This window comes from Phacochoerus africanus, chromosome 4, assembly GCF_016906955.1.
Source record: "Phacochoerus africanus isolate WHEZ1 chromosome 4, ROS_Pafr_v1, whole genome shotgun sequence".
Classification (NCBI taxonomy): Eukaryota; Metazoa; Chordata; class Mammalia; order Artiodactyla; family Suidae; genus Phacochoerus; species Phacochoerus africanus.
In genome coordinates, this window is record NC_062547.1 from 116,912,188 (window position 1) to 117,200,545 (window position 288,358).

General features: G+C 39.2%; 2 protein-coding genes and 1 long non-coding RNA gene across 15 annotated transcripts; 1 reads left to right on the plus strand and 2 right to left on the minus strand.

The window, feature by feature from the left end:
* Nucleotides 1-2,050: 2,050 nt before the first annotated feature.
* On the minus strand, nt 2,051-9,314 carry SRP19 (signal recognition particle 19). 2 transcript variants are annotated; one of them, XM_047778416.1, is made up of 5 exons: nt 9,055-9,314; nt 8,358-8,433; nt 4,963-5,034; nt 4,761-4,872; nt 2,051-2,572 (listed from the first exon to the last, which is right to left on the minus strand). In XM_047778416.1, exons 1-5 carry the CDS (start codon nt 9,093-9,095, stop codon nt 2,439-2,441), a joined length of 435 nt encoding a protein of 144 aa, XP_047634372.1. In that variant the 5' UTR covers nt 9,096-9,314; the 3' UTR covers nt 2,051-2,438. The 2 variants fall into 2 exon arrangements, with proteins under 2 accessions (XP_047634372.1, XP_047634373.1); XM_047778417.1 differs by having other exon boundaries at nt 2,517-2,604; nt 9,055-9,294.
* An 11,196-nt stretch (nt 9,315-20,510) lies between these two features.
* APC (APC regulator of WNT signaling pathway) lies at nt 20,511-143,987 on the minus strand. 12 transcript variants are annotated; one of them, XM_047778420.1, is made up of 17 exons: nt 143,604-143,737; nt 94,208-94,360; nt 84,347-84,431; nt 83,030-83,231; nt 79,072-79,180; nt 75,455-75,568; nt 64,402-64,485; nt 54,481-54,585; nt 48,170-48,268; nt 44,959-45,337; nt 42,509-42,604; nt 41,158-41,211; nt 37,361-37,500; nt 36,650-36,727; nt 36,111-36,227; nt 29,707-29,921; nt 20,511-27,950 (listed from the first exon to the last, which is right to left on the minus strand). In XM_047778420.1, the coding sequence occupies exons 2-17, from the start codon at nt 94,340-94,342 to the stop codon at nt 21,365-21,367; spliced, it is 8,598 nt and encodes a 2,865-aa protein (XP_047634376.1). In that variant the 5' UTR covers nt 94,343-94,360; nt 143,604-143,737; the 3' UTR covers nt 20,511-21,364. The 12 variants fall into 12 exon arrangements, with proteins under 12 accessions (XP_047634376.1, XP_047634375.1, XP_047634377.1 ...); XM_047778419.1 differs by lacking the exon at nt 143,604-143,737 and adding an exon at nt 111,266-111,531; XM_047778421.1 differs by lacking the exon at nt 143,604-143,737 and adding an exon at nt 96,678-96,729.
* Nucleotides 143,988-165,447: 21,460 nt separating this feature from the next.
* On the plus strand, nt 165,448-200,512 carry LOC125126231 (uncharacterized). Its single transcript, XR_007134564.1, has 3 exons — nt 165,448-165,572; nt 182,950-183,058; nt 199,280-200,512. It is a non-coding gene; the product is annotated as an uncharacterized LOC125126231 (long non-coding RNA).
* The last annotated feature ends 87,846 nt before the right edge of the window (nt 200,513-288,358 follow it).

Consider the following 288,358-nt stretch of genomic DNA (forward strand, 5'->3'; position numbering starts at 1 on the left):
CATTGGAGTGGCTGTGGTGTAGGCCAGCAGCTGTAGCTCTGATTCAACCCCTAGTCTGGGAACCTCCATATGTCATGGGTGTGGCCCTAAAAAGCTAAACAAAACAAAACAAAACAAACCATAGCTGGCTCTTTCTACACAATGATAATAATAAAAGTCCTTAAAAGGCAAAGGATGTGAACATAATTCACTGAAATAAATACAAATTTCAACACATGAATCAATGCTCAGTCTTGCTCATAAGAAATTATTCTATTTTTCACTTGATTGGCAAAGAAGCAGTTACTCACTGATTACAACAATGTGAAGCAACAGCAATACAGTGTTACAGCAATAGTTCTGAAACCTTTTCTGACAATCCTTATTGTGCCATAACTAAACCATTTTAGATTCCTCATCTTTTTGCAACAAATCTTTTAAGTTGACTCAGCTGGTATCCATTCTCAACAGCTCTCTTCCCTTGGTGCCTCTTTCAGAAATGAAAATGCTGTCTTTCACTTTCCTAGACTTCCTTACAGCTGAAGATGGCTAAGTGTCACAGCTCTTGACAATGAAACTTAAGCAAAAGTTGGCCAGGAGGGATTCTGAGAAATCTTTGGCTTTCAAGGAGGGAAAAAAGTGGAATACTGATAAAATGTCAGATGTGGCATAAGCCCTTTTACAAGCGTATGGCATGAATAGTGGAGTAAAAAGATACGAGGGCATCTCTGAGCAAATGTACCACCAATTTTTTTTGTAAAAATTAACTCCTGCTTAAGCTTCTGTTTTCTGTTACACGGCCAAACACATTCCTAGATGATGTACTTTCCCAAGAGGGCTGCTCTGAGTCATGACTTGCACCCCTGTGTTTATTTGTTTATGTCCAGTATATAAACTGCTATAATACTATGTCCACTATAAAACATATTAACAAAAATTGTTAGAAAAAAGCTAAGCAGCAATCCTAGTACTTCTTCGTGCATACCAATGCATCATCTTTATACAGCCTGGGTGCGTAACTCCTTTCAAAGCTCCGAAACTCTTTAATTTTCACATTTTTTTTTGCTGCCACACCTTCAGCATAAGGAAGTTTCTGGGCCAGGGGTCAAATTGGAGCCATAGCTGCCAGTCTACACCAAAGCCACAGCCACACTGGATTCAAGCCACATCTGCGACCTGTGCTGCAGCTTGTGGCAGTGCTGGATTCCTAGCCCATTGAGCAAGGGCAGGGATTGAACCTATATCCTCACAGAGACAATATTGGGCTGTTAACCTGCTAAGTAAGCCACAATGGGAATTCCTGGCTTCATTCACTTTGTAATCACTTGGAATTGTTTGATCTCATGCAATAAAAACTTAAAGGAACTGGGACTTAAAGGACATGAGGGGGCTCACAGCATTCACCAATTTAAAGCAGGCCTCAGCAAGATAGGAATCAGGAAGCTCAAACTTGTAGACCATTAGCTATTTTAGTTCCCATCATGATCTGTACTTCAGTCTCTACTCCAGATTTAAAATTCATGAGAAGTAATCCATTGGTTCGGTTTGGGTCATATTCTCTGGTCAGAATGCAGGGCTGTAATTAATAGCTCTTCCATAATTATACGGAACAAGAGAAGGCAGCTTCCCCAAGAGATACTCAGCAGACAAAAAAAAAAAAAAAAAAAGTCTAGATAAGGAGCCTCTCACATTTTACATAAAATCACCACTTTTGGAACAGTGCTTTGGAATAAAGTCAGGATCACCAATCCAATTTAGTTTCTTAAGAAAAATGTATCTCAAAATACTGAAGCAAGGTAATTTTAGAATGCCAATTACAATAATGCTCTTAAGTCTAAAAACAAACAAATCTAAAGCTTAAACTCCAGGATTTTCCAAACTAGTAACTAAACAATTCAATTACAGTAATTGACTAAAAGAATATGATCTACAGATTAGCTGTTTATAGGTCTCCAAGAGGATTTAACCACTTTCCTCCGGTTTTAGGCTCACACTAAGCTTCCACTACTCATTTTATTCTCTTTTATCTTCTCTACTGGCATTAAATAGTTCATAAGCAAAGGCTACAAAGTCGCTTTCAAATTTTATTTCATTAACTTAAGATGAACAAAATGTGTATTTCAAATCTTACTAAACTGAAACATGTTTACAAAGACGACAAACAAATACAGGATTTCAGGTAACACATGGTAGAGTCCACTGTCCATCTAAAATTATGCTTCTTTCTTCCACAAACACTGCATTGAAATGCAAAAGAAATTTTTTTTAACTGCGTAAGAGCTAGATGCCAACTTCTGTATTATTATTTCACTGTAACTTGGATGCTGAAGCTTGGAGGCACAAATATTCATAGTTCAGTCAAAGGATGAAAACAAAAAGCTTCTGTTTCCTTCAGATACAAATTGGAAGCCTTCATTCTACTCTTACAGTAGTACCACATCCTTGATTCTCACATCAGGTTACTTCTTCTTCTTTCCTTTCCCTTTTTTACTTCCCTCTCCTTGCTGAAGACTTTGGTCACCGCCTCCTGTTTTTTGTGTCCTTGTTTTTAGTTTAGGTATCATTTCCGCAGCATACAACATTACTGACTTACCTAGGAACCAAAAGTGAGGCTCATTGTATAATCTGAGAAATAAGACATCGAAGGTTATAAAGTTCAAGAAATCATCACATCAAGAAAATGAGAAGAATTTAAAGGGAAACAATTAAATGACTATGAAGTCAATGACTGGCTCAAGTAGGAGCCTTTCTTGAACAAAATGTATTAAGAACAGTGCTGGAGATATTAAAATGAACAAACATTTTGTTTTATCTGAAACAAAAATTTTGATCTTGCTCCTAGTAATTGACTTGAAGATCAAAGAAGAGTATATCGAAACATAAGATGGAAATGGAGTCAGGAAAACACTGTATCCTAAGCTAGGAAATAGCTCCTCAGTCCTACGACAAAAACGAATGTCATTTAGCTACAAAAGATGTTTACTCATCTGCCCAAGTGATTTATGCATACATGGACCCCTGATTTGCCAACAATCACTTCCTCCAGCTCCAATCACTACGTTCAATACGCCCAGCCTCTCAGCTCTTCTCCTTTTACTTTTTCCTTCTCTATTTACTTACTACTTCCTTTCTGGAAACAGGAATCAACATCTTTTCAATTGTAATTGTTACATCTATTTTATTAACTGTTTTTATTATTCTGGTCTAGGCAAAAAGTTGTGGGGTTTTCTTTGTTTTTGGGTCTTTTGACTTTTAAGAGCTGGTACAGGAAGATGCCAAGGAGAAGAAAACACACACTGGAATGAACTACCTGTTTGTTACTCCTGAGTCAGACCCTTAAGTTTCTAGAAATAGCTACCAATCTTGACATGTTTTGGCATATAAGAACCAATTATTATAATCCAACTAAAAACAAGTCATCAGTTTGGGGTTACTGTGTCAAAAAAATTAATAACGCCACTTAAAAAAATTAAAACATACTTTTTAGAAATAAAAAAATCTAGAAAATTAAAGAATAACATGTAGACAAATACTTATCTTCTCAATACTCAATATTTTAGAATACTGAGGTCCAGTTTTGTTTGGTTACTGTTTTTTTTTTTTTTTCTTTTTTTGCCACAACCACAGCATTTGAAAGTTCCTGGGCCAGGGATCAAATGTGAGCTGCAGTTGCAGCAACACCAGATCCTTAACCCACTTCACCAGAGTGGGAATTCCCTCTATCGTTGTTTCTTCTTTAAGAAACAAAATACTAGAGATAATACTACAGTCTTCTCTGACCATCACACCCCTGACCTCACTCCTCACCCCTGCTTGCCAGTAGGTTAAATACTATCTTTTTTTTTTTAGGGCCACACCCACGGCATATGGAAGTTCCCAGGCTAGGGGTCAAATCAGAGCTGTATCTGCTGGCCTATGCCACAGCCATGGCCAACACCAGATCGGAGCCTCACCTGCAAGCTACACCACAGCTCAAGGCAACGCAGGATCTTGGAAACCACTGAGCAAGGCCAGGGATGGAACCTGCGTCCTCATGGATACTAGTCGGGTTCACCGCCAATGAGCCTCGATGGGAACTCTTTAAATACTCTTTAGACTTGGTGTTTTCTTCCAGTCCATTTCAAAAATGTTTGTATATAATATTAATAAACACTAATATTTTGTATTTAAATTTATACTTTAGTGGAACCACCCTATAACTATCTCTTGCTTTTTTCATTCAACATGGGTTTTTAGATTAATGATAGAAATTAGTCGCAGACCAGAGTTACTGTCGTGGCACAGTGGAAACAAATCCGACTAGGAACCGTATGAGGTTGAGGGTCTGATCCCTGGCCTCACTCAGTGGGTTAAGGATCCAGCGTTGCCATGAGCTGTGCTGTAGGTCACAGAGGTGGCTTGGATCTGGTGTTGCTGTAGCTGTGGTGTAGGCTGGCAGCTATAGCTCTGATTAGACTCTTAGCCTGGGAACCTCCATATAGGGCAGGTGCAGCCCTAAAAAGGCAAAAAAAAAAGAAAGAAAAATTAGTCACAGACCTTAAGTGTCTCTAAGATGTGAAATAGCAATAATATCTGACCATTTAATAATTTCACACTCTAAACCTGGGAACAATGATAGACTTTCAGCAGCTATCTCAATTCAATCAGCAGCAGTCTTTTCTTTAATCTATAAAATGCAAATTATGTTTCTGATCTGTCAAAAAGTCAGTTTTAAAACATTTTTTTTGCAGTGTAGCAGAATAACCTATCCCAAATTTTATTCATTTATTTAAAAAGCTTACGTGATGGGAACTGTACAAGACAGAGGCTGCCATCTTCCTGTTTGAGCTGGACTCGGACTCTGCCCCTGTACTGAAGATCACGATTCCACTCTCTAGAGTACATCTTATTTTTCTAACATAAAAAAAAAAGAACAGGCTTTGAGAAAGTTATTATGTCAATGAGATGAGCACGGAAAACAGTGAAGAGAGAACCACATCATACCTCAAGAAAGACATTAAGTCCAACTGCTGAGCATACATCTTGAATCTCTGTAGCTGTAGGATTTTCGACAGCCTGAAAAGTTAAAAACAGAAACACTCAACAGTTCAGCTATAAGTGGATATTGCTACAGTTGTGTAAATCATTTCAAGTATTATAATCCGAACACATAGCAAAACCCTATGTTTCTTTTTTTTACTAGAGGTACAGTTGTTTCCTCTATAATTGTTTAAATTCTTGGGAATCACAATGATTCATACTTGTATGTCCATCTCTCTTCCAACAGAACATAAATTTCATAAATTTCTGTTTTGTTCACCACTATATTTCCTAGCACCTGGCATGATGCTTGGAACATAGTAGGTGCTCAATAAATACTGGTTACACAACTATTACAGATACAACCACCTTAGAAAACTGTTCGGCAGCATCTACTAAAGTTAAATGTATACATTCCTTACAGCCATGCAATTATATACCACGGAATACCAAGTATATCATGCAATTCCACTGCTAGGTACATATCCAAGAAAAACATAAAAACATATTCATTATTTAAGACAATCTCAAGAATTTTAAGAGCAGCACTATTTATAAATAGCCACAAACTAGAAACAGCTTAACTATCCATCAATAACACAATGGACTGCGGTACATTTACACAATGAAATACTACAGAGCAGTGGGTTTTAGCATGGTAATTTTGTCTCCTGACATTCAGCAATACTTGGAGCTCTTTTTATCTTTAAAATGAAGGTGGGTAGGGCACTGATTTCTACTGAGTAGAGGCCAAAGATGCTGCTAAACAACTCAAAACACAGCACAGCCCCCACAACCATGAATTAGCTGGCTCAAGATGTCAAGAGAGTGGCTGCCAGGAAACCCTATTACACAATAGTGAGATTTAACAAACTATACTCAAAAGTGCAGACAGGAGTTCCCGTCGTGACTCTGTGGAAATGAATCTGACTAGCATCCATGAGGATGCAGGTTCGATCCTTCTGGCCTTGCTCAGTGGGTTAAGGTTCCAGCGTTGCCATGAGCTGTGGAGTAGGTTGCAGATGTGGATCGGGTCCCATGTTGCTGTGGCTGTGGTGTAGGCCGGCGGCTACAGCTCTGATTGAACCCCTAGCCTTGCGAAACTCCATATGCTGTGGGTGCGGCCCTAGAAAAGACAAATTAAAAAAAAAAATTAAGATTTACTTATGTTTCTGAATATACCCTATAAGCCAATAAAATTAAAAACAATTCAATCATTCCCCAAATTGTCTGAGAGCTTGCTACTAGAGGCCTCAGTCAATGAGACTTGATGTTAAGGATTACTGTGAATCTGTGCTTTGGCATCTTTTCTTTTTTGCCTTGTGGCAGCTAAGCAAACTTTATAGATTTAAGCAGTAAAATGGGAGATATTAAATAACACAAATATAATGTAATGCTTCAGCCCAAGTTCCTTATAATTTTCATTAGATTACAAAATGTAAATGACTCTTAAAAATAGAAATATGACATTAATTTTGAAAATAAAAAACTACAAAGACCCTTCACTTGGCACTTTCCAAACTTGAGTCACCAGGCTTAGATCTTGGGTCTTTCTTTTTTTTATTTTTAGGGCCACACCTGTGGCACATGGAGGTACCCAGGCTAGGGGCCCAACTGGAGTCACAGCTGCCAGCCTATGCCACAGCCATAGCAACACAGGATCCAACCTGTGTCTGTGACTTACAGCACAGCTCACGGCAATGCTGGACCCTTAACTCATGGAGCAAGGCCAGGGATCGAACCCGCAACCTCATGGTTCCTACTCGGATTCGTTTCTGCTTCGCCACAGTAGGAACTCCTGATCTTGGGTTTTTCTATTTAAACAGCACAAAGGAGAAATCATCTCTTTTAGAACTATAAACATCTACTTTTAAAAAGCATTAATTTTAAAGTAACATTACCCCTCTCAAAAAAAAGATGAAGGTGGAGTTCCCGTCATGGCTCATGAGGGGACCAGGATCCATGAGGATGTGGGTTCAATCCCTGGCCTCGCTCAGTGGGTTACGAACCCAGTGTTGCCGTGAGCTGTGGTGGAGGTCACAGACTCAGCTCAGATCCCGAAGTTGTTGTGGCTGTGGTGTAGGCCAGGAGCTATAGCTCTGATTGGATCCCTAGCCTGGGAACCTTCATATGCCTTGAGTGCAGCCCTAAAAAGTGAGGGAAAAAAAGTGATGATAATGGATATACCTTTTATAAATTTCAACACATCTGCATTTTCTACAAGTCTTGTTTAAAAATTCAATTCCATTTGGGGCGTATCATACAGTGCCATAATGTTGGTCTCCTTTATTAAGGGGAAAACTGTCATAACCTTGCTTTAAAATTATATATATGAATATCTACAATCCCCCGACCCCCAAACTTCTTTCAAACACACACTCATGAAGAAACACTTAAATTTTCTCTTTTTTTTGGGGGGGGCGCGCTGTGTTTGTAGGCATGTGGTAGCTCCCAGGCCAGGGAACCAATCCCCACCAAAAATGCAACCAAAGCTGCTGCAATGACAAAGCTGGTCCTTAACCTGCTGTGCCACAGGGGAACTCTCACTTAAATTCTTTCGGTTATGGAATTCCCGTCGTGGCACAGGGGAAATGAATCCAACTAGGAACCATGAGGTTGTGGGTTCAATCCCTGGCCTTGCTCAGTGGGTTAAGGATCCAGCGGCATTGCCTTGAGCTGTGGTGTAGATCGAAGACACGGCTCGGATCTGGCATGGCTGTGGCTGTGGCTAGACTGGCAGCTGTAGCTCCGACTGGACCCCTAGCCTGGGAACTGCCATATGCTGCGGGTGCAGTCCTAAAAAAAAAATAAAAATAAAAAGTCAATTCTTTCAGTTATAAATCCGTGCCCTTCTTTTTTTAGGGCCACACTTGTGGGCATATGGAAGTTCCCAGAATAGGGATCCAATCAGAGCTGCAGCAGCGGGCCTACACCACAGCCACAGCAGCATAGGATCCCAGGCATGTCCATGACCTACACCACAGCTCAAGGCAACAACAGATCCTTAACCCACTGAGCAAGGCCAGAGATCCAACCTGCATCCTCATGGATACTAGTCGGGTTAGTTATTGCTAAGCCACCACAGGAACTTCGAATCTGTACCCTTCTGGTTTCACCATTCTTTTCTTTTTTTATTTGTGTCATACCCATCAGAGCTGCAGCTGTGATTCCACCAGAAGTAGGGCAATGTGGGATCCTTAACCTGCCCCGCCACAATGGAACTCCTGGTTTTGCCATTAAGGAAAACACCCCAATTCTTGCTTGCTGTTCTCCTCAGGCCAACAAGTGAAAGAAAACTTTGTGTCTCTAACAGGACAACCTCCCCAGACCCTCAAGTCCAAAGATTCCAGCCTGCTTACCTTACTTATGGGAATTCGCCTCCCCTCCGCAATGGTCTTCTTGTTATTTAAATATGCAGGATAGATACAAATGAACCTGCCACAGGAAAAACCCAGCTGGCATCACTAGAGCAATATTTTCAAAAATTCATTCATTCGTCATCATTAGGACTACCGGTACACATATACTATTATTTACTTTTTTCTTTAAATTGTCTCCCCACTACTTAAAAGTAAACATTAACTTATTACTTTAGATGTTTAAAAAAAATCACTTGCTAGATAACATTTAAACAAAAAATACTGCTCAGTGAGGTACAAAGTCGCTGTTGACTTAGGTACAAATGCCTGTCAAAAATTCCCGAGTGTGCAGCCCGTTTTCTTACACAGAACGTACGGTGTCAGAGGTATAAAGGACTTGAAAGAAACCAAATAAGCCTTTCCGAACGTACCAACAATTACAAGAGATTTTTCATTTTGTGACTACTTAACATAATGTCTACGTAGCATCCAGAGCCCTTTGTCCCACGTACAGGTAAATAGTGAGCTATGTAAAGTCGGAAACTAGGGGCCCTGCGAACAGGCTGGCGCAGCTGGCCTGAGGGAGGCGAGGCCTGGGGTTCGGGCCGAGCTCCCCCGGCGAGCCTTTCTCGCGGCTGCTGAGGGCGGTGCAGCACCGGCGGGCTTGCCTCGGGCCTCTTCCTCTCTCCGGACCCACCTGTCCTGGTCGGCCGGGGACCGTGCGGCGGCGCAAGCCATCTTCACTCAGGCCCAGACAGTGCCAAGACACGACCAGAAGAGAAAAAAAAACAGCGGAATCTCCACTAGGAGAGGTTCCAGGCCACCCCGTTTCCGGCGGAAGTCCAGCCCACTGAAAACGCCTACGCGACCGCGGCTTTTCGCGGTCGGTCTGTTCCAGCACCTGTCCCTAGGCGCCCAGATTGCTAGTTTCTGACGTGGCGATGCAATCTCCAATTCTCGCGAGACGACCTGAGAACGCGACCAACTCCTTCCTTTCTCAAAGCCGGCCTTTGGGGCGCATGCGCGACAGCTAAATTTGGATTCCACGTTCATGCTCTTATCTGAATTCAATTCTACGCTGAGTTTTGTGCTAAACTCTCTGCCACTTGGAGTAGGGCCCTACGCCACAGTAATCTGTGAATTCCGAGCAGGTTGTTAGAGTAAGCAAGGAGATGCTCTCTGTGTTTAATTTTTAACCGCTTTTGGGCCCTGCAGCTTGCTTTCAACTTGGCAAAAAAGCATTTTTATGGTGTGGAACTGGCTAAATTACTGGCACTGTGACTATACACCTTTCAAGACTTCTACCCTAAAATTCACTATTTTTACATATTTTAGGTTAATTGCAAAGTACTATTTGAGGATTCTGTTCTTAAACTAAACACACATTCATTCCTATTTTCTTAGCTGCTGCTTATTAAAAACAAAAACCACCACCAACAAAAAGGGGGCAAGGCAAAATAGGTATTTTCCCTTTTACGGATGAAAAAACAAGTCTTCCCAAAAGCTTCAGTCTCAGTGATGGGTAATTTGCCCATTATCATCATACTAATGATGGCTGAGCATAGATGCCCAGCTGGTCTGACTGTAAGCTCCTGACTTGTCTCCATCCTCTCAATTCCTGCCTCTCAATCATCCTTGTACTAGTGACTTAGTACCAGATATAAATGTTTTACTTCTTTCTAAAGTGAACAAGAGTCCTGTAAAAAAATCTTCATGCCTGGCCAAACCAAACATGTAGGGATGAAATGAATCCAGACTTTGAAATAGATGGTTCAGGACTTCACTTTCATACTTTAGTTGCATCACAAGAAAATTCACATACTTTAAGAAAATCAACATTTTATGTTAACATAAATATGATATATAGAAAAATGTGATACATAGAAAAGGTGTGAAATGAACAAGGTAGTCTTAGGTTTAGTACACACATGCAGTAGTTTACAGTGGGGTTGTTTTTTCAGAGCCATGTAAGTAATTTGAGACAAAAAGACCAATATTAAAAGTGGTTATATTTCCTGGTTTATACATAGTTAGGGACTCAATGGGGCCAATGTTTTTGAGTGGCATTCCATGCTGTAATGCCTGTTTAACTCTACACTATTGTTAAAATATTGTAGGAGTTCAAAGAGAAGGGGAGGGCGAGTGGCAATATTGTTACCACACTAATGATTATAAAACAAGTGAATACAAAGTTTTAAAATGTGGATGCCTGCGGGGAAAGCGAGTTAAACTAGAGGATAAAGTGGTACACAGAAAATTGCAGGGATGATGAAAGGCCTTCAGGAATTGACTGTACTTTTTTCAAGTGTAATCAGTATTCCTCATATAGATGTGCCAATAAATTCAACCTATCAACCTTGGTTGAGGCTTTTGGGTAGGGACGGGGTTCACAAAGGTGGAAAGAAAAGATCAAGGTGGGCAGGAGAAATTTCATTGAGATAGTTGAGTAAGACTTGAAAGCAGGATGAGAGGGATTAAGGAAGAGATGTGATGTACAGTCAGCTCTCTGTATTCATGGGTTCTGCATCTGCTGATTCAACCAACCAAGGGTCAAAATATTTTTAAAAATTGTTTTCAGAAAGTTTCAAAGAGCAAAACTTGAATTTGCAGCATGATGGCAACTATTTACCACTATTTACATAGTATTTACATTGTATTAGGTATTATAAACAATCTAGAGATGATTAAAATCTACAGGAGGATATATGTAAGTTATATGCAAATACTACACCATTTTATATAAGGGCCCTCATCCTGAGTGGGCCTTGACCTTAACCCCTGTTCTGTCTTTTTATCTTCCTAACTCAGTTTTAGCAAGAATCCTACTAAGTATATTAGGGTTCTTCACAGAGAACCATTACGATATATACAGATATATGAGGAGATTGTTAGAGGAACTAGCTCACACCTTTATGAAAGCTGAGACATGCCACGATATGCTACCTCCAAGTGGAACCCAGGAAAGCGCAGTTTGAAGGCCTGGGAAGGGGGAGAGTTGATGGTGTTAAGTCCTGGAGTTAGGAGATCTGAAAATCTGGAGCTCCAATGTTGGAGGGCAGGAAGAGGTGGAAGTATAAGCTCAAAAAAAAGAGAACTCGCCCTTCTTCACCCCATAAGTTCTGTTTGGCCCTCAGTAATTGCATGATGTCTTCCCACATTGATGAGAGCAGATCTTTGTTATGCAGTCTACTGATTCAAATGCTCATCTCTTCCAGAAACACCCTCACAGATACACCCTGAAATAAAGTTTGAATAGCTGTTTGGGCATCTCTCAGCCCAGTCAAGTTGACACATAAAATTAACCATCACAGTATCTGATCACCCTTGCTATCTGATCACCCTCACTAACTGATCAAATTTCTCATTCTCAACTTCTAAGTCCATGGCCTACCTTCAACAAGAATCCCCTTACCCTTAGTAATTTTCTATGATTCCCTCGCTTTGCTCTTTGGTTATAGATATCCAGCCATCTTTGCTGCATTTGGAGTTGAGCTGATCTCTCTCCTCTCTTGCAATATCCCTGTTATATACTCGGGATAAATAAAGTCTTCCTTACCATTTTAACCAGTGTCAGAGTAACTTTTTCTTTAAAAGCTTCCTCATAGCAAGGTAGTTTCAGGACTTCTTACATTCTGGCTGGCTTCCTGCAGATCACAAAATGGAAGCTGGCAGGATTTTTTTAAATTAAAAAATTTTTTTTGCTTTTTTAGGGTTGCACCCATGGTATATGGAAGTTTCCAGGCTAGGGGTTGAATTGGATCTACACCTGCCAGCTACAGCTACAGACAAAATGCGGGATCCAAACTGCACATGTGAACTACACCACACCTCATGGCAATGCCAGATCCTTGAGACACTGAGCGAGGCCAAGGTTCAAACCCACGTCCTTATGGATACTAGTCAGATTTGTTTCTGCTTTGCCACCATGGGAACTCCTGGCAGGACTTTTAAATGCCTGGTTTTGTAACTTTCTCTATATTCTATTGGTTGAAACAGTCACAGGGCCAGCTGAGATTCAAAGGAGGGGTAATAGGAGTTTCCGTCGTGGCAGAGAGTAAAAAGAAAAAAAAAAAAACAGACAAGAGGATGCCAGTTCAATCCCTGACCTTGCTCAGTGGGTTAAGGATCTGCTTGCCGAGAGCTACGGTATAGGTGGCAGATGCAGCTTGGATCCTTTGTTGCTGTGGCAGTGGTGTAGGCTGGCAGCTGCAGCTCTGATTTGACCCTTAGCCTGGGAACCTCCATATAGGGCAGGTGCAGCCCTAAAAAGACAAAAAAAAAGACAAAAAAAAAGGAGGGGTAGTAGACATCTATTACAAAAAAGGATGTAGTATGAGGGATATTTTCCCATCTTTGGAAATGTGATCTACCACAGAATCAGAAGTCAGTTTCCACAGAAGATGTAGAATTTGCCCTAGGATAATGAAATGCTAGGTACACCAACCTGATCTAATTACACAGCTTTCACTGTCGCGGGGGTAATTCAGAGTACAACATGATGTTTATGACTAAGTTTTGTCTACATTCCATATCCAGCCTCTGTTGGATCCATATCTATATCCTGGGGTAGGAGGGTACACTGTAAGTAAAATTTCTTTTAATGAAACTTTCATTACAAATCCTTTAAGGTATTTGAAAACATGAAATATGGCTTTGGTACACTTCTAGGGAAATGTCGATACCAAAGTAGAGGACAGGTGTTCTTCCCACTTACAGAGGAATAGAGTGCAACTTCTGGATGCCAAGAACCCTGACAGTGTGGTCCCCACTTAGGCACCACCAAGATTTTGGATGGTGTCTGATGGAGAGTGCCATTTTGGTAAATCTGATTGGATTGAAAAGAGATAACATGAGAATACTTACTGAACTGAAGACTCAAGATTGAAAAGATTCAGTATTAAAAGACAGGGCTGTGGAAAAAAGACACACAGCTGGACTTATGCCAGTAAAACTGCTTTATTTCAAGGATTGAAAACATAAACCTAAAAACATGAAGATAGGAAATAAAAGTTACCTATACTGGAAAATAACTCAGATTGCTACTTGAACTTTTTAGCCATGGTAAACATTAAAAGTTAAAGTTTTGGAGAAAATGAATTGTGACCAAAGTTGTGACCAAATTATCCTTTGTGTGATGGCAAAATAAAACAATTTTAAATAAGCAAGAATTTAGAAAGTATATTTCCAACTTAGCTTCTCTGGGGAAAAACAAAACAAAACAAAACCCAAAACTATTTAAGGACATACTGCAGCCAAGCCAAATTATGCTAATATAAGGAATTGGCAAAGGATTTCCTTTGCAATATAGAACAAACAGTGGTGAACATTTATACCTAATTTATAACTAAATTCAAATAATTATTACTAATGTGGGGAGTTTCCTGCTGGTCCAGGGCTTAGGAGTTGGTGCTTTCACTGCTTTGGCCCAGGTTCAATCCCTGGTGTGGGAATTGAGATCCCACATCAAGCTGTTATGTGTGGCAGCCAAAAATTTTAAAATGAGATGGTGAAGATAACTGCGACTGTTTAAAGATTCTGAAAGTTAAAAAACAAATGATTACCACTTGAACAGAGACTTTACAAAGGACTTAGGTTCCAATTGAAACAGCTGTATGCCTGTTTCCAAAGTAATTTAACTTGCTGCATCTCCAGGGTTTTCATAGGACCTTGACTTGCCTTTTTCTGCCTTCCAACTTTCCTTTGGTCTTCCCCATCTCTGCTCCTCAATTCCTATTCCCGTGTACCCCAAGAATCCCACGTTCTTGTCTGTCTTTAGCAAACCTGAGATTTTCTCTAACCCTCCTCCCACTCAAACTCCAGGCTGGGCTTTACAGATCCCAAACCCATCAAGGTCCTCAGCTAAAGATAATCACCCTTGAGAATTTTCCCACAGCAAGAGCCACCCTTTCTGGAAGGAGGTTGTGGTTTTAAATAACTCTCCTTTTGATTTGTGTGTGTAAAATACTGATAGTCTCACTGGTTCCACGGTTCTTGTCAGTACCTTGGTAATTTTGTTTGATACATTGAAGAAAGTCATAACTGATGTTTCATTAACATTTGATGCTTTTTATTGAGAATTATACTTTGACATAAATTTATCTTTACTGTTTTCTTTGCATTTGGCTGTGGTTGTAATTTTAGTTTTATTCATTTGGGATAATTTTAAGTCTGTCTTCTATTAATGACATATATTTGGAAGATTTTTAAAAATTTGACTCCAACCTGAGAGCAGTTATTTTACCATATGCGCTTAGTCCACTTCTTATTTGGTATCAATGTGTCATTATATGCTTTTTTGTGACTAATTCTCCCTTTCCTATTTTCCCCATTCTTTGTTATCTTGTTCAGGTATTCTTAGTTATCTTTTGACTAAAGATTTGGATGGAATTTTTTTTTTTCTTTTTAACACTTGGGGTTACCACTAAATAAAAAAATTAAATTTGTACTTTTCCAAATTAAAATAGTATATTTTGACACTGTTTATTTAAGATTAGAGATTTAGGGAGTTCCCACTGTGGCTAAACGGGATGGGCCATGTCTTGGGAGTGCTGAGTCATAGGTTTGATCCCTGACCAGGCACAGTGGGTTAAGGATCTGGCATTGCCATGGCTGCAGCTTGGATCTGATCCCTGGCTGGTAACTCCATATGCCACTGGGCAGCCAAAAATGGAAGACCCCCCCCCAAGAAAAGTTTACAGATTTAGCATGTTTTTACATCTTCCCTCCCTTGTAAATCATTTCCTAGTTTGGGTTGGAATAATCTGGCATTTATGATCATTAAAATAGTTAAGTATTTCATCTTTTCAGGTCTTTTTTTTTTTTAAGGCCCCACTCGCAGCATGTGGAGGTTCCCAGGCTAGGGGTTGAATTGGAGCTGTAGCTGCCAGCCTACGACAAAGCCTATGCTGGATCTGAGCTGCGTCTGTGACCTATACCACAGCTCACAGCAACTTGGGATCCTTAACCTACTGCGTGAGGCCAGGGATCGAACTGGATGCCAGTCAAATTTGTATCCACTGAGCCACGGTGGGAACTCCCCATCTTTTTAGTTTTGAGTTACTTGGACATTCACATTGAGATTCATTATTAGATTAATAATTATTTACATGTTTATTCAAGTTTAAAGGTTTTATTGCTCAAATTGTTTCCTTAATACTTTTCCAGTTATTTAATTGCTCAGGTAGCAGGAATACTATAATAGAGACATGTCATAGATTCCAGTTGCCCAATGCTTTTGAAACACCCCTCGCCAACTTGCAGAATTCCTGCATTATGTATCCAACTTCCTTAGTGGAGAAACCACACAATCAATCTTTCCCAGACTCTACAGGCATGTGGCATAGCTTCTGCCAATCATGACTTGCCAAGCAAGACTTCAGTCTAGAAGTGAGCAGTGTGAGGAAGCAAGTGCCACATAGAACCTTAATTCTGGGGGGAAGGTGGTGTCAGAGGGTTCTGGAGTTTAGGGGCAATAACTAGGTCTTTAATGACGGAGTCTCACAGTATTGGGTATTGGGTATTGTTTTTGCTGTGTCATTTAAGAGACTGACTTTCTGGCCTTCATACCGCTCCTGTGAGCTACCTACAATTTCTTAAATGAAGGTCTTGTCTTTCAGAGAAGCTCTTGTTAAAAGTATAATAAGAATCCCAAATGATACAAGTATTTCAGATAAATTAAATGCTAGTTTGGCTGGTTTTGGCCTTCTTGGATAATATTTCCATTTGCTCCAAAAACCCTGTATATTCTATTATTTTGTTTTTCTTTTTTGGCACTTGGTACTTGGCAGAGTACCAACTTTTTTTCTTTTTTAAGGCAGCTTATTCTTCTCTCCCCACAATGTTTTTTAGAAAGCTTTCTCTATATTTAAAATTAAAAAACAACCAAGAGGTGTCTAAATGTAGTTTTCTGTTAGTTTCAAGTTACTTCAGGAACAAAGTGGATTTAAGGTTCACAGGTACCCCAAACACAAGGGAAAGTAGAACTAGGTCCCAGAAACAGCAGGGACTGAGGTAATACCAGGAGCTAGCAACTCTCTCACTTGCTCTTAATGCCTCCTTCCTGTATCTGTTCCTTCTCTCTCTACTGACCATCCTTCTCTTAGCTTCATGAGCCCAGTCCTAGTGATCTCAGCTTTAACTCTACAAAATCTTTCAGTTCCAGCACTCAATCACCAACTTCAAATTTCCTTTGTGACTCATTTCAAATTGGCTGTCTTTTTAAGACAAGTCTTACATGCCTTGGTCACTGGTCAGTTAATAAGTCTGCCCTAGGTCAGGTATCCGCTTCTGGTGCCTGGTCCAGGGGAAAGACTGGATACGGGATTTAGTGACCAATAGTAAGACTAAGTGCCTGGATTCCAAAAGGTGGTACTGTAGGTGAGGCTGGCAATGTTTTTTCTTTGTTTTTTTTTTTTTTGTTTGTTTTTTGTCCTTTTGCCTTTTCTTGAGCCGCTCCCGTGGCATATGGAGGTTTTCCCAGACTAGGGGTCCAATCTGAGCTGTTGCCACTGGCCTACGCCAGAGCCACAGCAACACGGGGATCCAAACTGCGTCTGTGACCCACACCACAGCTCATGGCAACGCCAGATCCTTAATCCACTGAGCAAGGCCAGGGATCAAACCTGCAACCTCATGGTTCCTAGTCGGATTCGTTAACCACTGAGCCACAACGGGGAACTCCAAGGCTGGCAATGTTTGCAATGTTCTCAATAGTTAATTTTCACTAATGTTACTTTATATTCAGTGGTCACCTTTACTAGCATAATGTTGGGTATTTTTAATTAAAAAAATAAGTCTCATAACTTGAAGAAAATAAGCAAATAGTCACAAATGTAGAGTTATCCTGAATACCATAAGAAAGTGTATTTAGCACCAAGAACAATATTACACACAAAAAAACCCATACAAGTTGAAAGAAGCAGCAATGGTCTAACAAAAACCAGAATATAGTTTTATAGACCACAGGACAGAGTTAGGAGAATGGCAAGAAAATGACCTGGTGTTTACAGGAATCAAAGACCAGAGGTTTCAACACTACAAAGCAGTATTTAAAAGTAGCATAATATGCAGGAATTAGAAATTAAAAAATAATTTATACCCTATTTCAGCCATCATGACTTTTGAAAATTTATTTTTGTAAGTTTAAATGATCTGACTACGCAAATATTTTTCAGTTCTTGCAATTTACAGTATGCATTTCTGGCACTATGTTCTTTTCCTATTTTAGGTAAAAAAAAATCCTGTGATAACATGAATTCAGATATAGTGCAACTGGCTCCCTTCTTCACCAAGATTCAGCCCTTCTCATTAACTTTGTGGAAACACAACCTAATTTACAGGAAAAAAATTTTTGACTGTACTTAGTGCAATTTGATCCTTTCGGGCTTATCTTTTATTTCATTATTTCCCTCTTATTATCTTTCCTTCTAGTACAAGGTAACTTGTAAAGTTTATTCTCAAATACCAATTTGCCACAGTTAACTCATCGCTGTTTGTATACTAACAAACTGGGTACATTTCTCTTTCACCTAAAACCAATCTGCCCTCACTTCAAAGTTCTCTTTTGTCTTTTTCTGGGGGGAGTGTCTTTTGATCTTATTGGAAATAAGATATTTTTGAAATATCTAGATATTTGCTGAAATTATTGCCTTTTCAATAACTGTTCCAAAGGCAACATTAGTCAATCATTCAGCTACAGTCATTGTCTTTAGAATTACCTGTTCATTCATGTCTGGCAAATCTGTCTACTATTAGGAGTTGAGATGAACTGTATCAGATTATACAGCTCAATATTCAAATCTTTCAAGCCTAAAGGAGAGGGAAGTTTATTTTTTGGTATACTTAGTCAGATGAATAGCTAGGACAGAAAGCAAGCAGTCCTCAAGGAGCTTCACCATTTCAATACAGGGGAGTAGTTCTGAGAGTGTGGTTCCAAGACCAGCAGCATCAGCAGCACTTGAGAACTTGTTAGAAATGCAAATTCTTGGGTCTCAGTCAGAACCAGAAAGTATGGGGGTTGTATTTCAATAAGCATTTTTGGTGATTCAAATGCATTCTAGTTTGCAAACCAGTGCTTTAGGAGTTCTGTTTGCTGCAGTCCAAAGCCAGAGAGGGCACTGCTTTACTTCTCTAAACAGGCAGTGCAACTCAACTAATCCCCAACTAACTTGGTATGCCATTTGTAACAAGCATCATTTTGGAATATTTGGCCTGCCATCGGTTATGGCAGCACCCTGTGAACTTCTAAAAGTAGAACTGAGATTTGTTCCTTTACTAATTCAGAGCCATTATCTCTAACTAGAGGGTCTCAGACAGCAACTTTTCCCTCAATGGTCAATGTAGACCGATTGTACCTTCTCCCAGTAGGTATTGCCTACTGGAATTCCTGAGTTTTCTGGCCTATGGAAGGCACCTTGTTTTCATTTTCAGTCTCTCTCTTTTATTAATTTTTTTTTTTTTTGCTTTTTAGGGCCGCACCTGTGGCACCTTGGAGTTCCCAGGCTAGGGGGTCGAATTAGCACTGCAGCTGCCAGCCTATGCCAGAGCCACAGCAACTCGGGATCGGAGTCTCCTTTGAGACCTACACCACATTTCATGGCAACGCCAGATCCTTAACCCACTGAGTTCGAGGCCAGGGATGAAACCCCCATCCTCATGGATCCTGGTCAGGTTTGTTAACCAGTGAGCCACGAAGGGAACTCCTATTTTCAGTCTCAATAATATTTTTTTTTCTTCTTTGAGAAAGGCAATTTTATTATAATTGACTTACATGCCATCTTTTTCCATAAAAATATCTGAAGTGGTTTATAAAAACTGGCATGCAGTAACAACAACAACAAGAAAAAGAATAGAAAATCAGGACTAAAGGAAGAGGAAAAGAAATATGACCTATATCCATGTATATCCCTCTCGGATAAGGCAGCCTTTGAGAAAAACAGAATAAATGAGTATTATTTCATTCAGATAACATTTAACACAAATTTAAATGTAGATATATTGCAAAGGTCAGTAATTGAGGTGTTTGCAAAGTGGTGCTGTAGGAAGACTATGGGCTTTGGGATCAAATGCCTTACTTCGAGTCATAGCACTTATGTACTGCTATTGTAGCTTAGAAAAAAGTCATTCTCTATAAATGATAAACACAGGTAAGAGGTTGATAATTAACGACATGATGTGATTTCAAAGACACCAGGTAGACAGATGTGCTTACCCCTCACCTCCTTTCCCCAGGATTCTGGCATATCTAAATATCTTTTTTCCTTTCCCAAATGCAGAGTGCATGACTTCTATTATTCAAAATAAAATTTCATTTATTCAACAAATATGTGAGCATTTACCATCATCCTTACCCTCTGATCATTTAGAACAAATTCTGGTAAGATATATTAGTTTTTAAAGTAAGTCTAACAGTTTATCTTCCTTCATTCTCTCCCTGCTCTGTGAGGAAGGGGGCACTGGAATACATACCCCACAACTTGATCCATCAAAAACAAAGTTTTCCTTAACAGGTAGGGGTTGCTAAACAGTCTTCTGAATACCTTACAGTATTAAATCTACCTTTGAAGATCCGCGCAATTTGCATCTTCCGAGCATGGCAAAGTGCTGATTATACTTGGCTGCTGGAATTTTGCTGTAACACACAGGGGGATAAAAAGGTGTTCATTCCAGACCCAGCAGCAACAGGGAGAAGACGCAGGGACAAGACAGTTACATTCCAAGACAGGCTTGGAAGAGACCACTTATACCTAGGAATAATTAATTTCTCAAGTTTAGACTTCTTTTAAGAAAAAAGAAATATTCCATTTGGGCCTATTATACCAAGTCCTGTGCTAGGCAGTTCACATTGCTATCATATGAATTTTAAAAATCAACTCCAGCGGAGTAAGAAAAAAAAAAGTGGAAAAATATTAAACATCAGGAAGTGCTCATCACATATAAAAAATAAATTTCAGGAAAAGTTAAGTGCCAATGCATGGAATGGTTAAAGGCCAACAGTCAGCTTCAATTGTTTTTATTACAGTAAGAGGAATTTTACTCTTAATGCATAGAATTTGAAGAAAAAATTTATATAAGCTTTTAAAAGAGGCCCTTTTGACAATTATTAATACAAATGTGAAATAAGACCCTTCAAACAAATACCAATTTCAGTAACAGTTTACATACAGCAATAATTTATTCTGAAATGTTCATTTAGTTTCTGTTGAGACACGTTCCATGTCTCATTAATAAAAGAGCAGCCATCTCACCTCAAATACCAGAATATACAACAAGTTACAGCATAGCAAAAATTCTACCTACTTTCAGATAAAATCTAGTTCAGGTAAAATAGTTTCATTCAATGTTTTACAGTTACACAGATTTTTGTTTTGAGCACAAAATAGTGTAAGTTGTTACACTACAGCTATCTATATGCACATCATGTGACCACAGAACTGTTAATCATTACTTCTGAAATTGAACCATCAGTTTCATTCATGCAGTAAAGCAAAGCAGGCTGGATAAACTTGTTCATCGGGAACCATATTACTGTGAATTTCACAGCCACATGATTAATTATGATGTTAGATGGACTCACAAGGACTAAAACAGAATTTTTTTTGCATAAATACCAATTTCTCCCTGATGTAAGTTTAAGTCAGTTTATAATCTAGAAATGATTGATAACAGCAATATATCATATCTTCTATTTGTAGTGTTCATTATTTTAAGACAAGCAATAATTAAAGGATGATGGGATGGGATGCTACTTAAATACTTGTAAAACATACTGTACAAATATCCTTGGCTTTACCATTTTCTTCCTAACTATCAAGAGTGCCTCCCAAAATATGACCAGTGAAGACAAGGTATACTATCAAATATGGCTTCCAGAACAAAAACTCTCTAACAAGAATCAGACCTATTTACAATTTTTTTCAGTCTTTTAAAGTTACATTTGAAACAGAATTTCTACATAGCAGTTGTAATGAACACATAACACATTCTTAGTTTCATCATTCCAGCTCTTTTTAAACAGACGTCACAAGGTAAGACCCAGAATGGCGTTTAGGACTTTGAGTTCCACTGGAGTCTGTGTTGTCAGTTTTTGAATCTCGTTTCTTCGTGTTGTTATTCACCGGCGTCGGGATCTGAGATGGTCGGGCTGAAGTGCTATCTGCGCTGCTTTTCCTAGGGCTTGGGTTGTAATTAAAAGGAGTCACTCTGGCAGCAACGGTCCCACTGGGTGAACTGTGCTTGCTTGAGCTGCTAGAACTAAATGGGGTACGCTCAGCTATAGAACTTTCGTTAGTCTCTGATGCAGGGACAGAGTTGCTTTGTCCTGGTTTTGTCTCAGTTCCTTTTTGGTCTGGGGCATCGACCTGAATAAAGGAGTTCAGGCGGTTTTCCAAACCCATGGTGCGTGTGGGAGCACCACCATTACTCACATTGTGTTTTCCCTGATTATCTTTTGAATCTTTAGCGTTTGGGTTTCCTTTTTCTGAAACGGTGTCAATCACAGGGGGGGTATTTCCTGTTGGAGATCTTCCGGATCTGGGGTTGTTAATGGGACAGTCCTCGATTCTCACCCAAACATCCTCTGTTTTAGAAACAGCAGGTGCCATTTGATAAATTAGAGTCTTGGATTCAGCACCGTTTGCAGCACCTGAGGAAGTGGTCTGAGAAGTGGTATTTGTGGGAGAAATTTCACTTTCTTTTATTTTCCTCCATGTTCCTTTTGTGGATACTTGGCTTTCTTTAGTTTGTTTGGTTCCCGAGATAGAGTTCACATGTTTTTCATCCTCACTTTTTGCCTTTTCACTGGACTCTGATGAAGCCGAAAGAATTGAGGATGAACTTCCAGTTCTTCTCCAAGTGCTTACTCGAGGAAGGGATGATGAGTGTTTGCTGTGCTCACGTTTCCAGGTTCCTGACCTATTGATGGGAAGTCTGGAAGGACTTTCAGAGTGGGAGCGTGCTATATCATGGCGCTTTATCGGTCTTCCGTCATTATACTCGATGGTGGGACTGAGATTAGGTGGGAGTTTTCGCCACCCACCAGCCTGAACGGACGAATGTGTAGACAGAGACATATCAGGAAGAGAAGGACTTAAAACTGGAGTCTGTGCCTGGGACCGAGTGGGAGAATCTGGTCGAGAAGATGGAGAAAGAGATTCAAACGAAGCAGATTCCTCCAGTTTTCTCCTCAGGGTTGGACTTGGAGCTTCTTTGATGAAAGTTGACTGGCGTACTAACACAGGTCTCTCTGATCTATCAGATTCACTTCCACTTGATTTAGTTGAGGACATTCTAGAAAGTTCTACCTTTTTATTGGATCCATTGCTACAACTCATTTGATTTAGCCCTTTGGAGGCAGACTCACTTCTTGGGATACTGCTGCCATTCTTGGATAAACCTGTTTGTTTGGTAAGGTTTGTCTGGCTCATCTGTCTGCCTGGAGATGTGTAAGACATTTTCCCCGAACCTGAGGACTTAGTTGAAGCAGTACTAGGGGATGACGTCCTTGGTAGTTGAGATAATTTGTTAGGAGGACTTATTCCATTTCTACCAGGAGAAATCGAGTTTCTCCCTGGAGACTGCATAGGCCTACTGAGTGGTTGCTGGGCAGGTCTTGAAGGAGTGGAATCTCTAGATCCTGATCTAGAAGGCCCTTTATTGGACCCAGCTGTCTGGGACGTCTGCCTGGTAACAGGGCTTAATTCTGATTTCACTGAGGGCTTCGCTCCTCTGGGAGAAGTGGTAGCCGCCTGACTTTCACTAGGGCTTTTGGAGGCTGGAGTCTTCAGCGGTGGACCTTTTTTAGAAACTGGACTGGTACTTGAAGAGCTATTCCGAACTCCTGGAATGTGAATCATTGTCCTACCTCGAGAGATTGAAGGCATGTTTGTTTGAAGAGGCTGTTTCATTTGGCTTGAAATTTCCGAATTAGATCGAACTTTTCCAGTAATCAAACTTTTATAAACCTTTTTCCCTCCCTTTATTCCCTTATTTTCAGATTCCATCTTTTTAGTTTCCAGTGTACTTTTCTCTCCAGGTTTTAGAATTCGTGGGCCTTTATTACTTGTAAAGGGTTTTTCCTCTTGATCAGGTGTAAGATGAAATGGTGACCCCAGGGAGATTCCTGATTTCAGGGACAGGATGGAATCTGAATCAGACGAAGCCTGTCTAGATAAACATGCAGCAGCAGCAGCTTGATGTAAACTACTTACTATGGAATTTGCACCTTCCTGAATAGCTTTCCAATCAAAATTTTCTGAATCGGGGGATAAACCATGTTCTGAATCTGGTCTCTGTATATCTTTCAAATCAAGCGTCAAATCTTCTGCTAATATGCCACTCATGTTTCTGGGACTATGCTTTTCATTATCACCCTTGAGTCTGGAAGGCTTTTTCTTTTTTGGCATGGCAGAACTTATACATTCCTGCAACAGGTCATCTTCAGAATCGATACTGAGAGAACTGAGAGAACTGTTTCTTGAGAAACAAACAGGGGTATCTTCAACATGAAATGATTTAGGAGCATAACCTGATGCCTGAGGTTTACTTGGTTCTCCCTGGGAATGAGGAGGCTCTGTCTCTTTGATAGGTTCACTTTCCTTGTTGTTGTTGTTTTCCTGATCAATGTCACTAAGAGAACTTAGAGAGGAATTTCGAGAAAAGCAAACTGGAGTATTTTCAATAGCAAAATTTTGTAATTTCTCATCAGTTGCTGCCCCTCTGTCTGGTATATCTTTGGAGGACTGGGGAAAAGTGGATTGCTTCTGCAGCATAGGTTTAGACGGACCTCGATTTATTGGATGTTTTGTAACAGCCTGTGTCGTCTTAGCTGATTGTTGGTTCGAGGCTAGTTCTGTGTGGTTGCTAACCTTAGCTTCTGATTCCTTGTTTTCCTTCCCCTTTCTTAATTCAGCCTTTTCCCTCGAAAGGTCAACATCATCATCATCAAAATCTAGAGAACTCAAAGAATCATTTCGTGAAAAACAGTACGGAGTGCCTTCAATAGGTGTATAGTGATGAGGTGAATCAAAAGTAAAGCTTCCTCTGACTCTATCTTCATTATTTGGCAGCTTATCGTTGAAGTCCTTGGAATTATTTTTCAAGCTCTGTTTCTTTGAATCTTTGTTGTCTGAGAAAGCTCTTTCAGCATTTAAATTATTTTTCGTGTCTGTATTTTTTCTTACACGCGTCCTATATTCAGCATTTTGTGGTATGGGTTTTACTGGTGAAGTAGGTTTCTTTTTCTTACCATCTAATTGATTTTTGTTAGCTCCGGATGAGGACACAGATGCTTGCTGGACCTGGTCCATTATCTTTTTCACACGGAAAGGCTTGTGACTTTTTCCTTTGGGCATAGCAGAATTAATGCATTCTGCAAGGATATCACCTTCTTCTGTTTTATTGTCATCCAGTTCAGGTATAGCTACAGATGTGGATTTCCCTCTTTGAGCCTCATCTGTACTTCTGCCTTCTGTAGGAATGGTGTCTCGTTTTTCAAATTCACCTGACTGTGCCCCTGCTCTGCCCCCTTCTCCAGCAGCCAACTCATTTGGGGGGGATTCTATTGTTAGATCACTTAGAGATGTAGCTGTGGAAAAGTTTATAGGTGTCCCTTCTACACAATACACACGTGGCACATCATCTCCTGGTGTAAAACTAACATGCTTTTGTGCTTGTAACCTGTTTTGTGAGGGCAGAAGTTTGTACACAGGCAGTTGACTTGGTTTTCTTGCCACAGGTGGAGGTAATTTTGAAGCAGTCTGGGCTGGCTTTTTTGCTTTACGTGAAGATTTTGTTGGCATGGCAGAAATAATACACTCTTCTAGAATTTCAATATCATCATCATCTGAATCATCTAATAGGTCTTTTTCAGAATCAGTGGGCTTTTCTGCCTCTTTTTCCTGGTTTTCACTTGATTTTTCAGGCTGCTCATTTTCTGTTTCATTGCCATTGTCATTTTCCTGAACTGGAGGCATTATTCTTAATTCCACATCTTTCTGAATAAATGGCTCATCGAGGCTCAGGGCACTCAGGCTAGATGAACAAGAAAATCCATCCGGAGTACTTTCCGTAGCAAAATGTAACAAAGTATCAGCATCTGGAAGAACCTGGACCCTTTGTACTGCAGCATTCACAGCAGCTTGCTTAGGTCCACTTTCTCTCTTTTCAGCACTAGGTGCTTTACTTTTAGGTACTTCCTGCTTGGTTTGACTTGTTTGAGGAGGGGGAGGAGGAGGGGTTTTACTTCTGCTTGGTGGCATGGTTTGTCCTGGGCTATCTGGAAGGTCACTGGGGCTTATAATGCCACTCACCATTCCACTGCAGGGCTCACTCTGAACAGAGCTGGCAATGGAACGACTCTCAAAACTGTCAAGTGAGCTGACAGAGGTACATCTGCTGAACATGAGTGGAGTCTCCTGAACGTAGTGCTCTGGTGGACTTTTAGGTGTCTGAGCACCACTCTTTGATGGAGATTTGGCCCCTGAAGAAAATTCAACAGCTTTGTGCCTGGTTGATTCTGAAGATAAGCCAGAAGCCTGGAGTCTGCTGGATTTGGTTCTAATGTGCTGTGGCACTGTTGGAACTTCGCTTACAGACTCTTCAGTTGATCTGGTTCCACTGTTTTCTTTGATTTCGGCTATTTGTAGAGTATTAGCAGAATCTGTTTCCTGCGTTTGCTGATCACACCCTATTTCATCTTCGGCTGATGACAAAGATGATAATGAACTACACCTTGAAAAACATATTGGGGTATCTTCTACACAGTAAGTCTGTATGGTTTCTTGGTTGATAGAGGGAACTTTGCAAGAGGAGGAGGTGGCTTTTGGGGTCTGACCACTTCTGCTTTGTGCTGAACTTGGATGGAGCTGGCTCTGCCTCTTGGCATTAGAGGAAGGTGTGGATGTATTCTCACCGCTTGGAGAGATGCGTTCAGTTTTAGTACTTTGTCCAGATGAATTCTTTGAGAATGAAAATGCTGGTTTCTGTGAAGAAGGGATGTCTGTGGCATATTTTAAACTATAATCAATAGGCTGATCCACATGATGTTTTTCTTCATTGTATTTTATGCTGTAATTGGTTGGTCTCTCTTCTTCCTCATGTTGCTCCTCCTCAGAGTAACGTTCACTATAGTTGGTTGGCTTATCATCTTCATAGTCATCTTCCTGACACAAAGACTGGTTTACATTTTGATTAATTCCATGATTAGAACCTACTCGATTTGCTTCTGAACCATTGGCTGCTCTTGACCTATATGGGGAAACACATTCTTGCTGTCCAAAATGCGGCTGAAACTTGAGGTGTTTATCATCAGTGCTCTCAGGATATACAGGATAAGTTGTGCTTTGACTCCTTGATTGTCTTTGCTCATTTTGTTTTATTTCATCTTCTATTATATGTTTGGGTCTTGCCCACCTTTCATTCTGTGAAGGACTTTGCCTTCCGGAGTTCAGCTGTTCATCTGAATATTTAAGACTGTAATTTATTGGTGTATCTAGTTCTCCATCATTATCATCCATATGATTTGCACTATGTATTTTATGGGCTAGGTCAGCTGGATACTGACCATAGCTGCAAAATTTACTTTCATCGTCTTCAGAATAGGATTCAATTGAAGGTTTCATCTGGCCTCTTTTACCATAACCATCACTACTACTGACACTATTTAAACTATCATTTGAAGATCTCTTATATTCTACTTTGGCATATGGCATTGGACATGTCCTGTTTGAGTTTTCTGACTTGGTGAAGTTGTACGTGTTTGCGTGTGAGTGGGCAGTAGAGCTTCTTCTCAGTGCATTCCTCTCATCTGTCCCACAGTGCAACTCCGTGGTTGACCCAGAATTTCTGTCTTCCTGGGAGGGATGAATGGCTGATACTTCTTCCATGACTTTGGCGATCTGGGCTGCAGTGGTGGAAATCTGCAAACCTCGCTTTGAAGAGTTTCCTGGATTTTCTGTTGCTGGATGGTAGTTGCCTATGCTAATACCTCGTTCTCTCTCCAAACTTCTGTCTTTCTCAGAACGAGAACTATCTAAACTTCCCCTTGATGAAGAGGAGCTGGGCAACACTGTAGTGTTTAAATATGGTGACAGGACAGTCATGTTTCCAGTATTAAAATTGTCTGACCTATTATCGTCATGTCGATTGGCGTCAAAAGCATAGTCACCATAGAGATTTTGCTTGTGTCTTTGCTTACTACGATGAGATGCCTTGGGACTTAAATTGTCAATATTGTCAAAAGTTTCTGATAAATGCTGGGCGTCTAATTCTGCTTCTAGGGCTTTTTGTTTCCTGACATGAAGAGAAGGCAAGCTTGAACCAGGAGACATGATATTGGCATCTTTATACTTTGCAGGTCTATTTGCCATCAGATTCCTTAAAGCTGCAGCACTCCCCATAGCAATCATTTTGTGCTTTGAATGAATGAGGTTCTTGAGCATGCTGACTGCCCCCATGTCCCATAATGCTTCCTGGTCTTTAGGATTTCTGGCTGAGAGATTCCACAAGGTTCCACATGCATTACTGACTATTGTCAAACTGTGAGATTTCAAGTGTTGTAATAAGGTTTGTAAGCAATTGTTCTCTCTTAGGATTTGCCTGAAACAAAAACAAAAGATCACAAAAGTAAGGAAAAAAATCTGTTTGTAGTAACAACAAAGAAAAAGAAAGAAACCTTAAATCTAAAGAAAACTACTAAAACTTATTAACAACAGGCACAATTACATGAAATTATAAATTTCAGGCCTTGTGTATCTTCTTTTGTTCTTAGTTCACTTAATATTTATAGTTTTAAAGTACTCATCTGTTAGGCTAAAAGAAGTTAATTTTAATCTATTCTGCATTTCCTATTCTGACCCAATAGTTTTAAAAATTTTTTCTTGAACAGATATATTTTCCTTATTTACATAGTGACAGAGTTTCTCAGTTTAAGGACTATAAATGTATTATGAAATCTTATGCTAAACAGGGACTCTGTGGTAATGTAATCTATGGATGGGCATCGTGACGTTGACAGCTGAGACATCTCAGAAGAGGTAGACAGAAGAATCAATCAATAGATCTTTACACAGTGGGGGAGCACAATGTAAGCTCCTAGGTCAGCAAAATGACTTTTTAGATAATCTCTGTCTCTGGCTTGATTTTGTAATAATGCCATTCCACCTTATAAGTGTCCTCTGGCAAATTGTGTGTGTAGTTGTTACTTCTAAAAATAAAGTGAAAGAACAGTTTTTAAAAAATATTTAAAGGTAACCATAAAAACAAGCACAATGAATGTTAGGCTCTCAAAGAGCTATAGCCTGTTTAAGGCCTGGTAGAATGAAGTGTCATGACGGCATAGTCAGTTCTGGTGGGCTTTAAAACTGATTGGTAAGGGGGCAATAAGCTTTAACATGGCAGCTCTCTCTCAGCAGTCCAGCGGACGCCTGAGAGAGTGCTTACTGAGTTTAAGAAGTCCCCCTTGAAAAACAGGAAAGGCTATAAGGCTTGCAGTTTATGCGCTGAAGAAGATCTTTACAAGCTTTTTTATTAAAAGTAACTCATAATCTTTTTTTTTTTTTTTTTTGGGGGGGGGTGTCTTTTTAGGACCACACCCGTGGCGTATGGAAGTTCCTGGGTCAGGGATTAAATGTGAGCTGTAGCTGTGACCTATGCTGCAGCTGCAGCAACAATGGATCTTTTCACCTACTGCGCTGGGCCAGGGACTGAACCTGCACCTCCACAGTGACCTGAGATGCTGCAGTTGGATTCTTAACCCACTGCAACATGGTGGGAAGCCCCCTCATGATCTTTCTGGAAATGAGAGAGGAACAATACAGGATAACAAGCTGTGAAAGATACCCATAATTTTGTTGAGATAGAGCCCAAGTCCTGAGAATGTGTGCCCTGTATCTGAGGTGTTCTCGGGTTTCACAGCTTTAACAGACTGGATGAATGGCTGTTGACTAAATATATGATTACTCATATCATGGCACCATTAGAAAAATGGCTCACATTACCCACACGTTTCTTTTCTTTCTTTCTTTTTTTTTTTAAAATAAACCTCATATTCCTATAAGCCATACTAATATATAGGAAAGGACTTTGTTCTCTGTAATATTTATAACTTTCATTTTTTCCTCTACATATGGGTAACCCCCAAATATCTGTTTATTTCTAGGCATCCTTCTGATACTATGTACTTTTATTAGAATAAATGTTAATGAATAAATTAAGACTAGCTGTATTTTCACTGTAATAAATGTAATTTGGCTTAGAACTTGTATAATTACATAAAACATCACTTACAGTTGAGTCTTTCCAAGGTATAGATTTTACATATTCATTTGAAAGTAATATAAAACCCTGTATTTACCTGTGCTCCTCATTTGTAGCTATCAAGCTGGACACATTCCGTAATATCCCACCTCCACTTTCAATAATGGCTAAAGTATTTGTCTGGCTCCGGTAAGTGAGAGTGCCAACCAAAAACGCAAGCGCACCATCTACGGCACATATATCAGCCTTATTCTCAGTGCAATGTGCTGACAAATTCCATAAGGCACTCAACACGCTTTTGAGGGTTGATTCCTATTAAGAAATAGATATGTGTCATCTAAGTAGAGTTGAAATTTCTCTCTTACAATTTTTATGTTTACTTCTACTGAGTATGTTTTTTTGGCTTTTGGGGGCCACACTCGCGGCATATGGAAGTTCCCAGGCTAGGCACTGAATTGGAGCTACAGCTGCCGGCCTATGCCACAGCCACAGGAATGTCAGATCTGGGCCGCGTCTGCGACTTATACCACAGCTCACAGCATCGCTGGATCCCTGACCCACTGAGTGAGGCCAGGGATCGAAGCCACATCTTCAGGGATGCTAGTCATATTCGTCTCCGCTGCACCACAACGGGAACTCCTTGAGTGAGATTTTTTTTTGGTCTTTTTTGTTGTTGTTGTTGTTGCTATTTCTTGGGCCACTCCCACGGCATATGGAGGTTCCCAGGCTAGGGGTCTAATCGGAGCTGTAGCCACCGGCCTACGCCAGAGCCACAGCAACGCGGGATCCGAGCCGCGTCTGCAACCTACACCACAGCTCGTGGCAACGCCGGATCGTTAACCCACTGAGCAAGGGCAGGGATCGAACCCGCAACCTCATGGTTCCTAGTCGGATTCGTTAACCACTGCGCCACGACGGGAACTCCGAGTAAGATATTTTAAAAAAAATCTCTGACTACTGCCCATCCTCCTCATTTAGATAAAATTTCATAAAATACCAAATGGAACTTAAATCAGTGATATCCCCATGAAACAAGCAGAACACAATAGTAAACTAATGACCTTTATGAACTTTATTCTAAGTGTTTAGATGGTAAACATATTACCTTATAAGAGCTTATACTAGAATATGAAACAGAATTAATGTGCATTCTGAAAATATAACATTATCAGGATAACAGAAAACTAGCAAAAACCCTCTATGTGCTAATGTGGAAAGATATGTAAGATGGAGTATTAAATGAAAAGAGCAAGTTGCAGGAGTATGTATAAAATTCTGTATAAAAACACACAATATTTATTTATGTGTGGTTGATTCAAAGGCAATAATATGACTTATTAAAAAGAAAGCATACTGAAAAAACTCTAATTTTCTTAAAACTTCCAAAGAAACAAAAAAGTAATTACAGAAACCAGAACTCTCTATTTTATAATGTCATAGTAATATATAATTGCCATAGAAACTACTCTGAGGGTGCAATTAAGGATATTTGGTCAAAACTTGCCATGATGCTGTCAGACTTTCTTCTTACTACAAATCAATCAAAGAACAAACAAACATTCATTAGAAATCTACTCTGTGCCTATTACAATTAGAGGCACCCAGAGGATACAAACATAGCAACTAATACTTGCCTTGAAGGTGCAAAATATTTGCTTTGGGGGGAAAAAAAAAGGATGCAAAACTATACATGAAACAAAGTACTCTAAAGGAATGATTAATGCCTCCTGAATTGAGTCAAATAAACTATTTCATAGAGGACAGCTCTGTAGAAGTAAAGACCTGTTCATTCAGAGAGAAAGCAGAGGAAGTAGAATGAGGAAGGGTGTGCAAGTAGGAATAAGCAAGGGGAGAGAAAGAAAACGCAGAGGAGATCAGAGTCCTTGCTGGGGCACGGTGGGAAGGAAGGTTAAAGAGGCACAAGAAGGTCCTGAATGTCATGGCAATCATTTGGGGCCTAACTGAATGAGCATCTAGCGACTGTATTCTCTTCATCAGGAAATTAAAGGAGTGACACAATGTAGGAGCAGGTTTAGATACTATTTAGCAGGAGGAAGAAGTGCTTTCACCAGATATGAGAAGGATAAGAGTTCAATTTTAATTACATTATGTTTGAGGTAAAGTGGGACATTCAGAGAACCCTGAGAAAAGTTCAGAGGAGTGAGGTCAACGTACAGTGGACCTGGACATAGGAGTTGGAAGGCAGGAACACAGACGCTGCTCTCTTCAATATCACACACAGAGGGCCAAGAGTTTTGTTTCAAAGAAGCTCTTTAGTTAGAGGGGACAAGAAGAAATGATTAGAGTTGGAAGTACAGGTGGTAGAAACAAAGGAGATTAGATGAGGTATGAGATGAAAAAGTATCAAATGTAGGTGTCGGTAGAAAAGAAATATCCAAATTAATCTGTAAATCTAGGTTTTGTTAGAAGTAAGATTAGAAGGGACTGAAGGAAGTACGGGCCAGTTAAGGAATGGAGCAAGTGACTACTTGTTCAGGGTTTTGATTTTATAGGAGAAAGAAACACTGCAGGAGTTAGAAGAGGCAATAGAGGATTTTTGTCTTCATTTTCAAAATACTGGGATTCCTATAGATGGTGGGAAACATGAAAAAGCCTCCTGGTCTACATCCAGTAGAAAAGACATGGAAGACAAGAGTAAGGGACTAACAGCTCTGAGTGAACAGCAACAGTGAGAGCACAGGGTGCAGGGGGAGGAAAGGGTCTGCTGTGTAGATTAAGAGCCACTGAATGGTGTTAAAATGATTCAATACATGGGGAATGTGGAAGGCAGTTCTGATTCTCTTGGTCATTAGTAGTAAATAAAGTTGAGAAAGAAGAGATGACAAATTAAAAAGAAAGAGAATGTTCATAATGACTGCTGCATTGAATGGAGAAAAAGAGGGAGAAAATAAATTCTTTTTTTTTAATATGTACAATGGTTTTTATTTTTTTCCATTATAGCTGGGAATGGATGGGGTGCTTGGGATTAATAGATGATGCAGACGATTGCCTTTGGAATGGATTAGCAATGAGATCCTGCTGTGTAGCACTGAGAACTATGTCCGGTCACTTACGATGGAGAAAATAAATTTTGATACTGTTAACCAGAAGCAGGACCAAAACAGAATTGGATATTATAAATTTCTGCTGGGCTAGTTTTTTCAAGATTAGGGTTGTGTTAAAAATTTATAGGCGAATTTAGGGAGAAATGATCTTTAAACCAGTACTCCTTCTGTATAAGAACGAAGCATGTTTTTCCATTTATCAGAGTTTCCTTTTATGTATCTCAGTAGGATATGTCTTTTAATCCACCTTTCTTGGTTTGTGGTAGTTTGTATGCAAATCTTTGAGGCTCTTGAGAGATAATAAAGTAATGAACTATTTAGCCTCAGTACCCAGATAATACATACAAATACATGAAATCATTTTCAAAATATACAGGGTTGATTAGAAAGGAGTCTGAAAGTAAGCATGGCACTAATTTTTTCATATAATTTTTTGTAAGTAAATATATATATAATTAGAGAAAAATAAATAGCATATATTTCAAATGTGCAATATGATCACTTTTGACATATGTGTATACCCATGAAATCATCACTCAAGATAACAAACATTTACATTGTCCCTCAACATTTCCTGGTACCCCCTTCCTGGTACCCCTATATATATAATATATATATAATTAGGGAAAAATAAATAGCACATATTTCAAATGTGCAATATGATCACTCTGACATATGTGTATACCCATGAAACCATCACTCAAGATAACAAACATTTACATTGTCCCTCAACATTTCCTGGTACCCCAGGCAATTATCGATCTGTTTTCTGTCATTACAGATTATTACATGTATCAATAGTTCATTCTTTTTTTATAGCCAAATAGTATTCTATTGTGGATATTCCAAAATTTGCTTACCCATTTACCTGTTGATGGGTATTATAATTATTTCTTGTTTTTGACTATTATGAATAATATTTCTGTGAATAACTGTGTAAGTCTTTGTGTGAATTTGAGTTTTTTGTCCTCCTGGGTAAATACTTAGGAGTAGAACAGCCAGGGTGTATGGTAGGTAAATGTTTAATTTTAAAACACTGCCAAAAGTCCTCCAAAATGGGCCCTTGGAGATACTGCGGGTTAAAGGGAGTCACATCAATTTTTTTGGTTTCCCAATGCACACAAAAGTTATATTTATACTCTATTGTCGTCTATTAAGTGTGCAATAATAATAGCATTATGTATAAAAAACAATGTACATACCTTAATTAAAAACTAACTGTTCGAAAATGGCACTGATGGACTTGCACAATGCAGGGTTGCCACAAACCTTCAATTTATAAAAAATGTCATATTTGCAAAGCACAATAAAGCAAGGTATGCCTGTATACCACTTAATGCTCCTGCCAGTAGTGCCTGGGAATTCCAGCTGCTTAACATAGCTGACGAGACTTGGTCAATCTTTTAAATTTTAACCATTATGTGAAATGGCACCTCATACTTGAAATTTGTATTTCCCTGATGACTAAAGATATTGTTAAATATCTTTTCAAGTGCTTATTGGCCATTCATTTATCTTCTTTCTTGCAGTGTCAGTACAACTGTTCTGCTGATGTGGTGGTGTTTTAAAGGATCTTTATGCAGACCCTAAATATATGTAAATATTATTTTTTTCCAGTTTTGAGATGTAGTTGACATATAACACTGTGTATGTTCATGGTGTATGACATAAGGATCTGACTTACAGACATCATGATTAATACGTTTAGTGAATATCCATCATCTCATATATGCGCAAAATTAATGAAACAAAAAAAATTTTTTTCCTTGTGATGAAAAAAACTCTTAGGATTTTCTCTCTTGACTTTTATATATAATTACACAACAGTGTTAATAACATCATGCTGTACATTCTATCCCCAGCACATATCTGTGTTATAACTGAAATTGGTACTTTGTGACCACCTTTGAATATTATCTTTATAACTAGTTATTTAATTGAATACTTTTCTTTTTTCTAATAATGTTGCATTTGATTTTCCTGGGTTTTCCAGCTATAAAATAACTTTAAAAATTATATATATATATAAACAAAAACCAACCCTCCCAAGAAATTTCAAAAATTAAACTTTTTTTTTTGCCTTTTCTAGGGCCCCCACCCGTGGCATATGGAGGTTCCCTGGCTAGGGGTCCAATTGGAGCTTAGCCGCAGGCCTATGCCACAGCCACAGCCACAGTGACGTGGGATCCGAGCTGCATCTGCGACCTACACCATAGCTCACGGCAACACCAGATCCTTAACCCACTGAGTGAGGCCAGAGATCAAACCCACAACCTCATGGTTCCTACTCGGATTCGTTAACCACTGAGCCACGATGGGAACCCCCTAAATTTTTTTTAATTAAAGAAAAAGTTTTATTTAAGTATATAGTTGATTTTCAATGTTGTGGTAATTTTGAAAAGGAAATGCTGAAGAGAAAAATGTAGGCTGTGGGTCAAGGAGGACTGGTTGTATGAAAGGAAGCCCAGATCAGCTAAAAAAGATTTGCTTAGTCCTTCTCAAATCTCAATTAAAAAAAAAAAATTAGCTAAGTTTTTAAAGTAGATATCCCACCTGGAGATCATTTCCTTCTGTGAACAAATTATTATTTGAGGGATTCATCACCATTAGGTCTGATTACCTCCTCGAAAGGTGACTACCAAAATTTGAGGACTTTGGGCACCTGAGTTTGCATAGCAACAGGTAACACTAGACCACTGACTGCTACCTGGGGGTGATTCTGACCCTCTCCCCTTGCAGGGGACATGTGGTAATATCTGGAGACATTTCTGATTGTTATGACTGAGGGGAGCATGTATTAGGATCTGGCGGGAAAGGCCAGGGATGCTGCTAAACATCCTACAAGGTCCAGAACAGTGCCTCCACACAAAGAAGTATCTGGTCTGAGATGTCAACAGTGCTGAGTCCAAAAGACACTGACTGGAGTTGTCACTTCGGCTTAGCAGTTAACGAATCTGACTAGCATCCATGAGGACGCAGGTTCGACCTGTGGCCTTGCACAGTGGGTCAAGGATCTGGCATTGCGGTCATCTATGGTGTAGGTTGCAGATGCGGCTCGGATCCTGCGTTGCTGTGGTTGTGGTGTAGGCCAGCAGCTGTAGCTCCGATTCGACCCCTAGCCTGAGAACCTCCATATGCTATGAGTGCAGCCCTGAAAAGCAAAAAAAAACCCCAAAACAAAGAAACAAACAAAAAACCCTAAAACACCCTGCCAAAAACCAAAACCCAAACCAAAAACACTGACTTACACTAAGCCACTTTGTACAATCTTTTTCATCTTAATATGTTAGGAGTTTGGAGCAGCCTAAGACTAGGGATTGGTGAGATAAGCAGGTTGGAAATTAGTGAGTCTCAGGGGTGGAAAAGAGCAGCAAAAAAGTATCTAAAGATGAAAGTTATAGTTATACTGCAATACTAAATTTTGTTTCAGAGGTACCTTTTTCACTTCCAAAGCACATTCCATCAATGCTTTCACACTGCCAACTTCACGCAATGTCTTTTTACTATTTACATCTGCTCTCCAAGACAAATTCCTCAAAACACTTGCAATGACCTGCAAATGAATCAATTTTAGAATAATCTGATTATAAAATTATTTATACTAGTTGCTTTACTGTTCTTAATGTGAAAGGTATGAGTACAAATCTATTAATAAAGAAATTTCTCCTAAATGCTAATATGGTGCCAAAAATAATTCCTACATATAATTATTTTCCTCTATTCTGGTGTTAATATAACCACAATTTAAACATTAAATTCTGAACCACAGCTTAAATTAATCTAAATCAGGCTACTAACCTACTAATATCTAAGAAAAACTTTTTTTTTTTTTTTTTTTGCACCAGTGGCATGTGTAAATCCCCAGGCCAGAGACTGAATCTGAGCCACAGCAGTGACAATGCTGAATCCTTAACTGCCACCAGGGAACTCCACTTTTTTTATTTTGAGAAAAACATCTGAAATTTTAAATAGTACCTGCTGTAAGTCCTCACTTTCAGATTTTAGTTGGGCCACAAGTGCTCTCATGCAGCCTTTCATCGAGCATAGTGTAGCCTGCAAAATCAAATATGGAACAGAAGGTCAGTAACAGGGCAACCCTAAGCAGTGCTTTATTTCTGACCAATAAACTTCAAATCGAGTTTTAATTATCTCATTTTAACAATAACTAATGTTTTACCCATAAAAGAACTAGGACCAGATTGCATGAATGAAGGATAAACACCATCCTAATCCTAATCCTTTGCTATCTGTTCCTCTCTTGGCATACTGGAAAAATAAAGTGAATGCATGATAAGAACAATAAGCAAAGGGTTTTAAAGTACATCTGCTATTTGGACGGAATCAATATGTGTATAACACTCGTATTCGTCATCAAGATTTTCAGATCTGTGCTATCATTCCTAGGAACAATATTTTAAATGTGATTACATAAATCCACCACAGTGCATTTTAGACTTTTGTTTAGGCATAAGACAACCAGATAGGTATGGACACACAGTGAGGTACAAAGTACAGGCTTTTATTACACTTGATCTTAGCCAAAAGGCCAAGAAGCGATAGTATAGGCTTTTATTAAGTCAGAGTTTAATGAGGAGAGTGACAAAAAGAAAGTCAGTGAGAACTATTTTGTATAAAAGTAAAATCATACCTAGAGACATCATAAGAAATGGATCTTATAAAACATACCTTGTTGGCTACATCTCCGAAAGTCAAATTTGTCAAAGCCATTCCTGCATATCGTCTTAAAGTAATACTGTAGTGGTCATTAGTAAGCCCATACATTTCACAGTCCACTTGCAATAATTCTGCAATGGCCTGTAGTCCCCCTAATTTAAAAAGGGCAAGAGGAAAAAGATAATAATCTAAAATAAAACAAATTGGCACCAAGTTTATAGATAAGTTATCAGGAACAAATCTCAAAGAATGAGAATATATGGTTTAATTTTGTCTTTAGAATGCAAGCCACAAAAAATGTTATAAAGGACTTTTGTGTGATATATTTATAAAGAACAAGTGACAACTATTCCATTTTCTGCCAGGTTCTTTACCCTCCCACCCCATGCTTTACTGAGTGAAATGAGTATTACGTTCTATTTACTGCACATACACTGTATCTTGTCAACAGTAAAGAAGGCTAATTTCTAACACTAGGTCTTCCTGAAGATAGGCAGAAAAAGGTCATTTATTTTTACTCATCAGGACTTCACATTCTTCATTGTCACACACCGTGGCCTTATTATTTTAATGTATTTTTATTTCCCACATAATTTTAGGTATCCTTAGGGATACTGAAACTTAATGAAACTGTGCATGAAGCAAAGCTTATTTTTAATGAAAAAGAATTATCTGTTCAACTTGTTACTAGCTCTAAAAACCATTTTTATTGTTTTTTTTAAATTTCTTACTTTTCTTTGATACTCATAAAGTCAAATACAAATACTAGGGCTTAGTATTTTCTTTCCCCTTGATTCTCATCGCTGGGCATACGCAACAATGCCCACAGTGGTCAACACTAGGAAGGCAAAGGCGGAAAATGAAGGGGAAGCAAAGGGAAAGACATAAAGGAAGGAGTAGTAAAAAACCAAACCAAACCAAAACACAATAGGTGAAGCAAAATGGTGAGAGTGAATAAAAGGAAAAATAAAAATGCATATGGAGGCTATTTGAAATGTTATTTATCATCAATATTAATCCTCATGGGACTGAGGATATTGTTTTGTCACAGAGAAGTGGCTTAGACAGAATAAGAGAGGATGAGTATAAACAGGCAATTCTTGGATATTTTAAGCCTAAACATTCAAGTCATTAATCTGAAAAAGGACCTACGTATTCAATATTTTTATAAATGATCTAGAAGGGTTAGTATGTAAAAGAGTCAGCAAGTTTGCAAAATAGACCAACTTCTACCTTGGGTCAAGAATGGCAGGCCAGGAGAGTTAAATGCTAGAATATTTGTGTAAATCTTTATGACTAGCACCAATGACAGATCAGTTTGAATGTACATAAGTAAAAGTTAATTTGGTTAAGTGAAACCCAAACCCTATCTAGGAAGATTTTCCTCTATCCACCAATAATGATGGAAAAATAAGTAGCCAATGAACAAAACAGTCAATTCTTTATGGAGCTTATAAATTAAGAGAAAAGAGCCACTGAACAACTAATTTAAGTGTAACAGATTGTGTAGAAGCGCAGGGCAAGAGATGAACTTAGCCTGAGAGGATCAAGAAAATGGCTGAAACAATGTTCAACGTGAGATTTAAAGGATGAATATGTATCTAAGAAGGGTGAGACAGAAACAATCAGGAGGCATTTTAAGCAAGTCAAGCATCATGTGCAAGGGCTGCTGGGCCTGAAATATATACATACAGCAACAAAGAGAAGGTCACAGGATGACGCTACAAGAATGGGAGAGGTCAGATCATGGGACTTTATGTGCCTCACTAAGGACTTTTTAGTGCCAGAGAAGGAATTATTAGATGTATGTTCTAAACAGGTTGTCATGGTTGTAGGTGGCAGGATGGATAATGGTTGAAGTGGGCAGATAAATAAGACCGACTATGGCATACTGATGACAGAGGCTTGCTTGGGCTGGGAATAAAAAGAAGAGCAGCGATCTGAGATATATTCACAAACCAGAATTAAAGCAGTTACTAGAGATACAGGATAAGAATAGAAGCACAGACGTCTTCTAAGATTCTGGTTTTACCAAGTGTGCTGACTGGAATACGATTTTCTGAGAAAAGAAACCCTGGAAGAGACAAAGAATTGGGGATGGAGGAGACAACAAACTCAGTTTCAGCTGAGTTAGAAATGTCTGAAAAACTGTCTAGTGAAGATGTCAGATGAGTGGTTTGATAATATGTCTAAATCTCAGGAGAGAGAACTTGGACTAAAATGTAAACTTGAAAAAACTGTAAATGAAGCCAGGGAGTAGGGAGACAAGAAAGCCTACTACACAGCTTCGAAAAATTCCACTATTTAATACTTGGGTAAAGAAGAAGGAACCAGTTAAAGAAGTGAGAGTTTTGACCTAGGAAATTTCCCTACAAGTCACTGTTGACTTTAAGACAGTGGCTTTGTGTACTACTGACAAGATCACCAAAATGCTGAGGATGATAAAGCAGATGATCAAAGCCCTAACAAAACATACCATGCTTCGTGCCTACATAAACTCTTGCTTGGCAAAGCAGTATCTGTGATACTTCCTTAAGAAAGGTGAAATGATTAAAGAAAATTCCAAGGAGGCCCTTGAGCACTTTTGTGTGGAAAAACCAAAAATCTTAGGACTTGGTTTTGAAAACAAAGATTAAAGAAGGATGTGGTCAATGCCAATAAACCACGATGAACATGGCTAATGAAAAAAGAACATTCAATAAATTTAGGATATCAGAAAAAAGAGAGAGCCCTTTATGATTCAGTCAGAAAAAAATAAAACTATCAGTGAATTTTAAGGCAAAGAATTCATATGTAAAACTATAAATGGACTCATAAAAAAATGTGACTTTATGATCAACAGAATAAAAAATAGGTTTCCCTGAGAAAAATTAGGATGTTTCAAGGTAATTCAAAGGTGAAGCATATCCTTCCACATTTTTCTTGCTATGTTAGAAAATAGTGGTCCAGATGAACCAAATACCATATGGTATCTCACAGCCTTATGGACAGTGGAGGATCAATGGCTTCAGGAAACATTTAACAGAACCCTTAATTAAAACTTATCAAAAAAAAGATAATTGAAAGATGACACTTAAATTTTAAAAAGCATATTATTTTTCTTTTAATTGGCTTAGATGGTCATCATTAGCATGAAAGGCCTCCTTCTAAAAAAAATATTAGGGCCTTAGCATCAATATTCTATATATTGGTGTTTCACAAAATTTCCTGATCATCAGAATCATCTGGGCCACTTAATAGATTTGATTCCTAGGTTTCTTCTTCTGGAGAGTCTATTTTACTAAGCTTGCTCACCACGGTCCAGAGAAGGTACATGGTTTTACGAGGGCTGCTGGTGATCATTATGATCTAATTTGGGAAACACTAACACAAATAAACTATGAGTTCCTTGAAAGTCAGGACCACATCTTAACCAGTTTTACATCTAATGCCTAGCACAGTTTCTGGGACAGAGCTGGAAATAAATGTATACATCACTGATATTATAGTCTAAAACTATACTTGCAGTACCTGTAATATTAACAGGTACAAACATAAATGATCCTAATAGTTGCAGAATTTTCTTCTATTCACAATGACAGTCCTGGCTAACTGGGCTTAGGAATTTTCCTTCACCTGCCTGGGACTTCTTCCCTTCTTATCTCTCACTGTCAGATCTCTTGTTCTGCCTTACTCTATCTCCCCACCATCCACACACTGCAGTCCTTCCTTTGCTCCACTGCAAGTTCAGAGGCTAGGAGTGAGAAGGTAATCCCCTGTGGCTATATCCCCAGCAGTCACACCCCCAGAGGCCCCATCCTGCTCCTCACCTGAAAGCCCCTGCCCTAGCTCCTGTGATGAAATGCCCCGGGTAGCCTTCCTACCTGAAGAAGGAAGAGGAACAAATACTGAGTCTAGATTTTACTTTGAAATTCAGATGATTAATGTGTCAGTCCTAGCTATAGTTCATTGGAACACAGGGACATTTATTAAAAAAAAGGTTTGTAGGAGCTTAAAATTGGATTAGTTTTCCTGTTTAGTCATTATTTTCCCCATTATTACTAGTGTTAAGAAAAAAACACCCAAACTTAAAAATACACCAACGCTGAGTTTGTACTGAGGTGGGGGAGAACTCCCAAGATCACATTCAGTTTCACGGGAGGCTGGGGGATGGGGGAAGCAAAGAGAAGCAAGTGGGCCGATTGCTGGGGCCTGTGGGAAGGAAGCAGGGCTGGAGGGCAGGCCTGAAATCACAAAGTACACAGCCCCCCAAAGTGATGACTCTGAAGGAGACAACACTCATTTTTGGCTGTTCAGGTTCTCTGTTTAAGAGTCTCATGACTTTGTCACTCAAGATAAATGATCAATGATAATGATGAGGGCGGTAGGAATATAAAGTGGGGGCTGGAATGTAATGGAGCATAAACAGCACAAAAAGCAAGGGCTCAGCTACACTAAGATGGCACTCAGTGTATGGTTCTTGCTTGTGGTATGACTAGAGAAATCCAGGTCACATGAGATGGCTCAGCGTGATGCAACTTATAAAATACCACATGTGCAAAATGAACCTAGAAATCAAAAAAAAAAAAAAAAACCATTATGTGAAAAGGGGGTGTGCAAATACAGCTTATATAAAGCTCAGAGTATGTGAGAACACATACCTAAGAGTAATCCTTCCAAAATTAATGGAATGTTTCTAAAATAAATTAGAGCATATGCTTTTCTTTATTAACCAGTTTCAGAGATACCATCCTGCTTATCATGAAAATCCAATAAAGTACTGAACCACGAAGATAAATGAGAAGCTTAATAATATTTCCTTCTGGTGTCCATCAGAAATGACTGAGTTCAAGAGTAGCTCCACATCTCGAATCAATTCAAATTATCCTCCCCCATCGACTGTCACCCAGGGCCTACCTTGACAATAAGGGCAAGAACGGCCCATTTAGTATTTTTCCCAATCTTTGGCTAAGATTTTTAAAAGCTAAGTTAGGTTATAACAAGGTAGCAGTCTCTATCACTTAGGGCATTGTCTCCTCTGGAAACCAGAATACGATTATTTGCTACAAGGAGGAAGCAAATGGTAATAGAATTTAGTGACCTTATATTCCAATGCTACATTTATAATAATGTAAAATCTTCAGTAGTCTTCTATGGCATTAAGAAACATTTCTGTCTTACCAAGTTCATTCATTGCATGTCTGTGCTCTTCATCGAATGAAAGTTTCATTAAAACACACACAGCAGGACAGATCTGATGTTCAACAGGAGCTGGCACTGAAAAAAAAAATTGACACAAACCATAATGCTTTGTTGCCTCAAATGCGACGATGTTTATTATACTTAAAAAATACTTGGGGCTCAGAAAATATGGACGAGAATATATATTTGCATAACTGAATCATTTTGTTGTACAGAAAAAATTAACACAACACTGTAAATCAATTACATTTCAATAAAATAAAAATTCTCGAAGCTCACTGATATATCCCCAATGCACAGTTATTTAGTGAATTAACAAATACGTGCTGAACAAATGAATAAATATTACAAATATGGAAGGGAAAATATCAGTAAAGGGCTTTTCTTGGTTCCATAAAAATGTTTACCTCTCATCAACCTTTGATCAAGTCTGTGTAGGTTTCTGCTATAATTCAAATAGCAACTTAAAATTATGTTGGCTCTATGAAAGAATAAAAACATTTTGGTATGAAACTTTTTATTTATAATTTCTATTTAAATTTAAAGGTAGATGGCTGTATACAAAAGCAATAGAGAAACCTAGTATAAATCTAGTAGAGAAAGCTAGCTTACCATAGAGATACTAGACAGTAAACAAAAACTTAAAAAAAGAGGTATTGAGGAAAGTGTACCTCCACATTTAATACAAAGGATTTTTTTTGTTTTTGTTTTTGTTTTTTTAATTTGCGTTTTAGGGCCCCACCCACAGCATATGGAAGTTCCCAGGCTAGGGGTCTAATTGGCATTACAGCTGCTGGCCTATGACACAGTCACAAAATGCGGGATCTGAACCACGTCTGTGACCTACATCACAACTCACAGCAACGCTGGATCCGTAACCCACAGGGCAAGGCCAGGGATCGAACCTGCAACCTCATGGTTCCTAGTTGGATTCGTTTCCGCTGTGCCACAATGGGAACTCCCTATTACAAAGTTTTAAAACTGCTGTTTGAAATATAATTTTAAAAAGCAAGTCTATTGTTCAGAAGTAATAATATTTATTCTATTTAACTTTTGGGAGAACAAGTATTAAGAGCGTAAAATGTGAATCATTACATGATTGTAGACAAGCAAAGAAAAACTGTCCAGAAAGACACTACTGTCCTAGGAAAGTATCTTATTAGTTTTCCTCATCCCTAGGATGAGTAGATATAAAGGACTATTTTTGCTGTTTTATTATTCTTGAAAACTTTAAAATTTTAAGTAAATTCATTCTTATACCTAACCTAAAAAGATGTGCTAACTCTTTACAGCTCATACTGTCATCACTCCTTCTCCTGTTACCCAAATCAAGACATTGATACAACAGTCCTTTGTCATGTGTGTGTGTGCATGAGGCTGTTCTTAGCAGGTGAAGGGAAGGTCTTACCTTATATACTTACTGCTCTTGGTTCTTGCTACAGGAATGAATTGTTATGTTCCCAAAGGTCCCAACTCCCATGTTCCCTGCTCCTGAGGGAGAGGGGCTGGGCTGGTGGCCAAGGGTTTCTCTCTGAGCAAAGAGCTGGGTGGCAGATCATCCCCAGCAAATGGGGCCCCATTGCCTGAAGCAGGGTGGTACAGTAGGAAGAGCACTGGGCTGAGAGGCAGGAGATCTGGCCTCTGATCCTGGCTCCATTACCTACTAGATGTGAGGCCACAGGCTAGTCTTTAGCCTCTCTGGGCCTCAGTTTCTTCATCTGTAAAATGGAGATAATAATTCCCTTCCTACTTCGCAAGGTTGATATAACATAGCTCTGTATTCACTGAGTAGAATGATTATGGCCTGGCCACTAACAGCTGAAGATATTTACATAAACTCACTCTTTTTTTTGGTCTTTTTAGGGCTGCACCTGTGGCATATGGAAATTCCCAGGCTAAGGGTCGAACTGGAGTTGCAGCTGCTGGCCTACACCACAGCCACAGCCACAGCAATTTTGGATCCGAGCTGTGTCTGCGACCTACACCACAGCTCACGGTAATGCCGGATCTTTCACCTGCTGATCGAGGTCAGGGATCAAACCCGCATCCTCATGGATACTAGTCATGTTTGTTAAGCACTGAGCCATGATGGCAAGTCCACATAAACTTACTCTCTTGAGCTTAATACATACAATGAAAGAGATGGAAAACATAATTGCTCAAGTTCTTTCTAGATCTATATGCTCTCTTTAAGTCTTCTTGATTTTCTGTTCCTTTTTTTTGGTTGCACTGTAAGGCACATAATATTTTTCTTTGCTATTTTTTTTTTTTGAGGGAAATATAGAAATTAAACTTTAAACCATGTTATCAGGGTAGATGGCTAATATAAATTTCCCACTCCTATTCATACAGACTGTATCTTAACTAAAAAAGTTCTCATTTCAAAAACTTTTACATTTGCTTTGTAACAGGCACTATAGGGAACGTACTTGGATTTTTGTCCTGGTCCATGCCTTGTTCATGGGCTTCCTGCCACTCCCAACAGGTTTCACAGTAAGCGCGTATCTGTTCCAAAAGATGAAGGACTCGGATTTCACGCCTGCCTCTCTTGTCATCAGGCTGTGAGTGAATGATGTTGTGGAGTGCTGCACTGGCCCTGGCCCGAGCCTCTTTACTGCCCCGGGAATTTCCCAACAACACAGAGTCTTTGTCATTGCCATGTAAAAGCTGGATGAGGAGAGGAAGACATCCAGACTGTCGCATGGATATACAGCTGTCTTGGGAGCTAGACATAGCTAGCAAAGTTCGCGACATATCATCCTTATCATGAGTACCAAGCATTGACAACAATGAATACACCATTTCCACCTGTGGGCCAAATGAGTTTAGAAACAAAATTATGACTTTAATATCCAAAAGCCGACACCAATGAAGTGATGAATGGGATATTTATGGTAACTCATTAAAAGCAAACAAAAACCTCTTTCCAGGATGAAGTAATGTGTTATTTCAAAATCCATATAATCATCACCATTTGTTTATGAGTAAATATTAGTAGTGGTAGTATACAGTGTTGAAAGAGGAAAAAGATTCTTGCATACTTAAAGTGCTGTTTGGATCTGCTGGTTATAATGGAAGACATTCAACCGATTTCTCTCTCTCTCATACACACACACAGATATATGAGTTGCCTAAATTCTTTACATAAGTTAAAATTTTAATTTTTTAAATCTACAACCAAAATCAATAAACAGAATACATTTTCAACAATTGTTATTTACTAAGTACTAGTTCTCAGCAATCACTAACCCTCAACAGCTAGAATATTGTTAATTATGATTTCTCCCTTATATATATAAAACTATTTTTACATAAAAAGAAGAGTGCCCTGATCATATAGGGACACAAAGCTAGGATTCTTATTCAATTTTTATAAAAAGCAGCTGGTAAACATCAATTACTCTCTGACAATAAATTCTAAGATTTACTTAGAAGCAGATTAGAAAAAGGAAACAGCACCCAGATATTGTACACTGTCATCAGCCTCATTTTAAAGCTAGAGCTATTGCGTAAGAGTCGAGGATTTTATATAAAGTGTGTATCATATCTGTAAATGAGTGGTTCTTACTCAGGGGTGATCTTAGCCACCCTGACACTTTTGGCGATGTCAAAAGTGGGACAAAAGTGGGAGGAAAAGCTTTGGGCATCTAGTGGGTAAAGACCAGGGATGTTGAACACCCTACTTGTCATGAGAAATTATCCAGCCAATAATGCTGAGGCTGGGGAACTCTAAATGTGCAAACACAGACTATTTTTCTATACGAAAGTTTTAGGAGGGCAGTACAGAACTGTAGATAAATAGGCTTTCAAACTCTGACTCTACCATTTATGAGTGAGCTGTGTGACATGACCAAGTTATTTGAGCTCTCTGAGGCCTCAATGTCTCAGTTACAAAATGGAGAAATTTACTTAATAGGGCTTTCTTTGTTAAGATGAAATAAAATAACACATGTATAGAACAGTAAGTGGATTAAAAATGTAGTAAGGTATTAACATTATCATGCATATATCACTTCCAAAGGAAATGGTATTCTAGCTACCAGTTTCAATGCAACAGGACTATTGAGTATCAGAGATTTTCTTTATAATAAAAACCACTTGGTGACGTTGGACAGATCTGGGGTCGAATTCCAATTTAATTACACAATAGCCATCAGAACCTTTTTTTTTTGCTTCAACATTTTCAGTTAAAAAGGAGGGAGAAGAATACCTCAAAGAGTGTTTGAAAAGATTAGACATAATAAACATATAACTGCCAGAACAGTTACTTGCGTACTAGGGGTCGCAAGTAGTAGCTACTGTGACTTACTGAAAGGATTAGGTTTCATATTAACAATATCATTGATACTATAAAAATTCATTTCTCAAATCAACATTAATTATATCAGTGTGTGTGTATATATATATATATATATATATATATATATTTTAGTGTTGCATCTGTGGCATATGGAAGTTTGCAGTTAGGGGTTGAACTGGAGCTGCAGCAGCCAGGCTACACCACAGCCACAGGAATATGGGACCTGGGCCGCATCTGCAAGCTACACCACAGCTCACGACAACGTGGGATCCTTAACCCAGTGAGTGAGGCCAGGGATTGAACCTGCATCCTCATGGTACTAGTTGGGTTCGTAACCCACACAGTCACACTCAGAACTCCTGAACCGGTACGTTATTAAAAAAGACCATGTAGAGTATGCTGTGAAAACAACTAACAGAATTATTTAGATTTAATGTTAAATGTATTGTTTAGTAATGTGAGAATTTCACCTTTGTCCATGTAATGTTAAAGCCTCTAGCTTTAAAACAATAATAAAAATTTTCTTTTCAAACATACTATTCTCAAGTCCTAAAATATTTACTAACACCTAAGAGACCTAGAAAAACTCACTTATCAGTAGTGGATAACATTCAACTTCAATTGATTTTTCTACTCAAGTATTTATTAAACACTGATTATGTGCAGGCTCTGTGGTAGGATACAAAGGATAATTACAAAAAACAGTCCCCGTGCTCCAACTGTAGTGATTCAAAGGAGGCAGACAGACTGCATGGGGAGGTGAGGAAACTCTGGAAATTAGAAAATGTTTTGTATAGAATTAAAGCCCAAGATGATTTCTGGGAGTTCCTGTCATGGCTCAGGGGAAACAAATCTGACGAGTAACCATGAGGATGCAGGTTTGATCCCTGACCTTGCTCAGTGGGTTAAGGATCCAGCATTGCCGTGGGCTGTGGTGTAGGTCGCAAACATGGCTTGGATATGGCATTGCTGTGGCTGTGGTGTAGGCCAGGGACTACAGCTCTGATGAGACCCCTAGCCTGGGAACCTCCATATGCTATAGGTGCGGCAAAAAAAAAGAAGTGTTCTGAAGGGTAGATAGGACTCTGACAGTCATTCTGGGGTAAGAAATGGAGGTGGGTGCAGGCAAGGCACCGAGGCAGAAAGCCACAGGGAGCGCTCAGGAAGCAGCAAGCTGGCCAGTGGGCTGCAGCTTAGGACGCTTGCAGAGAAGCAGATTTAATTTCTATAAGAGATTGTGATGATGGAAACAGAATTCCCTCATTGAATTTAAAAGATGAATGAAGAATGTTTTAATAAAGTATTCAGAGTACTATTGGCAAGGGTTTGTAATCTGTTACCTTGGTTCCCAGATGACTTGTCAGCCTTCGAGGAGCAGAGTGTGTGCTACTAGAACTCAAAACACTGGCTGTTTCGTGATCTACTCGTGTACTCGAACCCTAGAAATTAAGCAAATTATAGATAGTATAATTGAGATTGGAGAAAAATAGACTAACTTCCTGTTAAGGTACTCCAAATGAACTGTCTTTAGGGTAAACAGCTAAATATACCATTAAAAGTGTGAATGTTACAACTGCTCAAAATGAGCATTTTTAATCTATAAAACTTAAGTAGATTTTAGAGAAAAACTGAAGGAAAAAATTGTTGCAAAAGACAGTTAAAGTACAATGTGGTAGTAATCAAACACTGAAAAAATTCTAAGAGTAATATTCAGTTCACAAATCAAAAGGCATGAAACCACCCTCAGTTAAATAACAATTGGTAGCAAGCGCCACTGAGTATGAAATGCTCTAAATTACCACAAAAGTAACTGTGAATGTGGTACAGTCCAAGCTCTCCAGGAGCAGAGAGTACAGAGAACACTGCCGAAACTTCTACTGGAGAAAGACATGAAAAGATAAATAACTGCAATGAGAAACAATAACTACTACAGTAAGAAAAATGCATAAAATACTGAGAGAAATCAGGAAGAAACAACTACCTGCTTAGGAACTATTAAAGACTGCATAAGGTAAGTAATACTTAAAGGCAGGCCTTGGATTTTGGAAGGAGACTCATGGAAGAGTCTGTGTAAAGGGATAAATTTAGAGAGCATGCTGGAAGAGAACACAGGCAGAGCACTCTTTGACATGAACTGCAGCAGTATTTTTTTGGATCAAAAATAAACAAATGGAACCCAACTAAAAAGCTTTTGCACAGCAGAGGAAACCACAGAAAAAAACGAAAAGACAGTCTACAGAATGGGAGAAAACATTTGCAAATGATGTGACCAAGAAGGAATTAATATCCAACATGTATAAACAGCTCATACAACTCAACATCAAAAAACCCCAAATAATCCAATAAAAAATGGGCAGAATTCATTGAAAGATACATGCACCCCTATGTTCACTGCACTATTCACAATAACCAAGACATGGAAGCAACCTAAATGGCGAATGACAGATGAATGGATTAAGAATATGTGGCATATATACACAATGAAATACTACTTACTCAACTGTATATTTAAAATGGGTACGTTTTTTATATATTATTCTTTCTTCAATAAAGTTGATTTTAAGAAGGCACAACTTACGTGTCTTTTTTTTTTTTTTTAAGTGTCTCCCCAGATAAAAGCATGAAAACCCATTTATTCACACCCATACTGGGAAATCTAGGGTTAGATTAAGATTATTAGCAGAGTACCAGCGTGGCTAGCCTTTCTAATCTCTACTGCTGTGGGTCTGGGTGGTTTATGTTGACTAGTCCTTGAGGGCTATTTCTCAATTTGGAGCAGCAGGTGAGTACCTCTGAGGGCAGGGAGAAAGGGCAGCAGAAAGACTCATTTCAATTCACATACCACCAGATAACAAACAGATACTGAGCTCCTGCTACTTTCTCTGTAGAGTGCTAGTCACTAGAGAGTTAAGTTTATAAGACATTCTCACTCTCACTGCACAGAGTCTAGACAGGTTGCTCAATATGTAAATACGTACTGGCAAGTGCTTTGACACAGGAATGGCATAGACTCAGTCTTGGGGAGGACAGAGTAAAGTGCTATCTGATTTTGGACTTGAACTATGAGGAACAGCTTAGCTAATAAAAAGGAGGAGGGCTAGCCACACAGGGCAGCCCAGACTAGGCAGAATCACAAGCAAAGGTCAGAAAGAATACATGTGTGTGTGTATATGAGAGAGAGCAAGATCAACTGATATGGAGATAACCGGCTTACTCTGGTCGCAATAAAGAGGATGGATTCAAGGGACCAAGTCACAAGGTAAAGAGAATAAATAGGCAGGGGGCTTTTTCAGGAAATTTAGGCAAGGGGCCTTTCTTCATCTACAGTAGAGGGGAATGCCTCCTTATTTTGAAACAAAAATACTTTGAGGATTTCTAAATATTTTTACTAGTTCTGGTAGTGAGGATCTAAGACAACCCCTAAGGATCTTTGTCTCCTGGTATTCATGCCCTTATGTAATCCCTGCACCTTTCAGTACAGACAGGACACTTCCAAAGTAAGGTTACAAGGACTGTGCTTCCGTCTTGGGCACCCTCTCTTGTCTCTCTGAGGGAAGCCAGGTATTACGTTGTGAACTGCTCTTTGGAGCGGCCCCAGTGGCAAAGAATTGATATATCTGGCCAACAGCCTGAGGACATGAGACCTGCCAACAGCCATAAGAGTGAGCTCAGAAGCAGATCTTCTCCTAGTCAAGTCTTGAAATGACTGCGGCTCCAGCCAACATCTTGACTGCAGCCTGTGAGAGACCTGGAACCACAGGCACTCAGCTAAGCTGCGCTAGGATTCCTGACCTATAGTAACAACGATAAATGTTTGTTGTTTTAGGTTGCTAAATTCATTAAGCAGCAACAGATAACTAACACATTGTTTGAAACAAAAAAGAAACATGAGATTAAATTATGAAACAAGAAGAAACATATGTCCACAATAAACCATGTTCCTGACATTTATTTTGCTGCAGATACCAAATCATCTTTAAGCTTTAGTCTCAGTATCTTCCTATACAGCTCCTTGATTTTGGGATACTCCCTGCTTTGCTCTTCCAAACTAGCCAGCTAGAAATCCAGATGCATTTACTCTAAGGAGATTCTAAGAGAACATTCCCATATCCACACTACCCTTAATTAGCCTAGAACTCAAGCCTTGAGAGTCTTTTCTGGGCCCTTTTGTTATGGTTAGGTCTGCACTGACATCTTTCGGAGGGACCAGAGAAGTGGTAACCTGCAAGAAATGGTGCCTTCCTAGGACAATCTGCAGAATGGGAGAAAATATTTACAAATGATGCAGCTGACAAAGGATTAATATCCAAAATGTAGAAACAGCTCATACAACTCAACATCAAAACAAACAAACAACCCAATCAAAAGATGGGTAGAAGACCTAAATAGACATTCCTCCAAAGAAGAATATACAGATGGCCAAGAGGTACATGAAAAGATGCTCAACACTGCTCACTATTAGAGAAATGCAAATCAGAACTGCTATACTTCAATTTTTTAAACAAAGTGTTCTTGGACATAAAAAACAAATTTATGTTACCAAAGGGGAGATGGAGGCGGGACAGATAAATTATGGGAGTACAGCATTAACAGGTACATCCATGATATATATATAAAATAGGTAAACAACAAGGATTTATTGTACAACACAGGAACTGTATTAAATATCTTGTAATAACCTATAGTGGAAAAATATATATGTATAATTGCAACACTTTTCTGTATACTTGAAACTAACACAATATTGTAAATCAACTATACTTCAATTTTTAAAAATTGTTCTTAGCTTTTGGAAATACAAAGTGAAATATTTTTGCAAGAAATGATGTGATGCCTGGGATCTTCTTCAAAAATAAAATGGGAGCGCAAAGTGGATAGGGTACAAGTGCATTGGTACATTATTGTTTGCCTCTGTATATATTGAAACTTTTCATAATAAAAGCTTTAAAAACACATTATTAGCAGCAGAAAGGGTTATCTTACCATTTCATCTCTTTCCCACTCTTGATTGAACTACATCACTACTTACTGGTTCTATTACTAGAAATCTGGTTCTAAACATTAAACAGAAAAGCTGAGAATCAATTCATAAATGAGTTACACACACAGTAACACACTAGGACACACCTGTGCTGTTTACTTCTAGCTTTCCCTTTCAACTTTCAGGGGGAATAAATCACTGATGAAGAAACCTTTTTTTTAGAAGGGATGTTAGTCTTTCCTTCCAACCCACATATATTTATTGTTGTTATCAACTATTTATCAGGGACTGTGGAGATATGCAAATGGACAAAACTGGAAAGAATCTCTCTCCTTCTGGAGCTTTCTTTCAGTCAAGTGGGGAAAACAAATGATCACAAATAAATGTAAAATTGCAAATGCAGTGGTCTTCAAAGGAGAACAGGCTAGGAGAGGCTGTAATGGTGTGATGTGAACAGTACAAGCCTCTTGAGAAAGTCATGCTTAAGCTCAGACACACAAAATAATGTTAACTGAGTGAAATGGGATGGGAAGAACACTATATGAACAGGCACAGCCTGCACACAGGCTGCAGAAGGAGGAAGCCCAGTAAAGGCGAGGCCTCAAAAGCCAGTGTGGCTGGAGTGGTGAGAGCAAATTGTGACATAAGGCTGACAAGTTAGGTAGGAGCCAGATTATACAGGTCACAATAAAGGATTATCCAATTCTAAGAACCAAGGGAGTGGATATGGGTGGGAAACCAGGTGAGGTACAATGAACTTCCACAGAGTAGGAGAGATAAAGGGATTGTGATCCTGAGAAAGTCAAAGAGATTATTTTCGTTTTTAATTAGTGTCAGTGGTTTTTGTCTCTGGAGCAAATAATAAAACAAAACAAATGAACAAACCCCAAGAGATTGTCATGTGTATAGATCCTATAAAGGTAGGTTAAAGGAATCTTTTTCTTTTCTTTTTTTTTTTTTTGGCCACCTCCATAGCCTGTGGAAGTTCCCGGGCCAGGGTGGAACCTGCACCACAACAGTGACCTGAGCCACTGCAGTGACAACACTGGCTCCTTAACCTGCTGCACCAAAGGAGAACGCCAAAGGAATCTTGATATAACCGAATTATAGTCCCAAAGATATACATCATTCATTTACATCAGGAACTGAGAGTAGCTGTAGCATCATTAGTGTGATCTTGGTTTTTGTCTTGTTAACTCTGCTATGATTTTATGGCATACCAAAGTTTTACATTTTTATATGAAACCTATGCATCTTTTTCTTTTATAGTTTCCTACCCACTTCACAATTATAAAATTCTACCCATATTTTCTTTTAATCTTTTAATATTTTAAATAGTTTTCATATTGACATTCATCTATTTAGAATTAATTCTGATATGAGAAGTGTGATATGGATGCAAATTTTTTTTTTTAATGAAAAGAGTATCCGGCTTACTGGGTGCATCAGGCTTTAAAGTACATAACAACTGGAATATGAACCTAAGCATTAATAGTGGGTCTAATCCTAAGCAAACAAATTTTTTTTTGCTCTGTCAAAAGACAGCACTTTTCTTCTTTCTACATATATGTAGGGATAATCTTCCCAAATAATTCCCTAAACAAGAGACAAAGAAATAACCCAAATATACTATTTAAATGTAATTTCTTTTGCCCTAATTTATCATCTATAGTTTTCTCCAGTACAATGCCAATCAGTAATACTAAAATGAAATATCTTTTTGTTTTAACTCAGTAAAATAAATTTAAACACTTAATTAGACATTTTAAGTTTTAAATTTTAATGAATAGAACCCTGTTTTTCTATTTCTTTTTAAAGTACACAGTTTATTTTTTTGAACCATGCTCTTTTAAATAAATAATCTATAGACACTAAAGGAGTATTTCATATCAACAATAAGAAAATTTCCTTAAAATCAACTTAGCAAAATTGTATTTAAAAGAATGATTTATTTACAACATAAAAATATTCATTGAAGAAAATGTAGAGAATATAGAACACTTCAAGGAAACACACTGTCATATTAGGATGCATTCCAATAAAACTCTAATAGAAAACTGATGGCAGCAAAACAAGATAATCATTCTACATTCAAAAAAACTGACTCCCATACATTTGCTAAAAATGATAATAGTAAATAAACACAACAAGGCTATGTTTTTACTTTTTATGAGTACTAGAATCATCTTTTTAATGATAGGATTTAAATTTCTAGATTTATTAATCTTCAAGTACAACAGAAAACAAGAACTGTAACTAAGTCCATATGATTATTTTTAAAGACATAAAAATGTCTTTGCAAAGAATGCCACAGAGAAAGAGAAAACCTATTCAATTCAAGCAATAATAATTAGGTCAAATCACATATAACCGAAATGCAGCTTAGCATTTATTTTTCAAAAAAACTATCCACAGTAATCATTTTGTGCTAAAAGAGACACACCACTTAGAGCTATAAAACATACTTAGAAAATATGAACGCATTATTGTTAGATCTAATAAAGAAAAATGACATAGTATTTTACTACCGATTGTTCTGGAGATATCCACTCAGGACTAAGGAAATAGATAAGGTTTACAGATCATTCTGAGAATCATTTCACTCTATATTCCCTTTTAAATATTTAAAGAGTCAATTAGGAAAAATAATCAATGGAATAATTTATTTACCTGACCGTTACCCGAAGTTGCCATACTGATTTCTGCCACTCCTTGACCTTCATTCTGCCGCTCAGCTTCATATGAGCCAGCTTCATGCTTGCTCTGAGATGACCTCTGTTAATGTGGAGTTAACATCATTACACACAAAAATGGTGCATGTGTTCTTAGTCCACAGCTTTTCTTCTTTCTTGTTGTAAAGCTTTGCATGCATCAATTACACAGGTTTACAGAAGCACGGAACTGCACTTTATACTTCATAACCTCCAGCAGGGTTGGCAGTTGACTATTTCGGTAAAAGGAAAGTGAAGTGTGTCCCTTGAGCATTAGAGCCGCACAAGACAAAGGATTTTCTGAGACTCACAGAAACACCATCCTCCACCAGCTGTGCTCACATCACTATCATGGATATAACCCAACTAGAACAAATAACTGTCTTTTGCGCAAGGTCACATGGCTCTGGCATTTAATGGAGCTTCAAATATAACAGTTAAACTATTACCTAAGCTTACAAATACGTTCTGTTTAAGTAATTTACTCATAGAATACATGAATTAATATATATACACACACATACCTGCTAATAAAAGTCATATGAAACCAACAGAGAAGCTCTTAGATTCTGATACGACTAAAATCAAAAACCTTTTCTAATGTAACCACCATCTGCTATGTAAAATGAAAGTGACAGATTATATCCAGTAAAAGCAGTCACTTCAAGATAGATTATATCCAATACAAAGCAGTCACTCTGAAAATTCACCACAGAACAAAAGAAATAAAATTTCCATTATCTTTTATAGAAATAATTACAAATGTGCTTTCTTTAGGAAAATGATACTAGAAAATAAAAATTTTAATTTAAAATTTGACATAGTAGAGGAAAACTGTATTATAAAATAACTTCCACTGGAATTTCTTTAAACCTCAAGCTTTCCTAGGCTATTTAAAATGTAACTTAGAAATAATTTACATGCAATGTTTCCACCAATAAACTAATATAAGTTATACATAGGCAAAAGAGAAATAGTCCCAATAATTTAGAAATAGAAGAAAAAATAGAACCATCAGAAAATCACACTATAAAAGTCAACATCAACAAAAGTAGAGAATATAAAACCAATCTAGTGACAAAAATGAATCAAAAACGACTAAAAGCACAAAGATTTGACATAGTGGACAATATCAACATAAAAAAGTAATTACTGAGCACCTGCTATGTTAGTTACTTGTACTAGGTTCTGGGGAATGCAGTGCTGGCAAGACCACTCTTTAAGCTTCAGTCTAGTCAGGAATACTATCAAATAATGAAAGAAATAACAGTAAAGTTAAAATTTTGATAAGTACTCTGAAGAAAGTGTACGGAGTGCTGCTATAAGGACATGTAACAGAGGGATGTCAGATGGTGTGGGAGTTTGGGGAAGAGCTCTCTTAGGAAGTGCTGTTTGAAGTGAGATCTAAAATATGATAAAAGTTTTAGGAGATGGGATAGGGGTACAGGATGAAGGTTTTAGGTAAACAGAAGACCATATGCAAAGGACCTGGGGTGGGAGGAGGCAGGGCTTGTTCTACTGTTCTAGGACATCAAAGAATCACATTTGTGAAGAGGGGAGTTCCTGTCGTGGCTCAGTGGTTAATGAATCCAACTAGGAACCATGAGGTTGCGGGTTCGACCCCTGGCCTTGTTCAGTGGGTTAAAGATCCGGCGTTGCCATGAGCTGTGGTGTAGGTTGCAAACGCGGCTCGGATCTTGCGTTGCTGTGGCTGTGGCTGTGGCATAGGCCGGCGGCTACAGCTCCGATTTGACCCCTAGCCTGGGAACCTCCATATGCTGCGGTTGCAAAGAATCATAGTGTCAAGAGTAGAACAAAAAGATGGTTTAAAAAAAAAAAAGTACTGATTTTTGTTTAGTGTGATTCTCAGATGGCGCTCTTGCCCCTACATAACTAATACTAGTATATCAATGGGAAAAGTTGCATGTATTTTGATTTTTTAAAGTCAAATTTTATTTTTTATTTTTATTTTTTTGGATTTTAAAAAATTCTAGTTGATTTACAATGTTGTGCCAATTTCCGCTGTACAGCCAAGTGACCCAGTCATACATATATATACATTCCTTTTCTCGTATTATCTTCTTTCATGGCAACTGCTAAACTTTTCCAAGTGGCTGAACCATTTTACATTCACATCAGCAACATAAGACAACTGCTACTTATCCATAGCCTTGCCAATGCTTATTCTTTATGATTACAGTCATCCTAATGAGTGTGAAGAGGTGTCTCACTGTGGTTTTAACTTGCATTTCCCTAATGACTAATGATGTTGAGCAGATTTTCATATGCTTATTAGTCATTCCTATATTTTTTTCTGGTGAAATGTGTATTCAAGTATTTTGCTCATTTTTTTTTTTTTTGTCTTCTGTGTTTTGTCTTTTTGGGGCCGCACCTGTGGCATATGGAGATTCCCAGGCTAGGGGTCTAATCAGAGCTGTTGCTGCCGGCCTACACCACAGTCATAGCAATACCAGATCTGAGCCGCATCTGCGACCTATACCACAGCTCATGGCAACACCGGATCCTTAATCCACTGAGCCAGGTCAGGGATCAAACCCATAACCTCATGGTTCTGAGTCGGATTTGTTTCTGCTGTGCCATGATGGGAACTCCCATTTTGTTCATTTTTAAGTTGGGCTGTCTCTGTACTGAATTAGCTGTAAGAGTATTTCGCATGGGATTTTAATAAATATTTCTTACTGACTATTCTCTAGAGATTTTTATTTATTTTTAAAATACAAAGCTATTTTATTTTATTTTATTTTATTTTATATTTTAGTCTTTTTAGAGCTGTACCCATGGCATATGAAAGTTATTTTGCATAGGATTGTAATAAATATTTCTTACTGATAATTCTCTAGAGATATTTATTTATTTTAAAAATACAAAGCCTTTTTAATTTTTTTGTCTTTTTAGGACTGCATCTGTGGCATATGAAATTCCTAGGCTAGGGGTCAAATTGGAGCTATAGTCACCGGCTTACACCATGGTCACAGCAACACAGGATCCGAGCCGTGTCTGTGACCTACACCACAGCTCATGGCAATGCCGGATCCTTAACCCACTGAGAGAAGCCAGGGATCGAACCTGCATCCTCAGGGATACTAGTTGGGTTTATCACTGAGCCACAATGGGAACTCTTCTAGAGATTTTTAAACCATGCCATAACTTTACTCACAGCTTCTGACACTTTAAGATCCCCAAATATGTATGTGTTTGTCAGTACAAAACGTATGAAAGGACACATAACAAAGCAGTAGCACTGGCTGCCTTACATATCCTTTTGGAACTTGTGAAATGTGAATCATGTGCAATAATTACAGCTTTTGAATGATGCCCAGTATCTAGACCCTAAACCAGAGTTGTTAGCAGGTAAAGCAAAAACACTGGTATAAGATGCTTCATGATGGAGAAATTATTTGGCAGACACCTTCTCTTTTCTTGTCTACACTGCATATCAACTAATTTAAGAGTATTCAATCCCCAGTTTTCTCCATTTTTCTAGCTTCTCCGTCTGATCTATATTAGAAGAATGACAAAATGAATAAGGAAACGGTAAACGGCAAAAGTTTTTAAAAAAGAGTTTTGTTTCTTTCTTACATATAATATGGCACCTCCTTTTAGCTTACGATTGCTGAAAAAATGTACTCATTTTAGGCTATGGATGATATGCCCATTTTCATAACAAACGGAAAAATAGATTAGGTCACAGTTGGCTCCGAATCCAATGACATAAATAAAATAAAATTTTGAATGAATACAAAAAACACAAACAAGCCCCCAACCTGCAACAAACTTAGAACTGTGCTGGAAAATGAGGATTGCTATTAACAAATGACACTTTTTTTTAAAGGAATTTCCAGAGGCCAGAAAGTTGGTAAGATGTGGAAATATATAGACAGGGAGTATGTTATACTGGGCACATGATAACAAAAAGAAGGCCAGTGTAGTAACACTAATAGCAAACCAAATAAAATTCAAGGTGAAGAGCATGAAATGGAATAAGGAGGGCTATGTCATACACAACAAAGGATTCAATCAACCAGAAAAAGTAAATGTGAATATAGATTTAGAAATAGGAAAAGAAAAATCTATTAGATGCAGCCAAATAATAATACTCAGAATATAAGAAAGTTGGGAGGAATAAAAACTAATGACAACAGTTCTTAAGAGTCAATATTGCAAAAAGGACTCTTATTCCTCATGTTTATGTTGGTTTAAGACAGCCAGATTAAACTGCTTTTAGGACTAAGACTATTACACTGTACTTAAGTTGTCTACTTAGAAAATACACGTTTCTGTATATTTCGAATTCAGATGTACTGAAGCCAAAGTTCCTAAAAAGCCAGGCAATGGAGTTCCCATCATGGCTCAACAGTTAGTGAACATGACTAGCATCCATGAGGACGCCGGTTTGATCCCTGGCCTTGCTCAGTGGGTTAACGATCCAGTGTTGCCGTGAACTGTGGTGTAGGTTGCAGACGAGGCTCAGATCCCGCATTGCTGTGGCTCTGGTGTAGGCTGGCAGCTACAGTTCTGACTGGACCCCTAACCTGGGAACCTCCATATGCTGTGGGTATGGCCCTAAAAGACACCCCCCCACCCCCTGCAAAAAAAAAAAAAAAAAAAAACCCAAACAGCCAGGCATAGATGAAAACATTCTTAAAAAGGACTCTATACTTTCAAAAACTGTACTTTTAACATTAGAAATAGTTGTCTTCCCAATATATAAATGGCTCTGCCCTAAGTTTTTGGTTTAAAACAGAACTGTTCATTATCTGATCAAATACTCCTAGAAGAGATACGAGGAACAGATGGGAGAAAAACATGTGCTGATGATGATAGGACATGCTAAATTTTATACAAAGCTTTTCTCTCATGAAAGCTGTACATAGTTACTGCAAAAACATTACAAAACAACTGGCCAAACTAGAAAAACAAGGAGGTATTATCAATGGTTATCTGCCTTTTCATGTTATTTCTGATACATTATGTGTGTCATGTATATCTTTTAAAAAGTGGGTTCAAAGTGTGCACACTATTTTGTATATCATAAACATTAAAATATCAATAAATGCTTCATGTTTTTAGTAATTGTATTTAGAAAACAGTACTATGATGTTCTTTGCATTCTCTCTCTCTTTCCTGCGTGATCTGGAATGTGAGTCTGAATCTGGCTGTACATTAGAAACTTTCCATGGATGTGTCTCAAAACTGTCCCCAAATACTGAGCCAATTTTTCCTAGCAACAATTCTGTTCTTTACTGTAATGTGGGTTTTTATTCAGCCTTTTTTTTTTTTTTTCACTCCTGCTGTATAGAGAGACAAGTCTTCCTGTGGTTGACTTAAGAAGCATATACATTTCTGGAAATTTATTTTCTCTGAGCATCCCACATGCTCACTCCCCTTCTCTTATGCAGCAACAGTTCACTTACGTCTCATTTAGGTTTTCTTTTTATTCACCTATAAACAAGGTGAGGAGTACCCAAATCTAGTGGCTGACAACCGACAGGTGAGGGGATGGCTTTTTAACTTATACCCCCACGATCAAAGATAAAATTTCAGCTGCAGAGCCAACAAATATGCACAAGGCTTGGTAACATCCAGTTTCTAGCATGTATGAATATACTGTATTTGTGTTCCACTGAGACAGTACCTTTCTCTTACTTCCACTGCCTGGTCTTCTTGTATTCACTGACAGTATATTAAACATGGCTCGTGGCTTTTCCTAGGATGTATTACTAGCAATGTTTTTGTTCTCTCTAAGCACCTCTCAAGTTCTTTTTTTTTTTTTTGTCTTTTTAGGGCTGCACTCATGGCATACGGAGATTCCCAGGCTAGGATCAAGTTCTTTACTCATCATCATTATGGAGGCATAAGTATTAAGCCAACTGGATTTCTGAGGAAGATAAGCATAGCTATCTTCAAAATTATGGCCTTGGCTCTTTTAAATGTTTTATTTTTATCACAGTTATACATTTACATAGTTTAAATAATCATTAATTCTAAAGGCTTGTGACAATAAACAGTAGTTTTTCACACTTGTCTGCTGTCTCATTTCCTGCTATTTTAAGACAAACATTTCTATCTTCAGAAGATTTTTTTTTTTTTTCTGAACTGACCTTTCTATCACTAAATAATCTGCTTGTGTTGCTAGGTTTTGCTTTTTTTCAATTTAATGCCTCATTTATTGATTTCCTATCATGTAAGATGAGGATTGGGTTCTATTTTATCAACAGTCTACTCTTAATACCATACTCATCTTGTTCTTCCACCCTTCCAATAGCGTTCTATAGTTAGGATGCGTTTTTTTCACTATTTACACTATTTTTACTATTTATTTCTGGTTGACAAGTGGTATACTTCTTTTCCTTCACAACTTCTTGTTGTCTGTGAAGTTAAAGATTCTTTGTTTGTTTGTTTGCCCTGTTTACTTGGTGTTCTGTGTACTTATGACATCCTCAGTTTCTCTCCCACTGTGGACATTTCCTTTTAATACATTCAGAAACATTAAATATTTTACTGATTTCATCTTCTTACATTCATCTCTCCTGGAACCTTCTCAACAGTTCCAAGAGGTACTGGTTACTCTATCATTTGTCTCAGAATCTCCCTTCATCTATATTCTGGGGTGTCTTTCATCTCTTTCTCTTACATTGTACTCTTTATATCTTTGATCTCAAATCTTCATTTTTCTTGCTTTATATTCCCATCTTGTTTAACTATATCCTCTAACAGCTTCCAGAAAACAGTATAGAAGAAATACATATATTTGAGACTTTGCCCAGAACTGAAGAGCACAGTCTTCCAAATAAAATGGTCTCTAGCCAACAACACAGATGAAAATCCTACACTAGGCACATCATGATGAAATTTCATTTCCCTGGGAATACAGAGAAAATCTTGAAACCTCATAGAGGAGAGGAAAACAAACTTCACACAAAGAAACAGGAATACAAATGTCTTTAGATATATAAACAGTAACACTAGAATCTGGCAAGTAGAGTGGCAATATCTTAGAACTTCTAAAAGAAAATTATTTTCAGCTATATTCCAAAACCGGTTCTCTGACACCACAGCTGTCCCAATTACATGACTAAAGGGTTGAATTTTGGGTCAGACTGACGTCCAGGGATGGGAGGGCACTGGAAATTGAGTTCGGTCGTGTAGCCACTTATTCAATACATGCCTACATAATGAAACCCTAATAAAAACTCTGGACACAAGCTCAATGGAGCGCCCTGCGTGGTGAACACAATGATGTTTTAGGAGAGTGATATAACCAGATGCCATGAGGAGTGATCATGGAAACTCTGTATCTTCCACCCTTAACCTTACACAGATCCTGCATTATATGTCCCATTTGGCTGTTCTTGACCTGCATCCTTATAAACTGTAATTGTTAGTGTAGTAGATATTGGCTTCTGAGTCAATGAATTACCACACCTAAGGGTATGATGGCCTAAATTTCCAACCAGCTGGGCAGAAGACGGGTGGCTTGGCATCTGAAGTGGGAGCAGTCTTGTCAAGGACAAGACCTTAACCTGTAAGGTCTATGTTCCTTCTGGGTAAGGTCAGAGCTGTGTGTAGTATATCTACTTGGGGTGGACTTAAAACAAGCTGGGCAGAGTGCAGAGGGTGTGAAGATACCTGCAACTTGCAGCTGGTACCTGATTTGAGGGCAGTCTTATGAATGATTATTCTTAAACATGGGATCTATGCTAAGCCTAAGAAATGTCAGAAATGAACTGAATTGTGGGACAACCAGTGGTGTCAGAGAACCGGTTTTGGAATATAGCTGAAAATAATTTTCTTTTAGAAGTTCTAAGATATTGCCACTCTACTTGCCAGATTCTAGTGTTACTGTTTATATATCTAAAGACATTTGTATTCCTGTTTCTTTGTGTGAAGTTTGTTTTCCTCTCCTCTATGAGGTTTCAAGATTTTCTCTGTATTCCCAGGGAAATGAAATTTCATCATGATGTGCCTAGTGTAGGATTTTCATCTGTGTTGTTGGCTAGAGACCATTTTATTTGGAAGACTGTGCTCTTCAGTTCTGGGCAATTTTTAAATTATTTTTATGATTTCCTTCCTCTAGTTTCCCCTTTCTGGAATCCCTTTTTATTGGATATTAAACTCAGAGTGATACTCTGATTTTCTTATCTTTTCTATTTTCCATTGCATTATCCTTTTGTTCTATTTTCTGAGAAACTGATTTTCTACCCTTTCTATTGAGTTTTTCATTTCTGTTATTTCAATTTTAATTTCTAAGAACTCTTCAAATTCTCTGAATATTCCTTGTTGTATACTATAATTTTCTTATTTATGGATGCTCTATCTCTCCCTCTCTTTTTTTTGTCTTTTTTTGCCATTTCTTGGGCAGCTCCCGCGGCATATGGAGGTTCCCAGGCTAGGGGTCGAATTGGAGCTATAGCCGCCGGCCTACACCAGAGCCACAGCAACGCAGGATCCAAGCTGCGTCTGCAAAACTACACCACAGCTCACGGCAACGCTGGATCCTTAACCCACTGAGAGAGGCCAGGGATCGAACCTGCAACCTCATGGTTCCCAGTCGGATTCGTTAAGCACTGAGCCACGACGGGAACTCTGAGGATGCGCTATCTCTTATCTTGAGAATATTAATGTTTGATTTTTTAAAAAAGTTTTCTTCTTGCATGGTCTCTACTCCCATTAAATCTTTCTTATTAGAAACCTTCTGATGGTCTTTAGCTGTCCAGCCATATTTAGGAATGGACTACTTAATGGAGTTCTATGCCCCAAGGATGAGGTTTGTCAATTATAACCACACGGTAAGGTGTCTGAGCTGCGGAATCCTCCAGGGTCAGTACATTTAGGTCTTTTCCCTGGTTTAGTCACATTTCTTATAGAAGTTGCTTCTAGAAACTTGCCTGTATTAGAAACTTGGATGCCAGTGAGAGTTTCAGCAGTCAATAAATAAATTTTTGTACTTATTTCAGTTTTCAGTGTGGTATCTGCGCCCAACTTCAGGTTTACTAGGATTACCCCTATCCAAAGATCTTTGTTTTTTCCTTTCCAGAATAAATCTCTTGTCTTTTACTGAGACTGGAAAGTAGCAGTCATTCAGCCATGCAGAGGTGAAGAGAGGTTATGGAGGTTCCACCAGCATTTTAATAAATGTTTAATCATCCTCTTGCTTTTAATTCCCTTAAAATTTTTTTATTATAGTTGATTTACAATGTTCTGTCAATTTCTGCTGCACAGCAAAGTGACCCAGGAATAATATATATATTATATATTCTAATTGTGAGAATTTAAAAAGGGGTTAAAAGCAATATATAATATATGTATATATATATTTATTCTGGAAACCTTTAGGACTCTTTGTGACTTCCTACTGCTGACTTAGGGGTTAACTCTCTACCATTTGCTAGAAGAGTGCATTTGTTTATCTGCTTTCCAGCTCTCCAAATTTTATGGATGTCACCTCCCCTGGTATTTTTATTTTTTCATTTTATCCTTTTACTGTCATTTTAATGGGGTCTGTGGAATATGCATAAGTACGTCTGATCAATTTTTACTGTGCATTACACACACAAGGAGAAAGCTTACTTATTAACTGATAACAGCCAAATTAATTTTTTGATTCTATGTAAATAGATAGCCAAAGTAAGGTAACTGTATTTACAGCTCTATGAATTTTGATTGCTTAAAAGTTATGAAGAAACCAAGGTAGGAGAGGTTCTTGAACTCTATTTAATCTAATGAAAAAACTTATCAAGTGTCTCAATTCTCTTAAGGAACATCTATTTTGATGATGCCACATTAATTATACATATTGTCTCTTCTTAGAATAAGTACCTATATTTATACTTGCAAACAAAAAAGACACTTTACCAACCTCTGCTTCTGTTGCTTGGGACTGTAAAAGCTGTCGTATACGAAGTATGTCCTTCTCTATTTGTTGAATTCTGGTTATTCTTCGCTAAAATAAAATAAGTACCAAGTTAGATCTATTTTTATTAAAAACCACTTAAATAACCATACTGTGGTTACTATTTAACAGTTTAGAGTTACACCAAACCATTGTTATCTAAGAATTACTTATGCATATGTAGGTCGCACACTGAGGACATATTAGGGTTTAGTGCAGTTTTTTAATATATCTAACAACACAATAGATCTCTAGATCTCTTTAGGAAAACTGTAAAAACATAGGTCATATATCATATTGTATGATGTATGTACTGTGAAACTGGTATTTAAAACCTATTCTTGGAGTTCGCATCAGGGCTCAGTGGTTAACGAACCAGACTAGTATCCATGAGGATGTGGGTTTGATCCCTGGCCTCACTCAGTGGGTTAAGGATCCAGTGTTGCTGCGAGCTCTGGGGTAGGTCGCAGACATGGTTTGGACCCCGCGTGGCTGTGGTGTAGGCTGGCAGCTATAGCTCCAATTCAACCCCTTGCCCGCGAACTTCCTTCCATATGCTGTGGATGCAGTCCTAAAAAAACAAAAAATAAAATAAAATAAAATAAAATAGCTATTCTCAAAAACTATTTCAATAAGGATAAAATTACATCCAAATTTAATCCTTTATATTAATCCAGATGCCCTGCATGGTATAATGGATTTATATAAAGCATCGTATACCTGTAAATGGAAAGAACATCTGATTTGTTTTAATAAACACCAGGGTTTAAACAGTAAGAATAATTTTCTTCAAAGTTATTCCTATTACAAGTCAGTAGTACCTTTGAGATTTAGCTTTCCCAAATACCTACTGCAGCTAAACATTATTTTCACTCCCAAGAGTAAGATCACAATGATGTTAAGAGCTTCTGCCTTCCTCATATCCTGAGCACATCAAGTGAACAAAAAGCAGGAACTCCAGGTCAAACAACATAGAATTGAAAAAATGTAGGTAAGTGTTTTTTTAAATATATGGGTTTTAAAAATAAATACAATCAGAGTTGTATCATCTTCTGCAATAATTCTATAGTTGACATCCTAATATTGGTATAAAAACCATATTATAAGAATAAGTGTTTCAATGGGGAAAAGAGTGTCAGATGATAGATGGAGCCATTTCTAAACTTTTAATGATTATGTGCTCACTAATAAAAGATTTTTGAGCATGTATACTCCAAAAGGTAAATGATAATGGTACTGTAACAAACAGCTCTAAGTATATATAGTTACAAAACTTACCCACTGATCTTATTTAGTTTTACTTAAATACAAAGTCTTCATCATTTTATGGCCATAATAAAAATGATTATTGTTGCTATTTTCCAGTGTGAGGATAAACAAAAGACAGAAAAGTTCAAAAAATTGTGCTCATCAAAAAAGAATCCTTCCTCCCTCCTTTCCTTCCCTTGTAACACTATGCTGATTCTCTATCATGATTCTGAAAATAGTGAACTTAAGGTAAATAATATTCTCTAATTAAGAAATATTATCAAGTCCAAAAAAAAAAAGAAAAATATTATCAAGTGCAATTTACATCATGAAAGCGTGCTTCAGAATGAATGTCTGTACTTTTTGGTAGCTTTCTAAAAATATTGCAGGAGTTCCCATTGTGGCTCAGCAGAAACGAACCTGACAAGTATTCACAAGGACACAGGTTCAATCCCTGGCCTTACTCAGTGAGTTAAGGATCCAGCATTGCTGTGAGCTGTGGTGTAGGTCACAGATGTGGCTTATATCTGGCGTGGCTGTGGCTGTGGCGTGGGCTGGCTGCTGCAGCTCCAATTTGGCCCCAGCCCAGGAACCTCCATATGCCGCCAGTGTGGCCCTAAAAAGACAAAAAAAAGATACTGCACAGCTGAGTGAGCACTTCTACATCAGACAGTAAATATTTCCTAGCACTATAGAAACAATAAAACTATGGAAAATCAGTGGCTTTGTAATATTTTATTGTTTCTCTCTCTCTCTCTAACTAGTTTCTCATTACCAATAAGGACCTAAATCAAAATTTTTAATATTTAGAGGATAAAAAACCAAAATATATCAAATATTCTTCTCCATGGCACTACATTGCAAATAAAAGAGTAAGGGAATAGAATATAAACACATTTTTACAAACAAAAATAAGGACTCACCCTACTAGGTACCAAGATTAATAAAACTACAGTAAATAAAACAAATGTGACATCAGTGTAAGAAAAGATAAGCTAAAATAGACTAATGGAATAGAGTCCACCAATATCCAGCAAATACAAACTTATTATATATCAGAGACAGCATCACTAATTCATGGGGAAACAGTGGAGTATCCAATAAATGATAATGGGAAATTTACTTAACAACATAAGTATGCATCTATTTGTGTGTATACACATGTATACAGTTAATTATATGTTATATAATTTTTAATAATATAATTATTCAATAAGACATACTGCATATATGTTAAATAATTATATATACACAGATATTAAAACTCATATGTATGTGTGGGTATATATAAAATTAGGTCCCTACCCCTAAAACATGTATAATAGCAAATTTGAGATAAATTAAAAGATCTAAATTGTAAAATAAAACATTAGAACTATTAGAAAATTATGAGAGTATCTTTAAGGATAGGGAAAGATGTATAAACAGGTCACAGAAAGCTCAAATATGGTGATATAATTAATTTGGTTTTATAACAAAAACTAATTTTTATTATCATGAAGTTAAAGTAGGCAACAGATTTGCTGCGGAGGGATTGGGGCATATATCACCTTTATCAGATTAGTATCAAGAGGATACTACAACATCTCTGAAGGAGTTCTCTTACGATGCAGTGGGTTAAGGATCTGGCATTGCCACTGCAGCAGCTTGGGTCGTTGCTGTGGCATAGGTTCGATTCCTGGTCAGGGAACTTCCACATGCCATGGGTGTGGCCAAAAAAACAAAAACAAAAATAAACAAACAAAAATCTCTCAAAATATGTAAGACATTTAACATAACAGAGAATGGGCAAAGGATAAAAAATAACAAAAAGAAAATCTGCAAGTCTAATAAATATGTGAAAAGATATTCAACTTTAGTAGTATTCATGGAAGTAGAAACTAAATGACAAGATAATGTTTCATTTGCCCATTGATTGTTAATTATAAAATCTGACTCACAATTGCCAAAAAAAAAAAAAAATTCAAATGAAAAAGGAATTCTCACATACTAGTAGGAGAAATGCAAACAGATAAATTCATTTTGAGTGCAATTTGGCAAACACTATTCAAAACACTCATACCTTATAACTAGCAATTATGCTTTTAGGTATATACCCTAGACCGGAAGTCAGCAAACCAGGGCCTGCAAGCCATCTGTTTTTATGAATTAAGTTTTTAATGACATACAGCCATGCCCATTTGTTTACATATTGTCTTCTGTGGTTGCTTTCTTGCTACAAAGGCAGAGTTGAGGAGATGTGACAGAGACTATATGGCCCACAAAGTCTGAAATATTTACTATATAATCCTTAAAGGAAAAGATGGCAGACTCTTGGCCTGGAGAAAATGTTTCACACATTTACACGATAGAAATAAGTATATTCATCAGAGATGTTTTAACAGCGAAAAATTATAAACTAAGTATCTGGCAACCAGGAAACAGATAAACTACATTGAACTATATCATCCACATAATCAAAAAAATAACAGTGATGACAGTGGTGTTAGCTACCTTTACCCTACCAATCCCAGTCCCCAAAAACAAGCTCTATGAACAACGTGATGTACACTTTCCCAACCTTTGCTCATATACACAGAAGAAAGTAAGAACCACCATCCTAGATGCCCAAGTATATGATGAACAAATAAAGGAGAAAATAAACAAATAACCAAAACACTGTTAATAGAGATAGCCAGAGACTCACTCACTCGGGCATGGGCAAGAACAGATTTTGTTTTGACTTTCCCTATATTGTTTACTATTCATTTGCATGTGTTTTACTAGCTGTTCGAATGATTATACTTTCTGCCCATTTAAAAAAGAGTTGTCTCATTAGTTTGTAAGGATCTTATATTATAGGGAAATTAACCTTTCCCCCTTTAGGTGTTACAAACATCTTCTCTTAGCTTATCTTCTGTAGGATGACTTTTTATTTATTTATTTATTTTTGGTCTTTTTGTCTTTCTAGGGCTGCACCTTTGGCATATGGAGGTTCCCAGGCTAGGGGTCCAATCGGAGCTGCAGCTGCCAGCCTACACCACAGTCACAGCAATGCCAGATCCAGGCCATGTCTGCAATCTACATCACATCTCATGGCAACGCCGGATCCTTAACCCACTGAGCAAGGCCAGGGATCAAACATGCATTCTCACGGATGCTAGTCAGGCTCACTAACTGCTGAGCCACGACGGGAACTCCAGGATGACTGTTTTAAAATTTTATGAAATAAATCTTGTTTTCCCCACTGTATTGCTTTTGAGTTTCCATTCTTACTTGAGTTCTCTCTTGTTCTATATTTTCTTAATTTTATGTTTATTTTTCGCATTTAGGTATTTAATTCACCTATAATTGTACTTGTACAAGATGTAAGGTAGGGATCAAATTTAATTTTTTTTCCATCAGGTCCCTAGTTATAATTATGTATCTGTTGAGTTATTCACCATTTCACCCCAAATTTATAATGTAACCTTTATCATTAAAAGATTCCACATTTTCTCTGATCTTTTCCTACTCTCTATTCTGTTCTAATTGTGTAAGTCTATTCCTATGCCATCATACTATGATTACTGTAATACCTTTACAATAAATTTTAAGAAATGTTAAGGTAAATACCCAGTAACTATAATTTCTTTCTTTAAAAAAATTTTTTTTGGCTGCACTCGCAGCACATGGAAGTTCCCGGGCCAGGGATTGGATCCAAGCTACCAATGCCACAGCTGCAGCAATGCCAGATCCTTAATCCACTGAACCAGGCCGAAAATCAAACCCATGCTACCAGAGAGACAACGTCAAATCCTTAACCTGCTACACCAGAGTAGGAACTCCTTTCTTAAATATTTTTGAAATTTTATTTTTTTTTGGTCTTTTTAGGACTGCCCCCGTGGCATATGAAAGGTCCCAGGCTAGGGGTCCAATCAGAGCTGCAGCTGCCAGCCTACACCACAGTCACAGCAATGCCAGATCCAGGCCATGTCTGCAATCTACACCGCAGCTCATGGCAACCGCTGGATCCTTAACCCAGCAAGGCCAGGGATTGAACCCGAGTCCTCATGGATACCAGTCGGGTTTGTTATCACTAAGCCACAACGGGAACTCTTATTTTTGGAAATTATTTTACAAACCTTAGAAAAATTTCTGCAGTTTCCAAAAAAATTTTTAACATTATGACTGGAATTGTATTATACTTAACGTCAATTTTTAAAAGAAAGGCATTTTTAGAATATTAGTCTTCTCACCTAGGCTTATTTTTAAGGTCACACTTTGCGTCCTTTAGCAATTTTACATCTTCCTTCATGTGGGTCTGTTTCAGGTATTTTAAAAGCTTCCTGTTACTGTGAACAGGTCCTCCTACCCCAGTTCCATATTTAATTGGTAGCTACTGGAAAAAAGCTACTACTTCTTGTAATAAACTTTAGCTCCAGACATCTTACTCAATTCTCTCATTAGCTGAAATTTTTTTGGCTCATTCTCTAGGGCTTTTCTAGGAAAACAACTATATAATTACAAATGACAAGTGTTTGGTCTCTTTCCTTCTACTTGGAAACCGTGCAGCATTTATACAAATTATTTTTTTTCTAGTTGAATTAGTGGAAACTGCGAAATTAAATAACAGTGATAACAGCAAACGCCAAACCATATTAATGACTGAAATAACAATAATCTTATTATTTCTCTATTTTCTCTAATATAAAGTTGGCTTCTGGTTTCTGATAATTTTTTTTTTCTGCCTAGGTCTATTTTTTTTTCCATTTTTTTCTACTACTCAAACAAATTTATCACATCTGTAGTTGTATAATGATCATAACAACCTGATTTCACAGGATTTACCTGGGCTGTGGGATGGAAATCCTGATAATTATTTTTTAAAAAACTTTCACTTTCTTCTTATTTTATTTGGAAGTTTTATCTATCCTTTCTCCTTGCAAATGAACTCCCATATTTTTTTCTCATGGCCTTAGGTCTTCCTGGGATCCACTTCCAGGTTTAATAGCTGGCCATTCTAGTTTTTTTTATTTTTTATTTTTTTTGGTCTTTTTGCTATTTCTTGGGCCACTCCCACGGCATATGGAGGTTCCCAGGCTAGGGGTCGAATCGGAGCGGTAGCCGCTGGCCTACGCCAGAGCCACAGCAACGCGGGATCTGAGCCGCGTCTGCGACCTACACCACAGCTCACAGCAATGCCGGATGGTTAACCCACTGAGCAAGGGCAGGGACCGAACCCGCAACCTCTTGGTTCCTAGTTGGATTCGTTAACCACTGTGCCACGAGGGGAACTCCCATTCTAGTTTTAAATGTTGAGTCAGTCAAGCAGTTAGGAGGGAAAGAAGTACCTTGGACAATTTGTTCCATTATTCCCATTACCTTATTATTTGCAACAGCTGCATACTACTGATTTAATAATTTATTAAATAACTCCCCTGGAGTTCCCGTCGTGGCACAGTGGTTAACGAATCCGACTAGGAACCATGAGGTTGCGGGTTCGGTCCCTGCCGTTGCTCAGTGGGTTAAGGATCTGGCGTTGCCCTGAGCTGTGGTGTAGGTCTCAGATGCGGCTCAGATCCCGTGTTGCTGTGGCTCTGGCGTAGGCTGGTGGCTACAGCTCTGATAGACCCCTAGCCTGGGAACCTCCATATGCTGCAGGAGTGGCTCTAGAAAAGGCAAAAAGACCAAAAACAAACAAATAAACAAACAAAAACTCCCCAAATGATGGACACTGAAGTTGTTTCTCCCTCTCTCTCTCTTTTTTTTTTTGCTTTTTTTGCTTTTGTTTGCTTTTTAGGGCTGCGCCCACATCATATGGAAGTTCCCAGGCTAGGGGTCAAATTGGAGCTGCAGCTGCCAGCCTACACCACAGCCACAGCAACTCAGGATCCCAGCAGCCACATCTGCAACCTACATGACAGCTCATGGCAACACCGGATCCTTAACCCACTGAGCAAGGCCAGGGATCGAACCTGCTATTTGGATTCGTTTCCGCTGAGCCACGATGGGAACTCCTCTCTTTTGGTTAATGTCTCACAAATAATCTTGTGATGAATATCGTAAAATTTATACCTATATTCTTGTTGCCTTAAGTAAATATTTCTGTAGGACATATACTAAGAGTCCTACAAAATTACTAGGTCAGAGGGTATAAGCATTTTTAACTTTGAAAGGTAGTGCAACACAGTCGGTCACAAATAGTTTATTCTTAGGCAGAAAATGCTTCTCACTCTCACACTTTCATCAACATTGCATATCACTAAAACTTTAAAATTTTTGCCAGTATGATGGGGGAAAAAACCAAATCGATCAAACAAAAAAATTCACCTCCACCAACAAAAAACCCACATTATTTTATGTTCTTTTTCCCTGATGACCAGTGATGTTTAAGTATCTTTTCACAATTGTTTATTAACCACGTGTACTTTTGTTATGGGACTACTCATACCTTCTGATTATTTCACTCTTCAGTTGTCTTGTTTTTAATTGATTTGTGGGTGCTACCTGTGTATCAGGGATATTAACTTCTCGTAATACTACAAATACTTCCATTAGTTGCCTTTTTACTTTGTCTACAGTATTTCTTTAATTCTAACCTTTATATGACTAGTCCCAGAATAACTGAATGCTTGTTGTAATCTGTAAAAATATAGAATAAAATTTCCTTAGGACATTAACTAATAAAACAAAGAACACTGTATCCCAGAATGACATTGAAATGAATACATCTGCATGTATCTGAATGAAATGGCCAAGAAAGAACTCAAGTTAATCTCTCTTCTAGAGAATAGATTAAATTGCTTGGAATAAATTTTCACATCTACAATCTCATTTTGTTCCCTGCGTATCTCTAAAAATAAACACATGTAACAGAGAAAAACCAACTTCTCTATACAGCATTCCACATATTCACATTCTAAACATGCAAATTCATATAAACCAAAGTACATTTTCTCAGTTTTATTGTAAATAAAAACACATGTTTTAAAATAATTACACAGAAATATCAAATGTTACAAATACTAAATTTGTATTATTTAATTTAAATAATTATTATATAATTTAAGATTTTTGGAAATTCTTTATATATCTTGATTTTAATTCTGTCACTAATACGGTGACGAATACCTTCTCCCAATTTGTAACTTATCCTTCTACTTTTTTTTTGTTTGCTATTTTGTCTTTTTAGGGCCTCACCCACGGCATATGGAGATTCCCAGGTTAGGGTTAAAATCAGAGCTGCAGCCACCAACCTAAGCCACAGCAATGCAGGATTCCAGCCATGTCTGCAACCTACACCGCAGCTCATGGCTACAATGGATCCTTAACCCACTGAATGAGGCCAGGGATTGAACCTGCATCCTCATGGATGCTAGTCAGATTCATTTCTGCTGAGCCATGATGGGAACTCAATTATCCTTCTATTTTCTTTTTCTTTTTGTATTTTTGCCTTTTCCAGGGCCGCTCCTGTGGCACATGGAGACTCCCAGGCTAGGGGTGTAATCAGAGCTGTAGCCACCGGCCTACGACACAGCCATAGATAGCGATGAGGGATCCAAGCCGAGTCTACAACCTACACCACAACTCACAGCAACACCGGATCCTTAACCCACTGAGCAAGGCCAGGGATCGAACCCGCAACCTCATGATTCCTAGTCGGATTCGTTAAGCACTGCGCCACCACGGGAATTCCTCTATTTACTTTAAGGTGAATTTACTAATGAAAAATATAGTAAAACTTTCCCATTTTTGCTTTTATAAGTGGTGTTTTATGTTATAAGAAATCTTTCATATCTCAATATGAGAAAGTTATTCACGTATATTTTCTACTGAAAGTTTTATTTTTGGCATTTAAAACATTAATCTAAATGAGATGGGGGTGACAGGAGAGGAAGAAAAAGGAATTTATATATACACAGTTGACCCTTGAACAATGCATATCTGAACTGTGTGGATCCAGTTACATGCGTATATTTTTTCAATAATAAATACTACAGTACTACATGGTCCACAGTTGGTTGAATCTGCAGGTGTGGAGGGCCAATTATAAACAACACATGGATTAACCTCTGCATTGTTCAAGTGTCAACTGTACCTATTATAACATGGCTAACTAATATATGGGATATATTAGTTGAGCCCCTAGCCTCACTGTGAAGTCAACAGGTATGGACTATGAAGTGTCTCATGGTACCGATGTTTAAGTATTTCCTTAGCCTGCTACCATACTCCAGCATAAAGAGAATATACATTATGTATAAACATACGTATATGTTTAGGAAACTATTACATATAAAGACTAAACTTTGGGAAATGTAAAATGTTTTGTATTAGTCACTTTAAAACTATGAAATAAACTCTGCAGAATACAAAAAAGTATTTATACCACACATGCAAATATAGGTTCTCCTTTTTTTTTGCTATTTACTTTAAAAAAAAAATCTTTCAAATAATGTTTTCTGGGGAGTTCCTGTCGTGGCGCAGTGGTTAACGAATCCGACTAGGAACCATGAGGTTGCGGGTTCGATCTCTGCCCTTGCTCAGTGGGTTAACGATCTGGTGTTGCTGTGAGCTGTGGTGTAGGTTACAGACGTGGCTCGGATCCCGAGTTGCTGTGGCTCTGGCGTAGGCCAGTGGCTACAGCTCCGATTCAACCCCTAGCCTGGGAACCTCCATATGCCGCGGGAGCGGCCCAAGAAATAGCAAAAAAGACAAAACCAAAAACAAACAAACAAAAAAAACCCAAAAACAAACAAAAAAAACCCACAAACAAATAATGTTTTCTTCCCAATTTACCCCCTAGTTTTTTTGTTTTTGTTTTTGCTTTTTTAAAATTGTCCATGCTTGTTTTAGAACAGACAAGGCAGTCAGCAAAGCATGTTCAAGGCCTAAAAATATGAGTCATACATTTGTATAAATACAAAAGGGTTAAATTCAGTAATATATGAAGGAGTTCCCCTTGTGGCACAGCAGAAACGAATCTGGCTAGTAACCATGAGGTTGTGGGTTCAATCCCTGGCCTTGCTCAGTGGGTTAAGGATCCTGTGTTGCTATGAGCTGTGGTATAGGTCGCAGACATGGCTCAGATCCCATGTTGCTGTGGCTGTGGCGTAGGTCTCCACAGCTGCGATTGACCCCTAGCCTGGGAACCTCCATATGCTGCAGGTGCGGCCCTAAAAAGAAAAAAAATATGTACATATGAAAATGCTTATAAACAACAAGGCTAGTTAATACTATTTCTTGACACGGTTGAGGGTAGAAATATGGGAGTGTTCTCCATCCACTCATTCCATCTTCTCAATGTTCTCTCCAAATGTTTCTTTCCTACTTTCCTTAAATGAGAGCTTCTTTTTTGGGTATACAACTTGAAGAGCAGTGAAATATTCTAAATGTCAACACACATACACAGAAGTGAAAATCTCAAAGGATAACTGAAGCTAGCTATCAGCTCCCAGAAGACCAGCATCTAAATCTTTTTCCCTCTTATAATTTCAAGGCACAGCTGAACAGTATCAGGAAAATGAAATATGAAGGTAGAATTATTATGAATTATAAAATAATCAGAATTATGAGAACACTGATTATATTGCCCAGCAGCCATGGTAAATTATTCTTATTTTGAATTAGTGCCAAAGTAAAGACAGACTTTAAAATATCTTTAATATTTAAATTAAAATATCTAAATAATATCTAGATAATATTTAATATCTTTAATAATAAAATTTAATCAATGTTAACAAAGCTACAATTCATTACATTCTTGACAGATTTCTAGCTAGTGCTGTTTCATAGTTTATTAATAAGTTACCTGTGCTCGTTTTTCCATATCCTGGCAAGTACCTAGTTGTTCTTCCATTGCAACTCTGATTTGCCTTGCTTCATATTCCAATTGCCGTCTGGTCATATCTGTCTGTAAGGAAAACTAAAATAACAAGTAAAACTGAAATGTTAATATCTCACATGTGTTTATCAGTAAAAATAAAAAAGCATGTAAGTACCAATAAAGAAAATGAATAAGCAGATATATAAGTTATTGTGCATGAGAAAATTTTTCACTCTAGGGAGTCCTGCAACTTGATCGCTCAGTCTGGGTCTCTTGTGTAAAATGCAGAGTTGAAACACTTTTATTGTCCCAATGTCACAAATGGCTTTAATTAAGTTGTACTATTCATTTAAAATATATAACTGGTCCAGTTAGGGTGAGCCTATCTTCAGTCACCTTATGGTCCTTTTGCTCTGAAGAGGTACTATTTGAATTATTAAAAACTATCAAAAACTATTAAAAAGTAGCATATTAACATGGACCACATAAAAAAACCAAGAATCAAGTCCATCATCCTTAAGTTTATACCTCAATTTAAGGATTGTTATGTACATTAGACTAAACAGAATTTTCCCATTTGTAAAATGAAAATGGGATAAGGAAAGCTTTTATATAACATAATCATAAACCGCAAGACAACACACACTTTCTGGTAAAAATCCAAATGTGAACCAAAGCTGAAATAAAAAAGGACTGCTTCATAGACAGGGTGTTAATTCATTCAAAATTGTATTAGCCCTCTACTTAAGAAATTTCAGGCACTGTGGTAACTGCTACGCATGAAAGAGGAAGAAAAGAACAAGGTATTGAAATGTACAAAGACATGTACCAAGAGGTAATAAAGGCTATAAATACAATTAGACAAAAGGATAGGTAACAGTTATAATAGACCATGGAGAGAATAAGGAAATGCTGTTGATTTTTCATGCTCTACATGCCCAACAAGAAGCTGCGTGTGTACATGTCTGACTCAGAACAGCATTCTGTAGGCCTAAAGATTCTAAACTGTGTTTGAGTTAAGTTAGAGGAGCTCTCAACCTTTTCTCTTGCAATAAACAGATGACGTTCATATGCAGAATGTATTCCTGTATCCAAATCATGTGTTGCAACACAGATGAAATAATCTGCATGTTATTTCTAAGTCTCATCGAGCCAGTTTTAACTCCACTTATTTGTCCTCCACTTTCCAAATCTCCATGCAAAAAAGTTGAACATGACACACTATGTTACAAATAATGTGGTTTAATCTGACATTTTAAGCAATGCCTAGTATCTTGATAACTATTTCCATATGAAAGTGTTCTTAACATGTTTCCCAATATAAAAGCAACATTTGTGAAACTAAAAAAAATTATGGGAGTTCCCATTGTGGCTCAGCAGAAACAAGTCTGACTAGCATCCATGAGGCTGCGGGTTCAATCCCTGGCCTGGCTCAGTGGGTTAAGGACCAGCATTGCCGTGAGCTGCAGTGTAGGCTGCAGGCATGGCTTGAATCCCGTGTTGCTGTGGCTGAGTTGTAGGCTGGCAGCTGCAGCTCCAATATGACCCCTAGCCTGGGAACCTCCATATGCCCTAAAAAGACAAAAAATAAATAAATAAATAAATTATGAAATAGAAGCAATTTACATCTGATGTTGCTGGTCCATAATGTCTTATACATCTTATTCAATAAATGCAACTGGCTATTTAGTAGGTTAATATGGAAATGATTTATCTAACAACTAATCTTTGTTTCAAATATTAACCAGTGACTGTTGTCACATACATAACTGCATACAGACAGTTGTTCTCTAAATTTTGTACACTCTAATCACCAAAATGAATGGTAAGCAAAACTATGTCCTGATATTTTTAAGGGTAAAAATCCCATCAAACCCCTCTGAGTTCCCAATCTTCATGTGCCAACAACTCTCCACTAAGTGTTCTTTCACTAGGAGTGTCTCCTTAAGTCCCCAAAAGATATTAAGGACATTGTCAGGAAGGGGCACTCTTTCCCTCTCAAAATCCTGGATCACTGTTCTAGGAGGCAGAGCACTTAAGCTTCTAGTTCTAGCTTCCACCAGGCAATCCACACACAGAAAACTGGCTTACTATACGTTATGGAAGAGGTTTTCCTTCTTCATATGTTTGCCTTTTATTATATTCTCTCAAAAGTGCTATTAAAAAATGAAAAGTCTAAGCTAAGAGTGGAGGATTTTTAATTTTTTTTATTTTAGGGCTGTACCTTCCACATATGGAGGTTCTGAGGCTAGGGGTCGAATTAGAGCTGAAGCTGCCGGCCTATACCAGAGCCACAGCAACATGGGATCCGAGCTGCGTCTGCGATCTACACCACAGCTCACAGCAATGCCAGATCCTTAATCCAATGAACAAGGCCAGAGATCAAACCCGTGTCCTCATGGATGCTAGTTGGCTTTGTTAACTGCTGAGCCATGATGGGAACTCCGAGGGGAGGATTTTTATGGCTGCACCCATGGCATATGGAAGTTTCTGGGCTAAGGACTGAATCAAAGCCAGAGCTGTGACCTACGACACAGCTGTAACAACACCAGATCCTTAACCCACTGTGCCAGTCTGGGGATTGAACCCGTGCCTCCACAGCAACCTGAGCCGCTGCAGTTGGATTCTTAAATCACTGTGCCATAGCAGGAACTCCCTAGGGTGGAGGATATACTTTAATTAGCTTTTTTTTTCTCTCTTTAAAAATTACTGAAAAATTTATGGACATTAAAGTCTTGTTTAAAATTATTAATGTGGAGTTCCCGTCGTGGCACAGTGGTTAACGAATCTGACTGGGAACCATGAGGTTGCGGGTTCGGTCCCTGCCCTTGCTCAGTGGGTTAAGGATCCAGCGTTGCTGTGAGCTGTGGTGTAGGTTGCAGACGCGGCTCGGATCCTGCGTTGCTGTGGCTCTGGCGTAGGCCAGTGGCTACAGCTCCGATTGGACCCCTAGCCTGGGAACTTCCATATGCCACGGGAGCGGCCCAAGAAATAGCAAAAAGACAAAAATAAAATAAATAAAATTATTAATGTATTTCATAAGTGTTCTTAGGTGTGCCATCCCAAGAATAAAATAGTTGACATGAAGAAGTTGGGTGGAGAGGGAGAGGCTGACAGGATCAAGTCATTTTTTACACAGTTCTATTTGCAAAACAAACAAATTTTAGTACTTGCAAAATGCCCTAAGATCCATGCCAACAGCTATTGTCATTTATCATAACTGGAATAGGACTTAAATTATATCAGATATTTTTATTGAAAAAACTATCTGGCATGAGTCTTGCAATATGGTTCAAAACACAGACAGATGGTAATAATACTTCTACAAAGTATATTTGGTAACTCAATACACAGAATAAAAAATCAGTTGTCTAGCTCAATAATGAGTTCTTTAGCATTCAAACAAGAGATTTTCTTAACAAGAGACTTAAAATACATACGCTTGAGCAAAACAAAGTTTTACTGTCTTTATAAACAAAATTCATTATTATATTTGTAGGTGTATACTTGGATAAACATATTACAGTTTACAAATAACTTTAAATGCAGTTATAAATTTATATACCTTTACGCATAAAAATAAGTATTACCAAATTACTTACATTTTCAGTTAAAGGAAGACTATCGATTCTTTTAGTGAGATTTTGAAGTTGAGCATAATACCAGTCTTTTTCCTTTTCTTCTTTGTCAAGGTCAGCAAGAAGTAATGATCTGTTATTCAAAAAAGGTGAGTTTACACAATGTTAATACAGACCACATACCATCAATTCTTAACAACTATAACATTCTCTATTCAAACTATTCATAATGAATAAATGAAAATTTTATTAATTTTGGATTTTTGAAGGTGGAATTTACAAATATCATCATCATTAAAATTCAAATATTAGAAAGTTTCACCTAAGATGGTAACCGTTCTTACTTAAGAGTATTTACACTGGAGTTCCCGTTGTGTCTCAGTGGTAAGCCAACTAGTATCCAAGAGGATGTGGGTTCGATACCTGGCCTCGCTCAGTAGAGTAGGGATTTGGCTTTGCCGTGAGCTGCAGTGTAGGTTACATACGCAGCATGGATCTGGTGTTGCTGTGGCTGTGGCGTAGGCTAGCAGCTAGAGCTCTAATTCAACCCCTAGCCTGGGAACTTCCATATGCTATGGGTGAGGCCCTAAAAAGATAAAAAAAAAAAAGGACTATTTACATTTTTTACAATAGCTAAGACATGAAAGCAATCTAAATGTCTATTGTCAGATGAATGGATAAAGAAGATGTGGTATATATATAAAATGGAATAGTACTCAGGCATAAAAAAGAATGAAATAATGCCATTTGCGGCAAGATGTGGTATATATATAAAATGGAATAGTATTCAGGCATAAAAAAGAACGAAATAACGCCATTTGCAGCAATATAGATGGTCCTAGAGATTACCATATTAAGTGAAGTAAGACAGACTAAGACAAATATCATGAGACATTGCTTATATGTAGAATCTAAACTTTAAATTTAAATTTAAACTTTGTTTATAATGTTTTTGCCATGTCAAAAATTTTGATTTTCCTATAGTCAGATCTGAGGATTTTTTTTTTTTTTGTCTCTTGTCTTTTTAGGGCCACACCCACGGCATATGGAGGTTCCCAGGCTAGGGGTCTAATCAGAGCTAGAGCTGCTGGCCTACGCCAGAGCCACAGCAATGCGGGATCTGAGCCGCGACCTACACGACAGCTCATGACAATGCCAGATCCTTAACCCACTGAGCAAGGCCAGGGATCAAACCTGAAACCTCATGGTTCCTAGTCACATTCATTTCTGCTGCACCACGATGGGAACTCTGAGGATTTTTTTTTTATTATGGTTTCTGAGGTTTACTCTTACACAAAGGCTGTTCCTCACTCTCATACTGTTATTTTAATATTCCATTTGATTAGATTTTCTTGGAAAATACGTATGCATGTATGTGGAAGGTTCTATTCTAACTAAAATTTCCTTTCCTTTACTGAGAAGCATTTTAAAAAATAAATATTTTTGTGCAGCAGAAATTGACAGAACATTGTAAATCAATTATAATAGAAAAAATAAAAAAAGAAATAAAGCCTTAAAAAAATCCAAAAAAAAGAAGTAAGCCGTAACTTTTGATGTGGCTACCTTAGTAAGCAGTGAGGAAACCCATGGGAAGGAAGCCAGACCCTGCTTATGATGCAACAACCTGGGGGATACAGACCAATGAGAAGCTGCCCCTCCCTCCTATTTTTGACAACAGAAGCAGGAGAAAGCAATGTGGAAAGCCTGAACCGCTTTCACAAGCTGGATACCACAACTACCATAAAAATGAGATCTGATTGTATTTTTCAGTGTTCCCTGGTGAGGATCTGTAGGACCTACCAGGAATAAGATGGGAAAATAAGGGACAGATGAACATGCTACTTCCTTTGATTATTCTCCTGTTTATTTAAATAAGATCGGGTGCTAAAAATGCTTAAATTGATAGGCTAATGATAGTGATGGTAGTGGGGTGAGGAAAAGGCTGATGAGAAAAGGGACAAGTTGTTACCATCAAATTTAAGACTGAACTATGACAAAATGCTCTAGGGAAGCAAGCCAAACCTTATTGTGTTTTAAGCCAAAATGAAAACAAGTGGTTAAATGATAGTAGTTGATCTTGTAACTCATACCACAGTGCTTAAGGCTCAAAACTGAAAGAAGGCCTAGATCCAGCAGCTACTGGGTCTTTAAGCTGGTGGGTACTAAAGGCTTATTTAGTGACTGTCAACAGTATTCTTTAAAACGTAAATCTCATTTCTTAGTCCTCTAGCTAACTCAGGGTCATTTGGAGAAGCATGGCCCATATGTACTAGGCATTTAATAAATATTTGTTAAATGTATTAATGGCTAACATGACAAAAGTTATGAAACTGGGTTTGAGTCCTGGCTTAACTACTTTCCAACACTTATCTTATCTTGGGCAATGCAGAAAATACGAAAAGAGAGTCAAAAAGATAGTTAATCTATGATTTAGGAGGTATCTAGAAAGAAAGAACAGAAAAACAGAGGGGAAAATCATCAAAGAAATAACTGAATTTTCAAAAGCTGAGGAAAATGAATTACCAGATCAAAAGAGCACAATAAATATCCACCACAGTGAAGGAAGGAAAACACGTATACATTTTAAAGAAAACTGGTTCCCTACAAAGTAATGTGAATTGGACTGGGGTCAAATTTCTCATCAGTGACATTGATTATGAAGACGGAAAGCAAGTTTGAGCCTAGATCTATCCAATCTATCAATCAAGTGTGAGAGCAAAATAACGATTTTGTCACATAAGCAAGGACTAAATTTATCTCCATCCAAAACAGAACTGAGAGGACACAAGATATATCAGAACTACACACACACACACACACACACACACACACACACACCCTCTCTCTCCTCTCTGTGAATAAAAATAGAACTTTATCTACATGAAGCGAAGTAAGTCCCTGGTAAAGTCAGTACGCTCACATGTCCTTTACCTCTTAATAGAAATGGAAGACTACAGATCCTAATTAGCTTCTTATTTTTTAGGATTTCATTTCCTACACTGTCAGAAACAGTCCTGGTTCAAGGTATGAAAGAGAGACTCATGTAAACTCAAGAGATTAAAGAAAGTTTAACACTACTTTTGGTCCAGATGATCATCCCTATTTTTATAGATGGACCCACCTGAAACCAGAGAGAAAGTAGTAAAAGGTCTTTTGCCTCTCAGTGAGATATGCTAAGTATTTTCCATACATTAATATCATTTTTCACAACTCCACAAGGTAGAACCATATCCCTCTCTTACAGAAGGAATGACACAAAAATTTAATGATTTGACCAAGGTCCCAGAGCTAATATGTAACACTGATACATTTGAACGTTTCTTGAAACTCTAATAGAACTTACAGGAATATAAAGCTAATAAGGTATGCATAAGGAAATTTAAAATCTTTTAGGAAGTACAAACTACTTGATCAAGTTCTTTATAACAATATATATTTTCTGACATTTGTAGTGAGGTGATTTTAACTTTAAGAAAAGAATTAATAAATCAGCTTTGAGAAACCGGAACTCATTCAAATATGTAAAGCAATGTTTTTTAGATACTGAAACTCATAAATTAAGAAATGCTTCATTTGTGGCCACTTTTAATAGTCCTTTAATAATGTAAACAGGCACCTTATAGTGGATCTAGTAGTTTCTTAATGATTTCAAAAGATAACCAGAAATTAAAAATTAGTTACACACTTTAACCAGATAAAACTATTGGGCTCATGTGTATTAACCAACACACAGAGCATTCAAAGTATTCAAGTAACAAAGCAGAAGTTAGAATCCCAAGAAATCGCCTCATTTACACTTTTATATTTAAAATACGTACAATCAGTAACATACTATTTTTGAGTTATAAATGCAAAAAGCTCTCAAAGTGCTCATGATTATCCACCATATACGCTTCATAACTTCTACCTTGAATTACTACAAAATGACAAAGTTAGCAAAAATTGCAGCATAAAAGTTTATTATTTAATGAAGAAAAGTTACCTCTCTTTTTCAAGTTCTTCTAAATAACTGGTATTTTCTCTGCTTCCATTTACAAGCCCTCTTCTTGGAAATGAACCCATTGGAACAGGACTGCACTCTCCTGAACGACTAGATACAGATCCTTCTCGGCTTCCGTAAGAACGGAGGGACATTTTTGACCGTAGTTTCACTCCAGGGAAATTACTGCTATCTAAGTTAAGTTCTAAACAAAACAGAGAAAAGTTTTATAAAATGAATGCTTTAAGTAGTTTAAAATCTTGCTAATGCAATTATATTATCTTTTAAAAGTGAAATCTTAGGTTCATATTTACGCCTCATACTTAACCTATTTTATAATATCATTGAAAACACATTATATATATTACATAAAGCCTGCAGGAGTACTAAATTATAGCAGCTATTGAGCAGCAAAACAGAGAACATCCTGATCACAAACACCGATGCTCAGAGATTCACTGACTCCTGGTTTGACATAAATGTAAAGGTAGGAAAGAGGATAAGAGAAATTGTCCTGAAAAAAAAAATCAGGCCAAAGCACATATAAAAGGGTATATTTGTGGTAGGGATCATTTTGCAATATAAAGAAAAAGAAAGTATTCACTTCTTGGTTTAGAACCTTGCAACTTTAGATTTCTAACAGAGGAAGCCACAAACATACATGATAGAATAAACAATTATTTAAAACAGAATAGCTAAAACTTCCCCTCCAAAATCAGACTGAGTCAGTCAGGGGAAAAAGAGTATGATTAAGGAAAATTAGACAAAATCTCCTTCCTTAGATTCTCACTAGCTAATGATATATTTTGGAATCTAAAAGATGATTTCTCCACCTAGCTTCAACTTAGAGTCAAGCACTTATCTGGTTGACACTTGAATGTTTGAGCAACAAAATGAGAGACATTCTTTTAAAATTCTACATATATATGAGACGATAAAGCATTCCTACTATGGATGAAACAAAGAAGGTCACTACTCCTTCAAATGAAGCAACAGACCCAGTCTGTGGCTTATTAAAGGCCTATTGAGTGACTGGCAGAATAGCAATGAGCTTTATAGAGGACTAAAAAGCATCAAGAAAGGAATCTAAAATAGTTTATTCAAAGCCAATTAAGTGTTTTAGCTGAAAAAAAAGATAAGCATATAGACTTTTTACATATTTGTACTTTAACGGTTACATCCTAATGGGTAAGGCTATTTCATACCAATAAAAAAACGGATAACAAAACTCTAATCGAGAAGTCATATTTGGATATATACACCTAAACTTATCAATTGGAGCTTTAAAAAATGACTTTAAAACACTTTTAAAAAATCTACCTTTGAGGCGCTCTAATAAATCAATCTGTCCAGAAGAAGCCATAGCTTCATCTTCAATACTTCCTTGTAGCTGTTTAAGTACTTCCTATAAAAAAAGAACACAATATATTAGTAGGATACAATTCTAAATAACTTTTTGAAGACATGATTCCAAGTTTCTTGGCACATAGGTCTGCTGGGGAAAAAATATCAATCTGAAAACATATCATAAACTGCAAAGTACTCTACATATATTATACCTATTACTAATTACAAATAATAAATTATATCAAGACAATAACAGTAATATTTTGCCGTAATGGTGATTGTGGGTCCAGGCAATACACAACATAAATGGAATAGTTAAGATATATTATCTCTAACTTTTCAAACAATATAACAAGACTGATTATTCTCATTTTTCAGACATAGCAACAAAAATGCAAGGACTTGCCCAATCCATTATTTCCTTTTCCATCTAAATCTTTCTCTTGACAAAATTTTGTCAAAGAATGTGCACTTCATTTTCTACTAGTTTTTCTGTATGTTCCTCAATAATGATTTATATATATTTACATTTTACATATTCTGAGGCATTTCATTCTAGTTCACAGCAAAATCTTTTGCTGGCTAATTAGGTTTCCAAATGCAAAACAATGAATTTGAACATTCATGATCTAATAACTATGGGCAGTGTTCCCCTATATGAAAAATGATCCATAAAAAGACTGAAAAGGAAATCAGTCAAAAAGTGAGTAAACGAAGCAAAGACAACTTCACTGGTTTACCTTGACAGTGACATTATAAGCATTAAGAAAAGAATCCTTGGAGTTCCCACCATGGCTCAGCGGTTAGCGAACCTGACTAGCATCCATGAAGACATGGGTCTGATCCCTGGCCTTGCTCAGTGGGTTAAGTTGCCGTGAACTATGGTGTAGGTCGAAGACACAGCTTGGATCCCACATTGCTGTGGCTGTGGTGCAGGCCAGCGGCTACAGCTCCAACTGGACCCCTACCCTGGGAACCTCCATATGCCACAGGCGCAGCCCTAAAAAGACAAAAAGACCAAAAAATAAAAAAATTTTAAAAAAAGAATCCTTATGTTAACAACTAAAAATAGCCTGTGACCTTAAGATCTGACTTTAAAATAACTGACCATGTTGGAGGTAAAAAGGCTTATTTAGATAAGCAGATATGGGAAAGTGGAAGTGACTGATATTCATGTTCAGAATTATGTCAGATTGTGTCACAACTGTGGGATAGGACATAAACTTGCACAGGGATGCCTTTCTCAAATGAATGTAGATTACTCTAAAATGTCTACTAGAAACATCCGAACACTATCACTTCCATAAACTCTGAGAACTACCATTATAGGCTACCTGAAGTTTTCAGGATGCCAAGTCTCCTTCCATCCATAACTGCCTCTAGTCTTTCAAAGATCCTTTAATCTCATCTCTGCTTCTCATACTTCCCAGTCTCATTATTCAACAACTACCTTTCTTAGGTAGCTTCTGGTTATGTGTTTCTAATCCTAACTTCACTTGGCAAACTTCAGAGTCACTCTCTCAATGTGACCGATGGATGCACTACATCTGGATAGTATGCACTTCATATGTAAACGATCAAACTATCATTTTGTGCCACTAAAACTTGTTCTTTGCCTTGTATTCCTTCAGTTAAATGACAGTAACCTTCTTTCCCGCCAGGCTCAAATCCTTAGCATCCTCTCTTTCATACACCCCATCAGTTATCAAATTTTGTCTCTACCTCTACCATGATCTCTCTACTAGCCATCTCTTTTCTATTGTTATGTCACTATCCCAGTTATTAAACCCACCGAAGCTATTAAAATAATCTCCTAAATAGTACTACCCTGCACACAACTATCAAGGTAATGAGCCTTTTAAAGCACAGCTCTGATCAGGTCTCTATTCAAGACTCTTCCCCAAAGCCTACAGTGGTAGTTCTTAAACTTCAGCAAGATCAGAATCACCTGAAGAGCTTATTGGAACATAGACTGCTGATTCAGTGAGTGTGGAGTGAAGGCTAAGAATCCATTTCCACTAAGTTCCCAAGTAATGCTGATGTGAAAACAATCATCAATACATTAACAATGGTATTCTATGGAAGTTGGGATTACAAGTGTTTTTTTGGCTTGTTTTTTGTTTCCTAATTTTAAAACGATACATACCACCAAAAAAAACCCTAATTGTTTTTACAAAAGGTACAGAGATTTAAGAGTTCAAACGCAAGAATAAAAAGAAATCCTCGGCACAACAAAGAACATATACCTAATTTTTCAAAACTAATGGCACATTAATAGCTTTTAAAAACATATTAAAAATAATAAAAAATTGAAATGGAAACAAATGAAAAGGCTATATAAACCTGGACATCCAACAATAAGAATTAAATAAATTTATAGCACTAGCCATATGATGGACTACCATACAACTCTGAAAATATTATATTAAATTAAAAAGCATGCCGGGAGATACCTTAGAAATCTATACAGAGAACTTCCATATGACCCTGCAATCCAACTCTTGGGCATATATCCGGATAAAACTCTACTTAAAAGAGACACATGCACCCACATGTTCATTGCATCACTATTCACAATAGCCGGGACATGGAAACAACCCAAATGTCCATCAACAGATGATTGGATTCGGAAGATGGGGTATATATACACAATGGAATACTACTCAGCCATAAAAAAGAATGACATAATTGCATTTGCAGCAACATGGATGGAACTCATGAGAGACTCTCATACTGAGTGAAATGAGTCAGAAAGACAAAGACAAATACCATATGATATCACTTATAACTGGAATCTAATATCTAGCACAAATGAACATCTCCTCAGAAAAGAAAATCATGGACTTGGAGAATAGATTTGTGGCTGCCTGATGGGAGGGGGAGGGAGTGGGAGGGATCGGGAGCTTGGGGTTATCAGATACAACTTAGAATAGATTTACAAGGAGATCCTGCTGAGTAACACTGAGAACTATGTCTAGATACTCATACAGCAACAGAACAAAAAGGGTGGGGGAAAAAATGAACACATATAAGGATAACTTGATCCCCTTGCTGTACAGTGGGAAAAAAAAATAAATTATAAATAAAATAAAATAAAATAAAATAAAATAAAATAAAAAGCATGCTGGAGAGTTCCTGTCATGGTGTAGTGGAAATGAATCCTATTAGTATCCATGAGGATGCATTTTTGATCCCTGGCCGTGCTTGGTGGGTCAGGGATCTGGTGTTGCTGTGGGCTGTGGTGTGGGTCACAGATGTGACCTGGATCCCGCATTCCTATGGCTGTGGGATAGGCTGGCAGCTACAGCTCCGACTGGACCCCTAGCCTGGGAACTTCCGTGTGCTGCATGTGCCACAGGTGTGGCCATGAAAAGCAAAAAAAAAAAAAAAAAAAAAGCATGCTGCAAAATATGATGCCACTGAATGCATGCCTACAAAAAATCTGCAAATAGAGAGGAAAATATATACCTATGGTTATATCAAAGGTTACCTATCGGAGTTCCTTTCACAGCTCAGTGGTTAACGAATCCGACTAGGAACCATGAGGTTGCAGGTTCGATCCCTGGCCTTGCTCAGTGGGTTAAGGATCCGGTGTTGCCGTGAGCTATGGTGTAGGTTGAAGATGAGGCTTGGATCCCTTGCTACTGTGGCTGTAGTGTGGGCCAGCAGCTACAGCTCCGATTGGACCCCTAGCCTGGGAACCTCCATGTGTCGTGAGTGCAGCCTAAAAAGACAAAAAAATAAATAAAATAAAATAAAGGTTACTTATGGTATTAAAAAAATTTTATATCTCTCTTTGTATTTCTTAATTTTTCAAAATAGTGAATATGGGAATTCCTATTGTGGCTCAGCAGTAATGAACCTGAGGATGTGGGTTTGATCCCTGGCCCCACTCAATGGGTTAAGGATCCAGCATTGCTGTGGACTCAGGTATATATCGCAGACGTGGCTTGGATCCTACATTTCTGTGGCTGTGGTGAAGGCCAGAAGCTGGGGCTCCAATTTGTTTTTTGTTTGTTTGTTTTGTTTTTTGTCTTTTTGCCATTTCTTGAACCGCTCCTGTGGCATATGGAGGTTCCCAGGCTAGGGGTCGAATCGGAGCTGTAGCCACCGGCCTACGCCAGAGCCACAGCAACGCAGGATCCGAGCTGCGTCTGCGACCTACACCACAGCTCACGGCAACGCCGGAACCTTGACCCACTGAGCAAGGCCAGGGATTGAACCCGCAACCTCATGGTTCCTAGTCGGATTCGTTAACCACTGCGTGGGGCTCCAATTTGACCCCTAGCCTGGGAACTTCCATATGCTGTGGGGTGCAGTCCTAAAACAAACAAAAAAACCCAAAACTCAAACCAAAATAGTGAATATGCACAACTTTTAACATAAGTTTTTAAAATTTCTGTGCATACTATCAGAAGTCTATTGCTAACAGCTGGAACTATAAAAGTAAATTATTGAAATTTAAGGTTAAAAGATTTTTCAAAGCAGCCACCTTGGAAAGCTACTTATTCCACTGATATGTTCCATTAAATTATTTTTTGTAAATTCAGAGTTATGAACCTCACCCCAAAATTTACATTCACGAATTTACAGTCATATTCAGTTACTCTGCCTCAAGATGACGTCATGCAGCATGACTATATTACTCACTCTTTTGTTATGAATAGTCTATGGCCATTCCATGATAAAAATTAGGCTCATTTTTTTTTCTGTTTTACTGAGGTACAACATACATATGAAAAGTACACTAATCTTAAGTTTTCTGTTGTCTAACTGAAGCATCCACATAATCACCATCCACATCATCCATGTGAAGACACAAAACATTTCCAGTATCTCAGAAGGTTCCTTTTTGTCCCTTATTAATCAACTCCTCAGTGGTTACTATTACGCTGATTTTTGTATCACTTATTTGGCATGCTTGTGAACTCATGTAAATGAAATTATACAGTATATAGTCTTTTGTGTCTCACATTCTTTGCTCACCAAAATATATATGAGACTCATCCATGCTGTCCCATGTTATCAGCTATTTTTTTTTAATGCTGTGTAGTTGTCCACTGCATGAATACACCCTAACTGATTTATCCTTTATCCTCCTAATGAGCATTTGGATTGTTACCAGTTTGGAGGCTATTATGAAGAATATGCTACCATGCACATTCTTGCACACATCTTTAGTTGGACGTACTCCTTTCTCGTGAATATGTACGTGGAAATTTATTTGATTTTTTGTCTTTTTTTTAGGGTCGCACAGAGGCATATGGAGGTTCCCAGGCTAGGGGTCCAATCGGAGCTGCAGCTTCCACCTACGCCTACGCCAGAGCAACTCGGGATCCAAGCAGCGTCTGCGACCTACACCACAGCTCACACAACGTCGGATCCTTAACCCACTGAGCAAGGCCAAGGATCAAATCCACATCCTCATGGACATTACAGTCCCTACATCTTTGCCAGTGATGAATTATCAGTTTGTATCCAGAATCAACAGATATCCCAGGTGAAGAAAATCACCAGCGATTTCAGGTCGTCTAGAAAGAACTCTTTCCTCTTAGGAATTTTAGTTAATACAGTCCTTGATGATTTCATAGTTCTCCAGTATCTTTAAAAATTATCATTTTAATTTTTGATTCAGTGCCTCTTAGTTGCTGCAGCAGGACTGAATGACTGCTTCTGTCTGCATACTACATACAATCTAAAAGATTTCAAATAATTTTTAAAAGAAAACGCAACATGACTGGAAAACAATTCCAAATAAAATATTTCAAAAAAAGTTTTGAGAAATGATAAGTTTTGAAATTAATATGTAATTTTAAAGGCAAGGATATTTATCTGTATTTATAAATTCTGGAAGTTCGGTTTTTAAAAACATCAGAGAATTATTTCTTAGAGACAAATGTGTTGTGGTCCAATCAATGAATAGAAAATATCAACAAGTAACTGTGTCCTTTCAAGGGGGGTGCTTCTTGACCCACTTCTGTTTTTTTCAATACATCATAGTTATAGATTCTTTTCATTATCAGATACAAGTACACTTGGTAATATTCAAAATGAATTATGAAATCTGTCAATTTGAATTTTTATTTCTCATTTTTTCTTATACTGTGAAAATAAACAATGTTTTACATGTATATGATTTTAGTTTATAGGGCAATTTATAAATATTTCGCTTTGCTCAAATACAAAAAAGATAGTTGATTAATATTTCACCTAAAGGTAATTTTTTTCTATAACCATTCTATCTCTCATTTTAAGTGTTTCATATCTAACCATATTTATCTTCATGCTCAGCATTTTAAAGTAAATCATCTTGAATTCTAGCTCTGGAGTAAAAAAAATACAGTAAATTTCTCTTAAGTTCAGCTATAATTTCTGCATTTATCTGATTTGAGGTAATCTAAGTCTGTATTTTATTTTAATAACAGAAATATCAAATACATACATAAATGTAGAAAACAATATAACAAACTCCTATGTACCCTCACATCGTGCTTCAATTATTATCAACTCATGGGCTTCTTTCATCTATACGCATAACCCCTTCCTCATTCCCCCGCCCCTGAACCCAGATCTCAGACACTATATTGTTTCTTCTGTAAAAATTCATTATGTACATTTAAGAAGGGATTCATTCTAAACACAACCACAATGCCATAATTATACCTAAATTACAAACATTTCCTTAGGTTTATTCGATTTCGTTTTTTGGGGTGAGGCTGTGCCTGCAGCATATGGAAATTCCTGGGCCAGGGATCCAATCTGAGCCACCACAGTAATCTGAGCCACAGCAGTGACAATGCTGAATCCTTACCCCACTAAGCCACCGGGGAACTTCAACATTCCCCTAATGTTTTAAAATATACAGTCAGTGTCCTCATATCCCCAACTGTTGTACACACATTTCCCTGACATTCACACACACACACACACACACACAATTTTTATAGTATCAAATGACAGGTAATCAGTACCAAAGCAGTACTCTCTTTTGCCACTAGATGGTACTACTGCATAAATTTCAGAAATCTTGACATCGAGTTGGAGGAGACACACCTTGCCTTCCAAAGGGTAAATAGGTTAATGATCAGCAAACATAATTCAAGATCATACAGTATATTGCAAAGTCTAAAGAGTGATTTTTTGGGGGGGGGAATAACCACTGTTTTGGATTAACTTTAATCCAATGTAGGATGTTCCAATGTTTCCAAGTGTTTATTTCACAAATCAATATTCTAAGACAAAATAAACAGGTCATGGTTTCTGTTCTTTAACAGTATAAAATCTCTTAAGAAGAGGTATATAAATAATTTCAGTATAAGGATGTAAACGCTATGATACCATACACCCAATTCTGAAGAAATACGTGGATGGCTTTGCAAGGATGTCTGTACAGGCACTTGTTGAGTGAAAATCAATTCATGGCTGAATTCAAACATACCTTTTTTTTTTTTTTTCTTTTTAGGGCCACACCCATGGCACATGGAAGTTTCCAAGCTAGAGGTTGAATTGGAGCCGCAGCTTCCGGCATACACCACAGCCACAGCAACATATGATCCAAGCCGCATCTGTGACCTATGCAGCAGCTTGAGGCAATGCTGGATCCTTAACCCACTGACCAAAGCCAGGAATCAAACCCTCATCCTCATGGATACTAGTTGGGTTCTTAACCTGCTGAGCCACAAAGGGAACTCCTAGACATAGCCTAAATACTAATATTCATGATGAATATTATACTACATGGCTAAGCGGTCAATTTGATATTCCACTGTAGAAATTTAAGGGTTTGACTTCTATTATTATTCTGAAAGATATTCCACTTTAGCATAGAGATGGATCTAAGGATAGGTTAATATGTCTCCCAAAAATTAATTCTGAATTTGTTCAAGTAGTTAAAAAAACAAACAAACAAAAAAAAAAACCAAAAAAACCAACTCTAAAAGGAATCTTAGAATTCTGTACTACAAAAGAGACATTCAGACAGGTGTGCCAGAAAGAATTCTCTGCAAAATATCCTTCTAAAGGAAAGAGTTCTTTGCTGGGAATTTTAAATCTTTAAACTTTTGAAACCACATGCTATGTACAATAATTTTAGATATATTATGTTGATCAGTGCTAAAATACCAAACTATTCTTTCTTAACCCAGTAGGTTATCGATTCGGTTGTTTTTAAGGTCGCCCATAGTTTACATGAGGAAAAAAAATGTTTATTTACAGTCTACCTTATTTCCAAAAGGACTTGAGGTAAGTATCTCGGAGATCTGTCATTGCTGAGGATAGTTTTTACCCCAGAAAAGATTTACAGGTAGACAGACAGACAGATGGGTAGACAGAACGGTACATATGAGTAAAGTCTGAACTGTTATGATATTGAATTCAAAGGTTAAATGAGGAGCAAAAATAGTTCAGTGATACACAGACACTTGAAGAATAAGGGAGCCCTCAAAATGCATGGAAAAAGAATAGAAGAGAATAGGAAATGAGTAAAGACTAAGAGTAGTGAGGAGACGAGAACAACAGGGTCAAGAAACCCAATGTTAAAACAGCCAAGGAGCAGAAACAATATGCAGGAGGAAGACTTTTTTTTTTTTAAAGAGAAGCAGTAACAGTTTTGTTGGTGATCTCCAATTCTATAGAGTTATTAATTCAGGGAGAAGAGAATCTGCCTAAGTAACTAGAAATTAAAACAGCTGAAGTTTTAACCTCAATTATTTTGAAATTGCAACATATTTTTTCTCAAATACAGGCTGAGTATTTTCTAACTTTCTTGGAGGTTATCACAGCTTTTCTATGCTATTTGGCAAACCAATTTCAGAGCCTGAAGGTGACATGAACATCATCTGCTTTAGTGCAATGACCGTATTTTCCAAAAAGGCAACTTAAGTCTAGCAGGGTACCTAAGGTTTGGGTAAAACTTCAGCTATGGCAAAACCAGGAGCAGGACCAACCAGGTACTTTCTCTTCTTTCTTTCTTTCTTTTTTTTTAATGGCCACACCTGCAGCATATGAAAGTTCCTGGGCTAGGGGCTGAATTGGAGCTGCATCTGCAGCTTATGCCACAGCCATAGCAACACCAGATCCAAGCTGCATCTGTGACCTATGCCACAGCTTACATCAATACTGGATCCTTAACCCACTGAGCAAGGCCAGGGATTGAACCCATACTCTCAGAGAGACAACATCCAGAACCTGCTTAGCAACAATGGGAACTCCAGGTCCTGATTTTTAATTCAGGACTCTTCCCACTAGGGCACCTTGCTTTCTTGGATCATCCATCATTGAAACACTTAAGTGAGGACAAGATCTGAGTTGGGGAGGATGGCTATTTTTAGTACTTAGGACATATTCTAAAGTTGTGAGTCTAGTTTCTATGGACTATAAAGAACACCCAGCCTCAGTACAGTGATGGTAAAGTTGGTCTCTTATTTTTAATCTTAAAAATAATGAGGAACTGCAAGTTCCCTTGTGGCACAGTGGATTAAGGATCTGGTGCTGCCTCAGCTGTGGCGCCGGCCACAACTGCAGCATGGGTTGGATACCTAGCCCAGGAACTTCCACGTGCCATGGGCACAACCAACAAAACAAAACAAAACAAAACTAAGAACTAAGTGACTAGTCACTGGAGTTTTACAATCATTTTCCTTATAAGATTAGCTAGATGAACTCAAAACATTATGGTTAAAAATATAAGTTAACTTTTGCAAGAAAGAGTTTACAAATTACTGCTTAACTTAAAAATAACACTTTTAAGTGAGTAAACTGCCTAACCCCAAGTTTATAGGAAGGAATACTAAATAAAAATGGATAAACTGCAATTAAAAGTCACAGTCTTGATACCTTCATATTAGATGCCTCAGTTTCCAGTTTTGTAAGATGATTGGAATTATCTTCTAGCTCTTGTCGAAGATTTGAGTTCTCCATCTTCAGTGCCTCAACTTGCTTTAACAACTGATCATATGAAGCTGCAGCCATCCTTGGCTACACTTGGACCTATAAGGTTAAAAAGGATTTTGAAAATTCACTACTAAAAAATAAAGTGGCTGCTTGTTCACAAAGAAAGGGATAAAGAAATAAAACCCTGGAGACATTTAATAAGAATTGTGTTAATGTGGTCATTTCAGTCTCAAAACAGTATCGTGCAAGTAGCAGCATCTTTCTAAGAGGATAAGACACAAGGGTCTTAACTGAAGACAAACAGGAATAAAATAGAAGTGTTTGAAGATATGTGCCTTTTTCCCAGGTGGAAGAGATTCCTATCAGGTCAGAATTGTTTTCAAGGTTTTAAAGATATTTTAAATGACCTTACAGAAAAAACTTAGGAAATATAAGCACTGATAAGAAATTTATTTACATTGGTAGTGTTCATTTATTTCTGGGTTTGGTCCAGTAGTCACATAATTTTATAGCCAGAATGGGGTAATGAATATTGCATTCTATCACTTTTCACTTGATAAAAGGCTAGTCTTAAACATCATTCATGGGGAAGTATGAAGATCTAAGAAACCCTCATTAAAAAGGCAGTCATTTAACAAAACAGACACAAGGGAGATCTTCAGGACGGAAAGATGATAATAATTAGTAATATAAAATTCTATTAATTTATCTGCAAGAATGAATATAATAGGCCATGCTATGACATATGTGTCTTGGGACCCACTGTGCTCAGAATGAGGCTGAAAGACATTTAAAGAAAATGGATGATTTTAGTAGCAGAGACTGTCAAAGAGAAGTGAAGCAGAGCCTGGAAATTAATTAACACTGCTGTAAAAGAAGAGGGGAGAAGAGAAAGACATAGGAGAGATCCCAGTACTAAGGGGTCCCTGCTAGGAATTAAGACCAGCCAAGTTTCAAAAACCTAGATTCTCTTTTTAGTTTAATGCCAAACTCACCTTGGAATAAATAAAATTCTACCTATCTTTAAGAGCTAAAAAAGTACAACAAAGTCAGTACTCAAGCAATACTTAAAGATCTGGACACTACAAAAATGTTTCTATACTAAAAATTCAGTACATAAAATATGACAGACAAGTTTTAACACTGGCTAGTCATGACAATACTGGAGTTCAGCAACTGGAAGGCCTCTAACAAGGGGAATTAAGGGACTCAGGTGTCATCTGTTCTCCAATGGGTAGAGTCAGGGATAAACCTGGTGCAACCCACTGTCACCTGAGGAGAAAAGGGAGTCCTGGGAGGCAGGGATCACTCTCAAAGTCTTAGGTGAAAAGAATGAGCACTAGCCTTGTATTTGGAGATATGGGTCTTAATTTCAGTCACAGTCATGGTTTTGCCCTTGCCCCTTCATTTGAATTCATTTCACCATTTGTAAAATGGAGATTTACAACCTGCTCTAATTCGCAGGGATACTATTAGAAATAACAAAAGGAGGGTCTAAAAACAGAAGTGCTGTGCAAATATAAGTTATATTATGAAATACATATGAAACATAACTTCCTTAGAAAGACCTAATGCTGATCTACTGTTATAAGCTCCAGTTCCCCAAGCAATGGACAAGAGGTGAAGAAGTAATTCACCCTCTTAAACAGGACAGAGGAGATGTCTTAAAAGTAAAGGAGAACTTTATAGGTGGGATCACTTATCTTTTTTTGATCATATCATTAATAAGCAGATCTGGAAACAGCATATTAAAAACCAGGTGACAGAGATGCGGATCTGACGGTTAATAAAGCCCTAAAATTCATCATTTAAAATAAAGTTTTAATAGGTAATTTTGCACTAAAATAATAAAATAGGAGAAAAGAGATAGGTACACATAAGTATGTGCAGACACGGAGGTTATAGCCTTATACAATCACACATAGAGCCAGATGGGCAAGATGAGCAAGACAGTATTAAAAGTGCACTTTATTGGAGGAAAAAGAATTCAAATTTTCACATGGACAATTAAGACATCTGATGGCCTTTTTTTCTCCCATCCATAATTAAATCATTTAAGTCATTTTAGCTCTAGAAAGCAGGGGGTTTTCATATAATTTTATAGGAGAAATAAAATGTTTCATGGAGTAATTAATTCTTTGCCTTACATCGTTTAAGCATACAACAGCCATCCCTAACTCAAAATTGCTTTCTGGAAAATTTAAGAAATCATAAATTTACTTTACAATGCCTCTTATACAATCACAAAAATTTCATTCTAAATATATCTTAAATGCAAGTCACTCAGCAATATTAAAAAAAATCTAAATTTATCTCATGAAATGGGGAAAAACCTCTGAATCTTTCACTTTACTGAGAATATATGACTCTCAATTTGTTTTTTAATAAAGATGCCCACTAAAAAGATCCTCACCTCTTAAGAGTAGGGTCGGGGAGAAGAAAGCAAAAGGACTGCTATTCAGACTTTTATCCAAATGTTCACTGGAAAACAAATTTACAAGTATCTTACAGAATTAATGCAAGGAGGCAGAAAAGTTTAGGCGGGCAAGGAATACTCAATTAGAATTACATCTGGAGGATTCTTTATTATAATTTAAGCAGTTTGAGATCACTTTTTTAAAAATTCGTGAAACTGCTTTTATTGTTTTGCTTTAATTAAAAAAAGACCTATTTGCCAGAACTGTTAGTTGGTAATGAAATAAAACAGAAATACCTCCCCTCCCCCAAAAAACAAAAGAATCACAAAAGACTACTATGCTCAACTCTATGCAAATAAACATGAAACCCTAAACGAAATAGATAATTTACTAGAAAATTTAATTTATCAAAACTAACCATAAAAAGAAATGGAAAATCTAAAGTTTACAATAAAAATCACTATTAGAAAATGGACATTATTCAATATGTTAATAGATTTACACAGGAAAAATTTTTATCATGCCAAAAGTGATGAAAAGATGCTTTACAAATTCAATGCCCATTCTTGTTGAAAATACTGAATATAAAAACACTTTTTTTTTTTTTTTTAAGGGCTGCACATGTGGCATATGGAAGTTCCCAGGTTAGGGGCTGAATTGGAGCTGTAGCTGTCGGCTCATGCCACAGCCAGCAGGATCTGAGCTGCGTGCGACCTACACCATAGCTCATAGCAATACCAGATACTGAACCCATTGAGCAAGGCCAGGGATCAAACCCATGTCCTCATGGATACTAGTTGGGCTTGTTACTGCTGAGCCACAATGTGAACTTCCTAAAGACACACTTCTTTAATATGATATAGATCAGCCCCAAAGCCAGTACCACACTTAATGTGGAAACACCTTCACCATTTTTACCAGTCTAATTTATTATACTAGTCAACACAAAGAATAAAGTTAGAAAGAATACTATGTGCAGATGATATAACCATCATATACCTGGAATATCCTTAAGTGTGAATTAAATATTACCATAAAATAATCTAATAATTTAGTACAAATATACAGAAATCTTTCCTTTATATATGCAAAAAGAAACCAGACAGAAGATGAAATTAGTTACAATTAAAAAAAATATAGAATAATGAGGTATAAACTGAACAAGGAGTCCAAAACATATACGACAAAAACTATAAAACACTTCTAAAAGACACAAAGGTATATTTCAACAAATGGGGAGTCATACTTTGCTCATGTATATAAAGATTCACTATCATAAAGGTGTCATTTCTCCCTAAGTTAATATATAAATTTTATACAATCCCAATATAAATACTATACAAGATTTGTTTTTATTTTGTTTTCTGCAGCTAGACAATTGAAAAAAAAAAAAAACCAAACAAGCAAATAAGTGAAAATATGAAAAGAGAAGAGTAGGAGTACACCTGCCACATATTAAAATATTGTACAAAGCCATTATAAGTAAAATGGTATATAGTTAACTGTGTGCACCCGTTAGTTAATTTCTTAGTTCTGATCATTATACTATAGATATATGACATTAGGGGAAGATGACTGAAGGTACATAGAGACTATTATTTTTCCAACTCTTTTTTAAGTCCAAAGTTATTTAAAAATAAATAGCTTTTAGGAGTTCCCTCATGACTCAGTGGGTTAGGGATCCAGCATTGTCATTGCTGTGGCTCTGGTTACAGCTGTAGGACGGGTTCGATCCATGGCCCAGGAACATCCGCATGATGCAGATGTGGCCCCCTCAGCCCCCCAAAAGATTTTAAAAAGCTGGCATATGAATAGATCAACCAAGGGAACACATTTTTAAAATTCCAGAAGTGAAAATAGGTAAATTTAGTCATGATAAAAATAGCATCTCACACACACATGGAAAGATGAACTTTTAGCATTGGGAAAGAGGACAGTTATAAGGAAACAGATAAATCTGCATCTATTCCTTATACTACAGGTATTTAAATGTTTAAGAACATTATGTGGCATTTAAATTATGAAAATAATTCTGTTTTTAACTAAAGAAACTTAAATGGAATATACCCTCTTCCAAGGAGGCTATTACAGAGCAATGAATGAACAATTTATTTTAACTGACTTGTTAATGAATGTAAGGCACATAGAAGGCCAGCTGGAGCTCTGATGTAATGACGCCTATTACTAGACTAGGAGTAACAGATCGGGTTCTTAGGTTATTTCCAAAAATTGGGAGTTTTTCTCTGGTATAAGAGAGTAACTACTTTTATTTTTATTTTTTGCTTTTTAGGGCTGCACCTGCAGCATATGGAAGTTCCCAGGCTAGAGGTTGAATTGGAGCTGCAGCTACTGGCCTATACCTATGCCACAGCCACAGCAACGTGGAACCAGAGCTGCATCTGCAACCTACACCACAGCTAAAGGCAACACCAGATCCTTAACCCACTGAGTGAGGCCAGGGATTGAACCTGCATCCTCATGGATACTAGTCAGGTTTGCTAATGCTGAGCCAGTACAGGAACTCCCAAAGAGTAATTATCTTTAAATAAACAGGATACATTCATGTAGGAGGACATTACATTGGGATTAAAAAGAATGAAGTTGATTGAAAAATAATAAAAAGGGTGAAAACAAAAAAAGAGTGCAGATCACCATGTTTCATATGGTCAATCTTATTCTAGTAAAAAAAAAATGATAAAAAAATGTCATTAAAGAGCTATACAAAAATACAGTTATTGCCTCTGGAAAAAGGTCTCATGTCTTCTTAGTTTGCCTTTTCATTGCATACCCTTTTGCAGAGTTTGAAGATCAAAGCCAAAAATTGGTGTTTTGAAAAGACTGAATATAATCAGAGAGACAGAGAAGAGCTCATTAAAAAGGAACAAATTCAAAGGTGGGGCGGGGAGTGGGGATTAACTCGAAGAAACAGAAAACCTTAATAGTTCTACAACTATTAAAAAACTGAAGAAGCAGTTAAATTTCCCCCTTCCTTCTCCCAACACAAAAAAAATATCAGATCCAAATGGTTTTGCAGATACCTTCTATCAAACATCTGAAGAATAAATCATTCCAACTTTTATACAAACTTTTCCAAGAATAGAAATAAAGGTACTCCCCCAATGCATTCTTTGAGGCCAATACAATTATGATATAAAAGTCAAAAGTAGTGTGAAAAAGAATAATCACAGGCTAATATCATTTATGAATACTGATACAAATACCCTAAACAAGATACCAGGAAACAGATACAATAGCATACAGGAAAGAAACCACAGCAGAATCAAGCTGAGTTTACTCCAGGAATACATTTATATTAATTTAAGACAGATTACATTTCTATGATATTAAATTTTACCTCTTTGTGTCATGAATAATTAAAGTCCTTCAATCAAGTTTTCTTGTTTTTTTCAAGAAAAGGCCTTATGCATCTTGAATCAAATTTATTTTTGGGTTTTGTGCTATTTGATTTGCCATAAATGAAACACCACCATTCCATAAGAGATACTGCTAGCACAGATAAAAGCTATTACATAATTTTATTAATTTTATTTACTACATACTCATTATGGAGCCACCTGATCAAATTACATGAATTCTAAGTTTTTTCTTTCTTTCTCTCTCTCTTTTTTTTTTTTTTTGTCTTTTTGCCATTTCTTGGGCCGCTCTCGCAGCATATTGAGGTTCCCAGACTATATATACCACAGCCACAGCAACTCGGGATCTGAGCCATGTCTGCAACCAACACCACAGCTCACAGCAATGCCAGATCCTTAACCCACTGAGCGAGGCCAGGGATCAAACCCACAACCTCATGGTTCCTAGTCGGATTCATTAACCACTGAGACACGACGGGAACTCCCTAACAGTTTTTTTTATAGACTTTCTGGGTATGCAAATATATAAGGTAATTTTGTCTCTTCTTTCCCAATTTTTACACCTCATTTCTTTTTCTTGTCTTATTGTTAGCTTAAAACTTCAAAATAATGTTGAACAATATTCCTGATTTTAATAGTAATGATTTAGTATTCCATCATTTAATAATCCTACTCTTAGATTTCAGTAAATATTTTTAACATGTTTAGATACTTTCCTTTTATTTTACATTTTTATTAGAAGTGGTTGCTAAACGATTTTACAGCACCTTTTGCTATAACATATAACCACAGTTTTTTTCTTTTGTTTTAATGCTGTCGATTATAATATTTTCTCATTTTGACTCATCCCCCATTCTTGTAAGAAACACTACTTGTTGATATTTTATTATTTTACTTGTTTGTTCATTTCTCCATTTTTCATGTGGAATTTTATTTATTTATTTATTTTTTTGTCTTTTTAGGGCTGCACCTTCAGCATATGGAGGTTCCCAGGCTAGGGGTCTAAGCAGAGCTGTAGCTGCCGGCCTATGCCACAGCCACAGGAACACCAGCTCCGAGCCGCGTCTGAGACCTACACCACAGATCAAGGCAACAGCAGACCCTTAACCCACTGAGCGAGGCCAGGGATTGAACCCGCAAGTTCATGGTTCCTAGTTGGATTCGTTTCAGCTGCACCATGACAGGAACTCCTTTCCTGTGCAATTTTAAATAAGAGAAACCAGGATATAGTTTAAAATTTTTACAGTATTTTAAAATAAGATTTTAGGAGTTCCCATCATGGCTCAGCAGTAACAAACATGACTAGCTAGCATCATTAGGACTTGGGTTTGATCCCTGGCCTTGCTCAGTGGGTTAAGGATCTGGCGTTGCCGTGAGCTGTGGTGAAGGTCAGAGATGCATCTCAGATCTGGCGTTGCTGTGGCTGTGGCTGTGGCCAGCAGCTAGCTACAGTTCTGACTGGACCCCTAGCATGGGAACCTCCATATGCCGTGGTTGCGGTCCTAAAAAGACAAAAGACAAAAAATAAATATGGTAAGATGTTAAATTAAGTTTATGCTAAGTTTAAAAAAATGAATTGGTAGGAAGTTTCTTAATTTCATACAGTCTAGAATAATTTGAAAAATAACTTATCTAGACTTTGAAAGCCAGCTAGAATTCAGATAGAAGGTGCCTGTTTAGAGGAAATAATTTTCGATTATGTTAAAATTTCTTTTGTGGTTAAATCTTTCCATATTTTAACTTCATCTTCTCATATCATTTTGATCCATTAATAATTCACCAGTAAATTATTCATTTCCTCTAGCTTTTCAAGTGTATTAGCAGAGAAATGTATATATTCTCTTTAAAATTCATCTCTTTTCCCATTCATGATCTTTTTATCTTTTGTTCCCTTAGTCAGGCTTTGTAGGGTTTCATCTATTTTACTGATCTTTATCCACACACACACACAAAATCAACCTTTGGTGCTATATATCCTTTTCATTATTTTGTTTTCTCTTTTATTCATTTCTGCATTCATCTTTACTAATTACATCCTCTTATTTTCCATTGGTTTATTATGCTCTTTATTGTTATTTAAATTGAATCATTAATTACTTTCCTTTATTTACATGTTCATTTGTCAGCTTCTTCTTTAATAATATATTTATAGTACTAAGTTTCTTCTCAGCCATTATTTCTTAGGTTTTAGTACGAAGTGTTTTCCTCTTTATCTCTTAATAATTCATCATTTCAATACTGATTTCCTCTTTGACATGGGGATATTTCAAAGATTTTTCCCAATTGCTAGGTATATAAGTTGACTTTTAAGTCATTTTTTTACTGCCTTTTATTTATTGTTTATTAGACTGATTTGAGACTGTTGCCTACCATTTAAAACTTTTTTTTTGCCTTTCTGCCATTTCCTGGGCCGCTCCCGCGGCATATGGAGGTTCCCAGGCTAGGGGTTGAATTGGAGCTACAGACGCCGGCCTACGCGGGAGCCACAGCAATGCGGGATCCGAGCCACGTCTGCGACCTACACCACAGCTCACGGCAATGCCAGATCCTTAACCCACTGAGCAAGGCCAGGGATCAAACCCACAACCTCATGGTTCCTAGTAGGATTCGTTAACCACTGAGCCACAACGGGAACTGCACCATTTAAAACTTTTTAAAGGTTTGCCTTGTAGACAAGAACATGGCTGATGTTCATAAGAATCTCACTGAAATTTCAAAAAAGGAAAAAGGGCACAAAGTTCTCAAAGTTCTATACCTGTTTACTGACTGTAGTATATTATTGAAATCCTCTGTATACCCACCTATTTTTGTACTTGGCTATGTGAAATTTAGAAAGTCTACCATTTATTGCATACTTATAATATGCCATGTACTATAACTAAATTTAATTTTCACTTCCTTAACTCAAATGAAATATTGTCATTTCAGAGTTAAGGAAGGTGCTACTTCAAAACAGCAAATAACTTTACTAAAAATACAGATCAAGTGGCTAAGCCAGGATTTAAACTCATATATTTGTTTCCAATACTCGTGCTCTTAAGAACATGTTATGCTATTTCCATGTGGCCTTCATGACCTGTTATACACGTTATCAGTGTACATTTCAAACTTATTTTCTATTAAGTCCCAATATAATCTTCTCCTTAAATAATTCCCTCCTCATTATTATCTCACACTAATTATTTTGTACTTATGCTCAGAATTCATCTCCTTTTGAATGCCCCATCGTTTTTTCCTCTGCTCTATCATATCCCCATTCTTTAAGGTGCAGTTCTGTTGCCTTACATATAATCACCCTGTCTCCTACGGCCAATAATGAGTCTTCCTGCTGATTGTAAACACTATACAACTTGGCTTAACTGTTCTTTAATTATTCCACTTTACTTTGGCGAGTTTTGTTTTGCACCTTTAAGACAAGGTTTATATCTAATACTTAGCCTTTGTAATTCCCCAAATGCTTTACTCAGTGACAGCCACAAAAAGACAAATAAAAGCAAGAATAAACAGAAAGAGTGTTTCATCAGCCAAGTGGGGAAAAGAAAAGAAAAAAGAGAGCACAAATTCAGAGAATGTCTAAGATGACTTTTCCATTAAAAGAGTAAGATGATGGATTTCTCTCCATATAATTGAAAGAGACAAACATTTGAGAACTTATTATTCACAAGACACCATGCAAATACTATAAGGAAGTTTTCTGAGTTGAATTGTGTTTCCCAAAATGATATGTTGAGTCATAGGTAGCTGACCCCTGGTACCTGTGAAAACTGACTTCATTCAGAAACAGGGTCTTTGCAGAGGTGAGCAACTTAAGATGAGGTCTTACTTGCCCAATGACTGGTATCCTTAAGAGAAGGCCATGTGAAGAAATGAACATAGGAAAAATGGCATGTGATAATGGAGGCAGAGATTGAAGCGAGGCAGATGCAAGCCAAGCAATGCCAGAGATTGCCAGCAACCACAACAAGCTAGGGACTGAGACACTGAACAGATTCTCCCTCAGAGCCTTCAAAAGTAACCGACTTTGCTGACAACTTGATTTTGGACTTCTAGCCTCCAGAACTCTGAGAATAGATTTCTATGGTTTTAAGCCACCAGAGTGTAGTACTCTCTCACAGCAGCTCTGTAAGACAGGGGAAAAGATAAACTGAAATGTTCCCTATTCCCAAGTATCTTATTATCTAGCAAATGGGTAATATTCCAGTAGAGAGGGTAAACAGGAGCAGTATGCAAATATGTCAGATGTTTGTGCCCCACCTTACATTCTTTTGGCTCACTTTAACCCTAGTCATTGCCCCATCAATCAGCTTACTACTGTGCAAGTATAAACTGACAGCACGTTAGCGGTGCCAAATATTCTTTTGCTTTCTGCCCTAGGATCTCTGACACACCAGTGTGGGTCCTCAATGTTCAAGCATATACCACCTGTAAAAGAGTGAACACTTAATAGGGCAATTCTTGACTAAAGGGGGACAGGAGCTAGTATATACAATTCTTTTCTTTAGGTAGACAATTCTATATGGAACTTCTGAAATTCCTTGCTTTCAGGACTTTCCAAATTGTACAATGTGATGATGATCAATTTGAGAACATATTTATATTGACTGTCCCTCTTTGCCATTTAACTCCTTCTAGGCCAGTACTCCTCTTCCTGGATCACTCCCCAGAGCAAGTATTTTACAAAAGGCCTTAACTCAGGATTCTGACTTACAAGGCACCAGGCTAAGACACAAATTACCTATAACTCAAAAGCACGTTTGGGTTCAAAAGCATTGATAGAGTCTACTGGAGTCACACCTTGCTGAGAATTTTGGTGGTAAAAGCATGAAGAGGGACTGGAACCACACTGTGGCTAGATGATCACACAGTGTGAAGAAAATGAATAGAGAGTACCAACAGAAATAGTATTATAACAAGCCTGAAAGTGCAAGGCCATGTTGCTTTATCATTTCTTAGGTTTTATTACAAACTATGTCAGAAATAGCTAATATACTGAGATAAATTAGGTGATAATAAAACCAAGAACCTAAAAATAGCTAGTGGAATATGTATTTCAAATACTCCTCAATGGGTTATGTGCTTACCATCTTAGTAACCATTATACATCACACTATGAACAAATCTAGTAAAAGAAAATCTGAATCTACCCAAAAAATAACATTCACTCATGAAAATATAACTTAAAAAAAAACCTTTAGCTTAAAACAAAGACCTGTGTGTGTATATCTGAAAAAAACGAAGAAGTGTATGTACATGCCTGGAGTAGACAGAATAATGGCCCCACAAAGATGTCCAAGCTCTAATCCCAGAAACAGTGAATGTGTTACCTTACATGGCTAAAAGGGACTAATAAGCAGATGTGAACAAGCAAAGGACTTAATATATGGAAATTTTCCTGAATTATATGGGTGGACCTACTATAATCACAAAGGTTCTTATAAGGAGACAGAAAAGTCCCAGTGAGAGAAGGAGAAACAGAAACAGAGAGTAAGAGTCAGAGATTTGCTATACTGCTTGCACTAAGATGGAGGAAGAGGCCACGAGCCAAGGAATGCAGTTGGCCTCTAGAAGCTGGAAAAAACCAAGGAAATGGATTCTCCCCCAGCCTCAAGGGGAAGTACCGCACTGCTGTTATTTTGATTTTGGTCCAGTGAAAAACGTTTCAGATTTCTGACCTCCAGAGTTACAATAAATTTGAGTTAATTTTAAAACTAAGTTTGTGATAATTTGTTACAATAGCAATATGAAAAAAATGCCCTATGATCCAGTGATACCTCTCCAAAGGAACTGGGGGTAAGGAGAAAAAGGAGAGTTAGTATTAAACAGGCAGAGTTTCAGTTGGGCAATGTGAAAAAGACCTGGGGATGGACTGTGATACATTCACAACAATATGAATGTTCTTAGTGCCATAGGACTATGCTACATATATACATTTAAAAATGGTTCAGTTGAGTCTCTTCAACAAGTGGCACTGGGAAAACTGGACAGTTGCATGTAAATCAATGAAACTAGAACACACCCTCACTCTGTGCACAAAAATAAACTCAAAATGGCTTAAAGACTTAAACACATGCAAGATGTTGTAAACTCCTAGTAGAGAACATAGGCAAAACATTCTCTGACATCAACCATACAAAGGTTTTCTTAGGTCAATCTCCCGAGGCAACATAAATAAAAAGAAAAATAAACCAATGGGATCTAATCAAACTTACAGGCTTTTTGCACAGCAAAGGAAACCATAAACAAAATGAAAAGACAACCTTTGGTATGGGAGAAAAAGGTGTGCAAATGATGTAACCGACAAGGGCTTAACCTCTAAAATATTCAGACAACTCAACAGCAAAAAAAAAAAATAAAAAAAAATAAAAAAAAACCAACAACCCAATTGAAAAATGGGCAGAAGACTAACTAGACATTTCTCCAAAGAAGACATACGGATGGCCAATGGCACATGAAAAAATGCCCAACATTGCTAATTATTAGAAAAATGAAAGTCAAAACCACGAGGTACCACCTCACACCAGTCAGAATGGCTATCATTAATAAGTCTACAAATAAAAAATGCTGGAGAGGATGTAGAGAAAAGGGAACGTTCCTACACTGTTGGTGGGAATGTAAATTGGTACAACCACTATGGAAAACAGTATGGAGGTTCTGCAGAGAAATGTAGAACTACCATATGATATAGCAACCCCACTCCTGGGCATATATCTGGACAAAACTTTCATTCAAAAAGATACACGCACCTCCTACGTTCACTGCAGCACTATTCACAATAGCCAAGACAAGCAAACAACTAAATGTCCATCGACAGAGGAATGCATTAAGAAAATATGGTACATATATGCAATGGAACACTACTCAGTCATAAAGAAGAAAAAATATAATGCCATTTGCAAAAACATGGATGGCACTAGAGATTCTCATACTAAATGAAGTCAGAAAGACAAAAAAAATATGCTATCACTTGTATGTGGAATCTAAAATAAGGCACAAATGAACCTATCTACAGAACAGAAATAGACTCACAGACAAGAAGAGACTTGTGGTTGTCAAGGGGGAGGTGGAGGGAGTGGGATGGACTGGGAGTTTGGGGTTAGTAGATGCAAACTATTACATTTAGAATAGATAAGGAATGAAGTCCTGCTGTATAGCACAGGGAACTATACCCACTCACTTGTGATAGAACATGAGAGAAGATTATATGAGAAAAATAATGAATATATATATTTATGACTGTGCTATACAGCAGAAACTGACAAAACAATGTAAATCAACTATACTTTAATAAAATAAAAAAATGGTTCACAGTTGGTACATTTTATGTATGTATACTTTACCACAATTTTTAAAACCCTCTTTGGAGTTCCTGCTGTGGCACAATAGGATGAACAGTGTCCCTGCAGCGCCGGGACGCAGGTTCAATCCCTGGCCTGGCACAGTGGGTTAAAGGATTCAGTGTTGCCGCAGCCGCAGGGTAGGTTACAACTGTGGTTGGATCTGATCTTTGGCCTGGGAACTCTATATGCTGTAGGGTGGCCAAAAAAGAAGAAAAAAAAACCCCTCTTAAACTATTACAAAAAAAAAAAAAGACACAAAATGCTAAAACATTTCACAAGAATTAATGGGTATTTAAGAAAACATGTGGGAGTTCCCGTTGTGGCACAGCAGAAACGAATCTGACTAGGAACCATGAGGTGGCAGGTGTGATCCCTGACCTTGCTCAGTGGGTTAAGGATCTGGCATTGCCATGAGCTCTGGTGTAGATCGCAGACTCAGCTTGGATCCTGTGTTGCTATGGCTGTGGTGTAGGCCAGCAGCTACAGCTCAGATTAGACCCCTAGCCTGGGAACCTCCATATGCTGTGAGAATAGCCCTGAAAAGACAAAAACAAAAAAACAAAAAAACAAAAGCCAAAAATAAATAAATAAAAACTTAAAAAAAAAAGAGAGAAAACATGTGAATGAGTGCCTAGAAGGGGAGTGGGAGTAGGGCATGGGAATAAAAGAGAGAAGGCTTGACTTGTATGGATTAATGATGCCATGATTTGATTTACAAGAACAATTTTCAAGAACATATTTATTACATGATACGTAAGATGCTACCTGTAACAAAACAAGATGGTCTATGTACCTTTCCTGCTAACAGATGACCTTACAGAAATCAAGAACCATAGACTGTTGACTATTAGAGCTACAAAATCCAGACATCACTTCATCTAACCTCATTTTACATTCAGGGCACTTAATACTTCAAGAGTAATTTACTTTTTAGAATTATCTGCTATTCCAAGCAGATTTTACAAGGCATGGTGTTTCAAAGAGCAAACCACCACATTCCTTTAAGTTAGAAGACATTTTTAGATGATATAAATCTTTTAAAGATCCTAGGAGTAGCCAAAACAATCAGTATTTTCACTGCAACAACAATAATATTCCACATAGTTCTACTGTAAGTTTCTTAGAGGTTAGTTTCCATGTCTTTTGACTCTTCAGCACCTTTCGTAGGTCTTGCATTTAGTAGGTATTTAAATATATAGTGAATACATTTCCTCAAGCACCACTCAGTTTTTCTACATCATTATAATGCCCTATTCTATCTTGTGTGTTGTGTAAAGTTTCACTCAGATTATAGCACCCCCCCCCAGCAAAAAAAACGAGAGAGAGGAGAGGGGAGGACAAAATTAAAGAGAACACTTAATGTAAAAAGACTGGTTAAATTATGAGAAATTAGAAAAAAAAGAGAGAGAGAAATGGTAAAATAATCTACAGAGCAATACATGAAAGACTGCAATTAATAGCTTTGATTTAGTTCACAGGCATACTTAACGAATATTTAACTTTTGAATTCCTTAATAGCTCAATTCTGGCCACGTCAATTTAACAAGGAATAATTTCAAAGACCACTAAAGCCAACAATACAGTTTTATATTAGCTATTTCATACCATAAGGAAAAAGAAATCAATTTTTCTTATTTTAGTGCTGTTCTATTTCATAGAAGTGTTCATATGATTAATAAGATGATCTTTAAAAAGTATGTTATGAATGTCATGAAAACTGATGCATCATCTCCACTTGCTTAGCCATCAGGTATTTTACAAAGCATCCTTATACCGTAGCTGAAAACTCAAAACCAAGCAAGATTTCTTTTTCATTTAATGATTTGTCAATGAATTATGCTGCTTTTCAAGTAACCGGTTATATACTATTTTGTATGTTATACAATAAGCGACATTATAAAACAGTTAATCATTGAGTTAGAACAAAATAGTTAGAAGACTTACATTCTTTCCCTCCTTATACAATACATGACCTTGGATAAAGTCACAACATACACAATTAGGAATAATCTAGTATTGAAAGTGAAAATAATGCTAAATTGAGCTGTTCAGTAAAATGAGCTAATTTATGTAAAAAAAGAACTATACACTCTCTAAAACTATACTAACTGGAGTTCAAAGAACTGAATGGAATTAACTATCAAATTTCACTTGAAAATTAAATGCGCATCTTTCATTCTAGGTACAGTTTCCATCAGATTTTTAAAAAATCTTAACTATTAACCCTGATATCCATGACGAAATAATTCTTAAAGCAAAAATTGTTTTTAAAATAAATAAAAGTGCTTATTTATCAGTGAAAACATTACACGGCCTAATTTTATTCAATTGCAATTCTTTATTATCTTGAAAAAAATACGGAAACAAAAATTATAGGTTCTTTCAACACTTTCTATTACATAAACACTGTTTAAGAGACACTGATCCTGGAGGGCTTTAACAAAACCACTGCCATCCTCTTCAGAGAGGAGGGAGGTGTGACAAACTGGCTACCATAAATATGCATAAAGATAAGGCATTTAAAATTGTACTCAATCTGAAAACATGTTTTTAGACATTTAATGAAAGAAACAAAAAAAATAGTGCAATGAAAACACTCTATATCAGGAGTGTATCTTATGAGTGAGCTCACTCATACATCTAAAAGAAAGATCATAGTGCTTTAATCTGAAATATTTGCCTACAGACTTTATTCAATGATATCTAAAAGTGACCGAACTGTAATATAAAATTACTGAATACAGATCTTAAATATTAAGACTATGAATAATTTATCACGATAATTTTTCACAATGTAATAGACATATAAAGTGATTTACTCTTGAATAAACTAATTAATAGCATAAAGCTATACTAACAAAGGAAAAGATCCACTGCTTCATACATAATTTATTAAGATTTCCTATAGGATTTATGTTAAAGCAAAGAATTTGAGCATCTTTTGTGATGGAGAATCAGAGTCTGATACATTCCACTGTCAAAATATTCATAGCCTGATAATTCTTTCTGCTTTAAAAAACTACATAATTTTTCTTCTATTTAAGGTTCCAATTACAAACTATGGCTTCTTGTAAATAAGCCTTCTCCCACTAGCATTGCTGCAAAGGTTCTTATTCCTCTGCAGTTATCTTTTCAGCCTGGGAGGGAGAAAAGCACTGCTGCAGTCATCTGCCAAAAGGCACCAACCTTGCGTCTTATAACTAACAAAGACACTGGTATCTTTTTGCCACCCTATTCACAGGTAATCCACTTAGAAGGTTTGCAAAAGCAGAGACTTTGGTGACCAAAATTTCCCCAATCAACCAAAACCACCACTCAAGTTCTGCAGTACCTGCCTTCTCCTCTTCCTCCTTTCCCAAGTAGCCCTTTCCACTAGGTTCACATCAGCCGTCAGGAGCAGCTTTGTATCCACTCTCAAGGCTACCAGGGCATGTGTCCTTGTGGCCAGGGAGGAAAAAAAGCATTTCAATGGGTTAGAGCTTTTGCTCATCGCCATGAATATGCTCCATTCTTTGTTGTCCTCTACCCGTTTCCTTAGATACTGTTATACCACTCCAACTCTGTCAACAGGCATTATAAAAACAAAACCTCCTTCAAACCTCAAAAACAGCTTTCTCACCAGGCTCCCCTTAACACTCCTACCCCTCCCCCCTTCTTCCTCTTCTGTCAAAAACCCTGGATCAGGAGCACAGGAAATCCATCTCCTGTGCTGCAGTAGGGGGAGGGGGGGAGACGCCCCTGCCTCCTCGCTTGGCATGTGGCAGGAGATCCTGTCTGTGCCAAGGAAAGGCCACCGGTTTTAGGCAGTGCACAAGAAAATAGCCTCCCCCTTCCCAAGGCAGCAAGCCGGGCCATCGCAGCTCTAGCACCTACCCCATTTCCGAGCCCGGCAGCACCTCCATTCCGTCTCCAGTGACACCCAGGCGGGCTGCGCCAATACAGCCACATGTCGGTCACGTGTGCCTACGGCCAGCCAATCAGCAGGTCCCCGACGGGAATGGGGCGCGCCCTGGTCTGCATCCAGCGGATTACACAGCTGCTTCAGGCTCAGCTTCCAGACCCGACCCGAACACCGAACACCGCACTCTGCTGCAGGACACTGAGACCCGCCCCACCCCACAGCTCTGAGCCCTAGCCCGCACCTAGTGGTCGTGGGAATGTCTCATCAGCCCAACTATATATCTCCGGGCAACCCACTGAAATTGATGGAAGCTGACAAGCATAATAGGGTGGGGTGGGGGATGTCCACAGGGCAGAAATATTAGCACAAGATCCTGGAGGTGGGTGGGTGAGTAATAAATCAGATTTCATTTGCTCTTTGCTAAGATTTACATGCTTGCAGCATAGAGGAAAAATTTCTACTAGCTGTATTAAAAGGAATAATTTTACATTACAAATCAATGATTTCTTAGATAAATCAATGCAACTATGCTGAATTAAAAATACCATTTCCAGAAAAGCTGTGATGGCAATACAGTAGAATAGATGAGATCTGAATCATGGACTCAAACAGTATGAAATGAATCTTTGCTCCCGTTACTAGCTGCATGACTTCAGTCACTTAAAGGCTCAGTGCTTTAACTTCCCCCACAAAGTGAGAGTAGAAATGTAGAATGGAGGAGTTGATATATAAGAAGAAGGTTTGTTTTTTGTTTTTGTTTTTTGCTTTTTAGGGCTGCACCTGTGGCACATGGAGGTTCCCAGGCTAGGAGATCAATTGGAGCTAGAGCTGCCGGCCTACACCACAGCCACAGCAACGCCAGATCCAAGCCGCATCTTCGACCTACACCACAGCTCAGGGCAACGCCAGATCCTTTAACCCACTGAGTGAGGCCAGGGATCGAACCCACAACCTCATGGTTCCTTGAAGGATTCAATTCTGCTGTGCCACAATGGGAACTCCAAGAAGCAGTTTTGGAACAGATCCAGACACAGTAAAAGCTGTCACTACCAATCTGAGACTTAAATTTAATATTTTAATGCAAATTCTGCATTTCACTTAAATTTAACAAAATGAAGCTTGAGTTACTAATTTGTATGAGTTAGAAGGACAAAATCCAAATTGCCAAGAATTTAAAATGGATTTACATTTTGGCCTAAAAGGAGGGAAATCAGTTTTCGTGATCAATTTAAAAATACTTCATGTTTTTCAATAAAATTTACTTACTATAATCTTTTAATTTTTCAATTAGTAGCATGAAGAGAAGCAAGCAAACTATTAAACAGCATATCATATTTGGAGCAATTCCATTTTATTAAAATCTTTACAAATTAGAGAAGGAACAGACAACACAGCAAAATGCTCATAGAGGTACAGACAGCGGATGTTCCCAGTGGTTATCCCTGGAAGGTAGGGTTATGGAGTGATTTCTGCTTTTCCTTTCTGCTTTTGGATATTTTTTGTCTTTGTATTATAATGCCTGATAGATAACAAACACCCCTAAATATCTGTTGAATGAATACTGAACACATACTACTAGTAATTAGAAAAATTATATATTACATATTAAAAGTTTAAATATATTTAGAAACACTTTCCCTTGATATTTGAAATGAAGGAAACATAAATCAATTTGGCTCCATCTTAAACATCTCTTTTGTCAAGATGACTTAAGTTTTACAAAAGGCTTTCAAGATTCTCTTACTGAAAGTGCATGATTCACTGAATAGGACTTAATTATTTATATAGTCACCAACTGTGACAAATTCAGAATAGATAATTTCTCATAAGGCCTAAAACTTCTGGAAAGAAAAAGTACCCTCCTAAACAAAGAATACATTTTAGAAACTCCTAAAAATGACTGATTAGTACCCTCAGAAACAACTCCATTACTCTTGACTCATACTCTGATTCAAGTTTTTAGTTAACTAGCTTTTAGCCAAAACATCTGTCTAAATTTTTATTACATGTGTTGTAAAACTTAGTCAGTGATTTAAATGATAAAGTTTTCAAGAAAGCTATGACCATTATATGTTCATGAATCACTAAAAATTCAAATCAAAAGGCAAGCCAATCTAAAAACTTTCAATTTTACAATGTTTCCAACTGAATTTTTCAGTAACATTTTCAAACCAGTTTTCTCAGAGACTCCACAAAAGTTTGATTTGAAATTTTTTTTTTGTCTTTTTGTCTTTTTAGGGCCTTACCGGCGGCCTTTGGGGTTCTCAGGCTAGGGGTTGAACTGGAGTTACAACTGCCAGCCTATACCACAGCCATAGCAATGCCATATCCGAGCCTACATCTGTGATCTACACCATGCTCAGGGCAATGCAGGATCCTTAACCCACTGAGTGAGGCCAGGGATGGAGCCTGCAAACTCATAGTTCCTAGTCGGATTCATTTCCACTGTGCCACGATGGGAACTCTTGAATTTTTTAATTAAAAATTTATTTAGCTATGTTCAAAACTACAATTAAAAACATACACAATCAAAATGTACTGGACCAAATTTGAAAACACTGAGAGGTCAATGAAGAATTACTTTTTGCTACTAAGTTTATATGTATCTCAGAATATAGCTCCTGCCATACCTATTTAAATAAAAATATTACTTAAAATATTTAAATTTAAAAATATTATCATTCAGGGCCACATATCATATGTGTGCATTAAAAGTATTTTCCGAGGGAGCTCCTGTTGTGGCACAGTGGAAATGAATCGGACTAGTAACCATGAAGAGAGGGTTTAATCCTTGGCCTTGCTCAGTGGGTTAGGGATCCAGCATTGCTGTGAGCTGTGGTACAGGTCACAGACACAGCCTGGAGCCCACATTGCTGTGGCTGTAGTATAGGCTGGCAGCTTTAGCTCTGATTTGACCCCTAGCCTGAGAACATCCATATGCCACAGTGCAGCCCTAAAAAAGCAGGGGGAAAAAAGTATTTTCTGATCAAAATTTAACACAGAAATAAATTGGGTATTAAGACTATTATAAGACAATGATAAACATGCCTTTGATTTTAAATATCTGTGTTCATTATGATTAACTTGACTACTTTTATAAATACTCATAAATGTTATAAATATAACACATAGTTCACATTAAAAAAAAACCAACAACCTCTGAACCTTCCGTAATGTAAAAAAAAAAAAAAATTAATAAAATCTATTTAAGAAACAAAAAGATTCTTAACTCCCTAAATCTTGCATTCCATTTTGATATGAATACGTTGGGTTTAATTTAAGACTTGTGGTTTCAAAAACCAAAAAAAAAAAATATGGGCAACGATATCAACAAGTATAAAATGAAATAAAATCAGTGCTCAGAATTCAGCAATCTTGATTCTTGTGCTCTAAAACTCAACTCTTTCTTCACTGGAAACCTCAAATATAGTAGAACAGAACAGATTTATGCCTAAAAAGAGATTAATGAAAAGTTTTTTCTTTAAAAATAGTAATTATGGGGAGTTCCCACCGTGGCTCAGTGGTTAACGAATCCGACTAGGAACCATGAGGTTGCAGGTTCGATCCCTGGCCTTGTTCAGTGGTTTAAGGATCCAGCGTTGCCATGAGCTGTGGTGCCGCAGACGCGGCTCGGATCCTGCGTTGCTGTGGCTCTGGCGTAGGCCGGTGGCTGTAGCTCCGATTAGACCCTTAGCCGGGGAACCTTCATATGCCGCGGGAGCGGCCCAAGAAATGGCAAAAAGACAAAAAAATTTTTTTTAAAATTAAGAAAAATAAAAATAGTAATTATGTATTGAAAAAGCATGTGCTAGTGTGAATGTGAGTTGTCTCCAAGTGCTAAGGAATCAAATAAAGCTCAATTCATTTAGAAACCTTTCAGTCCTTAGATCTGTACTTGGTTAGGGTATGACAAAAAAGTGTGAGAAAAGAATAAAGTAGGTCAAATTTCAAAGACCAAATTGGTTGTGAAGACCGATTCTTCCAACTTTTCTATATTTCATGGGACATGGGAAGGAGCTGAAATGTTGGAAAGGCAATGAGATTTTAAGTGATGTATAAACTAAGTGGGAGATATATGTATAGTCTTATACAAGCCATGTGTTCTGTGATACCTCAAAAAACAAAGATTCTCAAAAGAAATATTCTTAGCACCAATGATAGAATCTTAGTGAGTTTTTTTGTTCTTTTTTTGTTTTGTTTTTTTGTTTTTTTGGTTGCACCTGCAGCATATTTGAATTCCCAAGCTAAGGACTGAAACTGCACCACAGCAGCGACCCAAGCCACTGCAGTGACAACGCCCAATCCTTAACCACAGGAGAACTCTTAGAATCTTAAGTTTTTTTTTTTCCCTTCAGTCTTTCTCTTCTCTAATCAGCAAATATCAAAATAGACTTTTACACCTCACTCAAGAACATTTCATGGTTTTCTGTTACTGACAGTGGAAATGAGATAGTTTGCAGTTTAACTGTAGAGTGCCCCAAAAGGCATGTTAATTAGTCTTCCTACACTAAAAGCCTTCCTACATGCATTAAGTTTTCTGTGGTTACCCTAACAAATTACCAGAAATTTAGTATCTTAAAATAAAATTTATTATCTCACAGTTTTGTAGTTCAGAAGTCCAAAATCAGTCTCACTGAGCTAAAATCAAGGTGTCTTGATTTCTTGCCCTTTGTTTTCTTGCCCTTTCTAGAGACCAGCTACATTCCTTGGTTCAAGGCCTCCTTCCCCCATCTTCAAAGTTAGCAATGATGGACTGAGTCCTTCTCAATTTGCAGGACTGTGACCTTGCTTCCTTTCTATCTTTCTCTGACTCTTGTTCTCCTGCCTCCCTCTTTTGCTTTTAAGGACTTTCTTTAAAGACACTTCTTACATAGTCCCACCTCAACAATCCAAAACAATCTCTCTGGTTTCAGGGTACCTCATTACAATTTTATTTCATCTGTAACCTTAATTCCCTTTGGAACATAATCTAACATATCCACAGGTTCTGGGGATTAGGAACTGGGCATCTCTGGGAATAATCATTCTACCTACTGCATGACAGCTTTATCTTCAGCTCTACTTCAGAACTTGCATCCTAATAACAGTCCAAGCAAGCTAAACACTTAGCCATTTCTAAAGCTCACTGTAAACAGAGAACTTTCCCCCTTTACTATAATGTAATACAGTAGAAAGCTCCAGCGTATGGAGACTGAAGACTTAGGTTCAAAGTTCTGAATCTTTCATTTTCTAGCACTATGACTCTGGATGTCACTTAACTCTTCTAAGATGTGGCTACTCTTTCATCTGTAAAGTGAGAATAAATGTTTGGCTTTTTTTTATAGAGCTGTTGTAAGGATCAAATGTGTAACTGTGAACAAATTTTAGAAGCTGTGAAATACTTTTAAAAAGTAAGGGATTATTAATTGCCTTATTAGTCCAAATAAAAGTTTAATTTAAATATACATTTCCATGAAGTAATACACCATCCCATCTAGAATCAATTCACTCTCCTCTTCCCTCCATTGTTCCTAACTCTTTTATGGCACAGAATTGTATCACTGTATATACATCTCCTTTCCCATTCCTAACTATAAGAATCCAAGGGAGTACAATCACTATGGAAAACAGTATGGAGGTACCTCAGAAAACTAAATATAGAACTACCATATGACCCAGCAATCCCACTCTTGGGCATATATCTGGACAAAACTTTCCTTGAAAAAGACACATACACCTGTATGTTCACTGCAGCACTATTCACAATAGCCAAGACGAGGAAACAACCTAAATGTCTATTGACAAGTAAATGGATTGAGAAGATGTGGATATATACACAATGGAATACTACTCTGCCATAAAAAAAAAAACAAAACAATGCCATTTACAGCCACAAGGGTGGAACTAGAGACTCTCATACTAAGTGAAGTCAGAAAGAGAAAGACAAATACTATATGATATCACTTATATCTGGAATCTAATATAGGGCATAAATGAACCTTTCCACGGAAAAGAAAATCATGGACTTTGAGAAAAGACTTGTGGTTGCCAAGGGGGAGGGGGAGAGAGTGGGATGGACTGGGAATTTGGAGTTAAGAGACTCAAACTATTGCATTTGGAGTGGATAAGCAAAGAGATCCTGCTGTGTAGCACTGGGAACTATACTTAGTCACTTATGATGGAGCATGAGAGGATGACTGAGAAAAAGAATGTGTAAATGTGTGTGACTGGGTCGCTTTGCTGTACAGTAGAAAACTGACAAAACACTGTAAACCAGCTATAATGGAAAAAAAAAGAATCATTAAAAAAAAAAAAGGAATCCAAGGGAAGAGCCACACGATTTTTATTTTGTATGTCTCATCATGTGCACCACGGTATTTTGTACAGAATAGGAATGTATTAAGTATTAGTATAAGGAATGATTTAAACTAATCTCCAAAGGGCATCAAATGCAAATGTCCTCAAGGAATAACAGTAGAGGAAATGCTGAATAATGAGTATTACTGCAAAATATAACTCTCTACACAGGAAATGGAATGCTTTAAATAAAAACCCTGGGCCCTGTAAGCAGGAAAAAAAACATGACATAGCCTTGGGGCTAAGTTTCTGGGGTTAGGTGGCTGCGCAGTAGAATCACTTTAGGAGCTTGAGAAGTTTCAAAAACACCATTCTTCAGTTTATTAAACATGATTGATTTGCAGATAGTGAACAATTCTTGCATCCCACTTGATCATGGTGGAAGATCTTTTTAATGTATGTTAAATTTTATTTCCAAGTATTTCTTGAGGATTTTTGTATTTTGTTCATCAGTGACTTTGGCTTATAATTTTCTTTTTTGTGTCTGTGGTATCTTTGGTTTTGCTATCAGGGTGATAGTGGCCTAATAGAATGAGTTTGGGAGTGTTTCTTCCTCGGCAATCAGAGTAGACAAAGAAATAAAAAGTATATAAATTGTACAGGAAGAAAAACTGTCACTGTCTGCATATGACACATGATACTATATATAGAAAATCCTAATGATGCTACCAGAAAACTACTAGAGTTCATCAATGAATTCAGTAAAGTTGCAAGATACAAAATTAATATACAGAAGTCTCTTGCATTTCTATACAATAACAATGAAGGCTCAGAAAGAAAAATTAGGAAAAAAATTTTTTTTTTTCTTTTTAGGGCCACACCCGTGGCATATGGAGGCTCCCAGGCTAGGAGTCCAATCGGAGCTGTAGCCACAAGCCTACACCACAGCCACAGCAACAGCAATGAGGGATCCGAGCCACGTCTGTGACCTACACTGCAGCTCATGGCAATGCTGGATCCTTAACCCACTGAACAAGGCCAGGGATCGAACCCGCACTCTCATGGATTATTAGTCGGGTTTGTTAGCCGCTGAGCCATGACAGGAACTCCAGGAAAGAATTTCATTTACCACCACATCCAAAAGAATAAAATACCTATGAATATACCTATCTAAGGAGCCAAAAGACTTGCACTCTGAAAATTGTAAGATGCCAGTGAAAGAAATAGAAGATGTATATGGAATGTCATTACTTTGTTTTTGGACTGGAAAAATCAATACTGCTAAAGTGACCTACACCACCAAGGGCAAGCTACAGATTCAGTGCAATCCCTATCAAACTATCAATGGCATTTTTCACAGAACTGGGACAAAGAAATTAAAAACTTGTATGGAAACAGCAAAGAACCTGAATAGCCAAAGCAATCTTCAGAAGAAGAATGGAACTAAGGGAATCAGGCTCCCTGACTTTAGACTATACTACAAAGCTACAGTCATCAAAACAGTATGATACTGGCACAAAAAAACAGCCATACAGGTAGAAGGAACAGATTAAAAAGCCCAGAAATAAACCTTTGCACCTACAGTCAATTAATCTATACAAGGAGGCAAGAATATATTATGGAGAAAAGACAGTCTCTTCAATAGCAGTTCTCAGAAAATTGGAGCACTACATGCAAAAGAATTAAATTAGAACATTCTCTAACACTATAAACAAAAATAAACTTAAAAAGGATTAAAGATCTAAATGTAAGACTGGATACTACAAAAGTCCTAGTGGAAAACACAGGCAGCACACTTTCATATCATAATCTAAGAATATGCTAAAAATATATAGATCACTGCAAATACCTTTTTCATTCTGTCTCTTAGAAGTAACGTAAATAAAATTTAAAAATAAACAAATGGTACTTAATTAAATTTAAAAGCTTTCAAACAAGAAAGGAAATCATGGAGTTCCTTTCGTAGCTCAGGGGTTAACGAATCCAACTAGGAACCATGAGGTTGCAGGTTTGATCCCTGCCCTTGCTCAGTGGGTTAAGGATCCAGTGGTGCTGTGAGCTGTGGTGTAGGTTGCAAACGCGGCTCGGATCTTGCGTTGCTGTGGCTCTGGTTTGACCCCCTAGTCTGGGAAACTCCATAAGCCGTGGAAGTGGCCCTAGAAATGGCAAAAAGACAAAAAAAAAAAAAGAAAGAAAGAAAGGAAAATCATAAACATTTGAAAACACAACCTTCATAATGGGAGAAAATATGTGCAAATGATGCAACTAACAAGGGTTTAATTTCCAAGAGATACCAACAGCTCATACAACTCAAAAGCAAAAAAAAAAAAAAAGAAAAAAAGAAAAAACAAAAAATGGTCAGAAGACCTAAATAGATATTTTTCCAAAGAAGACATATAGATTTCCAATAAATGAGAAGATCCTCAACATCACTAATTATTAGAGAAATGTAAATCAAACCTACAACGAGGTATCACCAACTCTGGTCAGAATGACCATCATCAAAAAGTCTACAAATAATAAATGCTGGAGAGGGTGTGAAGAAGGAACACCTCTACACTGCTGATGGGAATGTAAACTGGTACAACCACTCTGGAGAACACTGTGCAGATTTCTTAAAAAACTAAAAATAAAACTACCATATAATCTTGCAATCTCACTCCTGGGCATAAATCTGGAGAGAACCATAATTCCAAAAGATACATGTACCCCAATGTTCACTGCAGCACTATTTATAATAACTGACACATGGAAGCAACCTACATGTCCATCAACAGATCAATGAATAAAAAAGATGTGGTGTACATGTACATAATGAAATATTACTCAGCCATAAAAAAGGAATGAAATAACACCATTTTCAGTGACATGGATTCACCTAGAGATTATCATATTAAGTAAGCCAGACAAAATCATATAATATCACTGATTTGCAGAATCTAAAAAAGATTAAAAAAAAGATACAAATGAACTTATCTACAAAACAGAAAGAGACTCACAGACATAGAAAACAAACATATGGTTACCAAAGGGGGAAAAGAAAAAGGGAGAGAGAAATAAACTAGGAGGTTGGGATTAACATATAAACATTACTATATATAAAATAGATAACCATAAGGATCTACTGTATAGCACAAGGAACTATACTCAATATTTTGTAAGAACTTCTAAGAGAAAAATCTGAAAAAGAACATACACATATAAGTGAATCACTGTGCTGTACACCTGAAACTAATATATCATAAATCAACTATACTTCAATAAACAAATATAATTTAAAAATAGTCATTCACAGAAAACATAACTTATTCCTAGAATTACATATAACTGTATTACATAAATCATGTAATATTATGTGAAAATACAGATTGCTATATGCTTAATGATACCAACTAGTTTCTTCTGTGTGCATGTGTGTGTGTTTAGGGCTGCACCCGTGGCATATGGAAGTTCCTGGGCTAGGGGTCAAATAAGAGCCGCAGCTGCCGGCCTACACTACAGCCACAGCAACACCAGATCCAAGCCTCATCTGCAACCTACAGCTCACAGCAATGCCAGATCCTTTAAGCCACTGAGTGAAGCCAGGGATCCAACCACAGCCTCATGGATACTAGGTGGGTTCTTAACCTGCTGAACCACAAAAGGAACTCCCAGCCTTTTCTGTTTTTAATGAATTACATATGTGCATAAAGAAGACTAAAAGAGATAACCAAAATATCGTGTCCTCCCTGAGTTTGGAAATTGTAGAAATTGTAATTTTTCTTTCCTTTTTTTTTTTTTTTGCTTTTTAGGTCTGTACCCGAGGCATATGGAGGTTCCCAGGCTAGGGGTCAAAGCAGAGCTACAGCTGCCAGCCTAAGCCAGGGCCACAGCAACGCGGGATCCGAGCTGCATTTGCCACCTACACCACAGCTCATGGCAATGCCAGATCCTTACCCCCTGAGCAAGGCCAGGGATGGAACCTGCAACCTCTTGGTTCCTAGTCAGATTCTTTTCCGCTGCACCATGATGGGAACTCCTAATTTTTCTTAATTTTATAAAATTTACACAGCCTAACATACAATATTTCTGTAATTCTTTTTTCAAAATTTAAGTGCCTCTAAGTTGGACACAATTTTGGATCACTGCATTTGAAGGAGAGAGAAATTAACATTTCTTTTTCACCCAATCTATAGCTAAATGTAAACTCAGATTTTGTGGGGGCCTGGGGCATATATAAATTGTGGGGGAGCCTTCCTTAGAGAAAATACAAATTAATTGGAAATTGCTAGTGTTGGTGCAAAAGGGGCTATGAAGGGATCATGCACTTAGGTGCACTGAACTTCATCAGTTCATGATAAATCTTCTTATAAACCAGTAGTAGACATTATGATCAGCAAATATGTATAATCACATCTAACTTAAAAATCTATAGAGATTTTTAAAAAAAGGTAACTATTCACACACATAGAGAACTGAGGATCAAACAAATTTAAAAACTCATTGAGGTTCACACACAGTGAAGTGGCAGCCTGACTCCTAAGCTCATGTTGGTCAAATCGCCCACACTCCCCAGGTCTCATGAGCACTTCATGTAAGACCTACACTAAACTAGATCTAAGTACAGTAGGTGCTCTGTACCTTGGGTTCTGCATTCAACCAGCCATGGATCAAAAATATTCAGAAAAGATTCCAAAAGTTCCAAAAAGCAAAACCTGAATTTGCTAAGCAGCCTGGCCACTATTTACATGGCATTTACAATGTGTTATGTATAAGGAACCTAGAGGTGACTTAATGGGAGGGACATGTGTAGATGATATGCAAATACTCACCTGTTTTATATAAGGCACTTGAGCAGCCTTGGATTTTAGTATCAACCAGGGTCCTGGAACCAATCCCTCATGGATACAGAGGGATGACTGTGTGTTATCTACCAACCAGTCTGGACTTCTTCTTTCAGAGCCTCAAGCTTCATAACAAGTTACTTGTTCAAGGAGTTCCTGCATGGCTCAGCGGTAACAAACCCAACTAGTATCAATGACATGGATTCGATTCCTGGCCCTGCTCAGTGGGTTAAGGATCCAATATTGCCATGAGCTGTGGTGTAGGTTGCAGACTTGGATCGGATCTGCCATTGCCGTGGCTGTGGCAGAGGCCAGCAACTGTAGCTCTGATTCAACTCCTAGCCTGGGAACTTCCATATGCCATGAGTGCAGCCTTAAAAAGACAAAGCAAACAAACAAACAAAAAAACTCAATTCCAAAGTTCCAATCTCTGAAGCATGCTTACTATCCCTCTAGTTTATTCTACCATCTCCAAATACAACTTTCTTTTACCTCATTGGCTTCTTCAATCCAATGTTATCAATTTTCACTATCACTTTCAGCTTTACTTTCCTCCTTAGACCTAATAATTACCATTCTCTTTCACTCAAACCCCTCAACTCCTCTCTCCCCTATTACCTTTACCTGGCAACGAACTATTTCACTTTTGTATGTGTGCATCAGAGTAGTTTATTATGTGTGTTAGGGTGGGGGGAAATTATCTGATAATAAGGCTGGCTGGTATCACTTTTTATTTTGATTTTTTGCTATGCCTCTGGCATGTGGAAGTTCCTGGGCCAGGGGTTAAACCCACACGTCACAGCTGAAACCAGAGACACAGTGACAAAGCTGGATACTTAACTTGCTGAGCCATGAGGGAACTCCCTGGCTGGTTTCACTTTATTTTATTTTTTTGTCTTTTCTAGGGCTGCACCTGTGGCATATGGAGATTCCCAGGCTAGGGGTCGAATCGGAGGTGTAGCTATCGGCCTACGCCACAGCCACGTGGGATCTGATCCACGTCTGTGACCTACACCACAGCTCACGGCAACGCCGGACCCCTAACTCACTGAGTGAGCCCAGGGATCGAACTTGCAACCTCATGGTTCCTAGTCAGATTCGTTAACCACTGAGCCACAATAGGAACTCCACTGTTTTCACTTTAAATGCACAATTGTAAACAGAAAATTTAACACTACCTAGAAGGACTACCGTGTTTCTGAGAAAGTCTGCTTTCCCACTAATTGTTAACTTCTTCATATCTTTTTTTCTCTCTTCAAACCTGTATCACACCTATTTTCCTTACCTATGCCACTCTCAGTTGAAGACCTACTTCAATACATTAGAGGGAAATTGCCTAATATTCCCCTACACTGTTTCTCTCCTATTAAAAAGTACCCCTGATGCTAACAAAGACCTGTACCCTTCCTTGGGCAAGTGATTCCAACTCTACTTATCTTTTCAAGAAGACCTCTGTCTGTCCTGTACATCAGTTTCTCCTTTTCTATTGGACCATTATCACGAATACACCAATATACTCTAACATCACTCATCTTTACAAATCCATCTCTTAATCTTAGCTCTCCTCCACACCCTCCACTAGATATGACCATTTCTTTGTTCTAGTCACAGCAAAAACTCTTGATCTAGTGGACTTCATTTCCTGTCTCTATAGTCTTATCTCTAATTCGCTCTTTAAACCTACTCTAATCCTAAACAATCTCCTGAAGCTCAACAGTCAAGGTTACCAATGACCACCATGTGGCCAAATTCGATTGCCCTCTTTCAAGTACAAGAGCCTCTTAGTAACATTAGACCCAGTGGATCACTCTCTTCTACCTCAAACAGATGTCTTCTCTTGGTCTTTATAACATATTCCTTCTTACTCTAATTTCTTTTAATGATTCTGTCTCTTCACTAATCTTCTAAAAGATGAGTGCCTCAGGGCTTTATGACTGCTTTCTCTCTTCACTGTTTCTCACCTAGTTCCAAAGCTTTCAGAATCATCTCTAAGATGTTAAATCACAAATTTGTATCTCCATCCTGGTCTTCTTTTCTGAATATCCAACCAGCTATTTGTTATTTCACTTGGAAATGTGAGACACTTAAACTAAACAGTTACATGACTCACAAATCTCCCACCCTCTCCCTACCAGTCTAAAATCTTCAAATCCTTACTCCTCTGAAGATTACCTTGAAAATAACACACAGGCATTTTTTTTTTCTCTTACAGTGACAGCCTTATTTTTCCATACAATTCCAGCAGCATAAGTATGCCAGCACCTTACATTTCCGAAGACTACAGTAAGAATTATTTTGTGAATGAAAGATGCCCTAAACCCACTCAGATTTGTGGACGATACCTAGATCCAATGACTAGATTAAAGCAGTAACATCAACAGATGTAGTAGCCAAGTAGCCAAAATTTCAGCGACATGTTAAAACTTGAGGATGTACCCTACAATTCCTAAGAGGAAGCCAGAATTAGTATCTTTAGATATTCCCAGATTAAATGAGTTTTTGTTCTCATAAGGCATCAAATATAATAAAAAATAGGAGTTTCCATTGTGGGGCAATGGAAACGAATCCAACTAGTATCCATGAGGATGGAGGTTTGATCCCTGGCCTCCCTCAGTGGGTCAGGAATCCGGTATTGCCCTTGTCTGCAGTGTAGGTTGCAGACAAAGCTCGGACCCCGAATTGCCACAGTTGTGGCATATGCTGGCAGCTGCAGCTCCAACTCAACCCCTAGCCTGGGGACTTCCATATGCTGAGAGCATGGCCCTAAAAAAGCAGTAATAATAATAATAATAATAATAATAATAAATCACTGTGAAAACCTTGACAATTAAATAGCCATATTCCTGAGCAGAGAATAAATAGAAGAGTGTGAAGCATTCTAAAAGGCTTTTTTTTTTTTTTTTTTGCATAAACTCACCTTGAGATTACCAGGAACACAAAATCTAAGACTGCCAATCAAATCCTTATTTAAATGGAGGGGAGGGGAGAACTATGATTGGGAGGTATCATAGCCACTTTCCAAGACTGTCCCTAATGATCTTTATTTTTCCTCCTAATGATCTTTAAGTTCTGATATTCAAGTCTCTGTATAGTGCTCACCCATGTTGAATAGAGCTGACCTGTGTGACCAATAAAATACTGCAGAAGTGTCTAACTTCTGAGGCTAGATCATAAAAGACACTGCAGCATCTACCTTGGTCTCTTGGATTGCTTACTCTGGAGCAAGCCTCTTGTGGAGCAAGGATACTCAAGTAACCCCATGGAAAGGCCAATATGGAGCCCAAACCACTACCAACTTGCAAGCCGAAAGAGTGAGTGAGTGACCATGGAAACAGATGCTCTAGTTCCAGCTAATATTTGCTGCTCATGTATGTTAGGAATAAGGAAAACATACAGATGCTCTCACTCTGCTGTAATGCACAATGGAAATTCCTCACCACCACTTTCTTGTGTAGGTAGCAAATGAGCCATTCTAGGCAGATTTTTCCACATTATCTTTAACCACAGGACTGCTTTTGTTAAACTTCAAACAGTAGGATTTCTACACTGAAGTACTGGATAATCAGATTTAAGTAGAAAGCTGTTTATCTTTTTCCAGTAGCTGTTTTGTAATTTTTAAAGTAAAAAACTGTTCTGGAACTTGAATGAGAGTTATCATTATGATTTAAATTCTTAAATAGGCCATTTCCAGAATGCTACCTTTTGATGAAAACACAAATTAGACTTTACCACAAGAGCATATATGTATTTGCCTTCTAAAGAATACACAACACCTGTACTTGTGAAATTTGGGTTTCTGTGGACTATAGTTTTGAAGGCTAAACAAGAAACTGGTACTAGTGATTGCCTCTGGGCAGGAGATGTATGTGGCTGAGGGACGGGGTAGAAGATTTATTTTCATTTCATTTTCTCTTGTACTTGAAATGTACAGTACATGCATATAATATCTGCTCAAGAATATAATATTTTAAAGTCTCTTTTCCTGACAAAACTAAATTTTTAAAAAATGTTTACAACATGAGAGACCTAAAACAACTTTAGTACTTACTCAAGACCATACTCATTACTGCTTTAAGTCTACAAGTAAGACATCTCAGTATCTCATTAGCGCCTACATTTAGGTTTGAAGCCAAGAAGCAGTTAATGTTACAACTCTGGAAACAACCAAGATGATAAGAAACAATATGGCTTTGATAACATAAAAGTGGAACATGATTTTTTAAATTTTGCTTTAGGAAAGTTATCTGATAGTTGCTCCCTATAGCACTTCAGAAAAATATTTGGAAAAAAAAAAAAAAAGCATTGTTAAGACATAGTATGTCCTCATTTTGTAGACATAAAAGCTAAATCACAAGATGGTTAAGTGATTTGTCCTGATCTAGTTAAAGGCAGAACCAGATGTGAAGCCAGGTTTCATTTTCTACTGAACAAAAGTAAATTATTTCTGATTTAGAAATCTAAATGTATTTATTTGTAACAAAGAGTTGTCTTCTTATACCACTGGTTGGTCCTTAATTTCAACTTAAAAATGGACAAATATGATGAGGATATATGTGTCAGATATGAAGGAAACTCTAAAATATCCTAATTAAATTAAGTGATGAACACAGGTAATAACCTAAGTAATAAGACCAGAAGCCTCCACTATTAGGTTTTACAGAGTGCCTTCTGCAATTTCATTAAGAATTAAAAGCCAAACGAAAGATTTTAATTTGCAACTCAGTAATGGTGAGATCGACTAAGAACAGAAATTTAGAAATTATACACAATAATCTACCAAAAACTGATTACAGAAGATGAGAAGAACTCTTTTTCCCATTCAGCCATACTTTTTAAATTCCTTACATTTAACATTTTGGCAAGAAAAGTACATTATAACTTGAACATAGTTCAAGTTCAGTCCTCAAGGTCCTAATAATAATGTTTAATTAGCTGGCTGATGAAAATTTTTTGAAAAAGACAATTATACACTAAATGAACAATCTCATTAGTTCAATATAAACTAACAGGAAAACAAAGCATGTGGCAACTCATCATAAAATATCATTAAGTTGTGGGAAAATACTCTACCAGTATGTACTGCCAACAGATAGTATGTAAATCTTTTTATGAAAGTGAAGCAATAACTGGATTTTAAAGCTGGCATAATACATTGTATCAGTACAAAAGAACTGATTTTTTTCCCATATGACGGTTTATTAGTAAGCATTAAATTTCTGTGAAAATTTATAACTTAGATTTAACTGAGACCCAACTCAATAATTTACTAGAATATATGTGATACCAGTGAGTTTTCAACCAAATGAGCACAATAATTAAAACACATTTGTATATTCAGTCCAGTGTGACATTTTTCTTTCTTTTCTTTTTTTTTTTTTTGCTTTTAAGGGCTGCACCCAAGGCATATGGAAATTCCCAAGCTAGGGGTCAAATCGGAGCTACAGCTGCCAGCCTATGCCATAGCCACAGCCATAGCCGCAGCCACGTGGGATCTGAGCTACATCTGTGACCTACACCACAGCTCACGGCAACACCCATCCTTAACCTACTGAGTGAGGCCAGGGATCGAACCACATTCTCATAGTCAGGTTTGTTGATCGGTGAACCACAAAGGGAACACCCAGTGTGACATTTTTCAAACCTGTGAGTTAATTTTCTTAACCAATGGCTAATACCATCTTTTAGTGATACATGCATAATTTGATGTTTATTAGTGAAGGCAGAGTTAAAACTCTTGTGTTACAAGGCCAAAGCCATAGAAGAAATGCCACTGAAATAGTAGAAAAGATACCAGCATCTCTGAAATGAAATTATAGGAAAGACAAAGAAGAAAGAAGATATGAAAGAATGACTAGAATGAGAAGAATGCCATAGGCCTAATTAAGCAGAGGTACTAAAATCAAGCTCTAGTGAACATAGATGAATACAACAGAAAAAATGTGTTATGATTCTGTGACAAGCATTCCAAGATTTTGGAAACAAGAGTTATTTAATGATGACTAAATATGTTAAATGTGTTATGATTAGTAAAATAGTATCATTCATCCATTGCCTGAGATACTCTAACATAAGAGTTGCTTTATTGGGGATATTATTGAAGTAAAAACCTTCAGGAAATATATGTAAGAGTCCAACTCAAAAATAGCATAGATGTTAATAAATGCTGAGACTGAATGCAAAGACCAACTTACATCTGAGTTTAGTTACAGACAGCAAACTCTGAGACTAGACTCACAAACTTAAGAAGTATAAACAACTGCATTTGCAATAAATATTTGGATAATCAAGATGCATTAATATTTTATCAGATCTTTAATAGTTACAATAAATTATTATCTCAGTTACATCTGGTATAGCTAATGGTATCATCCGGCTGAAAAGAACCTCAAGAAACAATGAAGAGGAAGAAATCTGGATATCAACAGCATAACTTTAGGCAAATCAAGTCACCAAGACCTCCTTGGGCCTCTGTTTTCACATATTTAAAATGGGAAAGGGGTAGGAAAAGAGGGACACATGAGAGAACTGCTACCTGGAATATCTTCCAGTTCTATAATTCTCTGTCACCTCATTTCATCCTTCAGTTTTCTGAAGAGAAGTTAAGCAAACCTAAAAGAAAGACTGTGTTTAAGTTTACCATAGCAGAGAAGTGAAGGAACTATAATTAACAAGAATCTTCAACTCATTTTCTTTTAGCAGAGAGATAAAAAGAAAGAATCAAAAATATAAGAATTTGGAGTTCCTGTCATGGCACAGAGGAAACGAATCTGACTAGGAACCATGGGGTTGCAGGTTCAATCCCTGGCCTTGTTCAGTGGGTTGCCGTGAGCTGTGGTGTAGGTCCCAGATGCGACTCAGATCCTGTGTTGCTGTGGCTGTGGCTGGTGGCTATAGCTCCAATTAAACCCCTCGCCTGGGAACCTTCACACGCCGTGGGTATGGCCCTAAAAGACAAAAAGGCAAAAAAACAAAAACAAAAACAAAAAACCCCCCAAAACCAAAAAAACCCAAAAAAGCAAAAAAACACACAAGAATTCTAGGCTTAAGAGAATTGTTTGTGTATTTTGTTGATGCACCAATGTAATCACAAAGTGACAGATGGCATTTCATACTAAGAGCTGTCATTAACATCTGAAATTTAAAATATACTGGTATGTTATACTAGATTTTCAACCCTTTCAACCACAGAAGAATGTCAATTTATGTAAAGACTATTATAATTTCATTTACCTACTATGATTTCTAAACTGTGTGTTTAACCTAACTAATAGATTTAATCTCAGAAATGAAGTGCAAATCCAACCTATAATACTTTAAATAGATGTAGGTAAAAAACTCAAATGTTATATTCTGTCCTTTAGATACACAAAAAAGTATTATAGAAAATAAAAATAAAACATGGTATGTAGAGAGCTGTCACATAATCATTGGAAATGCAATCCATTTCTAACAAAAATACTAAAGGACAAAGTTGTCTACAGTCCCTCCTCAGTTCAGAGCATTTCACACATTTCCATTTCAAAAAGGTCCACTTTATATTCTCTTTGCTCATACAAAGGACGATTCCTACCAATGCACTACTCACATTCTATAAGTATTCTGACTTCTCCAGTCAATAAAATATCCTCTGCCTCCTTCTCTTGGGGTTCTGCAAGGTAACAGGAATTGAAGATTATCACAGCACATGTTGAAGTATTAAAAGGCAACTGTAACTTAATGTTTACCTTTCCCAGGTGTTTCATTTATACCATAAAAGGTACCTTAAAAGAATGATTAATGTAAAATGTGAAGTACTCCTTGAACAGTTAGTCAAAGAAATATTTGGACTTGTGCTTGTAAAAGCAGCAGACTATGCAGTTCACACCAACTACCCTTCTGAAGCCAACTTCAAAAGTTAGACAAATTAAAATAATCTTCTTAAAAGCATAAAATACCAACAAAGTAAGGAATGAATAACTACCTTAAATTCACCAGAGTCAAAATTCAGAAGGGTAAGCTCAATTTGTGTCTTTTATGGTTTTGCCAATAAATAAGTACTTAAGAGGCTGAGCTTTATAATTTGTTGCCTGCTTTGCAGCAATAGAGGACAAAAGTCAGAGTCTGGGACTCACCCAAATTAAGGACTATAATAAAAATGCCCTTGGCTTTGGGCTGGAATCCAGAGATGCACGCTGAGAAGAATAAGAAGGAACCAGAAGGAGATACAGAAAAGGTAAACATCTGAAATTGGATTAAGATGATTTCATATTCTTGGCAAAAGCAAATAAAAATCTTTTCTGGAGAAAAATTAAATTCATTTTCTACATCAAATTATTTCTACAACAGACAACAGAATCAGACCCACAGAGACTTGATGATATTGTAATTATAAGACAGACTGAAAAATAACAATGTTTACTATGTTCAAGGGTATAAAAGTCAAGGGTATTTTTGCTTGGAACTGAAACCCATAAAAAGTAGCATGGTGGATTTAGAAAAGAACCAAATAAAAATTCTAGTACTGAAAGAGATACCCATCCACACATTCATGAGGTCCAAAGAATCCAATACCTAATCACAACATCATAAAACAACAGAAAACCAAAGATAAAAATCTTAAAAGGACTCAAAGGAAAATACCAGATTAGATTTTTTTAAAAGGAAAAAGAGACACAAGGAGTTGAGATCTCAACAGCAATGGAAAGTGCTGAAATAAGGTAACCACTAACCTTCATGTGCTGAAATAAAGCAGCTGTTAGGAGTTCTGGTTGTGGCACAGCATAAGAGAATCCGAGTAGGAACCATGACGTTGCAGGTTCAATCCCTGGCCTCACTCAGTGGGTTAAGGATCTGGCATTGTCGTGAGCTATGGTGTAGGTCACAAAAGCAGCTCATTATCTGGTATTGCTGTGGCTATGGTATAGGCCGGCAGCTGTAGATCCAATTCAGTCCCTAGCCTGGGAACCTCCATATGCTGCGTGTGCAATCCTAAAAAGCAAAATTAATTAATTAATTAATAACAAACCACCAAAAGAAAAAAGAAAAAAAAGGCTGCTAAACCAGAATTTTGTCCCTAGCAAAAGTATCCTTCAGGAATGAGGTAAAATAAAGATATTTTTGGGAAATAGGCTAAAAGAAATTCGAAAGAGTATGTTTCAGATACTTCAAGAAAATAGCCCTAAGTGGAAGACCAAAGGAAACATAAAGACATGATAAATGCATGCATTAACCTAAACTGAATATTGACAGTATAAAACAAAACAACAATAATGAGAGAAAAAGAGAATAAACAAGAATGAATTAAAATGCACAATGATACTATATAAGTAAGCCTGCAAGTAAAAGAATTCAATGTACCATCTGGGAAAAAGATAAAGGCACTGGTCAATATTAAACTTTTTTAAATTCACATTCTATTTCTAGAGTCATTAATAAAAGAAGAGAAAAAGAGGTGTTCCCACTGTGGCACAGTGGGTTAAGAATCTGACTTCAGTGGCTCGGGTCACTGCAGAGGCTCGGGTTCGATCCCAACACAGCGCAGTGGGTAAAAGGATCTGGCGTGACCATAGCTGTGGCATAGTTCATAGTGGCAGCTCAGATTTAATCCCTGGCCTGGGAACTTCCACATATTGTAGGTGCAGCCATTAAAAACAAGAAGAAAAAGAGAAAAAGAGGTCATAATTTCCAAATAATAAGGGTAAAAAATCTGAAATGATAAAATAGCCAACTCATCTAAATGGCAAGAAAGCAGAGACAGGGGAACAATTAACAAATAGGGTTGATATAAAGTATATAAGATGGGAGATTTAAATACAGTCGTGTCACAGTAGAGATATCTAAAACACGATACAGAAAGACTAGAGGGAAAAGAATGAAAAAGGTAAACTATGTAAATAATAAAGAAAGCTGGTGTTGTTACATCAATCCCAGAAAAACTAGACCTTAATGCAAAAAGCAGTTTCAGAATAAAAGGGGAATACTTCATAACGGTAAATCACTAAGAAGATATAATTACACATTTTTATGCATCTACTAGCACAGTCTCAAATATATAAAGCAAAGGTTGAGAGAATATATGGGGAAGACCCACAATCATAAGTGGGATATTTTAACACACCCTTGTCTGTAATTCATACAAGCAACAAAAAATCACTAGTAATCCTAAAGATTTGAAATAAAGGATTAGCAAGCATGACCTAAAGGAAATATATAGAACACCACATTCAGTAACTGCAGGAAAAAAAAAAAAGACGATATAATGGGCCATAGCACAGATCTCAAATTTTAAAGATCTGAAATCAAAGACCTTTGAAACACAGAGTGTTCTCTGATTACACCATAATGTTGTTAGAAATAAAAAAAAACAAATGCAAAAATAACTAGAAAATGTCCATGTGTTTAGAAATTGAGAAATACAACACTTCCAACTTATCCAAAAGTTAAAGCAGAAAAAAAAGAAAATTAGAAAAATTTTAAGTGAGTTATAAAAATACTACATATTAAAATCTGAGTAATACAACTAGCTAACACAGTGCTTACAGGGAAATGCTTAGCCTTAAATGCATAAATTTAAAAGGAAGAAATGCTGAAAAGTAGTGATCCATAAGAAGTTAGTAAAAAGTACAAAAAAGTAAACCCCCCAAAGTAGAAAGAAATAAAGAGCAGAAATCAATGCAATAGAAAACAAATACACAATAAAAAGGATCACCAAGATTAAAATTTGGTTCTTCTGAAAGACTACTAAATCTCTGGTGGAGACTGATAAAGGAAAAATAGAAAGTACACATAGCTTAATCACACAAGAGAAGGTAATTCTTTCCTGCAGCCATTAAAAGGATAACAGTATTTATCATAAACAATTTTATGCCAGTAAATTAAAAAGTTAGAATGGAAAGACAATCTCATAGGAGAAAAATCACCAAAATAATCCAAAGACAGAAAACCTGAACTAGCTTAAAAATAAATTAATAATGAAAAACATTTCCTCAAAGAAAATCCACAGCCCAGATGGCTTCCAATCCTACATAAACTTTTCCAGAATAGAAAATGAGGGTCGGCTCATTTTGTAAGGCTAGCATATTGTTGACTGCTGATTTTAAATCCTGACAAGGGCAATATGGGCCACCTTACTCATGAACACTGATGCAAAACCATGAGCAAAACTCAAAATCAAATTCAATCCAATCAATACAAAAAGAAAGATAGTACGTACATAAAACCAAATTAGGTTTATTTCAGAAGTCAGGTTAGTTTTAAAATAAAATATAATTCAGTATATTAACATAGTGAAGGAGAAAGTTCATATGGTAATTATAAGCTGCAACAACAAAAGCATGAAATTCAAACAAATAAAACAAAACACAAAATTCTTAATAAGCTAGGTATAGAAGGAAACTTCTTTAACATGATCAAGATTTTTAACAAAAACAAAACCAAACAGAAAAAAAACCCTCAGCAAACATGCTTGGAGTGAAATGTTAAAAGTTTTCTCTTTGAGATCAGGAAACAGAAAGGAGAGAGAAGCTCTGGGATAATGGCAGTGTTTTATTTCTTGACCTGGGTAATGACTTCATGTTTGTTTATAATAACATATTGAGTTTTTCATGTTATGTTTTATGTACACTTTGAAATATATGTTAAAGAAAGAGATGTTTGGAGATGAACAAAAGGCTGACCAAGGCTATCATTCAAGCTCAGCAACTCTGTAGGTCCTAATTTTTTTCCCCTTATGATTACTTTCAAACCAATTAACATTTTGAGGCCTATAAGACATTGTAAAATCTGTCATGTCCATGCATTACAGACCTTAAAAATGTTTGTACACTACAATCCAATAACTCCAATGTCTATGAACCTATCCTAAGGAAAAAGGCTAAGAAAGAGAAAAAAAAAAATCCAGAATGTATTAAGATGTTCATTGCCCACATGATAATATAATGGAAACAAGAGTTCCCACTGTGGCTCAGTGGGTTAAGAACCCAACATAATTCCCCTGAGGATATGAGTTCAATCCCTGGCTTCACTCAGTGGCATTGCCACAAGCTGTGGCAAAGGTTACAGATGTGGCTGGGATCCAGCATTGCTGTGGCTGTAGTGTAGGCCTACAGCTACAGCTCTGATTCGACCCCTAGCCTGGGAACTTCCCTATGTTGAAGATGCAGCCATTGAAAGGAAAATAATTAATTTTAAAAATGTAAACAACTAAATAACCCACTACAGGGAATAGTTAAAAATAATTTTTACAGTGGGATTATTACACAGTCAATAAAAATAAGATTTACAAAATATTCCAAGAAATGTATATAACCTAATTTTTAAAAAATTAGAGATATACACAAATGTTTATACCGAGCACAACAAAAAGTCCTGAGCACAGGCAAAAGAGAAAATGGGGAGGGGGAGACAAACAACACTGGCTTTCTTTGTATGATGAGCTTACAAATGTCATCTGTACCTTTTATTGCATTTCCTGAATTTTCTTAAATGACTATATGAAACTGTAGTAATAGGACATATAGAACTGAAGGAAATAATCACAAATCTAAAGTCTCCTAAATCCTAAAATTACTTCAAAATTTAACCTTAAAATTTCAATTTTTATCTCAGTAAGACTTTATGCAGGTAAATTATTTTCTAACATTTAAATTGTGTAAGTATGACATGCTAATTATTAGAACAAATAATTTCTAATTGTATTTAATATTTTATTTATTTATTTTTTTTGCTTTTTGCTTTTTTTTTCCTTGGGCTGCTCCCGCAGCATATGGAGGTTCCCAGTCTAGGGGTCCAGTTGGAGCTGTAGCCACCAGCCTACACCAGAGCCACAGCAATGCAGGATCGGAGCCGCGTCTGCAACCTATACCACAGCTCACGGCAACACCGGATCCTCGACCCACTGAGCAAGGTCAGGGATCGAAACAGCAACCTCATGGTTCCTAGTCGGATTTGTTAACCACTGAGCCACAACGGGAACTCCGTATCTAATATTTTAAATTATATAACTTAAAATATAATAATTAGATCTTCAAAGATCTATCATTTCCAATTTTCTTGCTAACATTCCTATAATTCTAAACCAGTTTGCTCCTTGACAGCGGAAGAAGCAAATGATCTACAAACTGGCTTCAAATAGTCATTCCTGTAAAAACTAATATAGGACTGTTAATGGCCCCTCAATTTCTTGAGTAGCCATTTTTCAACCTTGGTGTTGCCAATACCCTGGTATTTTCTGACCAGTTATAAGATATGTCCCAAGAAATTTGATATCAATAATTAAGTATAACTGTTTTTAATGCTTATCATTAGAAATAATAATTAACATAAATGTAAGGTTATCTATCTATCACAGCATCCCAGTATACTTTATTGAGAAAGAGAAAATACTGTAAAGATAAATCTTACATACCATTCCACATTAGGTATTCAATATTTACTGAGCATCTATTAGAGGTCAAGAATTAGAGGCACTGTTCTAACAATAGAAATGGAGTTGAAAACCATTAGATCATAGGGTTAAATATAACTGGCATTTAGCATTTGAAGCCTTGAAGAGACTAACCCTATCCTACTTTCCACTACTTGCTCAATACAAACTATCTTCTCTAGCTCTCTTTCTTTTACAACAATCCAGGCTTTGCCTGCTGCCATACCTCTACTCAAGCTGTTCCCCAGCTCAAGTGTATTTTTGTTCATTCACCTGTATATTGCTCACTCTAAGCCAGGTATTATGCTTGGCAGGAGAGAAGAAAGAAGCCTTTTCCAGGTGAAGTCCCATCTCTTTCTCAGAGAATCCTCTCCACACTCCAATATTGTAACTATTATTTTCCAAAGCAATAGCTCCCAATCTTCAATATAAGAAATCATGTCTAATATCAAACCATTTAATGAATTCCATCTATCTGGTCCCATGGCTCTAAATACCATCTATACATAGATAATTTCCAAATTTTTACCTCTAGCTACTACCTCTCCCTTAAACTTATATATATATAAAATATCTACCTATTCAATGTCTCCACTTGAATATCTGACAGGCATTTCGAACAAAGCCATATCCAGGAAGTTCCCCTTGTGGCTCAGTGGTAAGGAGCCAGACTAGGATCCAGGAGGATGCAGGTTCGATCCCTGGCCTCGCTCAGTGGGTTAAGGATCCGGCGCTGCTGTGAGCTGTGGTGTAGGTCACAGACGTGGCTCAGATCCTGCATTGCTGTGGCTCCCAGTAGCCACAGCACCCATTCAATCCCTAGCAGGGAACTTCCACGTGCTGCGGGTACAGCCTAAAAAGAAGAAGGAAAAAAAAGACACATTCAAAACAAATCTGATTTAACTCTCCAAAACTACTTTCCATCAACCCCATCATACCCCCTGCCCCATAATCTCTAACTTAATAAGGTATACCACTTTTCACCCAGTTGCTCATGGCAAAAAAACTCAGAGTCATCCTTTACTTCTCTTTCAAACCTCAGACTCCATATCTAACTCATCATTAAATTAGTATTTTCTAAATACATCACAAATCTGACCACTTCTTTGCTATTCTACCACAATTACAACACTGCCAACCTAGATTATTGTTAAGTTTTCCTAACTGGTTTTCCTGCTTCCATTCTTGCCTCGTACAATCAATTTTCTACAGACAGCCAGAGTAATCCTCTCGGGGGAAAAAAAAAAAAAGTCTAATCTGGATATTCATTTGCTTAAAACCCTTCAGCGGTTTCCATCTCAGATTAAAATCAAGTCTTTAAATGACCTTCAAACCCCTACTTGATCTAGGTTCTGCCCACTTGTCCACCCACCTGTCCCACCATCTCTCCTGCCACACTGCCTTCTTTCACTCGACTCAGCCCACTGGCCTCTTTGTTGCTCTTCCAACATGCTAAGGACACTTGCATTTTTTCCTCTATCTGATCATTCTTCCCTTTATAGTTTCATGGTTTACTCTGCTTCATTCAAGTCTCTCAGTAAACAGGGCTTCTCAAAAAGCTCTTCCCTCACAAACCTACCTAAAGTATATCCTATTACTTTTTATCCTTTCACTTTACTTAACTTCAAAGTCAATATTAGGAGAGCAAGCAAGAAAGCACATGTATAATGTCTATCTTCCTCCCTAACACTTAAGCTCAAAGAGAACATGGGCTCTGTTTAGTTCACCACTGTTGCTACATTATGTACAAATAGCAGACTCTCAAAAAATATGTGAAGGAACAAATGATGGTAATTGTTTTTAGTTTCGTTGAGAAAATAATGACAAAACACTACTAGCATTCAGTAAGGCTTTCAAATAAATTCACACTCAATCACAAGAGCATTCATTGTACATATACTTTGATGGCAGGAGTACAATGTTCATGATTCGGGGTTCAATAACAACTACTGAAGGAAAAGGGCCTTCTTATATTTCTCTGCCCCTTCCCATATCCTCCCTTCCTGTGTGATTCACTAATTCTTTCCATAACTGTCTATACCACTAAGCCAGAGAGTATTCTAGACATTAAGAATACAAAGATAATTAAGACAAGGTGATGCATGAAACATAAAAATTAATACCTACAGAGTATGACATGCAATGGGGATAAAGCTGTAGCAAAAGAGAGGAAGTATTAACTTTTTAGGGATAGGTGTTCAGAGAAGTTTCAACAATGATGACACTCAACAAATACTTACAAAATCAAATACAAAAGATATGCTTCATTTTACTTTATATATGAAATGAGGGTATTAAGTCTGAAAGTGCTACAGTAATTTGCTACCATGAGATAAGCTGGCCTGAAAATGAAATCAAAACAAGGGGAATGAAACAGCAGAATGAATTACAGAGAAATTGAGCCAGCCAAGTCCTTGATGATTTCAGGCTGGATAAAGCCCTAGCTGAAGTTCAACCACAAGATCTAATCATGCCCTTTATTGTTTAAGCAGTGTGAATTTGGTTTTGTGTCTCTGCAATATAAGTACACAGATGAATCTCTGCCAATTCTTTCAAAAAGCAAAGCATTTGTTATTTCAATGTATAAGGGCACTACCATTATTTTGGAAGGAGCAATTCTTGTTTTGTGGACAAATATCATAGGACACTCAGTGTATCTGTCTGGCCTCTACTTAGTAACTGTCAGGAGGATCTCACAATCACTGTGACAACCAAAAGCATCCCCATATTATTTCCAAATGCCTTCCACAAATCTATTTCCTAATCATTGTTATACGTATCCATTTCTCACAGTGTATGTTTAAATGTACTCAACATCAACCGTAAAAGAACTGAGATGTACCACTCAAATATCCTAATTTTGCATAATAATCCAATTTTAATCAGTTATCCACAACTAACTAAATGATTGGCCAAAATCCTATGTAAAGCTTATATCAATTCTTCAAACGAGCAGTGCTTTATAGGTGCTACTATTATCTGAAAATTCTCATTTATTTAAACTTACTTCTCCATACAATACTATCAAGATACGTCACGGACGTTGCTGGTTACCTTCCTTCAGCCATTCACTAATTTCTTCCTAGACTGAAATGCCAGGTATTGGTTTTTCCAGCCCCCTTGCAATTAGGGCCTAACTATGCCAGAATGACATCTGATACTGAGCTTCTGTGAAAGGTTTACTTGCCTAATCAAGAGATGGAAGGGCAAGATTCCTCCTTTCTTTGGTGGCTGTGTGAGAATGTGATATCTGGAGCAGAAAGGGCAATATGCAACCATGAGGGGATAAACCTGAGCACAAAGGTCAGCACACAAAGGATAAAGATGGAAAGCACCCGGATCCTTGATAACATCACTGCACCACTAAACTAACTAAACATGGAATCCTCCAACTCTGGACTTCTTTGTATGTGAGAGACTTTTGAATCACTGTTAGTTCATATTATGTAGCCTGGATCCCAACTAATTACATATGGTATATTCAAGCACTGACAAGTGACGGAAAGCGGAAGAAGAAACAAGATGACTATAAGGTTTCAAGATTGCGTGGCTGACAGAGAAGTGGTTCGAAGAGAGAAATCAGGAGGAAGAGGAGTCTATACACATACTTGCACACGTAAACACATTAGGTGAGGGTAGGTGGATGGAAATCAAACTGATGCAATTTGCTACGAGATAAGCTTATAGTGCATTTAAGGTAGACACATGAAGCAAGTGGTAGAAGTGAGGAGTAGAGTTACAGTGCTAAGAAACATCCATACAAAAACGATGATTTATATCGTTTAAAAAAGGATATGACCAGGGGTTCCTACTGTGGCTCAGCAGGTTAAGAACCCGACTAGTATCCATGAGGATGTGGGTTTGATCTCTGGCCTCGCTCAGGCGGTTAAGGATGTGGTGTTACCGAAAGCTGCAGCGTAGGTTGCAGATGTGGTTCAGATCTGGCATTGCTGTGGCTGTGGCGCAGGCTGGTAGGGGAGCTCCCATTCAACCCCTACCCTGGGAACCTCCATATACTGCTGGCGCGGCCTTAAAAAGAAAAAAAGAAAAAAAAAATGATATGACCAACAAGTGAACACACCAAAAAGCAGAGACTCTTGAGAATGCTGGTTATCTCCCCCTGACCCATTCTGCCTTCCCTCGGCCACTGGTTAGGCTGATTAGAAGTGTTCCATCCCCCTTGATAAAACTATTGTAACAGATCTGGCAGCAGGATCATCACCATTTGTTCAGGATCATCACCATTTGTTCAATCAAAGCAAAGTTTAGGGAAAAGAGTAGGAGAAGAGAAGCCTTCTCTCCCCCTTTGGAATTCAATGAAGAAGTCTATGGCATGAACACTGCCAACAGCTATCTTTCTAGAAGAGAATCTAGTCTGAGCATAAAGCCCAAACAGGAGGACGAAGATGAGAGTAGAGCAGAGAAATAGAACCTCAGCCCTAATAACGTTAAGTCCATGATTAAACTACTCTTTAAACCAATTCTACTTACACACTTCCCAATTACCTGAATGAATATATTTCTTTTGTTTTTAAATCTAACTAGTATCCCAATAAAAAAAGGAAGAGCTATGTTTGGGGGAAGAGCAAATTCAAGCAGTGCAGGAAACAAAAAGAAACTTTCAGAGAAGTAGGAAAATCAGGAAGTACAATGCATAAGAACCAAGAAATCAGATGATTTTATTCCTACAGAATATATTTCAAAAATGGTCTAAGGAAGCCAAGGATGACTGAGAAAAGGCCATTAAGATCTGGCAATGAGACAGTCATAGGTGACTTCTAAAGTAGCTGAAAAGGTAAAGGAACTAAAGGTGCAAAGCAAAGAATAACATATCTTTAATAATTCTGTAACATACTAAACACTTGGAAAGACACACAACATGTGTTAAACTACTTCAACTACAACTCTGTGAGGTCAGAATAACATTCTTCCTTATAGGTAAAGAAAAGAGTCTGAATAATAACTTGCTCACAGCCACATAGCTATTAAGTGGTTTTAGTAGACTTCAAAACCAAATCTATGCGGCTCTAAAGTCAATGTTCCTCCTACTATACCAGGCTCCAGGGATTAAAGAATAAAAATACAGTGGAACCAGCAGGCTCAGGATTCAAACGCGCTTCCTTGAGTTGCACAGCATACATTCCTGCAAAAGGTATACATATAGCATGTATGTAACTAGAGGGGAAAAGACTGAAGGAATGATAATAGACAGTTACGGAGAAATTTGGAGAGGGATGACTGTGGACACATCCGGAAGGAGGCTGCTCTTGAAAAAAAGGAAAGCCACTGCGGAGTTCCCAGTGGCCTAGTGGGTTAAGGTTCTGGCATTGTCACTGCTGCGGCTCAGGTTTGCTCCCTGACCCAGGAACTTCTACACGCAAATGTGGCACAAAAAACAAAAAGACATTTCTCTGTCTGAGATATGAATAAATATGATAATGATACCAAGATGTAAGAGATTACACCTCAGATGGTTGATGTTTTTCTCAGGAAAGGAAGAGATTAAGTTATTTCAGGAAATAAGACAAAAAGAAACACAATCAACACTAAAGGCCCAGAAGAGAGCAAGACTAATTGGTATAAAAGCTAACCAACATCTTTACATAACTGTCTCTTGCATCCTTCAGGATTTCAGGGGTCAAACTGACAAAGCTAGTGATGAGACTTGTTCAGGACTGGAGACTAGAAAGATAAATCTATAGAAAGTAAAGCATTCTAAGGCATCAGTAACAACGGGGATCCTGGTTACATAGGGAGGTAAATAAAATCAGCAGTAGGCAAACGAATGAACAGAGAGACAAAGAGGGGTGGTTTCATAAATAAAGGGAGAAAGGGAAAGAGAGAGAAAAAACAAGATTCCAAAAGAGAGTAAGAAAGATTGTTTGTGGTCAGAGATGTCTTGACACAATGCCTCAAATTATTTTGCCAAAGACAGTGAGCCATTGATTGGGGCTCAGCAGTCCTCCTATCCTTTCAACTAAAAGCACAGAACTGAGAGACAATCAGCTCTAAAAACACACACTCCTTGGCTGTAGAAAAGTGGAGGGCAACAACAAACAAATGAATGAAATTAGCCCATAATGGAATCAAACATTAATGTATCTCCTCTTCTTTTATTTATTTATTTTTGTCTTTTTGTCTTTTCCGCACCCTCAGCATATGGAGGTTCCCAGGCTAGGGGTCTAATCGGAGCTGTAGCCGCTGGCCTACGCCACAGCTCACCGTTCACGGCAACGCCGGATCCTTAACCCACTGAGCAAGGCCAGGGATCCAATCCACAACCTCATGGTTCCTAGTCAGATTCATTAATCACTGAGGCACAACAGGAACTCTGTATCGCCTCTTCTTTTAAAATGAACAATTCTAACTCCAAATTTCATAAATTCATTAAGAGGTAAAAAGGCTACAACAAAGAAAAAACAGACCATGTGTCATTAGTAAAATCTGTCAGGCCAATTATAACCCACGTGTTACAAAGATTTTCAGTATACAATTCCAATAGGGCAAGGATCGTCCATGCTTTAATAACTTTGGAGGGCATCTAGCATAGTTTCAACAAAATTATATCACTCATTAATATTAATGCTAAAAAAGTCCACCCACTTGCAATCTCGGTGGACAAGATATCATTTATATTTATAATCTTATTCTTTTTCGTGGGGGGGGGGCAGTTTCTCAACCCGTTATTCATCTACAGGAAAAGGTGGGAGAATCAGCAGTGGTAACTTCCTCGACTACCACTTCCATCCTGCAGTTTGCACTTACAAACTCTGGCAAGGTACCATGTTACTTAGGGCAGTTTCTTATACCATTAATTCTAATTACTCTTGCCTCAGTAATAAAGGAAAGAGAAATACGACTGGGGCAGCCTAAATTTTATTTAAAAACATCAGATTGTTAAGTAGTACCAACAATTGAGAATCCAAGAAATTTGGGAAGTTTTGAGATTAAAAAGATTTTTCTCCATTTTATTCCTTTCTATTCTAAAATAAAACAAAGGGGTTAGACAATTCGGGATCCTAAAGCTTCAGTAGCCAATTTAAACGCTGAATAAAAGAATCACTTACACCACTTACCCTTTCTTGTGCTATTCTATTTCTTAACATTGGTAGAGCCGCCTTTTAAAAAACCCATCACTTCCCAATTCTTTCCCTTGACCTAGTAACTTACGCCCCCGCCTCAAAATAGTTTAGGGACTAAAGATTTGCTACAGTCAGAAAAAAAACATTAATTTAGATGAAAGATGATTTGCCATCACAGGCACCATCCTCCCCTGTGCAGGAGTTCGATGGGCCGAGTTAAACTGTCCCAAACGAGCCCAGTCTGAGGACTGGATTCCTCCATCAAGGTGAACAAAATCCACTGGCCTCTGGGTAACAAGCTTTTTCTTTGTAACTCTATATGCTAGGCTATCGGGTAAGCTTCCCAGACAGTTAAAAACTTTTAAAGGAAGCCAGAGGGTCGAAACCAGGAAGATGGGGAGGCGACTAAAATAGGAGGGGCGGACGACCCACCCACCCAACCTCCGCGAAGGAGAGAGACCGCTTGCAGAGGTGAAGCTTCACCAGGATCCTGGAAAGGTGCGGAGGGCGACAGGCGTCGCGACCCCCACCCGCTGTGTGAGAATGAAGGACTTGCAAAGCCAGGGGCCAACTGGAGGCCTGAGAGGGGGCGCGGGGCGGGGAGAGGGTGGGACGTGGAGACAAGGGAGCGGCGGAGCGGAGCACCATTAGGGTCTCGAGCAACGTCGGGGGAAAGCCGAGGAAGCTTTGCCGAGGGAGGAGACGCCGAAGCCTGCAGCTCACTCACCTGCCAGACGCTCGCCCCGCGGACAGATGCACGGACGCCTCCGGGGTGCTTCCTCTCCTGCCGGACACAGCTGCAGCCGCTGCCGGAGCTCCAGGACGCGAGAGGAGAGGGTGGTACCGAAGCAGGCAAAGCGGCGACCGGACCCGAGCCGAGGGAAGCGTACATAGGGGGAGCTAAGGGCTCGGGAAGGCAACTCTGTGCTTCACCTTTTCACCGGTAGCCTGCAGCGCTTCCCGGGAACAGCATCCCGCCAACCGCGGCCCGCTGCTCCGGGGCCTTCGCCCGCAGCTCCCCCCAGCAGCGGCCGGGTTTCCGGCAGCCACACCCCGCCCCCTCGCTACTTGGCCTCCGCCATCTTGTCGGAGGCGGGAAGAGTGCAGTGCGCAGGCGTGCGCTGAGGTTGCCGGCGTCCCGCAGCCTCGCGGAGAGGGGGCTGTGATGCGCAGCCGCGTTGGCCGCTGCGCGCCCCGCCGCGAGGATATGCCTTGCGGTCTTCCCCAGTGTGCGGTGCTGTGTGGGAGCTCGACTCTCAACGTTACTAGACCTACTCGCCTGTCCTGAACTGTCCTGAAACCAAATTAATAGACCCCTTCTGCGCACCCCATAGTCACTCATTGTGTAGAACCTATCTAGTGTCCACTGTGTGCCAAGTCCCAGGCTAGGCGCTGGTGATAGAATCCTAAGACTGGATAATTCATAATTCAGCGTTAAAGATGCTCATAACCTAGTGAAAAAGACAGAGATGAGCGGGTAATTACCAAAATTCTTCTTTTGTAAATGCACACCACCTGCTTTTTTTTGCCCCCACAATTTTAATTCAAAATATAACTTCTTCCAGGAAGTCTTCCCTCTCACACAATTTGATCAGTTCTTTACCTTGCATTATCTCCTCTAGCTTTATTTCATTAAAAGTTAATTCAACAAATAATATTATTTGAGTTCCTATTATTACTACATATGGTTCTAGGTTCATAGCAGTGAGAAATATAAACTTGTGGGACTTAACGTTCTAGGGGAGAGAATAGACAAAGACTAAAAGAAAAAACAACATAATGTTTGATAGCGATAAGGGATGGGAAGAGAGCAAATTACCAAAAGATGATGGAGAGTTGGTGATTAGCATTCTCTCTCCAGAGATGACATGTGATCTGAGGCCTGACTGTAGGGGCCAGAAATCATGAGGTGATTTGGGGGCAGAGCCTTTCAGACAGAGCCAACTGCAAAAGCAGAGGCCTGAGGTGGGAATGTGACAGGGACCGAATAGGTGGTATGGACCCCACCGGGGAGGAGATTAGGTCGGGAGGGGGCAGGGGCCATGGTAAGAGTTGGAGTTTATTCCAAGTGGCCCCTTGAGCTTGCCGACACCACCTGAACTGCTCCTCAAACACTTCTAGCTCCTGACTGCCTCACTGTATACATGCTTGTTCTTTACATGCCTAGCTTGTCATCTTTCAGGTTTCAGTTTACTTTTTTTTTTCCTTTTCTTTTTTAGGGTGGCACCCGCAGTATATGCAAGTTGCCAGGCTAGGGGTCGAATTGGAGCTGTAGCTGCTGGTCTACACTACAGCCACAGCAACGCCGGATCCAAGCTGCGTTTGAAGCCTACATCACAGCTTATGGCAACACCGGATCCTTATCCCACTGAGGGAGCCCAGGGCTCGAACTCACTTCCTCATGGATGCTAGTCAGATTCGTTTCCACTGAGCTACGACTGATGGGAACTTCCTCAGTTTCAGTTTAAATGTCACCTCAGAAAGGCCATCCTTCCTAAACTGTCTCCCTCCAGCCCTTCCATATGTCTGTCTCATTGCTTCGGATCATTTCTTCCAGGGCCCTCAAGCTATTTTAAAATTATATGTTCATTGTTACTTCACCGTCTCCCAACTAAACTGAACTGCATGAGGATGGGAAGATGTTTCCTGTACCAGTGAATACCCCATGCTGGGCACCTTGCCTGGCATTGGTGGTCACTCTGTTCGTTGTACTAATGAATGTGGAAGTTTGTCAGCCACCGAAGTAGTCTGTACTATATTCCATTGTTTTGCACTTGTTCATTTTTAAAATTTAAATGCAGGCATTTCCTGTTTGTTTCCTCGACCAGATTATAAATAGGAATTTTAGAAAGAGAGGAAGAGAATGAAATGGAGAGGCATAGGTTATGATGGGGTAGTGGGCAGAAATTGTATTCTGCATATTTTTGCAGGACTGGGAGGAGGAAGGCTTCATTTTAATGGCGTACCCACCATATGTGCTGTGTGCTCTGCTAGATATTTAATCCTCACTGCAGCCCTGCTAGGTAGTGATCCTAATTTTTAAGCGTAGAAAAATTTAGAGAGATTAAATCACTTGTCCAGGTCATACATTAAGAGAGAGGGCTGACCCTAAAGCCCATGTCCTTCCCATCAGGAGAAGCTGGACTTGGAGATTAGCTTATTTAGTGATTTGAGTCTGTCATTAGCAAGCTTTCATTAGCAATTTCAGCTACTTCCATTTAAGAATCCCAATCATATGACTATTCTAGAGTACGAAATCAACAAAGGGCCTGATGAGAAACTGCTGTCATTCTTTTCTTTTGGACTAGAGCAGAGCTCATTTTACCATTTCCTTTTTATGTTTTTTTAAAAAAGTTGTATTTCTTCTTATTAATAACCTTTGTATGTTTCACCAAAGGAAAAGAGAAGATACAGAAAAATGGGTGCATTTCCTACCTAAAGGCTAGCTATATCCCTTTAGTTTGGCTTGTTACTGTATGACTAGCTCTTTCGTCTAGGTCCCAAGTAATACTTTAGACATCAAAGACAGTTCTCTGGCAAAGTGTCAGGCTCACCGCAACAATCACTTATCCCATTTACTCATCAGAATTATACACCATCATTTCCCTCTAACCAGAAGAGCTGCCTCAGGATAGCTGGGGAGAGCCACCAGAAAGGATGAGCCTACCTATCTTATATCCAGGGCCATTCAGTTTTTATATGAGGGAAGTGGTACATTATAACTCATGATAACACACATTTGTCAACCAAACCTGGTTAGTCCATAAGCAAACTAAGTAGTGGGTGGGAAAACATATCTAAAAAACCCGCCACCTTCTACCGTAACAGAAATGATTCTTGGAATAGTTCTGGAATTAAGGCAATGTCTCTGACTTCCATGGTATTCTCTCTTAAGAGCTACCATCTCTTATGGCTTGAATATTCCCCACCCCTCTGAAGATATGCTGAAGTCCTAACCTTAAGTACTAAATGATATGAACTTATTTGGTACTAGGATCATTGCAGGTGTAATGAGTTCAGTTAAAATGAGGTCATACTGGAGTCCAGTGGACTCCTAATCCAATAACTAGTGTCCTTTTAAGAAGACAGCTATATGAAGAAAGAAACTTACTTATGAAGGAGAAAACCATGTGATGACAAAGGCAAAGGTTGGAGTTATGCAGCTACAAACCAAGGAACACCAAAGATGGCTGGTCAAGCACCGGAATTTAGGAGGAGGCAAGCAAGGATGTCTCTACAGATTTCAGAGGAAACACGGTCCTGTCAACACCTTGATTTCAGGCTTATAGCTTCCAGAACTGGGAGACAATATCCATTATTTTAAGCTACCCAGTTTGTGGCACTTTGTTATAGCAGCCCAAGAATCTAATACACGAGCATATATATCTATTTGTCAGGGCCTGAAACAGAGGAAAGAGATGGGGAAGGGCAGTGAGGAGGTCTGGCCTACCATCTCAAATTGGGAGCAAACCAGCTGTAAGACTCTGGGCCAGTCCCTCCATCCCACTGGGCAAGTTCCTCATCTGTATGAACGGGAATAATGATAGCTGCTCTGCCTACTTCAGAGCTCTGAAGTGGTAGCTAATAAGTATTCCTCTAGAGATGTTGTAACCAAGATGGCCTGAAAGCTACTGAGAAACAAGTTTGCAAAAGACAGAGTTCCTGCCATGGGGAGTTTTATAGTCTGGCTGAGAGGCAGACTGTAAAAAGGCATTTTCCTATGATAACATAACCAGTGAAGGCCAAGTGTCAAATGTGTAGTTTGGATCTGATTCACTGTTGATGTGGAAAGAAGAATCACTGAGGACTGGGTGGAGAGAAGAGACTGCATAAAGAACCTTAGCAGCAGAGGGATTCATTAGAGGAAGACTGGATGTCTGTAGGATCTTTAGCAACACTCAACATTATGTCCAGAACTGGTACTGAGAGGCCATCCCTGCAGCCACTACTGGATAGAACCAAATATGGGACCACCAATATCGCTTGACCTGGACACAGGATGAGCCACTGCTCCTGGAAACAGATACAGTCACTTTCACTGCCACTGTTCTCATTAGAACAGAGGGTCACTGTGACTTCACTACAGCAGATATCTGTCCCAAGCCTGTGGACAAATGACTGATACAACCCAGTCACATGTTAACCTCCTAGCTCAATGCTGTCCAATAGGAATATAATGTAAGCCATAGACATAATCCTCAATTTTCTAGGAGCCACATTAAGAGAATCAAAGAAAAAGTGAAATTAATTTTAATGACATATTTTATTTAACTTAACATATCCAAAATATTATCTTTTCAACTTGTAACACTAGCTGCATTTCAGGTGTTCCATAGCTACATGTGACTAGTGGCTATCATATGTGACAGACAGCTCTAACTGATAGGGAGGCTGGGAAAATGAGTGTATGAACTTTGGATTTCCATTGTAAGAAGTGGGTTTGACTTCATGAGGAAGGCAATTTCACAAACACAGGAAGAGGGTTCAGAATTGGAATTAGAATGCTGGATTTTGGAGTTCTCATTGTAGCTCAGCAGGTTAAGAACCTGACATAGTATCCGTGAGGATGTGTGTTTGATCCTTGGACTCGCTCAGTGGATGAAGAATTCAGCATTGCTGCAAGCTGTGGTGTGGGTCCCAGATGCATCTTGTATCTGGCATTGCTGTGACTGTGTCGTAGGCCAGCAGCTGCAGTTCCAGTTCGACCCCCAGCCTGGGAACTTGCATATGCCTCAGGTGTGGCCATAAAAACAAAAAAAAAAATGCTGGATTTTAGTTATGCTTCCTATCTGTGCAGCCTTAGGCAGGATGTCCCTCTGAATTTCTCTTTTCATCTTCAGGAATGAGGATGATGATATCTGTCATGCTTCTGTGAGGATGGAATCTCACAGGATGGAATGAAATAATGGATCTGAAAATGCATGGCACCTACCAAGCACTCAATAAGTGTTACTTAAATCTGAATGAATCCAAGTATTAGAAATCTAGATAAATAGTAAGAAGATTGAACTATTTCCCTGAGGCTAAGAGGAATATTCTAGAGTGAAAAAGCAAAAATGTGTATTTCAGATATTTCAATTATGTCTCAGTTTGGACAGGTTAAAATTGTATTTGTTTTCCAAGTAGCCCATTTCTTCCCTGAAGCTCTTAGTGGTCCTTCCTGGCTAGAGGCGTTCTCTCCTTTGGACAGGTGACGTGGTTTACAGGACTCATGCCTGATCTTTTTCACCAGGTTCATACATGAGAGCAGAGACAACGGCTCACTCATCTTTGTGTTTGACCCACACAATGTCTTGAACTGGAGGCATACAAGTAAACAAGATCAGCAAAATCTGATAATTTTAGAAGGTGGATGATGAGCACCATGAATGCAATGCTAATAGTAGTAAGCTATAACACTGTTCTCACTGCTTTTGGATGTGCTTGGAAATTTTCATAATAAAAAGTTAAAAAAAAAGACATCCAAGAAACATCTGCTTCAAGTCTATGTCCAACTGTTTCCCTCCCTTCTCTCTGTATCCCATTAAATGTCAGCATCAGGGCATAATTTTCAGTGAACGTAGTGAAGGGTAAGCTTCTAGGACGTCTACTCGCACAGGCCCTTTCCAAGGCCCTGGAAGGTGCTTTAGCAATGTGTTCACTTGTGTGTGAGTTTTTCTAAAATCTGCAAAAGTAATATATTTCAACCACACACTTAGTTAAGGGCACTGTCTCTTTTTACTCTGATTTCCCCTCTGTCACAGTTCTCCTTGTGTCAGGTACTATTAGAGTGGCTGGAGTCACTTGGGGAGCAGCTAAAGGGAAGCTGAGTTTGGGATAAAACTTGATTGAACTGAGTGGGAGGATATTTATATGATTCACAGTCACATCTGTCTGTAGTATTTTATTGCTAATCATCCTTATGGAGGAATAGCTTCCAGGAATGCTCCTCCAGCTCACTGTATGACTTCTCGGCATTTTAACACCAAAGAGTCAGAGGTTGTGTCGCAAGATGAACATGTCCTATGACATGTGTACTAGAAATATGCACAGATTCAGAAACTAGTCTGTAGAAAATTCTTCCAAATTTTATAACTCATATAAATGAAACCTAATTGAAGTTTCCCCAAATGTGACTACAGTTTTTAAAAATTACAAGATGTCAAGCTGAAAAAAGCTATCAGTAATAAAAAAATTTTTGATCAAACATGCTTGAAGACTGAATGATCTGTTCAATTGATACAAATATGATAAAACAAAATCACTCTCATATGCAGAGCTAATGCAAGAGCATCTGACAAAACATGAAAAAAAGTATTACAGAAGTATGTCAGGCAGTTAAATGATAAACCTATTGTTTTTTGAATTTTGTGATGTTTGTGGATTTTATGTCAGCATTCCAAAATTTGTAACTACTTGTGATTTATTTTTTTCTCATTCTAAATAAACATTTACTTCCTTACCTAAATTTATATTCAGATTTTATTTTTTTTTGCCATGCCCATGGCATGTGGAAGTTCCCAGATTGAACCTGGGCCACCACCTACAGTGACCTGAGCTGCTGCAGTGACAACACCAGATCCTTAACCCACTACACCACAAGAGAACTCCTAAAATTTGATATTTTTACCTCTTAAACAGGGACTCCAAAATTGATCTTTCATAAAACATGGATTTCTGAAATTATAACCAGGGACTTCAACATCCTCCTTTCAGCAACTGATGGAACTGAGAGTCAGAAAATGAGCAAAGGTAGAGAAGAAAAACCACACAATCAACTAACAGGAACTAAATGACATTTATAGAACATTCTACCCAACAGTAGACTGCACATTTTTTTTTTCCCCTTCAAGTACCAATCACAGATCACATGCTAGGCCAAAAAACAAATGTTAAATTTAAAAGGATTGAAATTATACAAAGTATGTTCTCTAGCCATCATGGAATTGAATTAAAAAACAAATGAGGAGTTCCCATCGTGGCACAGTGGTTAACTAATCTGACTAGGAACCATGAGGTTGCAGGTTCGATCCCTGGACTTGCTCAGTGGGTTGAGGATCCAATGTTGCCATGAGCTGTGGTGTAGGTTGTAGATGCGGCTCGGATCCCATGTTGCTGTGGCTCTAGCATAGGCCAGGGGCTACAGCTCCAATTAGACCCCTAGCCTGGGAACCTCCATATGCCACAGTAGTGGCCCTAGAAAAGGCAAAAAGACAAAAAACAAAAACAAAAACAAAACCAACCAACCAAACAAACAAACAAACAAACAAAAAAAACAAATGAGAGGGAAAAAAATCAGTGAGAAAAAGGTAAGAGGAAAATTTCTAAATACTTGGTAATTAAACCACACACTTTTGAATCATACCTTGTCAAAGAGGAAGTTTCAAAGGAAAATTTTTAAAATATACAAAAATGAATGAAAATAAAAATACAGCATATCAAAATTTGTGGGTTACAGCTAAACTAGTGCTGAAAAGGTAATCATTAAATGATTACTCAGAAAAAATGGGAATGATTACATTAGAAAAAGTCATATCAATAACATCAAGAAGCTAGAAAAAGAAAAAACAAGCAGAAAGAAGGAAATAAAGAGTAGAAATCAATGACATCAGAAAAACAAAATGAATAAGTGAAACAATAAGCTAGTTTATAGATTTCTAGCAAGAGTAACAAAATAAAAAGGAAGATACAAATCAATATCAGTAATTAAGCAATATATCATTACAGTTCCTGTAGCTTTTTTTTTTTTTTTATTTGCTTTCTAGGGCTGCACTTGTTGCATATGGAAGTTCCCAGGCTAGGGGTTGAACTGGGGCTACAGCCGCCAGCCTACACCACAGCCACAGCAACCTGGAATCCGAGCTGCATCTGCAACATACACCACAGCTCATGGCAACAGCAGATCCTTAACCCGCTGAACAAGGCCAGGGATCGAACCTGCATCCTCATGGATTCTTGTCGGGTTCATGAACTGCTGAGCCAGGAAGAGAACTCCTGTTCCTGCAGATTTTAAAGGAGTAATAAGAAAATACCACAGCCACCAATACACTTAGAAATTCAACAATTTAGAATATATCAATTTTACAAACTATCAAAGCTCAAACAAGATGAAACAGAATAGTCCTGTAACATTAAAAAATTGAACTTGTCATTATAATTCTCTGGAAAAAGAAATGGAGAATCTTATCAAGTCTTTTAAGAAAAATTAGCACCAATTTTATACACTCTGTTACAGAGAATAGAAGAGGAAAGAATACTTCTCTCTCTATTCACTCTATAAGGCCAGTTTTATTATGACACCAAAACTAGACCAAGAAAGTACAATAAACTACAGACCAACATCTCTCATAAAACTAGATGCAAATATTATCAACAAAATATTAGCAAATAAAATCTAACACTGTATTAAAAAATATACGTGACCAAGTAGAACTTATTCCAGGTGTGCCTGACTGATTCAACATTTTATTTTTCTATTTTATTTATTTATTTATTTATTGCTTTTGAGGGCCGCACCCACAGCATGTTGAGATTCTGAGGCTAGGGGTCGAATTGGAGCTACAGCTGCTGGCCTACACCACAGCCACAGCAACGCCAGATCCTAGCCACATCTGTGACCTATACCACAGTTCATGGCAACACTGGATCCTCAACCCATTGAGTGAGACCAGGGATCGAACCTGCAACCTCATGGTTCCTAGTTGGATTTGCTTCCACTGCTCCACGACGGGAACTCCTGATTCAACATGTAAAAAAAAATCAATCACATAATCTACGTAATAATCTTCATATCAATAGACTAATGAAGAAAAATCATATGATTATTATCAATTGATCCAGAAAAGCATTTGACAAGATCCAAATCCAATACCTATTCATGATGAAATCTGGCTCTGCTTCCTGGCCAATAAGTATTTATGAAAGAGAATACATGCATGAATATTGAGAAAGGGAGAGCGCTCCATCAGTTCATGAGAGATTTTGACAAATATCTGTAAGACAGGAAGTAATAGAAGAACCAAGGCAGAGCAAACACACTCCAGCCCAGAACATAAAGGGAGGAAGCCTGCAGTGGAGAACCGTAGCAGAGGTGGCCACTAGCTCTTCTTGGACTAGGCTAACGACAGTATAGGTTAGCCACTCACAGTTACAAGCAGGAATGGTTCTTCTCGACTATTTTATGTCATAGCACAGGTGGGGAAAATAATATGTGTAAGAGATGGTTTTAAAGAAATGATTTGCAGATCACCAAATTTCATATGAACGCTTTCTGAAGCTGAACTGCCTAAGAAGGCATCCTGAGTCATACTGGTTCTTTTTTTTTCAACTCCGTGTTTTCACAACTGCTCTTCCACCACTTTACCAAAGAGAAGCAAACATTCTTCAGGGATTCATTGCCCTGAATGGCAAGTAAAAGAATAATATAATATTTATTAATGCCTTATAAATGCCCCCAGTCCATCTCATTAAGACATTAATTTCTGATAAATTTTACTTTTTTGCTAATAATTTTTCTTTAATCAATTAGAATAATTTTTAACATACTGCTTTATGGTCACAAAAATAAAAACATCATACATGTGTTTCTAGTAGATAAGTATTATAAGGATTATTAATAAAAGATTTTCAGATACTTCCACTTCTGGAAAAGATGGAGTAACAAGTACCAGTGTAGCCTCAAGCTTTGAACAACCCCAAACAGGACAAAAACATGAATAAATATATATTTTTTTGAGACACTGGACTCCTGGCAGTGGAGAATAATGCATTGTGAGGGACAGGAAGCAAATACTTTAGATGTTTCTCTTGCTTGTTTGCTCTAAGGAAGCCAGCTGCCATGTTGTGAGCAGCTCTATGGAGAGGTCCATGTGGCATGAAACTGGAGGCCTCTAGACAAAAGCCAAAGATGTGCTGAGGTTCTTATTCCAACAGTTCACAAGAAGTGCAATCCTTCCTACAATCATGTGGGTGAGCCTGGAAGTGGATTCTCCCCTGGTCAAGCTTTCACACACTACCGCCTTGGCTAACAGCTTCATCTAACACCTTGAGCCTCAGACAGCCAAGTAATCCATAAACCATGCTTAACTTCCTGACACATAGAAACTGTGAAATAATAGCTATTGTTTTCAGCTGCTAAATCATAGAGTAATTTGTTACACAGAAAAAGATTAATATGGGGAGACAGACATGAGAATGGATACATTTGATGTTTTATTTATTTATTTATTTGTTTATTTAGTCTATTTGCCTTTTCTAGGGCCGCTTCCAAGGCATATGGAGGTTTCCAGGCCAGGGGTCCAATCGGAGTTGTAGCCACCGGCCTTCGCCAGAGCCACAGCAACGCCAGATCCCCAACCCACTAAGCAAGGCCGGGGATTGAACCCGAAACCTTATGGTTCCTAGTCAGATTCGTTAATCACTGAGCCATGATGGGAACTCCCCTTTTTATTTTTTTTAATGATTTTTATTTTTTTCCATTGTAGCTGGTTTACAGTGTTGTGTCAATTTTCTACTGTAAATTCAATTTCTAATACTGCTGCAACTGGTCAAAGAACAGGCTTAAATATCTTCCTCACACAACCAATTACACATTTTAACTCTTTTTCTTCTATTGTTTGTATCTGCTGCAACTTTTCATTTATGATAGAATAAAATGCCCTTTTCCTAAGCTTCTCCTATTCCTTAAAGATTTCCAACTAAAGTGATTGAATATAACAAAGTAAGCAGCCAGAGATACTATGCTTTCCATCTAATGCGAGAGAAAAAGAAAACACTCCATCTGGGTAGAAATTGATAATTAGCCATATCCAATTCCTGGACATCTGGCTTTTAAAAGAAACTGAACATAGTAATATCTTTTTCCCAGGGCATTCTTTTACCAAAAATGCTATTTATTCTTTTGGTCTTTGAAAGCATAACATTGATGCAGTTTTAAATATCAATTTACCAAAGATCTGTCTCACTTTTTTTCATAGTACCATACATAGTGTTATGTATTTATTGTAGAAAATTTGTAAACTATAGAGAATTTCAAGAAGGAAAAAAAAAATCTCACCATCCAAGGTAATTTTTCACATTTTGATGACTATCTTTTCCAGATTTGACTTTAAAAATGAAAGGAATTTCAGAATAACATTCTTCCCCTCAACAATAAATCCTAACAACAAAGGAATATTTTAATGAATGAAATTTAATAATGAACATCAAACCATTTATTCCATTGAAATCCACATCCATTTCCTCATACAGTTTGAGGTGTAGTTGATGACACTGACATTTTAGCCCTGACCACCAGTCTGAATAGCTCCGGGAAAAAACCCATAAGGCTAAAGCAGTCCCGGCAGCATATTGAGGATAGTGGGGCTCAGGGAAACACCATATGTTTGCACCCACTTTCCCTTCGTGCTGCAACTGCTGCTCCAGGATTTGTTGTAGGGGAGGGGTTCATAGCCTTGCACTTGGATCGTTAACAAGCTGGAGCCCACTCAAACAAGTGCTGGAGAACTGACAGTTAAATGTCAGGAATTTTGTGAACTGGTTCTTGAACATGTTCATTATTAAAAAAATTAAACAATGTAAACTTTTGATTAAATGAATTCTTTTCCAAGAAAAGGTCATAAATACTCAAAACTCATCATTTTCAATCATTGAAGCTATTTCCATCTACTATATCTGCACAGTAGAACAGGATGTAATGGTTGCTGGGGCACATCTCTTTGTAACTCTGCGTCCTGTGACTGCAACTGGTAGTTTGGAATTGTCCAGGGTGAGCGTATTTAAACTATGGAAAGAGAAGAATACTCCAAATGTGGGCTCTATATTTAGTGTTTTGTTGACTGTATAGTGATGAAGAAAATGTAAATACTGGTGTACTGCTGTGGTTCAGTGGAAACAAATCTGACTAGTATCCATGAGGATGGGGGTTCCATCCCTGGCCTTGTTCAGTGGGCTAAGGATCCACTGTGGCAGTGAGCTGTAGTGTAGGTTGCAGATGCAGCCTGGATCTGGCATTGCTGTGGCTGTGGTGTAAGCCAGCAGCTACAGCTCCAATATGACCTCTAGCCTGGGAACCTCCATATGCTATGGGTGTGGCCCTAAAAATACAAAAAAAAAAAAAAAGAGAAAGAAAATGTTAATACGATAGATTAAATTAAAAATATGTCATGTCTATAACCGCTACATTGTCAATAGCACAAACTTCAAAGAACTATTCCTCCAGTATTCATAAACTATTATCCAATTCATCTAAGTCAATCACGTCACTGATGAATGAGTCAAGTTCCAACACATATCTTCATGTTTCACTTTTATCTTAACCGTTAATGTCAATGAAAACATCAGCCAAAATTCTTGTCAATACACATTTGTTTGTTATTTACAATGGGATATTGGCTATGGATAAAAAAAAATCAACAAAAATCAGTGAAGCATTCGATAGGAATCAATTGGCTATATGGAATTCACACTAAAGGCTAATGTACAATTTATTATTATTTAGAAAGTATATATTCAATGCTTTTTATATCAGTAGAATTTAAAATAAATCTGTGCATGTGTGTGTGTTTCAGAGCACTGGTTGTTAATCATTTATTAATACATTATTGATCAAAGCAAGTTCTACCCTTTGCCCCATTCACCATAGTGTCCAGCAGATCCCTTTCAGCTAAGCACAGACTGATAAATAAATAGGAAAAAGAAGTGAAAGACAAGTGCTGGAGGGATAGCAGAAAAGGGAGGAAGAAAAAGTTTTCACTGTCTTGTGTTTCATCTTCAGCCAACGGCTGTCTACCAGAAAGGAGACAAACCATTGCACAACCCTTGTGACCTGGAGTCACAAACATGTGTGGGATTAGCTAATGTGTGTGGGAGAGCTAAGGAGCCAGAAGTCAGTAATCCATCAATAGTAATCACACTGACTCTGGGTCAGAAGTTGTTTTAGGTTTTTCTTTCTTTTTCGTTACTAACATTTAAAAAATTGAGGTATAGGCATTCCCTTCATGGCTCATTGGTTAACAAACCTGACTAGTATCCATGAGGATTCGGGTTCGATCTCTGGCCTTGCTCAGGTTAAGGATCCAGAATTGCTGTGAGCTGTGGTGTAGGTTGCAGATGCGGCTTGGATCCCGAGTTGCTGTGGCTATGGTGTGGGCTATCAGCTGTAGCTCTGATTTGACCCCTAGCCTGGGAATTTCCATATGCCATAGGTGCAGCCATAAGAAAAAAAAATGCAAAAAAAAAAATTTGAGGTATAATTTATACACAGTAAAATTCACTGTATAGTTCTAAGAGTTTTGACAAGTACATATAGTCATGTAATTACCACTGCAACCAAGATACAGAACTTTTCCATCATACCCCCAAATACACTTGAGCATCTCCAGCTGCTGGTAACCACCAATGTTTCCTGTGCCTCTTGTTTTGTTTTCCAGAATGTCATTTAGAAGGACTCATACAGTATGCAGCATTTTGAGTCTAGCTACTCTCACTTAGCTTAATGTCTTAGAGAGTCCCTCATGTTGTTGCATGCATCAGCAGTTCTTTTCTTTTTCTTTTTTCTTTTTGCTTTTTAGGGCTGCACCCTGGGTATATGGAAGGTCCCAGGCTAGGGGTCGGATTGGCCTACACCACAGCCACAGCAATGCGGGATCCGAGCCGTGTCTGTGACTACACCACAGCTCAGGGCAATGCCTGATCCTCACCCCACTGAGGAAGGCCAGGGATAGAACCCACACCCCCATGGATCCTAGTCTTGTTCGTTAACTGGTGAGCCAGGAAGGGAAATCCAGTTCTTTTCCTCTCTTTTCTTTTTTTCTTTTTCTTTTTTTTTTCAGGGCTGCACCTAGGGGTCTAATCGCAGCTGTAGCCGCCGGCCTACGCCACAGCCAAAGCAACACAGGCTCCGAGCGAGTCTGCAACCTACACCACAGCTCATGGCAACAGCGGATCTTTAACCCACTGAGCGAAGTCAGGGATTGAACCCACAACCTCATGGTTCCTAGTCAGGTTCGTTTCTGCTGCGCCACAACGGGAACTCCTCTTTTTTTCTTTTTAAGGCCACACCCATGGCATATGGAAGTTCCCAGGCTAGGGGTCGAATCCAAGCTGTAGCTGCCAGCCCACACCACAGCCGCAGAAACACGGGATCCAAGTCCTGTCTTCAACCTACATCACAGCTCACGGCAACGATGGATCCCTGATCCCAGCCAGGGGTTGAACCCACATCCTCATGGATACTAGTCGGATTCACTTCTCCTGTGCCACAATGGGAACTCCCAGTAGTTCATTTCTTTTTTTGCAGTATACAGATTGCAGGATACCGTACCACTGGTTGTTTTCAGTTTAGAATGATTGTGAAAAATTCTACTTGTTTGTTTACTTATTTGCTTAAAGACTTTTGGGGGGAACAGATTTAGGTTCACAACAAAACTGACAGGAAGGCACAGAGATTTTCCACATATCCCCAGAATGTCCCATACATGAATAGCTTTCCCCATTATCAGTGTCACTCACCAAAATGGTACATGCATTTAAAAATTTTTTTATTGAAATATAGTTGATTTACAATGTTGTGTTAGTGTCAGGTGTACAATAAAGTGATTCAGATATCAGGATATATATGTATATTCTTTTTTAGGTTCTTTCTCATTATAGGTTATTATAAGATATTGAATATAATTCCCTATGCTATACAGTAGGCCCTTGCTAATTATTTATTTGATTTATAGTAGTATGTATATTTTCACCCCAAACTCCTAATTTATCCCTCCCCTCCCTTTTCCCCTTCGGTAACCACAAATTTATTTTCTATTTTGTATTCCCATCAGCAATGAGTAAGAGTTCCCATTACTCTACATCCTTGCCAACATTTGGTGCTGCTGGAGATCCAGATTTGGGTCTTTCTAATAGGTGATAGTGGCACATTTTTTTTTTTTTAATGGAGTTTAGAGAATTCTTTACATATTCTGGATCCAAGTCTTTCAATTGATAAGCATTCCACAAATATTTTCTCTCAGTCTGTAGCTTGTATTTTCATTTTAGCATGTCTTTTAAAGAGAAGTTTCAAATTTTGAAGTCCAAATTATCAGGTTTTTTTTTTTTAAAGAAAGAAAGTTTTTGTTGTTGTATCTAAGAAACCTTACCTAATCCAAGTTCACAAAATCATTCTCCTATGATTTCATCTCAAAGTTTTATAGTTTATAGGTGGTACATTTATGTCTATGATCTATTTTTGCACCTTAAGGGTAGAGGTTCCTTTTTTTGGTTGAATGTGGGTGTTGCAAATCGCTCCAGTACTATTTATTGAAGGGACTATTCTTTCATCATTGAATTATCTTTGCGCTTTTGTTGAAAATCGATTGAAACATGTACGTATATGGGTGGTGTTGGAATTTTAAACTAAGACCTTCTATGTCATGGGCTATGAACTATCCTTTTGGGAGATGGAAAGGGATAATTCACCGGGATACAGGCACCATCCTCACCAGTTCCCAGGGTTTAGTACATTCTTGAGGCAGGAAGCTTGGAGGAAGGTTCAGGCCTAGGCTTGTTCTTTCTTGAAATGGAGGTAAGGGGAAGGCAGGGAGGTGCTGAGAAAGAGACATTATTTCTTTTCACTCTAGTGACCGGAATAAAAGGCTTTAAGGAAAAAAAAATATTTTAAAAAATTTCTCCAATACATTACTTTTTTTTTTCCTACTGTACAGCATGGTAACCCAGTTACACATACATGTATACATTCTTTTTTCTCACATTACCATGCTTCATTGTAAGAAGAAAAATTATTACTGAGGCAAGAAATGTCTTCTATTTCAGGGCTCTGTCTTTCCTCCTAAACTAGTTCTCCACCCTCAACACAGAGACACTGACACACACACAGACACACACACAACCTAGTGTTATTAATCTCCTATTCTGAGGCAGGAGAGAGGTCAGTTATCTTTGTAAAAATACCTTATGCTGGGATGTAGAATGGAGGTCATTTTAAAATGCAATGGCTTTGGAATTCCTGTTGTGGCACAGTGGAAATGAATCAGACTAGGAACTGCAAGGTTATGGGTTCGATCCCTGGCCTAGCTCAGTGGGTTAAAGATCCGGCATTGCCTTGAGCTGAGCTGTAGGTCACAGATGAGGCTCTGATCTGGCGTTGCTGTGGCTGTGGCGTAAGCCAGCAGCTGTAGCTCCTATTAGATCCCTAGCCCGGGAACCTCCATATGTCACAGGTGCATTCCTAAAAAGAAAAAAAAAATTTTTTTTTAATACAATAGCTTTATCTCTTCATTTGTATGCAATTTCATTTCCCAAGTTAATAGGTCTTTTCAAACAGAATAGGCTTTGACCTAATCCTTTAGATTGTACCTGAAACTAAGCAACATATGAGTACAAAGGTGAGTATATACTAATTCTAAAATTGATTCTGTTTATTAAATGTCTTACTTTTATGAAATGCTTACTGTAGTTTAATACTTACGTTTTAAACCCCTTTATTGATTCATGTTGTTTCAGTCAAACATTGACAGTATAGCACTACATTCATAGGCACAGCAACTAATATCATAAACCCCAAATTATGGCTTCGTTACACAATGTAGCAGATGGGAGAAGTTGAGAAAAATAGTTCATAGGAGGTTTCCATCACGGTGCAGCGGAAATGAATCCGACTAGGAACCATGAGGTTTTGGGTTCGATCCCTGGCCTCCCTCAGTGGGTTAAGGATCTGGTGTTGCCATGAGTTGTGGTTTTGGTCACAGACGAGGCTCAGATCTGATGTTGCCATGGCTGTGGCAGAGGCCAGCAGCTATAGCTCTGATTGGACCCCTAGCCTGAGAACCTCTATATACCACAAGTGTGGACTTAAAAAAAAAAAAAATTAGCTCATAGGAGTTATGTAAGAATGAGGTAGACCCTTTCAGCAGAATCTCACCACAAGGAAGGAGTCAGATATACTGTTTCTAGGTATATTACCCATAAATTGCTAATACAAACTGGCTTTACAGGTGTTAAACAAAGAAGATGCTGACTTGCCTTTAGTAAAAGAACAAAATGGCTCCTTTGGTACCAAAATTTAATGTATTTGTGGCTGGGGTTGGAGAAGTATGATGCCCACCATTTATTTGTTCCCACTGGAGGAGACAGGATCAGAGGAAGGGAAGAGGGGATGACTTAGAACTATCAAATCCTGACGCTAGGAATTTAGGAAAAGCATCCCTAGAGAGCATAGAGCTTCCCTTTTCTGGTGCTTTCTGAAACAAAGGAAACAAGCTGGAGTGTGGATGGACTCTTGTCCTGGACTGCAAAGCTTGCAGACAGGAGGGCAGCAGCATATGGGTTGGTTTGATCTCCAGTTTGGGCTCTGGCTCCTTGGCTGAGAGCTTTTCTTTAAGACTTAGGGGACCAGAGAACCATTTGGGTGGGATCATCCCAAGCAGCATCTGGCTAAAACTACCAGAACATCAGCTGGATCAAAGGGATTCTGAAAATTGAGGCAAATAGCCTAAATAATTCTGTTCAAACATACAGCTGGCTGCTGCAAAGGGGTCTTTTTGGCTTATCTTAGATAACAATAAAAGTTATTTACATCACCTGGTAGGTCTAGATGAGAATTAAAAGAAATCTTTTTTGGGGGGTAAATATACATTAATGTGGATGAAGCTGTTAGAATACATTTGCCTACAGCATTTACTAAGAGCAGATGACAATATCTAAAAGACAGATTCTGATGCCAAAATTAAGAGTGAAGTATGAAATCTACACATACTTTATTTTTTTCCTATTACACAATGAATTTTATTACATTTATAGCTGTACAACGATCATCACAACCCAATTTTAAAGCATTTCCATCCCAAACCCCCAGTGCATCCCCCCACCCCACAACCTGTCTCATTTGGAAACCGTAAGTTTTTTGAAGTCTTTGAGTCAGTATCTGTTCTGCAAAGAAGTTCATTGTGTCCTTTTTTTTTTAGATTCCACATGTAAGTCTGCACATATTTTAATTTCAGGGATAACAGTCATCATGGTACCTTCCTCCACTGGGCTGTTAGGGAGCATGTGATACTCTGGGTCAAAGGGGGCTCTTTGAGGCAATCAGTGCCTTTAACATTCCCAGAATCCCACAATGTTTTTCTTTAATTTTCTCTCTTAGTGTTTTAGGCCTAAGGTAGTGTCAAACAAGGTGTTATTCTAATCTATATCAGAAGAGCTTTACAACTCATGAGCTCACAGAGCTCATGCTAAAGCACATTCCATCTTGTCATTCCACTATGTGCTAGAGTGATATGAGCTTTGCACTGGGCAAAGCTTCAAAGAGTTGGCAAGAAAATGAAGGGCCTGCCCCAAAGAATGTCCTGCCTCAGGCTTCCCTGAGGACTCATTCTGTGGTGCATACCAGCTGCCACAGGAAAGCAGAAGCAGAAAGTCCCTACCAGTGAGCCTAGAACCTACATTGTCCAACTTGAGAGTATGTTGTATTTGTCAAAAGCTCACCATAGAACTGGCTATTGTCTAGTTCTCATGGTGAAAGAGACAGAGAATCTCTTTTTCATTAGAAAGAAATGCTCATAATAAATATGAGACTTCTAAAAACCTTATTTTATTGCCATACCCATGGCCCTAAAAATAATAAATAAATAAATAAATAAATAAATAAATAAATAAAATTGGATTTTATTGTAGAAGATAGACTAGTTTTTTTTTTTTTTTTAAAGTTAGCACTATCTTCATTTAAATACCTAAAAAGTGAACTTATTCCTTCTACATTCAATGACTCTGGCTTATTTTCCTAAAATACATCACATAGTCAAACATTCCCACCAAGCTAAGAATAGGAACAAGCTGTTAGTAAGATGGTGTGATGGGTGAGATCTAGACCTGTCAAGGATGAATGATTATAAATGATCCTAAGTTAGAAAAAGCAGAGATTTCCACCCACCCCCAATCCATTGTATTATAATACCTCTCAACAGTAGAACAAATGATTCTGTGATTTAAAACAAAAATGGCAGAATTCCTTAGGCCTGGGGACTTAAAAAGAAATTCTCCCCTCACCGCCTCCCATATTGGGATCATAGTGGGGCATAAAGTTCTGCCCTTGGACTTCTTCAAAAGCAAATAATTGATTTTTTATTAGGGCCGCACACTTGGCATATGGAAATTCCCTGGATAGGGGCAGAATCAGAGCTGCAGCTATGGGCCTACGTCACAGCCACAGGAACATGGGATCCAAGTCACATCTGCAACCTTCAGCAGCACCAGATCCTTAACCCACTGAATGAGGCCAGGAATGGAACCTGCACCTTCATGGCTACTGATCTCCTGATTGTTTTTAATATCATGCTTTTCTCATTTCTCAAAGCAAAATGAAAGTTTTTTTACAAAGAGAGTGTTGATTGGCTACTCCTCATCTCTGGTGAAGATAGAGAGCAAAAAATAGCGTTTGACTTCATTATTAGGAGATTAGGTTGGACATAGGAAGAATTTCCTGAATCCAGGAGTTGTGAAGCACAGAGTAGATCCTGATGAATGTGCTTTTCTTGTCCTTGGAGAACTCACGGCAACATACCTTTGGGGGGAGAACTTGCAGGGACAATATGGCATACGTTTGGGGGGGGAAGGAGGGAGTGGTTAGTGTAATAATGGAATAAGGAATGCAAAATATTAGTTATGGAATAACAGGCTGCTCAGTTGCTAAGGAATCCTAAAAATAGGGATGAGTGGCTGGCTGAAAGGGGTGGAGAGGAGTGGATATTTCTATGGGTTCCAACAGGCAGACAGAGCAGCCAAGAGCATGTGAAGCTACCTGACCTCCTGCTACCTGGCAGAGATGCTCTTGACCCCGGTCCCACTTTCTTCCTTTGAAGGCCAGCCCCAAACTTCACAGACCTCAGACTCATAGTAAGGGCTGGAGGCTCAAGTCCTACAGAACAGGGGTCCACAGCTCCTCCAGGAACTGTGTCCCTTGACGCAGCCCAGTGCTACTCTCATCTACTTTCCAGACTAGTTCTCCAGCTTGGCAAAGTTTGGGTCACAGGTTCCCACCCATCTTTCCACAGTATGCAAAGCTGACTATTGGGCAATTGACAAAAGGAATCTAAGGGCGAAGAGCAGGGTGGGAGATTTTATTTCAGAGGAAAGTAGTTTTTGTTTTCATCCTGGACAAGATGACCTTTCCGGCTTGGTGATTTCTAGTCTGATGATTCTCTAAAAGTATTTTAAACACATTTCGGTGAATATTCAACAAAAAGTGGAGAAATTTCCTAGGGAATGTGCCTGCCCATTTGCCACACCCCTTGATAGACAGCCTATCAATACCATGCTACTGTTTTTCTTTAAGAGAAGTTCCATTAGAGATTATGACTGTTATCTGTTATTTCCTGCTTGGTGGGGTTAAAAAAACATTCTGATGTTGCTATAAGGAAGGACCTAACTCACCAGTTTATTTTTCTTTCATTGATGGTAAAACATTGTAGAAATGATATTTGGTTGCTGTGTGGACACAGCAGATGGCAGGAAAATGGATGGCAGGCACACATGATAGAGGACATCAATTGAGAAACAGAATCCTCGTCCTCTGAGCTGGTGTAACTACAGGACACAGCAGGTTGGGTTCATGTTCTCTGAATGCTTTTGATGCCTTCATCTACTCTTTAAAAAAAAAAAAAAATGGCTTCAAGGAAGAAAGCTCAGGGCTGTTTCCACCAGATTCTTACCTTAACCTTGATACCATTATTATTAGTTCAGGAGCTTGGAATCTCAGTTAGTGACTTTCTGTTCGTGGATTTACACAAGGGACATCCCTACCCACAGGAAAAAAAATCTTTCCCTAAACTTGCATTGAGATTCATTGCTTTTAGTCAAGTCATTGTCTTTCCCTGAAAGGCTCTGTTAAATGCAAAAAGCATAAATAAAAAGTCCTTGGTAAGGTGGAAATATTTATAACGTTATCATATGACAACAAGCTGATGGGCTACAGGAGACAGGGTTTTTTTTTTTTTTTTCATTTTTAAAATGACATATAATTTAGATTCAGAAAATTTCAGACCTTTTAATGCCCAGTTCTGTAAGTGTTGACAAATACATATGGTCATGTAACTGGCATTACAACCTAGGAATATGGAACAATTCCATCACGGCCAAAAAAAAATTCCTCTGTATCCCTTTGTGTCAAACCCTTCTTCATTCCTGAGCTACTATTGATCTGTTCTCTGACCCACTCGTTTTGCCTTTTCCAGAATGTCATATAAAAGTGTTCATACAGTATATATGAAGTCTGGCTTTATCACTTCGCATAATTTGAGAATCGTCTATGATATTTTGTTTCAATAATTTGTCCACTTTTATTGCTAAGTAGCATTTCATTGTATGGAGGTACCAAATTTTATTTATTCATTGCCCCATTAAGGGGCTGCAATGGACTGAATTGTGACCCCCCCCCAGTACTCATATGTTGAAACCCTAACCTGCAAGGTAATTTTATTTGGAGCTAGGGTTTAGAGGTTAATTGATTAGAACCTTAATAAAAGTTGAGTGAGGTCATAAGGGTGGAGCTCTAACTCAGCAGGGCTAGTGCCCATATGAAGAAGAGGAAGCCCCAAGAGTTCTGTCTTAGAGCACACACACTGAGGATAGAGAGAAGGTGGCCATGTACAAGACAAGAAGAGAGTCCTCGCCAGAAATGGACTCAGCTGGCACCTGGATCTTGGACTTTCCATCTTCAAGAACTGTGAGCAAATCAATTTCTGTTGTTTAAGCCATACAGTCTCTGGTATTTTTTTTATAGCAGCTTGCACAGACGGGACGCTTGGGTTGTTTCTATTTTTGTAATTATGAATAGAGCCATTATAAGCTAGAATTGGTAAGTTTTTACTTTTTAATTTTTAAAAATAGCTAAAACAGGAGTTCCTGTCATGGCTCAGCAGAAATGAATCTGACTAGCAACCATGAGGACTCAGGTTTGATCTCTGGCCTCGTTCAGTGGGTTAAGGATCTGGTGTTGCTGTGACCTGTGGTGTAGGTGGCAGATGCGGCTCAGATCTGGCATTGCTGTGGCTGTGGTGTAGGCCAGCAGCTACAGCTCTGATTGGATCCCTAGCCTGGGAACTTCCATATACCATAGGTGTGGCCCTAAAAAAAAATAGCTAAAAACATTTTCTCTTGGTTCAAAATGCTAGATAGTATATTGTACCAAATCCAATTAGACTTGTTTAGCGTATACTCCAACTTTTTGTACTATGGGCCACCAACACAATTTTTGTGTTTTTGCCAATATAATAGGTGAAATATTATGTCAGAGTAGTTTAACTGAAAACATTTTCATATATAAATATATATAAATTTTCATATATATTTATATATTTATATATATATAAATGGTTTAGGAGCCATTTATATTCTGATGAACAATTTATTTCCTTTATCCATTTTTGTATTGGTCTTTGGCTTTTCATTCAGCATTTTATTTGTAGCAGCTATACTAGGTTCATTAGCTATGTGTTTATAATATGAGCTGCAAGTTCTTTTTTCTGAAGTTCTTTCTTTTCTTTATGCTGATTTTAGTATGTATTTTAAAATTATGTTTAATGTTTTTGTGCAATAGTTTGGAAAGGTTTTTGCCATTCTATGGATTCTTTCTCTCTTTTTATCATTCTTTTATTGCTTACTTTCTGGTACTTTGATACATTTGGAGTTTATCTTGGCATAAGGGAAAGGTTTGGGTCTCTGGGAGTTGATTCTCCATGGATCTCTCATGTTTTTGCACATCTTATATCAGCTTTTGTTCCAAACTATCTTTTCCAGGATGTTTGTATAATGATTAATCTTGGGAGAGAGAAATAGCGTCTCCCTCTAAGTCAAAGGGCAGATTTGTTTGCTGTCCAGGATGATAAAGATAATGTTTCCCTCTGGGTCAGATTTGCAAGCAGTGCCCTTATCAGATGGAGAGTTTCCTAAGCTCAGAGTTCCTTAACCAGGACACGACACCCCTGTGTTGGCAGCTTCTATCTGCACCAAATTCTCTATTATTTAGGGAGCAAGAGGAAATGATGCAGTTGTGAAGTTCATGCTTCTTGTTCCATGAGTAAGAAGATCTCTGTCTCTGACCCAAGAGTCTTACGTCTTCTGACAGCGTCTATGAAAACCTAGAAGCTAACTTGTTAGCTTAAAAGCAGGGTAAATCATAGACTCATCATTGTCCTTTACAGGAGCTTCCTCTATTTTTTCCAAATGGCTGTTTTCCCATCACTATTTTTTTGGAAGTAGGAAATAACTCCTCTTTTCTCAACTGAGTCTATATGATAATTTTGTTGTATGCTGAATTCTTGTTATGTGTTCAGGTTCATTTCTGAACTCATATTCTCTTCAATCTGCCTATATGTATGCTAAAAATTATTGAAACTTTGTAATGTTTAACATCTGGCAGAATAAATTATCACTTATTCGCTTATATTCCAGAATTTCCCTGGAACTTCCCACATGATTGTTCTGCTTATGAAATGTAGAAACAACTTACCCATTTAAAAAAATTTCTTGTATTTTATTAATGAGAGTGTCAAACTTAAAACTTAATTTAGAGAGGACAAACATCTTTATGATGTTGAGTCTTCCTATGCAGGAATATGCTATGCCTTTCTTTTCATTCTTCATATACATGAGGTCTTTTGATTTCTGTATGTGAATTTAATATTCTTATTATTTGTAATAAGATTATTTGCTCTTATTATTTGCAGTAGTTTTTCAGTAGACTCTCTTGGATTTTCACGTTTTACAATTAGAGGAATGAAACTATAGATAATTTTATCTTCTCTTTTAGCACCTCTAAATCGTTCTTTCTGTTTGGTTTGTCTTCAAAAATAATGTTAAATAATAGCAATGATAGATAAAATTTACCAGATACTTATGTGAACCTATCAAGTATTTTACACCCATCAAGCTATTAATATCTGTTAGCAAACAGTCTTAGGATTTAAGTATTGTCATTATCTCCATTTTCAGAGAGGGGAAACTCAGCAGAGAAGTATTAAGTAAACTGCCCACAGTCACCAAGGTTCGAGGTGGCAAGGTTGGGATTTGAAGTCTAGCAACCAAAGTCCACAAACTTTACCATTTACTACAGGGCCTCTTAAGAGAAGTGTGAGTGAATAAATGGCCTTTTTTACAACTCTGGTGGAAAGATTTCTGGAGGTTCCCCATTAAGTATGATGATGGCTTTGGGGTTAAGTCAGATCTACTCAAATGTGTTAAAGACTGAGAGGTTTTATGAAGAATAGATGAACATTTTTATCAAGAGCTTTTCCAGCGTCAATGTTGGTAATCTCAGATGACTTTTCTTATAAGATCTATTCAAATGAATTAAGTTAACAGAGTTCCTAAAATGGACTTATGAAACCCAATGGCCCTGGTGAGTTTTCCCTTTGATGTGCTGCTAGATTCTGTTTGATAGTATTTAATTTTTTGATTTCTGAATTGATATTAATAAGTAAACAGGCACAGTTTGACAGCAGAACAAATCCTGGTGTATAGAAAGGAAGAAAAAGTTTTAATTGCAGGCCCCTTAGTGGAGACGAGAGGCACCTGGGTGATGGCAAATGGAAGTGTGGGACAGCTACGTGTTCTCTTCCAAGGAGTCTATGAGGAGATGGGGGGATTCCAAAGGAATTTTTAAAAAAGCGTTACATAGAAACTCTCCCTACTTTACACAAGTTTCTTAAGAAACGGTTTCAAATCACTCAGTGACAATGTTCCTGTACCTCTATATTCTCCTACGGTGTGCTTTCTCTTCAAAGTGATCTGGTGGTCAGAAGGAGAACCCCACCTAGAATTCTAGTCACACTATTATATTATTAGTTACTCATAAAAGGATAATCATTTGATCACTGAATTCTTTCCCAAACTTAACAGCCATGATAGATAGCTGTCTGTTTTTTAGTGAGCTACATAACCACACATGAAAATAATACAGGGTCCATGGCAACAGAGCACTGGGGTCATTTCATCACAGAGGAAAATTGAAGAAATACCAAAATGAGAAAAGATGACTAAGTTGACAGATGTCAAAGTAATGCTACTACCTGTCCTTAATTCTTTTTTTTTTTTTTTGGTATTTTGTCTTTTTAGGGCCGCACCCGTGACATATGGAGGTTCCCAGCCCAGGGGTTGAATCAGAGCTATAGCTGCTGGCCTACACCATAGCCACAGCAATGCGGGATCCAAGCCACATCTGCAACCTACACCACAGCTCATGGCAATGCCAGATCCTTAATTCACTGAGCAAGGCCAGGGATCGAACCCAAGTCCTCATGGATTCTAGCTGGGTTCGTTAACCACTGAGTCACAATGGGAATTTCAATTCCTTTTTTTTTTTTTTTTTGGTAAGTAGTTCTACCTAAAATAATTCAGCAGTGTAAATGCTCAGCTCCTTCCTTCCACCAAGGGGAGAAGTCATTTCCTCGGGGGGTGGGGTGGGGGAAGCCTCTGCTATTTTCCCAGGGCAGTGTTGGTTAGATGAGGGAGAATGGGGCGATATGCAGCAGAATCCTCTAGATGTTTGTAAAAAGCTAGTGCCTAGGCCCTACCTGGGGTGAAGCCCTGAAATAGAAAGTTTTTCAAGTCAGATAATTCTAAGGTAGACAGTCCTCGGACCTCCAGTCTACCTTTTTAAGAATCAAAGCAAAAATGCCACATTTGATATTCATCAAGACTTAGATCCAAGGCCTGCCTCCCAGAAAGACACATACAGACAGCCTCTAATATATTTATGCATATAATACATATATATACATCCTGTGATCACTTCAGTATTTCGATGCAGAGAAAACCAGACAGGTTGATATCACCGAAACAAACTCATCTAAAGGTAGACAACAACTGACCTTCTAGGATCCATGGGTTTCTGTGGATAAAACCCTTTAGTCAAGACATCAGGGATGCTAAATGACTGCATATCCTTTCATACCTTTCAATGGGCTGAACAGTAAAGGGAAAATTCCTGTGAGTGTCACATGGGGCATTACAGGAAGACAGCTGTCCTCGACTTCTGGTCAACAATCTGCAGTGAAAAATGAATGTTTCAGGACTTCTAAATAGTCTGCTTAATAATTTGGAAAGCAGAACCCATCTCTCTGATGCTTACTAAGCATCTTTGGCTAGTAATTTGGACACATTTATCTTCTCTGACATTGCCTAAAGGAGTGATCTACTTCCCTCGTGCCTGCTGAAGGTGACTGGCTAAAATGTGTGGCCTCTGCTTTCTACAAGAAGGTGTGTGTGCCTCACAGATGGAAGCAGACCACCTTCGGTCGCCAGCCTAAAAAGTTAAACTAACCAGTTCTGCAGGAACTAGGCAGTGGGTTATTTATTATTCTAACCTCTTAAGATCTCAGATCTTTCAGGGCTGGTGTCGAAGAGTTAAAAAAAAAAAAAAGTTTTAATCCCAGACTGTCAAAATATATTCCAGTTTAAGAAAAATATTCCATTTTAAACTGAGTGGGAAAGCAAACTCTGGAAGTTTAGTTAAAAGGAACATCGTGATTGCTTTACCCATGTTTCAGTTCCTGAACTTGGGGAATGTGGTAATGTAGAAAAATATATTAAAGACAATAGGAGTAGTTTTAAAACTGAACTAAGAATCTCTGATGATCATGATGATGACGACGATGATGAAGAAAAATACTTGGTAGATGGAGTTCCCGTCGTGGCGCAGTGGTTAACGAATCCGACTAGGAACCATGAGGTTGCGGGTTCGGTCCCTGCCCTTGCTCAGTGGGTTAACGATCCAGCGTTGCCGTGAGCTGTGGTGTAGGTTGCAGACGCGGCTCGGATCCTGCGTTGCTGTGGCTCTGGCGTAGGCCGGTGGCTACAGCTCCGATTAGACCCCTAGCCTGGGAACCTCCATATGCCGTGGGAGCGGCCCAAGAAATAGCAACAGCAACAACAACAACAACTACAACAACAAAAGACAAAAAGACCAAAAAAAAAGAAAGAAAGAAAGAAAAATACTTGGTAGAATGTTTTGTCCATAATAGCTTTGGCATAAGCCTGATTAGAAATACATGGTCCCTAAAAGAAGAAAAATTAAAGGGGTGCAGATGGTAGGCAGCCAGAGACAGGAAGAATCCGGGATCTATGCTTAGAGTTTATCAGTCTGCAAATTCACCCAAGAAAGGGCATAAATCTTGTAAAAGGAAAGGCAAAGCAGTGGGTTCTAACTGGTACAGTCAAGTATGTACAGGCTCCTTCTAACTCCTTGAGGAAAGATAATTCTAGGAGACAGGCTGTTTTTGCTATAGGGGCACGTTCTCCACTCTGAGTATAAACTTTGGCATGGCAAGTCTTCCCAAACCTGTCTTTACTAATTCATACTTCTCGGTTCAACACTCAACACTGTCAGCTTAGTGTTTCATTCCAAGAAAGGTGATAAAATAAAATATTACTAGACTGCCTCTTCATATAAAAACCTATTTGCGTTTTATCCAGTTTTATAGAATTTCTGAACAGCTACTGAAAAACCGAGTAACTGAAGGTTATAGATAGATATAAGTATTTAATCATCTACTAACAAATGTAGCAAATAAATGTCCTTGATGCTTTGTGATTCTTATCTTTCAAGATGTGAAATTCCAAATGTGAAAGCCTACATTTTAAGTTTAGGGTTAGAGAATATTCAGAGATAGTACTGGTAAAGTTAGTCAATATATTTTCTTGAATTGTGACTATTCTCACTCAAGAACTAAAGCAGTTTCCCCAGAACAATCTCTAAATCTCTTGTGTTCATTTTGCTTGGGGAGTATTGATTTCTGCTACTTTGGGTAATTAAAAAAAAAAAAAAAGATTATTTCCATTCCTACCCCTACCCCAAAGCTTGGCTGTCCTTCCCTCTCTCACTGTTGGTATAGCATCGTCAGAATCTGTTAAAGCAACTATATGACAACATGGAAAATAAGTCAAGAAATCAAGGTGCATAATTGGGTTGATGAAATGACTGCAAGTACGTTGATATCATATATACATGCAGGTAAGACTCGAAGGAGACATGGGGGGAAATGAGGCCAAATGATTTCTTGGGAAGTGAGATTTGGGGTGAATAATTCCTATTTTAAAATTTCCCTTATTGTTCTTACATTGTTTGAAAAAAATAACCTCTTTTAAAAAAGATTCTGATTGACTCATACCCTGAAGACTATAAAATGTTGTTGGAAGAAATTCAAGAAGACACAAATAAAGGGAAGACATTCAGTGTACATGGATTGGAAGGTGTAATACTGTTAAGATGGCAATACTACCCAAAGTGATCGACGGATTCAATGCAAATTCCATTAAAATTCCAACAACATTATTTTCACAAATAGAAAAATTTATCCTAAAATTCACGTGTGATTTCAAGGGATCCCAAATAGCTAGACAATACTGAAAAAGAAGAACAAAGTTGGAGGTCTCATATTTCCTGATTTCAAAGCTTACCACAAAACCCCAGCAATAAAAGCGGTGTGGTACTGGCATAAAGACAGATATATAAACCAATGAAACAGAATTAAGTACTCAGAAATAAACCCTCTTATATAAGGTCAAGTGACTTTCCACAATGCTGCCAAGACCACTGAACAGGGAAAGGACAGCTTTTTCAATTAATGGTGGTTGGGAAAATGAGATACCCATATGCAAAAGAATGAAGTTGGGCCCCTATCTTACACCATATACAAAAATTCACTCAAAATGGATCAAGGACCAAAACATAAGAGTTAAAAATAAAACAATTAGAAGAAAACAGAGGAAAATTTTCATGACAGAAACTGGCAGTAATTTCTCAAATGTGCAACGAAAAGCACAGGCAACAAAAAGTAGATAAATTGAACTTCATCAAAACTAAAAATGTGTGTACATCAAACAACACTATCAAAAGCGTAAAAAGATAACCCACTGAAAGAGGGAAAATATATATTTGCAGATCATATTTATGATAAAGGATTGATATCTAGCTTATATAAAGAACATCTAAAACTCAACAACAAAACGAACAACCTGATTGAAATATGAGGAAAAGACTCGTAAAGACACTTCTCTGAGAAAATACACAAATGCCAACTTAAGCACATGCAAAAATGTTCAACATCATTAGTTGTTAGGAAAGTACAAATCAAAACCTCAGTGAGATACCACATCGTACTAATTAATTTGGTTATTATTAAAACAAAAAAACAGAAAAATAACACCTGTTGTCAAGGATGTGGAGAAATTGTTTTGGGAATGTCAAATGGTGCAGCTGCTGTGGAAAACAGTATGGCACTTCCACAAAACATTATAAATAGGATTACCACATGATCCAGTGTTTCCATTTCTGGGTAAAGACCCCAAAGAAGTGAGGGCAGGGAGTTGAATAGTTATATTTATATACCCATGTTCATAGCAGCTTTATCCTCAATAGCCAATGATGGAACCAATTCAAGTGTCCACTGATGGATGAATAGATAAACAAAATGGAATACACAAATATGATGCAAAAATTATTCAGGCTTAGAAAGGAAGGAACGTTTGACACATGGTACAAAATGGATGAACCTTGAAGATATTATGCTAAGTGAAATAAGCCAGTCACAAAAAGACAGATCTTGCATGATTCCTCTTATATGAGGTACCTAGAATGGTGGTTACTAGGGAGTAAAGCTTAGGAGAAAAGGGAATTATTTTTTTAACGAGCTCCTATTTTTTATAGAGTTTTATTTTTGCAAGATGAAAAGAGATCTGGAGATGGTGATGAAGGCTGCATAACAATATGAAAGTGTCTGAGATCACTGACTATACACTTAAAAATGGTTAAAATGATAAGTTTTACCATTTTACACATATTTTACCACAATAAAAGAATCTGAGTAAGTGTACATTGTAACTTTTATCCTAGGGGTAGTATATCCTGGTCCCTTTCTTTCTTTATATTCTCATTTCCCTTGGTTTTTCTCCTAATGAAATAGTTGCAGATTAATTGTCCTAATCTTAGTTCAGTTGTAAGTTCCTTTCTGACTACTTCAACTGTCAATTTTTTTTTTCTGCCGCGCCTGAGCTATAGCAGTGACCTAAGCAACAGCTATGGAGACACCAGATCCTTTGCCCACTGCACCAGGCTGGGAATTGAACCCATGCCTCAGCAGCAACCTAAGCTGTAGCAGAGACAATGTCGGGTCCTTAACCCACTGTGCCACAGCAGAAACTCCTCAACTATCAATTTCTGAGCTAATGGATTCAACTTTTGAGTTTTAAGTATTTACTAATTGTGTAATATATGCCGCTTCTGAGCTTGGTAGTATGGACAGTAGAGTAGAATCAGGACCCAGTGACTTGCAGCAGCAATACACTGACAAGACGGGGTACATGGGACGGAGAGCACTATCTCCAAAGGAAAATGACATGTGCACTGGGAGTGAATGGTACAGACCAAAAGTGCCTTAGGAATTCACAGAGAGAACTGGGAGAGGTAGAGTTGAAGTAAGCTTTGGAAAATGAGTAGGATTTGATTACCTGGAGATGGGAGGCATTGGACTGAGGGAAAACTCATGAATTAACTATTAACATGTGCAGAGTGTCTCAATCCTGGCACCACTGACACTTTGTACTGTAATATTTTTATTGTAGGAAGCTGTTCTGTACATTGCAGGATGCTTAGCAGCATCTTGGCCTCTACATACTGGATGACAGTAACTCCCTTCTCCACCCCAGTTGGGATGATCAGAAATGTCTCCTATTTGGTTACCAGCGATAGACGGAGCCTGTCCCCGAGCTAGAAAAGATATCACTTTGATCAGAGCAGAAAGTCCACCCGTGAGATGGTCTTTCACCTATGTATTCCAAGTGACACTTTTGGCACCTGACACATAATGGATGGTTTTAAACTTTTTTCTTCTTCATTCCTCTTTGAATGATGCTATAAGAAAGTTGATCTGAAATCTTTAAAAGTTGGATAGGGAAAGCCTAGAAGGAGATGGAGCATTTAAAAAACTTTTGTAATTGTTCAGAAAAGAGCTATAAAGAACAGAACTAAGGTTGTGATAAGTGGAATAGAAAAGGGATGGATGTGTAAAGGAAGAATGTACAGAATTTGGGGGCAGAGGGCAATACATTTGGGTGAGCCGGCGAGGAGACAGGAGGGGCCTTGGCCTTACTGAGAAGTAGGAAGATGAGAGTATATGTAAACAGACATCTCTAAGTAGATGACTGAAGGTTGAGTGTGAATAGCTGTTGATGATCAAATCCTGGAAAGAGGAGTTCCCGACGTGGCTCAGTGGTAATAAACCTGACTAGTATCCATGAGGATGTGGGTTTGCTCAGTGGGTTAAGGATCCAGCGTTGCAATGAGCTGTGGTGTAGGTGGCAGATGCAGCTGGGATCCCACGTGACTGTGGTTTCGGTGTAGGCTGGCAGCTGCAACTCCAATTTGACCCCTAGCCTGGGAACTTCCATATGCTTTGGGTGAGGCCCTAAAAAGGAAAAAAAAAAAAAAATCATGGAAAGAGTTTCTGTAGCAAATAAGCCAACTGAATGGGGAATCACTCTGCAGATAAAAGAGGCAAGAAAATTTCAACTTTCTTTAGTCTTCTCACAAAAAGAAAACAGAAATATAAGAAGGAGGACAAGGAGAAGAGTACTGCAAAAATTCATTTTTCTTTTTCGTTGTTTTGCTCCATAACATCACTCTGAGATATAAAGACGAATAATCTCTGATTTAGGATTCTGAAATCTGCATTTGCAGCTCAGCATAGCCCTTTAAAAGCTCTAAGAGAATAAAAACTCTGCTTTTAAAAATTCTACACCATTTCCCCATTTTCACGGAGGAAATACAGACAAAGCAAGGGCAAAATTTCAGCATGTGGGCCTTGCCCTGGCTTACAGCCCTGGCCGTCGCTAAGCTGGTAAGCATCCCATTGTCATTTGAGAAAGCCAGCTGCACGGCTAGATAGAGTGAGCCTGTCTCTGCAACTCCAAGACTGTAATTATGCTAAAACGGGACCTTGCAGCAGTGAATATAAAGAGATGCCTTGGAATATCTCTCCTACACTAAACAACTTTATGGTTGAAAGGAAGCAATTACTGAGAACGAGATGAGACTAAGTAAAAACAGCATAACTTTCCAACTTTTTCAACTTGGTTATTGACAGAATTGTGCTGACGTCAAACAGTTTTTGTTTTTTTTCCCCCTGAAGCCATAATAATTTCAGTTTTTTCTAGCCTGGTTTTTAGATGAAGTGGAAAACATTTTTTAAAATTAACCATCTCCCCCACTCAATTTAAAGCAACTCTCTGCATTGGCTTAACACTATCAATAATTCTTTTTTTGCTTTTTAGGGCTACATTTGTGGCAAATGGTAGTTCCCAGGCTAGGGGTCAAATCGGAGCTGCAGCTGCCAGTGTACACCACAGCCACAGCAACAAAGGATCCGAGCCATGTCTGCGACCTACACCACAACTCATAGCAACACAGGATACTTAACCCACCGAGTGAGGCCAGGGATCGAACATGTGTCCTCATGGATAGTAGTTGGGTTTGTTACCACTGAGCCACAACGGGAACTCCTCAATAATTCTATTCAAGACTTTAGGTTTAGCTACCCCTTCCCACCAAGACCTGGAAAGACACAAGTATCCAGTTAAGTCCTTTGCTACTTACTTGATGCAGTGGCTCTGTCTTCCTAAGTTACCACTGTCCAGCTGGGAGTAGAGTTATCTAGGGATAGGAAAGGTGCTTTCACACCTGTTTTATCCCCAGATAGAACCTGAGGGTTCCTAATTGTTTTCCTAATTGTTTCCCTCATTGGAACCCAAGGGTTCCTAATTGTTTTCCTTCTCCTGTGATAGAAGCCGGCAGAAATAGGAAATTACAGATGGAACAGGATTATATCTGAGGCTGGGAACCACAAATGAATACCTCCTACAAAAGTGCATCCATCACCTTCTCATTCTGTCTCTGCTGTCTCCAATTTATAATGTCAAACTTGAATTCTCTATCCCCTATTCTCTATCCTGAACATCGTCAGGTTAAGAGGCAGCAAGGTATTGCTTGAGGCCAAGCACAGTCAGACCAGGTCTGCATCTGTCAATTAGATAACCTAGCTCTCTCAAGAATTCCAGAACCCAAAAGACTTTTACCTAAATTACAGGGACAGCCATGCTCAGTGATATTTATCACATTTCTGGAGTTCTTAGCCAAAAGTATTAGACAATAGGAAGAAATAGGATGAGAAGTACTGAGAAGAAGGAAACAAAGATGTCCTGATCTCTCTATGATTTGATTGTCTTCCTAAAAAATTTAAGATAATCAAAGGAGGAGTGTCCACTGTGGTGCAACAGGATCAGTAGCATTTCTGCAGCACAGGTTCAATCCCTGGCCTGGCACAGTGGGTTAAAGGCTCCAGCGTTGCAGAAGCTGCAGTGTAGGTTGCAGCTGAGGCTCAGATCTGATCCCTGGCCCAGGAACTCCATATACCATCAGGGGCGACCAAATAAAACAGATAATCAAAGGAGAAACCATGAGGTCTACTGAAAGATATGAGTAAGAAGGCCAGGTATAATTATAAGCAAGCCAAATCAGTAGGTTTCTTTCAAATCAGCAATAATCAGAATAAAATATAATGTAAAAAAGATTAAATGAGAAGAATTTTTTAAATAAATCAACATATGTCTATCAAATGTAAGATATACAGCTATTACAAAAATGAAGTGAATCTCTACAAGAGGATATGAAAGATAGCTATATTTAGCAAGAGGAAATAGCAAGGTCCATACAGTATGTAAAGAATTAAAGTAAATAAAATTGTATGTAGCAACATGGATGGACCTAGAGATTATCATACTAAGTGAAGTAAGTCAGAAAATAACAAATGTATCACTATCACTTACATGTGGAATCTAAAATATGACACAAGTGAACTTATCTATGAAAGAGAAACAGATTCACAGAGAACAGACTTGTGGTTGCCAAGGGGGTGGGGCGTGAAGGAAGGATGGATTGCGAGTTCAGATTAACAGATGCGAATTATTATATATAGAATGGATAAACAACAAAGTCCTGCTCTATAGCACAGGGAACTATATTCAATATCCTGTGATAAACCATAATGTAAAAGAATATGAAAAAGTACGTATGTACACACACACACACGCATACCTGAAACACTTTGCTGTTCAGCAGAAATTAACACAATATGTAGATCAACTATACTTCAATAAAATAAATTTTAAAAATTATATGTGTGTATATATAATACATACATATGCTATGAATGATTGATATGTATATAAGCACATGTATATATATACCTTATATATACATATATATGTATTGTATGTATATAAATAAACTGAAATAATCTAACCAAATCCTTTAAAGTATCTTTCCTATGGGTGAGGGAGAGCTGGAATTGTGGGTAATTTTCTCTTTCCATATTCTATAGTTCTCTAATATTTTTCCATGACCATTATGTATTACATTTGAAATCCAGAGACAGCAACAAAGGCTAAAAATTTAAGAAAAAAGTTTAGAGGAGTTCCCGTGTGGCTCAGTGGTTAATGAATCCGACTAGGAACCATGAGGTTGCGGGTTCGATGCCTGGCCTTGCTCAGTGGGTTAAGGATCTGGCGTTGCGGTGAGCTGTGGTGTGGGTCAAAGACTCAGCTCGGATCCTGTGTTGCTGTGGCTCTGGCGTAGGCTGGCAGCTATAGCTCCAATTAGATCCCTAGCCTGGGAACCTCCATATGCTGTGGGAGTGGCCCTAGAAAAGGAAAAAAAAAAAAAAAAGTTTAGAAATTTCTCTTTTTTTGGTCTTTTCGTCTTTTTAGGGCCACACCTGTGGCATATGGAGGTTCCCAGGCCAGGGGTCGAATCGGAGCTGCAGCCGCCGGCTCACACGAGAGCCACAACAAGGCCAGATCCAAGCCGAGTCTGCAACCTACACCACAGCTCAAGGCAACGCTGGATCCCCTACCCATTGAGCAAGGCCAGGGATTGAACTCACAACCTCATGGTTCTAGTCAGATTCAGTTCCACTGAGCCATGACTGGAACTCCAGTTTAGAAACTTCTTGAATTCTCTATTTGTTAGAGCTGGGAAGTATTTAGGTGTCATCTGCTAGACAAACACCTTCCAATCATAGAGATTTTGAAATCACAGAGAATTTCAGTCCTTATGTAAGACTTAAATTGAAAAAGAAATAGCTCCTAAAATGAAATCAAAAGTTCTAAGATTTAGTTCATAACTGTATATTAATGCCCTTAAATCAAAATATTTTTAAAAGACAGACCTAATATTAGAAATTTCTCATTTCCTCTAGTGTTTAAATCAACTTTAGAAAATATTATTATTTCTTCTGATTATGTCAGTAATTCACATTTAATTCCTCGAATTTAAAAACTAACAAAAAACTATGAAGAAATAAAAATAAGCTATAATTAATTTTTCCAGAGACAATGTTTTGTGTATAGATTTTTTTTAGTCTTTTTATCAGTATAAGTACATTTAATAAAAGGAACCATAGCTGTTTTCCTCTGACAATACATGGTGAACAGCTTCCCATGACATTCTTTGAAATGTCATTAAATACTTCCTATTTTTATCATAAATACTTCCTATTTTTAATCATAAATAATACTGTAATGAATACATTAATATGACATTTTTGAGTTAAAAAAAAAATAAGCCTCCTGAGCACAAGGAATTTTTCTGTGTTATTTATGGCTGTGTCCCCAGTGCATAGAACAGAGCCTGATTCTTAGTAGTGACTCAATAAGCATTAATGAATGAACCTCATTTGCCCAGGCCAGTGGCGCTTAAGCTTGAATGTATATAAGAACTATCAAGAGATCTTGTTAACGTAAAATTTTCAGATCTCAGTCTGAATCAAAGATATTGATTCAGACATCTTTCAAAGGGTTCAGGTGATTCTGATGCTAGGACCATGCTTTGGGAAACACTGCCTTAGGCTAAATACACAGAACCAGAATTAACGGATCAAAAGCATAGATAGTTTTAAGACCTTTGATTTACACTGTTAATTTACCTTCCTGAAAGGTTTTTCCAGTTTACCAATGAACTGCTTTAAATTACCCTCTTCCCTGCCTTGTAATATATAAAACTGCCTATTTTGTTGTCTTTCACACTGTATATTTTCAATTTAAAAACTCATTACTGGAGTTCCCGTCGTGGCGCAGTGGTTAACGAATCCGACTAGGAACCATGAGGTTGAGGGTTCGGTCCCTGCCCTTGCTCAGTGGGTTAACAATCCGGCGTTGCCGTGAGCTGTGGTGTAGGTCGCAGACGCGACTCGGATCCTGCGTTGCTGTGGCTCTGGTGTAGGCCAGTGGCTACAGCTCCGATTGGACCCCTAGCCTGGGAACCTCCATATGCCGCAGGAGCGGCCCAAAGAAATAGCAAAAAAATAAAAAAATAAAAAATAAAAAAAAAATAAAAACTCATTACTGATTTGATAGGGATAAAGAGAAGAAAAGAGTTTCTTGATAAAAATAAGAAAAAGTCATAAAAGAAAATCAGCCATCTATAGTCACATTGTCTCCTTATAAACTACTGTTATTCATCCCTTGGCATACTTATTTCTAGTCTTTTTTTTTTTTTTGGCTTTTTTTGGGGGCTGCACCTGTGGCATATGGAGGTTGCCAGGCTAGGGGTCAAATCGGAGCTGTAGCTGCCAGCCACAGCCACAGCAACAAGGGATCCAAGCCACATCTTCGACCTACACCACTGCTCACAGCAACGCCAGATCTTTAACCCAATGAGTGAGGCCAGGGATGGAACCTGCATCCTCATGGATACTAGTGGGGTTCATTAACTGCTAAGCTATGACGGGAACTCCTAGTCTTTGCTTTTTTTTTTAGAGGAAAAAAATCACTATTGCTTTTGTTAAAACGGCACATGCTTATTGTAAAGAATGTATATGCTGCAGAGAAAGTTATAGATAAAGTTTAAAAACACGTCGGATTATAGCATCTACAAATAATAGACTTAACATTAGAAGAGCGTGATTTTAGACATCTTTCTATGTATATCCATAGATGGTGAATAAGAGATGGATAGACAGAGGGCTGGTTGGCTGGTGAGCAAGAGAAAATGCTTTCATAAAAATTGAATCACATTATAGATTATGGTTGTTGTGCTATTTTTGACTTTACCTAAGATTTTGTTAATGGTCCTAGGCCTGGGTTATCCTCTTCATCTGGGGGTGTATTCCATTCTTTTATATGCTTTATAGGTTAGATTTCCACAGCAGCAGAATCCGAGGGCAGGAAATCAGTGGAAGTGGTTTATTTGGGAGGTGACCCCAAGAATCACTGGTAGGAGGTGATCAAGGGGGAGGGAGGGCAGGGAAGGAAGGCAGTACATGGTGTGCTTGGAGTAGGTTACTTCTGTGGGTAGTAGGGGCTCGATCCCACCAGGGGTGTCTGGGAGACAGTACAGAGCACACATCAGAGTTAGCAAAACTGAGAGCAGAGAGAATGGATGTCAACCGCTGGTTGCCAGTCTCCGGTTGAGCTGAGCTGGGAAGAAGCATTCATTCCACAGCACTTCTTCCTGCCCCACAAGAGGCTGCATGGGCTCTGCTGGTCAAAAACAAAAATGAAAAGGAGTTCCCATGGGGGCGCAGCAGAAACCAATCTGACTAGGATCCATGAGGATGTGGGTTCCATTCCCGGCCTTGCTCAGTGGGTTAAGGATCCCATGTGAGCTGTATGTAGTGTAGGCCACAGACACTGCTCAGATCTGGTGTTGCTGTGGCTGCAGCTGGCAGCTGCTGCTCTGATTTGACTCCTAGACTGGGAATTTCCATATGCCATGGGTGTGGCCCTAAAAGAACAAACAAACCAAAAAACGAACCCCAACAACAACAAAACAGAAACAAAAATAAAGCAAAACCCTCAGAGACTTGTAAGTGCTTGCATTTGGAAAACTGAAGAGCAGACACAGCAACTGTGAATGCTGAGGGATGTGGACAGAGCCCGTATAATGTAGGTAGATACCCTCTTTTTTTTTTTTTTTGGTCTTATTAGGGCCGCACTTGCGGCATATGGTTTCCAGGCTAGGGGTCCAATCAGAGCTGTAGCTGCCGGCCTACACCACAGCCACAGCAATGCCAGATTCGAGCCGCCTCTGCAACTTACATCAGAGCTCATGGCAATGCCGGATCCTTAACCCACTGAGCAAGGCCAGGGATTGAACCTGAAACCTCATGGTTCCTGGTCGTTTCCGCTGTGCCATGACGGGAACTCCTAGATACTCTTTGGTTTTGGACTGTTTTCCCAGATCAGCCTGCAACTCCGGAACCTTTCATACTTTCCAGAGAGAGTCAACACCTCTTCTCTATCTCACTCCTTTCTCTCCATATCCAATTCCGCCCATCCCCAGTCAGAAAAGGAGAGATATGTACTCTGTATTTTACTCCCGGTTTGAGAGTACTGGTGAGAACCCTCAGGAGGTTGCTGACTGTCTTCTACAGTTTCTGGGAGGGGCAATGGGGATAGGATCTGAGCTTTCCTAAGTATCCAGCGTCTATGATCCCTTCTAGGAGCTGGTGCCCTTGCTGCCCTCCATACTCTCAATTTCCTAGTTTTTTTTTTTTTTTAACAAAGTGGTTTTTTTTTTTTTTTCCTTCCCATTTATTTATTTATTTATTTAGTCTTTTTGCCATTTCTTGGGCCGCTCCCGCAGCATATGGAGGTTCCCAGGCTAGGGGTCTAATCGGAGCTGTAGCCACCGGCCTACGCCAGAGACGCAGCAACGCAGGATCCGAGCCGCGTCTGCAACCTACACCACAGCTCACGGCAACGCTGGATCGTTAACCCACTGAGCAAGGGCAGGGACCGAACCCTCAACCTCATGGTTCCTAGTCGGATTCGTTAACCACCGCGCCACAACGGGAACTCCTCAATTTCCTAGTTTTAAAAGCTTGTTGTGCTTTGGCTTAAAAATATGTGCACGAATTCTCTTACATCCTCCCCCTAAAGGCAGAGGCATGTGGGCTGGATTGCCATCTAAAGAACAGAGTATGGTTGAAGCGAAGATGTGTGATTAGGTCATGAAAAGCATCCTAACTTTCTTCTTGGTCTTTCACTCTGAGGAAGCCAACTACCCTCTGGGAAGCGTACGCAGCAGCCTGATGGAGAGATCCACACGATGGTTTTGTGAACAGTCATCAAGGAATGGAAGTCTCCAGAAACAGCACATGAGTAAGTTTGGAAGAGGAACCTCCAGCCGCAGTCAAGTCTTTTAATGAAAAACCCCAAGCCAGAACAACCCAGCTAAGATGCTCCCAGATTTCTGATTCCCCAAAACTGAGAAGAAATATCATCATAAGCCACTGAGTTTGGAGGTAACTGGTTAAGCAGCAATGCATAAATAATAGAATTGCTCTAGGATTTTTCCATTTCCTAGTTTGGTTCTTTTCAGTAAATTTGGGGTCCGCTTTTAAACTACTTTTTTGCTCTCCTTTTTTAAAAAATATGCAATTTAAATGCTCCATAGTAAACATTTTTGAAGTTAACTCTTTTGTTTTGAACATGGCATACTATGATAAACTTTGCTTTTTACTCTTTTCTATTACACGTAAGTCATAAAAGACCTTGGGAATCTTTTGTCATTTTATTTCTTGGGCAACCGTGAAGAGAGAAGTTGTTTAGCATGTCTTTCCCCTTCACATTTTATCTGTCAAGAGAACAAGGTAGGAGGTTAATGTTTTTAGTTGATAAAAGTCCTTTAATAAGTTCTAGACAAAGGGAGACTTTGATGCCATCTCCAGGAACCTCTTTGCTTTTTTCCAACTTGCTTCTAAAACTCCCTTTGGATTCTCTGCATTGTCAGATCCTTCAGTCACCACTGCAGTCTTCCTTCCCACTGGTGCAAGCGGATTGGAACTGACTGTTTTTCTGTAACACTAGGTTCATAGCTTCCATTTTCTCTGAAAACTCTAGGAAGAATTTTTCTCCTACAAAGGTCACCTTGGCACTTCATTCTTCAAAATATGGCATCAAAGATAGGGAACAAAGGGCAGAATCAGACCACTAGGGAGATTATGACTTCATGAAGTTATAGTAGAGTCTCTTAACCCAGAAACCAGATAAAACAGATATTCCATATGAAGCAACTCTTGTAACTCAGTTTTTATAATAACTTAAACCCCTTTAAAATAAAAATCTTCTGTTCCAAAATGTAAGAATTAGAGAAGAGGGTGCCAAGCCATACTTGATGACTTGAAAAAAAAATTCATTAGAAACACAAAATTGTATATTCTCTCTGATGCGACTCATGTGAAAAGTATGTGTATATGTGGATAAAGATTAGGAGAACTAAAGGAATGTAAACAGTTATTTCCTTTAGGCCGAGGCATTATAGGTATCCTTTTTGAACCGTAAAAATCAAAATCTTTCCGGAAGAAAAAAATACGACTTCATATGCCTGGGTGGATTTCTGTAAACACACCGGGCTACAGAATTTTAAAAAGTAAACTGGGCTGGGTGATGAAGGAAAGAGAAAGAGACCGTTCTTTCATTCCGGCTGAAGGGAGGCGTCTGAGCTAAGACTGCACTTGTACTGGTAAAAAAAAAACTCCCTCTGCTTCCTTTTCCTGCTCAGCCCCATTTCGCTTGAGTCTGCTTTTCTTCTCTCTAGATAGAGGATCTCCAAATTGGTTTACGGTTGATTATTTTGTCTGAACAAAAATTATGATAATAAAACTTCCAAAAAAAATCAAGTCTGATTAACGCCCAAGTTGGCAAGGTCAAACTGCCTCCATCTGCCCAGGGAACTGATGAGCATTGATCTTTTAAGCCAGAACTTAGCATCACGGTCAGCAAGGTCTTTGTTTTCCCTTAGTAAGCAGAGAGGGGGTGGAGGTGTGCACCAGACCAGAGGCAGTAGGGCTCTACCCCAAGGACCAGCCCTGACCTTGGTGCCTGAGTAGAGATGACCCTGCAGAGGCTAGATTTGTTTTCATGATTTAGCTTCTTTTTTTTGTCAGTCTATCTCCTTCCCCCAGAGTGTAAGCTCCATGAGGGTGGGGCATGTTTATTTACTGTCATATCCTCAGCATGAGTGTCCTAGAAAGTGATTTGGTCAGTGTGTCTAGGCTGGGTAAAGATGTCACTGGCTAAGGAAGAGGGAGACAGAGCACTAGCATCTGGGAAAAGTGGGTCCCTCTGCAGAGCAGCTAAGGGACCTGGTTGAGGGGAGGGACTTGAAGCTGAAGGAAGTTCTCTGGTGCCCCTCATCCTCTTTGCCCTTCCATCTTATCCTTCACTGGCAGCCTCAGTGTCCTGTGCACTGTGCTCAGAGCACTAGGGCTGAGATATACTAAGGTGAATGGGAGGAGCCCTGAACTTGAGCCAAAAGATTGCACTGAGTCCTGGGTCTGCGGCTTATGGGGTGGCCTTGGACAGGTTGCATAATCACACTGGCTTGCAATTTCTTCAACCATAAAACGTGTTTACTAAGACTGACCTGAGTATCTCATGAGAGTATTGCGAGGATTGAGTTAATGTGTATGAGTTATCATATCAGTGACTTTGTTCCCTTTGCCCTTGACTTTGGATGTGTCTTAAAATGAACAAATCACTGAAACAAGTGTTTCTGCTGCTAGCCTTGACCAGGACATATAGACAAGTGACTTGTTTCTCTAAAAGTCATTTACATTTGGAATATTTTTTAAAGTTTACTTCATTTATTTCTTCCCTCAGGGAAATCTCTGTTCTCTGCATGATAGAATCCTTACTCATCTTTTTAAAATTCTACATAAATACTATAATCACTTTAAAGTCACTGGTAGGAAAGGCAGGTTTCCTCAAGACTTCACCGTTTGCTATAAAGGCTAAAAGATGACCTTGTCTGCAATACAGGATGTAATTATTTCAGGTTCTGAAAAAACTGTTCTTTGAACAGCCCATGCCTCTCCTTTACATGTTTCTTTTAAAAGAACTGCAAGCTCTAGTGAGAAAGATGCCACAAAAATAGAAATGCCAATCTCTAAAGCTCTCAAGGCACTTTCAAAATGATAAATAATTAATTTTCACAGCATCTCTGATATGATTAATCTTACTTTAGAGATGAAGCAAGGGAGGCCAACAGAAGTAAAGGCACCTGCCCAAGGTTATAAGCAGCCAAGCCTGAAAGAGAAGCCAGCCTGGAATTCAAGGGTCCTTCTAACAAAAAGGTTTAGTTTAGTATGTTTATTGAGCATGAACTATGTCTGAGATACTATGGGGGCCTTACCATCTAGGAGCTCAGCATCTAGTGGGGAAAACACACACACACACACACACACACTCCTAATATAAAGCAAACGACAATGAATACTATAATTAGATGTCAAAATGTTATAAAAGTAGAAAAGGTGAAGGATGAATTATGATGTAGACAGAGGAGGAATCTGGGAATATTTTCATAGAGGAGATGGAATTTGACCTGAGGCTCACAGAAAAGGATGGGCATTGATAGGAGGACATAGGAGGGGAAAATCAAAGGACGTCACTCCAGGCAGGCTGTTCAGGTTTGAGTCAGTAACTAGGGCCTGGAGAGCAAAGGAGACATTCTTACAAAATGGCAAGTAAAACTGCAGTATATGTGTAGTGGGGATCAGATTGCCAAGGATCTTGAATGCTAAATTGGTGAGGCTAGATTTCGTTAGCCATGATGAGTCATCAGTGGCTCTTGTGTAGGGAAGACAAAAGGTATCCGTTCTAACACTAAGGTTACTATGGCACCAATATGTAGGATAAATTAGAAGAAAGAGAAACAGCAGATGGGAAACCAATAGTTCATTAATTCTTTCAATCACTGAAGGAACATTTATGGGATATTTTAGTATTATTTTGTGTCAGTTGTAAGACTGGACAGTAGGGATACCAATATAAAAGACACAGCCTTTGCTGTTGAAGTGAACCAGTGCTTATAGAACAGCACCAGAATTGCTGACATTGGTGGGAATAGGGTACTTTGGAGGCACAGACAGGGGCATCTGAATGAGGGAAGACTGTAGGGAGAGGGATAAATTAGGAGTTTTGGATTAACATATACACAACACTACATATAAAATATGTAAACAGTAAGGACCTACTGTAGAGTGCAGGAAACTATACTCAGTATCTTGTAATAACCTACAATGGAAAATAATCTGAAAACAATACAGGTGTGTGTGTATAACTGAATCATTTTGCTACACTTGAAATTGACACAACATTGTAGATTAACTAAAATTAAAAAAAAAAAAACACCTGTGAGTTCTTGGAGGAGCTCCTGGGAAAACGGGGTGACTGGTTCATTGTGGGAGAAGGACTTTGGAGGCAAAGGTCTCTGGAATAATCATCAGCATGTGTTCCTCTAGAGGTGGGATTTTGGAAAAATCCGGCCCCATCCATTAGGGCTGAGAAGCCCCAGGCCAAACAATAATCTAGGTGGGATCACAGCCCTACCCATCAGCAAGCAGTCTGCCTAAAGACCCCCCAGGCACACAGCCACCTCTAATCTCACCCAGTGACAAAGCCCCAACCACCAGAGGGATATGAATCAGCTCCACCTACCAGTGGGCAGGTACCATACTCTCCCATCAGGAAGCCTACAGCAAGTTCCCACACCAACTTTAGCCACAAGGAGGGCAGATATCAGAAGTAAGAGAGGATACAACTCTATTGTCTACAAAAAGGAGATCACATCAAAAATCTACACAAAATGAAAAGGCAGAGAATTAAGACTCAGATGAGGGAGCAAGAAAAAAAACCCCAGAAAAACAGCTAAGTGATCTGGAGATTATTAACCTCCATGAAAAAGACTTTAGATTGATGATAGTGAAGATGATTTGAGATATTGAAAATAAACTGGAGGCAAAGATTGATAAATTAGAAAAAACAATGAGCAAAGAAATACACAATTTAAGGATTAAATAAGCAGACATGCAAAACACAATAACCAAAATTAAAAATTCATTAGAAGCAACCAACAGTAGACTACAGGAAGCAGAAGAACAAATAAGTGAGGTGGAGGACAGATGAGTGTAAATCATGATATGGAACAGAAAAGACAAAAAAGATTGAAAAAAATGAAGACAGTCTAAGAGAACTCTGGGACAACATTAAACACATCAATCCATATTATAGGGGTGCCAGAAGGAGGAGAGAGAGAGAAAGGGACAGAAAAAATATTTGAAGAGGTAACAGCCAGAAACTTCCCTAACATGGGAAAGGAACAACTCACTCAAATGCAGGAAACACAAACTATATAAAATAAACCCAAGGAGGAACACCCCAAGACACATATTAGTCAAACTGATCAAAATTAAAGACAATGAGAAAACACTGAAAGAAGCTAGGGAAAAGAAACATAAAACATACAAGGGAACCCTGATAAACTTATCAACTGATTTTTCAGCAGAAACTCAGCAGGCCAGAAGGGAGTGGCATGCTATCCTTAAAGTGATGAAAGGAAAAAACCTCCAACCAAGGCTCTCATTCAGATTTGAAGGAGAAATCAAAAGCTTCACAGACAAGCAAGAGCTAAGAGAATTCAGCAACACTAAACCAGCTTTACAACAAATAGTAAAGGAACTTCTCTAGACAGAAATGGCCACAACTGGAAACAAAAATAACACAAATGACAAGACTTACCAGTAAAGGCATACATATAGTAAAGGTAGGGAATTATCCAAACATAAATATGCTACCAAAATCAGAAATCATGAGAAGAGAAGGGTACTAATGCAGGGCACTGCATGTGCACTTGCGATTAAGAGATCAACAACTTAAAACAATCTTGTATATACACAGACTCCTGTATCAAAACTTCAGGGTAACTGCAAACCAAAAATCTACTATAGATACACATACAAATAAGAAAAAGCAACTCAAATACAACACTAAAGCTAGTCATCAAACCACAAGAGAAGAAGGGAAGAAAAAAGAGCAACAAATACAAATCCAAAACAGTTAATAAAATGGCAATAAGAACATACATATCAAAAATTACCTTAAATGTAAATGGACTAAATGCTCCAACCAAAAGGCTGAATGGATACAAAAACAAGATCCATACATATCCTGTCTTCAAGAGACCCATTTCACTTCTAGGGACACATACAAATTGAAAATGAGAGGATGGAAGAAAATATTCCATGCAAATAGGAATCAAAAGAAAGCTAGAGTAGCAATACTCATATCAGAAAAAATAGACCCTAAAATAAAGAATATTTTAATGGACAAGGAAGGTCACTACATGATGATCAAAGGATCAATCCAAGAAGAAGAAATAACAATTTTAAATATATATGCACCCAACATAGAACAAACTCAATATGTAAGGCAACTGCTAACAATCTTAAAAGGAGAAACTGACAATAGCACAATAATAGTGGGGACTTTAACACCCCACTTATAGCAATGGGAAGATCATCCAGACAGAAAGTCAATAAGGAAACACAGGCCCTAAATGAAGCATTAGACCAGATGGACTTAACAGATATTTATAGAACAGTCCATCCAAAATCAGCGAAATACTCATTTTTCTCAAGTGCACATGGAAATTCTCTAGGATTGCTCACATTCTGGACACCAAATCAAGCATCAGTAACTAAGTAAACTGAAATCATATCAAGCATCTTTTCTGATCACAACACTATACGACTGGAAATCAACAACAAGAAAAAAACCTGTAAAAAAACACAAATACATGGAGATTAAACTACATGCTACTAAACAACCAATGGATCACTGAAGAAATCAAAGAGGAAATCAAAAAATACCTAGAAGCAAACAACAACAAAGACACAACAATCCAAAATCTATGCAATGCAGCAAAAGCAGTTCTTCTTCTTTTATTTTGTTTTTTGTTTTTGTTTTTTTAGGGTCACACTTGTGGCATACAGAGGTTCCCAGGGCTAGGGGTCTAATTGGAGCTACAGCTGCCAGCCTATGCCACAGCCTCAGCAATGCCAGATCCAAGCCACATCTGCAACCTACACCACAGCTCATGGCAACACTGGATTCTTAACCCACTGAGCAAGGACAGGGATTGAACTTACAGCCTCATGGTTCCTAGTTGGATTCATTTCTGTGAGCCATGATGGGAACTCCTAAAAGCAGTTCTAAGAGGGAAGTTTTTAGCAATATAAGCCTACCTCAAGATACAAGAAAAAGTTCAAATAAACAACCTAACTTTACATCTAAAACAACTAGAGAGAAGAAGAGACAAGACCTAAAGTTAGCAGAAAGAAAGAAATCATAAAGATAAGAGCAGAAATAAATGAAATAGAAACAAAGAAAACCATAGAATAGATCAATGAAACGAAAAGCTAGTTCTTTGAAAAGATCAACAGAATTGATAAACCCTTAGCCGGACTCATGAAGAAAAAAAGAGAGAGGACTCAAATCAATAAAATTAGAAAAGAAAAAGGAGAAGTTACAACAGACATCACAGAAATACAAAGGATCATAAGAGACTACTATATGCAACTATATGTCAATAAAATGGACTACCTAGAAAAAAATGGACAAATTTTTAGAAAAGTACAATCTTCTAAGACTAAACCAAGATGAAATAGAAAAGATGAATGGACCAATCACAAGTACTGAAATTGAAACTGTGATTAAAAAACTTCCAAAAAACAAAACTCCAGGACAACATGGCTTCACAGGCAAATCCTATCAAACATTTAGTGAAGAGCTAACACCTATTATTCTGAAATATTCCAAAAAATTGCAGAGGAAGTAATTTTCTATGAGGCCCCCATCACCCTGATACCAAAACCACACAAAAAAGAGAAAATTACAGGCCAATATCACTGATGAACATAGATGCAAAAATCCTCAACAAAATACTAGCAAACCACATCCAACAATACATTAAAAGGATTTATCCCAGGGATGCAAGGATTCTTCAATATCCACAAATCAATCAGTGTGATACCCCACATTAACAAACTGAAGAATAAAAACCATAGGATCCTCTCAATACATGTAGAAAAATCTTTTGACAAAAATCCAAGGTCCATTTCTGATAAAACCCTCCAGAAAGTGGGCATAGAGGGAACCTACCTCAACATAATAAAGGCCATATATGACAAATCCACAGTTAACATTGTTCTCAATGGTGAAAAGCTGTAAGAATTCCTGCTGAGATCAGGAATGAGACAAGGATGTCCACTCTTGCCAGTATGATTCAACATAGTTTTGGAAGTCCTAGCCACAACAATCAGAGAAGAAAAAGAAATAAAAGGAATTCAAATTGGAAAGGAAGAAGTAAAACTATCACTGTTTGCAGATGACATGATACTATACCTAGAGAATCCTAAAGATGCTACCAGAAAACTGTTAGAGGTCATCAATGAATTTGGCAAAGTCACAGGATATAAAATTAACACACAGAAATTGACTGCATTCCTCTATGATAACAATGAAAAATGAGAAAGAGAAATTAGGGAAACAATCTCATTTACCATCACATCAAAAAGAATAAAATACTTAGGAATAAACCTACCTAAAGACGCTGATGAATAAAATCAAAGATGACACAAACAGATGGAAAGACATACCATGCTCTTGGATTGGAATAATCAATACTGTCAAATGACTATATTACCCAAGGCAATCTACAGATTCAATGCAATCCCTATCAAATTACCAAGGACATTTTTCACAGAAGTAGAACAATGTATTTTAAAGTTCGTTTGGAAGCACAAGAGACCCAAAATAGCCAAAGCCACCCTGAGAAAGAAAAATGAAGCTGGAGGAATCAGGCCCCATGACTTCAGACTATATAACAAAGTTACAGTCATCAAAACCATATGGTACTGGCATAAAAACAGAAATATAGATTAGTGAAACAGGACAGAGAGCCCACAATTAAACCCACACGCCCACAGTCAACTAATCTATGATAAAGGAGGTAAGAATATACAATGGAGAAAAGACAGTCCCTTCAATAAGTGGTGCTGGGAAAACTGGACAGCTACATGTAAAAGAATGAAATTAGAACACTTCCGAACACCATACACAAAAATAAACTCAAAATGGATTAAAGACCTAAATGTAAGACTGGATACTATAAAACTCTTAGAGGAAAACACAGGCCAAACACTCTCTGATAACATAAACCACAGCAATATCTTCTTGGATCCACCTTTTGAGTAATAACAATAAAAACAAAAATAAACAAATGGGACTTAATTAAACTTAAAAGTTTCTGCACAGCAAAGGAAACCCTAAACAAACAATAAGATAACTCACAGAATGGGAGAAAATATTTGCAAATGAAGCAACTGACAAGGAATTAATCTCCAAAATTGATAAATACCTCCTATAGCTCAATACCAAAAAAACAAACAACCCCATCAGAAAATGGGTAGAAGATCTCGACAGACAATTCTCCAAAGAAGATATACAGATGGCCAAAAAACACATGAAAAGATGTTCAATATCACTCATTATTAGATAAATGCAAATCAAAACTACTATGGGGTACCACTTTACAGTGGCCAGAATGGCTGTCATCAAAGTCTACAAACAATAAATGCTGGAGAGGGTGTGGAGAAAAGGGAACCCTGTTACACTGTTAGTGGGAATGTAAATTGGTGCAAACACTGTGGAAAACAGTATGGAGACTCCTCAGAAAACTAAAAATGGAATTACCATTTGATCCAGCAATCCCACTCCTAGGCATCTATCCAGAGAAAACCATGACTTGAAAAGATACACATACTCCAATGTTCACTGCAGCACTCTATACAATAGCCAAGACATGGAAACAACCTAAATGTCTATCAACAGAGGAGTGGATAAAGAAGAAGTGGCACATATATGCAATGGAATATTACTCAGCCATTATAAGGAAAGAAATAATGGCATTTGAAGCAACATGGATGGATCTAGAAATTACCATGCTAAATCTAGTCAGACAATGAGACACCAATGTCATATGCTATCTCCTACATGTGGAATCTAAAAAAAGGACATAATGAACTTTACAGAACAGATACTGACTCACAGACTTTGAAAAACACAGTTTCCAAGGGAGACTGGTTAGGGGGTGGGGGATGGGCTGGGGGTTTGGGACGGAAATGGTATAAAATTTTATTTGTGATGATTTTTGTACAACTATAAATGTAACGCAATTCACTGAAGTAAAAAATACTTAAGTCATTTTAAAAACTGCCAAAAAAGAATTCCTAAACTCAACAAACAAATAAACAAACAAATTAGGGAAGACTTCCTGGAGGAGAGTCACTCTAGCCAAGTCTAAAAAGTGAATGGTGATTGGCAGGTGAGTAAGACATGGAAGCATGTTATATGTGTGTGGTGGTAAGGGAGGAGAAAGCTGGGAGATGAAGCCAGAACAGCCAGCGAGACTGGAGCATGAGAGATTGTGCATGCTGTTTAAGGGGGTAAACTTCGTTCTGAGAGCTTACAAAATTTCTAAGTAGAGGAAGGACTGTATCAGATCAGTTAAGTGCTGTTAAAATCATTCTGGTGAGAGATAATAGGACTTAACCTAGATCAGTGGCTGGCAGTGAGACTAGAAAGGGTTTTATAATTTGGATAGAATTCAGACTAATGCACAGAATGGGATTAAAAATCAAGGTGAAGTATACTTAGTGAGGTAAGGCAGGCAGAGAAAGACTACTATTATATATTGTCACTTATATGTGGAATCTGAGAAACGATACAAAGAATGCATATACAAAACAGAAACAGATACAGAGACATAGAAAACAAACTTATGGCTATAGAGAGGAACAATAAAAGCTAGCATATATAAAATAAATAAGCAACATGGATTTACTCTATAGCACAGGGAATTATATTCAATATCTTGTAATAATCTATAATGGAAAAGATAACTGAATCACTTTGCTGTATACCTGAAACTAACACCATATTGAAAATCAACTATACTTCAATAAAAGAAAAAGGAAAAAGAGAAAAAAATCAAGGGGAGGTAAAAGACTGAAGTATGAATGGATATCAAGTGCCCTGGGATTTTAAAGAGAAAATTGTAAAGTCTGGAGTATAGTGGCAGGCAGGGTTCCAGGAGGGGTGGGGCCTGTACTGAGGAGGGTGTTCCAAGTGAGGACTACAGGGCAGATGCAGAGAGGGGTGAGATCAACTGCTATAACCATGAGGAGAAAGGGCTGTACTGGCAGAGAGCTTATTTTATCATATGGATGGTAGTGTAGGAGGGCTGGCTTATGGAAGACTTTAAAAGGGGCAAGACTAGATGAAATAAGCAAGAGAAAGACATTGAAAACATTTGCACACAGAAGTGATCTAATAAAAATGATGTAACTTGAGAGAGTTATAGGATGATCAACCTTCGAAGGTGCTTGAAGAGACTTAGGAGATAAAGAGCATCTCTGATTATCCTGAAAATCTGGCTGCAAGATGGGAAGCCTTTCAACTTTTTAAATTGTATGATTATATCTCCACAGAAGATAGCCATGAAATACATCTCCTCCAGCCCAAACAACTGGCTATCACTAGCCAATCTACACTGAAGAGTTGCTAGAAGAGGACAACTGTTTCTGGAAAACTAACCTCCTGTGGTGTAGAGCACTCAATCAACTTCATTGAAGAAACATCCTATACAGTGTCTCAGTGAATTTTCCTGAGACCAGTCTGATGAATGACTGTTTTCAGAGGCCAACAGCATGGTCACTTTTAACTTGAGTGATTACAGCAAGACTCACATCCAAACAAAGGAAGCTAAAGACTACACAAAACAGTGACAATTTCACATAAACCACAGCAATATTTTTTGGATCCATCTCCTAAAGTAAAGGAAACAAAACCAAAAATAAACAAATGGGACCTAATTAAAAACAAAAGCTTTTGCACAGCAAAGGAAACCATCAACAAATGAAAAGACAACCTACCAAACAGGAGAAAATATTTACAAATGATATGACTGATAAGGGATTGATATCCTACACATATAAACAGCTCATATAACTCAACATCGAAAAACGCCCCAAACAACCCAATTAAGAAATGGGCAGAAAGAGGATTGGCTCAGTGAAAATGAACCCTGACTATCCATGAGGATGTAGATTTGATCCCTGACCTCGCTCAGTGGGATGAATATCTAGCACTGCTATGAGCTGTGGTTTAGGTCACAGATGTGGCTCGGATTCTACCTTGCTGTGGCTGTGGTGTAGGCCCGCAGCTGCAATTCTGATTCGACCCCTAGCATGGGAACATCCATATGACAAAAAGAAAAAAAAAAAGGCAGCCGAACTGAATGGTCACTTTCCCAGAGTAAATGCACCTGACCAACCAAGAGGCACATGAAAAGATGTTCAACATTGCTAATCACCAGGTAAATGCAAATCAAAACCACAATGTGCTATTACCTCACACCTGCCATAATAGCCATCATCAAAAAGTATACAAATAATACTGGTACCAAAATAGACATATCAATGGAACAGAATAGAGAACCCAGAAATAAGCCCAGACACCTATGATGATCAGTTAATCTTTGACAAAGGAGGCAAGAACGTAAAATGGGAAAAAGACGTCTTTTCAGCAAGTATTGCTGGGAAACCTGGACAGCTGCATGCAAATCAATGGAACTAGAACACACCCTCACACCCCGCACAAAAATAAACTCAAAGTGGCTAAAAGACTTAAATATAAGACAAGACACCATCAAACCCCTGGAAGAGAACATAGGCAAAACATTTTCTGACATCAACCTTATGAATATTTTCTCAGGTCAGTCTCCCAAAGCAACAGAAATAAAAGCAAAAATAAACCATTGGGACCTAATCAAACTGACAAGCTTTTGCACAACAAAGGAAGCCAAAAAGAAAACAAAAAGACAACTTACAGAATGGGAGAAAATAGTTTCAAGTGATGCAACTGACAAGGGCTTAATCTCTAGAATATACAAACAACATAGACAACTCAACAGCAAAAAAGCCAACAACCCAATTGAAAAATGGGCAAAAGACCTGAATAGACATTTTTTCCAAGGAAGATATAAAGATGGCTAACAAGCACATGGAAAAATGCTCAACATCCCTGATTAGTAGAGAAATGAAAATCAAAATGACCATGAGATACCACCTCACACCATCAGAATGGCCATCATTAATAAATCCACAAATACCAAATGCTGGAGGGGGTGTGGAGAAAAGGGAGCCCTCCTGCACTGTTGGTGGGAATGTAAACTGGTACAGCCACTAAGGAGAACAGTATGGAGGTACGTTAGAAAACTATACATAGAACTCCCATATGACCCAGAAACCCCACTCTTGGGCATATATCTGGACAAAACTTTCCTTGAAAGAGACACATGCAGCTGCATGTTCATTGCAGCACTATTCACAATAGCCAAGACATGGAAACAACCTAAATGTCCATTGACAGAAGATTGGATTAGGAAGACGTGGTATATATGCACAATGGAATACTACTCAGCCATTAAAAAGAATGAAATAATGCCCTTTGCGGCAACATGGATGGAACTAGACTCTCATACTGAGTGAAGTCAGTCAGAAAGAGACAAATACCATATGATATCACTTATATCTGAAATCTAATATATGACACAAATGAACCTTTCCGCAGAAAAGAAAATCATGGACTTGGAGAATAGACTTGTGGATGCTAAGAGGGAGGGGAAGGGAGTGGGATGGATGGGGTTCTTGGGGTTAATATATGAAGACTGTTGCCTTTGGAATGGATTAACAATGAGAAGCTGCTGTGTAGCACTGGGAACCATGTCTAGTCACTTATGATGGAGCATGATAATGTGAGAAAAAAGAATCTATACATGTATATGTAATGGGGTCACCATGCTGTACAGTAGAAAATTGACAGAATACTGTAAAACCAGCTATAATAAAAAAATCATTATATAAAAAATTTTAAAAGTAAAGTAAAAAGTTTACAAATAATAAATGTTGGCAAAGATATGCAGAAAAGGGAAGACTTGTACACTGTTGGTGGGAATGTAAATGAGTACAGCCAAAGTGGAAAACAGTGTGGAGGCTGCTCTAAAAACTAAAAATAGAACTACCATATGACCCAGCAATTCCATTCCTGAGTGTGTATATGTGTGTGTGTGTGTATGTGTGTAAATCCTGGAGTTATTGTGGCACAGCAGAAAGGAATCTGACTAGTAACCGTGATGTCATGGGTTTGATCCCTGGCCTCACTCAGTGGGTTAAGGATCCAGTGTGGCTGTGAGCTGTGGTATAGGTCGCAGATGTGGCTCAGATCTTGCGTTGCTGTGGCTGTGGCATAGGCCGGCAACTGTATCTCCAATTTGATCACTAGCCTGGGAACCTCCATATGCCGTGAGTGCACCCCTAAAAATAATAATAATAAAAAAACTAATTTGAAAAGATACATGCACTCCAATGTTCATAGAAGCACTATTTGCAATTGCCAAGACATTGAAGCTACCTAAGTGTCCACTGACAGAGGAGTGGATAAAGATGTGGTATATATACATTCACATACATACACATACAATGGAATACTACTCAGCCATAAAAAAGAACAAAAATTTTGCCATTTGCAGCAACATCATAGCGTGTGAAATAAGTCAGGCAGAGAAAGATAAATAGTGTATGATATCGCTTATACGTGGAATCTAAAAAATACAACAAACTAGTGAATGTAACAAAAAAGAAGCAGACTCACAAATATAGAGAACAAACTAGTGGTTACCAGTGGGGAGTGATGGAGAGGCAGCAAGGGAATGGGAGGTATAGACTACTGGATGTTAGATAGGCTCAGGGATGTATGGTACAACACAGGGAATCGAGCCAATATTTGTAATAACTGTAAGTGGAAAGTAACATTCAAAAATTGTATAAAGTAGGAGTTCCCATCATGGCACAGTGGAAGCAAATCTGACTGGGAACCATGAGGTTGCAGGTTCAATCCCTGGCCTCGCTCAGTAGGTTAAGGATCCGGCGTTGCTGTGAGCTGTGGTGTAGGTCGAAGACATGGCTTCGACCTGGTGTTGCTGTGGCTCTGGCGTAGGCCGGCAGCTATAGCTCCAATTCAACCCCTAGCCTGGGAACCTCCAAATGCTGCAGGTGTGGCTCTCAAAAGACAAAAAGAAAAAGAAAAATTGTATAAAGTAAAAAATTTTAAAAAAAGGAAAGCCATGAGTAAGAGAAAGACATAAAGTCAAGAGGAGAGTTTAGAAATTGACTAAGTGTACAGATCTGTAAACTGGAGACCTAGGAATGGTAGGCCTATAGTGATACAATTCTTAAATCATGGCTTGGCCTTGAAGCAAGAATAATACATCTGCTGTGGGCTGAATTGTGTCCCTCCCCTCCCAAAAAATTCACAAGTCAATGTTCTAACCCCCAGCACCTCAGAATTCAACCGTATTTGGAGACAGGGTTTTTAAAGAGGTAATAAGTATTAACGGGGGTCATTGTGGTGGGCCCTAATCCAATACAACTAATGTCCTTACAAGAAGATCAGGACACAGATGCATACAGAGGGAAGTCCCAGGTGAAGACACAGAAGAAGATGGACAACTCCAAGCTGAGTAGAGGCCTCAGAATGAAAACAACTCTGTTGACACCTCGAGCTGGTACTTCTAACATCCAGAGTGGTTTAAATTTTTGTGTTTACATCATCCAGTCTGTATTTCTATGACAGAAATAGAAGAACTCAAGGACTTGGACCACAGATAGGAGTGGACTAGGAAGGGGATATATATCGACTTAGAAGCGAGGTAGGGAGAGAGAGGCTGGGAAGGTGCAGGCATACAGATGCAAACCTCTCTGAGCGAGACGTTGCCTCAACCAGACAAAGGGTTTAGTTTCTGCCTTGAGGCATCTGCTGGTTTTCAGGAGGAGCTTGGTTGCATTTTGGATGAGGGTGTGTGCCTTTCATAATTTAATGTTGATGAAAGATATAAGAGATGATGATAGTTCTCCATCCACAAATTATCCCACTTCTGAGCAGCATTCAAAACAAGTGACTACTCCTTTTTTTCTTGTAACTCTCTCCTCTCTTGGATTGGACCTCCTCTCTTGGCTATGTCTGCTGGCTGCTCTTTCATTTCATTGCCGCCTCTTTTTTCCCTATCTAAATTCTGAATGTTGGCGTTCCTCAGGGCTCCACTGTAGATCCTCCATCTTCTCTGCCCATCTGATTTCTCCCAGAGAACCTGGTTTAAACACCATGAATAAACACATGATCCCAAATCTACATTTCTGGCCACTCCCTTGAGCGCCTGACTCAAATGTCCAAATGCATATTTGATGCTTTCCCCAGGAATGTCACATAGATGTCTCTGATTTTGTGAGTACAAAATTACACTTGATTTCCTGGTTCGACCTTGTTCCCTCCCCGATCCTTCCATTCTCAAATTAAATGTTACCACCATCCATTCAGTTGTTAAAGCCAAGTCACTCTAGATCCCTTTCTTTCTCTAACCAGATCACATCAGCAAGTGCAGACCATTCTATGTTTAAAATATATCCCAACCTGTCCATCTCTTCTTATCACCTCTACCAACACTGCAGTCCAAGACATCATCTTCTGTAGCCTGGACTATGGGTGGAGTCTCCTGCTTTGCACATCTACACAGAAGAAGATGGACAACTCCAAGCCGATGGACAACTGCAAGCCAGCCTCCAGCCAGAAGCATGGAGTATCACACTCTCAACCCCATGTAGTCTGCCTCGTCCTACAATTCCAGCTGCATCTGGCTTTACTCTTCTCTGTGCTTACTCCTTTCAGACCTTTTTTTTTTTTTTTTTTTTTTCAGTTTCTGTAATGTGTGCATTTCCTAGATCGTGCTCCTTTGAAATGACTTAGGGGCAAATTGGTGGTGGGAGGCAGGCTGGTGATGTGAAAGGAATGAGGGCATGAGAAGAATGAGGAAGAAAAGAAAGGGAAAACTCAGAGAGTGCATTTTTGGAGATTGGTGTTCCGGACAATGTGTCCAGGACCTCTGAGAAGTATACAGAACACCTCTCAGAGATGTTAACCTGAAGGAGGGTGGCTGGGGCATTTGTTTACCAGCTCTTGTCCCCCCCCCCCCCGGTTGAGGGTTGCCTGGCAGGGGGTGGGAGTGGGGAAGAGCGTCAATACTCCTGCATTTCTGGGCTGTATTTGTGCCACTGTCAGAGAAAGCAGAAAGATGCTCAGAGGCTTGCAGTGGGTGGATATCAGCTGGAGGTGAGTCTGACTGTCCACCACAGCTTTGGCTGAAATTGAGGAGGGCTGAGGGGAGGGAACGTGGGGCACCAGATGTGTCTCCAGCTCCAAGATCTTCTTGCACTGGTGACTTTGCGCATGCTAGTCCTTCCGCTGGCTTTTTCCTCCTCCCTCCTCTGTGAGTAGCTGAATCCCTTCTACAGCCTTGGGTCTCACCTTGCCACCATGTCTTCAGAGATGCCTTCTCCTGTCTCCCAGTCTACATCGTGTCTCCTTAGCGAGTCTTTCTCATAGCACCTGCAGTGTATGTGCCAGGAGTCATGATTCTGTATTTGTGTGTTCTAGGTTGCATCTGTCATTCACACAGGGCTGTCATTCTCTGACATTTTTGTTTATCTCTGTACACCCAGTGCCTAGCAGTCCATCTGCAACACAGTAGGTGTGCAACCGATGAGTAAATGAGGACAGATTATAAACCTAAACATGTAACCGAGAAACCTGTCTCGAGTCTTTTTGGGCGGCAGCAAGAGCAAAGAGCCTGGTTCTCCATCAAGCCTGCATTGCTGGTAGAAGAGCTCAGGTTTCCTGGGCAACAGATGGACAATAGTGGGGGGAAATTTAAGGACAACACAGAAACAGGGAAGGATTCAACAAACATTTGTGGAGCTTCTACTGTAGGTCAAGCTGTGCCTAGGTGAAGGGGGTACAAAACTTGGGAAGGCACAGTATCGGCTCTCACAGCATGGTCATGGGGTGTCACAGGAACGTGTAAGTGGGAAAATGAATGGAAGAGAGCCAAGCACTAGGCGAATGTGAGACTGTACAATGGTGAAAGATGAAACTCCATGGTTCGAAAGAGCCTCCCAGACTATGAATCAAAGGCATTCATAGTCAAGTGGGGCCCGGACCAGGGGCGTGTGAGGATCTGAGGGAGATTCTTGAACTATTTAAACTCAAGGGGTGCTTGAAAATAGTTTTGCTCACAAGTTTCAAGGGCTGCCTAGCGCTATGGAAGATGGTTTCTGATATAGAGTGCAGCTGCGCCATTCCCAAGCCAGGGGGAGAATGCTGGCACCAGACCACTCTCTGGGTAAACGAGTAGCCATGAAGGATTAAATCAGGCATGCTCTCTTTAGTCTAAACCTTCACAATTTAATACTTTTTATTTTGGGTGCCAATAGCCAAAAATGAGTGATAACATTGAATAAAATTTGACATAATTTATCTCTAAACTTTCAACTCAAAAAGTACCTAAAAGGAGTTCCCGCCATGGCTCAGTGGTTAACAACAACAACAAAAAAAGTGCTTTTTAACATGAAAGATATTCTGTGATATCATGTGCTTTAAGTGCAAATCTACTAGTGCAGGAGGTGAGTGGTACAAAGACTCTGAGAAATGAACTCCTTTATCACAGCCCCAGGTTTCTCCTAAAACCACTTCTCCCAAGCCACTTCTCAGTATAGACGCTCCATTCACATCTAAAGTGGTTAGGATTTCAGGAATTTAAAGAGATAACATTCTGAAGGTACTGGCAGGTCACGAAGGGTCATGGAACAAGTCAGAGACTGGGAATTGAGAGACTAGTTTTCTGGTCCATCTCTGTTACCATTCGGCTGGGCAGCAGCGATCTCCAACCCCTTTGGTCTCAGGTTCCCCAGCTGTGAAGTGTGGCCTGTCCTCTCAGCTCTAAATGCACAGGGAAGCGACCAGAGGCAATACATCGTGTTTGAGGCTTAGAGCCAGACCATCCGGATTCAAATCCATGCAAATCAAACCCATTTACCAGCTGTGTGACACTGGGCAAATTACTTGTTGCTACCTATTCTCTCATCTTTAAAATGAAGCAATGTTAGTTTCTGTGTCATAGGATAGTTGTGAAGATTAACCGATTTCCTCTACATGAAAATCACCAAGTAAGCACTATATACGTTCTTGCTAATATTGTTCACTGTTGCCTGAATGAAACAGAAAACCCTGGACACAACCTAAATACCCCTCACTAGTTGACCAGTTATATCGACTATCAAACAAAGAATGAGGTATGACTGTGTGTTCTCACTGAAGATCTCCAAGTAATTGGCTAAGTGAAAAAAGCAAGGGACAAAACAGGGAAGAGTCTGCTGCCATGTGTGTGAGTTCATGTTTAAAGGGCACACATAGACAGAGCCAGGCTAGGGTGTACATAAGAATTTCTAAAAGAACATAGAGAAACTTCTTAGCAGTAGTTCTATCTCTGGAGGAGACTAAGTGGGGACAGGTCAAGAGAGATTTAACTTTCTATGTATACCCTTCTACTTGAATTTGTTCAATGTGGATCAGTGCCTTTTTCAAGAAATAAGCTGGTTAAAAACAAACCAAGGGAGTTCCTGTTGTGGTTCAGCGGTAACAAATCCAACTAGTATCCATGAGGATGCAGGTTCGATCCCTGGCCTCACTCAGGGGTTGAGGATCTGGCATTGCCATGAGCTGTGGTGTTGGTGGCAGACACGGCTCAGATCTGGCATTGCTGTGGCTGTGGCCTCGGCCGACAGCTGCAGCTCTGATTTGACCCCTAGCTTGGGAACCTCCCTATGCCATGGGTGCGGCCCTAACAAGAAAACATAAACAAAACAAAACAAAACAACCCACCAAAATGATAATGCCTGCTTTGTATGTCTCAGAAGACCATTTTGAGGAATAAATGTAAGATAATACATCTAAGTGCACGGTGAAAACCAGAAAATGCTCTGTCACTGTAATGCATTATTAAAATGAGCGTTTGGCCTATAAGATCTAGAAGCCCTAAATGTACATGGTTGCTGAAATCAATCAGTGTGGCTTTAGAGTATGTGCCTAATGATGGTGACTTGAACAACAGAATTCACAGTAGTATTGACTATTGATATAAGTGGCTCTGGAGTATTAGCAGCATCATTTGAGTAGCATTAGTAGCACCTGATTTTCCATGAACATCAAAGCTTCTCTTGTGGAAATCAATTTATTTTTCCGTTTAACTAAAGGGTAAGTGTTCCGCCCCAAGATTTTTCGCTTTGGAGTTCTACTTATGCTGTAGTTTTGGAAGAAAGAATCCCAAGGTTAAGTTTTGCAGTATTTTAAGTATGTTCTCCTTCCTCCCAAGAGGTATAACCATTAAGACAATGTTCTTAAATGAGATCCCCTGTGTCTTTCATTCGACATTCCAATGGTGAAAAGGATTTCTCTAAATGGAAACTTGAAAAAAAAATTGACATCGGGAAGAAATTAAAAGTCAGGTTAATTTCAAAGGTGAGGATTATAAGTGTTTCCAAATCAGGCCCAGAGGAGAGAAAGCAGGTGGGGATGAAAGTTAGCACAAACCCTCGCTCCCCCCTTCCTCAATTCCCAAAACTGGAAATTGTGAGTCAACCTTAAGGAAACACAGAGTTCCTGCCTTGGGGCTCAGTTGTGAACAAGGAGGTTCTACAACCGTGGGAAAGTTCAGTCCCACACACCACACACAAGAGTGACACTCAGGATATCCCAGACCTGGGGTTTGGGAGCCTGGACACACAGCGTCAGGCTGCCTGCTTTCCAGGCACAGGGCCCTGGGCAGCAGCCCCCAAATGTGGCCTAGAAGGCAAAACGCCTTTTGGGCTTTCTCGTCCCTGTGTCATTTTGCAAACAGGCTGTCTCAGCTCATTCGCCATCTCCCAGCACTTGCGGTTTCTGGTTTCTAAGCACCCCCTAGGGTCCCTGACAAATCAGTTTCCATCTCTGCCATCACAGACCCTCCATTAGAAAACTGCAGAGTGGTTTTGTGTACATTGCTGGTCTCATCCATCTGAACCGTTTCAAGTCTCAGGGGCCATCCATTTGCAGAGTGCAGTCTCTTTCCTATTCCTCCCACATCCTGGATGAAGAAAAGTGCATCTAGGATGACTCCATTTTCCTCCCCACCTTGTTCCTCTAAAATGGAATGCAAAGAGGAGCTCTTCCCCCGGCAGGGGACTCTGTCTGCCACCCTGATTTCTTTGATTGTCCAGAGAGTAAAATGCAGAGATGTTGACCATGCATTCAATTCTTTCCCTTTTCTCTCAGTAGAGCCCTCTTCCAGGCAGTGGCTGGTGGGTGCAGTGACTCCAGCTCCCTCACTGCTCTGGGCAGCCTCTCACCTCCCCTCCCTGCTGAGGCCCCAACCATTTCTCCTGCTGGGCTGCAGGGCCCAGAAAGCTTATCTCTCTCCAAATTTGGAGAGCAAGGTTCAGATGCTTCGAGGAAAGTTTGGAAACATTCCTTTTCCCCAGTGACACAGGAATTCAACCCCAGGATCCGGGTGGTGCTTTGCGAAGGTGGCTGTAAGAGAGGAGAGCTCTCAGAATGATGCTGTGTTCTTAGGTACAGACTGCCTCCCTGGAGATCCAAGGAAAGGCCATTGCCATAGTTGCCTAAAGACCAAGAACAGGGAGTTCTCATCGTGGCTCAGTGATAATAAACCCAACTAGTATCCATGAGGATGTGGGTTCGATCCCTGGCCTCGCTCAGTGGGTTAAGGATCTGGTGTTGCCATGTGCTGTGGTGTAGGTCACAAGATGTGGCTCAGATCTGGCACTGTAGTGGCTGTGGCGTAGGCTGGCAGCTGCAGCTCTAATTCAACCCCTAGCCTGGGAACCTCCATATGCCACGGGTGAGGACCTTAAAAAAAAAAAAAAAAAAGGCCAAGAATGGAAATCAAGAAATCTCTTCTCTAGAATAACAATTGGCCATTGAGCTCTGATTTTGACAGGGATCTTTCCCTCTTCTGCTACAGCCCCTACTACTACCACCCTGGCCCCCCAATCCACAGCAGACATTCCTACGGCCTGGGTAGCTGGGCAAGGAGACTGTCAAGGAGAAGGGATGGGCACCAGGGGACAAAGTTCTAACATTTAGTTTGTCTATTTTGGGGGTACAAATTGTGGACCAGTTTTATCACAAGGTCCATACTGGGACTTTGTGGTCACTGAGATAATAATAGCTGATACCCTATAAAGCTCTCCAGTGCCAGATACTGTCTAACTAGTGCTTTTTTAATAGCTAGCCATTTGATCATTAAAATAATCCTTGGACACGGTTGATTTTATTATTATCCTCATTTCACAGGCATAGAAACCAAAACGTGGAAAGGTAAAGCAACGCACGTAGGTTCACCATTTCAGTCAGGTACCCACGTACAATTCTAACCTTGGAATTCTGCTCCAGGGTCTGTACATGGAACCACCACATTGTTCACCTTTCCCAGGGATTACTGGTTTAGGGACCTCAAAGTGTCCCAATCTTTGTTCTATGAGATACAGACACATGAATAGTTTGGAGGCAAAAGAGCTTTCTGCAGGATTGTTGACTAAAAGAATCCAACATGCAGAAGAGTTGAGATGAATTTTGGTTTCCATCTAACAATGAAATGAAATGGAGGAAAAACAGAAAACGAGTAGGAAAGGATGATGAAAGGAGAGAAGAAAGAAAAGGAAGTTTCATTCATTCATGTAGTTAATAAATGAGTGTCTTCTATGTGTTAGGCAACGTGCCAGACACTAGGAACCAATGGTTAGCAAAAAAGAAGATACAATTTTTGTCATGGGGGAAGTTGTAGTTTAATAAGGGAGAGTGACCTTTATTAAATAACCACATATATAACTTTTGCATGACAACTCCTATTTAGTGCTATGAAGGAAAACATCTTGAGGCTCAGAATAGGTGACCTGGCCTAGTCTATGTCCTGGTTGAAATGTGGAGGGCAGTGGTTGAAAGCACTGCCCCTTTCAGGGCAAGCGTGGTGTTGATTCTGATCTTGAATGAATAAATCTCGCACACATGGTGGTCATCTTAGTTTTTCATTAGAGGAGCTTCGAAAGGGAACCAAAATGAGTGTGATGAGTGTGCTTTTTTGCCTTTCAACTCTCCCCAGTCTGTTCTCATTTTAACTTAATGTCTGGTTCCGCGCCCTTTCCCCTACAGAGGGCCTCCTAAAACACTTTGTTCCTCTTCAGGAACAGGTTCTCACCGGGCAATTGTCTGTTGAAGCACTCATCTCTCAACAATGCTGCTACCACTACATTAACTTCGAAAAAACATCTGGGAGCTAGTTGACTAACCTCAATTTCCCTTCAGCCTTTGGTTTACCCCCAGCAGGTTTGCCTGAACCCAAGGCTCCAATATTCTTTTGGTTTTGTTTTGCTTTGGCTGTGCCTGTGGCACACAGAAGTTCAAGAGCCAGGAACTGAACCTGTGCTACAGCAGTGATCCAAGCCACCACAATGACAAGGCCAGATCCTTAACCCACTGAGCCACGAGGGAAATCTGGCTCCAATATTCTTAACTGTTTATTAAACTCATTCTCTCTTTAGATTATCTATAGATTCTCTTGGCATTATATTTTTCACCATATACAGAATATACAGTTTCTCCCAGAGAGAAAAGTATAGAGTTAATCCTATTTCTTCCACTTTCCCTTCACTCCATAAAGGAAAGATTAGAACACTCAAAAATTCTAAAATAATGATGTGAAACAACTAATTATATGGCAGTGTGGAATATCTTATGTCACAGGTAATACTGAATTTGTGTATTAGAGGTAACATTGATTTTCAAATGGTTTTGTTGGAAGTCAAAAAATCGATTCGTTTATAGGATTTAGCCTTCAGGAGTTATATTTAGTTGAAAATTGAGAGAATAATTGTTATTCTTACCACTATTATGCTGTCGCTCCTCTTTGCCAAGGTTGTTCCTCACATAGACGCTGAGTGGAGTCCAAAGGGGTGGGGCACTGTCTCCTGACATAGGCTTCTTGTATTTGGATTTGGGGATTTACAGCCTCTGTGGGAGTCAGCAGGCACCAGGGAAAAAAAACACATACTCAAAACACATTCCCATTTCCCTCTTCCCATTAAAACTACTACACACAACCAGGGCATAAAAACAGACACCAGGAGCCAAGGGTGCATGTTTACTACCTTCTTGCAGGACACACTGGGGAGTCTAGCAAGACCCCCTGGTGAAGGAACCACCTCACCACAGGGTGCTAAACTCCTCTCCAGACACAAAAGGGCATTAAATACCCTGTTTTTGGAGTTTCCATCGTGGCACAGCAGAATGAATCCAACTAGGAACCATGAGGTTGTGGGATCGATCCCTGGCCTCGCTCATTGGGTTAGGGATTCGGTGTTGCTGTGAGCTGTGGTGTAGGTCGCAGCTGTGGTGTAGGTTGCAGACGTGGCTTGGATCCTGCGTTGCTGCGACTGTGGTATAGGCTGGCAGCTATAGCTCTGATTAGACCCCCAGCCTGGGGACCTCCACATACTACGGGTATGGCCCTAAAAAGCAAAAAAACAAAAACAAACAGAAAAACCCCCTTGTTTTCAAAAGGATGTGTTTCCCTCATTTCTGAAAATGTTTCCCAGCTGGAGGTGTGCTGTAAGTCTCTTTCTGGAATTTTTGGCTCTAGGCACTTAAAAGGCACCCTGGGTGTCTGTCCTGACCCCTTTCAACCTGAGCTTTCATTTTGGGTGGCTGCCTCATCCTGCTTGTACCATCCTCCAGGAATAACCTTGTAGGAGTTCATTATTGAGAAATGTCAAGCAGAAACCATTGTTCAGCTAGAAAGTGATATTTTCCTAAGAGTGTGATACAAAGTAAGTACCACGCATTCTGTCATTCATTCAGGCACCATCAGTTAAGCAGTGCTATTCACCTGTCCAGGATTGAGGCTGGGGCTGGGGTATATATAGTGGAAAGTAAGACAGCCCTGGGCTCTGTTCTGGTGAAGCACACTTTCTACCAGGGAAGAGAGAGATGGATCAAAATGATCCCAGAAATAGATGATGACAACTGTGAGCAGTGTTGAGTGAAAGGCAGGAAGCCAGGCAAGTAGAGATGGGTGGGGCAGGTCCACGGTGAGCTCAGACCTGAAGGACCTCACTCTTCCGTGCCTTTGCATGTGACTGACTTCTGCCTTTGCCCAATCTGCTCTGGAGCATGGACATCTAGTAGAGCAGGGCTTTCATGGGGAGTAACTCATCCACAGAGGCTGGTATAAGATTTTGTTTGGCACTCAGTGGATGATGCCTGACCAGCCTCTTGTATCTTCTGGAACCAGAGCCTGGGCCCTCAACGTAAGAGAAGTGTTCTTACAAAACTTCTCAGCAGCATTTAAATGATTTCAATGGTGGGGGGGGTGGAATTTGACTAGGAAGTACAACTAAGAGTCATTCCACTTAACGATTATTTTAACATCATTCCATCTGGTTCTCTTGCCTGCCCCAGAGGTAGATATTCTTATCATGCCCATTTTTTAGATCAGGAAATAGAAAAGATGAGTGTTTCAGCTATTCATCCCTTCTCTTCTCTTACTGTAATATTTAATACTCTATTGTCCAGACTTATTTGATTGTATTTTTCCCTCACAAGACGTTCAGCTTTATGAAGGGAGCTATAATCACCAGTATATCCCAAGAACCTAACAAGTACAAATACACAGAAATTATTTATTGAAAGAATAAACAAATGAATGAATGAATTGTTACAAAGAAAATCTGTGTTCTCTGAGGGAAGAAAAAGACATTGAACAAATTTTCCAGTGGGATGTGACCAAACAAGACTACTTTGTCCCAGATGGGTTGGATTTCAAGGAAACAATAAATGTAAGGGCCAACTCAATATTTCACATGCCTGAACTGAAAAATCTGTAAAAGACATGTGAAAACACACAACACTTATCTTAAGCCTCTCCCACAAAATTACTACCTCCACCTCTGACTGTTGTCAGCCTGGCTGCCAAGAGACACAATGAAAATGCCCTCCCCCACTTCAATTTCCTGCTCTGCTTCATGTCAAGATAATCTCTGAGTATGGCTGTTTTACATGTTATGGCTGAAATCGGAAGTCCTGAAGGGCAGTTTTAGAAACATGACTTCATCAGGACAGAGGTCAAGTCAGTGCAGTATTAGCCACACTGTACCCTGTGCCCCTCCCCACCTTCCTTCTCCTTCCTCTTTTGATAGAAAAACAATGCCATCTGCCTGTTGATATCCAGTCACCGTGTATAATCCGATGCCCTGCTTACCACTAGGGCCCTTCCCTTGCTTTCCCACTGGCAGGGGGAAAACACTCAGACCAGAAGAATTAGCAAATAGGAAGATTTCAGGGGTCATCTGGTTTTATGAGTTAGACTAGAGGATGGGTGTCTCTGAGTTTCACACTGAATCAGGTATTCATGGTTCTAGGCTTTTGGTCCTGGATCCAAATCAGAGAAACAGTAACTTGAGAGTCAGACCCACAGAATGTCAGCTTTGGCTGGCAGTGCAATTCTCCCAGCTGTTATACTACCACCTCTGTTGTCACTATTCTGGGATGTTGAGTTTCCCACCCTAACAACTGTTCAAAGAATTTCACTTGAGTGAATTGTATGAAACCATGTTGTGGTGACAAAGGCACAGAGGATTTGGAGACAGGGCTGGATATGATGGTGCATTAAACAGAGTGAGGTGGGTGCTCCAGGCCTCACTCAGACCTCCCATATATTGTTTTTATTTGAATGGGAAAGTTATCGAGACCAAGCTAACACAGTAGAGATCCATAAACATTTTTTAAGTCCTTAGCAGTCCTCTTTTAAATGATGACTATTTAGCGGTAAAAGATGAGGTCGACATGGAAGAGGTCTTGAATTTATTTCTTCAAAGGAAAAAATTGCAAAGCAAAAACATAAGTATTTTAAACTTATCTTCTCCAGATTATCCACTATAAAAAATTAAATTATACTGGAAGCAATGAAAGTATCTTAAGAGAGTTTATAAATAAAAGTATAATTATAGAGACTGAGCTTCTGAATAGACTAGGAATTAGGAAAGTAGTTGCGAGTCTCACTTCTGTCCCTTAACCACTTGTATAACTTTAGGAAAGTCCCTTCCCTCTTTTAAACCTAATTTTCCTCATGTGCAAAATGATGGGGCTTGGTGGGATAATTTTCAGGGTGCCATTTGCAACAGTAAAATTCTCTGGTTCAGTGAAATACTGTGTATATTTAAAGGAAGCCAGTATAATCGGCTGTTTTCAGTGGTGTGAGTTTGGCTTCTGAGCTGTCACTTAGAAGGAATTTTCAAACCACAAACCAGTGGTGGCAATCTCAGTGAAACAATCTGTAACTGAATTTAAATTACATTAAAAAAAATCCAATCCTTCTGGAAAATGTCTGAGAATGTTGAACTGCATTGACTATTTCAACATGACTATCTCAGTAGTAGTGATATTAAATGTTATTAATATTATAATTATCTTAAAAAGAGAGATAACTCTAGTAGGATTACTGTGTCACAAAGAAAATACAAAATTATTATACAACCCCTATTATTAGCCATTGTGGGATTCTGTTATTTTTTGAGGCCACTGTAAAATGTGTCATCAGGAAAAGAATGTCTGATTCAAACCCTGCTAGAAGAACTAAGGCAACGGGAATGTTGGAAGCTCTGTTTCTAAGCATTCAGAAAGTAAGGCGCTTCTACAATTTTATACAAAAGGTTATTTCTCAGGTGAGCCCCCTGGTGTGCCTCAGAATCACCTGGTCTGTGCTCACTTGTTCCCATTCACACATACTCACTCTCCACTGAGCCAAAGACCAGGTGTCTAAAACTACTAGACCAAATGCCACTGGAACTGCAGGAGATGCCCTGTGGCTTGGTGTAATCTGCTGCTGGCCCCCACACCCTGGTCTCTGCCCTGTGGTGCTACTGCCGGGGATGTTGTGGATATAAGCTAAAGAACAAGAGGTTTTTTAGAACAACCTGAGCAAGAAACCAAAGAGAATAAAAGACTTTTCCTTTAAACTAGTTTATAGGATTCAAGGACATGGACTAAAAAGAAATATTGTGAATAATGATACTGGGTGTCCCTGAGACCTGGCAGCCCTCGTTTAAAGAGGAACCAGAATAGGGAGCTAAGACTAGACATGTAGAAGTCAGTTTTCCAAAGTGCTCCTACTGGTCTTCTCAGGATGTTGTTAACCCTCACCTTCTGACTCAGCATCCTTAAAAACAGCCTTCTAGATTTCTTTGGCCCTAAAGTTAAAACTATCTTTTGAGAACCTTTGAAAATATGCTGTGTCCTAAATTAAGATCCAAAGCCTGAGACCAGTACACTCCAGGACATCATGGCTTTATACCCTGGATAACTTTGAATACTTTAGCTTTCTATTTATTGAGAAGGAAAGTGTAAACTAAACATAGTGAAATAATGAGACAAAATGGTAGAGTAGAAAGACTTGAGCTCACCTCGTCTCATGAGCACAATAAAATAACAACTAACTTCTGAACAACCAGCGACTGACAAGATTGGAAGCAATCAAAAACAATATTCTATATCCAAAGACAAAGAAGTAGCCACAATAAAATGGCAGGAGGGGCATTTTCATGATATAATCAAATCCTATACTTGATGGGTGGGGTGACCCACAAGCAGGAAAATAAATACACCAGAGGAGTTCTCCCACAGGTGTGAGCATCCTGAGCCCCATTTTAGGCTCCCCAGCTTGGGGGTTTGTCACTGGGAGGAGGAGCCCAAGAGAATTTGGCTTTGAAGTCCAGTGCAGCTTGAGTGCAGGAGTTCTGCAGCACTGGAGGAAAGAGACTCCACTCTTGGAAGGCACAAACAAGGTCTCCTGTGCATTAGGACCCAAGGCAAAGCAGTGACTCCATGGGACTCTAGGCCAGACTTACCTGTGGGTCTTAGAGGATCACCTGGAGAGGTGGGAGGTAGCTGTGGCTCATTATGGGGGAAAGGACACTAGGGGAAGAGGTCCCAGGGAATATCCACTAGCATGAACTCTCCCACAAGTCCACCATTTTGGCACTGAAACCTGGCAGCACAGAACAACCTATAGGCTCTAGTGCTGGCATGACTCAAGCCAAAGAATGAACAGGGTAGGAACACGGCCCCACCTAACAGCAGACAGTCTGCCTAAAGTTGTCCTGAGCCCAGAGCTACCTCTAAATACACCCTTGACATGGCCCTGCCCACCAGAGGGACAAGACCCAGGTTCACCAGTTTCTACCACCAGGAAGACTGCACAAGCTCCTGGACTAACCTCACCCACCGGGGGAAGACACCAGAAGCAAGAGTTACAACCTTGCAGTCTGAGTAACAGAGCCTGTGGAATGGACACCACAAACACAAAGTTAGACAAAATGAGAAGATAGAGAAGTATGTTCCAGATAAAGGAACAAGATAAAACCCAAGTAAAGCAAATAAGTTAAGTGGAGACAGGCAATCTACCTGAAAAAGAATTCAAAGTAATGACAGTAAAGATGATCTAAGATCTCTGAAAAAGAATGGAGGCAAATACCAAGAAGATACAAGAAATGTTTTACAAACAGCTAGAAGATTTAAAGAATAGGAGTTCCCATCATGGCACAGTGGTTAACAAATCCAATTAGGCACCATGAGGTTGCGGGTTTGATCCCTGGCCTCACTCAGTGGGTTAAGGATCTGGCATTGCCATGAGCTGTGGTGTATGTTGCAGACATGGCTTGGATCCTGCATTGCTATGGCTCTGGTGTAGGCTGGTATCTACAACTCCAATGAGACGCCTAGCCTGGGAACTTGCATATGCCAAGGGAAGCAGCCCTAGAAAAGGCAAAAAGACAAAAAAAAAAAAGATTTAAAGAACAGAGTTGAGGAGTTCCTGTTGTGGTGCAGGGCTTAATGAATCCAACTAGGAACCAGGAGGTTGCAGGTTCAATCCCTGGCCTTTCTCAGTGGGTTAACGATCTGGCGTTGCTGTGAGCTGTGGTGTAGGTTGCAGATGTGGCTCAGATCCTGCATTGCTGTGGCTCTGGCATGGCTGGTGGCTACAGCTCTGATTAGACCCATAGCCTGGGAAACTCCATACACCATGGGAACAGCCCTAGAAAAGGCAAAAAGACAAAAAAGAAATAATAAATACAGAGTTGAACAATACAATAACTGAAGTGAAAAATACACTAGAAGGAATCAATGGCAGAATAAATGAGGCAGAAGAACAAATAAGTGAGCTGTAAGACATACTGGTGGAAATCACTGTCTCCAAACAGAATAGAGAAAAAAGAATGAAAAGAAAAGAGGACAGTCTGAGAGATCTTTGTGACAATATTAAATTCACCAACATTTGTATAATAGGAGTCCCAGAAGGAGAAGATGGAGAGAAAGGTCATGAGTAAATACTTGAGGAGATAATAGCTGAAAACTTCCCTAACATGGGAAAGGAAACACTCAAGACCAGGAAGTGCAGAGAATACCATTAAGGATAAATCCATGGAGGCACATATTAAGACACATATTAATAAAACTGATAAAAATTAAAGACAAAGAAAAAATATTAAAAGTAACAAGGAACAAACAACAAATAAGATACAAGAGAAATTCCATAGGTTATCACATGATTTTCAGCAGACACTATGCAGTCCAGAGGGAGTGGCATGCTATATTTAAAGTGATGAAAAGGAAAAAGCTATAACTAAGAATACTCTGTCTAGCAAGGCTCTCAGTCAGACTCAATGGGCAAATCTGGAAAGGCTACACAGACAAGCAAACGCTAAGAGAATTCAGCACCACCAAATCAGCTTTACAACAAATACTAAAGGAACTTCATCAGACAGAAAAAAAGACACAACTAGAAACAAGAAAATTATAAATGTGAAAGCTCACCAGTAAAGACAAACAAATTGAAAAGGTAACAAATCATTCATACAAAATATGATATCAAAAGCAGCAATTTTGAAAAGAGGAGAGTTCAAATACAGGATATGGGAAATACATTTGAATTTAAGAGACCAGAAACTAAATACAATCTTGTATATACATATATATAGACTGCTATATCAAAAGCTCATAGAAACTGCAAATAAAAAATCTACAATAAATACATACACACAAGATAAAGCAATCCAAATACAACACCTAAAGATAGTCTTCAAACCACAAGAGAAAGAAAAGAGCAAAAGAGAAAAAAGACCTACAAAACCAAATTCCAAACAATGAACAAAATGGCAACAAGAACATACATGTTGATAATTACCTTAAATGTAAATGGTTTAAATACTCAAATAAAAATACACAGACTGGATGAATGGATATTAAAACAAGACCCATATATATGCTTTCTACAAGAGACACACTTCAGGCCTAGGGACATATACAGACTGAAGTGAGGGGATGGAAAAAGGTATTCCATGGGAGTTCCCCATACATGTGGCTCAGCAGGTTAAGAATCTGACTAGTATCCATGAAGATGTCGGTTCGATCCCTGGCCTTGCTCAGTGGGTTCAAGGATTTGGCATTGCCACGAGTTGCAGTGTAGGTCACAGACACAGCTTGGATCTAGTATTGCTGTGGTATAGGCCAGCAGCTGCAGCTCTGATTTGACCCCTATCCCAGGAGCTTCATATGCAGCAGGTGTGGGTGTAAGAAGATGAGAAAAAAAAAAGAAAAAATAAAAATAAAAGAAAAGAAAAAGGTATTCCATGCAATGGAAATCAAAAGAAAGCTTGAGTAGCAAAACTCATATTATCAGATAAAATAGACTATTAGTTTTTTATTTTTTTATTTTTTATCTTTTTGCCTTTTCTAGGGCTGCTCCCACAGCATATGGAGGTTCCCAGGCTAGGGGTCGAATTGGAGCTGTAGCCACTGACCTATGTCAGAGCCACAGCAATGCGGGATCCAATCCGCATCTGCAATCTACACCACAGCTCACGGCAACACCGGATCCTTAACCCACTAAGCAAGGCCAGGGATTGAACTCGCAACCTCATGGTTCCTACTCAGATTTGTTAACCACTGCACCACGATGGGAACTCCAAAATAGACTTTAAAATAAAGAGAGTTACAAGAGAAAAAGAATGATCAAGGAATAAATCCAAGAAGATATAACAATTGTAAATATACATGCACCAAACGTAGGTGCACCTCAATATATAAGACAAATTTTAACAGCCATAAAAGGTGAAATTGATAGTAACACAATAACAGTGGGAAACTTTAACACTTACACTAATGGATAGATAATCTGGACACAGAACAGATGAAACATAGGCTTTAAATGACACACTAGACCAGAAGAACCTAATATTTACAGAACTAAAAGCAGCAGAATATACATTCTTTTCAAGTGCACATGGAACATTCTCCAGGATAGATCACATGTTGGGCTACAAAACAAGCCTTTGCAAATTTAAGAAAATGAAATCATATTAAGCATTGTTTCCAACAACAATGCAATGAGATTAGAAACCAATTACAGGAAAAAAAACACTGTAAAAAATACGAAAGTGTGGAGGCTAAACAGTATGTTACTAAAGAAGCAATGGGTCACTGAAGAAATCAAAGAGGAAGTCAAAAAATAGCTACAGACAAATGAAAACAAAAACACAATGATCCAAAACCTATGAGATTCAGCAACAGCAATCTGAAGAGGTAAATTTATAGCAAAACAAACTTACCTACGGAAACAAGAAAAATATCAAATAAAAAACCCTAACCTTATACCTAAAGCAATTAGAAAAAAGAACAAAGATTTAAGTTAGTAGAAGGGAAGAAATCATAAAGATCAGAGCAGAAATAAATGAAATAGGGATAAAAACAATATAAAAGATCAATGACACTAAAAAATGATTCTTTGAAAAGATAAACAAAATTGATAAAATTTTAGCCAGATGTGTCAAGAAAAAACTAGAGAGAGCTCAAATCAATAAAATTAGAAATGAAAAGGAGAAGTTATAACTGAAACCACAGAAATACTAAGGATTTTAAGAGACTACTATAAGCAACTATATGCCAATAAAATGGACAACCTAGAAGAAATGGACAATGAAAGATAAGAAAGATAAGAAATTAAAGAAAGAATTTCATTTATCATTGCATGAAAAAGAATAAAATAGCTAGGAATAAACCTACCAAGGGAGGCAAAAGACCTATACTCTGAAAACTATAAAATGCTGATGAAAGAAATCAAAGATGACACAAAGAGATGGAAAGATATATCAGACTGGAAGAATATTATCAAAATGACTGTTCTACTCAAGGCAATTTAAAGATTCTATTCAATCTCCATCAAATTACCAATGGCATTTTTTCACAGAATTAGGACAAAAAAAAATTTTTTTATTTGTATGGAAATACCAAAGGCCCCAAATAACCAAAGCAATCTTGAGAAAGAAAAATGGAGTTGGAGGAATCAGGCTTCCTGACTTCAGCCTATACTACAAAGCCACAGCAATCAAAACAGTATGGTTTTGGAGTTCCCATCATGGTTCAGTGGATACAAATCTGTCTGGTATCCATGAGGATGCAGGTTCAATCCTTGGCCTCAGTGGGTTAAGAATCCAGTGTGGCCATGAGCTGTGGGGTAGGTCACAGACATGGCTCAGATCTGGCATTGTTATGGCTGTGGTGTAGGCCAGTAGACACATCAGGATAAAAAGCCCAGAAGTAAACCTATGCACCTATGGTCAATTAATCAACGCCAAAGGAGGCAAGAATACACAATGCAGAAAAGACAGTCTCTTCAGTAAGTGGTGCTGGCCAGATAGCTACACATAAGAGAATGAAATTAGAACATTTTCTAACACCATATACAGAAATAAACTCAAAATGGATTAAAGATACTATAAAACTCTTAGAGGAAAACATAGGCAGAACACTCCTTGACATAAATCACAGCAATGTCTTTTTGGATCCATCTCCCAGAATAATGAAAATAAAAACAAAAATAAACAAATGGGACCTAATTAAAAGCTTTTGCACAGCAAAGGAGACCATAAACAAAACAAAAAGGTAACCCACAAAATAGAAAATATTTGCAAATGAAGAGACCAACAAATAATCAATCTTCAAAATATACAAATACCTCATTCAGCTCAATATCAAAAAAAAAAAAACAAACAATGTGATCAAAAAATGAGCAGAAGATCTAAACAGATATTTCTCCAAAGAAGATACACAGATGGCCAAGAGGAACATGAAAAACTGCTCAATATCACTAATTATTACAGAAATGCAAATCAAAACTACTATGAGGTACTGCCTTACCAGAACGACCATCAACAAAAAGTCTATAAATAATAAATGCTAGAGAGGGTATGGAGAAAATGGAACCCTCTCACAATGTTAGTGGAAATGTAAACTGGTATAACCACTATGGGGACAGTATGGAGGTTCCTTAAAAAACTAAACATAGAACTATCATATGATCCCAGCAGTTCCACTCTTGCGCATATATCCAAAGAAAACCATAATTCAAAAAGATATGTGCATCCCAATGTACATTGCAGTTATAATAGTCAAGACATGGAAGCAACCTAAATGTCCACCGAGAGAGGAATGGATAAAGAAGATATGTTACACATATACAATGGAATATTACAGAGCCATAAAAAAGAACAAAATAATGCCATTTGCAATAACATGGATGGACCCAGAGATTATCATACTAAGTGAAGTAAGTCGGCTAGAGAAAGACAAATATCATAATATCAGTTATATGTGGAATCTAGAAAAATGATACAAATAAACTTATTTACAAAACACAAACAGAATCAGAGCCTTCAAAATAAAATTTATGGTTACCAAAGGGGAAAGTTGGAGAGATGGAAAAATTAGGATTTTGGGATTAAGATATAAACACCACTATATATAAAATAGAGAAACAACAAGGACCTACTGTGTAGCCCAGTAGACTCTACTGAATAGTCTTTTGGGCCACACCACAGCATATGGAGTTCCCAGGCTAGGCGTTGAATCGAAGCTGTAGCTACTAGCCTATACCACAGCCAGAGCAATGCCAGATCAGAGCCACGTCTGTGACCTACATCAACCTACACAGTTCACAGCAACACTAGATCCTACTGAGTGAGGCCAGGGATCGAACCTGCATCCTCATGGATGCTAGTCAGATTCATTTCAGCTGAGCCAGGATGGGAACTCCTCTACTGAATATTCTGTAATAACCTGTATGGGAAAAGAATCTGAAAAAGAATAATTATATATATATATATGTATTACTGAATCATTTTGCTGTACATCTGAAACTAACACAACATTGTAAATCAACTATACCCCAATATAAAATAAAAATCAACTTAAAGAAAAAAATCATCTGGTTTGTGAAAATGCGCATCCTCAGGCCCCATACAGATGTATGGAATTAGAACTTGAAGCTGGACTTTTTTTTTTTTTTTGTCTTTTTGTCCTTTTTAGGGCCGCACCCGTGACATATGGTGGTTCCTGGGCTAGGGGTCTAATCAGAGATGTTGCTGCTGGCCTATGCTAGAGCCATAGCAATGCCAGATCCAAGTCCCGTCTGCAACCCACACCACAATTCACGGCAACACCGGATCCTTAACCCACTGAGCAAGGCCAGGGATTGAACCCGCAACCTCATGGTTCCTAGTCGGATTCATTTCCGCTGCGCCACGATGGGAACGCCGAAGCTGGACATTTTTAACAAGCACCCTATATGCAGGAAAACACTTGGGAACTGAAGGTCTAGAAATGTACTTGAGGGGAAGAACGTTTTTTTCTACCATGATGTTTTGTTTTGTTTTTTCATTTTCAAAATTTTCCCTTTTAAAATTTTTTTCACTGTTTTTTGTCTTTTAAGGTTTTATTGAAGTGTAGTTGATTTACATTGTTGTGATAATCTCTGCTGTTCAACAAAGTGATTCAGTTATACATGTACACAATTCATTCTCTTTTAGATATTTTTCCCGCACAGATCATCACAGAATACTGGGTAGAGTTCTCTGTGCTATACAGCAAGTCTCCGTTGACCAGCGATTCCATATGCCTCAGCGTTCACATGCCATTCCCAAACCTTCAGTCCATCCCTCCCCGTTAACATGTTCTCTTCGGTAACCATAAGTTTTTCCAAGTTCGTGAGTCTGTTTCTGTTCTGCAAATAAGTTCATTTGTATCCCTTTTTTAGATTCCACATATAAGCGATTTCATATGATGTTTGGTTTTCACTGTCTGACTTACTTCACTTAGTATGAGAATCTCTAGGTCCATCCATGTTGCTGCAAATGGCATTATTTCATTCTTTTCTATGGCTGAGTAATATTTCATTGTATATATGTACCACGTCTATCACAATGTTGTTGAAAAAAAAGTTTCTTAACATCTCTAAACCTTTAGTTTCTTCTGTGTAAAATGGAGTTTCTATAATAATTAAATGAAGTAATGATTGTAAATGCATAATGAAAGTAAGCTATTATTGCTATACCTTGTAATTGTTCTAGAACCAGACTGCTTATAAGTGACTTAAATATAATAAACTCTTCTTTACTTTCTTCTTCTGGTACTTCATTATTATTGGTATATATTTAAATTCAGAGAACCTCAGGGAGCTTTTAAGGAGCTCCTGTATCTGACGGGGCTTAGCGAAGGAAACAGAAAACTCAAGGTATCCTAAGCAGAAAGAAATTACTGTAAGGCATTAGGTAATTCTAGAACCACCGGAAAGACTAGAGGAGCAGGGATCAGTGGCAGCCACTGCACTGACTGAGTTGAAACACACACTGCTGAGTGGGGATCTAGAGGCCAGGAAGCACTGCCCTAGTGAACACGACTTCCCCTCCAACCCCTGAAGGCTGGAACGTAGAAATTCCAGGTCTGAGCCCAGCTACCAGCTGACTCTTGACATACTGAGGCTTTGTTTGCTCGTAAAAATGGTCACAGGAAGATGTTCTCAGCTTCACTCCCATATTCCAAACAAAGAGCATCTAGGCACCTGAGCCCATGAAGTATCCAGAAGCCTGGCATCAAGAGAATCTGGAAAATGGATATGTCAGTTCTCCAGCCTCTGCTATGGAGAAGCAGAGAGAATGAGATTGAACACACGCTGAACGACATTCAGTCAAAGCCAGTCTCTCTCCAGCACCTTGTTATTTGCTATTTGAAATATGTGGCTTGGGAGGAAGGTCCCTTCCTATGATGTACTGCTCTGTAGGGCTTGAGAAACATTCTAAAATCCTTTCAATTGGAGCAACTGGACCTCAGAAGAAATTCTTCTCTGTATTTAAAACATTTCCGTTGGAGAAATTTCCAACCTTTTCTCTAAGTGTTATGGATTATGCAATATAAAATATATATATAATATATTATATATATATATATATATTTTGTCTTTTCTTGAGCCGCTCCCACAGCATATGGAGGTTCCCAGGCTAGGGATCGAATCGGAGCTGTAGTCACCAGCCTACGCCACAGCCACAGCAACGCCGGATTGGAGCTGCATCTGCGACACAGCTCATGGCAACGCCAGATCCTTAACCCACTGAGCAAGGCCAGGGATCGAACTTGAAATCTCATGGTTCCTAGTCGGATTCGTTAACCACTGTGCCATGATGGGAACTCCCCATATGCAATATATTTTTAACTGAATGTTTTTAAATATGTACATTAATAAAGAAGTGAAATACCAAAAAGCTAACATGGTGGGCTAGGAATTGTCAACAGCAGTTTTAACACAGGTCTGAAGCATAATAGGTGCTCAATAAATATGTTTCCTTTCCTAAAAAGCAGGTTGGCCAACCTACAGATTCCCCATGTTGGAACTGGGTTTGATGAATGCTAATTTAAATGATAAGATTTAGTTCTCAAAGCAGAGTCTGGTGGGGATAAACTATGATCATATATGCATCTTGTATTAAGTGGTTCTCAATAAGGATTCTTTCTCTTTCCTTCTATCCCCATATAGTTTCTGCCTAACAGAGGCAAAAATGGCAGGAGCCTTTGGTTTGGGACTATCCCAAGCCCATTTAGCCATATTTCAGCTCCAAAGAACCTCCAATCCTACCATGTCACATGGTTTTGGCTACACTTAGCCTCTTTTGCTGTAACCTTGAACAGAGCACACAGTTCCTAAACCCTCTAAAATAGTCTTAGGAACTATCAAAACAAAATAAAAAAACAACAAAAGAGCCAACCACAGAGGGTCCCTTGCCTTTGTTTTCCAAGGGAAGAAGGATCAGTTTGAACTATAACACTGGAAATACATGATGTGAAATGGGAATGACTACTCTTTACAGAAACTAAAACTGCTTTTTTGTCACTTAAATGCACAACTACAAAACCCTGATTTAGTAGCCTATGTCAAGCAAAGAAGGTCTATATTTTTGGATTAAGCACATTATATTCTCTCCCATCACACTAATTTATATAGATGGATGTCACTTTTAATACTACGTAGAGTGTAATTTCTATTTAATCATGTTCAATGCTTCATTTATTTAAATAAAGATGTCTTCTTAACATCATACATTGGTAAGATCTTAAACTGAACACAAAACATTGTTTCTGCAGTCTGAAATGAAGGGCAAGTTTGAAGCACTAAAGCAAACTGGCACAGTCCCCCCCGCAGAATGCCTTGGGCTGGTTGGTCAGTGATGCAAACAGCCTTTGTGGCTTCTCCCCCACAGTGGTGTGTTTGGAAAGTCCTAGCAAATCTGGCTCTGTGCCAAGCAAATGAGGGGTACATTTTCCCCTGTGAATCAAATGAAACACCCCTTGGCAGACCCACCCACAGAAGGGCCCCAGGAACAGCTGGGTGGAATTAAATGGCATTTATCCCTGTATTGGTTATGGCCGCAAGCCAGGAATTCTACACCCAAGACACACACAACCTCCAGCACACATGAGCAGTGGTAGTGATTGTGGTTGGAGCTCCACTTTCACTGTGGACAGGATGTGAATGATTAATTTTTCTATTAAAAAATTCCTGAAGGATATGGAGGAATTCTGCTCTGGGCCTGGATTTCTTGATACCCACGTAATTCTCATGAGTCTACACAAGAAAGGGGAGAATTGCTCAGTTATGCCATAGATTTGGATGATTCACACAACTAATTTGGTCAGAAATGTCCACAAGGATCTGGTCTCAGATTCGCTAAGTAGTTATCTAGTGATTTCATGTGACATTTTGAACACTGGATTTACAATCAGAAAGACTCAGTATCAGAAACATATCATTTCCCTCAAATTATTTAACCTACAAGTTCATCTGGAAGATTAAATGTGCTAAAATAGCTGAGAATTTTTTTGGGGAAAAAAAAAAAAAGACTTATGAGTTGGGGCCCAGCCTTATGAGATGAAAAACATGCTACTGAACTATAGTAACTTAAATGCTGTGATACTAGGTGAGAAGAGATATTCAGATGAATAGAACAGAATGGATAAGACCTATTTCCTATAGGAATTTAGTACATAATAAATACTATAATTCAAATCAATGAAGAAGGTACAGATTACACAGGAGGTTGAATTGGGACATTTGGAAAAAAATTATGTTACAATGTTACCTGTTAGGATATACTGACTCTTCTACTCCTGTCAAATCTGGATAGATTAAAGATGTAAACATTTAAAGATATATCAGAGACTAGAAGAAAATATAGGAAATACATGTGTGTGAGAGAAAGAGAGAGAGAGATGTGGAAGTGGAGAAGCTTTTCTAAACACAACTCTAAATCCTGGAGTCATAAAAGAGAAGCTGGCCCCATTTGATTCTATGAAATTTGAATAGACAGTTCATAGACAAAGAAATACAAATTCTTCTTGTTTGTTTGTTTTGCTTTTTAGGGCTGTACCCATGGCATATGGAGGTTCCCAGACTAGGGAATAAATACATGATCACAGGTATAAATTTTTTTTAAAATGTTATATTGCTAATCTAAATGTAGGCATATGCATATTACAATTTTTTCTGAAGTGAAAACTGTGAACAGGGATTATCTTTAGGGAGAGGTTCCAGAAACAGCAGCGTGTGTGCATATGTGGGTGGCAGGGATGGGAGGAAGGTAGAGGTGAGGAGAAATTCACAGAAATCCACCATGGAAAGGCTGATTTGAACTAAACTATGATCTGTCTTGAATCCCAAGTTAGTGATTTGAAATTCAAACTGTAGACAGCAGTAAACAATGATAGGCTTTTAAGTAAATTTGATTTCTATTTTTGAACAAATGCATTAACAGTACAAAATCAAAAGAAAAACAAATGATAGGAGTTCCCATTGTGGCTCAGTGGTTAACGAATCTGACTAGGAACCATGGGGTTGCAGGTTCGGTTCCTGGCCTTGCACAGTGGGTTAAGGATCTGGTGTTGCCGTGAACTGTAGTGTAGGTCACAGATGCGGCTCAAATCCCACGTTGCTGTGGCTGTGGCATAGGCCAGAGGCTACAGCTCTGATTAGACCCCTAGCCTGGGAACCTCCATATGCCGTGGGTGTGGCCCTAGAAAAGACAAAAAAAAAAAAAAAGAAAAACAAATGATAAATGGTAAAAGTTTTTCTTCTTATCCTAATCTTTCATCCTCTCAGTTTTCTATTGCCCCAATACAGGTAACCAAGGTTATCCTTCTAGTGTTTCCTTCAGAATTTCTTTATGTTTTTATAAGCAAAAAAAATCATGGGCATTTTTGATAAATTAATCAGATTTCTTTACTTTTTTATGCAAAAGTTGGAGTATTATAGATACTGATTAGCATTTTGATTTTTTTTTTTTAATTTAGGTTTGAGAGAACTTTCCATAACACTACATGAAGACATATACTCACTCCTTTAAAGCTGCCTTGGAGGAATTCCTGTTGTGGCACAGTGGTTAACAAATCCAACTAGGAACCATGAGGTTGTGAGTTCGATACCTGGCCCTTGCTCAGCGGGTTAAGGATCCGGCATTGCGGTGAGCTGTGGTGTAGGTTGCGGACGCGGCTCGGATCCCGAGTTGCTGTGGCTGTGGCCTAGGCTGGCAGCTACAGCTTCGATTCAACCCCTAGCCTGGGAACCTCTGTATGCCATGGGTTCGGCCCTAAAAAGACAAAAGTTAAAAAAAAATTTTTTTAATGCTGCCTGATATTCCATTGTATGGATCACCAAAGTTTATTAGTCCTCTGTAGTTGGCTGTTTGGATTGTCGCCAATACTTTTCTGCAAAAAACAGGCTTCTATACAACCAAAGGGATAATACTTAAAAATATCAATTTAAGTACAACAGGGCACCAACCTCTTTTTTTTTTTTTTTTTGTCTTTTTGCTATTTCTTTGGGCCGCTCCCGCGGCATATGGAGGTTCCCAGGCTGGGGGTCGAATCGGAGCTGTAGCCACCGGCCTACGCCAGAGCCACAGCAACGCGGGATCCGAGCCGCGTCTGCAACCTACACCACAGCTCACGGCAACGCCGGATCTGTAACCCACTGAGCAAGGGCAGGGACCGAACCCGCAACCTCATGGTTCCTAGTCGGATTCGTTAACCACTGCGCCACGACGGGAACTCCAACACCAACCTCTTAGAGTAGATCCTGACCATGAAAAAGCCAGTTGGGTTTATATATGTTCCAGTTAAATATTAGCTCTGAAAAATCTTTTTGCATGTGATCCAACAGATCTGTAAAATGTGGAATCTGTATAATCCATAGATGTAGTCTTAGAAACAGAATTCCTGGATTGAACGGTATGGGCATTTGGCAAATACTGCTGAATTGTCTTTCATAGGACTTATGCCAGTTTATACTGTCTCTGATTCTTTCTTTTCCTATAAGCTTGTCATCAGAGTGTTATCAAACTTTTGCCGATCAGATAGCTGAAAAATGATATCTCAGGATAGTCTGAATTTTCATTTTTGTTAATATGAATAAGAAACTAAAACAATTTTTCATGTTTAAGGGACGTTTATGGGCTTTCTTTTCCTGTGAATTGAATATTTATCTCCTCTGCTTATAACTATGTTATTCTCTATGTTGATGACTTTTTTTTCTTATTGATTTCTAGGAACATTTATGCAATAGAGAAATTAGCTTATTGTCTGAGATATGAGTTATAATCCTCCCCTCTCACCCCTTCAGTTAATTAATTATCTTTTGGCTTTACTTCTGGTGTTTTCATTCCATGCTGAATTTTTTTCCCTTTACAGTTTCTTGATTTTACATCAAATAAGAACGCCTTCTCCTGCTCCAAGATTACAATGGAATTCTCCAATGTGTTCATTTACGAGCAATAAAGTTTTCACATTTAATTCTATGATCTACTTGGAATTTCTCCTGCTGCCAGCTGGTAGGTATTAATCTAACTATATATAGTTTCACTGAAGATTTCTGCAGTTTGTTTTACATGACATCATGGCCATTTCCTACACTAAAGAATGATCAGCCTGATACAAAGATTTGGGATGTATTTTCTACCCAATGTGTGACTACTCATAATTGGCATTTGCAGCAGCCACTACTGGCTGCCTGGCAGATAGCTATTTCCTGTTTTCCCTGCTACAAAATCCTACCTTTGCTTGGATGTCTATTCCTCCACAATGTGACTTAGGGTAAATATTGATTAACCTAAGTCTTCCATTCCTTTTCGCAGGGATTGGTTTCAGTAGTGGTGCATGTCCACTTTCAGGCCAATGAGACATAAGAAAGGTTGGCTGGAAGGCTTCTAAGAAAATTTTCCTGTCTTAAAAAGAGACCAAAAGTCGGGGGGGGGTCGGGGGGAACCTTCTTCTTGCCTTTTTTTCTTTTTATGTTTTTAAGGCCAAACTTGCAGCATATGTAAGTTCCCAGGCTAAGGGTCGATTTGGAGCTGTAGCTGCCAGCCTACCCCACAGCCACAGCAATGCGGGATTTGAGCCACATCTGTGACCTACACCACAACTCACAGCAATGCTGGATCCTTAACCCACTGAGTGAGTCCAGGGATTGAACCCGCGTCCTCATGGATACTAGTCGGGTTTGTTATCACTGAACCACAATGGGAATTCCTCTTCTTCTTCCCTTTTGCAAAGCATCTTCAGGTTTACATGGGACCCTGGGAACTGAGGCAGCCACTTTCTCCTTGTGAGAGGAGCCAGTCAAAGATGAAACCGATGGCTGTTTGGCAAGGCAGGATGATGAAAAGAACCCACATCCTGGCTGTGTCATTGAGATGCTGAATTAACCACTTTGTAGCCACTTTTCCTTTGGGCGTCTTGTTAGATGAAAATCAATTTTCTTCATTGTTAAGTAATGAACAATGGGTTGTCTATTAAATCCTGATACAGTGGTCCACAAGTGTTGCATGTAATATGAAATATAGTCATACAAGTTCAAAGCACTCTTGACAAGAGTTCTTCATATTGCTTTCAGGTTGCTTTCTCAGCCTCACATGTTAACATATTTAATACGTCTCTAGGTCAGCTGTGCAATGCTACTAAAGCAGAGTTCTGACCAGAATGTTCATGTGGCTGGAAAAATATCAAAAACTGGAAAAGTAGGTATACAAAAATTCACATTATTTTAAGTATTTGACTTATACCCCAAAGAGAAAATTTTATAATTTTACTTTATGGGATTTAATGAAGAAAATTATCAGTAATATATTCAAAATCTCTCTCTGAAAAACAAAACTTATAAAACATAAAATCATGTATACAGGGATGCACCTTTTTCTTTTTTGCCTCAGGCTCCAGTTTGGTTTGGCCTGGTATTGTTGGATCCTGCTTTTATTTCAAATTGTGCTCTTTTGTTCATTATGGATTTTTCTGCATTAATCTTGATTTTTAAAAATACTGCATAAGAGTTGTCTTTATCTTGATTATTGAGTTTGTTTTTTGGGTTTTTTTCTTTTTTTGGGGCCACACCCACAACATACGATGGCTCCTAGGCTAGGGGTCTGCCAATCTACACCACAGCCACAACAACTTGGGATCCTAGTCGCATCTTCGACCTACACCACAGCTCATGGCAACACCGGATCCTTAACCGAGTGAGGCCAGGGATTGAACCTGAAACCTCATGGTTCCTAGTCAGATTTGTTTCCACTGCACCACAATGGGAACTCCTATTGAGTTGTTTGTTTGTTTGTTTTTTATGGTGGTACCTTTATTTTTTGCATCTGAGATGATTATCTCGTCTCATTCTCGTCCCACGTCTGCTCGCTATAATGTCTCTGGGGCAGCACAACATGTGCAAAGTTTCTCGGTGATATGACCCCACTCTCTGCTGTCTGACTTTTGGGGTTTACAGTTCCCCAATTCTAAAAATGACTAGTTTTCCAGAGACTCTGTGCATTGCCCCTCCTTCTTTTCTTCTGGCCTTACTTAGCATCTTCATGTTAGGAAAAATTCCCCCTGTACCCTGCCCCTCTCCCAAAAAATCCCCACTGAATAAGCACTAACATCAATCCTGTGTGTGAAATTTTGAATTATGATTTAGAAATGCAAAAACCAGTTGTTTATTTTGGATGAAGTCAGCAGATTGTCAGGCCCAAGGCAATATATGTAAGAAGCTCTTTGGAAGTTAAATTTATTTTATTATAATAGCAAGTGTTTTTATCTTTTCTAACCCATAGGCAAATGAAGTATTTTCTTCAGTCTGGCTGGGACAGGACACAGTTTCAGATAAATTACCTCTTGCTCCACTCTGGAGAGATCATTCATGCTGTTGTTGCAGAGGAACTTGCGAGGAGAGGCTACGTGGAGAATTCTTAAAGGGGATAGAGAGGAAATTGAAAGAGTTTTTCCTAATATAGGACTCATTGAGATAAAAGGTTTGCGCAAAGCGATTTTTACATTCAGGCCCTAGATAGTTTTTCAAGATGGGATTCAAATTGATTGTTAAGTACTACAGCAGAAATAAAAAAACTGAAATCAGTGGGAAAATGTCAATTTCTCACTTAACAGCATTGGAGATGTCTGTTTAGCAGGAGGCTCAAAATGTGGCCACTCAACTGTCCAGCTTGTGTAGATACAAGACAGCCCACAGCTGAGACTGTGCATTCCTGTCTCTTCGACTTCTTGCTGCTGCTGTCAGACTATCAGCTCATTAGTATTTAAATCAGCTCATAAATATTTCCTAGAAATTCACAGTTGCTTCAGTTTCACCACTATTCATTTCCAGTTCTCCTGCTTTAGTCTTATTTCAAGTCTTTGTTTCTTAGGCTGGTAACATTGCAGACGGGTAGATTTCATTACATATTCATCTTCCTGATGTATGGTGATGACAAAGGAATGACGGAAGTCCTCTTAGAGGATAAAAATGAGAAACAGAGCAAGGATGCAGAAGGAAATTTTACTCCATTTCCTTTGTACAAATAAGATTATCTAATGATGGACCATGGGAGTCTGTATAAAATAAGAACAGCCCCAAAACATATGCCAACACAATTTGACCTGAATGAATGTTTTTTTCACATACCCTTTAAAAGCTTTGACAACACAGATGAAACATTTCACTGGGGGCAGGCCCGGGATGCTCCCACTGGGGAGATGGTTGCATGGTTACAAAACCTCTTCTGTTCAACATAAGAGCTATATTTCTAATTATAAAATAATGATGACAGAGAAGGGCCAGTTCCACCATGATTTTCTGCATAGTTCTTAGCATTCTGCCAGAATTCAACACTAAGAACCGCATACAATTGAAACAGCCAGTTCTCTTCAATGAGTATGAATAAAATTTAACCGATGACAAATGGGAGGAAAATAAATATATTTCATTGAATTTAAAGTGACACAGCTTCCAAGCACCATAACTGTACATAACCCTAAGAAAAAAAAGTGCCATCAATTAAATTAGGACATATTGTTGATTGTAAGTATATCCTGGTTTCAGATGTGTGGGAAAAAAAGTGAACCAGTGAAATATGTTAAGTTTAAAAAGAAATTTTTTTATTGTTCTACAAAAATAAAAATCATTTGGTAGCTATATTACTTGAAAGAGGGTTGATAATAGTGTTAATTAATCTCTTCTATCAGGAATATCTACTCTAAGGAGTGATGACTTTTCCAAAATCATACCCGAGAGGTATGAGAAACACAGAGAAACAAAACTCTTGGGACAGGTTCTGAGAGTTTTCCTAGGATAGGGGATGCCAATGCGGTCTTGGCATTGACAGTCTCATGGCATTCAATTGTATGCTCCAAAAGTCTCCTCAACTCTAGAATAAATAGCTTTGCCAGGCCCATGCAATTAAGGTAAAATTTGGGGCTAAAAAGCACCCGATTGCTTTAAAAATAATCTGAACAACTTAGCTTGTGATTCAAGACCCCATAAAATCTCTCTGAACCTATTTTTTTTACTAGTTTTTCCCCTTCTATATTTCTATATGTAATTCATACTTCCACCAAATTGAATGATTGAATTTTCCTAAACACACAGTGTATTAGCTCAATGCCCCGTCTTTGCTTATACCAGAGTTTCTCAAACTTGGCACTACTGACACCGTGGGCTGGATAATTCCTTTTTGTGGAGGGCTGTCCTGTGCATGCCAACAGTGCTTCTTCCCAGCCAAAACAACCAAAATGTTTTTAGGCCTTGCCAAATGTCTCTGGGGGATTGACGGACAAAATCACCACTGGTTGAGAACCTTTGCTCAATTCATGCTGGTCCAGGGAAAGAAAGAGTACAAACTTTTATCTCAAATGTTCATGAGCTGGTGGACATCTGGATTTTTCAGCCACTCGGCACTCATCTCTCTTTCTACTAGCACCTAATTTTCTTTAGGGGTAATAATTTTTTCCCATTGTATGTTGACTTGGTAGGTCTCCAAGTCTCGGAGATAGTGTCTTGCCATCCCTCTCCAAGTGGTGGGCACTTGGAACTGAGCTGGACCAATCCAACATTTTCTCCTGGGATATGGACCATCTTGAGCAGAGTGATGGTAAAAATGCTTAAAACAAACAAACAAACAAACAAAGGTTGGAGAAAACTGACTCCTAGGCAAGATGGTTGAGAAATAACTGTTCTCTTTGTATCTGTCCTAAGTCCTATTAGGATGGGAGTTCTTTTCTGATTTAGGTTTCTAGATTTCCATCCTCTCTATATCCCAAGATTCCTCTCATAAACAACATTTCTGGGTAAATATGCCAGAGTTGTAGCCTGTGGCTCATCTGCAAAGGGGCCCGGTTGAGACACTGCCATCAACTAGTTTTGCATTTTGAACCAATATCTGAACATCTCTGCACCTGTGTTTCTCCTCTGCAAACTGAAAGCAAAAGCTGTTTACCTTTTGATTTTGCCAAAGAAACCCTTCCCATAATCTCTGCATCTCCAAATCTGGGTTCTGTGTTAAGTTCCAGAAATGAATGAGATACTGCCTCTGTCCTTATGGGTTCACTTTATTACTCGGATAAAATTAATGGCAGGACCCAGGCAACAGACCAAAGCAGAAAAAGCATTCTGAGTAGAAACAATACCAGTAGGTCAAACACTATGGGCTAAAATTGGCCTTTATCCTGGTCAGGCCTACTTATCAATCTTTTGTGCATCTGCTCCTTGCTAATGGCCTCCCTCCCTCCAGATGGGAAAGGAAGCTCTTGTCAAGGAGGTTCATGCACTCATTATTCTATACCCGCAGCCTGCCTAAGCTACTGAAGTGTCCCAGAATCTGCAGTTCTGCTAGGTTAGCAGCAGGAGCAAATAAAAGAATTCAGGGTCAGCATTTTTTGTTTCTCATCTGACAAACAAGGTCAGGTACTTCTTGGAGCACTCCAGGTCCATCAGCTGTGACATACAAAGGGACAAAGAGGGGAAGATTTTCCAGAAAGGCCGGCGGTTAGAGACAAGGTGGGTTTAAGTTTTCAGCTTTTGTTGTGGGAGAGGAAACTTCTCCGCATCCCAGGCTCCATCTTTTCAGAGTCAGGAAAAAGAAGCTGGGGTGAGAGCCTCTTTTGTTCTCCTTTGGTCCCCATGCTCAAGGGCCAGGTGCAGAACTGGGTTCCCAGGGGAATCAGAATGTCATTTCCCATTAAGGTTTATGGTCATTAGTCCCGATTCTTACTGTTTATCACTACTGCCAACACTGAGTCTTGAAACAGATGAAAGAGAAGGTCGCACAAGCCAGTGAAAGAATGAGACGTGCTGGATTTCAGAGCCGAGAGAGCTGGCGTAGGCCAGCAGGTGTAGCTCCAATTCGACCCCTACCCTGGGAACTTGCATATGCTGCATGGGCGGCCCTAAAAAGCAAACAAACAAAAAAATGAATGTTTAATGAAATGTTGAAAACTCTCCCTAGGCAGATGAAAAGTGAGACTTCATTCCAGACCCAGGTTTTCCCCATTTTTACCTGGATGCTCCAGGGTACCCTGGAAATCAGCATGTCTGAAGACAGGCTCATAACCTTCACCCACAAACTCCTTTTCACACTTCCCCTCTCTTAGTGAGTGGCAACATCATCCCCGAGGTGGCCCATCTAGACATCCAGGAGTCATCTTAGACCCTTAGACCCTCCCTCTCCCACACCTCCACCCTTCCTCACATTCTGTGGGTCAACAAGGCCTGCCTACCTCTGAAAACCATCACCTGCTCCTTATCACTTCTGTCCCTCCCTTATTTCAGAAGTCCTCATTTCTCCCCTGGGTTCTGACAACAGATTTTTTTGGCCTGGCATTTACTTCGCCATCTGTTTTCCTTCACACCATCCTTCAGATGGCTGTCCAAGTAACCTTCTGAAAATGCAAACTGAATCATGGCTCTCACCTGTTTTCCAGGGAGTACTCCAGTCCCCTGCACTGAATAGGAATGGACTCCTGTAGACGTTCCCAAATCATCTTCTGCCTTTTCTTTTGTATCAAGCACCCTGGTCATGTCAGAACATTTGAAGTTTTCTTATTGGTCCATGGCCTCTTACACCTTCATCTCTACATGCGTAAATATTTATTAAGCCCTTCTAAAAATGTGCCAGCCCCACTTCAAAGCTTTAGAGATACTGTAGTGAGCAAGACAGGCAGTGTCTATTGTCTGGGGATGCAGAGTGAGGAGAGAAACGTAACCAGCCTCGAATAATAAAGAAAAACTCAGATCCTTTCCCTTACACCTCACCCCCCAATCCCCAAGTTATGACTATTTTTAGGACTTTGGTGTATATCCTATAACATTTTGATGCATTTTTTAGATATACAAATGTACACACAGAAATATGCAATGTATTCACATAAATGCCACGCAGAAAATACCCTGCAACTTTCTTATTTTATCCAACAATATGTCTTGAAGTTATTTTCATGTCAGCATAAATAAATCTCTTTATTTCAGCTATACAGTATTCCAGCACAGAGGACACATTTCTTTCGCCAGTACCTTGACATCCTCTTGGGAAACCACTTCCCATACTCTTTCCTCACGTGGCTGATAAAAGCTCCCCTTTTTCCCTTCAGGACTAGGACTGTGATCCATATTGGGTCAATTAGCACCACCGGAATGGTGTGCACCGTCTGGGCCAATGAACTCAGACTTTGGCTGGATGCTGAGCGAATGGTCTCCTCTTGCATTTGTGTCTACAACCTGTGGGTTTGGAACATTCCAGGAGCCACTTCCATCACTTCCAGCAGTCTTTTCCAGAGAGTACTCTGGGACTTGATTTCATCTTACAGTGTGAGCAGAGGTGTGGCAGGGGCTTAAGCAGTGGGGCTTGCCATCTCATATTCCTGCATTTCCTTATTTTAAGGACACTTTACAATTGCTGGCTCACAGAGAGTATTACATTTTGCTTGTCAGGTTGGTTTTAGATTTTTTTAAAATAAATCTTATTACTTCTCTTATATGGAAACTAGCACATTGCCTTGTAATTATCTATGTACTTATCTGCCTCTCGACTAGACTCCTTATAGATAAATAGTAACTAATTACCGGTCTGGCTGGCACTTGGTTGTTACTCATAAATGTTTGTTGAATCACTAACTAAATTAGAGGTTGACCTCGCATTCACCTTTCCTGGATGGTTCCAGAGAGTCCAGTGCTTTGCCATGCACAGAGTTGATGTAAGACCTTGTGATAGATTAAATTATCATTCAGCAAATATTTACTTTTCCCACTAGGATTCGACAAAAACTGTATTATTTCCCCTCCCTTGACCTCTGTTTTAGTTACTTCTTTTTGTCACACTTAGTGGATGAAGTGTGAGCAGAGGTGTGGCAGGGGCTTAAGAGTGGGGCTTGCCATCTCATATTCATGCTTTTCTCCCTGAGAAGAGGCTGCCTCAGGTAGATGCTGGTTTGAGGATGAGACACATGTGCAGGAGATCTGCACCCAGTCAGTATCTTGGAGCCTAGTCCAGCCTAGATAAATTGCACTCCAGCTTACCCACAGGTGTATAGGGGAGTGAGAAGGAGATGCTTATTGCTGTCTGCCACTGAGATCTGAGTGGTTTGTCATGCAATATTGTTGAGGCAGTAGCTTACTGAACTACCCTACCCAAATGCTTCTCCTTTTTTTTTTTTTTTTTTTTTTTTAATGGCCACACCTATGGCATATGGAAGTTCCTAGGCTAGGGGTCTAATCAGAGCTTCAGCCTCAGGCCTACACCACAGTTACAGTAACACTGGATCCAAGCCACATCTGCAACCTATGTTGCGGCTTGTGGCAATGCCAGGTCCTTAACCTACTGAGCGAGGCCAGGGATCAAACCCGTGTCCTGATGGACCCAATGTCAGGTTCTTAACCTGCTGAGCCACAGTGGAAACCTTCCCCAAGTGCTTCTTATGAATGATTCTTGAGCCCCACCGTAGACCTAATAACTGATCATCTCTAGGGTGTTTTTAGAAATCTGAATTTTACCAAAATTTTCAGGAGTCTTAAGCTTACTACTGGGCATCAGTATTTATCACCCTGCTATTTCCATCAATGTGGAAAGAGCAGTAGGTTAGCACCACAGAGCTGCAACATTTACCTACAAAAAACTGAGAAATGTGGGTCTGTAAAGAAGCCAGGAAACAAAATTTTCTCACTGAATCATTTAATTAAAAGTGTGGGAATTTAGAAACTTAAAGGCTTCTTGAGGTAATTATAAACATAGCACTTCTCAAAAAGCTATCCTTTCACACGGGTGCCCATTTAATACCTCCTATTTAAATCTGAATAAGTTAAAATTAATTGGCCTGCAGAACATTAATAACAACATAATATTAATTAAACATGTACTTAGTAGGCTCTTACTGAAAACATCAGGTACTCAGGAAGACAATGGAAAAATAAAATATGCCAAAGAGCTTCCAGCTTAGTTAGGCATTTCTCCTCCATGTGCAGAGAAGGGCATTTGGGAGTTTTAAGAAAAATAAGTGATATGGCATATATCCCGACAAAACTTTCATTCAAAAAGATACATGCACCTTCTTCACTGCAGCACTATTCACAATAGCCGAGACATGGAAACAACCCAAATGTCCATTGACAGATGAATGGATTGTAAAGATGAGCTACATATACACAATGGAATACTATTCAGCCATAAAAAATGACAAATAATTTCATCTGCAGCAACATGGATGCAAATAGAGATTCTCATACTAAGTGAAATAAGCCAGAAAGAGAAAGACAAAACCATATAATATTGCTTACCTGGATATAAAATATGGCACAGATGAGCCTATCTACGGAACAGAAATAGACTCACAGACGTGGAGAACAGACTTGTGGTTGCCAAGGGGGAGGGAGTGGGATGGACTGGAGTTTTGGGGTTAGTAGATGCAAACTATTACATTTAGAATGGATAAGAAATGAGGTGATGTTGTATAGCACAGGGAACTATATCCAATCACTTGTGATAGAACATGATAGAAGATAATATGAGAAATAGAAGATACTATGAGAAAAAGAAAAAACAATTTCTGTAGAGTAGAAATGACAGAAACACTGTAAATCAATTAAAGTAAAACAAATTTTTAAAAAGTGACACAGTTCTTGGGTTCCTGCCTTCCATATGCTTCCATGGGATGACTTCTGTCATTTCTGTAGGCACCCAATCACGTCTCTCACCATTTGTTCTCTTTGGAACCCACCTTGATTCCTGTCTTATGAGAATATCCCTTTTGGTCACAAGACAAAACACTCTCTTTCCTCAACCTTGAATTCACCTCAATGTTCTTGCCCCAAGTTTCCTCCTCAGTGTACAGTATCCTGCCCGGAAATTCCACTACTCAGCAACTAAACAGGTGACCAAACTTGTGAATTCAGGAACTGCATTTAGTGTCCTAGTTCTACCTGGCCAGGAGCAACGACCATGAACAAGAAATTCCATAATGGACTTTCGAGGTCATGAGATCCATGGCTTGAGAAAGCATTTTCAGTAGTAGCTAGAATAGGAACTTTGAAATCTGCAGGGAGTCTCACTCTGTGATTATTGTGTGGCAGGAGCTAAGTATTGATTTGTGTTATTTGCTCACCTGAAGCTCCCTTGCTAACCTCGGGGAATGGGTGACTCAAGTAACCTTTGGTCACTGAAAACAGAGCACATGATACGTTTTTTTCTCCTGACAATATAATATCATGTACCTAGTAAATTGCCCTGTGCCTTTCCTGACAATACTAACCAGGGTTTTGCCCTGTGAGACTTAACTTCTGTAAGAGACAGCTAGGCACATATCATGATGTCATCCTTATTATCTTACATGAACAATTCCTAACAGCATCAAATGTTGTGAAATATAAGCATTTCTAGAAAAAGAATTGTGCACTGGTTGTGTTTTTTTTCTACCTGGAGTGTCCTCAAAAATATTTCACAACCGTTACTAGGGGAACAGAAACAGTAAGTTTATGGGCTGAACATCTCTGTAATTTTAGGTCTTGGATGAACTGGTATCACTTGGCAGTTCTCATTATGGAGAAGTCCCATGATCAAGCATTCAAGAACTGCTAACAGGAGTTCCTGTCATGGCTCAGCAGAAACAAATCTGACTAGTATCCATGAGGATGCCGGTTGGACCTCTCTTTGATCAGTGGGTTAAGGATCTGACCTTGCAGTGAGCTGTGTTATAGGTTGCAGATGTTGCTCAGATCTGGCAATACTGTGGCTGTGGCATATGCTGGCAGCTGCAGTTCCGATTGGACTCCTAGCCTGGGAACCTCCATATGCCACGGGTTCAGCCCTAAGAAGACAACAAAAACAAAACAAAACAAAAACCACCAACTGTGATCCACATGGCATGGCTTAGGGAAGCTCACATTCCCAGCTGGATCAGCTCCTGGGTGATGGTCTAGGATTGGAATCATCACTGCCATTTGTCCTCAGAGGCAGATCCTACAGGTATACTACCCAGACCCTATTTCTCTAGGCTAGGCTCCCAACCCACTCCATTTGCTGCTTCTCAAAGCAGCTCACAGCTGCCTCTTTCTTTGGCACCTGTCCTTAGCCATTGGGAGCACCCTCATCCCTAGAAGCCAGGGAGGTTATGAGCCCCCTCCATGGGGGGATGGCCTGTGACCCATGACTGACTGATAGGGAGTGGCATAAAGCTCACCCCCGTTGCCTCAGGCAGAGGAGACTGTGGGACAATTCAGGCTCTAGAATTCCCCATGAGATGAGGCTGAGGCTAGACTTCCCCTGAAACAACATCTTTTCCTAACAATTTCCCTTCCCCAATTCTGCTTCCCTCACTCCCTTACAGGTTTTACCCGGGATTACTTTCTCACTCTGTCCACAAAATGCTGACACAAGAATTTCAGTCTCAGGTGTCACTCTCAAGGAGTGTGTCCTATGACACTTTTCCAAATAGGGTGAGAAAAATATTCCCGAACAGTATATAACTATTGAGAACAAGGTGGCTGAGTTGCAAACACTAGTTAAAAACCCTCGGATGCACTTAAATAGCAAGTGAAATATAAAAAGCTGCCAATTGGGCAGATGTTATAATAAACATCAATCTGGTTGCAATGTTCACAGACAGACGTCTTCATTTATGTTTGAATGGACATCGCTTAAAAGCCAGCAGCGCTGCAAATAGGAACTCATCTTTTATGTGAAAGTTATAGCTATTAGCCACTGGATAATTCACCTCTGACAGTGGGCTGGGAAAGAAGGCAAGTCACATGTCATGCTCACACATTTAGATAAAGATGGAGCAACAAGAGAATTGTCAGGAATGAGTGACATCGACAGTATCATCTTCACCATCATCATCAAATAACTGATACTGTTCATCCCAGGTAGGGTACCAGGCATTTTATCCAAAGGCCTGGTTATTTTCTATGAACACCCAGTGAGCAGAGCAAGAACACCATTTGAATGTGATTCAGCAAAGGCATGTGTCTCTACAGCTGCAAAATAGTTCTATGACAGTGGAAAACTGCTACCAGGGCTGGAGTATCTTCCTCTGAATGAGAGCTCAGTCCTTGCGTTTTTGAAACATTTAAGGTAATCATCACTTCCATATTGTAAAGGCCTTTCTCCTTTTCATCCCAAGCATTTTTAGTTGCTTTCTTTAATGCTTCAATTCATGTACCACCTGTTCACTAGAAGCTGTGCTTTTAGCTAAGCTACTAAAAGCAAGAAAGCATTAATCAAACATTAGCACTTTTTGGAAGTCAAGTGTAATCTAGAAATGGCAGACAGTGAAATCTTGACAATAATTACCTCTCATCTTTTGAGGGGGAAGCTCATTTGCCTGGGATATTTACACTCTTTGGTAGCTTCCCTTCTTCCCACAGCTGGAATTCTGAATTTTTAGATATGTGTTTCAGCTTCCTTTGAGAGACTGGGGACACGCAGATATTTACTAATTGGTTATATGTCCCAGAGCAAGGCATATGTGTGCACCCTGTCTTAACAATGTCAAGGTGTTGGTAATAAACTTGCACAGGCAGGGAGTTGGCAGGGCCTGTGTATCTGGGCACCAACCCATCACAGATGCTGCTTGGAAGCCTCTTTGTCTAAGGGACAAAATGTCCTTCCTACCAAACAAGAGTCCCTCTGTGTGTGCTCGAGAAACGGTCTCAAGGACAATGCACTAGTCTTTTCCCTCTTTCTTAGACATTCTCCCCAGGGAAACTGTACCACTGTCCATGTTGGTTTTACTATTACTCATCTTTAAAAAAATGTTTTTACAGTTGCACATGCCACATATGGAAGTTTCCAGGCCAAGGACTGACCCCGAGCCAACCTGAACTACTGCAGTTGGATTCTTCACCCAATATGCCACAGCAGGAATGCCTTACTTTTTTTAATTTTAATTTTAATTTTAATTTTAATTTTAATTTTTAGGGCCACACCTGCAGCACATAGAAGGTCCCCTGGCCAGGGGTCACATCGGAGCTGGAGCTGCCAGCCTACACCACAGCCACAGCAATGTGGGATCCGAGCTGTGTCTTTGACCTATACCACAGCTCGCAGCAATGCAGGATCCTTAACCCACTTGGTGAGTCCAGGGATCGAATCCACATCCTCATGGATACCAGTCAGGTTCTTAACCTGCTGAGCAACAACAGGAACTCCCAGGAACTCCTTACTATTACTCGTCTTAAAACTCATTCTCCTTCCTTCATCCCAAATTACCAACTTATTGATTTCATGCCTCCCCTTCCAGCAGAATTGACGGAAGAGTTGCCTATACTTGGTGTCTTCTTTCTTCACCTCGCTTTTCGCTCCAGTGCAGGCTTGCACGTCCACCTCTCCAGTGAAACTGCTCTTGCTGAATCACCAATGACCTCTGTAGTCATGGCCATACAAATGAGAGATATTTTTCTGTCCTTGTCTCATTTGGCCTCTGGGCAGCATTTCATGTTGCCAAATAGTCTCCTTCATTCTCAGAAATTCCCTGACTTCCATGCAGTGGTTTGCTAGTAAACCAACTCTAAGAAGGAGAAAAAGCCCTGATTTCTAGTATTTTCCTTTTTCCATAGTGTAAGTAAATACTCTCAGCGTGGCCAATACCAAGCTCCCAATGGTTTAATGATGACTCATGTACAACTGCTTCCATGAATGGAATCCTAACACCATGTGTTCCTGGTTTTCTCCTTTAACCTCTTAGCTGCTTCGTGCATTTTGCTGGTCCTCTCTCCATGAGCAAAATTCTGAACGTTGATTTTCTTTAGGCTTACTGATCTGGGGCCTCCTCTCTTTTCCTTCCTTTCTTCCAAGAAGATCTCAATTATCCACATCATTTTAGTTTCCTTTAGAATCTTTTAAAATTATATTTATTTTTAATAGGTAATAATTTAAAATGGAAATTCTATAAAAATACTTTAAGAAGTTTCATGTCTGTTCCTGACCCCATCCACCCCTACCCCTTTACCCTTCAGGTAAACCCTTGTATTAGTTCCTTGTGTATTCTTCCAGGGTGCCCCCCCCCCCGACTTTTTTTTTTTTTTTTTTGCTTTTCAGGGCTATACCTGTGGTACATGGAAGTTCCTAGGCTAGAGGTCCAGTTGGAGCTACAGCTGCCAGCCTACACCACAGACACAGCAACATCAGATCCGAGCCGTGTCTGCAACCTACACCACAGCTCACAGCCATGCCAGATCCTTAACTCACTGAGCGAGGCCAGGGATGAAACCTGAAACCTCATGGTGCCTAGTCAGATTCATTTCCACTGTGCCACAACAGGAACTCCCAGGGTTCCCTTTTGAACGTGCATATGTATGCACATGTGTGAGTAGAAGTGTGAGTGGGTGTATATTCTTTTTCCCCTTTCTGACACAAAAGGCAGTATCAAATACTATTCTGCCTCTTGCTTTTTTCCCTTCGCTGTAAATGCTAGAGCTTTTCTATAACAGTACAGAATCTCCATATAATTTAATAAATATTATTTGTATGCTGACCACTACCAAAGTTGTATGTTCAGCACAGACCTCTTCTCTGAGTTATAGACTTTCCATTGCTTACTTGACCCTTGCTATCTCAAATATGTCAAACTTACCATGTCCAAAAGGAAACACTTGCTTTCGGCCCCTGTGGTGACGTTATTTTCTTGGCCCACCCAATCCCCATGACCAAGTCAGAGCACCCTTTCTCAGCTGCTGTGAGTACTGGCTGCTGCTGGCTCACAATCATCCCTTCGCAGGGGAACTGCCTTTAGCTGAAGTGACCCACCTTGTCCTAGAAGGTATCCTCACAATCAACCACTCATTGATAAGGGACAGGTAACCCTGCAGGCAGGTAAATGAACAGCATGGGCCCTCTTTTGTTCCATTCTTTCCCCTTCCCTATCCTGCTTCCCTCACTCCTTTCATGCTTTTCCTAAAGAGCAATTTTCCTAACATATAAAGAGCTCCTGCAAATCAATAAATCCAAAAACCCAATGATAAAATGGACAAAGTGTGTAACAGATTGATTACAGAAAAAGTAATACAAATGGCTCTTAAAACTAGAAAATATCCTCAATATCACTTACAATAAAAGCGACATAAATAAAATTATACTAAGGACTCTTTTTTTGCTTATCATATTGACAATGATTAATAAGTTTGATACGTATTGTAATGGCAACAGTTTGGGGTAATAGGGAGCCACAGGTATTCCTGGAGGGAGTGTAAGTTGGTGCATCACTATGGAGGGCTTTTGGCATGGCAGACAAAACTCACAAACACTTCAGTGTGATACAACAATGTTACTTCCAGGTGTGCATAGCAGCAAAAGCTGGAAACAACTTTAACGTCTATAAAATGGCACTAGTGATATGAATTATAATACTTCCATGTAATGGAATGCAGTTAATAAAAAAGAATGAGACTGTGTTGTGTTCTAAAATGGCTTGATCTCTAGGATAAACTGCTAGATGACAAAAAGCAAGATTATGTCTATAGATGTTTTCAAAGTGGCAGGAAAAAATATTTTGTACATGTGTTAAGTATCTGTGGAAAGATACACAGGTGTGGCACAGAGCTCCTAAAACCCTTGGAATTTCCTGAGCAATGGGGGTGTCTTTTGTTATCAAGTGATTGTTGTGATGACAAGAGTGACAAAAATTTGACAATTATAATGACCAGGTTGGTAATCACTTTCAGAATTCTGAGATGGCTGGTATAGCACTTACACAGCTACCTTGCTCCAGTAGTTAATATGTGCATCCTGGAGAGGGGAACACAAAGTTAGCTATGACCTGGCCAGTTCATTTTTTAAAAATTCATTAATTCACTTATACTCTCAAGCTTTAGTCTCGTGCCCTTGAAAATAGCCCAAGGCAAATTAAGAGATAATTTTTTACCTGCCATTTGCAAACTGGAGCATGGAAAAGCTGGTAGTATGATTCAGTCTGATACAAAAGCCAGAGAACCAAGGGAAGTGATGGAGTAAATCTCAGTTTTAGTCCAAAAGCCTGAGAATCAGGAGCTCTGATGGCCAAAGGCAGGAGAAGGTACATATCTTGTCTTTCAAGGAAAGAGAGTAAATTTGCCATAACACACACACACACACAGGGAGAGAGAGGGAGGGAGAGGGAGAGGGAGCTGGAGAGAGAGGATGTTTTATTGGGAGGTGTAATTCCAGGGGAATGAGAATGAGGAAAAGGGAACTACAATATGGAGGAATAGCAAGCAAATACCAAACTGGCTACTTCTTCACAAGATCTGAAAAGATGCAACAGATTTCTTGACCACAGGGGATATTTCTAGAGAGTCTGCTCAGAAAAATCTGTGACTTGGAATGGTCTGCTAGACAGAGGAACCAAGAGAATGTTTATCTGCTGTCCTCCTCCCACCTCCATTTGCCCATTGCCTAAAGGTCCCCTTACAGAGACAACTCCTCTGCTATTCCTGTTTATATCACTTGGCCCCTTTGGCACTTCATTTACACTGATAAACGATGAGAGGAGTTAGAGATATGAGAGGTGGGCCTCACTGTGAAGTTTGCACAGGTCTGCACACAGCCAATGTGATGGTGATGGAGGCAGAGCAAGCAGCCAAGGTCAGGCAGACAAATGAGGTCATGAGAACCTGAGGAACATACACAAGGGCTTCTTCTGAAAGAAGAATGCTGTGTGACAACTTACCTGGATAGATAACATATAGAATGGGGATTTTATTAGAAGATTAAAAAGAAAGAAAACAAGTGCAAGGGTATACAATACAGCCAGGAATAAGGACAGCATAAGACTGCCACATCTACCCCCATCCTCTGCCCTAAGCTTCCTTGCAGCCATCAAGAAAAGGAAAACCTGGTCAGATCTACAATTCTCAAGGCTTATCCATAAAAGAGTGCAGAGATTCAGAACCTGGCTTTTGGGTCTGAGTTGCCTTATAATGGGCTGTATCACTATAAGCAACAACTCTCAATGTCTCAATCCTCAATGGGGAAAAGCATGGCACCTACCTCAGCAAGCTGTTCGAGGATTGAGTAAGGTAAGAGATGTAAAGGACTTCAACTATGCATGGTGTATAGAAAGGCTCAGCAAATAATAGCTATTAGTGTAACAAAAGAATTTGTCAATAGAACCACAACTCTAGTTGGTACTGACTTCGTTAAAAAGGTTTCCTCTAAGGATTCTGTGGTTAAAAAAAAATCACCATAATACCCATCCATCAGCTAAAACAACAAGCTCCAAAGAATGCTGATAACAGCTACCCTGAACCAGGACTGAGAGCATCACCCTGAAGTGCAGCTCAGACAACAGGTTTTTATGGTGACCCGGTGCAGGCTGTGCCTCATCAGTAGCTTGAGTAGAGTGCTTAACTTGGGCTACGCAGATGGACTTAGGGAAGTGAACACCCCAAAGCGATAAACCACACCTTGAGCAAATGGAGAGAAACTTTATAGTCATGCTGTCTGATTGGAAACAATTCTCATATAATGCTAATGACATTTATAATTTTCAGATTTTCAAAAGTAGTTAATTTTTCTATAGCCACATTTTAGCAAGCAAAAAAGAAAGAGGTGGAAATCTAAAATAAGACACAAATGAACCTATCTACAAAACAAAAACAGACCCAAAGACATGGTTGCCAAGGGGGAGAGAGGGAGGGGGAACAGAGGGGGAGTTGGGGATTAGCAGATGCAAAATATTAGATATGGAAGGAGTAAACAACAAGGTTCTACTGTATAGCACAGGGAACTATATTCAATACCCTATAATAAACCATAATGGAAAAGAACATGAAAAAGATTATTCAATATATATAGGTATAACTGGATCACTCTGCCAAACAGCATAAATTAGCACAATGGTGTAAATCAGCTATACTTCAATAAAATAAATTTTAAAAAAGATACAGGTGAAATTACTTTTATGCATAACATACCCCAGTATTATTTCAACATGTAATAAGTGAAAAATACTACTGGGATCATTGCATTCTTTCTTCATAATAAGTCTTCAGAATCTGATGTGTGTTCCACACAGGCAGCCCAGCACAATTGGGATGAGGCATTTTAAGTTCTCTGTATGTGGCTGCTGCATTGGGCAGCTCAGGGCTATAGCTTTTATCACATTCTTTAAGAAGCAATGACCAGAATGTGTAGACTTCATGAAATTCTACGTATTATTGCTTTTTAATTGAGGGCTCATTTTTTGAAACAAATTCTAGATGAAAACAGAATTATCTGTAATTCCACAAGTTAGATAATTTTGGTTGACACTAAACAATAAACTTTAAACAAACTTGATTAGACTATTTAAACTATGGAGAACTTGTTAACAGTTCTGTTTACTCCCTCAAGCTATTTTCTGTGACTATATAAACACTGATATTTACATAATGGAATTTACATGAAAAGGATCATTATACTATTCACCCTGTACCTTGTTTTTTTCAGTTAATCGTATATCTTGGAGGATTTTCCATATTAGAATATGACACCTCACTTCACGTTTGTTTCATAAATGTATATGGTATTTGATTATAACAACTAAGAATTTATTTAACAACTCCTTTGTTTATGCCTCTTACCCCTCCACCCCCTTTTTATTTGGCTATTAGATACACTCCTGCAATGATTATGCTTATTTATATTATTGTCCATATCCTTATTTGGTTGGTGTACATACTTTTGAAAGGGGTTCCTAGAAATACATTTAAAATTTTGATCAATCTGCCTATTTTTTCCCCAAAAAGTTACTCAAGTTAATATTCTCAGGAAATGTAATATCTATCCCTGTGCCCCAATCAATTACTGAGTTTTTTACATTTTTTTACTTTGCAAATTGAAGTAAAAATAATATCTTAGTTTTGTTTTGATTTGTATTTCTGTAATTGAGTGAAGTTCTTCTTATGCTTTTGGCCATTTGTTTTTACTTTCTGATAGCCTGCCTATTGTATCAATTATATAGTTTTATATAGCTTGCATACTGTATTAATTTTTTATGTACTTTTTCCTGTCACATGTGAGAAATTTTCTTTAATCTGTCATTTGCTTTTTGTTTATGGAGGGTTTTTTTTGCCTTATTTAAATTTTATATGATGTGATCAGATTTATCAATCTTTTCTTTATGCCTTTTCTTTTCAGCAGATATTTAGTTGGACACTTTCCAGATGTGTTTGCTATAGAAACATAAAGCAAAAAGTTCACAGTAGAAATTTGAAAAATGTAGAAAAGGGGACATAAGAGAAAAAATGAGCATCGAGAGTCCCACTATCACAAAAGAATCCTGTTTTGTGTCTAGCATTTTAATGCATCAGTTTTTCTTGATAATGAGTGAACTGGAGGTAGACATCTCACATTTACAAGAAGGTGTGGTAGAATACCCTTTATAAAGTATTAATATAATATCAAAATAGTTTAATAAGTTTTATCAAAACATATTAAGTAAACTTTGATAACATATGTTTAAAGGTTAATGTTTTATGCTCCTAATCTGTCCCCACACTTTGACCCAGCATTTCTCCTCTCCCCATGGGGTAGGGATGAGGGAGAAGGGGGAACAATACTGTGTGTCTCTAAGGTTCAGTCCTATGCTGAACCCTCTGGGATAATGGGACACAGGGGGTGGGAGCTCAAGGGCTGAGAGTCTACCTTGTCTTCCTAGGGGGTCCCTGGAAAATGATGAAGGTCTAAGATTGTCTCACCCTTTACTTTAGAGTGCAAGTCAGGAAGAATAAATCTTAGCATCGCAGGCTAGCCCAGGGTGGCTGGCAGTGCATCCATGCTTGTCCGGGTACAGGAGTAACTCAAGGAGGCTGGCAGAAGAGCAGATGCTTCATACTGGGAAGGGGGAGCCCAAGAGCAGATGTCAGCACTGTCCTCATATCAAAGGCCAGATGGGAACTCAGCTGCCTCCATGGATACCAGCGGGGAGAGATGCTGACAATTGGCAACTTTGAGGAACAAGGCCATGGCAGAGGATGCCAGGGTGGACAGATGATAACCAAGGACCAGATGAGCCCCCTCCATGTCCAGATGTTCTATCAGTCTGCCCCCAGCTCCCCAGGACAAAGGCGGCAGGGAAGGAGGAAAACTCTGAATGGATTGAGTTTACCTGGAATTGACTTGTTTCCAGTTCTGCCACCAAGGAGAATGGGGCAAGTCAGAAATTATAGTCAGTTATTGGAAATATAGGCTTTCACATATTTGCATGCTTGAATTTTATGGTCAGAATTTTTTTTTTTTTTTTTGTCTTTTTGCCATTTCTAGGGCCGCTCCCGCGGCACATGGAGGTTCCCAGGCTAGGGGTCGAATCGGAGCTGTAGCCACCGGCCTACACCAGAGCCACAGCAATGCGGGATCCGAGCTGCGTCTGCAACCTACACCACAGCTCATGGCAACGCCGGATGGTTAACCCACTGAGCAAGGGCAGGGACCGAACCCGCAACCTCATGGTTCCTAGTAGGATTCGTTAACCACTGCGCCACAACGGCAACTCCATGGTCAGAAATATTATAACCATTACAAGGATAAGGCTGAAATGAAACACCAGAAAAAGCCTTTGATAAAAGCATGACTAGGAACATTTTTCACTCTGGGGGAAAAAAAAAAGGCTTGGTCTGAGAAGAGATTTGAGACTGTAGAAAAATTTGCAGAGGGAGAGCAGTGGGATGACTTCTCAATGTCATGTGGATGACTGTGGATAAGAGTTTTTGTGACACAACAATGGACAGAAAAATGTAGAATGGCAATATGTCACTCTACAGACTGTCGTGATGCTCTAAAAAGCATGGGTCTGTAGTTTGCTTTCAAGAGTCATAGTATTATAATGCATCTATGGGTGGAAAGAGGTATTTGTAAATTCCTAATGTTCCTATAGTTCCCACTTTTGCGCAGAGATCCAGATACCTAAGATCAGCAGTACACAGAGTTTAGGAGGAGGCAGTGGCAATATTCTTATCCCTAAACAGATGTATTCATTAAAAGCAGAGGTTCTCAACCCTGGCTGTTCATTAGAATCACTCAAGGAGCTTTTAAAAATGTTGATCTTGGACTTGCCACCTCCAAGATTCTAGTTTAATCAGTCTGAAATCGTCTGCAAATGTAGGATGCTAGAGAACAAGAGAGGATGGGAAACTGCTTAGCTGAGTACCAGTGAGTTGGATCCTCCTATGGAAAATACTGCTGGTTGTAACGTTATGTTAGGAAGAGATCTTCCAATTTTCAGTTGGGTTCATGGTCACCTAAAGTAAAGGCTGTATTTTGCAATGCTTTTACATGAAGTTCTGGCCTCAGGAGGCAGGATAACTTAATCAAGTGGCCAGAATCTAGGATGTGTTTGGCTAGTAGTAGAAGAGAGTCCACCTTGCAGTGGTTTAACAATAGGGTTCATTTTTCAACCAGAAAAATAGGTCTAAAGGCTGGCAGTTCAGGGCTCAAGAAACAGCTCAAAAATGTCAGGTCCCAAGCTCTTCCTCTATTTCCATTCGGCCATTCTTAGCCTTGTGACTTCTCACATCATGGTAAGTAACACAATGGTTGTTATAGATCCTAAGACAGGAAGGTGATGGGAGGGATAGCTCCAGCTATTTTCTATCCTTTTTGTTATTAAGAGAAGCAACCAACACTGAACTCCTGATCAGACTTCCATGTATATATAGCTCACTGCCTGGAACTATAACCTATGGCCACCCGTAGGTACAAGAGAGGCTGCTAATAAGTACACAGGTTTTCTAGCCTCTGTACTAGGAGAGAGTAAGGGGATGGAATGGATGATGAGTCAGCCAGCCAACAGTGTTTATCCATTATATGTACCTACACCACCCAATCAATCATCATTCCTGCTCACTTCACCTCAGGGAAGTGTTCTTGAATCTCCTAAGTCACTTCTCTAAGTCAAAACCACATTATCTACAGCCTCCACTTGGACAAAACCCTCTAAATGGCCTTTATTTGTAATGTGCATTTGCTGTAGTATTTGAGAATATTCAGTTTTTCTATAGAAGACCAAAAAAAAAAAAAAATCCCCAAAGACAAAAAAACCCCAACCAAACTGGATGCATGTAAGTCTTAAGAAATGTGAAGTACTGATAGTAAGTAACTGAAGAGCTTTTGAAATATAGGCAAAACTCACAGGATATTTAAGAATAGAGAATGATTATGAATGGACAAAGAAGATATGGTGTATACACACACACACACACACACACACCCTTGGAATATATATATACACACACACACATATACATACCATGGAATATTACTCAGCCATAAAAATTAATGAAATAATGCCATTTGCAGCAACAGGGATCCACTGAGAGATTATCACACTAAGTAAGCCATAAAGAGAAAGACAAATATCACATAATAGCGCTTACATGTGGGCTCTTAAAAAAAATTACAAATGAACTCATTTACAAAACAATAATCGAGCCACAGACATAGAAAACAAACTTGTGGTTACCAAAGGGGAAAGGGAGGGATAAATTAGGAGTTTGCAATTAACACACACTACTATATATAAAATAGATAACCAACAAAGACCTCGTATGTAGCATAGGAACTATACACAATGTTTTGTAATATCCTATTAGGGAAAAGAATCTGAAAAAGAAATCACTGTTGAATCACTGTGCTGTACACCTGAAACTAACACGACATTTTAAGTCAACTATACTTCACTTTAAAAAAGTAGAGTATGATTAAACAAGTAGCATGTGTTAAAAGAGATAGTAAGTTATTAACCTACAGGACGTGCAAAGGATACATAAACAGAAAATATGATGTAACCAACGAGACTTGCTTATAAAGAGATGACTCTGCTTTCACTGGGGTGAAAGGGATACATTTCCTCTAATCAGTCACCCAGTGGTGACACCCAGTATGATGATGACGCCCTCCTGGCCCCATGTGGGCTCTGCCTCTGGACTGCAGATAAAACTGGCATGCTCTTTGGAAAGCCGCAACTGTGGCCTCTGTAGTTGTCCTCTTCCCTCTCAACTGAACAAGTATGTCTTTGGCATCAAGTACCTTCCCTCCGTAGGCTCCTTGCTCTAACCTCTGGTCCTCCTAACCACTCTCAGTGGGGGCAGCAGTGGTGGGGAGCAGGGGGTGAGGAGGACGTATGAGTATGAACTCGACCCAACCAGCCTGGTCCTTTCACCTGCTTGCCACCTAGCCTGACTCTGCTAACAGTCTTTCTTTCCCTTTGCTTCTCACCATGTGTTTTGGACTGACCTAGTGAACTGTGTGGTGTTAGCATTTTCATTTGCACCCTGAGCTTTTCTATCAGGAGGGTGAGCTCTGCGGGGAGAGCTCCCCTGGTTGTGTATTTGGAGGCTACATCACATCAAAGTTGTATTCCATGTGACATGCTTCCTCTGTGTTTGCCACTTCAATTCACCCTGGATTGGCAGGAGAAATCTCTTAAAATTGAGTAATCTTTTAAAATTGCATATGATCAGGACTGACCCCCACTTACAACATTTTGGTGTCTCACAATTGCCAACAGGTGTCTCCTCTCTCTAGCAGGGTGCTAAGGCTTGGGCTCCTGGAGAAGCAGACTCTGAGTTAAAGGTTAGCATGTAGGAAATGGACTTGGAAGTGTTCTTAGAGCCTTTCAGCTGCCCCCAACCACCTGACATCGACAAGTTATTGGGTGGGATGGCCCCGGGCTTGGGGGTGTTACCTTGGGTAGGTAGCAGCTATGGAATGAGTCCTTCAGTGCTGGAGGGCAGGTCTGGGCAGCACAACACAGCCCTAGAAGGCTTTACATGACTGGCCACAGCCTACCTTTCCATCTCATTTCTTGCTTTTTTCTTCATTAAATGCAAAGCCTCTAGAACTAGTGGCATTGTTCAAACATACTGGGCTCCTCCTCCCTCCATGCCTTGTGGCTTTGCTCCTCCTGCTCAGATTTCCTCCCTGTCCACTGCTTCAGCTCCTCCTACCAATCCAGACCCATAGCTTCTCCAATGCTACCTCTCACCCAAACCACCCACAGCGCCTGTAGGTTAGGCCAGCCCTACTCCAATCCCCTCCTCCCATCTGCACTTCACCTGCAGCTCTGAACCGGCTGGTTGTGGGGGGAGGGATCTCAAGCCCTTGAATGAGACACAGGTGATGAGTGTGCTGGCCCAGGAGGAATCCAAGGCAAATCACGCTCCACATTCTACACTATCTCCTCTCTCTGAACATGCCCCCTCCCCTCCCAGCTTCCCCTGCCAGTCCAAATCCAGTAATGAGAAACCTGGATTCGTTTTGTAACAGAAGACTGCACACCGTAGCTCTAAATTGTGCTTTAAAATTTTAATAGTAGGCTAAATTGAAAAACACACAGGGAGCATTTTGAAGATGGCCTGCAGCTGGATTTGTTTTATGCTAGAACAATTTTGCTGCCTGGCTGCTTCCTGCTGAAAGCACAGAGGATGTGCTGAAATGTAGCCACTGTAAACAAAACTAGATCAGGCAGAAGCCTCTCGCTTGCACTGACAGACCTACCTTACATGTTTCTGGCAGCAATGCTATTTGACAGGCATGGTGCTAGGAAGCCAGTGGCTTCCAAAATAAGAATCGAAAGGGAGGAATTCCTCAGCATGGGCTTGAAAAATGTCAGCCTTGGCAGGCACTTAAGAAATCTCATGTTGTCCAGCTTCCATAATTAATAATCAAGGAAGCTGAGGCCTAGGAAGGTTAAGGGATTTTATCCTAAGTCAAATAGTTTATGAGTGGAAGCCTGAGTTAAAACCCAGGTTTCCTGGCTCCCAGTCCAATGGTTATTCTGCTACATTGTATTCAAGTTCATTACTTTTGCTTAGTGTTTTTACTTTGGCCACTGTGCATTTCAGAAGATCATATGTATTCCCAAGATCAAAGTCACTAACTGCATATGGAATGGCTACTGGCTGTGTCACTCCGAGGAACAGTTAACAGATTCACTAACTGGACCTTCGTGTTCATTTCTTTCCTCAAGGCTAATTACTTGTTTAATTAAGGCATTTTGCCTTGGTCATAAATGCAATCACACTTGATGAATCTTGACTTTGTGCTGTGAGGATCCAATACAGGTATGAAGTGTTTTCATTAGAACTTAGGAAAACTAGGGAGTTCCTGTCGTGGCTCAGTGGTTAAGGAATCTGACTAGGAACCAGGAGGTTTCGGGTTCGATCCCTGGCCTTACTCAGTGGGTTAAGGATCCGGCATTGCTGTGATCTGTGGTGTAGGTCAAAGACGCAGCTCAGGTCCTGTGTTGCTGTGGCTCTGGCATAGGCCGGCGGCTACAGCTCCAATTAGACCCCTAGCCAGGGAACCTCCATATGCCGCAGGAAGCAGCCCTAGAAAAAGGCAAAAAAAAAAAAAAGAACTTAGGAACTAAACAACTAATAAGCTTTGAGATATTTAAAGTTTAACCAGGAGCAAATTCATAAATTTTAGATTTCCTATTTTTGTATTTTAATTCACACATGCAGAGAAAACCATGAGGGAGCTGAATTGTTTGTGGAAATCATGATTTACTATTTCCTCATGCTTCTTTTTTGTTTAGTAAAGCCTCTCACCTGCCATTGAGTTGAAGCAATGTGTTTGGCATTTAATAATTCTTTGTGTTCCTATGACACCTTTTCCTCCCTGCAGCTCACAGTACTTAATACACGTCAAATCAGTAATCCCCACCGCAGTACAGCCAGAGAGAGTAGACAGAGCATAATCCTCTTGATACACAAGGCCAACAGTCTGCTGGGAAATCCAATGAGCAATTGACTTGTGTGCTAAATTTATTATCAGAGTTTTTGTGCACTGGTTGGAAATTGCTGTCCAATCTATATGTGGCTAGTTGTTCACCCCTGGGCATCTTTTCAAGTGAGAAAAGGGAGAATAAGAACAAGAGAATATTTTGCTCAGTCAAAAAACACCAAATTGCAAACTACATGGATTAACATAGGCTTGATTTTCTTAAGATGTCCTTGGCTATTGTCAAAAGAACAGCCGAGCAACTGAATACATGGAATAAGCAATCCAATGATAACAATAATGATTATAATTAACTGAGTTCCTCCTACTGTGCCTCAGATGCAGAGGTGAGTATTTTACATGCGTTTCTCTAATCTCCACATCACTCCTACAAGTCAGGCCTAATTACCCCGATTTTTCAGATGAGCAAGGCATAGTTATGAGAATTTAAAGTGCATCATTCAAAATGATGGCACTAGTTAAAGGGATTTGGGGCCAGACTCACTGTTCAGAAACATTTTTTCCCTTTTCCCCAGTCTGCCCTGCACCCCTCTCTATTCATTCAACAAACATTTATTGAGCACCTACTATGCCAAGCAGGCACCAGGTGTTGAGGAAATGGCTGTGAACAAAGCAATCAGAGTTCCTGCCCTTAGAACTTGGCTTCTAGGCCAAAGTCTGGATTTCTACAAGAAAGGGGTAAGAGGAGTTCCTGTCATGGTGCACTGGTTAACGAATCCAACTAGGAACCATGAGGTTGCAGGTTCGATCCCTGGCCTTGCTCAGTGGGTTAAGGATCAGGTGTTGCCGTGAGCTGTGGTGTAGGTTGCAGATGTGGCTTGGATCCCATGTTGCTGTGGCTGTGGTGTAGGCCAGCAGCTACAGCTCCGATTCGACCCCTAGCCTGGGAACTTCCATATGCCGCAGGAGTGGCCCAAGAAACAGCAAAAGGACCAAAAAAAAAAAAAAAAAAAAGGGGGTAAGAAACAGACAAGAGTTAGGTATGAGGCAATGCTTGGCAAAGAGATCAAACAACACAAATAAAAGATGGAGACTGTCTAATGAAATACTGATTTCAGAGTTGGAAAATGTTTGACTTTTCACTTCTTCCCTTACATGATTTTATTGTGGTCATTTTTTTTGTGAAGCCCAGCACCAAGCATCTTATAAAGAGAGGAGGGGTAGTACAGTTTGTAAGCAAGTGGTAGTGCTGTTAGCTGGTCCAGCACAACAAAGAATCCTAAAGAACGCTCAAGGTTTAGGTGAACTCTTGCCATTGAATAAGTTGCACCCAGGGTGGTAACCTAACAAGGCTCCCAAGGCACCTTCTCTGTTGGCTGACAACATCGCTCTCATCTTCTACCTCACACCTTAGTGGTTTGAACAGCCTCTTCCCGAAATTTTTGGCTACACATCACAACTCTGCACAGCCCTCTGTCATTTCTTTCTTGAGATATTCTCTACCATGTTCAATCCACATTTCACAACTCTTTAGCTCCTGCTCTGCTGCCCTACCCCCAGCTCCATGTCACTTGCAAATAACTGTAGCTCTTGCTACTTAGTACCCTCCCCCTCTATCCCTATCCCAGGCCATGAATCTGGGGACCCCCAAATGACCCCCTACAAAACTGCTCTCTCTTTTTTTTTTTTAGGGCTGCACTTGCATATAGAAGTTCCCAGGCTAGGGGTGGAATTGGGTCTGCACTACAGCCACAGCAACCCCAGCTTTGAGCCTCATCTGTGACCTACAACGCAGGATTCTTAACCCACTAAGTGAAGCCAGGGATCAAACCTACATTCAAGGACACTATGCTCAGTTCTTAACTATGCTGAGTCACTGTGGAAACTCCCAAAACTGCCTTCTAATTGTGTCTTCTCATGAGCTTGGAAACACTGCCCGTGGAGCTTTCTTTCCTTTTCAGATGTAGCCCAACATGTGAAAAATCACTATAAGTGGGAATTTGTGGATTGACCCAACTCCTCTGCCAGCGGAGGGGTCTTGACCTGGCATCTGCTGCAGGAGGGTTCAGGGCATAAGCAGACAAACTCACACTATACCTTGTCTGGCATCACTTGAGCAAGCAAGGCCACATGGAATAGACTATTCATCAGAGGAAAAGATACACTCAACTTTATTCCTTAATTAATCCTGGCACCAATTCTCACCTTCTCCAGAGAAACATTTCCTCACTAAAAAAAAGTCTTAGAATGCAGGAAGGAAATTTACCATCACTCCACATGCAAAAAAAAACCCATTTTTTTAATCTAAAGGTTGCCTAAGCTTTCACTTGAAGAATCTTTTTCTTAGCAAAGAACACTGTTCTTTGTTTTGTTGTTTCTATTATACATGTATTTGGGCCTGAAGGTCATAAATAAAATTCTGGTATTAGATAAGAAGGGCAGGAAATAAAATTAGAAATGTCTCTGGATGCCAGGAACAAAACTATTGTAGCGAGAAGTAGATTGAGCAGTAATTAATCAATGAAGTGATTTGATTTCCAAGGAGGACAGAGGGCAATTTTGAGCTATAGGTGGGTAGAAAATAAACTTGTTTGCAGGAAAAAACAAATGAAAGATCTGATTCCTGATTTAATTATTCTCAAAGGGTGGGCCATGGCACAACCATTAGCATCATCTGGGAACTTGCTGGAAATGCAAATTCAAGCTCCGTCTTGAACCTACTGAATCAGAAACTGGGGATGAGGACCAGCATTTTGCTCTTTGGCAAACCTTTCTGGCAATTCTGATGTATGCTAACACTTAAGAATCACTGTGTTAAAAACCCCCCTTGTGTAGGGAGAATATTTAATTCAGGACACCTGGTGTAGGAACAAGATCGGGCAAAGAAATCAAGGGTCAATTTTGTTCCACTTGGGAAACCCGTCCCCCCAAGTCTCTGGGTCAAGGCTGGGGAAAGCCCAGGAGCAGAGGCCCAGGTGCCCCTGCTGGTTTCTTTAGAATTCAAAGGAAGGCTTCAGAGCTGAGCTGCCAAGGACTTTGTAGCCAGACTAATTAGTCTCTAGGAATTTCCTGTAAGGGTTTGAAGGGCTGGGTTGGAAACTTGCAAGCAATTGCCCTGGTGAAGTGGGGGGAAAAAGGACCAACAACACTGCTGAGGTACCACAAAAGCCCTTCCTCCCCAAGAGGGACTGAAGGCAGGCTTGTTTCTGTGTAGTAGGCTGTGAAAAGCCATTCCTTTGCTCTGATGGGAACTGTGCTTAGGGGGGTTTCCCTTCCAGCAAGATGCTGAAAAATAAACCAAATGCTGGCCAAATCTCAAGCCAGGGTCCACAGGCCAGCCAGCCAGTCTGCCTGCCTGCTTTTCTTTCTATATACCTCTTTTTCTCTTTCCTGTCTTTCTTCCCTCCTTCAGCATGATTGGAAGCCTTGGCTGTGATAAGTCAATTGACTGCTGGGGGGACCACTGCAGGACACAGAATCTGGACCTTGAGTCCATTGTTGGAACCTCTTGGGACTGAATTAGATGTTCTCTAATGTCCCCTCCAGTTCTGATGTTTTTCTGCTCAAAGTTTCCCCAAAGTCAAAAGCTTCACCCCAGTGAGAAATGTAGTTGGAGTTTGAAGACCTCTTATTCTCCTTTACAAACTCCCTCATCCAGCCACTGCCTTCTGCCAGACGTCACACTTTAGCCTTTCAGGACAGTCCCAATTTTGAGATCAATGGCTTCGATTTCCTGCCTGGATTCCCTCCTTCATGTGTGCGTTGGTGCCTTCAGCCAAGGCTTACTGAGCATTGACTTCATACCCTCCTCATGTCCTTGGCCTCCAGGAGTGTTGGGGGCAGTGCCATGTGTCTTCTTATTTCTCCGTTTTTGATTTTGTGGCACTCTCCCCTCTGCCTAGAATCACCTTCTCCTTATCTAACTGGTGACTGCTTTCTTAACCTTCACAGTTAAGTTAAAATGCCATCTCCTCATTCTAGCTTACTCTGATCACTTCATGATCTCAAGTGTATGAACTGTTTCCTTTGTGTCTCCAAACTTTGTATCTATCATCTGTCTATGCATGGTACACTTCTACTTTAAACCCCATTTATACTTTATTCCACATATACATTTTTCCTCACCCAGATAAGCCTGTGAAATCTTTAAAAGGCAGGTATCACATTTTATTCATCGCGGTAGACTTATGCCAAGCATATGCTTTGTATGTAGCAAACTAATGCTGAATTAAAGTGTATTGTGGCTCAGCAGGTTAAGACTCTGACTAGTATCCATGAGGATGCAGGTTCGATCCCTGGCCTCACTCAGTGGGTTAAAGATCCTGTATTGTCACATGCTGCAGCATAGGTTGCAGATGTGGCTCAGATTTGTGGCTGTGGCTGTGGTGTAGGCTGGCAGCTGCAGCTCTGATTAGACCACTAGCCTGAGAACTTCCCTATGCCACAGGTGCAGCCCTAAACAGAAAAATAAAATTAAAAAAAAGAAAGTCTATTTCTTCAATTTTTTAGTTAGAGCAATATTCCTAGAAGTGGACAATAAATATATGATGGTAGTTGCTTAGTTGTCAAAGAAAAATCAGAGCTGAACAGTGGATGAAGCGGTTAAAAAAAAAAAAAAAACACACATTATATTCAGGACTATTTCAATAGGGAGGAAAGAGACCTCAGTATAGACCTGGGCTCAGTTCCAAACACATCTTGGGCAAGTGGGAATTTACAGCCAATGAAGAGAGTGGGGATGACTGGATGGAAAATTACTAAGGAGAAACACTAGGGGCAAAGGGGATTCTGTTTAAACTGACCTAACTGGATCTTTGCTGAAGACAGGCCAGGGTGGTCAGACAGCCCCCGGAGGATAGCGGAGGATGAGGAACCAGATTAGATATGGAAGGTGATGAGATATGGTGGAGGAGGGGCTCCTGTTAAACTGACTTAGCAGGTTCAGGCTACAACCTAGATTTGACAAGGAGGTGCAGGATGGGCCTAAGGAGAAAGCTCAGGAGTCTGACTAAAGTTTGGTCAGGCGAAGAATCTTTGTCACAACCTACAGAAAGAAGACCACAATGAACTATGAAAAATAATCCAAGGCAGCTTGAAGTATCATCTTCAAAAGAAATATATGCCTTGGGCCAAGAAAAATGTACAACAGGTCATTTATAGGATAGACTGCTTTCATATATTTGGTCGGTTGTATGGATGGTAGATTCTGTGGGGAAGGGGGCATAGATGAAAAATTTTTTGGCCCATGAAGTTTTTTTTGTTTTTGTTTTTTATTGACAAATTGGCACATGTGTATTTCGGGAAAAAAAATCTGATGACAATTCTGTGTTCTCTGGAGTTTGTTAAGGGGGTATGTTGGCACAGAAAAGTGAAAACCAAGAAGAGAAATTAATATTATTCTCCATAACTAAGGTTAGATCCCAAGCTGAGGACTAGGTGGCTAACCAGTCCGTAATTTGACTTCCTCCATGGTTATAGCACCTTTAAAACCTGTCAGTTGAAGATATAAACCAAGCTAGCGACTGTGTTAAGGTATTTGTGTGGAAAAAAGAGTTATTTACATGCTTCTAAAGCACTGTCAGACCAGAGAAAGCACGTGAAAAGCCTTACAATGAATTGCTGCCTGTCAGGACCTTTCAAAGTGTTAAGTACCACACAAGTGCCCAGCAGGGCTCCTGCTAACACTGTTTAATTGTCCTACCAAATAATGGTGGCCATAGCCTGCCATTCCCCCACCGAGTTTAACATATCATTTGCATTTACAGTGAAAAGTTGTTATTAAAGGCAGGATATTTTTGCAAGTGCAAAGATTGCAGCTTCTCTTTTCCCTCTCTCATAGTGGCATAGTATTTAAGAACCTGCTGCTCAACCACCTGCTTGTGTTTATTCCTGGGGGAACCATGTATCTGTCATCAGCGAAATTCTTTCTTTGGTTGTAATATTGCCCTGAACTCATCGGTCGATGGACTTCAGAAGCAGAGTTAGGCACAAAGATCCCAGAAAATGGGTGACCCAGTTTTGCCTGATCTGGAAAGGATCAAGCCCAGTAAAGCCATGTACGTTCTTCCTTCTGATAATAAGACCTCAAGGGAAGGGCAACTCTGGCTCTCACCTTTGGGGCACTGGATTTTCCAGGTGCCCACTGTTGACATGCATGCGGTCAAGCCCTGGAGATTTCCTCCTCTGGACCTCACATCACAAATATCCATGGGGTCAAGGAACCTCCTGGGTTTGCCTGTTATCTTGAGAGCATCCTGATGAGGAAATGGATACTTTGTGCAAAAGATCTCTTCTGCTCAGATGTAATCAATTGCAATAGCGGCTTTTTCTATGTGAAGGACAGTGAAAAAAAAAATGAAATTATTTGTGTTTTCTTTCCAATGTGATTCATTTGAGGTGACAATGAAACACTATGTCTTGGTTTTATTACAATAAAAATGGTGAAAAGCTGGAATCCAGAACATAAGGCAAATAAAACAGACCAGAATGTCTCCTGGTCTCAGAATCTAATCTGCACACTTCTGCCTTTAGCAGGATGAAAGGGCTAGAAAAGAGAGCGAAACGGAAGGAAAGAGAATAAGAATTGGACAAAGTAAAAGAAGAGACATCCATATGCTGGCCTGGTAGAGCCATACTTAGTACATAAGCTGTCACAAAAGCTGAAGAGCAGTAATTTTTTTTTTTTTTTCTATTTAGGGCTACACCTGCGGAATATAGAAGTTCTCAGGCTAGGGGTTGATTCAGAGCTGGAGTTGCCAGCCTATGCCACAGCCACACCAGTGCAGGATCCCAGCCACGTATGTGACCTACACCACAGCTCACAGCAACATTGGGACTCCCAACCCACTGAGCAAGGCCAGGGATCAAACCCGCATCCTCAGGGATACTAGTCAGATTCATTTCTGCTGAGCCACAACAGGAACTCCTGAAGACTGGTAATAAAATGCAGGAAAAACCCTGGGTCTGGAGCTCCTTCTAAGCAGGAGGGAAGGGGTAGACTCACTGAAATGAATCTGCACTTACACCTCTGCCACCAGGTTGTACAGAAAGGTTCTAGTTCTTTCGAAGATGCATAAGCCACTTGGGAGGCACTTTGAAGGATACATGTTTTTAGTCACCAAGATTAAGAACTTCATTAAAGGAGAAGAGATAAAAGCTGTTCTTGCACAAGAAGGCAGGGAACGTTCTATGGTGTGGAAGACCATATGGTGGGGTGGGGGACCAGAAGGACAGGGACTCTCCTTCAGGAGAGAGAACTGGTCCTTGGAGAAGACTAGGGGCCACACTTGGACAGAGCCATGGGAATTTACCATTTTAAGCATTTAAGGCAATCAAATCTTTAAAGACGAGGCAATCCCCATGCTATTTAAACCATTCAAGAGTGTAGAGAAGCAAAGCCTCTAAATTACTTTATAAATATAGGATAATATTTATGATAAAACCTATCAAAGCTATCACAACAATAGAGGTATAAACCATATATGAATACAAGCACACCAGACGAAATGTTTGTAATAAGAATCCAAGAGAGGAGTTCCCGTCATGGCACAGTGGTTAATGAATCCGACTAGGAACCATGAGGTTGCGGGTTCGGTCCCTGCCCTTGCTCAGTGGGTTAAGGATCCGGTGTTGCCGTGAGCTGTGGTGTAGGTTGCAGACGTGGCTCGGATCCCGTGTTGCTGTGGCTCTGGCGTAGGCCGGTGGCTATAGCTCCGATTAGACCCCCTAGCCTGGGAACCTCCATATGCCGTGGGAGCGGCCCAAAGAAATAAAAAGACAAAAAAAAAAAAAAAAAAAGAATCCAAGAGAACTTTAGAGAAGAGACTTCATTCTAGGAGGGGAAGTTCGTTCCACACTAGGAAACCCAGTAATATAACTTTCCATGTTTTTCAAAGGAGTAAAACTATTTAGTCATCATCATAGGTGCCTAAAAAATATCTCATTATTTTCTAAACTGTCCTTAATAAAATAGGAATACTTTCTTAATATACTTAAGATATATATGAAAAGCTAGCATCAATGTAAATTGGTGTAGCCACAATGGAAATCAGTATGGAAGTTCCTTAAAGATCCAGGTGATCTAGCAATCTCACTCCTAGGTATATATCCAGAGAAGATGCTAATTCAAAAAGATAAGTGCACCCCAGTGTTCACTGCAGCACTCTTTACAGTAGTCAAGACAGGGAAGCAACCTAAGTGTTCATCAACAGAGGGATGGATAAAGAAGATGTGGTACATATACACCATGGAATATTACTCAGCCATTAAAAAGGAAATAAATAACACTTTTTGTAGCAACATGGATGGAGCAAGAGATTATCATAGTAAGTGAAGTAAGTTAGACAAAGACAAATATCACATGGTATCACTTATATGTGAAATCTAAAATATGACAGAGATGAACTTATTTACAAAATATAAACATAGAAGGCAAACTATTGGTTACCAAAGGGGAAAATGGCAGGGAGAGAAATTAGGAGTTTGAGATAGGCACATGCAAAGTACTGTGTATAAAATAAACAAGGTCCTACTTATAGCACAGGGCACTATATTTAACATTTTGTAATAAACTATAATGGAAAGAATATGAAAAAGAACATACACATAGGAGTTCCCATCATGGTGCAGTGGTTAACAAATCCAACTAGGAACCATGAGGTTGCAGGTTCGGTCCCTGGCCTTACTCTGTAGGTTAAGGATCCAGCGTTGCCATGAGCTGTGGTGTAGGTTGCAGACATGACTCGGATCCCGCGTTGCTGTGGTTCTGGCGTAGGCTGGCGGAAACAACTCCGATTGGACCCCTAGCCTGGGAACCTCCATATGCCAAGGGAGCAGCCCTAGAAAAGGCAAAAAAAGACCAAAAAAAAAATGGAATATACACAGACATACATACGCATATATGTAAGTGAATCACCTTGCTGTACACTAGATACTAACACAACACTGTAAATCAACTACAATTTAAAAATTTTAAAAATAAAGTGAAAATAAGCCAGCATAACACTTAAAGGTGAGATATAAGAATAATTCCTGTAAAATATGGGAATGAGACATAGATGCCCACTAAGTTGACACTGACCTATATAGGTATTAATTAACTCAAAGAAAAAGAATTAGAGTAAAATAACAATGATTTGCAGATTTGATTCTTTAGAAAATCCATGACAATAGGTTGATGTGTCATTAGAGAAAAGTAAGAAATTCAGTAAAATAGGTATAGCAAATGTAATGAGAAAATTAATAGCTTTCTATATACAAACATCTACTTGGTAAAATTTTAGGTGGTTTTTTTGTTTGTTTTTTGTTTTCTGTTTTTTTAGGGCTATTCTTGTGGCATATGGAAGTTCCCAGGCTAGGGTTTGAATCAGAGCTGCAGCTGCCAGCCTACACCACAGCCACAGCAAGGCAAGATCCAAGCCGAGTCTCCAACCTACCCCAGCTCACGGCAGCACCAGATCCTTAACCCACTGAGCGAGGCCAAGGATCAAACTCTCATCCTCATGGATTCCAGTCAGATTTGTTTCCACTGCACCACAATGGAAACTCTCGTAAAATTTTAATTTTAAAATCCCATTTACAACAACAGTAAACACAAACTATTCAGGAAGTGATATAACAAGGAGTGAATAGGAATGAATAATAGATTCGCACATCTCATACTCCCTGAGAACTGTTTTTATGGTTTTAAAATTTTGAGCTGATAAGAAGGCCTGACTCCCAGCAGAATTTGTGTACCAATTAACATGAAAATGAGCCCCATGGAGCTAGGCTGCCTTGTCACCAAATTTTATTAGGGAAAGAATGCTGTCCCTGGAGTCCAGACTGCAGAGGCCAGACTTGCTCACTTACTGTGTAATCTACATGAATAACAACTTTCTGGACCTTACTATCCTCCAGGTTGAAGAAAAAGAGTCACGCATGTTGAATCAGACCGTGCAGAAGTTCCTCAGCCAGGGATTGAACTTGCCCCATAGCAGTGAGCCAGGCTGCTACAGTGACGACACCAGGTCCCTAACCCACTTTGCCACAAGGGACGTCCCATATATTGAATCAAGTGTTATACATTGGAACATAGATGTGTTTCATTTGATCTGCTTGGAATTAGTTTTATTTAGTCGTCAAGACTGGGATACTTCACAAAAATCTGCATTCTCAGCTTCCTTTGAAAATTGCCCAATCTGCGATAACAGGGCTGGCCTCTCCCCCTGCTACAATTAGCTGCAGCTGCAGAAGCTGTTGCGCCTTCTATCAGAGCAGGGCCTCAGTTTTACAGACCCTTTCCCCACACCCCTCTCAATGGGGATACGACGACAGTGTCACCAGCGTGATTCTTTACCTGATCCGCTGACTCTGAATGCATTTTGTTGCAGACCTTGGTCATTCTGAAGCCCTTCTTTCACTTTTACAATTTAATGATTCTAAAATTCGGTCTAGCTGTCAATCTAAGAAATATATTCCCTAGCCGTATTACTTAGAAGCCTGGACAGTTTGCGGTAATGTGGGTGTTGCAAGCTCTGGCTTGCTGCTTTTCTTTCTTTTTCCTTTTGCTTGTAGCAGACTAGCCTTGGTTACCATGGTGATTACCATCCCTTAATGATACGCTGCAACTGCACAGGGAATGTAATTTTCTTTAAGCGTGGTGAAAAGCAGTGGGGAACAGGAGTAGGTAGAAAAGCTTTCTCCTCCCTCTGTCCCTGGGTGCTCCTCAGTCACCACAAAGGACAAGAGCAGGCTGTGGATCAATCCGTCCAGACAAGCCAACACAAGAGCTGCTGTCAAGACGGAAATATCTTCCCTGGGTCCCAGTGCACATGTGGGAACCCTGAGAAAAGCTATTTTCAACCTCTGAAAAGTGTTCTGCTCCAAGTCTTGTGGGACTTAATTAGAATAATCAGTTTTCACAGCTAAGACTTTTGATTCTAACCTCCTACACTAAATGAGCATCCCATGTGCAAAAGGCCCAGCTCACTCGTACTCAGAGCAGGTGACGCTGCTAACTGCACGCTCGCCTCCTGGTAGGGATCTCAGGGTCTCAGGCTGGCCCTTTCCAACTGAATTAAGGGCAGCAGCCCTGCCTGGACTTGCCAGGCCTCACTTCTGAGATGCTGGGGTTCTGACTGTGGCCAGGGAAGTGGAGAAGAACATGGGCTCACTCTAGTCCACAAAACCCTCCAGCAACCAGGGGCTCCCTTCTTGGGATGTAACTTTGAGAGGAAGGTTGGATCTGCCCAGGGCTGGCCTGGTTTACCAGGGCTTTCAAGTCTCTGTCTCCTAAGGTCCATTTAAAAACTGTGGCCAGAATGTAACAAAAAGAAGGAGATATAGAGAACAAATCAATGGGTACCAGTGATGGATAGGTGAGGGGCACCATAGGGCTGAGGAAGTGGGAAGCACAAGCTCTTGGGTGTAAGATAAGCTCGAGGATGGATGGTACAACCCAAGGAAGACAGCCAATATTTTGCAATAACTGTGAATGGAAAGTAAGCTTTAAAAGTTGTATAAAGGGAGTTCCCATTGTGGCTTAGTATCCATGAGGATGTGGGTTTGATCCGTGGACTTGCTCAGTGGGTTAAGGATTTGGTGTGCTGTGGCTGTGATGTAGGCCCTAAAAAAGTTGTATAAAATTTTTATTTACTTTTTACTTAATGAATTTTATTACATTTAAAGGTGTAAGACAATCCTCACATCCAAACGCTACAGCACATCCATCCCAAACTCTCAGTGTATCCCCCCACCCCCCAAACTGTCTCATTTGGAAACGGTAAGTTTTTGAAAGTCTCTGTGAGTCAGTATCTGTTCTGCAAATAGGTTCATTCTGTCTTTTTTTCAGATTCCACATGTAAGTGATAGCATTTGATGTTGGTGTCTCATTGTCTGACTAACTTCACCTAGCATGGTAATTTCTAGGTCCATCCATGTTGCTAAAATGCCATTATTTCATTCCTTTTAATGGCTGAGTAATATTCCATTGTGTATATGTAACACTTCTTCTTGATCCAGTCCTCTGTTGATGGACATTGAGGTTGTTTCCATGTCTTGGCTATTGCAAATAGTGCTGCAATGAACATCGGAGTACATGTGTCTTTTCGAGTCATGGTTTTCTCTGGATAGATGCCCAGGAGTGGGATTGCTGGATCAAATGGTAGTTCTATGTTTAGTTTTCTGAGGAATCTCCATACTGTTTTCCACAGTGGTTGTGCCAATTTACAATCCCTCCAACAGTGTAATAGGGCTCCCTTTTCTCCATACCCTCTCTAGCACTTATTGTTTGTAGACTTTTTGATGATGGCCATTCCGGCTGGTGTAAGGTGGTACCTCATAGTGGTTTTGATTTGCATTTCTCTAATAATGAGTGATGTTGAACATCTTTTCATGTGTTTTTTGGCCATCCGTATGTCTTCTTTGGAGAATTGTCTGTTTAGATCTTCTGCCCATTTTTTGATGGGGTTGTTTGTTTTTTTGGTATTGAGCTGTAGGAGGTGTTTATAAATTTTGGAGATTAATCCCTTGTCAGTTGATTCATTTGCAAAGATTTTCTCCCATTCTGTGGATTGTCTTTTCATTTCTGTAGATTGTCTTGGGTAGTATAGTCATTTTGATAATATTGGCTCTTCCAATCCAAGAGCATGGTATGTCTTTCCATCTATTTGTGTCATCTTATTTCTTTCAGCAGTGTCTTACAGTTTTCAGAGTACAGGTCTTTTGTCTCTTTAGGTAGGTTTACTTCTAGGTATTTTATTCTTTTGGATGTGATGGTAAACAGGCTTGCTCCCCTAATTTCTCTTTCTTTCATTGTTAGCATACGGAATGGTCAAACAGAAAACAGGGCAAATAAAAGAGGCCGAATTTTTAAAAATTTATTAATTATTATTAATTTTATTGTGGTAAGAATGCTTAACATGGTATCCAGCCTCTTAGATTTTTAAGTGTACAATACAGTTGCTATCTCTAGGTACAAAGTTGTACAGCTGATCTCTAGAACTTTTCCATTTTGCACATCTGAAACATTATGCCGATCGATTAGCCATTTCCCCTCCCCTCCCCCCTCCCAATGCCCTGAGGCTGAATTTTAAGAAATGGGCTTGAAACTAGAGTCACCTCTACAGGACTTACCCTCTCTTTTCCTCTTTCCTGTCCCTTCGAATTTCCATACAGTTAAAAATCTGATTACAGTAAGTAACTGAACAGATATGTAATAAAGCAGGTAGAATCTAGGTAATAGATGTACAGAAGTGTTCGTTGTAAAATTATTCAACTTGTCTACCTTTTTTTGGCCATGGCTGCGGCATGCGGAAGTTCTTGGGCCAGGGACTGAACATATCAATCATAGTCACAGCAGTGACGATACCAGATCCTTACCCGCCAGGTCACTAGGGAACTCCTATACATTTGAAATTATAATAAATACTGGAAAATAAATGACTGAAGCAGAGTTTACAAATGGGGGGCCCACAGGACCTATTAGGCCCATAGACATGATTTATTTGGCCATCAAGATTTTTTAAGAATTTAAAAAGTGTTTATACAATTTTTAAGGGTTACATTCCACATACAGTTACTACAAAATACTGGCTATATTCCTTGTGCTGTGCAATACATCCTTGAGCTCATCCTATACCCAGTACTTTATACCTCCCACCCCCACCCCTATATTGCCACCCAGCTGGTAACCACTATTCGTTCTCTGTAAGTCTGCTTCTCTTTTGTTATATTCCCCAGGTTTGTTTTTGTTTTTGTTTTTTTCAGGGTTGCACCCACGTCATATGGAGGTTCCCAGGCTACAGGTTGAATTGGAGCGCTAGCCACCGGCCTACACCACAGCCACAGCCATGTGGGATCCGAGCCATGTCTGCGACCTACACCACATCTCACAACAATGCTGGATCCCTGACCCATTGAGCAAGGCCAGGGATATTCAATCCGCATCCTTATGGATCCTAGTCAGGTTCGTTACCACTGAGCCACAATGCGAACTCCTCCTTAGTTTGTTATATAAGATTTTTTTTCAAGTTGAATCAGTTGCAAACATTTTGAAAGACAGGAGAATTCACATAAAAATCTGGACTTCCATTTTTTTTTCTAGAATAATCAGGATATCAGTAACATCAGGCCCCACATTCGTGCCTGGCAACAGTTGGCTGGGGGTGGGGAGTGGCTGTCTCCTCTCCATGGGCATTTTCTCTCCACTTGGACATACCCTCCACTCAATACACACTCCTCATTTACTTACTTGAATAGGCCAGCTCCTCAGCTGATGACACTGAGACAGAGCAAGTTCAAAAAGGGGGAAAAGACATTAAAGGGTGGCATATGTGTCTGTGTGCACATATGCAGCTGGCAGGAAAATGCATCCCAGCACCTTCATCTTTGTTTTGTTTGGTCAGGGGGCAAAGCCTCCTCCTTGGCCTTCTGCTCATAGCCTCCCAAGATGCTGCTCAGGGTCAAGCCATGAGGCTAAGTGGGAAGCATAGCCCATAAACAACTCAGGGTGTGACTATATCAAAAGGAAGTCTTAGGACCAGCTGAGAAAGGCTGTTTATTTTAGATGTTTGCTTTCCGACTGAAATGCCTCAGTCAGTGCACTAAATAGACTGTCTCCTATCAATTTGTTGCCAGCATCTCTTATCATAAAGCTTCCATTGTTAGATGCCAGGCAAAAAGAGTCAAGCAGAACTCAGTGGTCCTAGAGCCTGAATTTGATCTGTGCATCTCGTGATGGGAAAATTCTACCTCTTTCATTTTTTCTTTCTGGCATAAAAGAGGTGTAGGGGTCAAAATACTTTTTCAGAGGCAAATGGATGCTTGTCAGTGTTTAGTGTTTCCAAATATAGATCTCCCCTCAGCTTCTGCTTTCTCCTTGCAGGGATCCACACTCAGAATGATGCTTCACTGGGGTGCGCTGTGCCCTCGAGGTCTGCTCTGGGTTGGGAGGTCCTAGGGTAGGAGCATGTCTATGAAATCTACTAATAATCAGTCCACCACGAGTGCTGTCAGAAGTGCGATACATTCTCCTTTGTGACGATAGCAACGATAGCAACGGTGAACTCTGCTCCCTCTGCCCTTCTATCCAGTGCTTTCGATTGAGCTTGGAATCAATTCTGTTTCCATCCCTGGCCAGCTGTCCTTATGTGGTCTGACCCGTGTTTATCTTCTAGCCTATTCTTCCTTCCCCACCCCCAACTCCACCAGGCTCCAGCCACACCGTCCAGTTCCTAAATAGAAAGCCTCTAATTCTTCAACAACCACAGCTTGTCCTTGCCCGGGGCTGCTGCACGTGCTCCTCTGACTGGACCACCATCCCCCCAACTCTTGGCTTGGCTGGCTGCTTCCTTCATTCCGGCTTCCAGTCACATACAGTCCCCTCAGAAGCCTCTCCTGACCACCGTCCCTTTCCCCTTATGCCCAACTGCTATGACATTATGCTCTAATTTTTTCATTGTAGCAATTATCTAAAGTTATTTTCATTTACTTGCTCATTTCCTTTTCTTTCTTTCTTTCTTTTTTTTTTTTTTGTCTTTCTGCCTTTTCTAGGGCCGCACCCGTGGCATATGGAGGTTCCCAGGCTAGGGGTGGAATCAGAGCTGTAGCTGCCGGCCTATGCCAGAGCCACAGCAACGTGGGATCCGAGCCGCGTCTTCAAGCTACACCACAGCTCACAGCAATGTCAGATCCTTAACCCACTGAGCAAGGCCAGGGATCAAACCTGCAACCTTATGGTTCCTAGTCCGATTCATTAACCACTGAGCCACTACTGGAACTCCTACTTGCTCATTTCTTGTTACTGTCTTGTCTACTTGAATATAAGCTCCACAAAAGCAAGGCCCTTGTCTTTTGTTCGCCAGAGAATCCTCCATTCCTGGAACAAGTGTTTAATCCACTAATATCCACACCCAGGAAAAAAAGAATTAGAACAATTGTGGAGCTGCAGGCACTAGAGCAAATGTTTAAAAAAAAAAAATCAAGTCTATATACACTATGGGTCTGCTTTAAGAATGGCCTTTGAAAGTTTGTTATATTTGGATGCCAATATTAAATTAAAAAATGGGAGAGGAAGGCTGAGATTTGATGGTGTAATTTATTTTCTTAATTATTAAGAGTTTGTATCAGGGCTTTGACTGGTGACATAAAAGGTAAGGCTGCCACCTAGCGTTTAGATGTGTGGCTTTTTTTTTAATACCTTAAAAAAAAAAATCGAATGAGTCCATAGGAAGCCAAACTTCACAACTTGCTGTAACACAGACCAGAATTTACCAAGGGAACATAATTCCCCACAAACTGTCTCTTAAGGGGCCCTAAATGGATTTGTTCCAGTCTCACGGGCTTCTGCCAAAAGTTAAGATACTGTCTTTGTAGCTACAAAAAAAATTCCAAGCAGCCAAGAGAGCTGTCAAGCTCAGTAGCATATTTTCCACACTGTTTTCCTAAATTCCACCTGCCTCTCCTGTCAAGGTATGCTGCTTATAAAGTAAGTGAAGTCAGCATTAAAGAAAATAGCACCCCACTATCTCAGTTGTTGTTTGTCTTGGTGACACCCAGAAGGTTCAGGAACTCATGAACCTAACACCTAAGAGGTTGCAACCAAGCACAAGACTTACCTGTGCTGAAAAATCTTGGTAGTCTTAGGCTGGGTATCTTCCATTCCCTTGCCATGTCAAAAACTGGCAAGACAAAGGGAATCTGGAAAAGTGGCCAGAAGAGGGTGGCACCAGGGCAGCCCTTCTAATAAAGAGCCTCGGTTATAGGCTCCTAAAATATCATTCTGGGAAACTAGGTTATTAGAAATGATGGGAAATGGGGGGTGAGATGAGCTGGTGGATGGGAATAACCATGGCAACCAAACTGTCCATTTTCTTATTATTTCACTTTCCTTGAGACTAAAAATAGATCAAGTGTAGGTCACTGCAAACAAGCCCAGGAAAGGTTTATGTCTCCTGCTGCAGCTTTTGCTAGCTTGTGTGTGTGTGTGTGTGTGTGTGTGTGTGTGTGTGTGTGTGTGCATGTGAAGAAACACTCTCCTAACACTAAAAATCCATCTTATACCTTTTTTTCCCTAACCATATAGTGTGCTCTATATATTATCTTTTTTTTTTCTTCTTTTTTGGCCACTCGAGGCACATGGAGTTCCTGGGCCAGGGGTCAGATCTGAGCCGTAGTCTCGTTCTAAGTCAAAGCTGCAGCAACGCCGGATCCTTTTCCACTGTGCCGAGCCAGAGATCAAACCTATGTCCCAGCCCTCTAGAGAGGCCACCAATTCTGTTGCACCGCAGTGGGAGTTCCTACTCTATATATTATCTTAATGCACTCAGTGTTCTATTTTTGCTTTAAGATGTATTTCCTAAGAGCAAATAAGAAGTAGTTATGGAATTACAAATCCAGAATTAGAATGCTTTGTGGAAACCACCTACTCAATGAAAGAATCCTTTTTTCCCCATCATCTTAAGAGATCTAGGCTCTATTTAAATCTCTGAAGTGACAGAAAGCTCACTACTCCATGGTATAGTAATTCCACTATTAAACTAACCATTGGAAAGTTCCTTCTATTTCCATTTATTCATGCAACTAATTTTATGTATCATCTACCACTGTGCTGGGCACTTCAGATCTAATGGTGAATGAGGTGAACTCAGTCCCTGGATGTACAAAAGTTACCATGTGCTTCCCCATATCTCTGTGGTGGGTATGTGTAACTAGAGACAGCCTAGAACTAGAGTCCTGTAACGTTTACAGAAAAGCTTTAAATTTTCCCTTACCAGCACAACTTGTGGAATCAGTGAAGATTCCTCAGCTGCAAGCAAGCAAACTAATGAACAAAAGCCCTATCTGAAAATGGATCTATTTAAGGGAAATGGAGTAGCTCAGAAAATTGATGAGGAAATGGAAGAATCAGACCCAGAGAGAGCAGAACAGAGGCAGCTTGTGTGTATCCAAACAGCAGGAACCAATGAACAGTCTTTCAAGGCGCTGCTATTGTTCCAGCAACAACTGTTTTTCGTCTTTTTTTTCTGATCAGGGATTCATATTTTAAGGGAGAGAATCTGATGGCCCTGCCTTGGGACCCATACTCACTTCAGGCCAGGGCTCGCAGTGGGACTTCTTGATGTTCACAGAGAATGTAGCCAACGAAGCAAAGAGTGTTCCCACAAAGAACTGCTGCCAGAGGGAGGAGGAATGGATGATGGCAGCAAAACCAACAAATGACTACAATGGTTGCCATCTTAACCACTTGGAGACAGGGATGCAAAGAGAAACCTGGAGCTCCTCCCTTAGAAAGGAGCCTCTGACAGCAAGGTCTGGAAGATTTCTCTCATCTCTCTAGTAATAAACCCCAGGTCTGGAGTTCCCGTCGTGGCACAGTGGTTAACGAATCCGACTAGGAACCATGAGGTTGTGGGTTCGGTCCCTGCCCTTGCTCAGTGGGTTAACGATCCGGCGATGCTGTGAGCTGTGGTGTAGGTTGCAGACGCGGCTCGGATCCTGCGTTGCTGTGGCTCTGGCGTAGGCCGGTGGCTGCAGCTCTGATTAGACTCCTATCCTGGGAACCTCCATATGCCGCGGGAGCGGCCCAAGAAATAGCAACAACAACAACAAAAAAGACAAGAAGACCAAAAAAAAAAAAAAAAAAACAACCCCAGGTCCGCCTTACCTTCCATGTCTGATCCTCAGGACAACCTTGATGACCTCTTTCTTGTTGGTCCCACTCCAGCCTGGATACATTCCCCTGGGAGACACAGGAGGAGCCTGGTTGGCAGTGACGAAGACTGGCGTTTGCTCTCTGCTCTGTCTTTTGAAAGTTACAACCGACACTGCCTCGAATTTTGCCCTTATTTTCTTATTTCCAGACAAACATGTTTACACACAAAACTTGATCCTCATCCATTCCTCACTTCACTGTTTTACCTGAAAGCACGTCCCGAGGCACTTTGTGCATGTAAATGAGCTTAGTTGGTTCCACATGCTTGTTCTCAGGAATCAGGTGGTTGTGTTAAAAGCACACACAGGAAATCCTAGATTTTTGCTGGGGATTAATGTGAAGACTGAATATCTGTAGATCCATTTTAGAGAAAGGAAGAGTCTTTAACCTTTGCCCACAAGTCAAGCAGCTCCCAAGTTGCTTTTTTTTTTTTTTTTTGAGATTACTACAGTATCTTCAATCATGTCTGCTGGTCCCTTCAGTGCTTTGGAATAGAATTCACGTGGGCCCAATGTCATAAATCTTCTTAAAGCCGCCAGGTGCGCTCACCTTTGCATTTACACGACCTACCTTGCTTCTACCCATTTTAATATCAGTGCTGGAAGAGGACAGAGAGCTTTTGACTAGAGCTGCCTTCACATTGCAGAACTACGCTGTGTTTAAAAGAGCAATGGCTGGGAGTTCCCGTCGTGGCTCAGTGGTTAACGAATCCAACTAGGAACCATGAGGCTGTGGGTTAGATCCCTGACCTTGCTCAGTGGGTCAAGGATCCGGCGTTGCCATGAGGTGTAGTGTAGGTCGCAGATGCAGCTTGGATCCCGAGTTACAGTGGCTGTGGTGTAGGCCGGCAGCTATAGCTCCGATTAGACCCTTAGCCTGGGAACGGCCATATGCCACTGGTGTGGTCCTAGAAAAGACAAAATAAAATAAAATAAAAGAGCAACGGCTTTGTGACCAGAAAAGACTTGGATTTAAGCCCTATTCTTGTCTCATAGTAGTTTGTGGCTTCAGTCCAGTTATTCATCTACTCTAGGTTTCCATTTTCTTATCTGAAAAATGGATATAACCTCATAGGGTTGTAAGGTGAATCAGTCAAGAGACAGAAATGGCACCAGTTATTTTAACAGAGAACTTCACATCAAGATTCATCAACCAGGTATTGAAAAAAATGAAAAGGCAAGGAACAAACACTAAGGAAGTAGCTGTCCTGGGAAGCAGCTACCATCCTAAAACTGGAGAATAAATGGAAGAGTTTGAGACCCTGAAGGTGCAGAAGCTTGAGAACGGGTCCTGCAAAGCTGACTCACACCTCTGAGGAAGGTTACTGCTAGGCTGTACCGTTGCCTTAGGAACTTGAAGGCTTCATCCTTGGGAGAGGCCCAGACCTCTAGGATGGGGCGCTGGCTGGCTGGTGCTGGGGTCTCTAGGGGGTGTAATGGTGCTGGTTCTGCGCGTGTTGTTAAAAATATACACGAGACTCACCTGTGCTAGTGGAGCAACCTGCTGATGCCACTGGGGTGAAGTTCCATTGCTGGATGGTTGTCCAGGGAACAGTAAGACAAAAAGGAATCGAAGTGTATAGGGAGCGGTTGCCCTTCTGGCTCCAGCCTCAGAGTCTCCCTCTCGCTCCCTCTATTGGCAAATCCTCACAGGGATCCAGCTGATAAAAGAGAACTGAGGTTTGTGGGGTCCCGGCCCTACAATCACAGAGAAGAGCAGAAAAGGAGCGGGTTTGATTCTAGGCAATGATAACTTAATAACTGGTTACTCCACAGGCTTCTTTCTTCCACACAAGCGCTTCCCTATGGACTTGAGACACGGAAAACAACCTCAGGCTTTTGATTGGCACAGTGCAACTTCCTTTACACAAATGTTCTCAATCCTTATTGTACCTCAGTGTCCCAACAGTCTCTCAGAGTCCCAGCGGTCATGCAGCTACCTTTGAGAGACAGTCACTTCATCCACCTTGAAGCCCTCTTAGTTATTACTAAGATAAAATCTCAATAAAACATTCTATTACTGAAAGGCTAATCTGTCTTTTATATAAAATTAGTAAGAAGGAGAGGAAGAAATACAAAATGAGTCTACACCAGGGGTTGGCAAACTGGTCAAATCCAAGTTTAAAAATAAAGTTTTGGAGTTCCCGTTGTGGCGCAGTGGTTAACGAATCCGACTAGGAACCATGAGGTTGCGGGTTCGGTCCCTGCCCTTGCTCAGTGGGTTAACGATCCGGCGTTGCCGTGAGCTGTGGTGTGGGTTGCAGACACGGCTCGGATCCTGCGTTGCTGTGGCTCTGGCGTAGGCCAGTGGCTACAGCTCCGATTTAACCCCTAGCCTGGGAACCTCCATATGCCGTGGGAGGGGCCCAAGAAATAGCAAAAAAAAAAAAAAAGACAAAAAAAAGTAAAGCTTTATTGGAACACAGCCACACCCATTAATCTGCATATTGTCCCTGGCTGCTTTGGGGCCACAATGATAGAGTTGAGTACTTTTAACAGAGACCACATGACTGGCAAAGGCCAAAATATTTGTTATATGACCCTTTACAGAAAAGATTATAACCTTTAGGTAAACATGTGTGCACGTGTGCGCACGCGCGCACACACACACATTCTAAAACTGGCCTATATCAAGTTTTCTATGCTCTCAGTCAGAATTTCAGCAGGTTTCTTACCTCTTGAGGTGGCCCAAAGAATCATTCCTGAATGAATGTCTGAATGAATTTGGAAGTATCCCAGTCCTCAGCAGTTCTGCCCTTTGTGGTTGTTGGCGTTTTCCATTAACTTTTATTATTTGTAATTTAAGTACTAGACTAGACCTCAAACAGTCCCTGAGCTCTAGGCATGGTCCTCTGTACCACCATTTTTGTCATATCAACACAATTGGCTCTCGGTAGTCAGAATCAATCATCCTGACCAGGAGAGTAATCTTCTTTCTCTGTTGGTCAGGGACAGGAGGACTCCAAAATGACCAGGTAGCAGTCTCACTCTTCAGCTCAGCAGAAATACTGCTGTGTGCTCAAAGGGAATTCTTCCCTGCAAACCAGGGCAGATCACTATTTTTGCACTCAGGAGGCAACAATTCTGCAAGAAGGGTATTAGAGGTAAGAGTGAGAGGGGCCACCCTCACATCCATCCTTTGATTCCATGAATGCTGGTTATGGATGAAGGAACACCAAATATTGGTCACTGATCTAAGCACAAACTGTATCGTGGAAGACAGAACTCCCTGCTTTCAGGATATTCTCTTCTAAATGGCACCGAAACCTAGTTTGCAATGAGCCATCTCACCTCATTTTTTGGGATAGTTGCTTCCGATGATGGCAAATTCCGGGTGATGAATTTCTTCTGCTAAACAGCCTGAGCAATGGTTGTCTAGACCCCTGCAGACCTCTCGACCGCTGCATCCAACCTGCGTAATTCCCTGTGGTGGATCAGCTAGAGTAGGTATGGTGGGCCTGGAAAAAAAGTCCCTTCTTTCTCTTGGGTACAGCCCCAACAGAGGCCAGTCTGTATGCCTGGACCCCAGGCCATGTTCCAGGTCAGCCATGCCTAGTTCTATGGCCACTACCCGACCCCTTCTTCAGTATGAAATGAAATACACTTGACATGAATGAAATCTACCTTATTCTGGTATTTCTTCTAAAGTCATACATAGTGAAAGTAATTCACGATTCATAATTACTAAAAGTAACACCAGGGTTTCACTGGCCCCAAACAATCATTACATGGGATCCTAAAAAGGAACAAAAAAGATTCTGGATAAGCTCAAATACTAAGGATTATTGATTTGTAATTATATAAGTGATTTTCAATCTAATAAGAGCAGTAAGATTTGTGTGTTACAAATTTTGAATGTTTCCAATTTGTAGTTGGCCTTTCAATTTTTACATAAAGGAGCTTAAGAATTTTTATTTGAGGCTAATTCATTTATCATTTAATAAAAAAAAAAAACTTTATAAATATCCAAATGACATTTGTTTGGTTTCTTTGAGTCTTTGTGCTGTAGAATCAGGGGAGGGCTGGCAGAAAGTCAGAAACTAGTTCCAGCTGTGCTCCCAACATTACCTAACATGCTGTGTGTGACTCTGGATGTAAACTTTCCTCATCTGTAAATGAAATGAGTACATCAGATGATTTCAAGGTCTTTTTCTTTCTTTCTTTTTTTTTGCTTTTTAGGGCCACACCTGCAGCATATGGAGGTTCCCAGACTAGGGGTCTAATCGGAGCTACAGCTGCTGGCCACAGCCACAGCCACAACAATGCCAGATCCGAGCTGCATCTTCGATCTACACCACAGCTCATGGCAATGCCAGATCCTTAACCTACTGAGTGAGGCCAGGGATTGAACGTGCAACCTCATGGTTCCTAGTTGGATTAATTTCCACTGTGCCATGACAGAAACTCTGAATTTATTTTTTTTAATTGTATTTATTTATTTATTTTGGCTGTACCTGCAGTTCCTGGGTCAGGGATCAAATCCAAGCCACAGCTGCAACCTACACCGCAGCTGCAGCAATGCTGATGCCTCATTGCACCACAGAGGGAACTCTGGTCTTTTTCATTTTAAAAGTATGTTATGAATTTACAAATGATATGGTTTCATATGGCGTGACTGATGAAAGGACAAGGCAAAGACAGAATTAGCTAAGGGCAACCATAACCTTCACATTTAAATTCAAATTCTTTTGAGCCTAACAGCATATTTAAATGCTCAAGATAAAGCAACCATCAATTCATCTGAAATAAATATGCTGTATCTGATCTGAGTACATCTTGTTTCTATTTCTCCACAGTATTGGCAAAAGATCTCTCCAATATTTACTGGTAGCAGAGAAATTCAGTCTGGGAGCTGGCAGCCAGAAGCACATGGGTGATTACTTTAAAATCCACAGAGCTTACTCAGATTACTCCGAAGGGCGTTACGGTGGATTTTGTTTGATTCTCTATCTTGTCATGGCTGGATCAGAATGCCTCTTTCAATAATAAACACAGTATTCAATACAGTGTAACTTGAAACATGAGTAAGAAGGTGGAACTAGAGAAAGATAAGGAGGGAAAAAAGAAAAAGGTCTTGGATGAAGGGTGTCCTGTTGGTTTTATGTGTGTATTGGGATCTGGTCCAACACTCCTCGTAGGAGCTCAGACACCTGGAAATGCTTCTGGAGAGAAAAGTAAGAGACCAGCATGAGAAAAATACAGCTCATTCATTTCTTGTCTTGAGGTACTTGTTTATGTTGAGTCCATGGATGTGGATCCAAGGAAGCCAGACATACAAAGTAAAGCATAGGGCACAAGGAAGAAGTCGACTTGAATTCTGGGATTCTGTTCAAGAGTGTACACTGGGAGAGAGAGTGCCTGAGTCAGACTATCTCATGGCTGAGAGGACCACATGGGAATTGGCTTGTGAATTCACAGGTGGGCGTTCCCTTTGTGGCTCAATGGTTAATGAACCCAACTAGGACCCATGAGGATGCAGGCCTCGCTCAGTGGGTTAAGGATCCAGTGTTGCCATGAGCTTGGTGTCGTTCACAGATGTGGCTCAGATCCCACGTTGCTGTGCCTGTGGTGTAGGCCAGCAGCTGTAGCTTCCATTCAACCTCTAGCCTAGGAACTTCCATATGTCGAGGGTGTGGCTCTAAAAAGAAAAAAAAAATTCACAGTTGGTAGGCAGGGCTCATGCTTTGTGAGCATGCAACCAGTACAGAGGCACACAGCCCTCTGCTCAGGACTCCATGCTTCAAGTTCAATGTTCTGTGATCACCATCTTGATTTTTTGAATAATTTAATTTTTGAATGTGTGTTTTATAAGTGATGTTGGATGGCACGATGGAGCGTGAACCAGGGGCTGGGGGCCTTGGCTCATCGTTTTTGTATTTCACCACTTCTTGCTCCCTGCTTTTCAACTGCCAACTCCTCCAACTCACCCAGGTTCCCCAACAACCACTGGTACCTTGGCTGGGGCCTGGGTGTGAGGCAGGAAGGGCTGGGGCCAGGCATGCTGATGCCACACACGGACCACCTGCTGAGTTGTGGGACTAGGTCTCATTCATCCCATAAGTATCCTCAAGCACAAGAGAGCGCAACATCAAAGAGCAAATAAAAATACCTCGACAAGTCAAGAGAGAGACCACAAAAGAAGGAGCAAAGCTTTTTCTTCTGCTTTTCAAAGGAGAGGCCTTACGTTTTCATGTTGCACCAGACTCCACAAGTTATGTAGCCAGCACTGGTGAGAGGGATAGATGATGACTGTCAAAGGAGTGAGACAGATATCAGCATACAGCAGGGAGGAAAGGGGGACCCAAATCCATGGGGCAAACGTGGAGCTGGGCAATGGAGTCAGGAGTTGGAAGCAGGGGAGATAAGCAAAACAGAAAGAAAGTGAAATCAAGAGGAAAGTGTGGCTAAGGTATTCTTTTTTAAAAAAACTTATTGAAGTAAGTTGATTTACAGTGTTGCATTAATTTATGCTGTACAACAAAATGATTCAGATCTCTCTCTCCCTCTCAATCCAACCTTCCCCCACTCCACCCCCCTTGACAACCCCAAGTCTATTTTCTCTGTCTGTGAGTCTGTTTTTATTTCGTAGATAAGTTCATTGGTAACATATTTTAGATTCCACATATAAGTGATATCATATGGTATTTGTCTTTCTCTGCTGACTTATTTCACTTTGTATGATAATCTCTATGTCTACCCATGTTGTTGTAAATGGCATTATTCCATTCTTTTTATGGCTGAGTAGTATTCCACTGTGTGTGTGAATCCAAATTTAAACAGTGGTTGGTGTTTCAACCTTGCTTTATGTGTGGGTGAGAGTCCATCATACTCAAATAGCCAAAAATGAGGCCAAATATTGTTGACTATGTTCTAGGCCTATGCTAGTCATTGAGAAGAGAAATAAAAGTAGTTATACATTTTTCTGATTCTGAAGGAGTTTACACTGGGCTGAAATTTTCTTTTAGCTTTCCTGTGTTATGGAATGAATTACCATAATGAAAATTCAAGGAGTTCCCGTCGTGGCGCAGCGGAAACAAATCTGATTAGGAACCATGAGGTTGAGGGTTCGATTCCTGGCCTTGCTCAGTGGTTTAAGGATCCAGTGTTGCCGTGAGCTGTGGCGTAGGTTGCAGACGCGGCTTGGATCCCGCATTGCTGTGGTTCTGGTGTAGGCTGGCAGCTACAGCTCTGATTAGACCCCTAGCCTGGGAACATCCATATGCCACGGGAACGGCCCCAGAAAAGGCAAAAAGACCAAAAAAAAAAAAAAAAAGGAAGAAAATTCAGTTGTCTGTTAAGCCTTTAATATGAATGTAATTCTTAAAAAGAATGACTGCTGTATATATATATATATTTTTTTTTTTGTCTTTTTTCTATTTCTTGGGCCGCTCCCACGGCATATGGAGGTTCCCAGGCTAGGGGTCGAATCGGAGCTGTAGCTGCCAGCCTACGCCAGAGCCAGAGCAACGCAGGATCCGAGCCGCGTCTGCGACCTACACCGCAGCTCACGGCAACGCTGGATAATTAACCCACTGAGCAAGGCCAGGGACCGAACCCGCAACCTCATGGTTCCTAGTGGGATTCGTTAACCACTGCGCGCCACGACGGTAACTCCCTGCTGTATCTTTTAATATTCTTTTTTGTGTGTGTATGTTTTAATTTGCAGGGGAGGGATAAAACCCTGGTAATTTCTCTCATAAGCTTGGCATCCTTAGTCATATATACAGGGGACATTGAAAAGTGCTCTCACTCCTGAAAACAAAGGCTGGAAACCAGAGAGCAAACTCTCCTACTTTGGGACTCTATGATCTTGCCAGCATCTTGCTCAGAGCCTCTGAAGTTGTGCAGAGATTGGGAAAGAGGTGCAAACAATGCTCGGCAACCCCAGTGTTTTTAACAAAATGGAATTAAATTAAATACAACTTGCCTCCTACTTCTTCTTCTGAAACCTTTATAATTTCAGTTGCTATTGCTAACTTCAGGGTAGTGGCAGGAAAGTTTTTAGCCATATTTTGAAACAGAAATTCTTTATCAAAAGGGCAGGGGAAGCAGGGAGGAGGTTTGGAAGGAAGTAACATCTGGCTGGTCTGACGCTTAAGTTTTTATTTATTTAACACATACACATAATAGTGCTTACAATGGTGTTAGGCACTGTTCCAAGGCTTTACAAACACTGATTAATTTAGCACTTGTAACAATCAGGGCCGACTTATCCAGTACGCGCAGTGCCTAGGTTCCATAAAAAAAAGTTTTAATTTTAATTTCTTTTAAAGTCAGGAGAAAAAAAAATCAAATGTTATTTGATTTTTATTACAATGAATATGTAATAAGGAATCTACCTAAGTTATATTTGTCTTTAGGCCAGTGCAGGTGTAAAGTAAAATTTTTACTATTATTTTATGGAAGAAGGAGCCCATGAAGGCAAATGTATGCAGGGTCCATGAAAATCATAATACAATTCTAGTAACAACTCTGCTCTTATCTTAGTTTGATAGATGAGAAAAGTGAAGTATGCTTAAGGGACTTGCCAGTGCCACGCAGCTGGTGATGATGGCTGAGACTCGAGTTAGGAAGCCTGCTTCCCTCGCTCCTTGGACCACAGTGCTGAGCTGGGCAGACACGCAAACCAATGAAGTATTTCACTTCACTTTCCCAGATGGCTAAAAAATTAGCTCTCTACTAACTAAAATTTCGTGTTTTAATAATTTGGGGAGAAGGTCTGCCATACATTTGTTACTCACTTCCTGCCTTATTAATTAGATTATCCTGAACATAATCTGCTCTTTTGCAAGGATGATGACAGAATACCCTCACCCGGAGATAACCTTACTGACATGGCATTCTTCTAATACTTTTTTTTTTTTTAAGTAAATGTTAACTCATTGACGCCTCATAACCCTATGAGGCAGATAGATTTTATAGATGGGGAAATCCAAGTTAAGAGAGGTTAACACATGCATGCTAATATAAATATAAAATAGATAACCAACAAGGATCTATTGTTTAGCACAGGGAACTGTATTTAATTTTTTTTCTTTTTTTTTTTTACAGTTTTATTGAAGTATAGTTGGTTTACAATGTTGTGATAATTTCTGTTGTACAATGAAGTGATTCAGTTATACATGTACACACATCCACTCTTTTTCAGCTTCTTTTCCCATGTAGATTCTCACAGAATATTGGTAGAATTCCCTGTGCTATATGCAGTAGTTCCAGTCATTCCATATACCACAGTGTGCATAGGCCAATCGCAAACCCCAAGTCTATCCTTCCCTCCACCCCAACTATGCCTTTTGGTAAACACAAGTTTGTTTTCAAAGTCTTATACTCAGGATTTTATAATAATCTATAAGGGAAAAGGATGAAAACGAATATATACATATATATGAGTGTGTGTGTAATTTTGCTGTACACTTGAAACTAACACAACATTGTAATTCAACTATAATTTTTAAAAATGTTAAAAAGAAAAAAGAAGTTAAGCTACTCATCCCACTTCACAGTTGGGAGCCAGCTGACAACAATGCACCCAGGCATCCAGGCCCCAAGCAGACCCTCTCAAGCAGGGAAGAGCAGGAGCTTGGCACCGTGCAAAACAGAGAGACGCTTTCAGGAGCTTTATCCCCAACCTTAATATCTTCAGACTGAGGTGTTATTTGAAGACTTGGGTCAACTTTTCAGGATATCTGCCTTCTTTCTCCCTGTCAGGCAGTTGGCTGATCATTTTAGCTGTATTTTGTTTCCTGTACTCATTCTTGTCACTTGATAAATATACGGAGTGTCTACCAAATGCTGTGTTGCATTTATCTGCTGCTTCCAACCTATGTGAAGAACCAGAGAGCCCATTTTCTGTGTCATGTGCCAACTAGTATCAACACGGCCCGCATGGAGGAAGAGATGCCTTTGTTTTTGTTTTTTTTTTTTTTATCATCTTTTTTGCTATTTCTTGGGCCGCTCCCTCGGCATATGGAAGTTCCCAGGCTAGGGGTTGAATCGGAGCTGTAGCCCCCCCGCCTACGCCAGAGCCACAGCAACGCAGTATCCGAGCCATGTCTGCAACCTACACCACAGCTCACAGCAACGCTGGATCGTTAACCCACTGAGCAAGGGCAGGGACTGAACCCACAACCTCATGGTTCCTAGTCGGATTCGTTAACCACTGCACCACGACGGGAACTCCAGAGATGCCTTTGTAATCAGCCTCATGATCCATATTGCCAGGCTTTGCGAAGCTGAGTCTGGATACCTTGAGGGCCTTTGCTGGTTAAGGTTCATTTATTTCTTGGTTTTCAGCTAGGTTTTCAATAGTGAGTATGGCTAGTGGCATAGCAGATATTGTTATCTGTAAGCGGAAAATACTTGGCATGAAAACCTAACTGAACCAGCGTTTTGACAATTTATTTGGAGGGTAATTGTACTATCTTCATAGATTTTATTGAATGGTGTTGCAAATGATTTTAAGTGGACAAGAAGACTCCATTGGGCTATTCTGAGTTATTCTTAACAATGGTTCAACCTTGGACACTAAGCCTGAAGCTGGGAGGTACTCCATCTTTCTACCTGTATATGTGCCTTCCATTGTCTTTATATAAGAATAGATACTTTTTACTTGTCTTGACTCCTGCTCATACCCAAAGGTCACATGAAGCATATCCTAAATTTGGCCTTCATGATTATTTTAAAGTCTTTGGGTTTTTTTTGTTTTTGTTTTTATTTTTGCTTTTTAGGGCCACACGTTCAGCACATGGAAGTTCCCAGGCTAGGGGTTGAACTGGAGCTGCAGCTGCCAGCCTATACCACAGCCACAGCCACTTGGGATTGGAGCCACATCTACAACCTACACCACAGTTCACAGCAATGTCGGATCCTTAATCCACTGATTGAGGCCAGAGATTGAACCTGCACCCTCATGGATACTAGTCGGATTTGTTTCTGCTGAGCCACAATGGGAACTCCAATCCACAACTCTGTAATTGGCCACAACTCTAAGGTTCAAAGACCATACTAATTTGATTCCTTTCTTTCTTTCCTTCTTTCCTCCTCCTTCCCTTCCTCCCTTCTTTCCCTATTCCTTTCCCACCTCTGTGGCATACGGAAATTCCCAGGCCAGGGATTGAATCCATTCTGCAGCAGTAGTTCAAGCGACTGCAGTGACAATGTTGGATCCTTAACTTGCTGTGCCACAGGGAACTCCCTTTGATTCTTTTCGATGAACCTCATTTCAGTTCTTCGCCTTCCTAGCCTTCTCAGGAAACACTGCTACTACCCCAAGATCTTATCTGTTGTGACTGGACCCAGAATGCCAGGCTGGTTGAGAACCAGTTAGCAAGCCTGCAGAGGCCTGAGAGTTTCTGGGTCCTAATAGCTCATTCATCATGGAAGTACCTAGAGCCTTTTGTATGCTCTGGAATACTGACTGATATTTTGGATAGGAGGAAAATGGATAAGAGATGACAAATTTCTTGCAACATCTTCATTTGTTTTTTAAAAAAACAAATTAGACTACTACCTAAGTCAGAGTTTGCAAACTGGCGATCCATAGGTTGGATCTGAGCCATGGACACGTTCTGTCTGTTCTGCATCTTAAACTTTAAAACTTTTAAATCAATTACTTTCATTTAAAAATTAGGAAATTTCATGAAAATTCCCCGACCTCTGACTTCCTTTGAAAACTGAGCAATCTGACAACTTGAGACCCATATTCCTGCAAAGCATTAATTAGCTAGAATGGGTAGTACCTGGCCACTTTAGACAGAGCAGGCACTTCCCCATTTGCCAGCAGCCATTTGCAACCCAATTTGCTTATTTACATTACCTGCCTGTGCCTGAGTGGCATTCGTTTTTGCACACCCTACTGTGAATCAGCGAAGGCTACATGCTCAAAAGCTCAGGACAACAGTATCTCTGCTTAGTTTTCTGCTCAGTTAATACAATTTTTTTTTTGGCAGAGCCCACAGCATGTGGATGGATGTTTGCAGGCCAGGGATCAAACCCGAGCCACAGCAGTGACAACGCCATGTCGCCATATCCTTAACTTGCTATGCCACCAGGGAATTCCTGAGTTAATATACTCTTAAAATTTAATATTGAGAAGTAATACATGCTCATGAAAAATTAAAACAGTACCAAAGTGTACACAGTAAAATATTGCCAGTCCAGGGAACCTTGTTGATCTAATAATTCCCTTTCCTCTTTCTCCAGAAATAACATTGGTAATAGTATTTTTCGTATTCATTTAGAAATTTTCCATGAATATGATTCTTAATCCAACTGGGGTTACCTACTTTTTGTATGAATATATGTGTATATAAATATTGGGTCCCAAAACAAACAAACAAACAAATAAATAAATATTGGGTCCCACACATGTGCAAAGAGTGGTGTGGTTGTGTTAAAGTAATTATCTTTATAATTAACAAAAACTCTTCCTGAAAGTCCAAATATTACAAAAATGTTTTTTAATTACCTGGTAATTGCCTTGATTAGTCATCCTTTCAGCTCCTTTCTTTATGGAAGGAATCCGTCCATTTATTAGAAATTCACTGATTTCCCATTATGTCCAAGGCCTTCTGCTAGGTAAACTGGGAAATGCAGAGATGAACTGAAAATAAGATCAACAACATTAACATAAAAAAGATACTAATTTTTTCCCAAAAGGAATGAAGTGAAGGTATTCCATTCTGAATTAAACATACTCTATTTTCAGTAGACCAAGACTAAGATTTAAGGCATTGCCAAAATCCCAGGAATAATTCAAACCTGAAAAGATAGCTCAAAAGAAGAGGTTCACCTGAGTAGGAAGGACACGGGTCATGCAGAGTTGGTAGGAGGTGGATCAGTCAAGCACTGAGCTGCGATGTGAGGTACAAAGGCACAGCTAATGATAAAGCATGACTCGCCTGCGTACAGGGTACAGACCTGCAGGGATTTGGTCTGTGTTCAGGCAAGTAAAAACTACACTGGGCATATGACTGCTGCTGCTCTTCTCTCCCAAGTAGATGTCAATGACAATTTTGCTAAAATGAAAGAGCTAAAAAGTAGAAATAAAATTAGACATGTGCTCATGAGAGATGTAAAGAAAAAGAAATTTTGCCTTTGAAGTCTTGTATCTCAGTTACCTGGAGACCATTTTTTGTTGTTGTTGAATATTCTCCTTGAATTAGAGAATAATAAAAACTGTCAATCTTTAAGGAAATAAAAATTCAAAGCCAAACCAAAAATCCATATAGTTAGCTTAAGGCTTTATCCTCCTATACTTTTCCAGACAATTAGGGCCTCTCGGGAATAGTAAATACCCTTTGTTGTAGATCTGTGGTCACTTGTAGATAGAGCATTAGGGGGACCCATACCACACCCGGAGTTCTTTCTAAAAAAGTATAACCCTTCAAAAATCCTTTGTTTTGGTCTCCAGTAACTTGATGCTTTTATATGCTCAACACAGATGAGGAGTTTAAGAGTTATGCAATTCTTAATGACTATATAAGATATTAACATTGGATAAAGCTTGATATAGGGCACATGAGAAGCTCTGAACTATTTTTGCAATTTCTTGTGAGTCTTAAAATAGTTCAAAATGTAAAGTCATTTTTTAAATGGTCATATACCAGTTTTCACCTTTCTTTGGAGTGTTGTATCATTGTTTTGAGTGCCCCAGTTAGAGATTTTATTTATTTATTTATTTTTGCTTTTTAGGGCAACGCTTGTGGCAAGTTGGAAGTTTCTAGGCTAGGGATCGAATCGGAGCTACAGTTGCCAACCTATGCCACAGAGACAGCAATGTGGAATCCAAGCCACATGTGCGACCTACATTACAGCTCACAGCAACATGGGATCCTTAACCCACTGAGCAAGGCCAGGGATGGAACCCACATCCTCGTGGATACTAGTTGGATTTGTTTCTGCTGCACCACAACAGGAACTCCCAGTTAGAGGTTTTAATTTAAAAACTTTTTACTTAAGTGATTTTATGGATAGTGGTAATGAGAATACCAACAAAATTGTCTGAATTATTCAAGCAAAATATCTGTTATTAGAAGAGCATTTTATTCTCTCTGAGTCACCTAGGTTAGAGTTCCTCAATAACAATCTTCAAAGGATAATTGGCAGCCTCAATTTCTTTTTGTTTTGCTTTAGAACTTTAGGTATGAATGAATGTCTTCATAATAATCCCATAAGTCTACATTTTGGGGATTAATTTGTCTAAATTGTATATGAAGAGAGTTTCTTGAAATATCAGCAGAACCATAATTAACAACTATTTATTGGTATTACTTTCCCAATGGGTTTTTCTTTGCACAACACATTATGATAGTCTATAAATGTGTTATGTTATACAATAAATTATATAAAACCAATTAATGCACAATTCTCTTAATTCTGTACATTAAAAGTGTTCTAAATCCACTTAGAAATACTATTACAGCCATTAAAAATTTAATGCTATGGTCTTCAAATTATGACTCACATGTCCCAGGGGATATAGGGTTGATTCATACTAATTGTCTAAACTGAAACACCTAAATGTGATCCAAAGAGTTGGTAGTATCAATACACTAGTGCCAATGGTCATCAACATTTCTCCGCAGGAGTCTTTATAACAGATTAAGAACACTTTTCTTGTATTCATATTTCTAGTAGGTAGTGACTATACTTTGGGGGGGAACACATATCAATAATATTCATATTTCTATAATTTTGTAAAAAATATTATTGGTCTTTTCAGTTAATCATCAGAGTAATTGTTCATCCTTTTTATTCAAGAAACACATAGTTTCTGGTTAGAAAGGATCTTGATACTTATCTTGCCCAACTGACTGCCTACTGCTTGAATCTGCTTTTTGAAATCCTCACCAAGCATTCCTCTAGTTTAGAGTTTCATGCTAGGATCTGCAGAGCCTCAGGCTCTCAGAAGCAGTGCTTCAAGGCCTACTATGAGGAGCAGGTGGAGGGAACTTGGAAAAATGAATGCTGACCTGGCATAGATCCAGTTCTCCTCATTCACTCACTGAACAAGAGCAGCTGGGATGGCATCTGATTCACTTAATCAGTTTCTGCCTCTGATTTAATTTGCAGAAAGTGTTCCATTGCTCAAAGAAGTGACTCCTGAGCTGAGGCTTAAGGATGTATAGAGTTAGCCATGCAAAAATATGGTAATTTGACACAGCCATTTGAGTGGCAAAATATGTCTCCTTAAGTAAGCTACAGAGGAGTAATGTCAGAGAAAATGCAGAGTAAGGACCTCCAAAAGTTGTTTATAAAAGGAATAAGAAAACTGGTAAAAACTGTCAGAGTCGACTTTTTTCAGAACTCCAGATATTAATCCAAGGCTTGCAGTAAACAAAGCAGTGTTTACTCAGGAAAAAAATGACTAAATGTCACTAAAAAATGAGATTTGCTGCACTTTGACTTGTTCTATTCTACCACCTCTTCTCTAGCTCCATGGCAGTCTTGAAAACCAACAGTCTGAAATCATGGTGAAAATCCATAATCTGGCAGCCAATGGAAGTTTCAGAATAGAGATGGACCACCATAAAAGCCTCATTCCCAGACAATGGTCATCATTTGAATTGTCTGGTTACTGGAACTCCTACTTTCAGGGCTGTCTATATTTGACATGACTCAGAGTTAGTTCATCTAGTTGGAAAAGCATTTTTCACAGGTTTGTTTGCCCAAATGATTAGTGGCAACTGTTTAACTTTATGGCTGCCAGCAGTGATGGATAAAGTTGGGAATAAACAATAGGCTAACCAAAAAGTTTTAAGGGAAAAGATGGGGAATAGGATGTCCATAGGGACTTTGAAAAGCTCTGACATATTCTTAAGAATCTAGAAGGTCAAGTTCATACATGCGACTACATATGCTTAGAACTCTCTCCATGCTGTGGAAAGATCTGAGATGGCCATTAACCCTTAGATTTGGATGACTCTGAGGGCCCATACAAATAGAAAGTGAAGGCTAAGGCAGAGTTGTTAACTTCCTGACTGAAGGTTGAAGGCATGCTCCAAAATACACACAGCCTACTGGCAAAGACTGGGAGTCTTATTGGTTCCAGATATTTAAGGAAATCCCTGCTCAATAATTACCTGATCACTAAAGTAACTGAGTAAAGACTTCAGCAGCCACACACAACAAAGAACACAGAATTTATTACTCAGAAAAGTCACTAAAACAAACAAACAACAACAAATGCTGGGAAGAGGAAAGAATCTTATTTTCAGAGTTGCCACAATTTATTATTTAAATGTCCATTTTAAACAAAAAATTATAAGCGTGCCAAGAGACAAGAAAAGATGGCCCTTTAAAAAGGAAAAAAAAAGAGCAAATAATTGGGAACTATCTCCGGGGAAGCTCAGATGTTCAAATCACCAGACAGAAACTTTAAATCAGCTATTAACCAACAAACGTGTGAAAAGATGCTCAACATCATTAGTCAATAGAGAAATGCAAGTGAAAATGCATTTCATACCCACCAGAATGGCCATGATAAAAAAGACCCATACTAATAAATGTTGGAGAGAATGTAAGGAAATAGGACCCTTCATACATCCTGATGGTAATGCAAAATTACACAGCTGCTTTGGAAAACAGATGGAAAGTCCTCAAAATGTTGAACATAGCATTCTGGTAATGCTATGTTAACAAACCAACAATTCCATTTCTAGGTATATACACAAGAGAATTACTATTACTATTACTATTATTTCCCCTTAAGGCTGTGTCTACAGCATATGGAAGTTCCCAGGCTAGGGGCTGAATTGGAGCGCAGCTTCCAGCCTGTGCCACAGCTACAACAATGCTAGATCCGAGCTGCATCTGAAGCCTATGCCACAGCTTGTAAAACACTGGATCCTTAACCCACTGAGCAAGACCAGGGATTGAACCCACATTCTCATGGATACTAGTTGGGTTCTTAACCCACTGAGCCACAATAGGAACTCCTATACCCAAGAGAATTAAAAACACACATTAAAGTAAAAATTTTTACATGAATGTTGATAGCAACATCATTCATAGTAGCTAAAAAGCTGAAACAACCTGAATGCCCATCAACTGATGAATGGATAAACAAAATGTAGTATATCCATATAATGGAATATTAATCATAAAAAGGAAGGAAGGGAGTTCCCGTTGTGGCTCAGTGATTAAAGAGTCTGACTAGGAACTATGAGGTTTCGGGTTTGATCCCTGGCCTTGCTCAGTGGGTTAAGGATCTGGCATTGCCGTGAGCTGTGGTGTAGGTTGCAGATGCAGCTCGGATCCCTCGTTGTTGTGGCTCTGGTGTAGGCTGGTGGCTACAGCTCTGACTAGACCCCTTGCCTGGGAATCTCCATATGCCGTAGGAGTGGCCCTAGAAAAGGCAAAAAGACAAAAATTTTAAAAAATAATAAAATAAAAAGGAAGGAAGTACTAATATATGATATAGCACGGACCGTGTTTATGATAGTTAATTTTATGTGTCAACTTGACTAGATCATGAGGTACCTAGATACTTGGTTAGGCATTATTTCTGGATGTGTCTATGAGAGCATTTCCAGGTGATATGAGCATTTGAACTGGTAGACAACAAAGCAGATTGCTCTCCGCAGTGTGGCTGGGCATCATCCAGTTTGAATAGAACAAGAAGGCAGAAGAAGGAAGAATTTGCTTTTGAATAGAACAAGAAGGGTTTGAATAGACCAAGAAGGCAGAAGAAGGAAGAATTTGCTTTTCTGCCTCACTGTATGAGCTGAAATGCTGACCTTCTCTTACCTTTGGACTGAGAATTGTGCCATTGATTCCCTGGATTCTCAGGTCTTTGCGATCAGACTGAACTATATCACTGGGTTTCCTAGCTTACAGACAGTGATCAGGGAACTTCACTTATTAGACATATCCAGAATAGGCAACACCAGAGAGATAGGAAGTAGATTAGTATTGCCAGGGACCATGGGTGGGGGGTGGTGAGAAGGGAATGGAGGGTGATTCTAATGGGCATGGAGTTTCTTTTAGTGGTGATGTTCTGGAATTAGACAGTGGTGATGGTTGTACAATCTTATAAATACACTAATAACTACTGAACTGTACATTGTAAAAGCATGAATTTTATGGCCTGTGAATTATATCTCAATAAAAAATAAAATAAAATAAGCTACACACTACATAGACCACACTGAAATTACGTTAATAATCTGAGAAATTTTGCTTTTCAAATGTGACCTTATGAAAAGGAAGAATAGGAGTTCCTGTCATGGCACAGTGGTTAACGAATCTGACTAGGAACCATGAGGTTGCAAGTTCAATCCCTGGCCTTGCTCAGTGGGTTAAGGATCTGGTGTTGCCGTGAGCTGCGGTGTAGGTTGCAGACGCGGCTCGGATCCTGCGTTGCTCTGGCTCTGGCGTAGACTGGCAGCTACTGCTCCGATTAGACCCCTAGCCTGGGAACCTCCATATGCCGTGGGAGTGGCCCAAGAAATGGCAAAAAGACCAAAAAAAAAAAAAGGAAGAATAGTAAAGGTAGTAAAGGGAGAAGAACAATAAGCATTCAATGAGGATTTCGTATGTGTCAGGCATTGCAATGGGTTCTGAGGAGTAAGTAGGAATAATTTATAGTCTATGCCCTTAAGGGGTCCAGTGCAGAAGGTCTACAAGGGATGAATTATGATACAAACCAAGAAATGCTATCAAAGAAGGCACTGTGAAAAAAAATGAGAAACAGACAACATACTGGAAGAAATGCTATAAATTATATATCTGATAAAGAACTTCCTTGCAGAATATATAAAGAACTCTCAAAGCTCAAAAATAAGAAAGTGGAACAATCTAATTTAAAAATGGGCAAAAGACTTGAACACACACTTCACCAAAGAAGATATGCAGATATAAATACTCACATGAAAAGATACCTAACACCATTAGCCATTGGGGAAATGCAAATTAAAACCATAAGGGGATACCACTACAAACCTGTTAGAATGGCTAAAATTAAAAAACAAAACCAAAAAACTACTAGCTCTGGTAGGCTGAAAAACAC

What these genes read in the sequence shown, in the direction of transcription:
- SRP19 (XM_047778416.1), bottom strand. Translation starts at nt 9,095, where the DNA reads ATGGCTTGCGCCGCCGCACGGTCCCCGGCCGACCAGGACAG. An exon ending in GGCGAATTCCCATAAGTAAG is followed by an intron (nt 5,035 to 8,357) that starts GTAAGCAGGCTG and finishes TTAACTTTTCAG; the next exon opens with GCTGTCGAAAATCCTACAGC. An exon ending in TCTTGTACAGTTCCCATCAC is followed by an intron (nt 2,573 to 4,760) that starts GTAAGCTTTTTA and finishes TTTGGTTCCTAG; the next exon opens with GTAAGTCAGTAATGTTGTAT.
- APC (XM_047778418.1), bottom strand. Translation starts at nt 143,768, where the DNA reads ATGTACGCTTCCCTCGGCTCGGGTCCGGTCGCCGCTTTGCCTGCTTCG. An exon ending in GAAGAACTTGAAAAAGAGAG is followed by an intron (nt 79,181 to 83,029) that starts GTAACTTTTCTT and finishes TTTGAATAACAG; the next exon opens with ATCATTACTTCTTGCTGACC. An exon ending in GGACCAGGACAAAAATCCAA is followed by an intron (nt 42,605 to 44,958) that starts GTACGTTCCCTA and finishes TTTTTTTTTCAG; the next exon opens with TGCCAGCTCCTGTTGAACAT.